Below are 276,990 nucleotides of genomic sequence, written 5' to 3' on the forward strand. Positions count from 1 at the left end.
TCCACATGGTTCCAAGCACTGAGTTTCTTTCCCACATTAAAATTGTGTATCGAAGCTGCTGGAGCGCGTTCACCTCAGGGCACGTACCTCTCAGTGTTTACAGTGAGGTCTCTTGCTTTCATGGCCACGCCACCACCTTTCCCCTGTGTAGAGGAGCCCGTAGCTCAGCTGGTTTTCTTCTAACTCAGGCAGCTGTAGCTTTATGCTTTGTGCTGCCAGAGCACAATCATTTACGTGAGGGTTTGGGGTTTTTTTGGTGTCCTGGAGCTTCTTGCAGACAGGATGGATGCGAGGGACTTTGTCTTGCCAGGCAGCTATATAAAGCACTCAGTGACTCAGCATTTACTGCGCCCTACACAGATTCCTCTGTTATCATACCAACAGGAATGCGGGGCTAGAAGGGATCTCCTAGTCATCATCATATTCCCCAGCTATGACAAGTACTGAGTCATAAAGTCCCTCTTGTTAATTTATCACAGTCCATCTTAAGAGTCATCGGGAATTTTCTTGGCAGGTTATTCCAGAACCTCACTCTGACAGAAGGAAACTTGTTTCTGATTTGCAGCCCACATTTTTTCATAGCCTATTTTTATCTACTTGTTCTCATGCCAATGCTGTCTTCTAGTTAGGAGCTTTTCTTCCTTCTTGTTCTCTAACCTACTCTCTTACAGGCCAATGAAGAACATGGCCTTTTCTTCCCAGGGTCCCTGGGCTACTCAGAGAAGAGACTGTCTATTTTTAGTTCCCTCTAGCAGCTCATACCTGCCCCTCTTTCAGTCTGCAGGGAGGCATTGAGGGAGAGCCCTGGTTTCATTGCTACCAGGTCATACTCTTCCCATTGCAGCAATGTGAGGATGGCTGTATACACCGCTCCCTGCCTCCAGCTGTGGAGGAGTCTGTAAAAAGTTTGTCAAGATGCTAGAACAGGATCACGCTCACCTTTTGAAAAGTGCATGAGAAGAAATATTCATTGGTAGTTAGGCCAGAAGCAGGCAAATTTCCTGTGGGTCAGCAGGAACTTGATATTTTCCCTGCAAGTCTGCAATGGACATGGAGCTTCCAGCACCTGTTGGCTGCTAGGTTTACCAGCAGTATTTTAATGTACTCACAGAGTAAGGCCTGTCCATCCATGGTTCTTCCCAACACACCTCCTGCAAGTGCCGAGAGGTGCATCTGTGCCTGGCAGATGCAGAAACCCTGAAGCGCTTTTGCTTCTTGGAGCTTCCCACGGCTTAGGAAATCCGTAAGGACCCAAGTTCCTTAGGAAGCCCCTGGTAACTCCCAAGGGGCCCATAGGAAAGGAAAATGAATGCACACCGGGCGCAGTGTCCTGATGATATGATCCAACACAGGAATGGCATGGACATTTTATTAGACAAGGTGAATATAACTAGCAGGGCACCCTTCTGGAGTTGCGTGCTGGTTTCCAGGCAATTACATCTCATATCTAACCCAAATGAGTTGGGCAATATTTCAAACCAAAAAGAACTGCAGCAATAATATTAGCTGATGCAATCGCACCTTGAATTTACAGCAGTGCTAGGCAGATCCATGAACAGTGGGATACTCTGTACATGATTACAGCGAATTCAAGCCCTTGTTTGAAAGCAGCTGGGTTTTCATGGGGTTTTTTTGTAACAGTCCCCCAAATACAGGTGCTGGATAAAGGCTTCCTTTCCTCTGACAGGTGAATCTTTCATTTGATGGTGGATTATGCTTTTGCAAATATCAGCTCATTTTCTCGCTATTACAGCCTTTTTCATACCAGTAACAAAAACACATTTAGTGCTCTCCTGCTTTTTCAATCCATTCTTCACAACTCTCCAATGGCGAGGTCTTTTTCCTGGTTCTCCTAATACCTGATATCAGCATGCTGCAGTCAATGGGGGAGGCAGGCTCTCCTGTTCCCGGAAGCTTGGCATTACCGGGTACCTGCTGTGCCACAGTATGACACCTTCGGGCTAAATTCCACCCTCTGATGGAAAAAAGCTCTCAGCCCCCACTGTCTTCAGCAACAGCTGCTTGAGGGTGTCTGAATTTAGCCTTTAAAGCAGACAAACCCAACAACAAAAAAGAGTACCCAAGGGTGATGTGAGGTCTAATTTACTTAAGGAGAACCCTCAGAAGTCAAGAGCCTTGTCTCTTCTACTGACCGTTGTACTCATCTCCAAGAGGAAAACCACAGTCTCTTTTCTCTCTCACTGGCATCTGTCATTCAAGTGAACACAAGGCCACCTCCCTGAGATGCATCAAGGCTTCTTCACTACATGTTTGCAAAAAAGGCATTGGGTGCTTCACCAGGAAGGCCTGAGAGACAGGTTGATCCATCAAAGAACAGGAAAAGGAGAGCTGATGCTCCCAGCTGGGCCCTGGTTAACTTCCTCAGCCAGCAAGCATTGGACCTCAGTGAGAATCCCAAACGTCCTCTGGAAGAAGTGAGAGAGAGGCCAGGGAAGGTGGGGAAGGAGTTCAGGCAACAAACAGGGGTACCAACAGTGGAGACCAGTGTTTTTGCTGCTGAGTAATCTGTAGTTGCTGTATGTGGATGGTTTGTTCACAACAGCTGGTTTTAGTGAATCAAATAAATTTCTGTGCGTGTTCATGCATATATTTGTGTCCTTACACAAAGGGGAAACATCCCAGTTTCTCAGGATCATCCCGCTGTCTGGAATAATTGGTATTTGACAATCATAGATTAGAAAGAGCCAAGAACCCTGCTCCCCATCAGCTATCCAAGCATCTGCTGAAGCAAGTATGAGATTTCTACCACTAAGTGGAGATTTTTCTAGATAATGACAGCATTAGAAACAACCTCACAAGCATGTGAGATACATCTGGTAAAGCACTTAAATAAAAAAATCCTCTTGCAGCTTTCCCCTGGGAAAAATGAGTGCTCTGCTACGCAATCAGACCCTGGGCTGCAGGGGTCCACAGTCCTACAAAGACAGGCGATGCCTCTATGCTGGACACAGCAGGGGCCTATTTATTTTGTAGAATTGGACTATCCTCCTCCTGATCCTCCTGATCCAGACAGCATCAATCTTGCAGCAGCAGCAGGAGGTAAGGTAGGTTTTATGCTGACCACCTACCTTCCAGTACAGCTGGAAATCTAGGAACAATATAGTTTCAAGCATTATTCATTGGGTTTCAAGATTGGTGCCAAGCTTTGTACAGCTAACAGCTGAGCAACTGAGATTTTGTCTCCCCTTTTACAGGATTATTATAAAATAATTTCCTTCCGTGAACAGTTTAGGCTGTTCTAATGCACAGTCATAAATGACACACTGACTTTTAAAGATCTTCCTACCCTTAGGGTGGCAGATGAAAGAATAGGTCACAGCTTTGTTCCGCCGCAACATGCCTGGAAGTGTTGAGAGACATGCTTTCATTACAGGGAAATTTCCACTGTCTCATTGGTTTTTGCAAGTTTGCAACCTACCTGTAGAGTGTAAAGGAAATGCTGGGATCACCAAACCAGATATAAGACATTGATTTGCTTGTGCCATTCAGGCGGCAGCAGCAGCTGTCCTACTGATGGCTGTGTCTGTTGGAAAGAGCACAGTGACTTCCACCTGTAACATAAAACTTGTGGCATTTTTCAGCAACTCAGTAAGCATGCCCAAGCCCAGGATAACATCAATTCATTTAATAAACCTGAATATCATCTTTGCAAAACAAAGTCATCAGTGTAAGAGGAGTCCGTGACACTGTGCTGGGAAGGATGTCACTCAGACTAATTCAGCTGTTCAAGCAGATTGCTCCTTTAACACTGCTTATGACTTAAGTCCCCAGTTTAATACCACTATTTTAATGACTCAGCAGTAACCAGAGGAATCAATTAATTCAGGGGATGCTCAAGATAATGAGGAGTTTGTCCTGCAGCAAAAAGGTCTCCCATGAAGAATAAAATGTTAGAGGCCCAGAGAATGCAGCAATTAGCAGATTTTGATAATTGGTGAGAATGGAAAGGAGAAAAACAAAAATGAAAGAAAGTGAAATACTTTATGATTGCATTATCTAACAGTTAACATCCCTATGCACAGGTATGCATAATATCCCCCGCATATTAAGGCTGCACAGCATTTCCCATAAAAATATCTTGAACTCACTTGCTTATCATTTTCTTAAAGCTTAAGTATTATACCAAAATTTTCATCCTGAGTGTTCTGGAAAGTTAAAATGAAAGTGATTCAGGTCATTTCCAAGACCAAGGCTAACAAAAATGCATTTTTCCCCATTTCAAGCATGTCTGTCAGTTTTTTATCTGTGACACTTCATCTCCATTGCACCATACAAATTGGAACTCTAGCTTCTATGCGTCTTGACAAAACCCACCCAAACTGCACCACACTTTATGACTTCGAAAAATCACAGGCCACATAGATCTGTGGAGGCTTCTTAGCATTTAGTGGACAAAAAGCCATACCCAGATCATCCCTGGAGACTCCACCCTGGCTGAGTATGTTCCATCTCCTTGCAGCTGCTAGAGCACCCTGCAGCTGGGCTGTCCACAGGTGGTGGCGAAGCCCACCCCACCTGTGAATCGTTGCAGCTACCATTGTGGGAGGGTGCACCAAGCTGAGAGCAAAGCGGGGTTTCTCTCGTAAAGATGATGACCACCATGCTGGCAATGAAGCAGCAAGGCAGAAGAAGCAGTTGTGAAAGCCACTTGTGGGAGAAAAGAGGTAAATCTCTTTGAAAAACCTGTTGTGACCGGGTCTGGAATAGCTGGGGGGGGAGGCAGTGGAAGATGGAAAGATGGTGTGACTGGGGCAGAGGAGGGAAGATGGGGAGCTTCATTTTCTGAATAAACAAAGATTAGGAATGAGGACAAAGAGAAGGATTAAACCACTGAGGATTCAGGGGCTGGGAGCAGCTGTTGGGCAAAAAATAAGGCAAGGGAGTAGGGGAAAGGGCAGAGGTGAAAAGGTGTGATGGCAGGTGACAGGCCAGGTGACTAGGAGTGTGGGGGGACAGAGGTAAGGTAAGGGTGTGACTTGAGGTGGGATGCAGTTCGTGAAGGCAGGAGAGGGGAAAGGCGACGCCCTGACTTGACAATGGTGGGGCAGGGAGCAGAGGAGGTAGTGAAGGAGCTGTTTGTTTTCAAGGGTCTGGCGAAAATAGGACTGGAGAGAACATGGTTGGAAACAAGCAAAAAGCTCCAGGTGGTACATGTTGCTCTCCAGAGTTTGGAAGGGAACCCAGGTATCCTGAGACTCTCATCTCATCTGCTGCCAGCATGTGGATTTGAAAGGCAAGCCTCTGATGCTGGCCAGTAGCACGGCAATCTCTTCCTACTGCCACCCTTACCTTGCTTAGTTAGAGAGGGCACAGCCACCTGGCCTGCCCCTGCCAGTCCCTGGAAGATGTCCCTGTGGTGGATCTGTTGCAAGGTTGTTGATGGACCTCGTGGATGTGCGTATCATGCCATCCTTGCTAGGTTGAGTTGTCTTTAAAAGAAACCAACCAGGATCCTAAGCAGCAGCACACTGTCATCTGTGCCAAAAAGGCTCTGAAATCAAGCATTCAGAAGTTAGGGAAGGCTGGAATTAAAACAATTTGTGCAAACTTAATTTGGCTTAATTTTGGCATGTATGACTTTGTGGAAAACAGGCCTGGAAGGGACCTCAAGGGGCCCTCTGGGGACTCCAGTCCATCTCTTTGCCCCAAAGCAGAACCCATTATTCCTAGACCATTCTTGACAAATATTTCTCTAATCTTCTCTTGCGAGACAGACTTGATTGCATGCTTTTTCTTAATGGGATCCTGCCTCAGTGTATAACATATACCAGGACCATGCTGTGGAGGAGACTGGGAACACAGCTGGAGAAAGGACAGGCTCATGATTCAGCTTGTGCAGTGCTGCCCTGGAGAACTGCCTCTGCTTCAGAGTTCTTGGGTGGTCATTTAAATGGGACTTTTCCCAGGCAGTCATTGTGTTTTCTCCATTTTCTGGGTGCTCAGCTTGAAAACACTGCCTCTAATTTAATTGTCCCTGCTCGGTGCCCTATTTTGATACAGTGTTAGCGCTTTAATTTTACCACCACCACACAAACAGCCCAGCCCATGTTGTATTGGTTGTCATAGACTGGGAAATAAAACTGAAATTTTTATGTACCGTACTCAGCACTGGCTGTCATAAGTCACTCATCTCCCACTTCTCATCTGACCCTGCCCTGTGCACTCTGTCAGCCTCCATCTCCCCACACCTTGCTTATTCTGCTGGAAGCACAGCAGGGGTACAGAACCTCACAGTCATGAATGATGATTCCTAGTTCCTGTATTTTGTTTGTGGACAATTCTTCTAACTATTTTACTAAGTTCAGGTTTCTCCATAACCACCTCATCCTCAGAGGTATATACATTCGGTGTAATTAATTACACCAGTGATGTCTATAATTACCTCAAGGAAAAAAAATCAGTGAAATGCATAAGAACTGACAGCATATAGGACACCAGGAACTACTGTAGCAGGTCACAGGATTGTGGAGGATGGAAGGGACCTCTGGAGATCATCTAGTCCAACCCCCCTTGCTCAAGGAGGGTTAGCTGGAGCTGGTTACCCAGGACTGTGTCCAGTCAGGTTTTGAATATTTCCAGAGATTCAGACTCCATAACCTCTCTGGCCAATCTGCTCCAGTCTTTGACCACCCCCACAGTAAAAAGTGTTTTCTTGTGTTCCAGTGGAGTTGCCTGTGTTTTAAATAGTGCCTACTGCTTCTTGTCCTGTCAGTGGGCATGAATGAGAAGAGCCCATCTCCCTCTTCTTCATTCCATCCCACCAGGTATTTATACATATCGATGAGATCCCCCTGAGCCTTCTCTCCTCTAGGCTGAACAGTCCCGGCTGAACATTCCCAGCTCTGTGTCTTCCCTCACATGAGATGCTCCAGTCCCTTAATCATCTTCGTAGCCGTTTGCTGGACTCAGTCCAGTAAGTCCATGTCTGTCTTGTACTGGGGAGCCCAGATCAGGGCACAGGACTCCAGGTGTGGCCTCACCAGTGCTGAGCAGAGGGGAAAGATCACTTCCCTTGACCTGCTGACAGCGCTTTTCCTAATACAGCCCAGGATGTTGCTGGCCGCCTTTGCTGCAAGGGCACACTGCTGGCTCATGGCCAGCTTGATGCCCACCAGGGCCCCTCAGGTCCTTCTCTGCAGAGGCCCCAGCATATACTGGTGCATGGGCTTATTTCTCCCCAGGTGCAGGACTTTGCATTTCCCTTTATTGAACTTCATGAGATTCCTCTCTGCCCAATTCCTCAGCCTGTCCAGGTTGCTCTGGATGGCACCATGCCATTCGGTGTATCAGCTCCTCCCAGCTTTGTATAATCTGTAAGTTTGCCAAAGGTGTACTCTGCCCCATCATCCAGATTATTAATGAAGACGTTAAACAGTATAAGACCTAGTAACAGGATATACCACTAGCAACTGGCCTCTAGCTGGACTTTGCGCCACTGATCACGATGCTCTGGATCTGACCGTTCAGCCAGTTTTTGATCCACCTCACTGCCCACTTACCTAACCCGTATTTTGTCAGCTTGTCTACAGGGGTGTTACGGGAGACAGTGTCAACAGCCTTCCTAAAGTCAAGGCAAAGGATATCCACTGATCTCCTCTCATTCACCAAGCCAGTCATCTCACTGTGGAAGGCTGTCAGGTTGGTTAAGCCTGATTTGCCCTTTATAAATCCATGCTGACTACACCAAACCACCTTCTTGTTCTTCATGTGTCTAGAAATGGTTTCCATGATTTCTTGCTCTAGCGCCTTTTCAGGGATTGAGGTGAGGCTGACTGGACTGTAGTTTCCCAGATCCTTCTTCTTGCACTTCCTCAAGATAGGAGTGGCATTTGCTTTCTTCCTGGTCTCAGGAGCTTCTCCTGATTGCCATGATCTTTCAACAAGTGGCCTTGTAATGACATTAGCCAGCTCCCTCAGCACTTTTGGGGCCCCTGCTCAGGTGCCTGGGATTGCTGAAGGACACTCTTACCAGTAAGGCGTCCTTCTGGGTCACCTACCCCTGCTTCCACCTTTTTATGTCAGAGTTTAGTCAGGACCTCCTTGTTCATCCACGCGCACCTCCTGCCACCTTTGCTTGATTTTCTTCTTGTCAGGATGAATCACTCTTGAGCTTGGAGGATATGATCCTTGAATATCAAACAGCTCAGCCTCTGGTTTCTAGTCCAGTATCTTGTTCCTGATGGTGGTCAGGGAAAGATGTTTCGGAGTGTTTTATAACCTTTCCATACCTGGCAGGTGGCTACATATCCATCTCTATAGAGACAGAGAGTAATTTGAATTCAAACAGCATGCTTCATATGAAAAAAAAGGGGTTTAGTACTGCCTACTTCAGTGGCCAGTATTATCCAGGTAGTTGCGCATCAGTGATATCCTGCACCAGTGACTTTCAGAGTCCAGGTAGAAATACAACTATCTTCCTGGCACCTAGTGGGAGGCTTCTTATCCCAGGGCCCCCTTACTAGGCAGGTATTTCTAGGGGCCCTGCATAGGTGTGGAGAAAAGAGAGGCTCCTCTAGGTGAAGTTTAACAGCAACCCCACTTGAGAACTAGAATCATCTCCTGGAGAAGTCTCTCACCTTCCAGTGACTAGAAAAAAAATCCTACTTGAAGTACCCAACATATGCAATAACTGCTTAATTTAAAAATACTTCCTTCTACTGCTTTTGAAAGTGCCACCTTTCCCGTTAATTGCATTGTGCCCTTGCTCCCGTGCTATGAGGCAAAGAGAATACCCCTTTGAACTCAGAATGGCATCATCAGCTTGATATGGCTTAAATCCAGTCCAATTAAAAATAAATAAATGTTTCACTTCCCTTAAGTCAGATGTCCTGAAATGACTCCTTTATTAAAGGCGTTGTTAATCCTACCCGGCTTTTTCTGCTTGTAGGCTCTTAGGGGTCTTTTGGAGTGACTGCTGCTCCAATCATGCTAACCTTGTTTAAGCTCACCCATTTCCTTTCCGTGTCCTTACATGCCTACTCATTGTTGCCTGTTGAGTTCAGCTTTGCTCTTGCTGCTGGCTTGCAGCCTCTAGAAGGGTCTGAGACGAGCGCTCATCCAAGTCTTGCAGAACAGCATGTGAGCGATAGCGGCTGGGCGAGATCATGAGATAAGCTTTGCTGACCATTAGCAAAACAATGGACTGTACGCTCAGTGCTGTTAAATACACAAAATAAACAGGGAGGAAAAAAAATAGGTTGCTTGTAACAATCACAGTCACAAAATGTTCTGGAGGAAATGAGATTCTGGAAAGGATTTTTTTTTTAAGGAATGTAATTGTTTCCATTGATTTCTAGGGCTTTTTGGTGCTTTCATGCTACTGGTTTCTTGTCTCCAGCCAGTTAGATCTTGCTGCCTGATCCTGAATCCTGCCTTGTAGAAAGGCTTTTGAATTACGTCTAATAGGCTGAAGCAAAAGCAACATGGGTTGTTGTCTGATCAAATTAGGAGGTGTGCTCTGTTTTGCAGAGTGTAAAAGATTTTGCCATGTCAAGCAGTCAACAGGGAATTAGGGGAAATAGGCATTTTTAATGGGAAACACCCGGAACTCGTGTTTTAAAGACACAGCAGTGAGTCTTTTCTGTTCTGATTCCTGTGCCTACTTTTAAGCTTTGTGTTTGCAGACCTTCTAGCCTGTCCACGTATTTGCCGAATTTTTATATTTGATAACTCAGTTTCAATGCCACATTTTCCCAGATGTTTTAGAGATTTGGGAGAGAGCTCTCCTTTTGAAACCAGCTGTCTCTCCATCTCAGGGCAATGACAGCTGTCAACACCAGATGTACAATGCAAGGTGCAGCAACAATTAGTAACCATTTGCAAGCCAAAGATGAAGGAAGTAGTGTGCGATGGTGATTAGTGAGCAGCCAGGGACAGGGATCATTAAATCAATTAGAGTGCTTGGCAAAAACTCAATGAACAAAACGAAAATACTATGACATTTTTGGCCATTTCATAATTTACTATGCATTTTCTCCCAGGTTCTGAGGAGAATCAGTGCCTTTAATTCAGGGCTGCAAACTAAAGACCCCCAGTTCACAGGTAAGACGTACAACAGTGCAAGTTCACGGCTGTGGCTGATGTATGTAAAATGACCAAGGTTTCATAACTCTATTGAACCATTTTGCTATACATTGTATATTGCAGAGCAATTGTTCTTCTCTGCAGACATGAGTGTATTATACTCCCCACAGTCTGCTTGCGGATATCAAGCAAGTTGCCCAACTGATGGGCAACTACCTGGTGGGCTTGGTGGGCTGTAACCTACCAAGCACTATTGTCCCCTTTCTCCCCAGGGAGCTGGCTGTCCTGGGGAGACCTGTACCCATGCAGTTATTTTCAGGCAGGGTAAAAGCAGGTGCAACAGCAAGAGATGGATGAGCATTTCATTGCAGCTAGGGATGGCAATTTTGGTCTGCAAGGAGCCCTTGCGGCAAGGATAGCATCACAGGCAGGCTCCACCAGGCACGTCGCTGCTTTCTTTGCTTCTTTGATGAGGCAGACGTCTATTCCCAACAGTCCTTTCTCCTTCTGTTGGCACCTTGCACTGTATGCAATGTTTTCTTGCCGAAAACTACTTCAATAGGAACTAGCGAATCCTCTTCCTGTATTTGTGAGACGGCACAGTAAACCTCATCACCCTGGTGCAACATCCCCCAGCTATCTAAAGGAGGAAGTGGGGAAAAGCCTCCTCTGCTGGCTGTTGTGCTTGGCTCCCTGTGCAAGTTCTAGGTCACTGCGACAGCTTGGAAACCCAGCCTGGGTCTTCTCCCCTGCCCATGCCTCTCTCATATGTCCACCAAGACCCAGCTAAAGAGTAGTCCTAATCCCCTGTCTCAAGGCTAGGAAGCCTTCTTCCTAGCCCTACGAGATTTTCTTGAAGGGACTGAAGGCCTCAGGGGTCAGGCTGGCTTTAACTCTTTTTATTTAGAAAGTCTCCTCAACAGACAGTTTGGAAGTCGATTGGGGAGGCAGGAAAATAGTGAGCATGGGACATTTGTAGGCCCTTCCACCAATACTGCAGTACAGAGAGCCTCAGTAAACTCTGGGGAATGGGGTCGTTTTAATTTCCTGCTGCAAGAATAACCCATCTGCTCCTTGGTATCCCCTTTGCAGAAACAGGCAGACCTGCTGACAGCATGGGAAAATACAAATAGAAAGCAAATGGATGTCAGTCTTGGGCTGCTGGACTGAATCCAGTGTGAGGGAGATGATACACACGGAAGAGCCCAATAATTTCCTAGATTTGAACCCTGTCAAACCCCTGAGGAAATGGGCATAATTTTTGCTTTCCAGAAAAGAAATGTCTGGAAGACTTGTCAAAGGCTCATTAGACCGACAGAGCTTCTCTGGCTCTGGACACTGTGGTTTTCCAGGTTATTTATGAAGAAGGTGTGGTCATACAAATGCTGGAGCAAGGGAAAATGTCCAACTGAACAAGATGTTCTCTTGGCACAGTGGGAAACCTGATGCCTCTTTCAAGATCCAGTGGATAAGACCAACCTTAAACCTATGCAGAACATCAGTGAGGAGGACTTCCACAGGACGTGTTTGCCTGTGTAGTGAGTCACTGATGTTTTCCGTGTGTCGCAATGTTGCCATCAACCTGTATTCGGTGTCTCTGCTTGTTCGACTGTGCTGCAAAATGGGACATGGAAGTTGTCCATAGCTCCTGTTACATTAAACTGCTCAGACCACTTGGCTCTGTCGGCTTTGGCGAGCTTACCTGGAGTCTTGCAAGGCCTAGGTGCACCCACGCACATCCAGATCAGCAAAACATGATCTGAAGCAATTGTCGGTGATGACACATTTTGTGACAGGAAATCATTGCAAAACGCTGGGTTCTCAGGATTAAAAACTTCTGTCCTGCTCAGAAAAATAAATGCAACTGGTACGTTCTAAACATAGATTCTTCAGATTTTGTTCTGGGACAAAAATCAAACCACTTTTCAGGATTTATTGTCTAATCATTAACGCCTGGGCAGTCAGTAAATTTGTTACTGTTACAATCTCTGATTTTCCACTGGAAAAAAAAAGAAAAGTTAAAGTTCAACCATATCCATTGAGTTTGCCCATGCCAATCAAACAAGAGACAAGCTCTCACTAAATTGTTCCATGGATAATTCCGTTGGCAATATTAAGGAATTAGATGCAAGACTGGCAGATCCATCAATATAATTTTGACTCACTAGCGTAACAAAGTTCGAAACAGCCTTGAGTGATTGCATTCTTATCAGGCTAGTGGAGGTAAGCCCTCTCACCGTGGCTTCTGGTGGAATGTCCCAGTAAGAGCTGCAAGGTAAGCAAACAGAAAATCTTCCTGCTGATCACCTGAAAAGGAAGCAATGGGAAAAGAAAAAGCAGGAGCTCCCTGTGCAGGAACATGCCTACTGGTGCATGTTGCAGCAGACCTATTCAGCGTCTGATAAAGATGATTGGATTTGAAGTTTATGGTGATATATGAAATGTAAACAAACAAATGAAACCCCCTAAACAGACAAAAAAAAGCCTTCCCTCCTCTTCTACCGAGCTCCTGAAAGCTTTGTTCTACCCAGAAATAGTACCAATTTTCCAATTCACTGCCACCTTATGGCATTTCAGAGAGATAACACTTCAGTAATTTCTATAGAATGCTTCGTATTTTCAGGCAGCCTCCCTGGGAACTTGGATGTTACAGAAATACAGCAGCTGTAAAACTGCCCATTGCATCCAGATTTGGAACAATATTAATGCCTGAGACACTGGATTACTCTTGCTTGTGAAAACTGATCATTAAAACGTCAATTCTATTTATATTTGCAGATTCTAAAGGGAGGTCATTTCATCAGCCAAGGGGCCAAAAATAAATATGAACTTTGCAATGTTGTCAAAAGAGAATCTTTCAGTCTAAAAAAGCAACTAGCTCACTCATGATTCTCTCAAATGATTTTAATTGTCAGTCCATTTTTGAAATTGAGGATGAAAGCTAAACAGCTGCCCTTACCATGTGTTTAGGGTTTTTCTGAGAGTAGTCTTAGCTAAAGAAAGAGTCTATGAAAAGACTAACAGAAATTGGAGATGCTTTATAGTTTTCTGTCCCTTCAAATAAATAATAATCCTCCATTAAGCACACCTGTGGTGTTTCCTGGTAGATGGGAAGACACTACGACTTGAATGGACAGGCTTCGGAGAGTTGGTTGGTTAATTATTACTTGGAAATGTGGGCAGGATTGCCTAATAGGAAATGGAGCAGCTGGGATTTTTGTAGTGTGCGTTCCCCAAGTGGATGGATTGGCTTGGTATTCAGGAAATCGAGATTAGCAGTAACCGGGAGTTTTGGGTTTGATACGGATTGTTTTGGTACTGAAGAGGAAACTGGGTGATTTTAGGGAAGAGCTATGCCATATACAGGACGACAAGCATGAAGCCATTTTCCTGAGGTAGCCTTGTTCTCTGTAATTGAATGAAGTCAATTTCCCGTTTGTATTATCAGGTTGTAGACTCGCCATAAAGCTTTAAGGGGCATTTTTCAAACGGGCACCGTCAGTGTATATTATGCATTGGTCTGATTTTTATTTACTATTATTATGAGTAACAACAAATGCTAAAGCAAGGAGCTCACCCTCCCCCACCTGCTATTTTTCAGACCTCCTACTTTTTCAAGTAACAAAGCTCGGCTGTCTTGCTTAAGTTGGTTCTCCTGTTTATGTAGTCTTTGGAAAGAATTTTGTCAGAAAATAAGAAAATGCGATTTGCATTGGAATTCTTGTGCTTAAGGCCAAAAAAATAATTTCAAGCTCATGACTGGAATGTCTGGTGATGCATTTCAGGTAGGGGAGAGATGGACGCTGCCTAGTTGCATATTTACTTTGTCTTTTTATGTAAGATCACTCTTTAGAGAACGAATCCAGTCCATAGCCCTAATTTTTGACAAATAGTCACAGCTGGGGTCAACAGCTCTACCAAAACAGGAGAGAAAATGTCATTTTCATGGTTGGTGGCTTATTGAGACTGTCTCTCAGCAACATTCGATACCGTGGTGTCTTAGAGTGGGGCTGAACGATGAGTACGGTAGGGTGGTTTGGGGTGGCTGCGGTACCACTCCAGTATTGTGATTTCAGTCTCTTCTAGTCCTTGTTAGGGCACACCACTGTCAACTGTCAGGTTTCCAGCTGTACAGAGCTGCACAGGTAGCTCATGATGACTCAAACCTTAAACAATCCCAGGTCCTTTGTAGTAGGTAAAACCATTCATCATTTATCAGGCAGGGAAAAAAAGATTTCCAGCAAACCAAGCACCCTGCGGCGAGCAAACTGCTGAACAGGACCATTTTGAGAGACTGGGTTTGTTTTCTGCTTTGGAAAACAGCTCTTATAAAGGATAAATTTTAGCTGCCTTTGGCCAGGTCTTTGTTTGCTCACATAGCAATGTCATTCAGAACGGGACTGAAAAAAAGAATTAAAAAAAAAATCTGGCAATATTTTGATGCCTTGAAAATAAAGCAACAGCTCTTAGTTAGACTCTTAACACTGGCAAAAAGTGCTTCTGCTAGTCCAAGTTATTTTCTTTGTGGTATAAACTATTCTGGCAGGAACACTCTTTTTTTTTTTTAATGGCATAAGCAAGTGGTGCTCAATTTTTGCTGAGGTCTGCCGAGTAATTTTACTGAGGTCACAATAGGGAGCAGTACTCCAGAGCCTGCTCTGCCAGAGCTGGGAACTGATGCCCCCGGCGATGCTTCAGAGCCCTGAAGAAGTGCGGGCTCTTCCAGAACAGTGCCTGGGACTCTAGCCAGGGCCAAGCAAAATCCACTCGTGGAGGCACCGAGATGTGGATACGAGGGCCCTTTTAGCAGTTCTAATAGAAACTGTGTCTCCTAGAAGAAGCTCTTGCTGGTAACAGCTGAATTGGGAGAACTTTCTAAGAGACTTTATCTTCTTTCCCCATTGCTCTGCTCAGTTTCTGCACAGTAGGTTTACCGTCACTTCATTTGCCACCTCTGTGACTTGCAGCATACCACTGCCGTATTTTTTCAGCAAGCCACCTCACCGCATCGCTCCCCCTTTCCCACAGCGGCCCCATTTTCCCACCAACCGCGCCAAAGGCCTACAGATGACATGGCACGCCCTAGCCAACGGCCGGTCGAACGTCTTCGTCTCTCACAGCCGGACGAGGGATCGCAGGCAGGCCCACAGGAACCTAGTCCCTGACGGTTTTAGGCACAAACCCCCGTTATTTCGGGGGCCTTGGGGGCAGGCTCTCTCTTTCACCCCTCCCTCGGCTCTGCGCTACCCAAGTGACCTTGCCTGAGGGTGGGGCAGGCCTCAGGGCCGCCTCCGCAGGGCGGGTAGGGCCTGAGGGGCGGTGGCTGCCTCCCCTCAGGCGCGAAGGGCGGGCCCGAGGCACCGGGCGGCCGCCCGGTGCCCTCGGGCCCGCCCTCCGCGCCGCACTGAGCATGCGCGCTCCTGCCGAGCTTAGCGATTGGTCCGTGGCGGAGAGCTGGCTTGCGTCTTCGGGCCGCCTCATCGCCCCGAGCCAATCGGAGCGCTCCGCCAGGGAGGCCAATCGCAGCCCGCGCCCGTTCTCCACCTCGGGCTGCGGCTCGAAACCCTCCCAGGGCTGTGTGACAGAGGCAGGGCGCCCCCCGATTGGCCCGCCCTCTTCGGCTCTCTTCGGGTTGGCCCGGCAATAGCCGGAAGAGAGGGCTCCTTCCTATTGGCTCCCCGACCGCGCTGCTAGGGCGGCGGCAGCGTTTTCCGATTGGGTCCCCGTTTCGCTTCGGGGAGACTCGGTTGCGCCCGTGATGGCTTCGTGATTGGTTACGACCCGTTACAGGCATGTCCGTAACGACCTCGGGATTGGTCCCGAGGAGGCTCGGATGTTTCCGTAAGGGCCTCGGGCTGGGGGCTAGTGAGTGCGTCGGACTCTTCGGCTGGGTATTCACAGAAGGTGCTTAGGGCCGTTCCGCAGCGTAGGGCGGCGACGGGCATAGGCGGCTGCGCGGCTTTGGCGCACACACAGCGCGCAGCAGCAGGAGCCCGGCACGCAGCGGAGGCAGCAGCGGGGACAAAGGGACTGATCGGCAGAAACGGGGAGGGGGGCCCGGCGGGAGGCAGCCGGCGCCGGGAGGGAGCGGCAGGAGGCTTCAGCCGGGCGGGCGAGTCCCATGTGCCTTGGACGCCCGGGGAAGCAGCAGCAACAACCGCCGCCGCCAGCGCTCTGAAGCCGGCTGAGGAGGAGCCGGGGAGCCGCCGCCGCCGCCGTCATGGCCTGCGCCGCCGCCGCCGGCCGCCGCCCGCAGTGCAGCGTCCCCAGCCTGAGCCGCCGCCAGCTGCCCCTGCGGGCGCAATGAGGAGCCGCGCCGGAGCCGCCGCCTCAGCGCCGCACTGAGAAGCCTCAGCGAGCGAGCGAGCGAGCGAGGCCGCCCGGGCCGCTTCACCTCTACTCCGCCCGCCGCGGATCCCACCGCCCCTGCCGGATCCCCTTGCCAGCAACCGCATCACCTCCTGTCGGCCGATCCGGGAGCCCCGAGATCCCTCCGCCGGGGAAAAATAGTCCCGTTCCCTGCCGCCTCCCTCAGAGGCGAGGGGGAAGGCGAGGAGAGGGGAGGGGGAAGAAAGAGGAGGAAGAAAAAGAAGAAGAAAAAAGAAACGAGAGAAACCCGGCGGCGGGATCAGAGGCGCCGGGCCGTGAGCCGCCGCCCCATGTGACTGGCGCCCAGGGTGGGGGCAGCGAGGCCTAGCAAACCCCCCTCGCTCGCGGCCGGCGGGAGCGGCGCCGGGGGGGCTGCGGACTGGGCGGAGGCGGCTCTCGGACCCACCGGCGCTGCCGGGAAGGATGGTTTTGTGAGGAACGGGCGGCGTGAGGAGGAGGAGGAGAAGGAAGAAGCCGGGCGAAGAGCGCGACAGAGACCGAGAGGGGAGGGGGCTTCCCCGGGGGGGGGAAGGGGGGGGCCCGGCGTTTCATGTGGCGCGTCCCGCCCGTCTCCTCCAGCTGAGCGAGCGAGGGAGCGGCAGGCGGGCCCGCCGAGCCGCCGGGGCGAGGCGGAGGGGGAAGGCAGGAAGAGAGAGGTGATCGGGGCAGAGCAGGAGCGGGAGACCATGTCCGGGCGGCCCAGGACCACCTCCTTCGCGGAGAGCTGCAAGCCGGTGCAGCAGCCCTCGGCCTTCGGCAGCATGAAAGTTAGCCGTGAGTATCCCGCCGCCCTGCGCGGGGGGTGGGTGGGTGGCTGGCTGGCTGCCTGCCTGCCTGCCTGTCTGTCTGTCTGTCTGACCCTGCCGGGGCTTTGCCCCCCGCTCCCTTCGCCGAGGCGGTAAGGCGGCGGGCGGGAGCCCGGCGGGGGCCGGGGGAGCGAGCGGCCCCGGCGGCTCCCCTCCCCTCCCCTCCCCTCCCCTTCCCCCCCCATTCACCTTGAATAGGCGCACGCCGCCGCTTCGTTTGGGGCCTGTTGGACAAAAAATGCCGGTTGGTTTGTCCTCTTCCCTAGCCTCCCATCGCTGCCAGCCTTGTCAGCGGCCTGACTCATTAAAAAGCCTTTTTTTTTTTTTTCCCCCCTCCCCCTTTGTGAAACGGATTGGGAGCTCCATAGCCTGTATTTCCTCTTTATTTCCGTCCTCCCCCCCCCCCCCCCCCCGAAAGGAGGAAACAAATTGTGGGCACGCAGGTATGGCCGTGACATTCAGGTTCATTATGTGTTTTTTAAGCACTCCTGGCTCTGGAGGAGAGAGCTTGGAAGATTTTTCCATGCACCCGTAGATCGGGTGTGAGCACCTTTTGGTCCAGCCCATTTTTAAAAAAAAAAAAAAAAAAAAAAAAAAAGGGAGGGGGGCTTACAAAAGGCGTCTCTCGAATATCCTCTAGGCTCTAGTAAAATGCTCGATAGAGGGGATAAGAAAATGGTTATTTTGACATGGAGCCTGTGGAGTAGTTATTTCAAGCTCAGCATGCCCTTTCCAGTTTTCTGATCAGAGGAATATTTTTAAGAATGAGGCCTGTGCTTTATTCTGCACAGGCATGTTGGAAATTGTGTTTAATATGTGCCCATCTTTCCTCTTCTAGCTTGTGGGATTAGCTGGTTTATGGGAATTAAAAACATGTATTAAATCTGAACAAATGCACAATGCGAATGGAAAAAGGCCCTGTTCTGAGTTGCTGAAGATTGGCTATATGTTTATAATAAGGAATTTCTTAACTCCTGATTTGAATATGTTCATATTAACAACTAAATTGTTCTTCCAGATTCATATTAATAGCATAGTTTTCAGAGATATTTTCCTTTTTCTTACGGGAACACAGGGTGGCATCTTTATGGGACCTGGAATGCCTGATATGCGTTACCATTCAATTGATCTATTTGATACTTGCGTACAGCCACACCTGACATGGCTCTGTGTGTGCATGCGTGCATATATATTGCATCGTTTTATGCATTTCATGCCAAAGCGCTATAAGATTGTGAGCTTTTTGACAGATCAGAAATTCTGACGTTTTTCTGCACCGAAATGTCTTCCACTGCGGTTGAAGCCTCGAAGAAAGCATTTGGCTCGGGGTCTGTAGTCTACCTTGTAGCTGCATGATCAGCGTGCCTGCAGCACTTCAAAAAACATGGGTGCAGTTAACCCGTATTAGCAGCATAAGAGCATATGTTTGATCAGGTCCAGCATTAGCATTTATTAAGGATTCTTGATTTGTATGGAGAAAAACTGTGGGTGACTCCATGTTAATTTATTGATTTACTTTATGCGCGTGTGGAATAGGAAGCAGGTCTTGTTGGTCGGTATTTCTGCAGGTGGCTGTCTAAACCAAGCAAGACCTAGACCTGTCATGCTCAGCAACTAAATTTGTCTTATTTAAGCTCTACAGCTTGATTCTTGAAAGGTCATTGATGCTCCTTTCCCTTTTATTTGAGGTCAAAGACTAGACAGATACTTGCCTGTGAAGAGGGTGCTAACTGATGCAGACTAACAAGTTTGCAAATATGATTCAATCCCAAGTGTATTACACTGAGGGAGAAACAAAGGCCGTAGCATAAAGCACACGCACTTATGATAACCCCCACAGTCGCTCTAGTCATGTGCTCCTGGTCCTTCTGCTGTCTGGAAAAAAATGTCAGAACAAAGCAAGAGAACCACATACAAGGACTCTGTGGGAAATGCAGTTTATATTTTCGGTTCATCCATCCATGTAAGACAGTCCAGGAAGTTAACTTTTTTTTTTTTTTTTTTTTGCTTTGTAAGAGAGAAGAATTCCTGGGTGTCAAAAAGGGTTATATTTTTCTGGTTCTCATGAGTTTTGGAAGCATCTTATGGCATGATGTAGCAAGTTATCTATTACCAGCGTTGAGTGCTTGACCAGGAAAAAAACAAAAAACAAACAAACCACCCACTTATGTGGTGAACAGACAGTTTGCTCAGCTCTTTCATCTTGCTATATATTTACAGACTGATACTTAGTTGCATTCTGAGCCCTTTTGAGTGAAAGCTGGGACAAAAGAGTCCTTGTGAGGTAGGTGAAAACTGATGGATTGTTATCTTCTGAGTCTCTTGAACATCTTTAGTACCTCTGTCTTGGTGCACGTCTTTTCCAAGTCATCGGGGAGCAAAACCTGACTTGTTTGATGTCAACCTTTTTGTTTTTATTTGTAAGCCCAGAGTAGCGGTGAAATTAAATTATGAAGTCACTCTTGCTCTGGTGTCTCTGCAGCTATTGCTGCTCCTGGCTGAGCACTGCAACAGTTATCTAGGAAGGACAGGTCCAAGCAATGAGGAAAGGATTGATAAAGTAGTGGAGGAGGGCTCATTAATCCTTGTGTTACCTGGGAGGAGCAGTACTAGAACCATATGGTGATTGCTCTTCTCTGCAAGGTATATGGAGGAGAAAGAGCGAACGAGGATTTTTCATCTCTTCCCTGCGTAATTTATTAGACTTAATTTATGAGACTTTGTTCTCAGAAGTTGGTAAGAAAGCCTGAGCCTTGAATGAAAGGATGGGAGATTACCAACAGCTCCTTCTCTCGCTGTTGGGAAAGATGATTTCTCATGCGTGCTGCTCTCGTTGCTCTGTAATAGGCGTTACAAGGGTTTTAACATCTCTGCAACAGCAGGAGCCCTGTGGCCTTCTTGTATCTCTTTCAAGCCATACCAGCATCAAGAGTGCCTTCTGAAATCCTGACTATTTTTTGTTTCTCTGTTTATATTCTGGTGGTTTTGAAATCACTCCACCATTCTTTCCACCCCTCCATATGGATTTCTACAATGAAGTAGTTCTCAAGTAGGTTATTCTTTGTGCCGGTCTGTATTGCTGGGTTTGTAGGCTTTCCCTGCACAAAAAAAAAAAAATGTGCCTGTGCTCCTTGTTTTGAGCCTGTCCCTCAACAGGAGGGAGCTGAGCTTCCAGTTTTCTGCTTGCTGATACTATGTACCTGCTGGTTATAGTATAAGAGAAGAGGTATGAGCTATAAGCTTTCTTTTTGTTCTTCACCTAGTTGTTCTTGCATTGCTTCCAGATGTACATTGTTTCCCAAATGGTACAAAAATAATCCTGAAATATAAAGAATAGTCATGCCACACATGACCAAAAATATCTGTATAAAAATAGAAGTCTCGAAGTTTGCAGTTTGAGAATTTTCATCTAATGACTGTGGAATTGATTTTTTTTTTTTTTTTTTTTTTTTTTTTTACTTCCCTGAGCGTCTGGGAAATAAGTATTTCAAGTAACACCAAGTCCTTGTAGACAGCAGTACTTATTGTAACTGTAGCCAGTTATTTTGTTGGTCTGCAGTAAATAATGTCATGGCTAATGCTTGTCATGAAGAGTTTTTTCTCCATGCGCGAGTGTCATGGCTCTGTAATTGGTCATGCAGTATTTGTTAACTTGGAGGGTAGGGAAGGCAATTTTATTTGCTTTAGCTAATTCTGATGTTGTACACATACTGCTTGTTGCAAAATCTAAAGGAGAGTCATGTAATAATTCATTTTGGACTCTCTGGAAGAAAGTTACGGTGGTGCCAGAGTTGGTTTTTGTTGAATTTTTTCTTTTCTTTTTAGATTCACTGTGTTTTGTGCTGTATAATCTCCTGAAAACACAATAGCTTGGTAAACCTATATTGCTGTGTACTGTTCACACATGGTACTATGGTTTATGGTGGTGTTTGAATGTGGTGCATCTTTCGTTAGTATACTGGCTCTTTGAAAAGTGGTTCATGAAGAAATAAAGTCTGGGAGTTTGTTGCTCTGTTAGTAGCCACTCCACAAGCCAGGACATAAAAGTGACTGCTTTTTAGGTAGCATGGGGCATCTAGGTGACAGTTTAATACTGTGCGATGTCCATCCAGGTAGGTGTGTAGGAAGAGCCTTGGAAAAGAGCACCCTGGGCAACTTCAGCGAGAAGGAATGAGTGGGGCTGTTGAAACTGGCAAAACGACTGAGATAATGCCACCTTCTGTTTCTCAACCCAGTTAGGGTAGGGCCCTCTATATTGCTTTGATAGCAGTTTCTGCCTAATTGGTTTCTGAAACTGGAAGCCGCCCATCCTGCTCTCCTTGCTGGAGAGAGGAAGATCACTCCTTTCCAGAAGCCTGCTGAGCATTATGTGTCTGGCCCTTGCTGATCCTAGCCCTGTCCAGCTTTCTGACTGCTGCTGGGTGAACAGCTTTCCTCGTGCCTACGCTTGAAAAAATTGCACTAACAGGATCAGCTAATGACCACGTGCGCGACAGTGAAAAGCATCTCACGCGATAGTGCCCCAAAGTCATGCCTTGCAGTCTGAAAAGGAATAAACCAGCTGTCTGCTGTACTTAAATTCTAATGCTGCCAAACTATTTTCTCTTTATTCATGTCATTAGGAGTAGTTGAGCAGAAAAATAACTAATAAAAAAGTGAGGCCTGCCAATGGAACCTGTCAAATGATAATTTGACTAATTGTTCTGCTGTGTCCCCCACATCTTATTTCTGCAGGTTGGTGGTTTAGTTGTTTTTTTCTTGTAAGACATATTAGGGTTTATCCTGAAACTTTTCTTCTTGTTCCATCACTGTTCTGCAAGTTTCCTCTTCACTACACTGCTTCCTGGCAGTGATCCCCTATTCTGTTATCACTTGATTCACCTTTTGTATTTCTCGGCAATATTTTAACCATCTTGTTCACCTATTTATACCGCTGTGGAAACCCATATGGGTTTATGGAGTATGTTCCTATGTTCCTTGCCTGTGTGCATCCTGGCTCTGGAAGTTGTTGTGTCACTTCATCCGTTAACTTGATAGGGCCTTGTAGGTATCACAAAGCAGTGGTGGTTTATGTACTCTGGTCTTTTCTTTGGGGGATAAGAAAAGAAGTAGTTCTTTGGCATATATTGCTGAAGACCACCCCACAGGCTGAAGGGTTGCCCTCTACTGCCCCAAGAATTCTTTAATTTTGATGTATTATATCTTTAAGCGCTATTTTAGATAGAACATAAAGGATTTTTCCAATATTGGTGTCCAGTTTACTCATTGCAGGTCTTCATAATGATACAAATCTGTGGGATATTGGCTATCGCTGTTCCCTTACCCCATGTTCTTTCTTGAACTGGATGGATGAGTGATGTGAAGAAGGTGCTGAAAGCCTATAGGGTATCTGTGTCTGCAGAAAGCCTGCAGTTAAAACTTTGTGCTGTGACCAGCTCTAGCATTTTTCTGAAATGAATTAATGCTAAACCCCTTAGTTATTTGAACTCATTAGCTAACTATGCAAGGTGGTTGGAGAACAGTTGTGGCCTTTTGTTTCAAGCTGTTGGAGTCTTTTTGTTTTGAATCACTTGATGAGTCTCATTTTGAATTGGAAGGTCTGTTACCTTTGAGTTTCCAGAAATTTCTATAGACTTAAGACTTGAATGTTTTTCTGGAGTTCTCTCCCTTTTGTTTTTGTTAAAAAAAAAAAAAAATTAACTTTACTCTGAGGACTTTTAGTCACCCATAGCTAGTGTGGGAAGTGCTAAAGTGGCTGTCTCCTGCAGAAGCTCTATGGCTGGTGGAGTTACTTGGCTGCTTTCTGAATTTAATGAGCATCAACCCAGTGCAGCCTTGAAAGATGAACAAAACTTTTAAAGTCAAGCAGCTATAAAAAGGAGCTTATTGAAAGTTTAAATGCCTCGTAAAACAGCTCTCCTAATTTTTCTTTGACCCAAGTCCATACAAAATCCCAGCATTTGTCTTGTTAGCACCTCCTTCAGTAAGCTGTACAAATAGATGCTCTTTTATTTATGTATGTTGAAAATAAATGCTAATTACAGCTTTTACAATGTGGCAAGAAAAGATATTCCCTCAGACATAAAGGCTCAAACCCATAGAGTGCTGTACAGGTCAAACCCCCTCTCTTTAGGTGCAAAACCAGGAACCCCTTGGCACTTCTACTCTAATGGAGATTGTTGCTGAAGTACTGCATACTGCCATTGGGGAAGACATAAGTTTGGAGGTGTGATGGTCTATGCCACTTTATATTTTTGAATTAATTTAATGTGTAACCATGTATTGAGTGCATTGTGGCAATGTGGTCTTAAGGCGAGAAAGGTGCGAGACATGGTAGCAAGATACATCTCTGTGAAAAATGGCTGCAACATCATAGTCATGCTCAGATGAAGTGTTCACGGCCAGCGCTGCTGTATCTCATTAAACAGAAGCCTAAATGAAGCTCTACCTGAAGCTTTTGCAAACTAGATTTGGATAACCAGCATAGGTAGAAGAACTGTTTTCACCAAATCTTCGTCATCCCTCCTGCCCCCATTTGTACCAGCTTACCATGTCCTGAAGAGAGGGTCAATTACCTAGGTGTAGTCCATCAGGCAGCACGTGTTCGACTCAATCCTATATCCTTTAACAGTGCTGCTGTGTGTTCTGTCTGTGCAGTAGGAGAGATCAGGTGATTTCAACAGAAATCCGTGTTGGAGACCCTGCTGAAAGCATTTCTATATCACCCTCTGAGAATTGTCAAAAATGTGGATACCCAGAAGTCATACCGATGCGCTTCTAAAAGAAGCGGACAGTGATTTTTCTTGTATGATCAGTGCTATCAAAGAATCTTTTTATTAGGTGCTCTTGCCACAGATGACTTGTCTGTTGTTCAGAAAAGGAAATAAAGCAAAGCAGTTCATTCTGTACTTTTATCTCTTGCAGACGGGAAGTAGATCTAAGCATTTAAGGCAATTTGTGTTCTCACCTAGTCTGTCTTACAATGGAAGAAAGGAAAGTGGTAAGATAGCTTGTCAATGTCAAGCACCAAGGGCTTTTTTTTTTAAACAAAAGCCATACAGCAACAGCTGCTTCTGAAGGGATGGCACCAGTCCTTGCCAAGAGTATTGCCACTTCTCCATAGCAGCGGACCCAGTATTTTCTGGCTTAGTCTCGTTAGCTGGGGGCTGTTAACTTAGTGTCAGTACCAGCACTTCCTGCACATGCACTTGACTTGTGAGTTGATATTAACTGGGCAAAAGTGAGTTGCCAGGTATCTTCCACGTGATTCGTTTCTTGATGGTTTGCAAGGTTTCTGCATCAGTAAGGTGGAGTCAATTTAGCTGAAGGAATAGCACTTTGGGGTTGCAGAGGGCCTTGGTGCCTGCTATAAGCAATTCACTTTAGCTTGCTTGTAAGTAAGAACTTGCAGGTTAGAAAAATATAGTTTCATAACTTTGGCCGAGTGTCTCTTGCTTTGTAGGTTGTAATGACCAGTGTAGTCATGTTGAAAGTAGTGAATGACTGTTATGCTAGTATTATGATAAGGTTGAGTTGAATTATTTAGAGATAGCTGCTAGTCTTTTTCCTTTGTTTAGGTAGCTTCTGTTGATTTTATTTTTGAGTCTGGAAGGGGTCTCTTAAATACATCACAGGAATGTGTAGTGGTATAGTTACATTGCTCGACGTGTCTCTTCAGGCAGTTGGGCAGATTTGAAGAAACCTGTTAGTAGGCCAAGTGTCTGAGAGTAGATTATCACAATAAGAGACCTGCTGATCAGAAGAGAAAGGGAAGATGTTCCTGACTGATACCACTGGATAAGCAATGCTGTAGAGGGTGTATGGGACTTAGGAATACTGTGCAGCTGTGCATGCATGAAGATAAGTGTTTGAGTGTAGCAGCAAAAGTTGCCACAAGCTTTAGGATCAGAGCACTTAGAAGGAGAGAAGTTGGGTGTTGGCTCTGAAGTTATAACCAGAAGGGAAGCAGCAGCTGAATTTTTCCAACCAAGGCAGACTTCTTACAGCCACAACTGTAGAACATAGTCTGTTTTGACTTTTTTAGTAGGAATATAATTCTTGTCGGCTACAAGCCCTGTAGTTCAAAGAAGTATCTCTTGCCAGGAATGCAGGCAATTGTTTAATTTTCAGACAGGCCAAGAATATGTTTTGCAAAAAGATAAACTAAAACCTGACTGTTGCTGCAAAGAAGAATTTGATTTTTCTTGCAGTGTAGAAAGAGGAAAAACTATGTGGTCACAGTTGATAGTGTCAATCTGTTTGGTTTTCTTGATTCATACCCTGCTGCAAATAGTTACATAGAACTTATATTATTATTTGTATCCCATCTCTCATGTGCTTCATTTGTTTTAAGTATCTATAAAAAAAAAGTAATACAATGAACTGACCTGTATGAGTGGGTTTCCTTGAGGGAGGAAGGGGACACAAATTCATCAGCCTAAATAAAGAGAATATTTGGTTGTTGGCCAAGTCAACATGAATCATTTGGCACAAATCTGTATCCCTGTGAATTAAGTCCATAGCCATAAATGAATTTCCCCACATTTGTGGGAGGCTGAGTATCAGCATCAGAAAGAATGTTCTGTGCCTTGCTGAGAGAATAACAGCTTTCTGGCAAGGCATACTTTTTGCAGGTGATGAGATGTAAGGCTTCTGGAATGGTTTTTCTTTATATATGCAATTGCTCAATTGAAACCTAAAGAAGCGGAAAATAATGTCCTTGAGAAGATCGTATCTGTTGACCATTTCACTTCTAATCTTGCAGTCTTACTCATGATTGTATGTACTGGGTTGGGACCCATGGGTATGTGTAGTGTAATGCAGTGTAGTAGTTGCAAGTTAACATTTTTTTTCTGTGTTCCTCAGAGAATAAAGAAACCTTACTAATCAAATTTCAGTTTTAGAGACTTTGAAATAGGTTTATAAAAAATTGTTAATTTTGGATTACATGTTTTAGTCACAACGGACTGCAGAGTTGATTTGAGTCTTGGGGAAATGCTTTAAAGGCCCATGGAAAGCTAGGTGGTTTTTTTCTGTTTGCCTGGTTTTGTTTTCTAGTAGATCAACTAGTGAATGTACTAGAGACAAAAGCATGAGGTTTGTGCAGAGTGGGAGAATTCTACTATTCCAGAAATTTTGGGCCCAAACTTCAGATCATATTCATCAGTGAGAGGGCAGGGAGAGTTTTTGATTGCAGCTCCCAGAAGGGAAGATATTGGTGTTTTTAGATTGAGCTGAACTTTGAGCTTGCTCTTCCTTGATCAGTGCAGTAGGCATGAGTTAGTTTGGGTTTGTGTATATAGATTTTTATTATGCAAGTGACATGGGGATGGCAGTCGAGTATGCTTGTTGGAGTCTTTACGTGTCTGAGTAATAAAGTTCACCAGCAAACTCTGAATGTCATTCAATAGGAGTGTGTTTTAGAAATGTAGTTGGTGTAATAGAAGGTCTTTGTAGGGTAATGAATACTACGAAATCTGCAAGTCTCTTCTATTTCACGATAGCCTTAATTTCAATGGACTGAGGCTTCTCTTCAGCTGGAGTTACTGGCTTTCAGTGTCCATGGAAGTGGACAAGGGCATTGCTGGGATTTGTGACAGCAAAAGAATGGTGGCTGTTTTCCCAGGAGGCACATTTGAAATGCCTGTGGGATTTTGCAGGCAGGTATAGGTATTCATGAGGCAGCAAACAACATTTTCTGTGTGGTGTCAATGCTTTGGCTTTATGCAATAGCCTGTGGATAATTTTTTTTTTTTTATAATACACTAGATTATTTTTTCACTGGTAATGTTTAAGCAGTTCATGATTGACTGTAAATTTTGATTAAAATGGTCCAGCTCTAAAAGGGAGTAGTGCAGAGATGTTCATACTCTGTCCATAACTTTTCATAACTATGATACTTCAGAAGTACTTATATAGAGACAGTGACACTGCCCGCATTTCAAAATATCTGGTGAAAGCCTAATTTTCATTCTTACCCGGTGGCATAATTACAAAAGGTAAATTTCTTCTAGAGTTACTTTAGAACATGTAGTAGCTACATATGCCTTATAGTTTATTTGGACATTGTGGGGGCATTGTTTTGGGTGGGGGATTTTTGGTTTTGTGGTGGGTGTTGGGTTTTTTTTTTGGTTTTTTTTTTTTTTTTTTTTTTTAAAGAGTAGCTGGAATCGGGAAGGGGTTCCTGGCAGACCAGCTCAAAATCAGTAGATTCCAGATGAGAACAAGTCATGATAAATTGTCCTCTAGCAGCTCCTTTTAGTCTATTACTTTTACATGTATTTATGAGTGTAGAGAGACGCACACATATGCATTGTCAGAAATATGATATGGAGAGGAGGAGATGATCTAGGTTTCTGAGATCTGGAATTTAAACCTAGACCATGTGTGATGGCTTTGCTTTAGAGCTTCTGCTTTAAAGCCTTTACAGACTGCTTTAACATGTTCTGCCAAATCTGGGTTGACTAATTACATTTCTGCAGACCAAACTTGGGAGTAATGTTTTAATACTTGAACAATAACTGTTTCATCAGAAATAGCGAACCTGTTTCTCATTTGACTTCACATGATACGTTCTGTGACTTGGTAATGTCCTATCCCACTAGCATTAACATTTAATTTTGATGCTGCTAAGGGAGCTCTGCAAGAAGCTGCATTGCAACCTAATGTGCTGTGTTCTATCACTCTAAATGCCTTTTTCCCTTTGAGTGTTATGACTATGGGAGGCTTCCTTCCTGGTTGCAGATTTTACATTTAGGTTGTCAGCAAGCCAGTTGTTAAAGAATATACTGGTGAGGTAGGAAATGAGATTTTCTGACTTTGATAAATTGTCAAGATTTTTGTGTGTATGTGGCTATAATATTGAGTATTTTTTAAAACTCGTAAGAGGTTAGTTTGCAAGTAAGGACATAATCACTATGTGACTTTAAAATAAGACTTTGCTTTCATTCAACGAGTTTAAAAGTCTTTGGTATAGGGGGAGGCTTGAGACACACTTAAAAGTTTTGCAGGTATTTGCAGCAGTATTTACTGAACCTGTAACAATCTGTACTGAACACTGGAATTCAATACCCATGGATTTTTCAGGATATTATTGCAAAAGCAAAAAAGCTAAACACCTCAAACCAATTATAACCCTACACCTGTAGCAGGTGTACATCTATCATTTTTAAGGAATTTATAGTCTCTCACTTTTTTGACTAGGTGATTCAAGCATGACATTGAACCATTCTTACTGTGGCATTGCTATGACTAATATATGGAAAAAGTGTGGGGAATTGAGAATGCTGTTGATATTTCAAACTAGGTTTGTGTTAATGCAGCATATACTGTCACAGAAATATGACAAACGTGACAGCCAAACCTGTGGCCTTTTCTTGTCCTAGATTTTGGGTTGGTTGATTTTGCTCCTTATGAGTACAAAAGTTGATATTTACTTTCAAAGCTGCTCATGGTATTCTTGTTTGAGTATCTGGGAGGACTGCCAACATGTAGGTTTTAACTTGCTTATTTTGGCTGTTCACACTTATTGTGCAGCCCCATGTCTTCTGTATTCACAATACACAATTTCACCTCTCCCAGCATTCTTGTGTACTGCTGTGCTTCCAGTGAAGTCCTGAAGTCGTGGTGCACTGAGCTTTGTTGGTGTATGCATTCATCTGCGGGGGTGAGCAATCCTCACCTAGTACTTGGCAGGTGTGCCCTGAGTCTGCGTGAATGGAGTATGCAATTCTGGTGGGGAGGGGGGCGGGGGAAGGCTAGTAGGAGTGACACCTCTGTCTGGTGTGTTAGTATGCCAAATATTTTTCTGGGAAATGTGAGGAAGAAGCATATAAAAAATATATTGGTAGTCCATTAAATTGTAGAACTGATGCAGGGTGTTTATGCAGTAAGGAGAACAAAGTGTCAGTGCTGAGGACTAGACTTTCTAGAAGACTGTTGTACATAGGGTATTACAGTTTTGCTTTGAGACTATAGATGCAATTTTTTAAGACTAGTATATTTGAAAGACCTGTTATTTCTAAGTACAGTAGAGAACAAAGGCAAGTATTTCTAAAAATTCAGATAATGTGCAGGATTTTGTCAGGAAAAATAGTTAATAAAGAGGTGGGGGATTTGTCTGCAGATGAAGAGGAATAATGAGCTTTCATCTCACACTGAAGAGAGCAGATGTTACTGAACTCCTGGAGATTTGTTTGTTGAAATCCCTTGAATTGCTCTGGGCATCTCTTGTGCTGTTTTACTTTGATTTCTCATTCTGTCTGTATTGATATGAAACCCACTCAAAAACCATGCAGTGAGTCAGGTAGTGATTATTTGACCATTGTTGTTTCTTACCACTTTCTTCAGCCCTACTATATGGAATTATTCTGTGTGTGGAAGCAGCTCTGCCATATTTATTACTAGTTTTTGTGCAGTCAGTCAGTCATTAACATTAAATATACAACTACCTCATAGTACTCTTCCCCTGTTTTTAAATTAAAATATGATGAGCTAATGCAATAATACTAGCATTCTACCAAATTTGTAAATTATATATGAAATGTTCTCCTTTGTAAAATGGACCTCTTTGGATGTCCTGAGATGGACTATATAATGTGTAACTCTTCAAATGGTGTGAAAAAAGGAGCTGAACTATAGTGACATATTGGATGATCTGACTTGAGAGTTGGTGCTGCTGCTGAAAGTTCAAGAGTGTATTTTCTTCTGTAGAATGGTAGGAAGGTAGGCTGGTGCAGTCATGAATCACTTTTGCTTCATCTTGGCATAGTATTAAGAAAAAAATATTCCTTTGTGCTACTAAAAGAGAAATAGCTGAAATACTCTAGAAGTTATTTGAAAATGCCCTTTTAAAAAAATATGGTACTCTTCAGATTCTTACAAAGTGACCCACCCTGTGGCTGTTCTTTGAAGAAAAGGATATGTAGACCACATAACTAAAACCTCTTAAAAGGAGATTAGCCGTGGAACATGCTGGTAAATGGAGTTGACTGTGTGGCATGAAGGTGCTTGATTAAAAACACATCATCCACTAAAAACTTCAAATGTGTGCTTTTATGGAATACTGTTAATTTTTTCCTCCAGTAATTCAGTCACAGCATCATTTTCATTTTGTTGGCTTTATGCAGCTGAGAGCTCTTTGTTCCCATAAACTGATGTTGGACACTGGCAAAAAGATGCAGTGCTGGAGAACGATGTAATTTATTGTTAGGTAAAACTACTGAATGTGCTTAAACTATATGGCATATGTGTATATATAATTTAAGGTGCATATGCATACCTCCTGTTAATTGCTGTGGTGTTATTCTTTGGGTGTTTGCTTATGGCTGCTCTCGAAGACAGGAAAGTGGATTAGGCAAGGCCTTGATCTGACCCAGTATGTCTATTCTTACAAATGAAATGCCTTTGTATTGTCTGTGCTCACTTTCACACTGCTAACTATTTTATGTATGGTGGTGGAAACTCAGGCTTTTGTTTGTCTAAGAAGGGTCTGCAGCCATTATAAAATAAATGTTCCTTTGAAGTTAGACAGGACTTGTGGTCAAACTAGAAGGATGGGTCAACGGGTTTTGCGGAGTTTTCTTAAGTGTAGTGGTAAGTTTTTTGCAGCTCATCTGAGTAAACTTTCTAGACTTGCAGATTGCATTCCCTTCAGAGGTACTCCAAGGACTAAAGAGAATGTGTTCAAAATAATCTTGACAAAGCAGTGGTACCAAAGTAGGATGAAATCTAGCAGGGGCAGATGTAGTCTATTAGTCTCCAGTAAGACTTGGCTGTGCAGATAACAGGGTTGGGGATAACTGGGAAGGCAGGAGATCTGCAGAGAAGAATCTGAAGTTAGATGTTTGCATAGTGGCCATGTTGCAAAACTGGCAATTTTTTTACTGGGTGTATTAATGGCAATGTCATGTAAAATACATGAAGTTAGCCTTCTCACTTCTTGACATGCTAATAAGCTGAAGTTGAAGCACAGCACCTAGTTTTGGTATTGTACTGGGGGAAGAACAGTCTGCAGGCAAAACTGAAGGGAGATTTCTTCTGATAACATTCTCTAAATATGTTAAGGACAGTTGGAAAGAAGAGATGAAGCTGCTGTCTTCTCTACTGGAGATGAAACAAGTTGTGGGCTTAAGCTGCAGCAAACATGCTTTAAGTTAGTTGAGTCAACTTTTAAGAACAATGCTGGAATAGATTAGGAAGGCCAGTCGGATTCCTGGCAGTGACTATTTTAAAAATGAAGACATTTGCCAGGTAGTTTAGATATCGAAGTTTGGAGAGGTTTTGATTAAGGCAGCCTGTGGTCCCTTACGGTCTTATTTTCTGTCATTCTGGTTATTTCTGCATGGTCTTGGGATGAATTTCAGTTCATAGAATCATAGAATGCTTTGGGTTGGAAGGGAACTTTAGAGATCATCTAGCCCAGCCCCCCTGCAGTAAGCTTTAACATCTTTAACTAGATGTTATAGCGCACTGATCCTGTTCCTTCTCCCCTTGGGATGAAGTAGCCTTGTGCTGCTGGTAGCTTGCTGGCAGTTAGTGGATGTGAAGATGAGGATCTGCAAAACTGGCCGCAGCTTTAACACTTAAAGGCTAGATAGATTATCTTAGAGAGGTTAGCTTCTGTCTGGGAATTTAGCATATGCAATGATTTGTCCCAGCCTTGGCATGTAGCTCTAATTTTGAAAGAATCGTAGAATAGTTTGGCTTGGAAGGGACCTTTAAAGGTCATCTAGTCCGCCCCCCCTGCAGTGAGCAGGGACATCTTTAACTAGATCAGGTTGCTCAGAGTCCCCTCCAACTTGACCTTGAATGTTTCCAGGGATGGGCCATCTACCACCTCTCTGGACAACCCGTTCCAGTGTTTTACCACCCGCAACAAAAAATTTCTTCCTTATATCTAGTCTGAAAACTTCCTTAGCCTTGGAGTTTAGGTAGATGTACTGTATTTGGAAAAGCTTATTATGGCTGGGGTGTCTAGATTTTTAGTTAGAGGTTTAAATCAGCTCTGAATTTTGTTTTTTGACATAAGTGCTGTTCAAATGAAAGCTTGCTTTAGTTTGGTAGTCCTGTACTGCAGTTGAGAACCACAGACTTTCTGTGGGGGATCTCTAGAGCTTGCTTCATGTGGGTCTTGAGAAAAACAATGTTTCCTTCAGTTTTTGATCCTGTGGTTCTTACCTCAACACAAAAGAATTTAGTGCAAGTGAAGAACTGCTCAGAGCTTCAAGCGTAGACCAAGATCGTATTCCAGTAGCTGTGTAAGTACCAAGCTTATGATAGGGGGTGTGTGCCCAAAAGAACTTACAGTGTAAGTTATTGTGGTATATAATGCCAGTGCATGAAGAATATTCATCCCTTAATGCATAACTGTCTATTCACAGTAGTCACTTTAGTTTTTATTTAATAAATGGGCAAGTGTCTGAAGATTGTGTATAGCAATCAGATGTTGCATAGAGTATGAGCCAAGGAAGAAAATAAATTCTTGGTCTTGTACATCTATGGAGTGTAAATAGATATATTCTTTTTATTTTATTAGTGCTCTGGTTCAAAGGTCAAAGATTAAGATTTGATGTGGACCTTGAAAATCAAAGTGTTGCCTTTTGTCACTTCATTATTCCCTACAGTTTTTAGGGATTTTAATTGATTTATACCTAGCTTTTTGACATAAGAGGGATGTGTAAAACTTAAGTCTAGAGTTCTCACATGAGAAACTATATGAGAGAAAAAATGATCATCTGTACTGGTATGTGGTTTCCTATTTGGTGCAGAAACCTTGAGTAGAACTAAACATCTGATTTCCCCCCCGCCCCGCCTCTCAAAACTACAGTCTTGTTTAGAGTACACAGGTTACTGTGGAAGGCTCGAATCTTGAACTACTGTTAATGTAACTTCTTTTAAAATTATAATTCGGTTTTGTAATTTCTGTTGATGCCTTCCTTCCATATTCCAAGTGATTTTGAATACGCAAAAATAGATCAATGTCAAATGTTTTTCCTTCTGATCTGCTCAAATGAGAGAGAAGAAATGACAACCCTGAAACCTTATGTCAAAGTCCTCCTAAGGTGCAATAATAGTCCAGAATGCCTTTTATTCTTTCCCTTTCAAATCTGTTTGATGAAAGGATTAGACTGTTAGCTGCAAGAGGGGCTCTTGCTGGAGACTGTTGTACCTCATTTGTAGGCAGCGCTTTGCTTAAGGCTGTGCTTAGTGTTTGCTCTGACTTTGACGTGCACAAAATAGTCCATCTCTTAGATGGCTTAGACTGTCAGGGTGTACAGGTCTTTTTTGTCTGGAGCTGTCATCATCTGAATGATGGAAGAGTTTACAACTCGGGTATCGTGGAAAACTTGTTCCTCTTCCCTGTTGATAGCTGTGAGAGACTGGGGTGCTTTTGTTGACATTCTTCAGCTTAAATGCTGTGATGGTGACAAGAAATCAACAGAATAACCTGGCATCAGAAATGGCTGCTAGGAAAGAAGTAGGGTAGAGCCTAACCAAGTGGCCTTTTTGCCTTTTTGAAATCATTTAGATGAATTGAGTTTTCTGAAAATAGACAAGATTAAAAACCAAACAAATAAAACCCCAACCTCCTTGCTCTTCCCTGATCTTGTTTTTGAGTTCAGGATGCATTAGATGAGTATGAGACAGTTGGTACACTAACTGAAGTTGTAAGTTAATGCAGATCCTATTATTGAAATAACATTTTCATGGAGAAGAAGAATTGGAGAAAAGTACTTGTTCCTTCTCTTCAGTATTTGTCAAAATATTAGTAACTTCTCTTTGTGTATAAAGGATCTTTTGGTTTAACTGGTCACATCTCGCTTTCTTGCTCCTTTGCCTTTGTTGTAGTCAGTATTTGTGCTTGAAACTGCATGGAACCACAGCTTTTGAATGGAGTTATCTCTGGGAAATGTGTTTATTGTTTGTAATGCCAGAGTTTAGCTGATGTTACACTCACAGGGTTTTTTTTGTGGGTTTCAGTTTTATGCAAGTAAGTTTTACAAATATAAAATGTTTTTTTGAGGGAAAAGAGTAAGTGGAACGACAAACTTGAAAATGAGTCTGGTTTAAAGAATGCAGTGACGCACCTTTGCATTAAAAAAGAAAGCAATAATAATTTGAAGTTTCAGATCCTACTAATATCTTAAATATGTTTTTTAGAAGTTTCAGAACTTTTTTCATACTGGATTTCAGAGCTCTTTACACATGGTGGTAGAAGCATATGCAAATGGATTAAGTTTCCAGATTTGGACTAAAATTGATGTGCAGATCAGTGGATCCAGCTGGGAAGTTTTTAATTAAGCATGCTTATTAAGTCATGTGGTGTACCCAAAAGCACTGCTTGGTTATAGAGGAGAACAACAGTTGCCTTTGCGGTGAGTGAAGGAGAAATACTTCATTGTACCACCCTTAAAACTCTGCCAGTGGGAAGAGAATATGAAGTCTGAAGTCATTCAAGAAAGTCTGAGTAAGAGCAGAAAAATTTATACTCTTCTTATTTCAGTGCCTCTTGCCTCTTCTATTCTTAAACACTCTGTAATGTGGAACAAATTCGTACTTTCACTAATAAGAGAGTACAGTAATGTACAGGAACACTTCAGTGGCCATGAATACAGGTGCCTTAGAAATAGCATGGTGTGACGTGGAGAGCTCAAATGTTGAAAGCCTTATCATTTGGAAACGTGCACGGACTAGGTTTTGCACAAGGATGTTGGTATGATTAGGACATCTGAACAATACAGCTGTAAATGTTTTGCTGTAAGTGCTTCTGGGTAGTGTACGTGGAGACAGGGAAATGAGCGGAGTCGTACTTGCTGCTGCTGAGGCCACATGTGGGATAGTGCATGCCCATCTGATCACTTGGGCTCCACAAAAGGGGAATTCGGTCTGAAGCACAAGCCAGGATTATCAGGGGAAAGGCGATAATGGAAGTGAAACTGATACTTGTCTTAACTTTAACAAAATAGTCAGAGAGGATGTTGTTGGGTTCCCCCCCCCCCCGTAAATACTTTGAGGGCAGAGTAAGCAAACATTAGTTTAATTATTGCTTTTACTTCCCTCAGGTGCAATGCTTGTTTAAAAACAAGGACACTGAATTTATAAAAGGATGTATTTTCTGTCTTAAAAATCTCTATTTTCTGTTCTCCCCACCCAAAGAAAAAGAGATTTTTAGAATAGCTTTCCTTAAGAAAAGGTAAGCACCTTAAAGACTTACCTTGATTGAGTACACACTCAGGGCTATACAATATAGTAGGAAGAAGTTGGACTTGGGAACCCAAGAGGTCCTTTTCACTTTTCTGCTTATTATAAGATATATATGAGAAGTTAAAGCTGAGAGGCTTTCACAGTTTTAAAACACCACCAACAAAACCCTCAAAAAAACAACTTCAGCCAAGCTGAGGGGGATGTTCTGGCATATATGGAGAGGTCCTTTGTTGTGGCTTGAAGAGAAAGCCTTAGTTGTTCTTCTTAAAGAACAGTTGTGTGCCTTCAGACCACTAAAGTGGCTAGAATAAAGCTAAAATGAATAAATAGAAACATACTAATTTAGTTGTTCGTGACTGTGTATGAAATGTTTCTTTACGGCTAGTAGTAACCAGAACAGCCGTGTAGGTTTATCAGATGTTGTCTTGACTTGCATTGGGTTTAGGAACTTTCTATACCAGCAGACTTGTTTTCCAGTTTCTCTCCTATTTAAGATGAGACTGGTACAAAAAAGCATTTTGTCTATATGATAACATCAAGTTTTTTCCTGAATGTTTTCTGTGAGGAGAAAAGATGTAAAAGAAACTTTAACCTGTACTCAATTTGTCTGGTTTGTCTAAGTTTTCTACCGTTCTGTAAGAGGCATTAATTTTTTTTGTTGTTGTTGTTGCCTCTGGCATATTAGGAATGCTCACAGACTATTTAGGGGAATCCCCTTCTCATTTCGAAGCTCATAACTACCAATGTTCTGGTTATAATCCAAGCTCTGGGACTAAATGAGTATTATGCAATGAATTATGTCTCGCTTGAAGTTTAAATTGCTTTTCGCTGTCACCATTTGTGCAGCTGGGTTTGAAGTTGGATTATTTGACATTTAGAGGGGAGTTGGATGTAGTATCTGACATGAGAGAATATACTAGCTAGTACCACGTATTAAGATGTAGTGGAAACCAAGTTGATTTGAAATTCCTGTATATGTGCCTTACCTTCTAAAACTTAAGGAACAGTTAAATTTCTGTGGAGTTCTTGAGAGGAATGGAGTTACACTGTTAGAACAGTCTTCTGTAAGTCATCAGCGTGGCAGGGTGGATATTTAAATTCAGTGTTTTACAGTATTTATGTATAAAGCCAATATGTTGGAGAAGAAAGTGGTAGAATACTTAAAAGTCATGTTTAGTTTTTTTTAATAGGGAGAAAGTACATGTCAGGTTTTGTGCAGAAGATCCTTAACAAAATCATAAGCTTTATAATGAAGGCAGCTAGATAAACTTATTCATGTTCTATTTTAAGTGCATTTTTACCTCTCCATCCAGTTTTATCTTCCATTGTTTTTTGTTTTTTTTTTAAATAATAAATTTTTTAAGTGCCTCTTTTTGCTTTTAGCAAAACCATTGTATTTTAGGTGTGGGTAGAAGAGTTCTTCCTCTGATCTTTTCAACCTCTTTTCTCAAAGGATTTTACGGAAAAAAAAAATTGAAAATAAAACTGGTTTTGGTCAGAATGTCATGCCTATTTCCACTTACTGTTCTCAAGTCCCTGACCTACTAACAGCAAAACCTTTTCTTGAGAGCTTTTTATGTCAAGACATTAGGCAAAAATCTTGGACAAGTTAAGACTATTAGTGTTGAATGTGGTTTGATTGTGAAAATTTGTTTTCTAATGCTTCTGCAAGTGAGGAGGTTCAGCATCATGTATACCCAAACAAGATCAAAAAAACTTCCATTTTGGTAGGGAGTTAAATCTAATCAAGTAGTAAAACATCGATACAGCTTGTGCTATGTTTCCAGGCATAGGGAGCCTTGATGAGCTTTTATTTGGATCATGAGTTTCTAAACTTTTCTTTATTTCAAGTCATGTTGGACTTTGATAAAAGTGCATGCAAGTGTCTGCTTGTCATGGTTTATTTATTTTGAATGTACTGTTGAGGTGTGCCAGTTTTTCCCTAAAGTATCTCTTCCTCTCCCTGTTGACTCTCCTGCCATGGTGGTTCTGCATTGGACATTTTGGCTCAACTCTTGCTTCTCCCCCCCACCCTCCAAGTGGCAGCTCATAAATGGATAAGCACAGCTTTAAAGGAATCATTACAGGGAAATTTTTTTGGTTGCTATTATGTTTGGACTTCTGTAAAGCGTTCGACACAGTCCCCCACAACATCCTTCTCTCTAAATTGGGGAGATATGGATTTGATGGGTGGACTGTTTGGTGGATAAGGAATTGGCTGGATGGTCACATCCAGAGGGTAGTGGTCAATGGCTCGATGTCCAAATGGAGACCGGTGACAAGTGGAGTCCCTCAGGGGTCCGTACTGGGACCGGTGCTGTTTAACATCTGCATCAATGACATAGTGGGATCGAGTGCACCCTCAGCAAGTTTACAGACGACACCAAGCTGAGTGGTGCGGTTGACATGCCAGAAGGACGAGATGTCATCCAAAGGGACCTGGACAAGCTGGAGAGGTGGGCCTGTGTGAACCTCATGAGGTTCAACAAGGCCAAGTGCAAGGTCCTGCACCTGGGACGGGGCAACCCCTGATATCAGTACAGGCTGGGGAAGGAAGGGATTGAGAGCAGCCCTGTGGAGAAGGACTTGGGGGTACTGGTGGATGAAAAGCTGGACATGATCCAACAGTGTGCGCTTGCAGCCCAGAAAGCCAACCGAATCCTGGGCTGCGCGTGGCCAGCAGGTCGGGGGAGGTGATTCTGCCCCTCTGCTCTGCTCTGGTGAGACCTCACCTGGAGCCCTGCGTCCAGCTCTGGAGCCCCCAGCACAAGAAGGACATGGACCTGCTGGAGCAGGTCCAGAGGAGGGCCACAAAAATGATCTGAGGGCTGGAGCACCTCTCCTATGAGGCGAGGCTGAGAGAGTTGGGGTTGTTCAGCCTGGAGAAGAGAAGGCTGCGGGGAGACCTTATTGCGGCCTTTCAGTACTTAAAGGCGGCCTATAGGAAGGATGGGGACAATCTTTTTAGCAAGGCCTGTTGTGACAGGCCAAGGAGTAATGGTTTTAAACTAAAGAAGAATAGATTTAGACTGGGTATAAGGAAGAAATTCTTTACAATGAGGGTGGTGAAGCACTGGAACAGGTTTCCCAGAGAGGTAGTGGAGGCCCCATCCTTAGAAACATTCAAGGTCAGGTTGTATGGGGCTCTGAGCAACCTGTCCCTGCTCACTGCAGGGGGGTTGGGCTAGATGACCTCTAAAGGTCCCTTCCAACCCAAAGCATTCTATGATTCTGTGTTCCTTCAGTAACATGGAGTGTATTGTCCTTGGACAGTTGAGCTTTATGCCTTAACCAGTCTGGTGACAGTGTTGCTTGTTGCTGAAACAGAGGCATACCTCCGATCCTGCAGGATGCTACCAGATAAACAGCATTGGGAAGACCTACCATCAGCACACTGAAACCTTGCTGAAGATGTGTGTCTGTTCCATGAAAATATCATGCTTTCTTGTTCCTATCAAGTAGTCCAGAGTGTGTGTGCATTTTGTTTGTAGCAGATGAAAAGAAACTGTGATAGATAAAATGAAGTACCAGTTTAATATGCTCTTTGAGGGTGTTTCTGCTACTCTTGGTTATTGTGACACCTTAATGCAGCAGGCAAGTGAAATTAATTGTATTTACAAAGTAACCACTTGGTCATTTGGAGTAGCTTCCTCACTATTTGGTAGCTTGATCACTTCAGGGTTTAGAAGTGTGCTCAAGTCTTGGCACAACCCTGCAACAACTTCTTGAAAGCCTGGCAAGTCATGTCTTCTGGCTATGAGGTGTCAGCCTCTTCCAGTGCTGTCACATACATACAGTTTATAACCGGATGTAAACAGGCTTGAACTTCTAAACCCTGGCTTAAAGACTCCTTTTTTTGTTGTGGGTTTGGGGTGTTTTTTTTTTTTTGGTTGGTTTTTTTTTTTTTTTTTTTTTTTTTTTGTGAAACCTAAATACTTAGCCTTTTTGATGTAGAACCATCTGGTTTTGAATTTGAGTACAAGTTAGTTCACCAAACCTGCAGGTGGAATCTGAGGTGCTGAGACATGTAAGGTGTTGCATATATCTGAGGGTGATGTTCCACCTTGTAGTGAGGCCATAAAACAACCACAGTTATAACGAAGGTGTAAAACGTTGCATGTGAATTTTACATGTGGCCAGCCATGGCTCTCCTTGGTTTACTCTAACTGCTAGCACATTTCCTGCTGGTGGGTCCAGAAAGAGGGATTGAGGTTGGTTTACCTGTATCTATTGTGAACATATGAATTCAGATTAAAGGTTCATCCACAGTCTAGGAACAGAAATATTTATTTTGGCCTAATTTTTGTAAATATGCTTTGTCCTTTATTTGCTAGCAAACCAGGCTCTTGATCTGATTTTTATGTAAAAAATCATAGTTAAAGAAATACAAACTCTAATATCATTCATTGATATTTTAAAATACAAAATACTAGATAAACATTTTATTTTTTGAATGATTTGCAATACGAGCTAGGTGCTTTATCTTGTCTGAAAACAGTACAGACCACATGGACCCTATGTCCCTCTACCGCCAGATCTTGGCTTTCATAGTTGTCTATGTGTGTTCAAACTCTTCTGTTTTGCCTCCATACTTCCCCCAGTACACACCCAAGTTACAGTTGTTTTTGGCTGTGATCCAGGGCTCAGAACTTACTTTTGCAGAAAAATAACATTTTTCTACACAGAATCCCTTGAAATATAATGTGGCTTCCATCCATTGTTCCGAATATGAGGCTGATGCTGTACTTAAATAAAAATGCCTTCTTTCAAAATGTCCCATTTTCCCCTCTTCCCAAAGGAAGTAGTTAGGTTGCCATCAGAAGCTACATGTTGGTCCTTGACATTCCTCTTCATGGTAGACTTTAATTTACTGGGAAAAACAGTAATTTTGAAAGTCAATAATTAACTGTGGAGTTCCCTATAAAGTAATTTTTCTTTGAAATGCTGATGTCTAAAATGACGGCAGTAATTACTACTCTGAGGGCGTCAAGGGTTTCAGGTCTTTCCATGTAACTAGCAAAGAACCCAAGTATATTTGAACTTCATAAACTGTCTTAAACATCCAAGATAGTTGGGATCTCTGGCTGATGTGGGGTATTAGGCTTTTTGAGGGCTCTCAGAGGACTCTCCTGCTTTTGTATGTGTACTGTATCCACTTACAAGTTCTCAGAAGATGCAGTGTGCTTAGGGAAAGCCACTGTTAATTTGCTGAGGCAACGCTAGTTTATTTACACAGCAGAGTGGTTGAATCTTTGCTTTAATGGTAAAAATTTGGCTATATACTTAAGTTAAACATGTGGAATAAGAAATGTTGCTTCTCTAAACTTTAAAAATATCTTCAGTATATTTAGCTTGTACTTAGGAAGCTTTATTCCAGCAATAAACATGGTGAGTTTCTGTTATGTTTGGAATATTGAAATAATGACGCACTTAATTTTCTACTATGGTAAAAGTTGTGAAAGTATGTATTGCTTTTTAAGAGTTGTTTCTTGCATTGTGGTAACAGTTCTAAAGATGTCTCCTTTGGAGTTGTCAGAGTATTGCATAATTTTCTTTGAGCCTCTGTATGGTAACCTACATAGCAAAATCTAATGTTTGATAAAATCTTGACTTCCATTCAAGTTTCTGCCTTGTTGACTCACTGTCTTGTGATTTATTTAGTTCTCTGTACGTGGAAGACTGAGGTCAAAAGAAGGTAAAATACATAACTTTGAAGAAAAGAGTTGTCCAATAGCCTGATAAGTCTTTAATGCAAAACTTAGTTTCCATCTCTAGGGTTGCTGTACAGTAGCTGCAAGTCTTTGGATGACACGTGAGTCGAATGTGTTGCTTGCTGCCATGGAGCTGGTGGGAATGCACTCTCTTTGGGCAGAAGTTAGTGTTACTTCTCTGTGGTAGTACATATTTTGAGGCTGAAAGTAGAGTTTAGAAAAGTTGGAAGCTGTGTAGACAGCAAACACCTTATTCATTAGTAGTGGAAAGTATTCTCTTTTGAAGAGGCTCTGCTCTGCTGTATTCCCCCCCCACCCCCTCCTGCCCCCATATAAATGCGCTTTACTTTAGCAGTGACAATGTTATTTCATCTTGGTCAAGCCCTGCTACAGGCACGGGAAAAGTGGTTGGTCTTGGAGATGTTTAGTCTAAATTAGTTATTCCTGAATTTGGGTCTCAGGACAGATTGATCTGTGGTTGGCAGAGCGCTGTACAATGGGGAGGTTCCAGCTCTAGTAAACCTCTGCATGGTTGTTAATTTTTTGCCTTGTGGTGATGGGGAGAACCACTATCCAGTGTTTTGCCAAAGTTTGTGGTAAAACCACCTTGTGTTGTGATAGCTTCTTACGTATTCTAGCTTGGTTTCATTTTATAGATGGGGAACATGAGAGTTTTCAGCTTCCCTGCATGTGCATGTACATTTCTGATGAACAAAAGCAAGGTTTTCTGAGATGCTGTGTTATGTACTGCATTTTGTCTTTTCATGGCAAGTGGTGTACATTTTTATATTAGTTTTATATAAATGGTGTAACAAAGATGTGGGTTGTATGTGTCTTATAAGGCATACTGGAGTTATTACAATGGTCATATTTAGATATAGGTGATGGTCTTTTTTTCCTGCTTTAATTGAACAAGGCTTATTTGACTTAAAACTTCAACTTGTTGGGTAAAACTGCATCTTTATTTAAAAGCAGATGTAGGTTCCTTTTTTTGTTTTATAGTAATTTTTTTTCCTCCATCTGTTCACATGTGCTTCTGTAAAACAGAAGATGCAATTTTACCACCTTTTGGGATGTTGAGGTTCCAAGTCCCTTGTTAGTACAGTTTGTGTTCTGCGACGGGCAGCCCTGTACATTGTCTTTAGCTGCTGGAAAACCATAGTGGTGGAGAAACCTACATTTGTCCCTTTTCTCAGACACTTAATGATACGGTGTGCCACATATAGTAGGTTCTTCTGATAGAAGTCTTAGATATGGTACAGCTGAATGACCAAGTCAATTAAGACTTTGATTTGAAGAAGTAATAAGAAGTTCTTTAACAATGTCTTCATTAAATGAGTAGTTGTTCTGATAGGTTTAGATAATGTTCTGCTCAACTATTAAGATATGTTCTGTCTTTTGACTGTGATTATAAAGTCAACATTTTCCTTGTTGTGGAGATAAAGCAGTTGCATTGACCTTGGCTGATCAGGTCAAGGTATATTAAAGGTGAATTGTGATTACCTGATTTGAAGTAAGAATACCTGTGTGTAATACGTCTCACTTTAATCTTATCTAATTTACTTTTTCCTCAGCCCTGTGTAGATAAGCCCTGAGGATGATTTTTATATTATGTTTTACTAGCTCAGGTAGCTGGTTTTGGTGTTAATACAGGCCAGGGAGCAAATGGGACAGGCTGTCATACTTATTGCATAGGAGCCTCACAAGTGAGGAATCCAGAATGAAAGCATTCAGAGTAAATTATGAACATAGACAGGAGTTTTCAAGTCATCAGGTTGGACAAAATGAGTATGGTAAATTAAATGATTAGGCCTAATGAGAAAAGAAGTCAGTGTTCAGTGCATGTTTTTACTAGAAGTTAGAAACTAGCAAAGAACTGAAGGTATTACCAGATGTCCTGTTAACCTAATTTCCCTGAAACATTGACATATTTTTTCCTTCCTTTTTTTTTTTCCTTCTGTCTTCAAATTACCACTAGAGGTAGGGAAAGGGCACTTTCACATTAATGAACTGATCATAGAATGTTCAGCTGTAACCAAGCAGAGCTGTAGTTGCCTTGAATTGACCCCGACTGGTGACGTTAGCATGTGTGAGTGAGCTCATAGGCACCACCACGCACTTCTAAGAATGCGCCACCGTGGAGTCATTCATAGTTCAGAGTCCTCTCTGTTGAATTTCACATCCTCCTACAAAATGTTTACAGGCAGGAGCAGTAGGGTAGGCAGACAGAAATAGAAAACCAAATTGTCAGTTCTGTAGATCCTGAATGCTTTAAAACGTGTCGGCTTAGCTTTTGTGTGCTTAAAGCAGCAGTCTGTTCTAAACGTAAAGGTTAGGAAATTACTTGTTCTGCTCATTGTCCTCTTGATTAGGAGGAATTGAATTTTTTTTTTATTTTTTGCTAAACATTTCCTTCTCTCATTTAGAGCTATTTCCTGTCTAGTGGTGTTCAGCTAGATTGTGTGTGAATGCTAATTTCCCAAGCTGTGTGTAGGTTGGTCTCTGCTTGTCTCTGAAGTACTTCTCCCAGAAAAGCATGAGCGTTGGTGGGTGAGTGGCTTCACTGTTGAAACCTGTTAGATGGCAGTAGCATTAAGAAAATGAAAGTATTCAGCCCTCAGCAGCTAAGTTTTGAATTCTACATAGGGTATAGAAATGAGGTAGATTTATCATGTATCCCATCAATGTGGATGAGTCTGCTTTAAGCTGTTGCCAGTTGTTGCCAAAAATTTTTTTAAAAGCAAAGATTACTATACTACATTACAGGCTATTGTTTGGAAGTAAATTCTTCTGGTAGAATTACATTTACCTTTCACTTTTGGCCTCCAGAACCAATATTCTGCCTGTTAATAAGACTTTTGGGCCTTACAGCTTTAGAAAGTTTTGCAATATTTTTGTCTATCACCACTTTCATTATGGCCTGTCATGCATAGATTCTGCATAGGTAATAATTGGTGGCAGAGATGCCCACTGGTGTAACAAAAGCACATGTGGGTTGTGGTTATAATTCAGTTTGCAGTCTGAATATCCATAGTACAAATACAGTATCTACTTCATGCACAAATACATAGGTGTAAACACAGAGTGACCTTGCTCCAAAAGATGCAGCTCTCGCTATTACAAGATTCCTAAGGGTGTGTTGTTAAGATTTTAAAGCAGGTTGGGTGAGACAGGGTGGGTAAAGAAATGAGGTCAAATGTAGGTGGAAGCAGAGCCCTGGAATGCTTTAAAGCAAAGGTTGAGGAGTTTGTGGACACATATGGCACAGACTTCTGAGCAGTGGAACTAATCATGCCTCCTTTCCTAAGGATTTGTCCAATTTTATTTATTTATATGCTGTAACTCAGTGACCTTGGCTTCTTCCTCTCACAGGCAGAGAAGGCATGGATTTTGGCTCATCTGTAGCAGAGCATATTTTTGCTAGTGCCTGGTATATGTATGCTGATGAGTTGGCTTCCTGCTGCCAACTGGTGTGAAAAAGCTGGGGGAGCGTTACCTGGTCTGCTGGTTTGACAAGGGGTCCAAAATGTCTCTGAGGTTTTTGATCTTTCAGACTAGGTTGATAATGACCAATAAGGTTCAGGTCTTTTGGTGGTGAAGAGGAAAAACAGACGGGCAAAATGGTGACCACATAAGCCTAGTTAGCTCGGGGAACCAGTTTAAAAGCAGTGGTAACCAAGGTGGAGAATGTACAGAGGAAATGGAGTAGAATAAAAAACAGAGAGGAGCAGAGATGAACTTTGCTTATAATTTGTCCCTTCAGGCAAAAGCTTAATTTTTTTTACCCAACATACCAATTTGCAAGTCGTATTTTAATCCCTGTCATTACACTGAATGCCTTGCAAGCATTGCCTAATGAAGCTATCGTGGAGCGTTGCCTCCTAAAGAAACCATCAGCCAGAAAGATGTGTCCACTATACGAGGCTTTCAGTTCAGTCCCTAGGTCTATCCCAGTTTTAGTTTTGCTCTACTTTAGTCATTGGACACTTCTTCATTAATAGTAGGAAGACAAGAGTTGGCTTGTCCAGTACTCCTGTATTGCAGTGCCTTGTGTGAAGCGAAATCTAAACGAGCGCTTGGTTGCAGAGCTCCTGCAAGCTTTGGTTCTGTCAGTACTGGCAGGGAACAGAATAAAAAGAACAAGGTGAAGAGCATTAGCAGTATCTTACCAAGGGAAGGAAATGTGGGAGCTGGGAGGTCCAGGTTGAGTTGCTTCCTCCTGCTGCTGTCCTGAGACCCTGAGCAAGCTGCGTATGCCTGCCTGCGAGCTCTAAGTTTTTAGAAGCAGCGCTTATTCTGTTCAAAGCTCTGGTGTGATTGGATTATGCCAGTATAGAGAAACTTTATATCATCACATGTAGTCCTTAGTCCATGTGGAAATACCTATACCAATGTAAAAATGCCTTTATAACCTCGTGATTGTGTCCATGGTAGGGTTTTTACTGTTCAGTCAATACTGCTGTCTGATGTAGGCAAATATTGCTTTGTGCAGTGCCCCAGCTCAAAAATGTGATCAATGGCCTTTTCCTGTCTTATCAGATATTCTGAGGGCAGTTACAGATTACGAAGGCCTCGTGTATTACAGTAATAGGGACCCAAGGGTATGGACACGTGAACAATCATTGCAGGTCAACTGAGTGAAACTCTACTTTCTGATAGAGCCTATACAAAGAAAATAAACTACAGTGAAACTACTTCAGGGTGACTCTGCAGACGGGAAACTGTAGCGCTAATTATTCCATAGTAAGTTCAATGATGTATTTTCCACGCAGTAGCTTGTTTGTGTGTCCGTGTTCTGAGGAAGAGGGTCACAGTCCACCTGAGGTTGTTCCTTTGTAAGGCTTTGGAAAGGGAAGCATAGCAGTGGATTACAAGTGTTTTATACATAAGGACCTAGCTTCAGGGGTAGCAAGTGTGTGTGTGTGTGGGAGGTGTCTCTTGTACGTAGACGGGAATAGGACACTGTAGCACTGCTAATACCTCACAGGCTATACTCCTTTCTGGGGCCATGCTCAGATTCCTCCCTCCCCTTGAGCACAGAGGTATTGCTTGCAACGTGCATAGCTGTATAGGACTTAACCTGTACCGCCATGGGGATGCCACCAAGGGTTGCTTAAAATATGTACGCATTTGCTTTTTCTAAAGGTCATCATGTAGTGGGCACATAGTTTATAAATAATATGAAAGTGGTAACAGTTTTTGGGTTTGGTCTTTTTAATTAAGTACTGAGGCACTGTAACCCAGTATGCATTGTTTTATACAAATTTGAAGTAATTTAGGTAGGAAGAGGTAGGGCAGCTTCATCTCAGTATTTCTGGGAGGTACTGACTAAACATCCTTTTCCTCCCCCTGCTCCTGAATCCCTGCTGAGTACAACTACTTCATATTCTGTGTCTCTGGTCTCCTCCCCTCCTCTCTCCCACATTTGTTATTTTTAATCTGTTTATGGAAGAGAAGAAATCTTTTGAGTGTACTTCTGAGAAGTTTGGGTGATTTCCTTTCAAGCCAAAGGTCCTGCCTACTCAGATTTGCCAATAGAAAGCATCTGAACTCAAAGCCTGACTGCTCAGTCCCTTTCATCTGTTCCATGTTTTCAGTATTGCCAAACATGGTGATTTTTTTTTTCTTTTTGAGGCAGGAGGGTGCTTTTTGGGATTGCAATTGCTGTGAACCAAAGCATGCGAAATCCAGCAATAAAGCGCTCCCCAAAAGACAAGATTATAGAACTTTTTGCCTTCCTATTTTCACATATGATACCCACTTCCTTCTCTAAATGACCCTTTTTTACCAGTTGATTGGAAGTAGTTTCATTTATGTACTTTAAGACTCTAGCAAAGGATGTGGCATTTTATTTTTCTCCTTTTCCTTTTGTAACCATCCTTTCATTTTCCTTTTTGGCACATTTACTCTCTTTGTTTTCTTTCATTGTTCTCTGCCTGCCTTCCAGCAAACATGTTCTTCTTCCCCTCTCAGAGTGGATAACACTCTTTCCTTTATTCAGTATCACTCTTCAGGTATTATCTGCTTCTGTGGCTACTCAGCTTTCCCTTGTTGACTTGTCATCTTGCACATCAGGTTATGTTGATACTAATGAAGTTTCCTTTCTTGTTTCTATTTGTAAAGTGTGTGGGATGCCATTCTTTCAGGGCAGTCTGTTTTGTGATACATCGGCTGTAATTTCTGTTTTTCTTGCTACTTGTTTACCGCTGCAAGTAAAGATTATGAGAAATGGTGTCTATTCATACTTGAGGATGAGTCATACTCACACCTAACATAAAGACAGTTTTTCATCACTTGAAGTAATGAATTTTGGTCATAATATCTGTAACAAAACACCTGATGTGAAACTTCTGATGAAGTCAGTTTTGATGAGCCAGATCCCACAGGAATCATTGAATTATAATGAAATAAGTTACAACAACAAAATAATTAGCTGCTTCTATCCGTCAGCACCTTGCTCACAAGACAGGAGAGAGCCAGCAGGTTATTCTTCTAGCCTTCCTTTTTTTTAAAAAATGTTGACCAAATAAGTGGATGCCCTTAAGAGGGCATCGGAATTAGAAGACTGTATTGCCTTAATGTTTTCCTACTCATAGAGTTCACACTTCCAGCATATTTTAGGCCTAGAAATTACTTTTCTAACAGAAGTACTCGGGTCAGGGTTTACTTGAGTTTGCCCCTAAAAGTCAGTCTTCAAAATCAGTGAAACTTTGTAACAGATATTGAATCACCTTCTCCATTTTCTGCTTAATGATTTTCATGAGCAAGGAATAGTAGCAGTAACTTGTAGGTGAGGCCAAGAGTTGGCCTTATATGTTTTTAAACCCTTTGAAGTAAATAATACATATCTTTTTTTTTGTATATATGATACACTTATATTTGCACCTTTGTACAGTGTCTGTGCATACATACAAATAAATGTATTTGACAAGACCTTGGTTTTTGCTTGAAAGTCCTAGGTTGTAATCTAATTTGACTCTTCTCTTGGATATAATTATCTTTAATGTAACTTTGGAGCGTGTTTAGCTGTTAGTTCAGCAGAAGTGTCTCGTCAAAATGGGGTTCCACTGCTGGCCTACTATTAATATATACTCCTACTACTTCCTATATGTGGTCTCAGTGGAGCTTACATGACCACACAGCAAGCCGATTGAACTTGCTTATTCATTAGAAAGTTAACTCAACATGAGAGTGAACAGTTTTCCACCAGGGTAGCGAGTTGAATTGGCTTATTTTTGTAGTTATGATGAGAAGGGATGGGACGGACTGTATGGCTGGGGGAGGGGGGGCAGAAAGGAGTGTCCCTTTTGATGACAGCAAAGTATTAAGTATTAGGTCACCTTAGCAGACTTGTCTAACCACACCCGTAACAACATAGTTAAAGACTAAAGGCACTCACATGTTTGTCCTGGACGGCTGGCAGACATACTTCCTTGAGTAGCAGTTTCCTTCCTTAGATGGAAACCTGCAGTCAGATTTTTCAGATGCAGGTCTGTGTGCAGATGACTGGCCTCATAAGATGCAGAGAGTATGTTGAAACTTTCTGTGCTTAAAACTAAGACTTATTTTTGCAGTGGCTGGAAACATTACTGAAACGGTTTTTTGCTATTGCATTCCTACTGATAGTTAAGTGAAAAAAACCTAAGACGGCAAAGAATGTTTTTTTGCAAGTGAAAATGTATAGTTATGACTTGAAAACAGCAAGGTTTCAGCTTCATTCAGTTAACAACACTTTTTTTTTTTTTTTTTTTAATATGCCCTTACTTTCCCTCTCTCCTCCACAAAGAGGCAAACAAAAGGCTGTAAAGGGTGAGGTGCTTGTCTCAGGTACCTATGTGAAGCCTGTGCTTGAATTGCAGATTGTGTTAAATATAACGGAAGGAGGGGTATGGGAGATGTGTGTACTTGCTAAAGAAATACTGGCAGTACCTAAAGACGTTTGTTGGCCTCACCATTGCTTTTTAAGATAATGGAATAGATAAACAAGCTTCAGACAAGCCCTGGTATGTGGGGAGCTGTACTTGGCAGTTGATTACTTGTACCTGGAGTTTTCTTGGAAGAAGAGCTATTCTGGTATACCAATTGACTTGAGTGTAGAGACTTCTGCTCAGGTTTTGTATTTAGGGATTGTCTTAAATACAGACATAATGTCTAGTCAGATGCTGCTGTCTGTATGTATGGCGTGAGAAAAATATGTCGTTCATATTTTGTGTATCCTTGTGACTGGTTTAAAGGTGAAATTAACAGCATTTTAAAGTTTGATAGACTTTTGGCACAGCAATATTAAGTTAATTCTTTTCATAACAGTGCAAATAATTTTGGGCAGCCATTTTTATGGAGGAAGTGGTTTTGGTGCTTATAGGTGTTTCAGATTTTCAGCTTTTCCTTTGCAAGGTGGACATCTAGCCTAGTGGAGATTAGTTGTAAGTTAGCATTTAGAGTAACTGCATGTGGATGAGGGGTTCACCTCATCTGCTGAAAGCTGTACTTAAAGGGAGGAGTTGGGAAGCCTACCTTTCTTAAAGCTCATATTCTTCAGCCTGTAACTACACTCTTGTAACTACACTCAGCTTGGAAAAATCAGTTGAAAGAAGCTGATTTCTGAAATTAAACAAGCAGTTAAAAAAATTATGCACAATAATTTTGCTGTTTGCCATCATCAAAGTAAACAGCTTCTCTGTTCCAAATTGGCATTTGGAGATGTGGGAATCCAATTAAAAGTGCAAAGCTGTCTTAGTTTAGAGGCAGGCATGAAAGTTAAGTGTTTTTCTGTAAGTAGTAGCGTTTCTTCTGTGTGAATAGCTAGAGAGTGGAGAGTTTGTCAATGCAGGGTGATACTGTTTTGTAGCAGTTTCTTGATGCTGCCTACATAAAACTTCCAAGATGGTATCGGTTGATTTGACTGAGGGCTCTGCACTGCTTGGGCACAGGTCTGAGCTCTCCCCTCACACTGTGCTGGTTTCTACTTCCATCCAAATAGTTTTTAAAAGCCTTTTAAGTACATTCCCCTGATAGGTGTGTAAAATGGACATTTTTATATTTTTACATGATGCTGAATGCTGTGAGGGGTGGAAAGGAGATCGGCAGTTGTCATACGACAGTGTGATGTTTGCCTGTCTCTTTAAAACCTCACGTGTATTATAAAGACACTTTAAACAGCCATGTGAATTACAAGACAAAATGAAAAGTGTGTATGAGTACAGAGGTACTTTAGGTAAGTAGTTCTAGAATTTAGTATCCCTTTTGGGAGAAGATAACATGTTTTGCTATACAAGAAGTAAGAAATGTTTTGAGTTGCTTTCAGTCTGCTTCTTATGTAGAGAAATACAGTTTCTACCTTCCTACCTAGTCTGTCCTTTCAAAAAGCATATATGCTGAAGGCAATCAAAACGACATTTGAAAGCTGCTATAATTGCTTCCATAAACTTGGATTAGGAGCTTTTAAGTGTCCTATGGGTTCTGGAAAGTTTACAAGCACTTGCTCAACCTCTGAAGGAAGAGTATGTTGCAAAAAAAGCATTCTCTTCAGCAGCAAACATGTACAAATATGAGTGACACAGTAGCTGACGTGCCTGGAGATGCCACCGTTTGGAGAGGACACCAGTCTCGCCAGGATGAATGGGTTGTTGGCTGTCAGGTTGTTTGCCTTTGGTGGTTGGAAGCACCTTTTAAAAGGTAGCCAGAGGCTAAAATTGAGTCCAGCTTTTTTTCAGTGAGTTGACTTGGATTTGAATGCAATGGCAGGTTAATAATTAGCTTTATGAAAGCAGTTTCTGGCTTGCTAGCTGGTGGCCCTCTGTCCAGTCCTGGCATCAGACTGGTTACTGCAGGTATGGTCTTTTATCTCTGGCTCTTGTGTTTCAGGAGTGCCAGACCAGGTGAGGGGCCTTGCACACACACACACACACACACACGCGTGTGTGTGTGCGTGTTCAAGCCTGAGCTGTTGTCAGGGTGGGGTGTAAGTGAGGCAGTTCTTATTATCAGGGGTTGCTCAGCCACCTGGGATTGTCAGTGTTTGGAGCCTCTTCAGCCACCCTTTCATTTGTCCTCTGTGTGCTCTGCAGTTTGGGAACTGATTTTCCCCACCCCAGCCTTTAGGTAGGATGAATTTAAATTCTGGAAGAATTTAGAGCCTAAAATTGAGTAACTGGTGTCCTCACGCCCCAGGCTATTTGTGATTGCTTGATTAATTTTCAGTAAAGCTGAAAATTTAGATGTTCCATAGACGTTGGTAACTCTTCTAGGAAAAGAATCATGCTGTTTGCACACCTGTGTGCAGAAGTATAGGAGTATGAGTTGTGAACTGTTCTTTCCCAGCTGCTGGATAAACACTACATAGACCAGCATTTGCTTGTGTATATATCTGGCCATTGATGATTTGTACACAAATTCAGTTTTGCATTTAATCACAGGGAGGCTGTATAGCTGCAAGGATGGCTGAGGTAATGCCAATGACTTTGTCACTCACCTCTTGAGACAGGTTTGAATAGGTGATCAGGTATGAGGAGAGATACTCCTCCTGTTTGAGGGGATTGAAGGGGGCAAACTGGAGGTTCCTACTGTAATTCTGAGTCACGGACAAGGAAGAAGCAGGACTGGAGAAGAGCTGAAAGGAGCAAAATAAATCTGAAGGGGCAATGGGAGTAAACAACAAAAGGATATGGGAATACAGATTAAGGAAGAGATATAATGAAACTAGGTAAAATAAGGTTCTTGCAGATGGATGTAACTGGTCTGGAACACTGCAAGTGTGTTGGATAAATTAATTTTCGTTTTAAGTTCAGTAACTCCACCAGATTTGTGAAGCAAATGTAGTGGAGTTTTATAAGAATTTGAACTTGTTCTTGCCCTCTGAGTAAATCAAAATGTGCTGAGCTCTAGTTGGCTGTTTTGCATTAAAACAAACAAAAACTGCCTGTTGTACCTAATTTTGTAATTGTCAACTGTTCACAAACAGTGCTGCCCAGAATTATGTTACCCCCCTAGCTTGAGATGGGAGAAGGAAGTTTTCGTCTTTAGGATTATGCCTCTTCATATTCCCCAGGGTTCCTGCTTAACCATAAGATGAGAAATGTGAGTTGCTTTTAAGGAGAGATGAGTTTCTTGTATGACCAAGTGGCTCGACTCTATACAAAGAATACTACCTATTCAGGGCAATAGTAATAAACATATGGCTTGTAGCCTTTTTAACTTTGAGTGATTTTATCACCTTTTTTTTCCTTAGCTGTGTGAGTTAATTGACAGAAACTCAGTGTTCGTGTTACTTCCTGGACTTCTCTGCTGTTCTGTTGTCTCTGCCCAATACAATGGTAAACAATTCTTAACATTTTCCTTTCTATTTCTGTTGCTTTGATTTCTGTTCAGAAAAGCCCCCAAATCACAAGTTCCAAAAGTTCCCCAAACAATATGGTAAACTTTACTAAAATAAGGACTCTATATATAGACTGCCACACAATTAAAACAACCATGGAAACCCTTCCTTCCCAATTCCTCCAGCTGAATACGTGAAGATAAAAATACTGCTGGAATAGATTGTCTTACTGCTTTCTGTTCACTGGCAAGTAATTGGAAGACTGTTGGTGACTGATGTCATAGAACAAACTACTGTTTCATTTGGAGTTGTAATATTTTTGATACTCCATCTCAATTTATTAGAAGTACTTGATTTAAGTGTTGGAGGTAATTAGCAAAGTTACACTGTTGAACTCTTAAAGGGTATGTGGTCAGGCTTAAGTAAAACAAGACAAAATAAAACAAGAGCTGAAGACATGCAAGCATAACATGTAGGTGGCCTCTGGGAGAGGGTTCGGTGACTTTAGTATTGTGATATTGTAAACATTAGTTTCAGGAAACTGCTTACATTTTAAGAACAAAAATGTGCAGCAGGTGTAGCAAAGCATTAACTGGACAGCATTTAGTGTTAGTATATGGAAAATTCTGTGCTAATGTAATACTGAGTTATATACTTAAAAAGACTAGGATATACTGCAAAAAACATGGTCTTGACATTGTTCTTAACACTCATCCACCAACACACTGGGGTTTTAACAGCCCATGAATCTGAAGAACTGCATAACTTGTAGAGCAAACAAAAATGCATAATTTTTTCATGGCGCTTTTATTGTGATCAGTGATACGGCTTTAAATTGTATGCATTTATTGACTGCAAATTGGACTTTGAACAGTGTATTCTGTTCATCATTGTCTTCTGCAACATGCTGATTCCATGTGTATCCTTGTGAAGGAGTTAGGAAGGCTGTGTCCTGCTCCACAGGACTCTTAACATGGCTGATACTCTTTTTATGCTTGGATTTGAAATACTCTTCCAAAAAGTTTTAAATCAAAATTTTGCAGCAGAGTGTTGGGACATAACAAACAAAAGTGATACCACTTAGTGTGTCTTAAATTTTAGTGGAGTGTCACTTATGATTTTTCTTTTATAGGGTCAGCTTGGCTTTTTCTTATTTTTGGTTTGGTGTGTTTTGTTTTGGGTTTTTTTTTTTCCCACCCCCAATCCAAGTACAAGCTGAGCAAAGACATCTAAAAGTATATTTGTGTTAGGTATATGAAGTGCAATATCTGAGAAGTGTTGATTTTTAAGATACCTTAGTTTAACTACATGGGCAGAAACTGACTAATAATTTAAAAAAAATACTCTTCTTAAATTAATTCTAATTTTTTAGTGAAACAGAACTTGTTGCTTTTACACCTGTTTGTTGCAAGCTGTGTGGATGTGTTCTAACTGCTTAAAAGGACAAATGTTTAAGTGGGGATGAAGCCATTGGTCTTTTTAGTGCTTTTGTAGTGCTTAGGGTATTCACGCTGCTGTATACATGATTGATCAAGCGTGGTTGTGCGTAAGTAGGCTTCAGGTGGTTCTTTGTGGTTATAGTGCTTCAGGCTGCGTTCTTCTCTTTGTTGCACTTTAAATAGGTCATTTTCTTTCACTGGGATCTGAAGACATGGAAAAACCCCAAATCATTTTTCTTACAGTTCCTCTATTGTTGCCATGGATGCTGGTTCCTCAGCCTGCAAATGGAGGGGAGAGGGCATGGTCTTGCAGCAGGTTCTGCTGGTGGCTGGTTTGGTCTCCCCACAGTCTCCCAGGGCCCTGGAAGGTGTCGCTTGAGCCCCATCTGCAGTGGGGCTTGGGGTGCCGACCCAAGGCAAGAATCGCACTGGATCCCTTGGTCCTGCATGCGCCACTGTTTTCACGTCCAGTGTGGCTGATCAGGGCAGATACCAGTTCAGGGTCTGTTTGTGTTGCCAGGTCTCAGCTCAGTCTAGCGCTCCTGAACTGTTTTGCCTCAACTGGTGATTCAGACTCTGAGCACTGGATAAAAGAGTTTTATTCTATGGAGCTTCTGTCTCAAGGTAAGAAGAGGTTGCGTGCTCTAGGCCTGTCTTATAAGTTGTCCGTCACAATCTCACATAGTATCGAAAGCTGTTTCCAGACCACCTTGTAAGGAACAAGAGACCAAAGCAACGTTAAGGTGTATTCATTGGGAGTACTGGCCCTGTACTGAGACACACCCCGCCACTGCCTCAAGCTCAGCCCAAGGAGGAGACAGCTCTGCCCAGCTGTGGAGGACCCAGTAATAAAGCACATTTGTCATCATGTTAAGGTATTTCTCCAGGGATTGATTATGTCAGTCCCAGTGCTTTCAGAGCCTGTCTCTGTCGGCTTCTTTTCTGCCATCCCCTGTGGTAGGAGCCGGAAGCAGTGAAGCAGAGCAGGTGACTGCTTTGAGGAAAACACGGGAAGGAAACAAGCCACCTGTGTCTTAGGTACTCAAGAGGTCTGGGTCAGAAGGCTGTATACCTGTTCAGCAGAAGAAGTTAGGATGGATGCCTCACAACCTCCCTGCTTCCGTGGTGTTTCCAAGGCAGAGAGGAATACCAGTGAGACTGCTGTATTTGCTAGTGTCTGAAACCAGCCATGTACAAATGCTTAACACGGCCTTGTCTCTTGAAGAAACTTCGGCAGCTGAGGTACTGGGCCGTGACTCAGTTGTTTTAAGCTTGTTTTTCTGTCCCTCCTAATTTAAGATTTGCCTGGAGAGGATGGGCCTTCATGGAGAAATACATGTTGCCTTTTAAAGGTGTGTTTTACTCTGGGTGGAATTCCCTTGAGGTAACATCAAGGAACCGTAACTATGGTTGGTCATGCAGCCGGGGGCAAGCAGCCCACTTGTAACCTGGGCTGCCTTTGCTGACGTCGAAGCTTTCAGAGGTGGAGCCTGTGGCACAGAGGTGTGTAGCTGTTTTGGAAGCAAGCTTTTGCTGAATGTAAGTGCCTGGAGTAATGTATAATTGAGATAGCTAAGCTTGTCTTCTTCCTGTTCATTCTCCTCCATCCTGAAAGCCAAGCTCCTTGCCACATCGAACTTAGCATCTGTACTTTTCTTCTCCAAAGTGGGTCTCCTTGTAAGAGTATAATGGAAATTAGATAATTAAATTGTATTTTAAGAAGTTTTCCTGGTATTAAGTCAGTTTGAAATATTTCACATTAACATTATCCTTTCCAGTTTTGATTTAGAAGGTAAGAAATACCATACTGGATCAGGTCAGTAGTTCGTGTAGCCAAATATGTGGTCTTCAACAGTGGCAGTGACATTACTATTTAGGGAGAATATGTGAGCATGGCCACTCTGTGGCTTACTGTCCGCCTAGTGTTCTAGTGTCCAGTCATCAGACTGGCAGCATTAGAGGCTATGTACTTGTCTGTTCCCTTTAGTATCTGCTCATGATCCTGAGGTAACGGATTCCCGAAGTTCCTTGCTAACAATGTTGATCTTATCTATTGCCATCAGGTTTTTGTAAGCTTTGAATATATTGCACCCTTTCAGCCCTCATCATCTTGCATCCAAATTGAAGAGCCCCAGCCTCTTCAGTCGTTTCTCCCAAGGCAGCTGCTCCCATCTCTTTAATCCTTTAATTCACCTTTTCTATACCTTTTTGAATTCTGCTCTGCCCTGCTTGTATGCTGTTCTTGCCTCCACATCTTGGTTCTTAAGAACACAGTGCACTGAGTCTTTACATAGTAGCAAAATTACTTTCTGCCTTGTTCTCAGTTCCTTCCTGTTGATGTCCAATATCTAGATGACATTTTCAGTGAATGTTGCACACTGAGCCAGTGATTTCAGAGGACTGTCAATGATGAGTTCGAGATCATTTTTTTGAATTGTAAACTCCAGCTATAAATTCAGCATGGAAGCACAACTTAGATTTTTTTTTTTTTTTTTTTTTTTTTTTTTTTTTTTGTCTTAGATCTGTCTGTATTGAAGCTCACCTACCACACTTTGCTTATTCAGTTCAGTGAGGTCCCTCCAGAGTTCCTAATCATTGCCATTGCAGCTGGCTGACCTGGAAAAGCTTACCTTTATCTGCAGGCTTGGAGAATTTCACTGTGCACTTCTATCCAGGTCACTGAAGATGTTGAATAGAACAAGTCCTAGCAATGCTGCCAGGTCAGCTCCACTATTGACTCTTGCCCATAGTGGAAAGTTGACTATTAAGTCTTACCCTTGCTTCCTAGACTTTAGCCAGCTTTCTGTCCATAAATGGACCTTTTCTCTATAACCATGAAACTTGACTTCTTGCCATAGACTGTTAAAGCAGCAGCCTGGGCTTTTTGAAAGTCCAAGTATGTGTTTTCCTTGGATTCCTTTTACCTGTTTGCTCAGAGTGCCAGCAGGGTTTCCCTTTGCCAAAGCTATATTTGACTTAGCCCAGCAGGTTGTTTGCTATGCCATTATATCTGCAATCTTGCCATGAATGATGATCACATTTACCAGTCTGTAGCTCTTAAGATTCCCACTGGAGTCTTTTTTTTGGAGAGCCCACCAGGCCAATTATCAAAGAACTTGAAAGAAACCTACAACTAGTGAGAAGTTTCCTCTCCTGACCCAGTATGCCCAAAAGCACAGGTTTGGATAGTCTGAAGTGAAAACTCAGTTATACCTAGAGCAGTCCTGCAGACCTAACTGTACTTTGTTCTATGGCATATTAGAAACAAATTAGGCACATAGAATCATAGAAATGTTTAGGTTGGAAAAGACCTTTAAGATCATCCAGTCCAACTATTAACCTAACGTTACCAAGTCCACCACTAAACCAGTTAAGGGTAGAGTAATAATTTCATGTTTCCTGGCTTGGTGGCTGGATTTTTTAATGAAAGTAAAACTAGGAATCATTAAGGTTGGAAAGGACCTCTACGACCACCACCAACCCAACACCACCATGCCCACTAAAGCATGTCCCAAAGTGCCACATCTGCACGTTTTTTGAACACCTCCAGGGATGGTGACTCCACCACCTCTCTGGGCAGCCTGTTCCAATGCTTGACTACTCTTTCTGTGAGGAAATTTTTCCTAATACCCAATCTAAACCTCCCCTGATGCAGTTTGAGGCCATTTCCTCTCGCTCTATCGCTAACTACTTGGGAGAAGAGATGCTAGCCATGTTGCATGGCTTCATGTAAATGTGTATATAACTTACAGTTCTATTAAGTTAATACTGCATAAATGTGTTTTTTTAAAAAAAAATGCGAATGCTGATCTGCTCCTAGCAGTTGGGTTAAAGGTAAGTCTGTTCTGATAGTGGCAGTTACTTGTGTTAAGGTTGACAAACCTCTTACCCCCTGCTGCTTTTTTTTTCCTTTTTTTTTTTTTTTAGTACAGATTTACATTAGTTTTCCTAGTGGGAGGGGTGGTTTGATTTTCCTGTCTGACCCTGACCTGTTCAGTCCCCCATGCTAGTTTCTTCCACAGCTGTGCTGTGAACCCAATTAGTGAGATGATCCAGACTTGCAAGTGTATGTTTTTTTAATAAAAAACATAGCTTGGTTTCATTCCCAGATTACTTCATTGATGTTTATATCATAGCCACACAAACAGTTTCATCAGCATGATTTAGTGTGTGATGAATTATGGTAGTAGGGAGAGGAATGAGGTGCCGCGGTGTGTGGGAGACTTCTTAATCTGACTTGGCTATCAGAGAAAAGCAACATGCAACTACACAATCGACTGTATGTAAAACCAGTAAGTTAGGAGTCCTAGCCATATCTTTCATATAAAAATACTTTGCAGTTGTGGCTATTGTGATGATATGATGTTACTTGCATGAAGTTTGCTGCTACCTTTTTTGGTACAGTGTCATTGTTTAAGTGCAAATATGTAATATGCAGTAAATGCTGACTTGTGGCCATAGGGTATAGTAATAGACTATTGAACTCCTGTAGCATTGCTTTGATCTAAAGACTTGTGTCGGTGACAGTAAGTCATTATTGAATCCTGACAGGAAATATGGAAGATAGCCAGTTGCTTTTCTGCTGGAAATAACCTTTATGTTACATTCAGATTGTCCCTGTTGATGCTAAAACTGAAATAATGGAAAGTAAAAGAACGTGTGCTTGTAAAACTGAAATACATTGAACCAGTGCATGAGTACACGCTTGCAAGGGATGTTCTAGTGCGGAAGCAGAGCCATCACGTTGGAGAGAGGAATGATGGCTGTAAAACCCTGGAGCTCAACTTGGCTGTTGGAAGCTTACAAGCATCTGTATGTTAAACAATTCTTGTAGTAAGGGAAAAATCCTGTTAAATGTTTTGTTTCTCATAAGCGGACTGGCTTAGGGTGGTTTTTTTGAAAGATGGATTGTCTGAGTTAATATTTTGTGTTGAACATGGCTACAGATTTTTTCTTAATCTGAGTGTATTTTGCGTTGCAATGTTGGCGTTGGTCTGTCCTGTGTGGCTTCTGTGGGGACTGCTGTGTCTGACAGGGCGAATGGTAGGAAGATGGATTGTGAAATTGAAAGGATTAACTTAGAACTATTAAAACCCAGTGCGTATATAATTTATTGCTTATGTTTTAAACCACCAAAGTAGTATCTCTTTTTTTTAATTGTGTGACAACCTGTGAATGCCAACCCTATTAGTTCTGGTGGCTGATGTTTTACCTAGTCATCTTTCTTAGATTAGTGCAAAGACCTAAGGTGCTTTATGTTTTTGTTCACAGTCAGTTTGCAAAGGCTATATTTGGGGACCGTGTTCTTATCTTAGCTGTAGATCTTTCTGTTGTAAAATATCCAGGAAATAATCAACTTCTTGGTTTTAAGAAATGACGGTATAGTTAATTTGACAGTGCTCTCTTGTTGCATAAGCAACTTTCTGCTTCCAAGTGTTAAAGGCCATATGTGCCTGTAATGACCAAGAACATTTTCTCCTCAGGATACGATTTCTAATGCTGTAATAAAATGCCCTGGCTTTCCACTCTTGAGGCATAATTTTGTGTCTAGACTCTTTAGTGATGAAGAGACCTTCTGAAGTACTTGGAATTATGGAGGAAGCCAATCTATATTCATCCTGTACAAGTGTGATGCCTCTCGTCCATTTGTTCATCTGATTCTAGCTTTCTGAGGAATCATTCTGCTGCCTTGGAAAATGAGCTAAGAGTAAAGGTAGATGAAGATCCATCATTGGGATAGATGGTGATCGATCATTAAACTAAAAAAAACCTGTCTTTGAGTAATTTTAGTATTGCCATAATCTTTGGTGTTGGAAAGGGTATGAGTTGGAATATTTCCCAACCATCTAATTTTGATGAACCCGCATGTTAACCCCCTCTGATGACAAGCCGTATGTATACAAATACCTAACGGTTTTCCTTTGTTCCCTCATTTGTGATGCAGGCAGCATGCATTACTTTCAGCAGTTCATGTCGGCTGTATCAGCTGTCAGACTCTTTGGATGTGACAAACTGAAAGGGGCAATAATTGGGTGAAAAAGTAGATGGTATTTTCAGGTCATCTTACAGAGGAAATAAGTCTTTTAAAAAAAATTACCACTAATTCCAAAATTGTGTACCAACTCCAATACGTGTCACTGTTTCAAAGAAGATACTGGAAAAAGAGCTGTTTCTCCTTAATTGCATACTGAATTGTAGTGCCGTTTGATTTATCAAGGGTCTAAAGTGAAATAGTAGATGCTTTCTTATATGCAAGTGTAAAGGAAAACAGAATCCCGGATTCATTTCTTGGCAGATAAAGGACAATTACTGATTTGATTGTTAGAAAAACTTGTTTATTCAGAAGAATGTTTTTACTAAAGGAAGAAAAAGGTGTATCTTTTAATAACTTAATCTAAACTGAAACATGAGCAAATTTTTCTGCTTTTTTGTTGGTTTTTGCTATAGCTTTTTAAGATGATGAGTCTCATCTTGCCTTTGCCAAAATCCTTCTGTGATAAGTTTGATTTATGCATTCATTACCTTTGCTACAGTGCCAGGCTGTAATGTCTGAATGTAATTTCACTGTGGGTTTCGGACTGAGTGGCTGCTACTGTGGAAAATAACTTCTATTCAAGGCTTTACTTCCTGTCTCAGCCAAAAGGCAAGCATTCAAGCATATTCTGTATGCTCCTTTCCAATCTTGCTTTAGTGAGAATTAACTTTCTTTTCAGCTCTACGTCAACATTGCTTGATCTTTATCTTGTGTTATTGTGATCTTCTCCTGTTCCCAAACTCATGCTAAGTGTCTCTGATCTTAATTTATTTAGTCTGTTTAAAGACATCAGTCAATTTTACATTATATTGTTTCTGCCCAATCTCAAGATGAAAGATGAATTTCTGAACAAGGTGAAGACTAATCCTGTGTAGTAAAAATTGCCTGGATGCTGCCTAGTATGCACACGCCTTAGCCATCCTGGACTTTGAACAGAATTGTCACTACTTGCTACTGTAGATGTTGAGATGAAATCTCAGCTTTCTACTAGATAGTCCTGACACTGATATGCTTTAGAGATTTTGCTTCTCCTTATGCCTGTTCAGAAATGGTTGGTTGGCTTATTGCATGTAGTATCTTCAGATCTTGGGCTGGGTTTGCAGTCAGAAAGAAAAATCCAGAGATACTGCCTCTGGCTTGGGAAGTTCCCAAGCCACCCGTAGCTGCGGGCTGGGAGAGTGTGCTGGGATAGCTGTCCCTGCAAGCTTGTCCTGTTTTATACTCTTCCTTAAACACTTACTGTTTGCTGCTGTAAGAGATGGGGAAAATGGGATAGATGGACCTGGGCTTTGTCTCTTACATGCTTCCTGTATCTTGATAAATATAATATTTGAGTATCTTTCCTCTATGTGAGCCTTTCTAATAAAGGAATTGTATTCTTCAGAGTGCTTTATTTGTTTTATATTAGTTACTGTCTTCTGGATTAGGTAAATAAACCCTTGTCTGCAGAAGAACATTAGACTGCTCCTCTTGTCTTTACTCTCCTTTGAGGTGGGTGTCTATATTGTTGCACTGAAAGTAGCCTCCTTACCTGGACCAAGATAAAGCATTGACATTATTCTCCAGTTGTAGCAGCAATAGAGGAACAATAGGCTCCATTATCTCCTTCTAGAAATGGAAATATTTTGCGTGTACCCACAGTCTTGGCTTCATAATGCCTGGTTTATCTTGCTTGAGACTCCTAGGGTGAGGGGCATATTTAAGAAGAGAGGGAAGAGCTAGCACTGTTGAGACTCAAAGTCTGTTTTCATGCAATGACAATCAAGCTTCTAATTAAGAAAACTTGCTGCTCTGCTGACAAGAAGGCCTGAGGTGCTTTCAAAACCTACATAGATTTAGAACAGCAGCCCTTGAAAAACCCCCACTTCTGGATAGTTATGCAACTTTTGCAAACATACATATAATAATTTCTCAAAATTTGCTCTCATGAGTTTTTAGGCTTATCTTCTGCTTAGTATCACTTATTTTCTGCTTTGTCATATCTTCAAAGTGATACTCTCTTTGTCTGGCATGGAAACTGGCAGAATCTGGGAAAGGCCTGTTTTTGCTAGTTATTTTTCTTCTTGCCGGTATGATTGAGAGGAAGTTTTGCTAAAACAGTGCTGCTCTCCTCTCCCTGTTTCCAGATACCTGTCTCTATTTTAGGATTTCAAGCTCCAGCAGTCTTCCTTAACAAACAATTACAGGAACAGTTTTGAGAATTTCAGCTATATGTGTAGAGACTGTCCCTGAAAGCCTGTCTGCTCATGTGCTGGCAGAAGGGAATTGAATCCCCAGATGTCTGGGCTCTTTCTTATGAGGCGAAATATTCCTTTTGTTCATGTTTTTCTTTGTGGAGAAAACTGATTCCCATTGTGTAGGATTTTGTTTTAGTAAAATCTGTATAGCACAATAAAATATTTGGAAACATCTTCAGTAGTTTGAATTACATTATTGTCCTTCCACAGGGGAAGAAAATCCTATTGAAGTAGGTGTATTGTTTCTGAGAGGGGAAAAATAAACAAACTTCTTAATAGGTTTAAGAAGCCTTGGGAGAAAATAATACTTTTTATTAGCTAAAGTATGCATTTTAAGGCAGGACAGTTACTGTCCAGAATAAATGCCTGTACTGGTGTAAGGTAACAATTTTTTTTTTTTTTTAACCATAGTTGAAGTATTATTCAGTTGTTTGACAGTCTGAGCTTGTGTTTTGCTTTGAGAAAATGGTGGATGTGGTGCCCAGGTGCTATCACTTTGGTTTGCCCCAGCCTGCAGTTTGACTACTTCAGCCCGCCCTTGAGGTGGGCTGTCATCATGAGGAATGGTTCTGGCCTCATTGCCTGCCTCCATCTCCTTCCTCTGCCAGCCCAAGTGCTCGCGTTGCTGTGGGGTGAATCAGGGCAGGGAGCTTTGTTCCTCCAGAAGTAGTTCTGATCCAGCTCACTCGCTGATAGCAGCTGTTCGATACCTGGTACCAGTGCAAAGCGGTGCCAGGGCACAAGGAGGGATGGGAGGACCAGCACTGCCCTTCTGAAGGCAGCCTCCTTTGCTGGGTGCAGCTTCGCCATACGTTGAGTCAAAGGGTGTGGTTTTATTTTGCACTTAGCGTGGCTTATCTGGGAGTATAGGCAGTAAGGACAGTCTTGTTCTCCGTTCTTCACCTTGTCAGATCTAACAACTGCCTGTCCTCAAGATGAGTCGGTTCAACTTGCTGATTTGAGGTTTGTTTTATTTTGGAGATGGATTAGTTTGTCAGATCAGTAAGCTAAACTGACTCATCCTCAGGCTACAAGATTGCCAGATCTGCCATGGCAGGAGCATGAAGGTGGGAAATGTGACCATCCCTTTTGGCAGTAGCTCCCACTTTGATCAAATTATGTATAATGTGAAAATGAGCTGTAGTTTCTCTGGTTACCTTAAATAGTTTTAGAGATGTCCAACACTTAATTCTCTTGCTATTCTTGTCCTACTGTTTTTATTACTTAAAAAAAGGAAAAAAAAATCAAGACTTGCTAGATGCATAAGCTTTTCATCATTGGCTTCTAAAATGCTGCCTCATCTGTAATAAGAGCTCTTTCACCAAGATGGCTATTTCTGCCGTGGAGAATATCTACATTACATTGGCGTGCCTACAGTTTTTTAATGTTAATTGAGACAATGCTCTCCTTGAATTCAAAACCATCTTTAACCTAAACTGACACGGTCCATTTCTGTGCAGTTCTGTGGTGTAATCTAAAGCAGTAACGTGGGACGGATGCAGAGGCTATGTAGTCTCTTAGAGCTGGTCTGTGTTCTGCAGCATGCACTGGACAGTGCAGCACAACTTGATTTTTGCTCTCTGCAGAATTGGCTGCAATGCCCCTTTCACTCTCAGAATAGCGTTCAACCACAAATCATGGTTCAACATAGGGATTCAGATTAGCTACTACTCACTTTACTTTTTGACTTCTTTTTCCACTGTACTTCGCACCCAAGGTGGATGTTGGTTCTGAACAGCTGGCAATTTTCTTACTCCTCCTCCAGTATTAAAAGATAGGCATCAAATGAATGCTTTCTCATAACTAGCTTCATCTGTCTTTCTCTTTGGGTTTTGGCTGCTGTATCAGATTCCAGACAATCTGTTTCTCACTGTGATGTCACCCTCAGTCTAATTTACTCTCTGGGTTGGACTCTGGGTCTGTGACGCTGTTTCCTGATCTTACAGGGAATAGCATGACAAGCACATACTGTATTCCTGTCCAGTTTTCAGTAAAGTTGGAGAATAAGAAAACATATCAGGTCCTAGTGGGGCAGAAACTAATTGTGGGGTACTTGGCAGAAGGGAGAATCTGCAATGTGAAAAGTAGAGTCCTCCGACATTCTGGAGAGGAGAAAAATGTATTGGAACCCAGGGCTCTGGCTTGCTGGGGGGAGAGCTTGGTCCTCTGCGCTCCCAGGAGAACTCTGCAGGTTCAGGTGGGGGTTACTTTTCATTGCTCCTGGGTTTTCAAGGCCACTTATGTTATTGATAAATACAGAAATGACTCTTTTAGGCAAAAAAGTTGAGGTTCAGGATGCAGCATCGTGACAAAGATCGGATGCTGTGGCAGATAACTGCAGTGGTGTAATAAAAGGGACCCTGCTGAAGACACTCCAGCAGATGTGGAACTACACACTTTGTGCCCTGCTCCTTCCTCCACAGCTCCACGGTCTGGCCAGCGTTGCAGAGGCCACAGAGAACTGGCCGGAGGCTCTGGCGGCCCGGGCTGTCTGCGGTGGTGGTGACAGCAAGCACTTCATATGCTCGGAGAACTTGTTTGGGGGCTCTCTCTGTCCAGTGTTAATCTGATAATTGTCCTACTCCAAATTCTCTTCTCTCCTTGAATCTCTGCTCTTGCTTCTGCTTCCCTCTGCTTTTTCTCTTTTTAGTATGGTCCTGACGTTGTTGTTGACTTTTTGGGGGTTGTGGTATTTCCGATGTTTTTCTTTCTCTTTGCTGTTCCTTACCTTCACTTTTTTCTTCTTTTTTTAACCTATTTCCTTTTAGGTCTTTTCTTTCTTCCTTCCTTCCTTCCTTCTCAAATAACTGTGGCAGTTGCCTGAAACAACTGGCCATTATACTGTTTCCTCTGTGGGCTGTACTGTCTCAACCTAGGTCTGTCTGCTCTTTAGGCTGGGCTGCAGGCACGCCAGGCAGGAGCTGTCTCTTATTCCCAGTGCTGTGCCTAGCACAGTGGGGTCCTATTCACACTTAATACTTAAGCACTGCTATAACAAACACAATTGAAAGATTTCTTATTTCAACCCCAGTAGAAGAATGGAGAGTCCCTCTAAGATGTATTAAGATGTTCTTAATTTGTGAAAGTGTGTAGCAGGGAGGGTCTTGGCAGCTTGCAGCTACTGCAGGTGGCTATTCCATGGGTTTTGCCTAATGGTACGGTCTTGTGCATTAGAAACCTCTTAGTGGGCACAGAGGGATAATGAAAAGGAAAAAATAGTGATTATCTCTGTGCTCAGGGATCAGAGATGTACTTGGCTAGGTGACATATGTACGTTTAACGGGATTCAAAAGCTATAACAAATGCAGTTAAAACTGAGCAAGGCAGGCCTCCAGCAAGTAGAGAGTCTCCTACTTAAGCAGTTTACACAAAACTACTTTAGTGAAAGGTTTACAGGCCATACCAGATACTTTGATGGGAAGATTGTAGGCCTTACAGGAATTCCCCAAATGTGCTGTTTATCATTTGTTAGTCGTCAAGGAGAGGGAGATTTGGAGTCTCTGACAGTGCTCTTAAAGCAGGCATGTCAGTAGGTGCCCGATGATGGATTCACTGTATCAGCCTTGCTAGAAGACGCTGATAGACTTGCCGAGGGTCAACTGTTGAATGGCACGAACAAGTGGGTAAATACGATCTGTTTGTAACTTGGGGTTCTCTGGTGCCCTGTCAGGGCTCAGTTACAGGGGTTTTATAAGTTATTATGTGTCAGCTGAACTGCTATAGTTGTCTTTGGCAAATGTTTGCTAAATCATGTTCCCTGGTGATGTAAGAGGGAGGAACATCTAAAGAAAACTTCAAATAAGAAATCCTAGTACTGTATAGGCTGAATTTCTCAGCTAGCAATTAACTCAGAGCTATATAGCAAAGGGGGATAGTGTTGAGGCCACAGTCTCATGTTAAAACAGTGTTGTCATACTGTTTCCACTCACTCCCTATCTCTGTCCTTGTCTCTTGTGCTGCATTTAATATGTAAGCTTTTTGGGACAGCAATGACCTGAGATTATAAAAACAAATGCTGTTATGATCGCTTCAATACTTGCTTCCTAATCTGTGGAATCACCTTATCTAAACTTAAAGTTGATTTATATAGCTAAATAACTTTCATGGGGTGGGTTCATCCACGTGTGTGTGTGTGTGAGGTGGGTGGGGAGAGAGAAGAACAGAAAGAGTGCCTACTAAAAATAACTTGTTAAAGAGCATGAGACTGCTTATGAAACCCCACTGGCAGACAGTGTTTAGATTACCTTAATTGTATGTTTCTGTGTTTGTTTTTTTTTTTTTTTTTCTTTCACCCACAGCAGAAAGTATAAGCAATCTGGTAGATATTTTATTTAGTCGCAGAAAAAAAATTTCTTTTAATGTTGCTCCCTAAGATAATAGGGCAGGGTTTTCCCCCCACCTCACTGTTAACTGGAGCTTGAGAAAGCTCTCTTGCTTAGAAATTTACTGTGTTGGTCTTTGTTTGCCATGACAGAAAGCGTACTCGAAGCAAGGTATGTGTTACTGAGGGAGATGGTTAACAGAAGCCGTAGATGTGCCTCAGAAAGGTGTGGGCACCACCTTACGCAGTGGTAGGAGTGGTAGGAAGGAAGGCTTTAGTAAGATGAATCTTCTCTTCAGATGCTACAAGTAAACATCCCTGCTGGGATAAAAAAAAGCTGCCTGCTTTATAAGTCAGTGGGATGGTAATCTGCTGGGATTTCGTGGTGGCTGATTTAAGCAGCTGGCTGTTGGAATCCCATCTGCCACATCTGGATCCAGAGGAAGTCATCTAATGGCCAATATGATAGGCATCCGGGCTAGATCTACAGGGCTCTTCCCATCCTTTTTCCTCTTGTATTTTTGTTTTGTTTGAGTTTTTAGATTGTTCGGATTCAAGCATGCCTGGGGTGGACTAGCACAACTGCATGGTCAATGTTGTGCTGTGCTTGCTTTGGCTTCCTTACTTAAGATCTAAAAACCTGTAGAAAGTCAATGCCTTAGAGCTTCATGTGACTTTGTAGTGGACATTTTAGCAAGCCTATCATATTAATGTTCTGGGACCTGCTAAGTACCCTGTTCATTTTTTTTAAAGGTTTGTTCACAGTCTTTAGCATTAAGCTTTCAAAGAGAGTTAATTGAATGCCCCCTCCAAAAAACTATGATTACCTTCTAAAGGGAGACTTAAAGCTCCAGTGGCATCTGGAATGACTGAACTGAGATGCAGTAAATCCTGATGCTGTTCCTTTACTTAAATTTTAAGGGTTTTTTCCAACAGATAAATAGTAGGGAAAAAAGTGTCCCTGCATCTTGATGTAATTTTATGTGTTTATTATATAAAATATAGGCATATGAGGCACATCATTACCTGTCACGTTTTCCTGGAAATGTATTTAGTTTCTCTTTCCTTGTGACATACTGACCTCAAAAAGGCATGAAGACAGAGGTCAGCTGAGTTACACACTATTTCATTTTTATAATAAAGTTATCTTTCCTTTCTGAGCTGTTACTGCTTATTTTGTAGTGGTGCTATATTTTGTTTTACAATAGAAGTGATCGACTTCTGTGTAGTGTTTGCTTTTTAATGCATTTTCCAGCTGTCTCCTGCATAAACTTAGCACTTAGTGCTTTGAATTTGTATTACCATTTTAGAAGCTGTTGAGCAAAATGTAGAGGTATCAATGTTTTTTGGGGGTTACAGGTTTTGCCTCACAGAAGGTTTTGAAATTGATTGACATCTGAAAAGCATTACTATCGTTTGGTGCAAGTGGAATGAATGTGTGTCTTGTTGAGGTTTTTTTGGGGGGTGGTTTTTTTTTTATTCTTTGTGTTCAGCTAGAGGCAAAGACAAGTTTGATTTCAGGGTGGAGTGTTTTAAAAACTTTTTACCTTAGTGGTCTTTGGCTTGGCAGTTGTTGCTGAAATTTGTCCTGATTATTTGTATTGAATGGAACAGAAGTGAATTGACACATAATTAACTGTGACTATCATTTGGTCATTAACAATAAAGTCAAAGAATGACTGCTTCACCTTTTCATCATTTATCAGTTTACTACGTTTTTGTTTAAATTGAATGCAGATTTTGACTGTTGTGGAAAGCAGCATATTCTGTTCTGAGCTATGACACCATTGCATTAGTGCTGGGTAGAAAAAAATGGTTTATGTAGGTAGTGAACCTTTCTGACCTTCTTAAGACCCAGAGAGTCGTCATGTTCATCCTGTGCAGGCTTTCTTATTTCAAGCATAACAGTTGTGGTTTAGCTATATTGTATGCTTTAGAAAAGATTCCAATCTAAAATAAAAATCTGTGTTGCAAAAATCACCTTAACTTTTAGAGGTTTTTTTAGAAAAACTAATTTCCTTATTTTGTCCATCCACAGTTCTGTCCCAAACTTTTGCTATTTCTGTTTCTAGTTATTATGTGCAATATCTTCTCCACCTGCAGATCAGAGCCCTCTCTGAAATGTCTGTTCCTTAAACGGGTAGCTTTTAGATATAATCCTCGATCTTTCTCTCTTTGACTTAAATTCTCTGAGCTCTTGAAGTCTCACTCAAAAGTAATGTATTTTTCTGACCTTATAATGTCTGTGGCTTCTTTCTGAATCTTTAGTGTTTTAAATCATCACTCCTGAATTTTAGCTAGCAGGAGTGAGCACACTATTCTAAGTAGCTGTTGCATGGATGCCAAATGGGAGAGAGAACTTTTTTTTTTTCTTCCTGGCTGATGTTCCCCTGTTTATATACCTAAGGATTGCTTTAGGTCTCAGTAGCAATGTTGTGCTTAGGCACTTCTGCCTGTGTCAGGATGCCTTGCAAGTCAGAGATGACTCCCCTCTTTGGGTGGGTTTACTTGGTTTGGCTGTATGGCCTATCACCTTGGGTCCTGGATTCCTCTGCTTAATTTGTGCTTGGGCTACAAAGCTGCTTTTTCATTGATCTCTAACCTGTGCATAACTCTTCTAAATCTTGTGTCTGAGAATGTCATAGCTTTTCTTTCATGTTCTTGGTAAAAGCAGTAAGTGTGAGGCTGAAAATTAATGCTGGTGGGGCCTCCTGCTATATTTTATTAGATCATAATTGTGTTGAAACTTATGGGCTAGTGTATTATAATTTGATTAATAATCATGTTTCTTTCTGTACATGTGTTTCTTCATTAATTTGTGATGTGATAGCAAGTCCGAAACCCTACAGAAGTCACAATGCTTTTGCATCGGTGCTTTTTTTCCCCCCGCTCTTTTCCAAATGCACCTGTAATCTCATTAAAAATATGGAGTCCAACAGTACAGTCTCTATAAACAACCTTACTGCTTCTTTATTCATTATCAAAGTAGCTGGTACAGTACTTAATCTGAAATTGTCAAATTTACAGGATCATATGGATCATCCCATCCACCTTTGAAGTTCTCTGAGTGTTCTGATTTCTTTCAAAAATCAACATCACTTCTCAGACTTCTTAGCTAGCTCTTCCAAAATCCTTGGATACAAATCATGAGATTCTTCTGATCCTAAGTAACGTCTGATGGCCACTCTTTTATTGCAGTATTCAGTTACAGTCAAGAAGTCAGATGACACTTCCTGTGCTAAAACAAGTGCGTGTACGTGTATATATATGTGTGTGTGTGTGTGTGTGTGTATTTTTAGTGAATGCTTCTGCCTTCTCTGGGTGATGATTGGCACACGTAGAGGTTTTTGTTCAATATTTGACCTGAGCTATCTTTGAAATTTCAAGGACTCCTTTTGTTTGGGGTAGATTTAAAAACCGAAATACATTGTATTTTTAGATTCCTTTCTTCAATTCCCTGAGCTTTTCTGATTTGGTCCTTGAATCTTCATTTCTGTCTTCTGCTGTCTCCCACTAGGTAATGTTCATGCAGTTCACTGATGAAGGCAGGAAGCTGTCTAGTAATACAGTTCATAAATACCATTTTTATACTTTCTGCCCTGTACTTGCTCATAACTATTAACTTTTTGTGAAATTAACCTTTTAAAAATGTAGTAGGGAGAAATAACTAGAAAAATGTCATCTAGCACTGTGATTTTTACTGATGACAGTGTATTGCCTCAAGCATATGTTGCTCACACTGAAGACTCTCAGAGAAGGTGATGACCTCCTTCTTCCTTTACATGCCATGAACAGATATCTAAGAAGCCAGGTGTTTTATTTCATAACCTAATCTGATGGTCAGCATCAGATCCTAGCAGATATCTTTTCTTGTGCTTTCTATTAAGACGTTTGTTTCGCAAAGTATTCAGGTCTTTTGGCCTTCTCAATTATCAATGACTGAAAAAAGCCAATGCAGTTTTGATAGACTTCCATCCCCTTCTGGTCACTCATTTCTCTATAGATAGTTGTGTCAGCTGCTGGTTATAACCTGTTCAAATTGGCAGGGGCGAGATTCAGCAGTGTAGGGTTTCAGCGGAAGTGACTTGTTGACCGTATTGAACACTGAGTAAATTAAGATGAGCATGGAGAAGCCTTAGACTTGGGAAGGGGAGAAGCAGTCAATCTTGACTTAATATTGAGCCATATCTTAATAGGAAGGTGACACTGAGAATTAAAACAGATCAATGAAGATACTTGAATTAAGTGGAGATGGACAGCTACATGACCTCAGACATTGTAGAGAGTGTGTTGTAGGTCTGTGAGGTTCTTTTTTAGGACTTAAGAACAACCTAAGTAACATCTAATGGGAGGACCTGTGCACATGCCAGCGAGGAGGAGTATAGCAATTAGAGGAGGGAAGCAAAAGGAGATAGTTAAAGTCAAAAGAGGAAAAGGAGGAGTTTGTAGACAGTGCAAAGGATTGAGGTTGCATGTGAAGTAGGAAGAAAGCAGCTGTAAACATCCTACTAATTCATTGTTTCTTCCCTTCAACTTCAAAACATAAAAGAGGAGGAAGAGGGTGTATATGTAGTTGAAAGAAAAAAGAATCATAGTTCTCTGACTATATGTGCATTAACGTGTGTTTGTACTGCTCAGTCAGAAGCTAAACAACCGAAGGGATGTAGGGCAGACACAATTTTGGACTTTCTCCAGACCCATTCAATAGAAGGTGTGTGGGGAGTTCTGATTAATAGCAAAGGATACCTTTCACGGTCTCTGAGGGCCAAAGTGAATTTTATTGACTGACAGCTACATTTAGGCACTGGCAGAAACTATACATGCAGTACACTTGTAGAATGGTCAGCTTTGAGCTGGTGGTGGGAATCTGCAGCTGATGGGGTATTTATGTGATTAAATGCTTGTCCAGTAGCAGAATTCCTTGTCTCACTTGGCTAAACATCTGCCACCATTTTTGGGGGGATGCATGCCTCTTGTTCCCAAACCATACAAATACTTCATTAAAATAATACTGATCCAATATTAATTTTGATTTAGTTTGTGAATTGTATAAACAAAAGACAGAACTGAATGTGTTCAGCTTTTTTGAGTGTACAAAATTGAATTAATACTCAGCTTGAAAGGGTAAGTGGCTATTGGCATTAGGTAAAACGATGACATAAACCATTCTAAAGTTATACCAAGATACTGGAAAATAGAGTCAGAGCTTGCACTGATGCTCTAACAAACTGTAGTCTTGTAAGTGGAGTATGTTCTTTTCTTCCCACAAACTGATGCGTATTCTCTGCTTTCAAACCACTGACTTCACCTAATGCTTGTGATTGTCCCATATGGTCATCATGTGCTAAAGGTGGAAAGTGAGCTAGAAAGATCAGAGCATTTGAGAATTAAAATGTCTGGATTTTGTCTTCAGTTGCACGTCAGACTTCTGGAATAACCATTTCATCAAAAACCACCCCCCAAGTTCCACATCATGGATGTTAAATATCAAAATGGTGTGGGGAAATGCTTTAAGGGTTTGCATAAATAAGTGCAAATTCAAGTGTATTAGAGTGATAGCTATTTATTTTCACTTGTGCTTCTGTCCTAGATGTTAAAAAAGTGGTTTGCCTAGATGATGGTTGTACAGTCACATGAATCCACTTTTTTGTTATATTAAAGCTAGGTCATATTGTCGTTGGCACCCGCAAGCAGCTTCTTTTGGACAAATACTAGTGACTCTTCTGATGTGAGCTGTGCTGTAAGAGCTGTTCAGTATTTTGGTATTTGGTCCTTCCTTCCTTAGTTTTTCAATTTAATGTTTTAGTTCTATTGTAGACCTACAATTGAAGGTTTTGAGAGTATTGTGTGTTTGACAATGCCTGCTTATCCACTGGGGCCACTAAGACTGACAGTCCGAAATCAGAGGTGAAAGGGATGAGATGAAAACTGTCTAGGCTCATCATTAAGACTTGCTGTGGTATAATGCTGGTTGGTGTTTGCTGTTAGCAGTCTCCATTTGGAGGTAGTGAAGATTGCTGGAAAAGGGCATTTGCTATCTTGTGTCACACTGAGGTTAGAACTGTTTTGGCCTTGGTCAGCCAGAGCTGTTTAGTGAACTCCTTTATATACTGTTTGGCTGGCAAGTTGACTCTTGTTGTCCAGACAATAAAAACTGGGATAACCACTCTGAACTCTCTATGGTCTTCTGAACAGTACATACATCTATGTAGTGGAACTGGATTCTGCTGTGATACAAGCACATATTATGTGTATACTTTGAAAAGCAGTGAGATGTTTTACTCTTCAAGATCAAAGCTGTCAAAGGGGCAAGGTGAATTTTACCCCTACAGTCCCTCAGATTCAGCTATTCTGTAATGGAATATAATGGAAACTCTAACAGGCTTATGGTGTCTTTTGTGGATGGGTTTGCAAGAGTCGTTGGTTATTGAAAGAAGGAAACTGGGAGAAACGTGTAGGAGGCTTAATGCTCTCTGACTTCTGGTAAAGAAACAAAGTAATTCTTGGTGTAGCTAATTAAAGTGTCAGTGCTTACACTTTTAAGCTCTGAAGATTTTAACAAGTTTAGTTAGGAGCTGTTTTTCCATGGACTTAAAAGAAAGTGTGTAAAGCTGACTGGCTTCTCATTTGACCTCTGGAGAAGCTGGCCAGGTCGCTGCACTTTAGGAAGAACCTCCTGACGTGGCCTGAAATTCAGGGTTTGCTTTTGTGGTTGAGGAGAACCCTAAGTGAATTGTGGCTCTAAAGAGTGTCCTTAGACCAGATCTCTTGATACCAAGTACTTCAAATCTCAACCAGTATTGCCAGGGACAATTTTTTTTTATCTCTAAGACTTCAGTAGTCATGAATTTTGGGAAAGTGGGGAACGAACCTCATTAGCAGTAATCTTGATACTCTGGCCTTGTGACCAAGGGAAAAAAAAAAAAAAAGCCCCCCCCCCCCCCCCCCCCCAATGGGGAAGTAGGGGATTACCTTTTAAATTATGTGGATTGTTGCAGTAAAGCAGATGTCAACTATTTATATCTGCTGAGTTAGAATGCTAATCATAGAATAGTCGGGCAAATAAAAGGTAGGGCTGGTATCAGAATTACTCTTTCAACTTGTTTACAAAAAAAAAAAAAGGGGTTCTTTCTTTTCCTGGCTTCCTTCCATTTATTTCCTACAGTTATCTAAGAGGAGGGTGAATTTTCCATGCAGCTTTAGTCTGCTTCCATTTATGCTCCTCTCTCTCCCTCTGAGCAGATGTGTATCTCTCCATTTTTCCTTTTTTTTGGTTGTTTCTCTGTTTTCTCTTCAAATGTGTAAATCTGCATCTCACCTTCTTCTGAATATTTTAGGAAGGGCCATACCTGCTGTGTATTGCTTGGCAAATAATTGGCACCCTTTGTACTAATGTGCTTTATTTATTTTTAATTTGTTCATTTGTTTCATGGAGCAGTTGTTTGCATAAAAGCAAACAATTTGTAAGGACCTAAAAGGTAACCTAAAAGACTAGTAACAGTTAATGTAGATTTTTTTAAGGAGCAAATCATGCCAAGTCAACTTACTTTTTGTCTGGATCTTAGAGGTACAGAAGAAGTGGTAGTAGATGTGTGTATCTTGACTCTGAAGTCTTCAAACTGATTTTCTTATGAGAAACCTAGGGAAACAATGGACTACTGGAAATCCCCTGAAAGGCATACAAAATGGTTTGGTTGTTTTGTTTGAGCATAACAAGAAGTTCAAGATAAAGTTAGGATGAAATATTTAATGGGTTTTTGCAGAGTCTTTAAGCCGTCTCACAGGATTCACTAGTTTTCACAAATTTGTTAGATAAACTTCACGTACCATCGTGACATGGATCTCCTTCTGGTGGTGACTCTGTGCTTGAAGGATGCGACAAGCTGGCAAAAAAGTGTTAAGTAACCTTGGATGCGGTTCAGTCGGGACAAATGCAGAATATTAGGCTTTGATAAGGGTAATCAGGTGTGTAAGTGGAAAGTGGATGAGGATTGGACAGGCGGCAGCTCTGCAGAGGAGAGTTTGATATGCAAACTGACCATGAGTCAACCATGTTGCAACATTGCACAAGCTGCAAACATTGTGCTGGGCTGTACAAACAAGTGTGTTGTAAGTCGGACGCAAGAAGTCACTAGCACACTGGGTAGAGCTGATGTAAGTTTCCTCTGCAGGTTTGGGTTTTGGGTACTGTACCTGAGAGATTTTTAGCAGTGAAGGGAGAGGTTCTCCAAAGAGAAGTAACTGGTCCATCATGGTAACTTTCTTTGCAACAGCCCCTCACATATTTGAAGGGATTAGCAGGGGGAAAGAGGGCAGGGGGGAGCTGCGCCATTTTCCATGCCTTCTGGGAGTGGAACAAGGAACAATTTGCTTAAACTGCTCTAAAGGTGATCTGAGCTACCTGTTGGAAAAATCTAAATGCATGAGTGGTGAAAGACTGGAAGAGACTTCCTGGGGAAGTTGTGGAAGGAAGGTTTCTTAATAAGCAGGTGTGACGAGCATCTCGGGTGCAGTTTCTGTAGAGTTGCAGAGTGATTGCTGTGGAACAGCAGATTTCTTCTGTTTTTCTTACAGCCCTATTCGATTCTGTAACCTGAGCCTGTCATAACTGAAGGGCAATAAATACCCAGTGTGCGCTTGAAAAACACCTGAAACTTTGGTCCTATTACAAACAAAATCAGACTTTGAACGAGAGGAAGCTCTGTTGATAACAGTGGTGCTAAGAGTAGGTAATAGCGGCTTTGTCTTCTGATGGGAAAGTGGCTGCTTTACTGTGAGTGCACGTGTGGTTGGCTGCAGACTGCTGAAACCCATAGCTGCTGCATCTGCACCAAAGCACATGCACCTGTGCAGCATCCACCGCTATCTTGCATCCTGAGCGCACGTCACTATCTGCGTTCTGGTTCATATCAAGATGCGAGCTGAGTGCGTACCATCATCATCCTTCTCCCCCTTCCTCCCCCTGCCCCAGCGAGTGCCTGTCTTCTTTGCAAGGAAGTCTGGGCATGGAAGAAGGGGAGGAGCAGGACTGTGGTGTACGATGCAGCCTAGGTTTCACTTCAGGTGCACACAGCCAGCTTTGATAAAGGTTTTGCTTACTAATGCATGCAAACCAAAGCTTTACATGTAGCAGGGTTTGTAACAAACTTTGTCAGTGCTTCTCAGTTTTGTTGCCGGATATATGCCTATAAAGGATGGAGTGCTGCTCTGCAGGCTATACTGACAGTTTGGTTTCTTTAGTTACAGGAAAATATGGGGAAATGCTTCATTTTGGTAATACAAACAACACTGTGTTTAGTACTACTTATGTTAATCAGATGTAGGAATAAGTACTTGTCTTGGTCATACATCACATTTTATTGCTGAGCTATTTGCTCCTGCAAAGGGAGTATTTTTGTTAGCAATAATCTAGATGAAAAATTGTCACTACTTAAAATATTTCAGTAAAAAACATGCTCACTATTTTCTTCGCATTTTGTCAGGGGTTTTTGTTGTTCTCTATAATATTGAAATACTCATGCTGATTTAAATCTTTGCTTTACCCTCTTCTGTTTCAGTCTTGTTGGTCATCTTGTTTACACATGTATTTTGATTGTCTGTGTATCTTTTGCTTCCCAGGAGACAAAGATGGCAGCAAAGTGACTACAGTAGTGGCAACTCCTGGACAAGGTCCGGACCGACCACAAGAAGTTAGCTACACAGACACCAAGGTGATTGGAAATGGATCTTTTGGTGTTGTGTATCAAGCCAAACTCTGTGATTCAGGAGAGCTTGTGGCCATTAAGAAAGTCCTGCAGGATAAAAGATTTAAGGTGAGTCTATGCATAAGTTCATAATATTTTCATGAATGTTATCTCATTTTCCATGTCTTTGATGGCAATGTTTTTGATTCTTTTTTTAATTTATTTTCATGGGAGCACATAGATGCACATAAAAATTTCCAAGACTGAAGATTAAACAGATGGTTTATGATAAAGGGATATAGTTTAACTTGTAAATCTGTGAGTCACTGTTGTTATGATTATTTGGATTAGTGCAAAACAGGAAGCTAAAAATCCTGATTTGATGTTGTGGTGCTGTTTCCAGGTCGCAGACTAGATTTTTCAGACAATGAGCTGGGGAAACAAGGGAAAAGCTTGTCTTACGCTTACTTTTTTCTAGCATAGACTGTTCTCCAGTCATTAGTAATTAAGCTCCTGGAAGGAAAAGAAGCCTTTGGGCTTTGTTCTTGGTTGTTGCACCTACAAAGTGGAAGGCTGTATTTGAGTAATACGGAAAGTCCCCAAGCCAAGCAAGAAGATAACAAATACCGAGCCCAGGGCAGTTTGGACTGAAGGCTAGTTACTTCCCTTTGTTATCTGATTTCTAAATGACATCTATTCTGGTGGTTTTAATAGACTAGTGATTCTTTATTCTAAACAAGTAGCCTTCCAAAAAGCTATATTTTTATCTGGTGATATTAAACCAAATAAAAGTTAAGGACCATCAGCGACTTCATCACTGCTGTTAGTCCTCTGCTTGGTACTTGGTGTGCTTGACTGCTTTCCCTTATACTCAAAGTGGTCTGCAGCTAAACTTGTGCAAGCAGTGAATGATAGCAAAGGTACTGGTTTTAGCATCTGAAATTAACAGTGTGGGTTTTAGCATCTGAAGACCACCTCTTTCATGACTATAGAAGCATAAGGACAATATATAGAGAAGGTGCCACAGATAATCTTGTTTGGCATGGTCTAGATACAAAAACTTCTGAGTTTAAAAATAGTTGAAGCATATTTAAGGAAAATCAACAATTGGAAACTTCTTTTTTACAATTTGATACTTACTGTTAGTTTTAGAAATCCTTCTAAAGGCTATTGGATGACATTTTTATCGTTTCCTTCTCGGTTTTCTCATTTTTTCAGTAAGACTTCACGCACAGCTAGTTTCACTGGTAGTGTTTGTAACTTATGTCCTGTTTTGGTAGCAAAACCATTCTTCTGAAGTGTTTTGAAGGAACTGGTGTATGCCTTTTGAGTCTTGAAATTGATGCTGTCATCACCACAGACATTGGTATATCACAGATGCATTAGATGAAGAATGGAAAAGGAAAGATATGTTTGAATTAACATAATCATGCAGCATTGTTTAACTTCTAATTGAGAATGGCATGTAAAGTTCTTACATTGTTCTTACATCTGAGTTATTTCTGGACTGTATTATGTGTTGAAGGCAGTTAGTACTGGGGAAGCATGCAATGTGATGTAGAGTGGATTATTTTAGAAGAATCGAAGATGTAGAAGAATAACAGAAGCTCCAAACCTAGTCATGCTTAAGAGCTTTTTGATATCTTCCTATTGCATAGTTCTAGGGGGAAGGCCAGGACATTTCCCTTACATATCATGCTTGGTGGATGTTAGCTAATGCTTTGGACCAAACTTTGATTTCTTTAGTCTCATGGCTTTGAGGTTGTGTAGGATGTCAAAATGAAAACTTGGTGGAACATTTTAGTTACAGCCCATCAGATACTAGTAGTTTGTGTTGTCTTAATATTTTTCTTTTTTATAAATCCATATTGGGCATCTAGAATAAAATGTAGATCTTTGTTTTTCTTTCAGTAGTTGATTCAGTGGTATTTTGTTATCTGAATATATATCTCTATTTTGGAGGGTTTCTTCAAGTGAATAGAAAAAACATGACATCTTTTGAATATTAGCCCTCTTTTTGTTTAAGGAAAAAAAGCCAAAAAACTAATAGGGTGTTTCCAGTTTGGACTCTGAACTAATTTCCTGCGTATGATGGTGTAAGCTGAGAACATCCAGTACCTGGAGACTTTAATACCCCTAAACTAGGTGGAATTAATGGTAAGTGCTTGTGTAGATTTACCGATAGATAGCATTAATTTAAAAATATTTTTTTTAACTTCATAATTTGCATGGGTCACATCTGCAGTGGTACCCAAGTTACGCATTTTTTCATGTTCTTATCCCAAACTTGTATCCCAGCTGCACATCATCATCTACCTTTTGGTCTCAGCTCCCTAGTTTTTCCCATCATTTGTCAGTTTAGTCCTCCCTTTCTTTCTTTTCACATTCTGATCTGGAAGTGTATGTTCTGTTGGCAGGAGATGTAAATTCCTGCAGGCTGGATGAAAGCCTCTTCCTGGACGGATTTGGAAGCTAGAGACATGTATCTTATATCAAGAATAGCATACAATTCCTTCAGGGTGTGCTACTCTTTGGGAACGTCTGATCTAGGTTGTAAATGTGGGACCAGATACTTTACCAGTTAAACAGGGAACTTTGAAAGTCTGTTGGCCGAGCAGTTTGATTGCAGCGTAGGAGAGGACCAGCTCTTCTGTTTAGAGAGCTGAGCTGTGGTGTGCAGCTCAGCTGGGCTGTATCCACCCCCGCATGGCTGCCTGAGTCCAGATCCAAGCCCTGGTGAGTAGACCTCCTTGGGAAATCTGCCACTTCTTCCTTCTCATTAATCTACAACCCTGCTTCGGCAATGATGAGGAAAACCCTATTGTAGACAGCCAAAGGTGGCAGTAGCTTGTTTGATTTAAATCAACTTTTATCAGCTTCTGGGGGAAGAGAGGGAGTGCTTTAGAAACACCTGTCTGCACTAGTCCTGATGGTGGAAAGGCAACAAGAGGAAAGTAATGCATGGAAGTTGCTTCCTGAAGTGTAGATCATCAACAAAATTTTCAGCTGTATGCTTCAAGCTGGTGCCTGCTTATCTCTATATCCTGATGGATTTATCTTGGTACACGAAGTATAATTCCTTTGTTGTGATTTAGCTCTTAAAAAAAAAAAAAAAAAAAAGCTTTTAGAAAAGTCAGCAGGAAATCTTAAAGGGCAGCATGATTCAGAAACTTTATGAGGACCCAAGAGAGTGTAACTTCTAGGCTCCTTCTGCATTTTGTGAATGTGGAAGGAGTTTATTGTGAAGATGTGGAAAATGCATCACAGTTGCCAATTTTTAGATCTCTGTCAGGAAGTTGAGATACTTTTATCCAGGTTTAAAGCTAACTTGAAAGCTGGAGTTAACAGAGGAGGGTTGTCTTTTTTCTTTTTTCCTTCTCCATTACTATGACAAGTTTCTCGGCAGCCTCTACTGAAGTGGAAGCAACATTGGTCTATGCCAGAATGAAGTGAGTGTAAAATCTTTGCTGAAGAGTTGAATATTACAGTTTCTGTGGTGGTAAAGATTGTTTGCAATGCTCCTACTTCTTTCTACTCCCTTGTTGCAGTTTTGTGGTTCTTCAGCTTGGCAGTGCAGTTCTTGCATGGCTGTGTTTTAAACAGGGTTTCTGAAGTGCTCTGGGTTTATAAATGAGTATGTCTAGAGTTCAGTGTAACCTAGAGCAATAGTATCAGTACACTAGGGATAGAGCCAAATGGCTGAGGGGAATAAATAAAATAAAATGTAAAGATTTATGCTTAATTTTGGTTTGCAGTTCTGCTGCTGTCATTAAGCCAGATCTCTGTATTAAGTGTGAGGAACTTAAGTAATGTAATTTTGGACAATTATGTGATACTTAGGTGAGTAATTCACAAACTACATGCTGTTTATCGTTCATCTGTGGGACCACTGAATTTGTCTATAGTCGGTATGGAGGGTCATATTTTCTTTGGGGTTTTTTCAGTGTAAAGTTTAACAAGGGTTAAGAGGGAGGTGTTTTGCTTTGAAAAATGGTCTAATACAGCTATTCACAAGCTTTTGGGGCCAAAATCCATTCAAGGGGCAAAATTTCCTGAAGACTGTATCCCAGCTTTCATAGGTGTATACTGTGTTTCTGCTTCTATCCTACAGATGCATAAAAAAAGGTCCTCATGCAAAACATTGATACAGATAAGTGCAGTGAAATTATTTATAATATTTTCAATTATTTTCATCCATGTGTCTGTGCAGGCCCTTAACTGACACAGCCTAATTGTGATGCTTGAAAAGAAAATACTGGTAGCATAAATTTTCTTGCGCTGCTTTTGTTGGCATGTTCATTGGAATAGTCTTCAGATTAAGAGTCAGTCATGTTGCTGTCTAATTCTGCAAAAAGCAATAATAAGCAAGCAGGTATGTTAGCACAAATAAGAAATTCTCAGTCTAGTTTTTGTTATTTCTGTCATTCCATGCCCAGTCTTAAGAAATCCTGTTGGAATGAATGCATGAATTGCTAGAAAGATTTTTCAGCTGACTGAGAATAAATACTTAAATTCTTCATATCTGAATTGCAGTACTTAATGTTTCTGCTTCAGCGCTAGGCTGTCGCCATCTAAATGATGAAGAGAGTTCTTAATAATCCTGTACCTTTTCAGGCAACCTAGATTGGGCATCACATTTCTTGTTAATGGCTCACATAGACCTGAAGTGTGCAGCAAGAGAAAGCCAAATTCTGTAACGAGAATAATTCATGCCATCCAGTCTGTCAAATCATTCAGGGACTGCCTAGGTTTAGCACTCCAACTATGTGTGCCCATGGCTTAGTTGCCTGAATTATTCAAATAGGCAGATCTTCTGGACTGTGAGAGGATGTCAGACTAGGGCTCTGATGGTCCATAAACATGAAGCCGTGTGTTGATAAAGCTGAGGGCAGTGAATAGTAGGCAGTGCTCTTTCCTGTTTTTAGCTATGGGAGGAATATATGTTGTGACCATTTGCATGATTTTTTTTTTTTAAATATGTAAAATCTCAGTGTTAATCTGAGCATTAAAATCCAGTAAAGCAGCAGGATGGAAAAATAAGTCTATGTTGAGGTTCTGTTTTCTCTCTTTCTGCTGGGTGTGTGTACTTTTGTGACTGTTTGAAATGCTTCTGAAAGAGCAACAGCTTTCCTTCAGTTCCTGCCTCAAACATATCAAGCTGCTAAGTATAAAAAGATCCTTTTACAAAGTAACCCGTATCCACTGTTTGTGTTAACTTAATTACAGTAACTTTGATCGTAGCAGCTCACTTGAAAGATGTAAAAGCACAAGGAAGAATTCCTGCTGAAAAACGACTAGGTGTTCAGGTTCTTAAGTTCTGTTAGCTTTTCAAGAGACTTTTCTGTTTAAAGCATTCAACAATCTAAAGTTGACCCAGTTTTTTAATAGGTTATATGTCTCTGCTTGTGGTAGAAGGTGTCATTCTGTAAACATGCATGTGCAAAAAGTGTGAACCTGTTGACTAATGAGATGCATATCTTTTGCTCTTAGGATCTCAGTGGTTAACAGACCACTGTAAGAGTCTGACTTCAAATCACGTCTAATTAGTTCCACTCTTGGCTGACCCTCCCTGGCTTATTTCTTGGCTCTCTGTTATCCTTGGCCATTGAAGATAGTAGCATTATATTGAAAAAAGGCTGTGTTTTCAGGGGGCTTCAGTCTACTGAGGTCACTGTTAGTGTAGCTGATCTGTTTTGATGAGGGATGTATGTAGTAAACTGATAGAAATAAAAGTTAAAACAAGTCTTTTTTGCAGTCTGTAAGCTTGGGCTATAGTCATGCCTAGACTGACAAACAAACTGGAGTTTGACAGCTGGCCTCTTGATACGTGTTGGGGAACCCGTTTGGAAAGCTTTGAGGGAAAAGATATCACTGTCTTTTCAGTGCAGGTTTGGTCTCCCTTTGCCAGGTTCAGACAGAATGCAAGAAGCATCTTGCCTTTTAATGTTTTAGCAAATGCATCTTCCAGGCTCCTATTCCTATGTATTTTAGCTTTGCCATGAGAATGGTAAATGTATAGTTGAAGAGAAGCCATCGTTACTGCTGAAAGTTGAGATTGCCACATAGAACTCTGACTTCTTTGTATGTACCTGAGCTGTAGACCCTTTCAAGCACACAGTGGTCAAGTGAAGTACTTTACCCCTTTCTAGAGAAGGAATTGGATGTTATCACAAAGGTTTAGAATGAACACTGTCTTCATCTTAAGTTGATGTTTTAAGTCTTGAATACAATGTAGAGGTTGGACCTCCTCTGGTGTATTCATGATCATCTTTCTCTGTGACCTCTTGTCATCTGCATAGGTTTCCTCTGAACTAAAGACTGCACTCTTTGTTAATGTAATCTCTGTGTGTGAGCTAGCTGAGCTCTCTCATATCTCTGTCTAAGGACTGTTGAATATTCAAATGTTAATCTGTGAGACCTTCTCTCGAAAAACTGTGGGTTTTTTGTTTACCCTATCTCATCTCCAAGGACTTCCCAGTTGAGTTGGAAGCACCCATGGGATAAAAAGTCACAAAGGAAAGACGTGGCAATGAGAAATATTAACATTTAAGCACCTTTCTTATAAGTCTTTGAGGGCTTGTACATCTTAGCTACTTTGAAGATCTGAGGAATAGTGAATCACTGTTTGTAAGGCCATTATGGAGGTGGCACTTTTAAAAGAATGCCTTAATTTTGTTGTTAAATAGCTACCAAGTACACCCAGAACAACAGATCTGACTACTTTAATGTGATGGCTTTGTTTGTATCACAAGTGGGGAAGGAAGGCTGAAAATACTTTCCAGTGACATTAGCAAATATTACAAACTTTATAAAACTAGCAGAAGGAAGATAATTGAGCTTGACTCAAAGCCTTTCCAAAACTATCCCTCTAGTCCTACCTATCATCATTTGAGGGAATGCAGTCCCTCTTAAAGACTGGGGCTATCAGATACGATTTGCAGAATGGGAGATGCCTGGGCATGTGTTCAAGATATTTTTCCATCTTCAGAAGAGCTGGAGGGCTGTGTTCGGTTCAAGAGAGTTTCTTCAAGTCTGTGCTTTAATTCTTGTACAAAGGCCAAATTTGTAGCTCTGGTCTAGTTTAGCTTAGCCAGATTATGCAAGATGTTTACCAAGATAATAGCATTTCGTATAGCAGTACTTGATCTGTCTGTCTCCTGAAAGCTACCTTATGGGAGATAATTCTGTCATGTGGCTGTAATTGCAGTTGCAGTGCCTGTCTGATCACAGCACGCCAAAGAGGCTGGGTAGATATCTAAATTCTCATTCACAACCTTGTATTTCATTGCATTTTTCAATTTTCGCAAACCCTGAGTTTTGCTAGCGAACTGAAAATCTGTTTGTACCCTTGCTTTTGGCAGCCTTTGAAGCAAACAGTGTACTGTTTGTTGCATCAGCTGAAACCTTCCTGGATATACTTTTGTGGCCTAGAAGAGATTTAAGAGGGCTAACAAGTGCCTTCTTCACTTTGTATTATGTTAAAGTCTATATAATAGAATTATTTTTAGTTGTGTTATGACTATTTATTTCTACAAATGTTTTCTAATCTGACAAATTAATTGGATGCATAAGAGGTGTTAATGCACGTGAAGATGAATTGGAGTTTATATCAAGGGCATTGACTTCAGCTTTCTTTTTTACCTGAGGGGTTGGATTGAAAATTGCTGCCCAGGGAATGCAGTGTCATGCAGCTGCGATTTGGCCTGGGAAAGAGGAGGAAGTGCTCTTCATCTGCAGTCATGTCTGTGTGTGCATGTAGAAATGTGTTTCCACATGTTGCTGTGTGGAAACCCACATGTTAGAAGGGAAGTATCTGCCATAAGAGTGCATTGTCTGGAAAAGGAGGAGTTAGAACAGCCCTTGAGGGCCTTTCCCCACCCCCCCCTACCCTGTGGATGCTAGCATGAAGGGTCTGTGTAGATACATGCCACAGTTCAGGTATTGCATTTATTTTGGATTTTGAGCTTTTCTATTGCCATGAGACTTTTTTTTTTTTTTTTTCTGTGGTACTCCCTAAACTCGGACCAAAGATAGGATTTTAAAAGATGACAGCCGTTTGTGGTCATCTTTCTTTTCCTCCACTTCTAGTGCATAACTGGAGACTAAAATTAAACCTATCTGTCCTATGTGTATCTGCTGACCAACAAAAAGAAACTTAAGGTATATTAAATTTATAAAGTCTTTTGCCCCACTGGTCCAGATAATTCATATAGCTGCTGTAATAATGGTTTGTTTTATTTCCTGTTCTCTCTCATGTTTACTAAAGGGAGCGAGTTCATATAATTTGATGTTCATGAAATACATATATTCATGTATGTTCCATGAAATATGTATATTCCATACATATATATATATTCCTAAATTTAAGCTGGAGACTGCTTTGAGACACACAGGTTAAAAAAGAATAACATTGTAGGGATGCTATTCTGAAATCATGACATTTAGAGTGAAGATTACAGTTTAAAAGAATTCCAAAAACATTAAGGTATGGAAATCTTGTAGTTTAAAGCACATAAATAGCTGTAACACTGTCACATACCGACAGCATACCATAGCTGTGCGAGTGTAGTTGAAGATGCTGCAGAATTCCTGATCATGGTCACATTAAGTTCCATTTTTTTAAGAGACACTTTCTTTTCCTTTGACTTTCCAATTTTGCTGCCTAAATGCCTGAGAAGGACTGGCATAGAAAAGCAGTAATTCTGCATGCAGTAGGGTATAACCTCTTTATTGTAAATTGAAGTTTTACTTTTGGGTCATGCCTTCTGCTTAGAGGGAGCCTTGTTCATGGCACATATGCATAGGTCTGTGTAACAGAGGTGAAAGCTGACTTGAGCATTCTTGGTTTTTTTGGGGTGCCATGCTGGTGTTCAAAAGCAGTTGTGAAAAGTGTGGATGTGGTGTTTTATGGAAAGATCTGTGACAGCCTTTCAGAAGCATTACCATGATAACTATAGATCTTTGCTTGCCTGAGAATATATCCTCACACTGGATATGCATCTCTGAGATTGGCGGATTACAGGCTGGTGGAGCAGATTTTGCTTTTCTCATTCTCATTTAAAAATAAAGTATTTAATGGCTGCCACTGGTGCCCTGTTGGTGTGGCTGGCAACAGAGTAGCCTTTCTAAGTGCACAACCTCTCAGGAGTAGAATCGAGGGCTGCTCTTTGTGTTGTGAATGCAATCTGAACTTGGTCATTTAAAAAGAGGAAAGTCGCAGTAAAATTCCTGAAGTCCTTCTGAAGCTCAGGGATTTAGCGATACACTGCTGTGTGAGGTTGTACATAAATTCTAAGCTAGATTTATTTTTTTTCATCTTGCAGTTCTAGCTAAGATGAACAGGCAGAGAGTAGGCATGTCTAATGCTCCTGAGAGCTAGGTAACACTGTTGTATAGAGCTGCTGTATAGAGCTTGGGTATTAAAGCGGATGCTGGGTAGAAATGATGTCCTAGTGGAAACCACCTATACCTGTCTGCCAGTTAGGGAGAAGAGTATTGTGTAGGGTATAAATAGAAGATTAGCTGATGCTTGTTGCGATAAAGATGGTGCTTTTGAGACTACTTGGATGTTTGGTGCATCAGTTACTTCAAGGCTTTTTGTTGTACCATTGTGTATTCTCTTTTAGAAGTCCCACAGTGTGAGATTGCCTGGCTACGGAAGATTGAGCGTAAACATTTTTTACATCTAGCAACGTTACATACCTGTGGCTCTCACTTGCTTACTTCATTTGTTCGTGGTTATATTGTCTTTGGTGCAACTTGCCCTTTTCAGAGTGTGACTGGAATATGTCATATAATGATTTGGCTTCAATTTTTGCCAGTGAACACAGATTTTTATCTTTAAAATACTTGGCTGCTGAATCAGGCAGTGGCAAACTGTGTGTCTTTTTGAACTCAGTATTTGTTATTTATTCAAATATTCTGCTGTTGTAACTACACGCTTGAGGGGAAAGAAGGGCTAACTGATGAAATGTGAGACAGGAAGGACAGAGGAGATCCACCTGCTGCTCAACAGAGGCTTCCTGAAGCAAAGAGAGGGGATAGATTTTTGTTGTTGTTGTTGTTGTTGTTGATGTGTCACCAAGATGGCTGAGCTGTGCCCTCCAGCACTTGCTACAAGACTGTTTAGCTCTTTCAGCTTTCTTTAAAACCTTGTAAATGAGCTGCTTTTTCTTATTCCTGGTTCCTATTTGAAGAGGGGTAACTCATATTCAGCAAACAAAATGAGGAAGGTTTAAGGAAAAATGGAAATGGGAGTAATTTTTGATTGCTACTTTTTCTTCAGTGGACCTGACATTTTAGAACCAACTGGCATGCTCCTTCTGGGAAGCTTTCAAAGCCTTGAGAGCCATATAATTGATGATTGTTTCCTTTGCTGCTAAAGGCAATATGCACTGCCCACTGCTGCTCTGAAAAGTAGTACCAAGACATGGGAAAATAATGAAAGGAAGCTATTTTAAATGTTTTGTCAAGCATCTATAGTGTAGAGACAGAGGCACTTCAGACAGCTGGACATATTCTAGAATTAACAATGCTGCCGTTTTTTTCCTGTGACTTGGATATTTCCTGGTCCCTGGGATGGCTGAGAAGGTGAGATGTGAGTGACAAACACAATTGTTTTCAGCCTACACAATTCAAGGGATTACTTTTCTGCTACCTTACGTTGCACGTTTTTGAGAAAAGCTTGTTTTGGCTTTATGTCCCACTTTGGTTTTTCCCCTTTCTGTCTGCATTATGCAGTGAAATTTGACGTATGGTGCCCAAGACTAAATTTAAAGGATGGTGGAGCCAGTGAGGTTTTGTTGGATGACCTTGACTCCTGTATGATCTACTGCAGGAAATAAAACTGATTTTCTTTGAATGGCTTTGTAAGAGTTGTATCATGTAATAACCCCAAATAAGCAATCTTTCTGGAAAGGTAATGAGAAACTTACTCCACTAAGGAAAATTCTAAGTACGGTGCTTGATGCTTTGGTATTGTGTTGATGCTTATTTTAAAATATAAAAAGTGATGCCAATAACAAGGTCCTCATGCATTTTTTACTGGTTTTTGGGCAGGAGTAAGGAAGGGACCCAATAAAAATCCAGTTCTTATTCTTTAGGGTGAGATGTGAGGTGTGGTGTTTATCATATTTTTAAATATAGGTTACAAACTTTTAACTAAATAGAATGCAGTCTGCTTTCTTCAGGGTGGGTTTTTGTTTACGTAGTGCCTGGTATAGTAAACTGGGATGAGTAATTGAGGTTCCTATATGTGTCATGATGCAAATACCCAGACTATATACATCTATATTCTCTAGTTCTTCTAAAATCTGAAGCCTGGTCTAATTGTTACAGGCCCAACAAAGGTGCTCATTCCACCTCTTAATTTGTGATGTTCCTTTGAAAGCCCAGCCATGATGATTAGACTGCTTAGTCCTGAGCTAACTAGTCAAAACACAAACATCCAGTCTGAATCATTGAAGCATAACAATGCATATGTAAAATGCATATAATATGCTGGATCTAATTTTGATTTTTTTTTTTTTTTAATTCGAGGCACTCTGTGACAGAGAGCTAGAGTGTATTTCCCTCCTTGTTTTTCCCCCTAAATTTTATCAAATGAGGATGAAGACAGAAATGTGACTTGATGTCTTGTAAAGATCCATCTGCTTCTGTGTTCTGCATTTGAAGATTTGTCCAAGGATCTGCTTATCAGACTGAGTTTGCAGGCCCTTGTACATTCATCTTAGTTTAATGTCACCAGACACGTGAGTCATAAAGGTTGTACCAAGCTTTTTGGGCTTGAAAACAAGCATCTCATTTATACCAGATGAGTGTAACAGTGCAAGAACGTTGACTGATTATAAATGAAGTCATTTACTGCAGGCTACTTAGTCCCTGAAATGGGACAGTGCAACTTTTATCTGGGTGTTGTGGTGGGACATGCATACTCCTTCCTGAGCTCACCAGCTACGTTGTCCACCAGTCACATTGAAAAGTTCATAGTGGATGTTCATGTTGCTTTTGTGAACCCAGTAAGGCACCTTAGTGGCAAAGTTTGGGTTTACTGGTAAAAAAAACCAAACCAACTTTAAAAAGATGTTGCTGACTTCTTTTAATGTAGTAATTAGCAGTAAGTGCAAGTGTGGAAATGAGCACTTTGGAGTTTGCTGCTCTAAAATATAGTGCATAGGCTAAGGAACTGCAGGAAGATTCAGTTCAGTGTCTTACATGGATGCACTTCTTTAGCTTTCTGACCTTGAGCAACTATGTGAGCACATTTCAGATGAAGCCTGGCAGGGAGCAGCAGGATGTACAGCAGGAGATCTGAGGTGAGCACAGATTTCTGAAGAATTCCTAAATGTAAGGATAAATACTTCCTGTTTTTCTTTGTGGACATACTTCATAAATAGCGAGGGATTCTGAGTTATCAAATTAGAAGGTGGTAAGAGCTGATAATTTTTAGTTGAGGCAGTGACATTAGAAGCTCTGTAGTTTTTTTTTAAAAAGTAGTGATATATTCTTTCTAGGTTAGATTCTTCTGTAGTGCAACATCACAGTAAACTGTACTAGAATTGCCTATCTGTGAGACCTGGGCCTTCCTTGGTTACACTACGGTTATTAGCACTATCTGCTTGTCATTTAGATACCTGCAAAAAGCAGCAGCATGAGAGCATATGAAATAGAAATGTTCTTTCCCTGGTGTGCTGGAAGCCACAGTAGGTGATTGGAGTCAGCATTTGAAGAACCAGAGCAAATAGTTAAGAACTTGGTACAATGCATACTTCTAATTTCACCCCCCCCCCCCCCCCCCAAAGTCAACGTAACTTGGGAAAAGGCAAAAAAGGACATGGTTTGCAGATAGATAATATAATAGATTTCCTGATAGGCAATGGCTCTGCTTCTGTAACTGTGCATAACAGGCATAAAGGTTAGCTACTTTCACATAGGGCTAACAGATCTAGTAGGACAAGAAAGTTGTATGAAACATAGGAAAACTAGGGCAAGTTGAGGGTTGCCTGGAGTCTTGGAGGCATGACAGGGTTGGTGTACTTGTTTAGTAATTTCTGTGGCAGCATGAAGGCCATCAATTAACAGGAAGGATAAACAGCGCAAGGACTCTTGGAGCTAACCTGATGAGTATCTCTTGGAAAGGGTCCGCCTTGCTAGTGGGAACGGCCTGTACCTAGCGCAAATGCACAGTGCTGTGTGCAGGTGGTAGTAGAAAGTCCCTTCCTGGTGGAGTGCTGAGCTGTGGCATCCTGTCCTACTGGCTTGTCTGCATGGATCTGCTTGTGGGTAATGAAACTGTAGGTGACTTCTGGAGTAGATTATGTGCTTTCAGAGGGAATTAAATTCAGCAGAGACCCTTCTGAATTCAGCTGTCCAATTAAACTCTGTTGGAAGTTGTAATGATTCACCTTTAAAACTGATTTGAAATAAATTTTCCTGCATGTAAATATAGGTCAAGATATGGTGGCTCTGTCTTAATCTAACTTTGTGTGCAGTAAACACTAGAATGTGTGGGGAGTGATACTGTCTCACCTACATAAGCAGACAGTACCACATCCTCAGCGGGAAGTAACTCTTCAAAATCCCAACAGCATGAAATAATGAATGTAGTAGGGTCTCAGCACCCTTTGCATAGGGCTTGATTTCAACAAAATGTGGAAAAGCATTGTTCACTGTTCAGGGGTGGGGCAAGGAAATTAATTCCACTCAAAAAGCACAATCCTGTGGAAATACGAGGCAGCTGATAGTATTTTGTTGTATTTTCAGTATGTTGCTGCTTAATGCTCCCATCAGTAGGGGTATTCTAAGAACCTCCCTGCTAAAAGCTGTGTCTGCTCTGGCTACAAAGAGCAATATTGCAAACCTTGCTCCTGTGACTGCTGATCTTGATCTGCAGAGACTAACTCTGGGGAGTTAGAGAGATGAAGCTGCTGGCATTGATTCTTGGTCTCTTCGCCTCTGGTAGCCAGAGACTCTTTTATAGCCTGCTCTTTCTTGAGCACCAACTTTTAGCAACTGCAGTCCTATGACATAAGGTACTGTGAAGTACAAGATACCTGCAGTTGCTTAAAACTGGATTAAATTATTGCTTACTGGGATAACAGGTTTCATATCTTGCTTCCCCAATTCTAAAATACACAATTATAAATAGGCCATGAAATGTAATAAAACAAAACCTTAAAAGGATATTGAGACCAGTTATGTTTCCATTGGCTTGTAGTCATTTTGGGGGGGTCAATTCTGTAATTTTTTTCAATGTGAAGAGAAAAATTTCAGAATTGTATTTTAAAATGTTCAGGAGGAATACACATGAAACATTATGGAGCAAGTTTAGTTTTTCAAACTCATGAAACTGGCAATAGAAAGCATTCTGTATGGAAATGAGTAGTAGAGCATTTGTATTTAACTTGCCTTTTAAGCTTTTTTTTTTTTTTTTTTAACAACACACTGGGAAAATTTCAGCTTCTCAGAAACAGGCTAGAACCCATCTTGATTCACACATGCTTTGACCCACTGGGTTTGCCTTCCTGTGCAGCAGGCCTGCTCAGTTATCTCTGGCTGTGGAATAAAGCTGTAATGCTTCTGAGCTGAGGAAGAGGAGGAGAATATAATAACAGTCGGTCTTGTGCAGGCCCCATCACTTCACCTGGATGGGTGTTTTAGGCTGCTTTTGAAAACAACTGTTTTTTAGGAAAATGTTGAAACTTGTGCGCATCCTCTTTCGTGCTGTACTGCTTAGGAAAGCTGCATGGTGTTTTCTCTATCCAGTAAAGACTTCCCATAGATAGATAACTCATGGGAGGTGCTGATTCAAATTGAATTTGGTGCCTTTGCTGTGATTTCTCATGGAAGTATTAAATAATGCCTAATCCCTAGTTTTAAGAGGTGCTACAGATCAAGGTGGGCCCTAACTTCTAGTCCAGTGAAGGGTGCTGTGCTCGATAAAGGTGAGAGGTAGGTCGTGTTTCCTTCAAGGGGGCATAAACTACATTTTGCTATTACTAATCTAAATGTCCTTGGTTGTTCTAATGTATGTTTCTCAAAAACCAAGCAAATTATGGGAAGAGATAGGGATTGCTGTTTTTCATACCCTTCAATACCAGGGCAGGAAATGGAACATATCAAGCAGAGTATTGAAGTCTTGAGGAAAAAAGCTTTGGCATAGACATACACTATTGTATTTGGGTCTGGAAACTGTTATTTGTGATTATCTTGATTGCTTTAGGTAGCAGTAGGTTAGTGGTTTAAATCCTTTGTGTTTAGTCTTTCAAGTCCTCCTCTTTGTGAATAAATTTTGTCAAAGGTATACCTTACCATTGCTACGACAGCAAGGGCTTCCCTGTGGAGTGAATCACTGTTCCTCCCTTGTGGAGCATTGTGATCTTGAAGGTGGTGTAACAGTCCTTAAAAGGCTTTTGATTTCACTGGAAGCTATTAAGTGTTCAGGAGATACTTGATAACTTTTTCATGGGCTTAGGGTCCTTCAGAAACTTGATCTGGGGGTAATGATGGGCCTAGCTTGTTTGGCAGCTGGATGCCACCAATTTCCATGTGTCTTGTACCTCTGAATACATCTAGGTTTTTGAACACAGAGCAGAAATACGTAACAACTTCTTCCATCTAATCAAAACTGTATGTTTTCTACCTGATTGTGCATAGTTCGAATTTAGTGCAAATAAAATTTCAGGCTTAGGGAGAACAAGCAGGACAACTGGTGAGAAATAGGCTAGCATGCAGGGGACTCTTGGCTTGCTTGGACAAGCCAATCTCATCTCGCCTCACTGCCAGTGGTTTTTGCAAGATAACCTGGGGCCGGGACAGGTGCCCTGTGTCTCTTGTTTATCTCACATTGTATCTCCTGATGTGTCTTAAAGTACAGACATTAGGAAATTTTTTTTCCATTTGTTTATGTAGTGGATACAGGACAGAAGAGGCCAATTTTGGCTTTTTGACAGGTGTGAACATCAGTGGTCCTATTGATCTCTCTCATGTATATTTGATTGCTCAATACTTCAGAATACTGAGCTGGGCAGAGTAAAACAGATGTAACAGCTTCCTGGGTAAACACGTTAATGTGGATTATTCTATGTCCTAGTGGTAGATTCAAGTTCATTTTCCACAATACAGCATTACAGATTGCTATGACTGAGAAGACCATTCTTGCCATTTCTGCAGTTCCTCATCTTATCCAGTGCAGAGCTTTTCCCTCTTGTAACAAATGAGGGAAGGGTCCTAAAATCAAATCTCCTTTCATCACTCAACTCCAGTTCATCCCCATGGCATGTCTGACCTCCTTAAACTATGGAAAATAAGATCTTGTGGAAAGTATATGGCAAGGTCAGTGAAAGATTTTGCAACTTGCACTACTAGTAACAGTGGATGTTTTAATAAAGTTACCTTATGAGAATCTCCTCTAGTACTGTAGGTTAAATGCAAAAGAATGTGTAGTCGATGGAAAAGGTGGTAGGTGATGTAGGAAATACTTTCCGACATAATTTGTGATTGACTTGCCCACAGTGTCACAAAGTCATTGAGTCTCTTACGTTTTACAAATGCATTTTTTAAAATTGTTTACATGTTCAGTAAAAGAGGTCAAATGTCCATGTCTTCAGGTTTTAGGGTCCCAGATGACTATGAACTAAGCTTTTTTGAGCCTTCCTTGGAAGCATCGGGTGATGGCTGCTGTTGAACTGTTGGGTGATGTGGTGCCAAGATGATTGGTTTGACCAAGTTGTCTTTGTTCCCTCAGTGCCTTGGTTTCACTAGTTCTCCTGTTTACTTGCTACAGGGTTATGTGCAAGTGCTTATTTTATTTCGGAAGCAAGGTGGAAGCCAGGATGCTCCCAAAGCTACCTCTCTTTTATACAGTGGCAGTGTCACTACTGCCCAAGTTCCCAACTATAACTTCCAGTTTTTGTTTTTCCTTTCCTGAAAACTTGTTGGCCTAGCATCAACTCTGTAGTTGTGCCCAGATATCTGACAGTGAGGCCAGTGAGGGGACTCTTTCAAGAGCTGAAGAGAGAGGACTTGTGGGTGGTGGCAGTTGGGATGGCTATTGCACTTGCCACCCCTGCAGTAAGACACCTCTGAATTTAAGCCTACCCCAGGGTAAGTGTCACAACCAATGTCTTAAGAGTATGTTGCAATGAGAGTCAGCCTCCAGGCCCTGATTCATGAACAGCAGCAGCTTAAACTCACAGGGCAGAGGCAGCCCTCCACACCCAGCTGCCCACCCTGGGGTACAGTAAATTCAGATCTGTCTTATCCCAGACAGAAAAGGGAGCAACTGAGTCAATAGGATTCCTAGATCTTTGCGGATACTGGGGAAGAAGGGCTGAGCTTCACAGGGATTAGGCTGTCCCTGCCCTGTGTACAGGGGTTAGGTTGTCTCTGCCCTGTGTTGGTCCAGCTGGACCTGGCCCTTGGGAAACGCTGAGCTTGGAGGCCCATGAGGTGGTAGTGTAGCCTTTTGAAATGTGGTTAACGTGCCACTTTAAATTCATGGTGCTCACCTGACATATGAAATAATTTCTCTCTACTCCTTTCTTTTTTTTTGGAGATACTTATTAGTTTTTAGTGTGACTAAGTCGTGAATCTAACCATAGTGCTGTGTCTCTGCTTTTAAAGTTTGTCATAAAAAAACATGCTTTGCTATGCAAATAGTTACTAAAACTTACTATTCTTCACTGTACTCTTTCTTTTGGGGCAATTTAGGCTGGAAGTGAATGTGAAGATTTCCTAATCTTTTCATTTTAGTGCTGTGACACCCTTTAGCCTAAGGAAATGATTTCTTGAAAAATGGGACAGTGTTTGAAAAGCGCTAGTGCTGACTAAGGAGAAAAACCTCAAACAAGAAGTCTGATAACCTGTTTTATCAAACTCGAACACTAACTCTTGTAGTAGCTTATAGTGGATTTGTACTTTGATATAGTTGGCTTTCCCTTTCAAGTGTGTGATAGATTTCTTGTATGTAGCAAAGGTGAACTGGTAAAATTATTTTGCAGCTACCGGAAGAATGTGCTGCTGCCTTTTAATATGAAGATATGTATCTGGGGAAGCTTGAATTGTTTTTATATATCACACTGTGAAGAATGAGTGCTGAAACATTCTTATACACTTGTGTCTATCATCTGAAAATTGGTAGGGTATTTATTATCTTAGGCTTATCTCAGACCTGATACTCACACGTGGTGGTCTTAAATTATAGCAGTAACTAACAAATGCTGATATTTGCTCATGACAAACTTACCAAACCAGGGGGTGGGCAACCTGTCAGGAATTTGGGGAGAAGGGCTTATTGTATATGTGCATAAGGTAAGGAACATAAGTCCCTATTTTAACTTCACTGCTGGGGTTGAGCCAATTTCCTCTCCCATTCCCCAGCCCCAGAGGAGGAGCTGCCCAGTCTCCCTCTCAATTCAGTGAGGGGAATGCTTAACCTTTTAGAAGCTTGGTCATCTGGGAGCTCATTATTAACACTCATACTTCTGAAAGATTTAATTCTGCGTGGCAAATAATCATCTGCAGGCAGCTAATTCCACTTGCCAGTTCCACTCCCCCTTTGCTCCCTGCTCGGTCTTCACCTGTCATTTCCCTTTCTTGTGTCCTTCTAATTTGGATGCTTCCTCTAAGGTCTTATGGAGTCAGAAATTTTTATTTGGATTGAAATTAAAGCCTGTAATGACTTCTAGCATCAGACATCTTTGTGTCATGTAACCGTAGTCCTGAGACAAATGAAGAATAAACATTGGAGGCAGCACTTACCTGATCCCCAAATAAATAAATAAATATTTTTGGAGGGTGAGGAGAAATTATTTTTGTTTTTCAAGTTCTTTGAAATCTTTCTGCATGAAACATCTGCTGCATCATATGTAAGAAGAGAAGGCCAAGAGTAATAAAGCATTTCATTAATGTTTAATAACATAGTGATTAGCAACCCAGCAAATGTCTTATGCCCATGGGAGATTGGAACTTATTTGATTAATAGATTAATTGCAACCTGTTCCGGTTGTGATTGCAGGTGTAAGTTTCTATAGATGTTGCAGACTCCCTGAGGACTGATGTTATAGGCACACTTATACTTATTTTCTTCTTCCTAGTTGAAGAGTTAAAAATCAAAACATGAGGAAAAATCCATCTGCTGTTTCTATGGAAGGAAAATGATTTTTACTGTAAGAGTTTTTCAACAGAGATCCTCTGTGCTACATCTGAAAAAGAGGCTAAAAATGGCTATTATCTCTGAAAGCATAGGGCTGCCTTTTAGCAAGTACTTTTCCTTTCAATTATTCTCCTTCCTGCACTTTATTTCAGTGTTATAATGGACTTGAACCATCTCTCTAAGTTTCAGATCTAGTTCTGTTTTTCTAACTTTTACCTTGGGTACACTGTAATTCCTACTGCATCTGGACTTGCTGCTGGCAGAGCGAGCACAGTAGGTGCTGTAGAACTGAAATGTAGAACTGAACTGTTCATCAGGTCACAATATTTGAAACAACCACTTGAAAATGATTAAGTGAATTTCAGGTTGTGGTCTAGAAGTGAGATGATGCTGGAAATCAATTTGTGTTCCAAGTTTAGTCTCAAGCTTCCTGAGCTGGCAGGAATTTAGAGATGGTATTAAGTCTCTGAGAGCCTCCCAAACTCCACTTCCATTCAAAGAGGCAGTGACGAGCTAACAAAGAATTTGGCTTCCACCCTTCAATTAACTGCTGAGATGCAGGGAGGAAGTGAAAGAAGAGTCAGAATTTTTCTTCTGTTCTCTCAAGAGACTGAGGCTTGTTGTATGTTCTCTTCAGAACACAAATAAGCCATTTCTGTGTCCAGTTATAGGAAACTGTGTGTAATAGCTATATGAAGCTCAAGTTTTCTGCTTAGGGACTGTGTCCTGCATTGGCAAGAGCAGGCTGGAGATGACATAATACAGCACTTGCCATTGCTGACTGCCTAGGGGAAGAGTTAGGAAGTTCAAAGCACGTGGTCCCTTCGCGAGAAGGGATGTAATACCTGAATTTATTTGGGAAGTAATACAATAAAAAGAATTAACAGGGTGGAAGGAAGGTGTGTGTTGGTATCTCAGATTTTCATCCAGTACACCTTTCTGTCAGCTCGCTCATTACTGCATGGTTGGGGTTCAAATCTGTCTAGTTCTTAAGGGGATAATGAAGTCTAGCCCACGTTTGTGGTGTCTGTGTGACTTTTTGCTTCACTGATTATGCTAGAGCTTTAGTTTCAAGCACGTTTTTTCCTCTTGCTGCCCCGTCTGCTCTTTAATTTCAGCTGAGCTGTAATAAATCATGGGCTTGCAGGTTGGCAGTGTGCTGATGGCCCCACCTACGCTTGCCTGAACCCTCTGCCTTCAGCTTGCCCTGGCCTAGCCCCAGCTCCAGCCCAGCATGCTCTGCCTGCTGGCCTCTTTGGGCAGGTCCTGCCTGCTGCTGCATTCAGAGCCGATGCTTTTTGCCCTGATCTGTACCCGTGCCAGGGCTGAAGGTCGCTGTGCTCAGTAATAAATTTTGGCTAGAATACAGCTGATGCATGCGTTTTGCGCCTCTGACTTTCTGGGTGTTTGCAGGCCAGTGTTTCAGAAATGTTCTGCGGTGCAGCCCTGCTGTGTGTCTCCATCATTTGTTGCTTTAGGATCTTAATTATCAGATTTTTACATGAGGACAAGTAGTGGAAAGTTTGGCAGCGTTGTGGAACTTGGTAGTGAAACAAAGCTGGTTTTGGAGCCTTTCCATTACCTTTAGTTTTGTAGTAAAACAGAGCATGATGCAACTGAACTTCACTGGTTTGCACAGAAATGCATGCACGAGCATTCTGTATCTCGGACCCCCCGTCAGCTTCCTCCAGTTATCCCACTTGTGTGGCACAAGGCATGTGAACTCATTATTCTCATGTTGTGTAGGTACTTAACATTTGGGTTTTCCCTTGTAGAGGGTTGGGATTCCTATCAGTGGCAGGCAGGAAGAGGTGCAAGGAAGGGAGAGTGTGTGTGGGGGGGGGCAATATTTAAAGCAGCAGGTTTGTATTTATGCTGTAAACTGCTGATGGCTATCACCGATTTCTGGTTTTTTTTCGTAGGGAAACTGTGAATGTTAACAGTATACTAATTGGTATTATATCTATGTCTCTAGGATTTTTTTGATGATAGAAGTCAAAGTGCTTTTACAAATGCTAACCCTCAAAGCTGCTTCTGTGCACATGTGTGTGTTACACATTAGTAGAGGTTGGAGCAGGACATGGTATCTGGACTTTCTGACCTGTGCGTTAGGCCTGCTGGGCTGCAAGTATTTAACAATCGGCAATGGACCAGCACTAACTGGGTGGTGGTGGTTGTAGCATTACAGCTCTTTGTATGTCACAGATACAGATATTTAATATACAGTATTTGTTTGTTGTTATTGTCCTATATTTCTGGATTAAAGGTTGTGATTGTATGAATTTGAGACTAACAGGTGTGCTAAAAATGGAGACCTTCCCAACTTAGATCTGCTGGTGTTAGAAATACTCCATGACTGGCAGGAGAGGGAGACTGGGGCTTTGTCTTAATCCATGCCTCAAATGTAATTGAGGAAAACTGTGATCCCTGTTGACATTTATCTCTGCTTGCAATTGCTTGCCTACAAAATGGACTTTTCATGGGTGGCTAGTTATTGATGACTGGCATGGGCAGATTCCCAGCCCAGGCCTCTGTAGTTAAGCCCCTTTTTGCACTTTTCCTCCAAGCACTGATTTATTTCAGTCATAGCTTGGGGCAAATACAGAAGAATGTAGGAATTAGCCTTTATTCTGTAAAATGACTCAATTATCATATAGCTGTGAAAGACAGTTCTTTAAGCCATAGAATAATTTCTGTAATATTTTTGCTGACAGCAAGAGAGTATTAAAAGTAGCCTTGCAATTGATGATGTTTGAAATCTGCCTTTGGAGGAATGGGTCAGGCAGCTTCAGGAATTTTTAGAGAAGATGTGGTACAGCTTTATTTTGCAGTCTGTCCCACTAAGCGTAGGATAAACCAGACACACTAGGATTGGAGCTTTAGTAAAGATACTAGTGAAAATATGCTGATCTGGGTGATGCCACAGGTTACCCTGTGGTAACCTGTCAGGTGCTATTTCTGTACCGCAGGTAGCTTATGGTGCGTATGATGGCTTCCTCTGTGGTCTGGAGTGTTTTGTCTCAGTACTTGTACAAAGCTGAGCCTAGGAGGTATGGCTCAAAAGTTGTGGAAGCAGCTGTCTCTGCAAGGCATTGAGCTTAGCTGCTAGGATCACTTTGGAAGACCTCTGTCAGCATGTGTCTGCTGCGCAGTGCTTGGGAGTCCAGCCCTTTTCTTGTGGTGGGAGATGGTCAGGACAAAGAGTCTTCTTCCTGCTGTATGAAAATGCTTTGAATCTCTCAAGGTCTCAGCCTGAGCCTGTTTCCTGGGCAGGCTCAGCAATGCAGCCGGTGAAGGGGAGTAGAGGTGACGAGGCATTCAGGCTGGTCAAGTGGAAGGAAACAGAGGCAGGGAGGGAAGCAAGCCCTGCTGCTTCATCACTGCCTTCCTGCCTCCCACTGGAAACTGGTTTCTTCCCCAGCTTTGCCTGTGGCTCCCTTCTCTGGCTCTTCACTGTGGGGAAAACTTTTACTGAAGAATAAGAAATGTGGTAGAATGGAGGAAATTATGATGGAAGTAGGAGAAAGGAGGAAACTAAACATGATATGTGCAAGAGGAGGAGGAGGATTGTGTGTACGGAGAAATTTGGATCTACCTGTGGTGCTTCCATCCGTCTGTAATGCCATAGTTCATGTGACAATTACCCTGCATTTTCTGGTAGAGGAATGTGAGATACTGAGCTTCAGCATTTGAAAATATTACCCTGAGAAGAATAAAAATTAGTTCAAAAAGTGCAAAAATGAGACTTGACTTCAGTTGCTGGCCTTACTTGTTTTAAGCAAGACGGCTGATGATGAAGTTGCTTGTTGAAATAGATTGGTAGCTTATCCCTGCCTTTCCATCAAAAAGATATTCTCCCTTAAAAGGACAAGATGTACACAATCTTATCTGTTCACAAGAACCAGGTCATGTCCTTGGTGTGACACAAGGCAAAAATACAAATTTCTAATTTCTTCCATTTCATCTGCTTTGCACATAATCCTCAAAGAACCTTTTTGAGGCTTTAAACAGGCATTTCAGATGGGAAAAAAAAAGTGCAAAATGCAGCATACCCTTTAGCTAAGGAAGCTCTGAGGAATTATCTTCTGAACTGGATCTAGGTGATATTTCTACATTTTATTGAGTATATATTGATAATGTTTGTGCTGACATGAGCTGTACAAGACCTTCTACCTTCATTTGTTCTGGTCCAGTTCAGGAAGTTACAAGTCTGTAAGACATCATCGCTGATGATCCAGTCATTTTATCCCCTGTTGTAAAAGGAGGAGGGGGGAAAGGAGGGAAAAAAAGAAAAATAAAAGGCAAAGATCCAGGTTAGGGGTGGTAAATGCAAACTGGCATAACACTAGAAATCTCTGGATGGGGAGCGAAGGGACTGTGTGTGTGGCGGGGTTGATGGTTATCCTAGTCTGTAGCAGCAGATTACAGTAGTGAGGCAGAAATGATCTTGCTTTGGTGTTTTTATATCAACTGCAGCATTAGCACAGTTATGAGGAGTTGGGGTTGTAACTTTGGAGAGAAGGCATTGAGTCTTCATGCATGAGCTGTATTGGCTATGTTTTGAAGTTATAAATCTGATGTTGTCTTGATAATCTTTAACCAAATCTTTAACCTTGGTGAGCAACCAGATGTCTTCAATATAATGAAGAGATACAGGCAGTCTGGGTTAGGAAAGTTGTCTTCAGAAGTGATGAGCAGGGTTTTGTCATGTTGGGTTTGCTTCAGTAGTTAATGAAAGGCTCAAATGCATTGGTTGTAAAGCAGTCTTATGGAGCTGCGTGTCAGCAGCCCTTTGCCTTCTGGATAAAGAAATAATATTTTAGGTAAAGAAATCAAACTGCAACAACTGCAAGAAATTTGCTGAGTAATCTGTTCATAGTCCCATTGGTTTGCGGCTTCTCAAAGGAACGTGTGCTGCTGTGGTTCGGTGCTTTGTGTTTCAGTGTGAACAGAAGTCTGCTGGGTCCTCTCTTGTGGCAAGGCTGGCACTGAAGGGTATTGCTTTCTTCAGTGCTTACCAGGCCTGATACTCTCAGTAAGAAAACTAAACCCTTCTTTTTATGTGAATGGGTGGGAGAACAGGAAAGAAGAATAACTTCCTCTTTGAGTCTTTGACTTTGTATCAATGTCTCCTGGAAAACAAAAATTATGAGTTAAGGATAAGCACAAGCTTTATGTTTTCGTCCACCCTGTATTTTGATCATGCACTGTCAGCCTTTCTCATCAGCATGTTTTGAAATGGTTTTAGTTTGCATTATATTTAGACATGTGTTTTCTCTCTTGTACTCTGTGTAGGACATCTGTCACTGTTCACTAAAGGTTCCCTGCTTATAATCTGATATTCCCCCCCCCCCCCCCCGGTGCATTGGTAATTAATAGCCCACATTATAATGTGAAAAGGCTCTTATTTTTTTAAGACGTATACAGGGAAATATATGGTAAAGTGAAACTACTTGAAGTATTCGTCTGGGAAAAAATGAATTCTTTAAAGCATCAGTCTGTTACATGAACATCAGTAGCTGTTCCCCCGCCACATCCAATTTGAGCTTTGCAACTCTTCGAGTATTTCCAGTTTAACTCCACCAGGGAGTGGTGATTAGAAGTCATCTTGCGTTTAAGATGGCTGAGGTGCCTGTTTGACTAAGATGACAGTTTAAATTTGTTTCCTTCTGTCTAATCATAGGATGCGAGATATAGGTTACTGTGTAACCAGTTTATGAGTTATCCCTGATATTAGCACCTCTTGAAGCACTGTTGCTGCAGCTGCAGCAGATGGTCAGGAGGAGAGCCGAAGGCAATGGGTCAGAGTGGAAGGCATCAAAGTGGGCACAGACTGTGCTTGTGTTAGGATGAGATACCAGAGTATAAATATAACTTCAGCCTAATGTTAGAATAACTTCTGCTGATCTCTCCCCCCCGCAGTGTATCCAATCAGCGTATACATATTGTCTAAAGAACATGAAGTGGTAACCTGACTTGGAGTATACATGTGTTTTTTAAGGAGCTAGTAGAGATATTGCCAAAATAATATCTGCACATTCATACTTAGTGCATTCATGTTTCTTCCAGTAACTCCATGAGATAAAAGGTATTATTCCCATCTCACAGCCAATGGGAGAAAGGGAGGAAGAAATTGCCTTACGTTGTGCTGTGAATTGCTGGTGGAATTTGGTTGAGGTGCTGGAACTTGCAGTGTTAGGTTTGGTCCTCCAGTAACACTGTTAAGCACTGTAAAAGCCAACTGGAGAAATTAATCTCTTGTCATAGTTGGTGTTTCAGTGACCGATGGGATCTAGAGCCATCCCTACTTCAGCTCGCTAGCTGAAATCTGCCCCGGTTTGTAAGGTCCAGGGAGACACCACTGAGCCAGCAGTGGTATGCGATTTGGACAAGACAGAGGATGAGGTCTTTCTGTTGGTCTGTAGTCTGAACTGTGCCATGCGTCACAGGAACCCCAGCGATGACTTTCAAAATTTACTTCTTTTTGATAGCATTTAATATGAATGAATAAGTGGAGAATATCTGAGCTCCTGTTCCTACCAGGATAACGCTTTTCTCTAAGATGTGAGGTATGTTGATGAGGTTATGTGACGAAGTCTGTATTCCTCTTTCACAAATTCACTCCATGGGATTTCAGGAGATACATGAAAGCCTCAAAGGTCTCTCCCTGCTTTCTCTTACTTTCTCTCTTCCTCCTTCAGGATAGAACAGGCCTGTCTTGGTGTACACCTAACGGACTTAGGCTTTAATCTGTTCAGAAGCCGGGCAGGCTCAGGGAAGGACCTGCTTTCCTCTTAACCACTAGCTGGATAATTGCCAACTGATAATTGTGTGAGATGTCACTTGTGTTTGTAAAGAGCTGGCTAATACTGAAGTATTTTTTCAGTCAGCGGGTGGCAGGGATGATAGGATTAATGATACTGCATCTTATCTAACACCTCTTTTTTTTAAGGCTACATGGCTTAGAGGAATTAAAAGCAGAGTTTGTAGCCGTGTTCACATTAGAAGCTCTTGAGTGGTTCTTGCAGAGTTCCTTAAGCTTTAATCGTAGTGACAGGCACCGTACATGACCCTCTGATACACAGAATATGAAATCTTTATTTCGACAGCAGCACCACACAAAGTAGGTGTTATCTTTGTGTACTGAAGTATGAAAATGTGTGGTGGCTAAAGAATATTCTTCCCAAATATTTCTGGAGTTAGCCAGAGTTAATGATGCTAGTAGGACTGGTGTATTAGTCTAGTGTACTGGTCCTAGCTAGTTAGGATGCATGATTAGCAACCCTGTGATCCAAGTAAAAATTGGAATACTATCTATTTTTGAAGCTGCAGATTCTATAGTAATTGAGGAAGGAAAAACAGTGATGTGTAAATATGACCATAGGAGAAAGGACTATTGTAGCAATAGCTGTGGAATGAAGTATAACGAACATATCTGTGCTAATTTTACTTGCTTGTTTTTATTCATACCTGCAATTCAACGTTTCACTCAATTTTATCTGTTGGGCTGTAAGATCCCTCATTTGTTTAGGGCGCAGTTACAGTGGATATTGCGGTAAAGTCCCCAGTTTATCATGCATGTAGTGAACTGATTTTATTTTACCAGCTTTTTCAGGTTGATATAAAATGGGAAAATAACACTGTTACTCTGTCTGTCTAAACCTGGTTAAACCTTGGTTGAACAAAAGTGGGAACTGAGCTGCCTACTCAATTTCAGGTGCTTTTTCTTAGTATTGCAAGAAGAATGGCATGGGAAATAATCTTCCATCACAAACCTCTTTTGCAGTGTGGAGGAGGGCAGGGATGTAGGTGGAAATGTTATGTTTGCTTTTACATTGTTTACGTTATTTTTACATTATTCAAGGGGGATAGGCTTCCAACCATTCTGGCTGATATATTGTATTATTGTAAGATAGAAAAGAAAAATGGAAATTTAATGTTGTCTTGCCTTCTACCACTGAAACTTTGGTAACATAAGTAGGTAGTTCTTGGATTTTGTGGTGGATTTGTGGATCTTCATTTTAGAAGGAAAATGTACTCAAAGATGTTGATATTCTCAGGGATAAAGTAATTGGAAGAAAGACTAATAAACGTGTGAAAGCTGTTGCCTCTTTCCAACCTTACTTATTCTTTGGTTCCTTAATTTTGTTAGCTCCTGTACCTGTGTATTAAGGTGTTTGTACTCTAACTATGTGAGAAAAGAGTTTTTCTAATTGTTTGCTTTTCTCTTGTTTCAGAACCGAGAGCTCCAGATAATGAGGAAGTTGGATCATTGTAACATTGTCCGATTGCGTTATTTCTTCTACTCTAGTGGAGAGAAGGTAAGAATGAAAAATAAGGCAATGCCTCCTGGTAACCATCTGGGGTATAACTGAACTGTTTCAATTTCTAGAGATGAGAGCGTAAAGATAGTAGACGTAATAACATTGAGAAAATGCTATAGTGGTGCCCAACAGATCATGTTGGAGCAGATCTCTTTCAATATGAAAGTGTGTGGTCCATGAGGAGTAGTGTTATTAGTATAGCACAACAATAGCATAACAGATTTGGATACATGCTGCCTCTTTTTTAATTTAGTGGAGCACTGCCGGGCTTTGTTTGCACGTTCTAGCACTACCTTTCCATATGTGCAGATATGTTTTCTAGGATTCAGCGTTAAGTGCTCTAGATTTAAAGCACTTAATGTGACTTTTCCCAGACCCAGTCTCTGTATGCTTCTGTCCCCCTTCCTTGTGTGTCTGTTCCATATACAGGCTGAGTTTCAAAGTCCAGAGGAAAGAATAATGTATTATCGCATTATTGTAGCATTTGTCAGAATACTTATGCTCCAGAAGAAGGAGCAAATAGCTGGATTTAATAAATCTCAAGAAGTAGACACTGCCATTTATATTTTCTTTCAGTCCAGATATAAAAGTTCCTTGTTTTTTTTTAAAAAGGGGTTGCAAGATTTTGTTTTAATGTGAAGTTATAACAGCTTCTTTGTCTACGTATGTATTGGCATTTTAGAATCAGGAGACTTCAGGATGAAATGGACCTCAGGATGGCATCTGGTCCAATCTTATGCTTAGAATCATAGAATCGTTTAGGTTGGAAAAGACCTTTAAGATCATCCAGTCCAACCATTAACCTAACGTTACCAAGTCCACCACTAAACCAGTTAAGGGTAGAGTAACAATTTGATATTTCCCAGCTTGGTGGCTGGATTATTTATAATGAAAGTAAAAACTAGGAATCATTAAGATTGGAAAGGTTCTCTAAGATCATCATTCCAATCATCAACCCAACACCACCATGCCCATTAAACCATGTCACAAAGTGCCACGTCTACCCGTTTTTTGAACGCTTCCAGGGATGGTGACTCCACCACCTCTCTGGGCAGCCTCTTCCAATGCTTGACTACCCTTTCCGTGAAGAAATTTTTCCTAATATCCAATCTAAACCTCCCCTGGTGCAGCTTGAGCCCATTTCCTCTTGTCCTGTCACTAGCTACTTGGGAGAAGAGACCAACACCCACCTCACTACAACCTCCTTTCAGGTAGTTGTAGAGAGCAATAAGGTCTCCCCTCAGCCTCCTCTTCTCCAGACTAAACAACCCCAGTTCCCTCAGCCGTTCCTCATAAGGCCTGTGCTCCAGACCCTTCACCAGCTTCGTTGCTCTTTATCTGAACATGCTCCAGCACCTCAATGTCTTTGTTGTATTGAGGGGCCCAAAACTGGACACAGTATTCCAGGTGTGGCCTCACCAGTGCCGAGTACAGGGGGACAATCACCTCCCTGCTCCTGCTGGCGACACTATTCCTGATACAAGCCAGGATGCTGTTGGCCTTCGTGGCCACCTGGGCACACTGCTGGCTCATGTTCAGCTGGCTGTTGACCAGCACCCCCAGGTCCTTTTCCACCAGGCAGCTTTCCAGCCACTCTTCCCCAAGCCTGTAGCGTTGCATGGGGTTGTTGTGACCAAAGTGCAGGACCCGGCACTTGGCGTTGTTGAACCTCATACAACTGGCCTTGGCCCATCGGTCCAGCCTGTCCGGGTCCCTCTGCAGGGCCATCCTACCCTCCAGCAGATCGACAGTCCCACCCAGTTTGGTGTCATCTGCAAACTTACTGAGGGCGCACTCAATCCCCTCATCCAGATCGTTGATAAAGATATTGAACAAGACTGGCCCCAGAACTGAGCCCTGGGGAACACCGCTTGTGACTGGCCGCCAGCTGGACTTAACTCCATTCACCACTACTTTCTGGGCTCGGCCACCCAGCCGGTTTTTTACCCAGCGAAGAGTATACCTGTCCAAGCCATGAGCTGCCAGCTTCCCAAGGAGACTGCTGTGGGAGACGGTGTCAAAGGCTTTGCTGAAGTCCAGGTAGATGACATCCCCAGCCTTTCCTTCATCCACCAGGCAGGTCACCCCCTTAAAGCAGGGTTATCCATGAAGTCAAAAAGAAAAAAGTCTTTCTGGCCCATGTGGGAGTTAATGTAAGCTGTGAGGTAGGGAAATGGGCTAGATGACCTTTCTGAACTTCCTCTGATCTTTTTATATATAGTTATAAAAATTTATATAAATTATAAAATAATTTATGTAAATGTTATAATTTCTCATTTTCTGAAGCAGATTACATCCTTAGTTGTCTTCAGATGCCAGTACACGTGTCCATAATGCTGTAAAGGACTGTGTACGAGAGCTGATAGCTACTGGAAGGCTGTTAACTGCTGTTGCCACAAAGTGGGCCAACAGGATGGGAGAGGCAACCCACCCACTTCATGGTCTTTGGAGCTAGAGAAGGACCCAGCATCTCCAGGATAAGTTGTTGGGGGCACGTCACTGCAGTCTTGTGCAGTGCACAGAGGGATAATTGGAGGAGCCCTGTTGTTACCTCTCTGAGGGTGGGGAGGGGCGGGACACGGACCTGGCCCTGTGCCTTGCCTGTGCCTATGGAAAGCTTGCAAAACCACTTTGCAGGAATCAAGGAGAAATGTGACATTTATTTATTTATTTATTAATCAGCCCTTCCTTCCTTCCCCTTGCCTGCTGATAGGAAGCATTTCCAGTATTATATGGCCATTGCTGTTTTGTTGGTAGTGCAGTGTAGGTTTTTAAACTATATTATGATCATTTGGCATGTAAGCAGAAATTCCTTGAGCAGCATGAGTACAAGAAAGGGAATACTGTGCAGGAGGGCATGGTTTTGGGGAGTTTTCTTTCCTCCAGCTTGTAACTTGGCTAGAGTGAAGTAGAATTTCATGAGACAAGCCGAAGACAACTGCCTTATGTAATGGCTTTCAGAAACCTCCTGCAGACAGTGGAAGTGTTAAAACTTCACAGAACACTGTTCCAGGAGCCTTTGTATAACAGTAACTTGAGTAAAACTCTTTGGAAATCTTTAACTTGATGTTGAGCTTGAGACTGGATTTTCCACTTTGCTGTTTCAGCTCCACGTGGCTGACTTTCAGCAACACTAGTTTTGTGTTTTAAAAATGCAGCCTCTATCCATGTCCAGCAAATCTTAATGCTTCAGTGAGAAGTTTTCTTTCACGTTCCTTTCTGCTCTTCTCTCTTCATGCCTTTGCTGTGTGCCTTTGAGATGTCCACTGCTACCCTGTTGCAAAACGGGACAAATGTGAACTAGCCCCTACAGCAAAAGTGCACCCAGCAGAACATCAGCAGCGGTAATGTTGCAGTTCAGGTTCCAAAACCTCTTTGCAGTTCAGTACAAAATGATACATAATTGGCTTGCAAGTATTTCCATGTAGGTGGCAGCGTGTGAAGATAACTGTGTATGAGTTTGTTGGCTGCTGTTTGGCAAAAGCTCTAGAGAGGAGCAGGTTGGTGTTCAGAAGCTCATCTGGGAAGGAACAATAATGTTTCTTCTCATGTTTTTGTCAGTTTGGGAAGCAATAACATCTTTTCCTTCATATTACCCTTATAATCAAGCTGGCTCTTTGGAGAGTGGAGGAAAAGGGAGAAAAGCATAAGGTCCCATCTGGTAACCAGGAAGGACATGTAGGAAGCAGTTGCAGGTTTAGATGCTAGGTACCCAGAGCTTTATATGAAGTGATTCTTGAAGCCAAGTCCAATGGGAGAAGTAATGTGAAAATCCAAGGGAAGTATAGCAGAAAATGTAGTAGCATAGTGATGAGCGGGGCTTGCAGTTGTCTGTCTGCATGAAGAACTTAGCATAAACACAGATTAATGGCAGTGGACTGTTAATTAACTCAAATCTAGCAGTGATAGGAAAATTTCAGAGGTAACTATTTTACTGCTGATCCCTGTAATGAAATAGTTCACCAGTTAACTTAATTTTGATACCTATATATCAAGCATTCTCGTGCATAAAGTTTTTCATGCCACCGTGATCGCTCCACCTGTTTGTTCCAGCTGGAGTGTTCCTTGGACTTCTCCTTTCTTCCCTGGTGCTTAACGCCAGTGTCTCTAAACCGAGAGCCTTTTCTTTCTTTTTTTTTTTTTGCCAATATCTGAGAAGCTTAAATCTGTCTTGATTCAGAGGTACCTAAAAGGATTTCTCTAAATCTAGTCAGACTGGCTCTCTTTGAAGGCCATGCGCCTAACAGTCACTTTAGTTCATTTTAATTGATAGGCATTTTTAGGCACTGGGCAACCTTAAAACTGGTTTTATTCTAGCAAAACAAGGAGTTTAATTCTTGATTAGAGAACTGGAAACAACATAGAATAGCATCAAATAGAAAAACAATTCTAAATAACACTTGCTAGTAAGGCTATTCCTTAACTGCATCAAAGTTGTAGCTAGTTTGTAGAGATTTGGAGCTCTGTTCGCTTTTTCTAGGGGTTATCTGTGGAACTGGCTGAAGTGTTTGAGCTCCTTATCTTTTCTTTTTCCTTGTGATGAACTCTCCTTTTTATGTCTCCCATTTGCTTAAACTTCCTGCTGCTTTGACTGATTTCTTATTGTTTCCTGTGACTGGGTGACTCCGTCTTGTCTGAGCATCTTTGAATTTGTATTGCCTTTATATAGGTATACCCTGTATGGGGGGCGTGTCTGTATATGTATACATGCACGTACACACATATATTTATACCTTTATGCGTGTCTGTATATGTGTGTGTATATATATAAAAGTTGTTTTGAGTACTGACTACGTATTAATCATGTTTGACTAATAATTTCTTGTTTAAGAGAGCTCAAAGAGAGCACGTAATATATATTAATATGACAATTGTCAGGCTTGGCATTCAGGTTGCTTCTGTAAACTTGGTTCTTTCCTTTTGTAAGTTTACAGATATTTGTCAGACCTGTGGGATAACCCAGTTCTTTCAAAAGACTCTTCTTTAAAGAATTTGCCAGAGTAGATTCTGATTTTTTTTTTTTTTTTTCCTTCTGAGGCTGTATGAGATACCTGATAGCAAGGCACTGACTTTCGTAGTTGTAATGTGCTTTTCAGTACTCTAAAACAGTAATTATAACTGGTGGAATGAACCAGAGGGGAAGGAAGAACAACCAAATAATGGGCTGAGTTGTGTATGGAAGATTCTCTTGGTGGAAGTAGTACAGGTCTTTTCCATGCTGTATTTCTGTGATTTGGAGAAAATGGGCAGAATTATAGGGCTAGACAACTCTGCTATGTTTGATAGTTTTGGTATTCTGCCTTAAGATAAAGTCTTGAACAAGATGCCTGGTTTGCCTGTCAGCTTGCCACTGGGAGATCAGACCGTATTGGGAAGGTGTACATTTCTGGTTTGATTTTTTGCTACTTTTCCTTCATTTCAGGGACTGCCTTACATTTAGCATGATATGTGAATCTAAGTGTTGATTTACTGAAGCAGGGGGAGAAGGTCTTGCTGCCTGTCCTTTTTAGCCTAATTCTGCTAAGAACCTTTCAAGCTGTGCTCCAAGGGAGGGTGGACATGGACATACCAAATAATCCCTCTGGCTCCTTTGCTGAGAGTATTCCCCGATGTTCTATAGCACAACCTAACTTCTTAAATCAGTGGCTGCTGACTAAAATTACTCAGCTGTGTAAAACCTGAAATGAGTTCCTAATCCCCATTATTTTTTCCTCTCTATTTCTGATTTAGATCTTTCTTTGTGGTATTCCATAACTGTTGGGTTTTCTTGTGTGGATGTTTTTGAGTGTTTAATAGTCTGATTGATGCGTATCTGTGCCCAAAGAGGAAGAGAAGTCACTAGAGAGATCTGTTCCTGCATCAAATCATATAAAAGTAAAGTAAATACAGTTTTTGTTGAGTAATTGCATCTCTGGTTATGTAACTTTTTTTTTCTCCCCCTCTTTAAGGTGGCTTGGTATTTAGAGGAGTCAAAGAAAGTGAATATGGAAGCACACAGAGATCACAAATAGGCAATATGCTGACTCTTTTTTGGAGGCTGAGTTGGCCCCTCTGCATGCTCTAATTGATTTCAAGTCTTATTTAGCCTTAGCTGTAAGGACATGCAGCCAAAAGTTCATGCAGACTCAAGATGGAAATTTACTCCCATAGACTTAGACTGACGTTTAAAATAAATGTGCAGGAGATACATGCTGAGCTGCATCTATAAGCTGCTGTGCACTCTCTCACGTGCACTTTGGCAGCAGTGTATTAAAATGCAATGAAGGAATTTGGAAGAAGGGAGCAACTGGCTGATTTGCAAGTTTGGGCTTTGCTGAACAGTTGGTGTTTCTCCAGGCTCATATCCCTGTTAGGAAGAGATATATCCTCCACCTTCAAAGAGGCATGAGCATCACCATCCTTTCTTGCAGGAGTGTTCAGATGAGTCCTCATGTAAGGACCATCTGTTCTGTTCCCTGTTAAAATGGAGTACTTCTAGTTGAACCATTTAATTTCTTAATTGAACTTGTTTTTTTTTAAAAAACAAAAGTCCTTGCACAAAAAGTTAAATTAACAGAGCCTTGAGCCCAATTTCGAATTGATAGAGCCTGTGTGAATGTTTTGCACCAGCCTAGTAATGTGCTGAACGGCCATCACAAGAGATGAATTTAGTCACTACGATCCATTTAATCCTTGGCAGATCTGCTGTGCTGTCAACAAAGGAGCAATTAATGCCAATTATGAGGAGTTTTGTGATGTTGGTATCTCTGTAGTCCTTGCCTGAGGCCTGCCAAGCTCATTTCAAAAAGCACACCAGTCATCAGATAATGATTATCAGTTACTGCTGTAAGGGCTCACAACATGCTGGGAATTTCCTTCGTTGTAGTTATGAGCAGTCTCTGGTTTTGAGCAGGTTGTGTTAATACAAATAGCAGTTTTGTCTGCCTGCGGTAGGGCTTTGCAAGAGTGGAGTAGGCAGCAGTAGCTAGATCCTCAATGTGGTAGATGTGTGCAGTGGAAATGGGAAGTTCCATGATTTCTCTCTAGACCAGTGAACCAGCCAGTACATCTGGTTAGTCGCTCTTCTGTTCTTATGTCGTTCCTCTACCAGCTCTAGCCACTGCTCTCATCTTCCTGTGTTGGATGGCCATTAGGAAAGCAGCTTGTATTGTTTGTCCTGAGGAGGCATATAGTTTGAACCATTATTGCCTATTATCTTGCCTAGTTTGCTGTCATGGATATATCCTGATTTAGAAATTTCCACTCAGTCTGGAAGGTAGTGTACAGGCAAGAAAACAGTAGATCTCCAAAGACTCTGCTCTTCATTTTCATGGTAAGGTATGCAGGACAGCCCAGTGTTCCTAACATTATCTTTTAATTTTCATCTTCCAACAGAGTTATTGCCAGCATTTGGCACAGTCCCCGCTTGGGAGTTGTGGTTCAAATATCCACAGAGCACCTGTGTCAAAGATCACAAATCAATCCTACCTTTTAGATGTTGAGCGGCTGTTTCCAACTTCATAGAAATATTTTCTCCTTGGAAGTACAGCTAAAAGCTTAAGGACTTTACAGGGCATAAAATAAACAATTTGGCAGGGATTCCCAAATTCTCTTTGAGTAACCTTTTTCTTTACTGTAGTCTCTCTTTAGAGGAGAAAACTATGGTGGAAATTGTCCTTTTTTTTTTTTTTTTTAATGAAGGGGAAAGGCTTAGTGCATCACCTAAGAACCTAGACTGTTTCAGTGATCAAAGGTAGACAATGCAAACCAACTGTCTTAGAACAAGACCCAGGAAAGTTCTTAAATCTGAATTATATTGGGTGGATTGAGTTCTGCCCTTATGTTACCATCACAGCTGACCAGCTGGCAGTTCCCACCTACATCAGACTGTGTTATGTTGAATAGTAATGAGCATTACAGAACAATTTGATAAGTAGGTATAGGAACAGAAGTCTGGGGACAGATCTCAGTTCTCAAACTCAGTCATGAACTGTGAGTGAATAGGAAAGGAGGTATTTTGCCCAGCACTGGCAGTACTAATAGAAAGTATTGATATCTTTCTGAACACTGAAGTTGAGTCTTCAACTGCTTTTATCCCACTGGAGTTATTGGTGTGAAACTGCAGCTATCCATCTAGACTTATGGTTCCTGTACTTTGGTGTCAGCCACAGCTCTGTTTTGAAATAGATGTGGTTGTAAACTGCAAGTAAAAACAGGCACACGTGGCCACTGGATGTCACCATTCCTTCATACAAATAAGGTCAGCCAGAACGTTTTTTGCATTTTCAAATTTTTCCAGTGTATTGTGGCTACTCAGTAGTTCAAGTAGGAAGGCTGCAAATTCTTGCTTTGCCTTTGAAAGCGGTTCCAAAGTCTTTTTATCTTTAATGTACTATGTCAGCTTTCAAGATAAAGAGAAGGAAGGTGGATCTCTCGTGGCCCTTGATAAGGGTGTGTGAAGTGCATGCTGGTTGTAGCTTTAAGAAAAATTAAAATAACCTTTTTTTGAATCTAGGGCAAAAACTGTGTGACTTTGAACCCTGTATGTTGCCTAAATCTAGATGGCTAAGCCAGGGTGAAGGGCATATCTTACCTCATGCTGACACTCTCCTGTTTTTAAATAATGCACTCAGAAAGAAGGCATGATCCATGTGAAATGCTGAAATCCATTTTCTTGCTTTCTAACTCCAAGTTAAATCCTTTAGCACTTTCTGACAGAACCCTTGTGTAGACACCATCCTGTCAGTAACAGCTCCATGTGTAGCACCTACCTCTGAAACGTCATCGGTGAGGTGCTGTCATATGGTAAAGAAAACATGATCCCCTTGAGTAAACTGACTGGTTATTTACCTTGTATAGCCGCAGTACTGATTCCTTGGGATAATTTCAATAAGAAGTGCATTCTGGAGACATATTCCTTAATTTTAGGTTTATCTCTTACCTTCATGCTTTTAGCTTGAATAGGCAGATAAAGCGAGTTTCTTCAGAGTGTAGTTACACATCTATTATTCCAAATGCAAAGTTAGTTAAGAAACTGTCACGTTGTTCATCTTCTCTCGGTTGTGCTCATATAGCTGATCACATGGAGTCCATCTCAAAGCTAGCTCAATTAGTTGATCTTGGATTTAAAAAAAAAAAAAAGGCAAAAAACCCCACCTGCAAACCACACTAGCACCACCACCACAGTGTTACTGAACTGCCAGATGAAAACCAAAATGAGCATGTTCATCATTCTTTCCAAGTGCTGACCAGTAAATTTAGTCACCCTAGAAGAAAGAGCACCTGGAATAGTTTCTTAACCTTTTTATGCTATTGCCTGATGCTCAGAGAAATTTTCCTTAGATTCCAGTTCAGGAGAACATGTAACATCTTACTAAATGCTGACATATTCTTCAGAGTATGGTCTGTGATTTTTACTGTTGCCCTCAGTCTGGTGTTTGGCACCTCCCTGGCTTCTATCATCATGTTGGTGGTAAATAGGGGAAATAGTTGGACTGTGACTGACTACTGTTGATTGCAGTGTTATATATGCACGTTGTAAATGTAGTGTGTGTGATTATATGAAAAAAAATTAATGAAAGCTGGTAGAAACCAGTTAGGATTAACTGGGGTTTGTTGAGGTGGGGGAGGATCATAGAGAATTAATATTTGTATTTTCAATCCAGAAGAGCAAATCTTTGAATTCAATAGCTGCTGTTTTATATTGGCCACAGTTAAGCTCAACTAGATGGTACTTAAAACAGATTACTTGTGTGGATTGAGGGACAGAAGAGTTTTAAAAGTGGAGTTTGAGACTTCCATGCAGCCTTTCCTATGTCAGTAGGGTAATGTTTTCAGTTTCACTCAGTCTTCAGCCATGTGATGTGTAAGGCTTATGTGCTGGAGTAGTTGTACATGCAGCCTGTTTTATCTCCAATTTCTGATTAAAAAAAAAAAAATTAAGTTGCTAGAATGTCTTGGCTCTTGCATCCTAGTCTTTCTCATGCCTCTTATTATGTCATAGTCTGTAGTAGTATCTACTTACATGAAGTGTTTCCAACCAAAGTGAAATGCTGCCTGAGTTGTTGGTTCTTGAGGGGTGCAGAGCGGTTCAGTGGCAAGGCTGTGGTTATTTTCTTCTGGCTTGTTTTGGAGCAGTGTTTGTCAACTGAGAATTTATCTGCCAAGTGACAAAAAAGCGGCTTCTAACATTTGAGGCAATTGCAGGTACATCAGCCACACTGCTAAAATCAAAATCCTTATGAAATACATTGATCCTGTATTTCAGGATCTGGCTCCCTGCCCTCCCCGCTTTTTCATTTTAAAGAGTACATGGTCATAACCTTAGCACAGGAGAACACAGATGCACAGAAACGTTTGACCTGCTGAGGAAAGCTAATAATCTATTCAATCCCAATGTCTGTAGGGAAGAGTGAGTTATTAAATGACATCTTGTGTTTGCTTTCTGTCATTTATACTATGTAGTCTGTAGAAGCGTTTCAGAGGTACTCCTGACAGTTAGGTTACCTTGGTTGGTTCCCAGCCCAGTGATTTTGAAACAGCAGTGTGGAAACAAGTCACGTGTGGAATACGTGGCGAGGTTTGAAAAAGGCTTCCTGTAATGGAAAGATAAGCCTTGATCCTCCCGCTTGATCCTCAAGCAGTTGCCCTCATTTGGCAAGCTCTTTGAGCTAACCCTGTTTCCTATTGCAATACATCTGGGTCACTGGAAAAATATGTGTTTAGGAGGAATGCATGAGGTAGGCAAACCTGGTTACATCATTCTCAGAGCTTGTCAGGCCATGACTGCTTTCTGGCTCATACTGAATCTTGTTCAGGGGAATCCAGGTAACTTAGATGTTATTTTTGTCCAATTCCCGCTCACAGAGAAGGGTGAGGGCCCTTGAAAACTGTATTCTGAGCGTTTATCAGATTTGTGCCAGGTTACATCAGGAGGAGGTAGGTCAGAACGCTTGAATCATCTTTAATTCATGAAAGTAGTCGTTTAGGGCACTTCTGAAGTGTCAGTTGCTTGTGGTAGGAGTGGAGTATGCTGCCACTTATATAGCCAACACCATAAGCCTTGCCTTTGTAGTTGCATATTAAAGTTCTGGGTACATCAAATGGTACATCAAGACTTGTTTGCTGTTTTGGGGGAAAGGTGTTCTTGTGCCCTCATGTCTTCTAGGTGATAATGTACAATACGCATTTACACAGGGCCGATACCATGCAAAGCCCACGTAGTTTGTTCAAGTACTGTGGGTAGCGTAAAAACTCGTAAGGATTGGCAAGTGGGTGCAAAACCTCACTCTCTACAATTCAGATGCCCTGATCTTTCTGTGCTTGTGTCATGCCATGCCATTGAATTAGTCCCATTTCCAACGGAACATAAAGTAAAAATCAAGATGGAGGAGAGAGAAGTAAAAAAAAGGTGATGTGAACTACATAGAGTTCTGTAATTCTCAAAACTCACTGTTGTGAAGTAGCGTAGATGGGGTTTAATGATCGTATGTATTACTGGCTTACATATCTCCTTTTACTGTACTATGAGAGGATAATGAAATCACTGTAATTCCATTTCTACTTATGTTTTTTTCTGTCTCTCTAATCTCTCATGTAAATCTTTTTGATACATGGAACACAAACCCTCTGAATGAAAGTAATCAACCTCAGTAATGGACTGCTTTGTGCAGTGACTTGTTACCAATAAGACTTTCCCATTCTCCAGGAGGAGGCAAGCATTAAACATACTCATCAGGGTGTGTCTACACTGCATCAAACAGAATCCATATTCATGAGACTGTTTTGGTTGGTTGGGTTTTTTTTCCTTGGTGTACAGGTTGCCTTACCAGGCATAAGTTAACTTTGATTTTTCAGGACATTTATTTTCTGTATTTTATACTTAATACCTTGAAAGCTCTGACCTAAGAAGAGGTGGTGGTAGATTTTTATTGGCTTGAAGTGAGAGTCAGGGAAGGAAGAGCTTCTCTTGTTGCAGAAGGGCGAGTGCTAAAATACAAGTACATAATTTTCTTGCATACATTTGCACATCCATGATGTTCCAGAGCTGTCTGGTATTTCCTCTGCACTGCTGGTAGTTGTCCCTCCTCATCCATTTAAAAAAGTTTGTTCTTCAGCCTGGTCTCCAGATTCCTTCATGTTGTTACCTGGTTCCTGGGATGGCACTAGGAGAGGCACCAGCATAGGCACAGTTTTGGGAGGTTGGTGCTCCTTGTCTATGTTGCAGATTTACTGTAAGAGCAGATACAAGTTAGTGGGCCACTGGCATTTGCTTAGTGCTGGTGCTATTTACCACTGTCATGCAATGATATTTAAAAAAAGAGCATCTTTTTGTAAAGAGTGATGTAGGCAGGGCCTGCAAGGTGACTTGGCCTATTAGGAGGTATTGTTTAGAGCTATTAAAATGTCCTGAAAATACAAGCGTTTATTGTCAAATAATGGTGAAGAGAGCTCTTGAATTCTGAGTCTTTAAGAACACACAAAACCAGCAGTTCTTTGCATATTGTGTGTTCAAGTTGTGTATTTCTTTGTGTGTTACCATGTACCATTTCCTTACTCATTGGTGACTGCTGCTCTTTGCTGGGGCAGGACAGAGATGGGTAAGGAAAACAGAGCACTGTGAGAGTAACAGACCATGCTCCATGCTCAAAGTGACATGTTAAGTTGCAGTAATATTATTAAATGAGGTTGGTTTTCGGGTATTAAGGTGGAGCTGCTGACAAGGGATACCAGTTGAAGACCTAGGAGTTCTGTACTGTTTCCATCCACGTAAAGTCTCTGTGTATCATTTTTCTCTATAGAAAGATCCAGCTGTTAATACAGCAAGCTCAGGAGAGGTTGCTTCTCGTTAATTATATCAACCTGAAAAATTATTTTTGAAAGCTAGGTGAATTAATTATACCCCCCCCAACATTAAATTTATTCAGTGTCTTGATAGAATTTGCACAGAAGACTGCATTAAAATACCAGAAGTCTTTTTAAGACCTGTTTTACTGCTGAACATTCTCAGTTCCACAGTTAGGCACTATGTGATTATAGTACTTTGTCATTTAATTCCTCTTTGATCCTTCTTTCCTTTGCTAATGTATTCTGTGATGAAGTACCTTATTATAAAGCTACGTTTGTTGTTTCTCTGTGTTATGTTCACACAGACTCTAACCTGATCCTAGATATTAAAAGTGATACTCGAGTCTTTGTCTTGTTCTGTTTTGCCATGAATGAGTTCATATGTTTAAGTTGGAGATAACTGGGACATAAAGTGCATGTAAACAAAATGGTTACAAATCTTAACACTGGCTTACTGTATATGAATGGTTAATATGTATTATTAATCCCTTAATAATTAGAAATTCAGTAAGATGAAAGTAACATTTCTAAGAGATGCAGGCTTTTTTTAAACTTTTTTTTTGATATGTAGTTGTGGGATGTAAGTTTGGGACTTTTAAATTTGCACTTCTTGGGTTTTGGTGAGGAAGGGACTAAGGGATTAATAGACTGCTTTAAATAATGATGTAATATCACCTTGAAACACCTCCTAATGAAAATATTGAACGGGCAGAACAATTATATCCTTGTCCACATTTATAATCAGAAAGTGCCTTATGTTGGAGACCATACTAATAAATGTGACCTCAAACATAAGTTTGACTTAAGTAGTAGTGCACAAGTGCAAAGCCTAAAGGAAAAACAGTTTGGTGGCAGCTCACATTGCCACTAAAGACATGTACTTAAAATGTCCACAGCTTTCTCATCCTGTTGGCTTCTCTGAATGCTTTAATTGTACTTTATGCTTCAAATCTGTTGCTGATTTTTTTTTTTCTTGTTCTCTGTTCTTTTTCAGAAAGATGAGGTGTACCTCAACTTGGTGCTGGACTATGTTCCTGAAACAGTATACAGAGTTGCCAGACATTATAGTCGGGCCAAACAGACACTCCCTATGATTTATGTCAAGGTAGGTAACTGATAGATGTGGTTAGATGAAGAAGGATATTATAGGAATAGACTCTGTGGATCTTTCTTTTTTTTTGATATAACTAGTTTTCTGAAATTTTTAGAGCACATACATCTCAAGGCAAGGGAAAAAAAAAAAAAAAAGAGTAAAATGATTATTTGTTACAGTGAAGGAAGAATAGAGGCGAGAGGCTTAAAGCAAGCACCCCTGATTTCTCACTTTCCAAAAATCGTGGAATGGGTGGGGGAGACCGAGTGTGGGGGGAGTGTTTTGGTTTTGAGGCAGCTTAGATAGACACTGATACCAGTCAGATTAGCAGCTTCAGTTTCTTGGGATGATGAAGACACAGTAGTACAAAGGTCAGGAACTGAAAGAGAATGTCAGGAAGAATAGTGTTCTCCTATCTGTTATCTTCCCCCTTTCCTGGCATATGAGTAAGAATTCATGTGCTTCTGTTGTGGGCATGAAAGGCATATTTTTGTACCCTGCCCTGCACTTGGAACTCAGTGGCTCTTGTCTTGCAGAGCTACATGGGTAAGATGTTTGTATGCACATTGTAGCCTCAAAACCTCACTTAAGTTGTCTGCATCTTTTTTCATCTTTTACAAAGTGGTTAAAATGAATAAATTTTTTTTTGGTCAAACATGGGACCTGTCTGGGTCTTGCCGTTCCGTTTCATGTATTGTGAGTGATCATGTTTTCACATGGCATTAACTTGTTAACATGGCATCCAGGTAACATGAAATGGAAATTAGTAACAAACATCCCTGATTCATATTGATTTCTCCAGAATCCTCTTTAAAAGTGTAATGCTTTAACATGAAGATGGGCTTAAGAAAACAAACTTTAATTTGGTTGAAAGAAGATGAAAGTTACAAACAGTAATTATTCCAATAACAAAGTGTTGTGCCATAACTGTATATGCATAAATTGTAAATGGCATGTCTCCACAATAGCCAGCACTGGGGCCTGTTTTTAAGAAAGCACAGAATCTTATCATCCAGCAATAAGAATTTCTACTGCAAGGTCACTCTGTTTGGTCTGTTGGTGGAACAGCATGTCATCAGGTTTATATGCTCCCCAAAATTTGTTAGCCTAGCTTTTGATAAATTGTTTATATAGCTTTTGTCAGTACTCTTGCCCTAGTTGTTCTTCATTATGGGGACTTGGGAAAAAATTGTTCTTACTTATCTTTTGAGAGACAATTCTGCTTCAGCTCTTTCATCTTGCTGGATACTTGGGACTTCCCATTCCAGGTAGCCTGGAAGGCTGTTCTTATTTTTCTGGCAAGGCAAGTCTTTCTCATAATCCTGTATTTAAAAGGATCATGTTACCCTGATTGATGTTATTAAAGCTTTTGCAATTTTCCAGACATCTTGGCTACACAAAGGTCAGATCATATCTATCTGTTCACTTCTGATTGGTACCTAGGCAGGCAGAGAGCTGTTCTTCCCTGGGTAACAAAGAAACTGTTAAAGAACTGCAAGGAAACTTTTCTAGTAATCTTTTTGTTAATTTTTATTTGTAACTTCTAACATGCTGTAAGAAATTCTTGGAAATTTTGGGTTTGCTGTGTGGAGATGAAAGGCATACTTTCTAAATCCCACATGTGTTGACTTGACTTCTCAAGTAGGAGCAATCTTTTGGATTATTTTGCAATATGCTTGCACAATACATACTTAATGTGTCTAGAACAGGCAATTCAGAAAACATGTTTGTTTGCTTTTCTTTGTGCAGAGTTGTGGTTTTGAGAAACAAATATGAAAACTAAAGACCTAGAGCCAAAGTCAGGCAATTCTCTTCCTGCTCCTACCTTCCCCACCAAATGAACAACAAAAAAAACAAGGGAGAGAGAAAGGGTGAAAGACAAAGTAGAGAAAGAGAAGATAGTGGTGAAAGTGGGGCAAACATGACCTGGTAGCAATATGTAGCAATTGCACCCAGTTTTACAAACCATTAAAAGTGAACTGTGGAGAATGAGCTTAGAAAAGGAAGGCGTGGAGTTGCAACTCCAGTACAATATCCGGCCTGTAGCTTGATTTATTTTTTTTTTTTTTTTTTTTTTTAAATGGAACCTGGGGAGAGACACAACAAAGATTACAAATAACCTGGCAGCCTGTTGTCAACCTTGAAACAGGGCTTCCCATGCCTTTATGACTGTATATGCTATACAGTCCTAATTGTGTCCAGCAGCTCTTCATTATTCATAGCCAAAAAGTGTGTAGCCCCAGCAGCTGGACATCCTCCCCTTGCCCTGTAGTCTTGCCCTGGGAAGCTCTTGGCTTCATAACACCTCCCCTTGCTGTATTCCTCCTTGCTAAGGGGCTGGTTAGTCTTGGATAGGGTGCAAGCAAACCTCAGCATAATTGTTTGCTGTGTTTTGCATAAAATTATCCTGAACAGTTGTTTTTATCTTGCCCTCTATTTTGCCCAGAGATTTGAAATTAAAATGAGTCTGTCCCCTCACCCAGAGAAACTGGGAGATTCACTCAGGTGACAGGCTGAGACACTACCATAGTCCTTGGGCGACATGTAATAATGTTGTTAATAATGTCATCAACTAAAGGGTTTTCTTTGTTGGGTTTTGGGTTTTTTTTTTTTTTTTTCCTTTCCTAACCTGGAATACTTCATTTCTATGAAGAGGCTGATTTATAAAACAAACAGAAACACCTTTATTTTGTGTATGTTTTTTATGACTACTGTTATTTATAAATGTTGGAAAGCTGGCACAATTTTTTTTTTTTTTAATTGTACTCATTTTTGGAAGGACAAATGAACAAATTTGAACTGTGTGTGTGGGTACATAGCAAAGGGTGGTGGGGAAGGTATGTGAATACCTTGCCCATCTTCACAGCACCAGTATGTATTCAGTGGGGTCTTTTTTGAGTGATTTTTGCTTTTCATCTAATAAGAGTATGTGCTAAATTAATTGTTTACCCTGTTTTGACTGGGAAAGCATGCCTTATGCAATGTTTTCTGTGTTCCAGTTGTACATGTATCAGCTGTTCCGGAGTTTAGCCTATATCCATTCCTTTGGGATCTGCCACCGGGATATAAAACCACAGAACCTCTTGCTGGACCCTGATACGGCTGTTCTAAAACTCTGTGACTTCGGAAGGTAAGCACATCTGTGGCCTGAAGCCTGGTGAAAAGAGCTTCCTTCAAAGTGAACCTGGGTGCAATTTTGCGGAAACCCTCTGTGTTCCTCCAAAGGTCTTGATTTGTAGTTTTGAAACTACAGATCAATATGGAGGGAATGAAAATTCGAGGCTGTTATTTGTGCAGGTAGTCAAAAAATAAAATGAAGATGCTGTTGCATAGGGAAAATACTGTGCCATGGAAAAATACAACCAAATACTAGGGTGAAATGTGTTTGGGGAAGAGAGGACAGGTGCAGTGGTATAGTAACCTGAAAAAGCTAATGTTACACCTTATTAGTCTACTTGTGTGCATACCAAGTTATTTAATATTTCAAATACTGTAGCGGCTCAAGACCAGAAGCAACACTTCTAATTGAAGCTCTTAGTGGATGTCTATATCCTAGGTTCCAATGGCACATTTATTTCCAGTATCCGTTCAAGTGAATCACCTTTGGAGTCCAGCCCTCATCTTAAAACTGATACAGAAATTCTGGGAATCCACACTGAGACAGGAGACGGATTTCTCTCCAGGAAAGTTCAGTCTTTAGATTGTGCTACAGCTTTGCAGACTAAAATAGTTAGGGCATATCTGTGAGGGGTCACTGAAGCTGCTGTTGCTAAATTCGCTTGCCCATAGTGAGTGGGAATGTCAGATGGTGGTTATTCAAGCACTGCATCGTCATGCCTGGTGGCTTGGGGATCTCTTCCTCAGCTCTGCCTCACTGGTGTTGGAGCAAAATAGGAATCGCACTGAGACTCAAAAGTAACAATGCATAAAAAGGTGGTGATTCCTCTGTGCTAACAGTGGGTGTTTGTTAATTGTAGTTTCTATATTAAAAAAAAACAGAAAACTGAGACTTTCTAAAACAGGCTAAATGGGTGGTGGGAGTCCTTCCTTGAAGGCTGAGAGGAGTGTCTGGAAGGCTGGATGTTGGATTTGGCTGGCTTGCTGCTCAGCTGCGTTTGGTGCTCCTTAGTTGAATGTCGTATTTCTAAAAGGGCAGATTTGTCTTACAGCTCCTTTCTATCTAACACTTGGTGTTAATTAAGAAAGAAGAATAATATGTTCATAGAATCATGGTCCAAAAGTAATGTGCTGTCGTGTTCCTTTATTTTCTTAGATGCTTCCAAAGGTAGTGGTTACTGTAGGTTAGATCTTTTGTGGCTGATCTCTTGCAGTATAAATGAAGCCTTCATGTTAATCATGGACGATAAACGTGACTACACTGGCAAAGTTGTTTGGTTTTTTTTTTCCTTTGTCTCCTTATACCCCTTTTGCCTCATACCATGCTTCCTTAAACAGCAAGGAGCCAGAATATTCTGATGGAAGTTTAAAAACAAAACAAAACAAAAAAAACCCACAAACAAACAAACAAAAAAAACCTAAACACCAAAAAAACCCCAACAACACACCCCCCGACCCCAACCCTCCTCCCACTTCTGGTGAGTATCCAGAGCTTTTGAACCTTAAAAGGTAACTACGTTTGACTGAACCATATTCTGTCCTTTTTCTTTGTAAACAAACCTTTGTACCTGGCAAAAGACAACTGCCATCCAAAAATCTGACCCTATTTGTCACCTAGACTGTAGTCAGAATTTCTTTGCTGTGTCCAGTATAAGGTGGCCGCTTGATGGATTGGACTGATTTCGTGGTAAATCATTGAGTCTGTGGCTTGCATCAGCTTAGAAGAACATGGTACTTCAGCATTTAGGATTTGGGGTTGGGTGAAGAGTGCCAAAGCTTAGTGCTGGTCTGCACTGCAATACTGTAAAACTATTCATTACTGAAAGATTATTATTTTGTTTCCTTTTCAGTGCAAAACAGCTGGTTCGTGGAGAACCTAATGTCTCATACATCTGCTCTCGGTACTACAGGGCACCAGAGTTGATCTTTGGAGCCACCGATTATACCTCCAGTATAGGTATGTATGTGTATTTGTTCAAATCTGTACTGGCTGCATGTGTTTTTATTTAGTTAAGTGTAAAGGTTTCCAGAGATCTCACATATGATCCCGAGACACAGAATTTCATTGTAAATGGTCAAGTACCACTTCTTAACAAAATACACAGATTTTGTAGATGGCTGTGATTTCTATACCTTTTGAGATTTCGGTGTCAATTGCATTAGGAAAAGGGCTTTTTTAATGTGTGTGGGGAAATCTGGTTTCAAAGAAAATATTTTCCAGGTCTCCAGGTAATTTTGCTATTTAGTTTAAAAGTAGGTATGAGATCTCAAGCTGAAAAAGCATTTGATGACTTAAAATAACTGCAAAGAAGGATTGTAGAAATACCAACTACTGCATCTGATACACTGTGATTTAGACATGAGTAATTTTGTCGCTTATTTACTTGGCTTTTAGTAAAGTGTTTTTAGTGGGAAAGAAAATGTGGCCTGATTGGCTTTAAACTCTCTTAACAGTTTTAATATATTGCATACAGTAGTCTTTCTGATTCAACTTACTATGTTAACTTTTGCTGTCCTTTAGTCGTTAATTTTGAACATAAAGACGACTACTTTCTAATACCTGGCATGTAGCTGTGTCATGGAAATGTTAGGGAAGCTGGAGGTTTTGGCAGAGGACAGGGAATAGCTGGGCTTTCATATCATGGAATCGTAACAATGCACAGCAAGATGAAAAATCATAAAATAGCAACGTGTTGGCTGGTTATGGGTAACTTCTTCAGTTTTTTAGTCAAGATATTCCCTGCGCCCTTTCTGAAGGCTGGTGCTAAAGAGACAAGATTTGGCTCTTGGGTTCCCCACTATTGTGCTAAGCTTTTACCTTGCTTATGGGCTTGAGTAAGTTAGACAAGGGCACAGTTACAAGGCAAAAGAATTTGGAGATCATGATCAAGTCTTGACAGAATATGTTTATAACCCGTTAAAGTGTGTGTAAAGATAGTATTTCTAACTAGTATTAAATGTATTGGCTGGCTTGTTTCAACTCTGTAGTTCTTTGAAAATAGAAGTGTTCCTGAAGACTTACGTGCTCTTGCTAATTTTTTCCATTAGTCTTCAGTATGTATTATAGCAACACTCATGTATCCCCCCTGCTATAAAAAAAAAAGGCAGAACTTACTTGATGGTTGGCCACTGCCAAAAGTGGCAGCCCTAGCCCTGCTCTTTCTTGCTTGTGGATAGCCTGGCTCTCATGGTTTACTGTTTAATATGCCAATTTGGCTTCAATTGACAAGAGACTTTTATTTTGGTTAGGTTAACTTTCTGCTACATTAGTGAGTTGAATCAACATTACTGTGTAGCCTGATAAGCAGGAGAGCCCAGGTAAAAGCCAAGTGGCGGGAGCTTGTGAGTGAAAGTGGCTGATCCTGGTTGACATCTTTTTGCCAGCTGAGAGCTAATAGATTGGCTCAGCTGCGTTATCAGAGTGCACTGAGACAACTTGTTTCAGAGGATAACTGCATAAAACAAATATTTTAGGTGTCACCAGAAGAGACTGCTTTGTAGATAAGTCTGTGAAATATTTCTTGCTCCAACTGTATAATGACTTTAATCTTGCACTTTTTTGCAGAACCTTTTTAAAGTTGCTCTTTCCTTTTTTGTTTTCTTATCTGCTGGTCTCTAAAACAGTTCTAATAAACCAATCATTTTAAAGTGAGGACTCAATTTTCCACTTGCCAAAAACATCATTAATTTCAATCATTGTAGTTCAGACTTTCTCATGCACTCCACAAAAAACCCTGTTCCCCCCAAGACCCTTATCTGAATAAATCAATCTAAATGAAACTTGCACAGAATAGCTTGAAAATGAAGTTCAGCAAACACTCCTTCCTTTCTACCCTTTCCTATCTCCACTTCCTTACCAATAAAACCTTTGCATGTGAGGGCTGGGAAGTAATAAAATGCTTTTTACAAACTTACTTTGCAGTTTCCCAGTGTTCTGCAATATGTTAGAAATTCTAGGGATTTAGTTTTGTGATGCTACTGCTTCCGGTGGTGGTAAATACCATGGCAGCAGCAGTGCTTAGTGAGAACTCTTCCCTATCTCACATAGGATTATTCATCCAAACTCAACTAGCAGCATTTGTATACCAACCAGCAGGCACAGAGATGTTTCTTAAAAGAAAGGGAGAGGAAAGAACATTTAATTATCAGTAATTAATCCATAACTCAAACCATAGGAAACCATGAGACGCTTCAGTATTGTAATGCTGCATTTTAAAGCTTTTTTTCTTAATGTGGACATGCTTGTGTTTTCTGGTTCTTGTTTTCTTCTGAATTATTAGCACAACAGTCTTTTCCTGCTACAGTCTTTTTCTCTACACAAGAATTCACGTGGGAGCGGAGGGGTAGCAAAAACTGAGCTTAAATGTGATTTAGGGATCTTCACTCTTCTGTTTAAATATGTTACGTTAAAACTACATTAAAAATAAAATCGGAGAAGACTATGAAGCAAAAAAGTGTTCTAAGTAGAACTCTCTTGTATGTTATCTGCAAGGCATCCAGCTGTTTTCCTGAGTGTTTTTTGTTTGCTAATGTTACTACAAGACTTATGATTATAACACGCTGCAATACAGTAATTATTGGAAATATTTCTGAGCAAGAAGTGCTTTTTAAACAGAGGCAGTGACACTCTGGTGGCCCAAGACTGACAGTACAGCCAACCTGCATCATGACCATTTCAGTAGTTAGCCATCTTGCTTAGCACTATAACCAGGAGTTGCATTAGGCTGTCTGGCTTTGTCTAGCTTGTCTTTTAACACATGAATTTGTCCTTGCAACATTACTTGCTCTTCAGTGTAGCAGAAACTAAAGTTGGTTCCAGGATGTGTCTTTTCATCCTGGATGTCACAAGAGAGCTGTTAACTGGCTTTTAAATTCTAGGATCTTGATTATTTCATCAAAGTGCATGACTTGAATTCTAACCCAAAAGGTACCTTTAAAAAATAACTCTCAGCCAGAGGTAGTGTTTATTGCATTTTTGTAAATTACTGCATCAATGCTGTATATAAATATATATGATAGTAAGAGTAGTGTCAAAACACATTTACTGCCCTTAGTGCTTCTGTGTGTGTCATCCAGCAGACCTAGGACTATTATTAAAATAATGACCTGGGAAATGACCTATTCAAGTTTTTAAATAATCCCTGTTGCCAGATAGCTACAAATCGAGGCCTATAATAACTCTGTCGTCTGCCTGCATCACAGCTTTAAGGAATTTTTCAATGGTCAGACACAAGCATTCATGTCACTTGGGTGCCTTCAGAGCTTGTACAGTTTGGGCCTTCGTGCACCTTTGACTATGAATTCTGCAAGTGTGTGCATGTCCCTAAGGATTGCTGGGGATAGCACATAGTTTTGTTCCTGCAGCTGATTTGTAGGAGGTTTGGTTTTTTTGCAAACCAAGCCCTTCAGCTATCCCTTGACAGTGTTTTGGCCAAAGCTGCTTCCTTACAGGTCTGTGCGTGTTAGGCCATCCCAGAGTATGCTGCTGGCATGCTGCTGGCTGCGCTGGTCATCTGGGTGCTGCTTGCTACCTGCTGAAAAACTGTGGGATGGCTGCCCACGTTCCCCTACAACATCCTGGGACAAACACAGGCACTGGAGCAGGAATGGGTGCAGATGTTTCTGTTGCCATGTGATCCTCTTGTATAGAAAGAAGCTGTGCAGTTAAACTTTATCCCCAGAACATGCTGTGGGTTTTTTTTTTTGTTTTGTTTTTTTTTTTTAACTAGGCTAGGTGATGAGGCAACGGAGAGCTCACCAGAACGTGGTGGTACTTCTGGATAACAAGGGTTTGCTGGTCTCGGTGTGTTTTCTCTGTCACTGCGCTGGCAGGAATTGAGAGCATTCCAGAGGGAACATTTGTAGCCACTGGCAGGGAAAGATTGATCTGTGTGGCTGTATCGCTGGCTTCTGTTGGGGTGTCCAAAAATAAGTATCACAAAGTTATTCATTCACTTTCCTAGCAAGCGCTAAGACAGAGGGAAAGAGTATTTCACCTCAGCAGCCTGGAGCAGAAGCTCCTCTGAAGGTGTGCATAGTCAGGCTGTCTCAGAGTCTCCTGGGGAAGAACCATCACAAGGTGTGTCCCAAACCTGTTGCCAAACAGTGATAAGTATGCGCCTCTCTATCTTGGATGGCAACTTCCAAAGCTGAAAATAAGCACAGGCATTAATTTACTGCAATGTTCTATCACCTGTCATTGTAGTTTCATGTCTTTGTTGTACAAAAATAGAGATACCTGTGTTTAGCTTTTGTTCCAAGTACTGGAACAAGCATGGCTTTCCAAGCATTTCAGGTTTCAGCCTTACTCTGTCTATAATCTGTAGATCTGTGGTGGCTTGATGTGCAAAACTTGCACCAACATATCACACGTGCCCATAATCCAGAATTTTGCTCTCATTCTGACATTCCAAAAAGTGTTCCAAACAAGCAGCAATGAAAAGCACTTTACACTCTGGCATTTGGCAACTAGGAGCTGCTGATTTTACAACGTCCTAGGGCTGCTTTTCTGGCTCCTGGTTTCTTCCCTGCTAGTTTGTTTCCAGAGCAGCAACTTTGACTCACCTCCAAGATGGAAGAAGTCCATCAAGATCAAGGGATAGTGGGGCAGAGATTAATAGATGAGGGAAAAAAAAAAACATAGAAAGGTAAATGTGCCCCATAAAGTGTCAGATAGAGGAAAGTTCTTAATTTGTACTAAATGGATGAGAGCCAGCTCAACTTTTTTTTTTTTTTTTCCTTCATGTCCTCCAAATAACAAGTTAGAGGAGCTGGAGTGTAATACAACGAATGGCGCTCATGCTGTGAAGAAGAGGACCAGCTTCTCAGCTTGGAAAGGCAGAGGTTGAGATCACAAAAATGAAATTCATGGACAGGGTATTCTGTTGCAGACTGCTGGAAATGGCCATTGCCCACTTGCACAATTAAAGCTAGGGAGTGTATTTTGCAGGTTGTTCTGCTGGATGCCTCTTCCTGAACTAAAGAGAAATTTTTCCTTTTCTTACCTTCTCTAATCCTGGAATGGCATTCAAAAGCAAGGCAATGATACAGATGATATTACTAGACAACTTGATGTCCACTTAACAACTGTGAAGATCAATAAAGTAACAGAAACTTAATTTAAGAAAAGTTTTGTAGTATAAGAGGCTATATGAATTTTTGCATGCTTAAATCAGTGCAGGTAGTTCATGTGATAATGGTATTTGTCCAAGTGTTCTACAGTCTACAAAAGATATGGCATTAGCCACTATTATAATGCATGAAAGCTATCTGAAATAGGCTTATTTGAAGGTTGCTTTTGACTGGCAGTTGAATTTACTGTCCATATTGTTTAGACTACATTTCACCAAAGGTACGAAGAAAATAGACATACCTACTGCCTTCTTCTTACTTAATAGCTTTCAGTATTTTCTCCTAAAATTTCACATTGTCCCAACTAGCTTGGTAGCTTGACACAAGGATGATTTGTTGACTTGATTCTTGTTTTCTGTTAGGTTCTCTCTTATCTTGTTCATTAACTAGATTAAAGCATGTGAATGATAGTCATATTTCACCTTAATTATATTGCACATATTCAAAAGAAATAGTACAGAAAATGCTTCTTCTCCCATGGGAGCAGGTAGTTACACTGCAAACCTACTCTGAAAGATTATTAACCTGTAATAGTTAGCTGTGACTGTGCTAAGGCAAAAAAGGGTCTGAGAAGGAGCCATCAAAAACGGGTATTAACTACCTTATCACTTCTTTTCAGTAACATGTCTAAATACAGAATTTAGTACATTGTTTACTTCAGGCTTGAGAAAAATGTTACCATCCTAATTTGGAAGATAAATTTTAAAATGCCAAAGGTGGGGGAGCAAACTATCCTGGAGCCATATTTTAGCCCTGTTAAAGTTGATGGCATAAATTCTATTGAGTTTCAGCAAAGCTGAAATTTCCCAGTTTCTTCCTTATTATACATTGCTCACCAGAGCTGTATAAACACCTTATGTAAATTGTGTTTTGTTGCCATCCCTGCTTGGAGCTGCTGAAGTTAGCCTCCGCTCTCTGGCGTTCGTTGAGGATGCTTCAAGGGTTTGTTCACTTCCTTGCCCAGGGAATGTTGCCCAAGTCCTAATTTGGAAGTTGGTGAAATTTCACTCCTGGAAAAGAGTTTGGGATTTTGGAATGTCTGTAGCTTATTTCAGTGTGTGTTTAAAGCATAAGCAAGTAAAATCAAGGAAAACTAAATAGACTTTTAACGAGGCATTAAATAACCTGATTTGGAAGATTTCGCTGCACGAGGAACAACTATATAAGTTTCTGATGGATTTGTTGTATGTTTGATGGATTAAACCCATCACAAATTACAGCAAGTATTCTTCAGACTTGCTCAGCTATTTCCTCATGACCTACATCCTTTCTTTTTTTCCCTCTCTCCCCCTGCAATGCCTTCAGCTTTCTCGTGTCCCCTCTGCTCTTTCTGCTTGGCCTTCTTGCTTGAGCAAGGACCTGCACATCCTTCAACTTGGTTGCAGCTGCAGTTTAGTGGGGTGGGGGCAAGCTGAGCATGTCTGCAGGGACTGAGTCCTCCTCTCCTCAGCAGCAGCACTGATGCATGTGCTCCCCACTGCTTTTACAAAATTTCTGCAGTGGATTCAAGACTTCTGCCTTTCAGATTTGTCTGAAATTGGCGAAGGCATTTAGGGAGACTGGGAAAGGATAAAACACCACAAAGCCAACTTCATGGAGCAGCCAGAACAAAGGTTATTTAAAACAGTTTTAAAAAGCCACAGTCTAATTTGAAAAAAATCATGCTAACGTAGTTTCAAAATTTTGAAAGGAAGCGAGTTGTGAATGCTGGCTTACTCTCATGTCAGCTTTGGGTTTGTATATGTTCTGCAAATACTCTTCATCCCCATATATTGTTTCTTTTTCAGTGCAAAATAAGGATTGAAGTTGTAAATAATGATTATAGCTTTGGGGTACCACTTGTTTTGTATACTCAGTGTAAAGGACTCAGTTTTTTCAAAACCCTTTAAGGTGCCTTTAAATAGACTTTTAAGTTACAGTACTCTTGACTGCTTAGTACCTTTCATCTGTTTCTTCAATACTTCTGAAGAAATCTATGCTATCTGTTGAACCATTGTGTAATTTCCTATAAACCCAGTATGCATGGAATGACACAAAAAGTGATTCTTTGCATCATCATTTTCTTGTATGTGTTGGTCAACAGCAGGAGCTACCAGAGAGAGATGTTATTTAGCAGTCAGATGCAATTAAATGTTCTTTGCATAATGCCACCTTCATTTGTTGTCCAAAAGAGATCTTAGCACCTTGGTTGTCATATCAGCTTTTATTAAATATGACTAAAAGATCAAAAAGCGTAATCTGGTTGGTTTGCTTGTTGGAATTCAAGACTCAAACTTCAGATTATTTGTGGTTGCTGGTTGTACTGTAAGTAGTTACTTTTTAGGATAAACCCTGTTGCGGTGTTTGTACTAAGGCATTATGTAAAAATGCATCTATTTGACTTTGAGGTGAATGATTTTGAAAGCTGCAGTAGCGAGCAGTGCTTTTTGTCTACCGAATGTTACAACTGAATGATATCTTTCTTGAGAAGAGGGGGAAGTATTTTTGCGTAGCCCCTCTCTCATTTAGAAATGGGGGAAGGAACAGTCTGTTCTAACTTGCAGATTATTTTTATATCAATCTTGAAGTTCTGAAAGGTTTTTTAATTATTTTTTGCATCCTCTCTAGTGGTTGTGATAATAGACTGTTAGAGAACTGTCAGAGATGTTATAAGGATCTCTGTCGTAGCATGGGTTATCTCAGGTTGGAACAGGCCTCAGGAGGTAAATTCTCTGGGTTTTGAGTTGTGGTGGTGCTACTGTTATTTCACAGGGGAAGGTTAGCTTGTAAGAGTAGCCAAGAGTTCAAAGGGTAGAGGGGGACTGGTTTTGTTCTTTTCCTTTTTGGGGCATTACAATATTGTAGGCTTTACAAATCCTCCATTACTGATTGTTTGTTTGAGGTTAGATTTTAGTGTAAGGTTTCAGATATACATGGAACAGATTATGACTTTCTAGAAAACCTTACAGTCAGTCTATTTTTTTTGAGAAACAGTTATTTCTGCATCTACGTGCAATACTCTTAGTGTGTTGAGCAGCTTAAACTTCAGTATTTGGTGTGCAGTTACAGCAAATTCTCACAAACACCTGCTATGCAGTGTTTACTGTATTTGCTTCGTTAGATTTTTTGTTTGAATTAACTATGTTTCAAAAATAAAATGCTATTTAATAGATTATGAAAATTTTCTTCGTGTAGAGGAGTAGCTGCTATTGACTACTTGTGGCTTTTGGTATATGTATGAAGATTAGTTGATGACTTCTTCGATGGATGCTCTTGACCTGACCTATGATTTGCAGTCTGTTGTCCTGCTGAGTTTGCAAATGGAATTGGGATAAAGTCTTGATGTGACTGAGTTAGAGAGGCTGTCTCCCAGATCCCTTAATCATCATGTACTGCAGGATACAAGTCATACTTGCAGTGCTGGTCCATCTGCTAGTGTATATATGCTTTCAATATATGAATGAAAAATTGAGTCTATTCAATGTTCAGAAACAGTAAAAACATCAGTCGTTGTGGTAGATGATACCTATGCATAGTTCATGATAAATGTGATTTAAAAACAACACAGGGTTTTGGGAAATTATTAATTTTCAGATGGCAAATGTTGTCAGGTCTTTTCCCTACATGTATAAGTTTTAATGTCAGTGCATTATGGCATTTAACATTATTTTTCAGTTCTCTTTATCTCATGGTTTGACTTCTAAGACTGTCTGCCCACCATTGCTTTATGCCAGGTATCTGTGTTTTCTTTAGCTACGTTACGTACAGTATTAAACATGGCAAAGAAGAAAGTAAGTAGCTTAAAACTGCTGGTTTTATATAAATGGCCTAATATGTACCTTTTACTGATACCTTTCCCTGTTTTCCACTTTCCCCTTTTTAGATGTGTGGTCAGCAGGCTGTGTATTGGCTGAACTGTTACTAGGACAACCAATCTTTCCAGGTGACAGTGGTGTGGATCAGTTGGTGGAAATAATCAAGGTATGGAATTTTAAGTGGGTTTTTTTGACTGTGTTATTCCTTGGGAATCGGCATGAAAACGTGTGTTGTTACAACCTTGTCAACATACATATTCTGTCACCATTGTATAGGGTGTTGTTGCATGTGAAGAGTGTTTGAAAACACTTACTGTGCTTTTTTTTTGAGAACTTTATGATCTTTGTGCCCCTCTTGCAGTCATGCATAATGAAATATCATCTTTTAACTATATAGGGTTTTTTTCCCCTCTTAAAGGATTGCACTTTCAGTGTGCTTGGAAATACTGCTTACATACTGAGCCAATATTTATTAATGTGTGATTCTCATTCTTTAAGAATCTGGCTTTTTTTCCTTTGTTGCATGCAATTAGTACTTGGCTTTGAAAACAATGTTATTAAATTTCCTTCTGCCAGACTCTTCACATACGTAGCCTTCTTCTTTTCTTCCTTCCTTCCAGCTCTTTGAGGTGAAAGGTGAGAAAGTGCACTGCTTTTTGCAGATGAAGAATCAGGAAATGTAGGGCAAAGATACCTTCCACCTGAAGAGTCTTGTTTCTCAAGTGAAAAAGACCTAATGTTTCAGAATGCATAACATTTATATATCGCTTATGTTCAAACACATCTTGATTGATTTCATTTGGTAAGCTGTGAATATTCTGCGATTCTCAAATTAGAGGCATGGAAGAATAATTCATAGCTTAAAAGATTGGCGTCTGACTTCCCAGCACCCTAGTCTCCCCTACCTCCTTCCACATCTGCAATGAAGGAAGCATGATTTCTAGAGAGAGCAGTATATTATTCCTCTGAATCTATACTATGCACTTAATAAGATGGGAGTATTACAGAGGATAAATGTGCGCACGTGCTGTTCAGCTTTATTGATTTCATCACCACAAGGGGACTGTATTAAGAGAATTTCCTCCTTGGTTTTGCCCATTAACTGCTACCATGATACATGTATATTTGTGTCACATGCATGTAAAAACCCCCTCAAAACAAAATGTGTGGGTGGAAGGGTAGAACTACGTGCGTCTGTGTTACTCACTAGAAGAGCTACTGGTGTCTTTGTCCCTGTCATAACAGAGTGTATGACACCAACCAACACCAAGTTGTCACTCTGCTGCGTGGAGGACATGGGCTGGTGAGGCTCAGTGTTTCTGTGGCCTGCTCTACTGTCTCAGTGGGGTGTGCTCTGACCTTTCTAGGCTCTTGCCACATCTCCAGCCTTTGACCATGTAAACCGAGCTTCTGTTACAGTGGGTTTCTATCTGTCCTGCTGGAAATCCTCCAGTCAACTCCTTTCCTTGGGAGGCTCCATGTCTTGCACCTAGTTCTCCTGTGACTTTCTTGGTTTCTTATTATTGCCTTTCTGCCCAGTGTTTGAAATACAGTGCTTGAAATGCTCAGCATGTCCAAGTTGGGTCAGTTTACATAAGAAACACCAGTGGAAAAGTAGAGTTGCTGTCAGAAGCAGGGCTGATAATGGCCCAAGTTTTCTCCTTTTGAGAACTGTCTTGGAGTGGTGCGCTGTTTTCTGCTACACTACTTGCGTGAGATGTGCAGTGGTCCCTGTGACCACTTCAGATGGCCAGAGTTCCTCAGGAGTTTGTGCAATAACCTGTGGTGTTTCCCTTTGGATGTTTTCAAAAAGTCCTGTTTCGTTTCTTGATTTTAATGTCTTGACTGCAGTCCTGAGAAACTACCATCTAATTTTTGTACGTACAACTGTTACGTCACAGTGACAGTCCTGTAAGTCTTTCCATGGCTCAATCAGAAACCTGAGAGTAGAGAAGCCTTATCAGCAAAACCATAATGCTCTGCCTTACCATCTCTTTGACTTTTACAATGTGCAAGTAAGATAATCGGGAAATAGATGTCCTCTTGTTACTGACATGCTAGCCAAGCAGAGATTGTGGTTTGGTTCAAAGTTTGTGAGAAGCTCTTATCATGAGTTGGACCTTTCCAGTTCTGCAGTATTGGAAGTAAACATCTGTGAACTAATAATTTTATAGCATGTATATGCCCTGATTGTGATGATTCTGCTTTGTTTACACTTGAGTTAAGTTGTATTGAAGCGGAGGAGTACTTTAATAAAATTGCTGATAGCCTGTATACCATCTGTGGTTTCTTTATATGTCACTACCAGGAGTGGTGTGAAAACTTCTTATTGACCAAGTCATAGCTGAATACATAGTACTGGCAAACTAATGTTATTTCTCATGACAGCCGAAGGAGTATCCAGTAAATTATAGCTTGAGATTATGATTCTCACCTCCTCAGAAACAAATTTCTGAATCATGGGGGATACTGAATGATCATCCACACCTGTGTTGTGTTGGGGTTTTCTCATCTTCTGTTAGATATGTAGCCCCCTATGCATAGAAATTAAGTGAAACAACTTAAATGTAGGGACAACTGAATTTTATAGTAAGCCTGGTCTCTTCAATTAAAAGGTTACAGTACTGAGACAGTATGTTTTAGGAAAGTCTGAGAGAACAAATGCTGTAAATCTTACAGTAGTAGTCACGAAAAATTCAGATGTTCACTGAATTGTTAAGGAAGTATGATGGAAAATGTAAGCCCGAATGGGTGGGTGCCATGAATATTTTTCTGCCTGTATGTTTGTTCCTGAGGCAGCATATATTCTCAAGGTAACATTGGAAGAGAAAATGAGGGCAAACTGCAGAAGTGGACTGTTTTTCAATGCCCTTGTCTACCAAATCTTGTGTTGTGAAGTTTTGTATAAACTACTCAGAAAAGCCCTGTCAAAAGGCTAAGGTGAGAATACAGAGAGAGTTATAATTGAGAATATTGCATTCAAAATCAACGGCCTAGAAATTGTCTAGGAAAGTGCATGAACTGGGCAGTGAGGTGCTTCCTTTGTAACACCATACCCACTGACAAGTATTTCTCATGGTGGAAGTAGAGAGAGAACAGCACATTTACCTCAAATTTCAAGTAATTTTTCCTCACCTTTTCAGAATGAGGAAAAAGTAGAAAGTGAGGTCCTCAACTTTCCATTCTGCCAGCTGTTGGCAGGGGACTGTCTCATCTGCTATGTATCCCTTAAAAGTAACCAATAATAAAATTGAGCAGATTTGTTTTTCAAATCTGCTAAGAAGTCATGAAACTTGCTGCTCTTCTCCACTCCCAGCATGATGCTTAAATTTGACTTGGATTTGAAAGGTTAGCATAAAACCTGCAACCTGTGTTTACTGAGCGAGCTTGGGTTCTGCAGCCTCAATACAGTTGAAGACACGCAATTCTGCAGCATGAAAATTACCAGAAAAGTTAAGTCTTGGGCACAACATGTAAAACGTTAGGTTGTATAAGATTTCATTTAGAATAGGATTCATTTAAAAAAATATTTTTACAAATGGTGTCCACCTCTGCCATTTGCTGCCATAGAATACTACGATTTAAAGCTTTCATTATAACACAGACTTAATGCTAACTGGCTGTAGGATAAGCAGAGCTGTGGGGTCTGCCAGTTGTAGAATGGCAGTGAGCTTTGTAGAAGGTTGCAGGTTGGGACCTGTGAGCTGCTGTTTGACTATCTTGGAGCCGTGCTTTTCAGATAGCTTCCTTGGAACTGTATGTCTGAAACTTAGGGGCAGAGAAAATGGAGTATTTTAAACTCCCAGAAAGGGCTATGGTAAAAAAGTATTTATCCACACATTTGGAAATGCGTCTGACTTTCATACCTTAAATTTACTTGATTTCACTGCAAAAGAGGTCAGCTTGGAAACTTTTCTGCTGGTTCCTATTGATTCAGGATGACTGAGTCACAGTCACCCTTGCAGCATTTTCTGAGCCAAGATAAATTTTTCAGTTGTCTCTTCAGTTGCTTACTCAGCTTTGATTTTTCAGAGTTCATTTCACAACACTGCAATTGAATCCAACACCTGGGTATGAAGTTTTTGCATTAGGCTGGAGAATGACTTCAAAATGCCATCACATTAAACTAGTCCTCCCTTCTCATGCAGTTCATGATGACATCCCCTCAGTAGCTGTGTTCATGAAGATAGAATTTTTGTGATATGTCAGTCCAGCACAGCTTGTCCTTCCTGCAGGCTGCATGCCCAACATCCTCAGTCCCTTGCTGCATCAGAAGCATTTTTGGCTTTTGTCAGATTTTGATTCACTTTCAGCAGTCTTCACATAGTTTCATTTCAAGCAGTCTTGCAAGATCTTCTCCATCCAGTTGCACCTGAAGTTTCTATAGGCCTATTGCATATTTGCAAACCGCTCTGAAAAACTGTGCCCCTCTAGAATCACAGCATCACATTTGTGTGAATCAAAAGACAGTCCTTTTTAGCTTCTTTTTCTCTTGTTCCTATTTCTTTAAAGACTGTCTTTCCAGATGTTCTCAATCTGGCTGGGGGAGAGAGATCTTTGACTGCTTACCCCTGACAAAAGGATATTTGATATGGGGAAAATACTGTCTTGGAGCTCCATCTGAAGAAATAATTTAACCCAAGTACATTCTTCTTGAATACTTACACTATTACAGGAGAGAAATCATGTGCTGTGCTTTTTCCAAAGTTTGATCTTGAATGGTGACTCTTCCTCCTTATTTTTAGCTCTTGCTAGCTATCCAAATGTTAGGTTACCCTACTGGCTTTCGAGTGACATCTCCTTCAGAAATGTGCTCCGTTTCTGAAGCAGGCACAGTGGCAGCATGGGTTTCATCAGCGGTCACATAAAGAAATTACATATGAGCAAGCATTACACCTCAGAGAGCAGTCATACAGTCCTGTCCCCGATGGAAGGGTGAAACCCCCCTCCTTCCAGCAGCCCAGGAGGCTTGCGGTTGCTGCTTCCCTATTTAAAATCCACTGTGCAAGTGGGATACCGCTGAATACAGCTTGAAAGAAGGAGCTTTCAGACCATGAGAGGGAATTTTTTGGAGATACAATCAGGGCAGACTCCTCCATAAATCTTTGTGCGCATGGCTTGCAATTCAGCAGCGGTGTCTGCGGGACTGCCATGCCCCCTGCAAAAGCCTGGGAGGTGGGGGACCCCTGCCTGCCCCCCAGCTCTGCAGTGCCCCAAAACCATCAAGGGAAAACTGGCTAGGATACCCCCCCCCCCCCCCCCCCAAAAACTAAAACATCTTCAACCACACTTCCCGCAGACAGTGGTTACTCTTTATTCCCCTTGCAAAAAGGGAATCTCAGAAGTGTAATGGTTTTGTTTCTAAGATAATTATTATCTTCTGAAAGGTTCTGTTTAGTACCTTCCCCCTACTTCCCTCAAAAATGGGGAAAAAAAAATCCTGTCAGAAGAATGAAGCAGCAATAATTGTCTGAGCAGCCCTGGGACATGGGGAGGAGAGCATCTGCCAATCTGCCTTGCGCTGTCTTTACCAGAAATATTTTTTTCCATATGCTGCAATCTAGAGTATGAGATGCATCAACTAACTTGTGAAAACTGTAGGAAAGGATTTGGGGGGGAGAGGTTGGTTGTTTGGGGATTTTTTTTGTTCCTGCTGGACTGTGTGATTATTCCTTGCATCAAAACTGGCATTTCATGGCAATTTAGGAGAAATAATAAAATCTTCTTCCCATAGTTCTCTGGGTTAGGAATGAGGCAAGGGGTAAAAAAATGTATTAAGACAAGCTCTGTAGTATCATGTGTAACTTTTTGGTTTCTGACAGTTTTACTGAGCTGAATGCTAAGTATAGACTGCAATTATAATATATGGCTCATACTCAAATGTCAAGGTACTATTTTGGGCCCAGTTTTTGAAATAAAATAAATTCAGTCACAGTAGTTAATGGGGAGAGAGGAGCCATCTCTTCTGGGAGAATAAGCAGTAGAAGAGCATAGTACTTTTTATTGGATGCGGCCCTGTGCTGAGGACCTGCCTGCATCTGACACAGGGTTTCACATGCGTCCTCTGTCCTCACCCCTAAGGGAAGTCTCTTGGCATTTTTTTCTTATTCCCCTGCCCTGCATCACAACTTGGCTGTTCCTGTGCCTCACGTAATTCATCACTTCCAGTGCTTGCAGGCAGGCAGTGTAAAAAAAGTTGATGAGCAATTATATTCATGTCAGTGGTGACAATGGGTTTCTTCCTATTCCTGATGTATAGCTGCTCTCGTGTTTGTGAATAGAAGAAATCTCTATATTTAGTTAGCTTTCATTTTGTTTGACAAGAGTGTGCTTTTGAAAGAAAGTGTATATAAAATGGGTAAGTTTATTTTATTTTCTACCACAGACCTCGTGAAGTATTATTTCAAAGCTGACCTGTGTTTACTGCTTGAGATGCCTACACCATGAATTTTTTAAATAACTATTTGGCACACCTCTCACAACTTTCTGAAGAGGTGCAGACATGTTTGCAGAAATATTAATTATGCCATCTGGTAAGTCATACACACCAGACTTTCGGCAGCACGTTTCCTTGTAAACTTGCACGGTTTTCCCAGGGAAGGCACTGTATTTCTGTAACCATGGCTTTCTAGAGGTTTCTGATTTAAATAACCACCTTCTTCCCTCTCTAGTTCAGTCATTACCAGCCAGAGCTTCTGAACCCTTGGTGTCCCTGTGCTTTTAACTGAATTTTACATTTTGGCGAAGGTTTAGCAGTAACAACGATTGTTGGAAAGGGCCTCTGTTCCACTGGGGTTTGTTGAGACCCTTGCAGTTTCCTCTTCTTCTGGTGTTGCAATGGTGTGGGTTTGGTCATAAATAACTCTGCGCAGTTTTGCACAGTGAAGCCAGGTGTGGACAGCAGTTGTCTTCAGTATTGGAGTGTAACTAAGGTGTCTTTTGGAGCTGAATATCATCCATCTTTTTTCTCCCATGAAAATTCAATTGCAAGGACATAAAATGAAGATTTTTATGCTATTTGTAATCAAATGCAGGGCTTATTCCAGGTTCAGAAATCTCTTCCATGTGTTCGTTAAGGACGACATTATTGGGAGCCTGTAGCTTTTCTTTAATTGCTTGAGATATGTACCATTACCCTACCTTCACAAACCCTGTTCCTGGAATAAAAATTATTTGGGGAGCTTCATCTATTACAGATTAGTGTCAAGGAAAAACTTTTCAGAAAATACTTGTGAAACCTGTTGTGTTCACTTTTTGTCCTAAGAGAATCAGAGTAGTATCTGACTTCTCAACAAGCGTATTCTTTAGTTAATCTTAGTAGATAATGTTTCTTTTTATTTTTTTTTTTTTTTAAGAGATCGTGATGACAATAGGGAATGAAGAGCAAGACTAGTTGACCTGTTGTCTTCACTTGCAGACTTGTAGTCTCACGCAGACTCCATTAATTCAAAAGTTTAATCTTCATTTCAGATACAGGTGATTCCATCAGACAACTACATTTTTATTATTCTAGTATTTACTCTGCTTTGGTTCTGTCTCTTTTTTTTTTTTTTTTTTTTTTTAAAGTGCCCAATAAAAAAAAAAATCAGCTTTTTCCTTAACAATATCACCTTTCATAAGACTGTCCACAAGAAGTAGAATAGTATGTGCTAATGTGCATAGACCTGAATAATTCAGTACTGGACCCTTTGCAAGACTTGGGGGGATCTTATCAGTGTATGGAAGTATCTGAAGGGAAGGTGCAAAGAAGAGGGAGCCAGGCTCTCTTCCGTGACGTTCCATGACAGGACAAGAGGTGATGGGCACAAATCAAAACACGTGAAATTCAATCTGAACCCAAGAAAACAGTTTTTATTGTGAGGGTGGACAAGCTGGAGAGGTGGGCCTGTGAGAACCTCATGAGGTTCAACAAGGCCAAGTGCAAGGTCGTGCACCTGGGACAGGGCAACCCCCGGTACCAATACAGGCTGGGGGATGAAGGGATTGAGAGCAGCCCTGTGGAGAAGGACTTGGGGGTACTGGTGGATGAAGAGCTGGACATGAGCCAACAATGTGCGCTTGCAGCCCAGAAAGCCAACTGAATCCTGGGCTGCATCAAAAGAAGCATGGCCAGCAGGTCGAGGGAGGTGATTCTGCCCCTCTGCTCTGGTAAGACCTCATCCGGAGTACTGTGTCGAGCTCTGGGGCCCTCAGCACAAGAAGGACATGGACCTGTTGGAGCGGGTCCAGAGGAGGGCCACCAAAATGATCCGAGGGCTGGAGCACCTCTCCTATGAGGCGAGGCTGAGAGAGTTGGGGTTGTTCAGCCTGGAGAAGAGAAGGCTGCAGGGAGACCTTATTGCGACCTTCCAGTACTTAAAGGGGGCTTACAGGAAAGATGGGGAGAATCTTTTTAACAAGGCCTGTTGTGACAGCACAAGGAATAATGGATTTAAACTAAAGAAGAATAGATTTAGACTGGATATAAGGAAGAAATTTTTTACAATGAGGGTGGTGAAGCACTGGAACAGGTTGCCCAGAGAGGTGGTAAAGGCCCCATCCCTGGCAACATTCAAGGTCAGGTTGGATGGGGCTCTGAGCAACCTGATCTGGTTAAAGCTGTCCCTGCTCACTGCAGGGGGGTTGGGCTGGATGACCTCTAAAGGTCCCTTCCAACCCAAAGCATTCTATGATTCTATGAAATACTGGAACAGGTTGTCCGGAGAGACTGTGGAGTTTCCACCCTTGGAGATATTCAGAAGCTGTCTGGACATGGTCTTGGGCAATTATTGGCCCTGCTTGAGCCGGGGATTTGGACCATATGACCTCCAGAGGTCCCTTCCAACCTCAACCATTCTGTGAAAATTCTGTCCAAGGAACATCTGCTCCATAGTATTTTCAGAGTTGGTATAGCAAGAGCAGCTGTTTTGTAGAGTAACTCTGCCAAAAATGTGCAAAGTAATTTATGCTTCTCCTTTGCATTTCAAACGGAAAGAGCAGTCACATATGTGACTTTTTTAAAATAAGAGGTTTGCCCAATTTTTGCAATAGCTTAAATGATTACTATTACTCACCAAGGTTACTCGAATGTATTCCTAATATACTGAAAACTCTGTGTGAATCAGTGAGGTGCAATTTCAAAAATAATTTAGCAAACAGTGTTGGCGTATTGGGGGGCGGGGAGAGGTCCAGTACAGGACATCTTCCAGATATGTCAAGTACTGGTACAATTTTATAGCCTGTCATTTTATTCATCCCATGCTTCTGGATTGTGATTTGAACTTGACACAGGTTTTAAAACTTCCATTCTTCTTCCTATCTACTTTCCTTTCCTCTTCTTGTTTGTTTTTGGTTTCGTTGGGGGGAGGGGGGGGGGGTTGGGTTGGGGGGGTTTGGGGTTTTTTTTTAATTTTATTTTTGCCTTAGCAAAAAGCACAATCTGGCTTTACAATCCAGAGAGAACAAAGTAAATACGCTGAGTGGTTAATGTAAGTCACTTGTCCTGTTGTACAGTTATTTTGTGTGTCAAAGGCTGTTATTAACTGAAAGGTCAGGCAATCCCTTCTTTCAGCTGGCATGATCCCTCTTCAGTACCTTCTTTCCTAAGCATTCATGACACTGTTGCTTAGATGACTGTGCTTGAGCTTAGGAGTTGCTCCCTCCCATCATCTGGAGTTACAGCAGTGTTTTTAGTGAAATGTATGGATAGACATTGTCCATGGGTCCTTCCAAGAGCTTGCCCTTGTCCATCTAATCTGAATTCTCTCTGATGCTGTAGACAGTCTTTAAATAAAGATACTTGCACTGTGTAGGCTCCTGTTCTGAGCAGCTTTGGGAACTGAGCTAGTTTCCTGAATTTTGGCTATAGAAAAAAATCTAGTCCTTGGCTCTTCTTAGGAAGGCTAGTAAGGGAATTCTTTGAGGGGGAGAAGGGGAAAGAAGGTAAGCGTGCTTTTAAACAAGTCCTGTTCATACTGGGGAAGGCTGAAAACTTAGCCTTTAGAAATGGTGGGACAGTAATGCAAGTTATCCATAATTTTTCAGGAAGTTAATTTAACTAATTCAAGAAACTTCCAAGGTTATTAAAATGGCATTTATCATGAATTGGGATGAAAATAATATTTGCATAATCTTATAGAACTGGAAAGCTTTGAGAGCGGTGCCATCTTGGTAGGCTGGCAGCTGGGTGGCCAGTGCTCTGGGGGGAGCCAGCTGGAAGAACAGCAGGGAAAGGGCACGTTTTTCTGTCAACCTTTTTTTGCTTTAAAAGTTGAGGAAAACGTACGGAATCCTGTAAACGCCCTCTTTTCTATCCCTCAGCAAAACCAGCGTTTTCAGACACGCATAGAAAAATCGTCTGTCAGTTCTGAAGGTAACCCTTGGCTTTTAGAGTAGGTGGGATTTAAATCCTGGTTAGCAATGGGAACGTAGGAGTTGCGTGATCATTCGTTTTGTACAACTTGTTAGTTAAATCTGTTACCCAAGAAGCAACTGTCTGAACAAGTTGCAGGGTTTATTTCCTCTGCTGCTGCTGTTATTTAAAAGATTGCTTTGTGGGTAGGTATTTTAGTTTGTGTCGTACAGCTCGTGTTTTAAACAATAAAGAGATACCAAGTTCCTTTCATAATACCTGGCGATATTTTCTCTGCTGCACAAATTATTAAACAGCAATTAACTTGCTCTTTTACCTGACTCTTTACCTGACTCTTTAGAGTGCATTTGTGTAATTTCCACTCCACTAACAGAATGAAAATGTTCACGGATAATGGAATATGTAACCAAGTATTTCTTTATCAAGCAGTAAGGTAGAGTGCTAACGTCATGTTGTAGATTATTTGTTTCCTGATGGTGACAGTGCAGTCTCATGAGATGAGGTGATGACATTATGCTAATCTGTATGGTGAGAGATTTGTCACGGGGCAAGAGTAGCGTGGCTACAGGGTTCTTATAGGAAGATGAACCTGAGCTCAGCATAGAGGAGCGACTCCTCTGCCTTCTTCCCTCTTCGCTTCTCTCTGCAGAACAGAACAATACCCAGCAACTGGGTGCAAGCAGAAAACAACAGGATTCCCTGAATGTGCTTTGCAGTTTTTATATGTAGATAGAAGGCAATGGCTCTCTTATGCTTAGTGCTAACTGAATAGAAAACATTAATGCCATATTGTCCAGCTTATTCCCTGAAGGGATTTCCGGAATCCTTTCCAAATCTATTCACCCCTACAAAGAGATGTGTGATTGTGTGTTATTTCTCATACAACTACTAATCTGTATGTATAAATAGTATTGTGCAGATTCTGGGAATGAGAAATACGAATTGGTAAAAGTAAACCAGGGGTGGTATGCATTTTAGATGCTTCCAGGTTAGGTTTAAACTAAGTTTATCTTCCATGTGGAAATGCTGGGGTGGGGAACCACCATCGCCACCAAAACCCACACAGTTGGGGCAGGGGGGGCACCTGTCTGGCTCCCCTCAGCAGTAAGTGGCTGATCTTTTAAGCTCATCAGGGGGCTGCTATTCATGACTTGTAAAATGCAGTCTCTGCTACTGCTCTGATCCTTAATCAGCCATATGCAATGAGCTGCAATCCCTGAATGTGTTCAGTACTGTTTTATAACAGTCTAATTAGAGCAAACTCTCTTCCCATTGAAATATCACTAAGTTTGAATAAGATGCTTGAATTTTGTGAAAAACTGTAGAAGACCATTAAATTTTAGACACTGGGCTTGGAGCATGAACTGAGTTGCCAGCAAGAGACTGGCAAGTTGGAGCAAGGGCCACAAAGATGATTAAGGGACTGGAGCATCTGTCATATGAGGAGAGGTTGCAAGAGCTGGGACTGTTTAGCCTGGAGCAGAGAAGGCTCAGGGGGATCTCATCAATGTGTATAAATACCTGGTGGGAGGGAATGAAGAAGAAGCAGCCAAGCCCTTCTCATTGGTGCCCACTGACTGGGCAAGAGGCAGCAGCACAAAGTAAAAGACATGAATCTTCATCTGAATGCAAGAAAATGCTTTTTTTTACTGTGAGCGTGGTCAAAGAGTAGAGCAGGTTGCCCAGACCGGTTGTGAAGTCTCCTGTGGAGATGTTAAAAGCCTGGCTGGACATGGTCTTGGGCAGTCAGCTCCACCTGACCCTGCTTGAGCAGGGGGGTTGGATCAGAAGCTCCCAGGAGAGGAGGTCCCTTGCAACTGAAAAGGTTCTGCAAAAATTTTTTTGTTTTGTTCGTAACACTTAACTTGCTAGTTACACAGATTGTCTTCAGTTAAGTTGTTTCAATGTGTAATAGGTTATGCTGCGCTCTTCATTACCATGTGAATCCGAAGCACATCTAAACAATTTGCCTTTCCCCCCCCCCCCCTCTCCTTTCCAGGTTTTGGGAACGCCTACAAGGGAGCAAATAAGAGAAATGAATCCAAACTATACTGAATTCAAATTCCCTCAGATTAAGGCACATCCATGGACTAAGGTGAGTCTATATGAACTGAATAATAAAGACATGTGGGCTGAAAGTAAAAATTCAAGGAGTTCAGTTTTAGTGTCTTGGTGGCCTTCAGTGTAAACTGGGTGCCTTTAACTAAGCTGGGGACCCAGTAATTTTTGACATAGATAAGGAAAAGAACATATTGAAGCAGTGTACTGTAATATCTATTGGTCAGGGTTTTTTTGAGATTGCCTACAGGTGTTTTTTTTAACAATGAGGTGTGTGTGTGTTTTTTAGTGGATTGCAATATATCTAAATCCTGTCATGCTATAAATTGATGTGCACAAAAGTCACCTACAACTGAGAAAGTGTTCCAGTGATACGTGACACTTTTGTAATGCTGTTGTATAATGTGTCGAGGGCTGACAGTCACTTTCTTAAGTGATTCTCATAGATCTTGTTATATTTGTACTCCTATAGGTGTGCTGTTTGAGGGGAGGTGTTTTTTCTTGGAGTTACTTCTTAAGATTAGTTGTTATGTAGCTTTCACAAGGAGACACTATTGCAGTACATGCAGACAAAATTATAACATCCACGACCAAAGAGGAAACTGCTAGCATTGAAACAAATACACTGCCACACAATTAAGTTGTCTTCCACATGTTGAGGAATGATGGATATTTGGCGTGGGACCGAGTAACAATCATTTAATTAGCCTCTTGGGTATGAAATAAGTTAAATATTGAGTCTTAAGCAATTGAAGCCTGGGTAGTTAACATTTTCTTTTTGCTGCTTGAGAAATGTCTTATAGTCGCAGTATATTCTCATCCTATCTTAATGGTTCAGGTTTCCTGCTGCTAAGAAAGTAGTGTGTATGCATGGAAGGGTCGCATTCCTAGCTAAGCACATGTTCAGGTCAGACTCTCTTGGACCTTGGATCTTGGTCTGTGGTGGTAGAAACTCTGAAACACTAGCTAGAGCTCACTGAGGGTGATAGCAGGCTATGGTACGTGACAGACAGGTACTGCAAGTCACTATTTTTGTGACAGATTCTCCAATGAGTTGTGCACTGCCTGAATTATTATTATTTCTGTGGGTTGGTTAAGTGATTTATAATAGTATGAGAGGTCAGTAAATCCAGTGAGGTGTTTTAATACCTTATGTTATCAGGGGAAAAAATATAGGGCAAATGGAATCCCTAGGAGTTGGTCTCTTCAGTTTCAAGTTGCATCATTGTAGAAGTTGCAAGAATAAGTCCAAAAGCCTTGTAGTATTGAATACTAGGGTTGCATCTGAATTCCTGCAGTGAAGGTGTTTGGATTAGGGGGGTTAAATTAATATGCAATGGTGTGGGAGTGCAGAGATGTACTGCAGGACAGTTAAGCATTAAGCATCCAAGCTAGCTATGCAACTGATCTTCTGCCTGAATAGGCTTAAGGATCATCTGTATGCACTTGATGGTCTGTTAGACCACACCAGAGATTTTTTGGCAAATGGAAGCTTCAAGAAAAAAATGAGACTTCCTTGTATTTATATGAATGGTTTTTGGTCGTTCTAAAGGATCACAAGTGAAATCAAGTCGACTATAAATAATTGAGGCAAGCTTGCCAGAAGATCAAATCTGTGTTCTCCATTAGGACACAACTAGTTTTGGAGAGCTGTGCTTGCAACATAGCTTCTCATTCTCGAGTCATTCTGCACACAACTCTTCCTGACATCGGCTGGGTATAGAATAGCATTTAAACCAGTTTATTACAATTGGGTTACATGATACTTCATTTATGACATCTGTACTTTTCTTATTATACAAATGCTAAATTAACAAAATAGATTATCCAGCATGGTGTTTGTAGTGATGCTCAGTGTATTACTATTAAAGATCCTTTCCTTTCAACATTTTTAACATCTTGAGCTGTGAAAGATTTAAGTGGTAGTATCATGTAGAATTGGTCTTCCTTACCCAGCTTTATTCATATAACATCTAGATGGCACAGCAGTGGGCATGTGCCTCCTCTTGGAGCTTCTGTACCTTAGAATTGAAAGGCATGGGAGAAAAAGCACTTCTGAACTCTGAGCGTCTAATGAGCAGAAAAGGAATGACTGAAGAAGTGAAAAGTACAAACAGTTTTTTTGTTGTAGCTATGTATGTGACTAGAGTGCTACAGGTAGTTGCCAGCAGGACTTGAACTTTAAGTTTCAGCCTCAAAAGCACATTCCTTTGCCATCTAAGCTAAAGAATTACTGAAGATTACAGTAGTTAGAAGGTTGTTATTTTTGTGGACTGGTTATGACCAGAGGACTCAGGAGACAGAAGTTAAGGGGGTTTTGCGTGGAAGAACTCCCAGGCAGCTAGTTTTCAGCATGTTTGAGAGACAATGACTGAGAATATAGTCACTCCCTGCTATAAGCTCTTTGACACAAGGGCATTCTCCTTGTTGCTTTGTGGTGTTTAATACAACATGGGTATTTTCCAAAGTTAAGGGTTTTGTAGGTCCTACTTGGAGTTAATTTCATGCAGTGGAGATGCCCAGTGAAGGTGCATGTTTAGCTACTGTCTAGATGTTTAACCTCTTCTATGCAGTCTGGAACTGGTTGTATCCAGGCCAATAATCTATACAAAAGTAAGGTCCATGGTTCGCTCTCGTTTTCAGGGAACTTTCTTGGTGTGCAAAAGTGTGTAGTTGGCAATTAAGAATTTTCTTTGGAAGCTGTAGTACCTATAGGTTGCATCTGAAATTCTGTGGTGCGGACTTCTGTCGGATGTGCCTGGTTCTGGTCTGCTCTCTAGGTATTTCTGGCAGGCATAGATACGTTATTTTCCTATTCAGTATCGCTATGATGGTGTAGTGTGCTACATTTGCTGTTACCTACTAGGTGAAGAAGAATGGTGGCTGGTGCTGTAGCAGAATTAAATAGGTTCTGGGTTTTTTAAAGAACCAGAGAAATTGTTTGAGACTGAATAAAGATGAGTCCATGAAGGAATATTGTTGCTCAGATTCATTCAGTTTCAGGCTTAAATTGGAATTCTGAGCACAAGTTTTATGGAAATGTGAAGCCTACCTTCATAGATGTATCTTAGACTTTTCAGTAGAAGTGGATTGGTATCATCCAAATACAGTACTGATATTCAATGTGATATAGCAGTATGAAGAAAGAGATCTCAAATTAACAAGGGTCTTTCTTCATAGATTAGGAGAAAAGTCAAGCTAACACTCTAAAAAATATTTTTCTATGCTGCAGCAATAATGCAAGTTTACAGTGCAGACTGTTCTCAGACTGGTTTTTCAATCTGTTGACAATTTGAGATTGAAGTACTTTTGTAACTTAAGAGCTGGAATGTCTTGTTATAAAACATACAGAGGCCTCTCTCTCTCTCTCTTCTCTCCGATACAGTTCTGTGTTGCCCAAGCACGTGCATGTTTTTATACCAGTTACGTGCATGATGCAGATGATGATGGGAGTTCAGTGTGTCCCTGGCTAGCAAAAGAAAAGAGAATCGGAACTTTCCAGGAATCTTTCAAATAGTTCTTCCAAAACAGGACTTCTCTTGTCTTCCCGTCTGGCACCCCACCCCCACAACCCCAGCCCCAAAAGGAGGAATCTGGGACATTTTGGTTTTTTAGGGGGGTCCTCTTCAGAATACTGGAGTGTTTAATTTAGTAACGTAGCTGTTCTTTTCATCCAGATGTCCCTTTGTGTTCACTTAGTATGGAACATTTTGTATTCATGGAGGTGCATCCTACTGCTTGTCTTCCTTGGTCTGCGAGTAAGTAGCATTAAGTTATAAGAGAAGCAAGGTTTTGCAGGGGTGGGAATATCTTCTGACTGACTGATGCAGTCAGAAAAAAATGGGTAGGCTTTTAGACACACAGTCATGTCTTCAGGTTTATCTTGGGTCGGAAAACCTGTCCATTTTTTCCAACTGTATCAGCTCATCAAATAAAAGTTCCTACCCATTCTGGAGGCTTTGCTCCTGCTGGTTTTACTAGGTCAGAGCTTCCCTTCTGTGTCTTTCAGACACTGCAACTCCTTGAGCCTTCTTTCTTCTTAGAAGTGCAGTCTGATCTCTGCTACTAATCTTTATACTTGTTTCTCTTCTTCTGACTAAGTTTCATCTATACTTTATATCTGTGTGACTGGAAAGCCAAGAAGAAAATCTGAGATCAAGTGCAAGATTGTACATCACATGGCTGTTGAAGTTCAGCTTTGGCAATTACCTTTCCTTGAAGCTTTTGGCCCTTTTGGAGGGGGGCAGGGACAGTGGGGTGGCTGACAAAAGGTCTAAACGCATGCTTCATACACTTATGTTAGATAGGCATTGTTTATCATGGCCCCATTACAGCTGGCCTTTATCCTAGCATTACTCAGATGCTACCTTCAGATCTCAAATCCTTTGGGTTATGAAAAACAAAGACAGTGCTGTGATTATTTCCAGAAATACGAAAAATGTCCATCCATGATGGCTTGCCTTTCCCCTTTGCATCCAGCTAGTAAAGGATCTCATTTGAGTAAGACTGCAGTAAATGTAATATAATTATGTAGTTTAGGCTTCTTCTGCATGGGGGAGATGACTCATTTGGATATTTTTCCCCACCCAAGGATACTTCCACATGTTTGCCAGTAAGGGCATTATAATGAACTGACTTATCTACTGAGCTGCAGGCATGCCCATGGTTCATGATGGCAGAACAACACAACATGTTATATCAGCAAAGGCTGTTTTCTTTAGTCAAATCATAACCTCTGCCATGTCTCTGCTGTATAGGCGTAGAAGCAGTTTCTACTGCAGGCAGCTTTTTAAAATGGACAGTGCATCTCTTCAGTGTGCTGTAGTTTAGTGGCCTTTGTTTCTCCTGTTCTGAAGATACTTGCAAGATTGTTCACACATGCAAGCACTTTTTAAATATATGGCTGGTGAGATAAGCTTGAGTGTACTCAAAAGAATGGCTTCATTCACCATCCCCAAATCTATAGCTAGCTGGTGTCTGAATCATAATTTCCAAGTCAGTGTTGAGATGGAAAAAGGCAGGAGTCATTTGTTTAACAGTGGAAGAGAGAGAGAAAAACTGTCATGTCTAGATTGGTTTTGAGCATCTCTGCCCTTCTGCAGTGCACTCTTGTGGATGAATGCATGAGGACTTTTCTCTGCAGCACTTTGCCATCACAATAAAGTTGCAGCAGATTAGGGCAAGGTCCCTCCCAACTTAGTAAGCGCTTCCTTTTTTTTCTCCCCCCATTATTTATACTGTTCACAGTGCTCTTCTGTCTGTGTCTTGCAGACAAATTATTATAGCAGAGGAAAACAGTGTCTCAGATGAAACTTCAGGTTCTAGCTCATCCCTTCTGGCGCTTTTCCAAAGCAATTGGCCACTCCTGGCTGCAGCTGAAGTTGTGCAGAACTACAGTTGGTTGTATTGCAGAGTAGCTTTGGATATTGACTTTAGGATCCATATTTCTGCTTATATTTTGAGATAATTTCTGCTAATATTATAAAATACTTGGCAAATATTTTAGTCTGAGTATCCTCTGTATGTGTATGTATTCTTTGTATACATTTTACCATACTAATCTCTTTACCGTGAATGTTCAATTTTTCTGTGTTTGTAGCAGGCAGTCTTGTCATCTTCCCCACACTCTGGGACTGGGACATAAAAAGTCTGGTCTCTCTCATGAGCATATTTTTCTATGCTCCAGAATCAGTTTCATGTCTTCATCCTGTCCTACTCCTGCTCTCCTGGTTCTTGTCTGTTTTTTAAGCAGATTGTTTTGCTTGTAATGCTTCCAAAGTGACTGCTCATACTGTAGATTTGAGGAAGAATACCAAACAGTAAAATGGATAAATAGACAGCTCGTTTTGTCACTTCTAATTATAACTGATGACAAAAGAAAGTGAAAATGCTTTTGTCAGAAATCTTGTAAGTGGACTTGCATTTGAATTAAAGCTGCAAATGTAAACTCTCCTTTCTGAGATTGGGGTCTAATCTTTTGTAGAGCTACAAAGCTACAGTGGAGATTAGGTGTTTCTTTGGGTGCAGTTTTATAATTGGCCTAAGTTCATCATGGAGCGGGCTCAGTTCTCCACCTTGCATATATTCCTGATGCCTCCCTTCTGCGTTATTGTCTGTATAGTAGCAAAAACCTCTTGAATAACATAAATGTTCAACATGAATGTTGAGGATTGGGATCACTTTTCTTACCTGACTGACCATTCAGCCCCGACTGCAAGTGCTGGGACAAGGAAACAGGGCAGACCTGCGTGGTCAGGAGAAGGGCAGAACTGTCTTTTCCAGCATGAACTGGAGGTGATTTGTGCATGTTGTGAAACCGTGCCCTGACCTCTTTCTGAAGAGTACAGTTCTGTTTTTCACTTGGTGTGTAATGACTTACCAAGCAAAGAGTGAAAACAGCTCTGCTGGAGACTAACTTAAAAGAAAAAAAACAAGTTTTTCTGGCAAGTTCATGTTTCCCAGCTCCTTTTTAGGAGCAATGATTTTTGACAGTGTAAATCTATTACCTCTATCTAAAGCATGAGAAAAGAAGCCAGGTTGGTCAGGTGGTAAATTACCCTGCCTCTGCCCAGTTTGTATGCAGTAAAGAAAGTACTGCTTAACAATAAATGAGCGAGCACTAATGTAACATTAAGACATGATTTGCATCAGCACAACTACGGAAATCAAATGCTAAGTTTAACATGTCTTCTGCAATGTACCATCTGTTTAGCCATCCCGTTGCAACACATCTGTCTAGGCTGTTCATAGCGGCTGTCCCATTGAGGCCGAGAGCGCTTCCAGAGGTAGATTTCTAGGGGTTCTCTCTGAGAAGAAGGGGAACAGTTTTGTTCTGCTTAGCTTTGTTGTTTTCCTTTAGAGCTTGATAGAAGCAGAGCACATGCACTGGGTAATAAACGCTAGCTCGTTCTGTCCCTGCCGGGTCCTCAATGGAAGGAGCCCAGTAACAAGTGTGTGGTCTCAACAAGAAGTAGCTTTGGAGACAGGTTCCTGGTCCTATTCCCAGTTCTGTGTTGGCTCATTTGTAAGCCACTTAACCCTTCTGGTTTTATTTCATTTTCCCCTGTCTTGGAAGTGCCATCTGACAGGGATTTTTGACTAATAAGGCATTTGCTCTTTCTGAGCTGCTTTTTAGAAAAGATGTAGGGGGATTTAATTAGAGAGGGGCTTATATATATTTTAAAATAACTTCCAACACCAGTGCCTCTTTGGTGGATTTTTTTAACCTTTGTTTGTATCACATGAGTGTTATGCACTTCAAAATAGCCAAATGGTGTAGTTCAGACATCCCATTCTGAAATTCTCAGGCCATGGAACAAGACTGGTCCCAAGGGCAGAGCTTCAGCTGTAGCTTTGGGTTTCCTTGTGTTAGGTGGAGCTCAGCGCAAACATTGCTCTCTTGCATGTGTCTCTTCCCTCTCCTTTTGTGTTTATGAATGTGTCATGTTTATCGTAAGGCTTATTACGTTAAACTTGCCTGACTGAAATACCGTTTCATGTTGTAAAGTTGTGGTAATCGTATTGTGCGATTGCATTTTTAAAAAGTTGATTTGAGGGTCATGTCCTACATCTGAAGACTTTGACTGCTTGTACAAGCTTTTGGTTGGAGGGAGGAGCTTTCTCTCTTACCTAATGTTCATGTGCCATCAAAAATGTGCTTACAAACCGAAAGGAGATTTGCACAGACTGTCAGCCTGAATCGGTGGTGTGGGTGGTTCTTGGCAAAGTGTATGAGTCTCTGAAGCTGGTGAGGAAATTTTTAACCGTGGTGTCACAAACTTGATGCATTAGCAACAGATGTCATTTTCATAAGCCTCTGCTCTCTTAGGGAGCACAGCATGCGAGCGGTATTCACAATCTGCACGCAAAACACACAGTGGTTGGTGGCATGAAGTCATGTCTTTTAATACACGCTGGCTAGAAGAGCACCTTGGTGTAACATTGTGAAGCTTTGGCTTTGGGGTTTAATTAGACCAAGACGACGGAGCTCCGTGTTGTGCATGGAAAGTCTGCTTGAAGAATGTGAATGAACTGAAAGTCAGAGCGACCATTCTGTTAAAACAATACTTAGCTCTTGCCCCATGTGGTTTTATTTGAGAGCTGAATGCTGATGAGAGTGAAGTGAAATAGGAAAATCCTGTGCTTTCCATCCTTTTTCTTTCGGCTTTCTGTGCATGCAAAAAAAATAAATAAAATTCAGAAGGGGCATGAACTCCACTACACCGGTAGGAACTATTTCAAATTAGTAAGATAAAATGTGACGGCTCTGCTAGTGCACAAAGACTTCATCTAAACTGAAGTCACCTGGGGATGAGAGCTGCGTAGTGCACCAGGGGCATTTATGCCTGGCAATCGTTTTTGAAATGTTTAAGATGGTCGTAGTTCCAGAAAAATGAAGGGAGAGTAACAAAAAAATTCGCATTGATAGCAGCGTAGCTTAGAAAGGAGAGGAGTGTGTCTGGCCTTGCTGTCTAGCTGTTATGGTCTGTCAGCATTTGAGCATCACCAGCATGCCTGAACAAAGAACGAACTTGTACTGGTCCCTCAGCTTTTTGGTGAGGTATAGATTTATTGGGATCTGAAAGGGCGGGGGAACCCAAAAACACCAAAAGCTGTGGGTTTGGATGAGTCAGCATTTCCATTTGACATGATCATTCAGATATTTTTGTAACTCATCCAAAAAAAAAAAAAAATCAAACAAATAAAAAACCAGCGACCTGGGTCTCAGCCTGAAATTCATTTGCTTTGCAGAAACAAGAGGTTTTGAGTTATGCAAGTGCAAATTTTCCTTGAAGAATATTGTATGTAAAGCCTTTTTTTTGCATTTGTTTATCTCCAAAACAGGTTCATTTTTTAAAATGAAAACTTGAGCCTTCGGTCCCTCCTGTGGACAAATAGCCTTACACAAGGTCTTGTTTCATTTTAGAAAAATGAATTGCTGCGCCGGTGGGGTAGTATTTGATTGCTTTAAAAGTTCCTGTCAGTGTTTTATTTTTGTTTTTCGTTTGTGGACTTGCTGTGCCTTTTGCCCGGCCATATTTAGTCTGCATACTAAATGTTAGTCTGCCCAAACACTTTACTTTGTGCACTTAGCTTTTTTCCTTTTTTTTCCTTTCTCCTTTTTTCTTTCTTTCTTTTTTTTTTTCTCTTTTCTTTTGCTTTCACCCAGATGTATTTTAGACCAAGACAGACTTTGCTCCGATGGGCCGGATTTTAGTCCGTGCACTAAATTTTAGTCCGCAGACTAAAAATAATCCGCGGATTATTTACTAAATCGATTCCCTCACTGAGAACTACAGAGACCTTAATCTCCTGCTGAGCCGTACACGCGAGGGGCTGCACGGCTCACAAGTCCCACCGTCTGTCCGCCCTCCCACCCCTTCCCACCACGGAGCGCCGGCCCGGCATTGCCTTGGCATCGGCGCCCCGTGGCATGGAAGTGCTGGCGTACCCATTGCCGTGGGCGGCAGCTGCTCGTGTAGTTCTCGGTGGGCGAATTGGGCAGCTTTCCCGGTGGAACTGTGTTGAATGGGAAGAGCTGAAAGACCGCAGGGGGTTTTGCTTTTATTTCTTAGGGCGTTATTCAAAAGGGAGGCGGGAGGGGACAAATTGAGGGGAAAAAAAATTCTTAACTAACGGGTGCGAAGGGTATGAGGGGGAATAAACCCGCAATAGAGAGAAATTCAGTCCATACCCGCATTCCTGAGGTGGTACGTCCAGTTCCTGAAGAATCCTAAAGAGATAACGCCAGCAATCAAAATCCAGTGGCGGGGGAAGTCAATCCAAAATGGAGAATAATCCGCGGCGGCCTGAGGCACTCGTAGCTCACACAAATTAGAAGAATCCAAATTCAAAGTACAGATCTCGGATTTTTACTTTCTCTTCAGCACAAATTATAAATTGCTAGGGGTTTGGTTTTTTTCTTTTTTTGGAAAAAAAACCAAAAGAACCCAAAAGTTTACGTTGTGTCTCTGGGACAGATTTACAAGTGGGATGCACCTTTGGGGACAAACTAATCTGGCCCCATTGTCTGTGGACGTTTATATCCAGGACCAAGGACTGAAAATTCTTTATGATGGGAATTTCAATTACCCTTTTAGTTCAAGTTAGAGTTTTGATTTCAATTTTTTTTATTTTTTTAGTAAATGCACTGGCATTGGAACATAAATTTAATATAGAAATGTTTCTGTACTATGCCTCACCATTGCACAATCGATTTTTTGGCATACACTGTGGTGAAGTTGGACTTGCTGCTATGGAGACTGATGTTTAAAGTTTCTAATTGTATAAACATTTTCTATGTCCCCCACACCATGGATTTCTTATAATATTGGCTATATTTTTCCTTGCTGGACTATTCTCTTTTGGATTGACTCCCCCTGTTTGGATTATTTCACTGCATTATCATCTTTAGGACTCGTCAGGAACAGGACATTTCACCTCAGGAGTACGGGTATGTACTTAAACATTTTTTCAAATTACTAGGCCTAGCCTTGAAAAAAAAGGAGAGAAATGCTGGAAGTGGAATATTTGAGTTCAGACTGCATCCTTGAGGCAGCAGCCAGGCCAGTGTTGTAACACGAGGTGATAGAGATGAGATGGGCACAGACCTTTAACTCACTTCATGTGTTAGTCACCACTTGTTGCAGGAGGAGGCTGTGTGAGGCCTTCTAATTTATTTTTTATTTTTTCCCTCCCTGGTTTGAAGCAGTTAGGACAGGCTTTCGGAACTGCCTATCCTAAGCGACTAATTTCTGATCCAAAGGCAGGCTGAGCAGTTCTCAACAGGGTATATGAAACAGGTGTTAGGGTTTCACTGACTTGAAAATGAGGAGTTGAAGAGTGGACAAACAAGAGTACTCCTTTTACAGATGGCAGATTTGTGACTATCTGCTTACTAATTTGTTCAAGATAAGGGCTTGTCTTTACCTTAAGGAAAAAAAAATTTTTTTTTTTTCTTTTTAAAATCTGTGTAGTAGCTGATATATGACCTGTCCTGAAGGAAAAACACAGCTAAGAGTGAAGTACTTCAGTTTCAAGCTGTGGTAAATCAAGCCTGTTAAAACACCAGTGAAAAGGTGGATGAGGGAGACCTCAAATAGTTTTACCTCATGCTAAATACCAAGCAACTTCACTTCTGTGGATTTACCTCAAGACATACTCATTTGTGCTATTTACCATGGGGTAAAAAAAAAAAAGTGGTGGTGGTTTTTTTTTTTTTTAATTGGAGACAGTCTTAGATTTTGTTCTGGTCAGGCTGTGACTTGGTAGTGATATTTGCATCCACTTTGCACTGTGGTCAGCGATCTGAGCTCTGCAGGCAACTGGTCTTGGCACTGAACAGCTTCTGCTGCCCCGCCACATAACGGTATACTCACAGCACAGTGGTCAGCAGAATTCTCTGCTGGCAGTGTTAAACAAAAGCCTTTCCTTTTGTCATTATAGGCCTCCTGCGAAAACTTTTTGGTTTGTTTTGCAATAACCCAGTAGTAGAAATAAATTCTGCTCTTTTGGTACCTGGCTCTTTGACTTCCCGGGTCGGGATTCCCTGCCACACAAGTTAGCACAGCGCGCACTGCAGCAAACCCGGGTGCTCCTGAGCCAGCTGGGCACCAAGGGGATAAAATTTCAGGCCCTGGAGAACTTAGCGTTTGTGTTTGATTCTCATTCATGAGAGCATATGTCTTTGGTTTAAAACCCACTTAAGGAGTGCCTGTGCAAGTTCCTCACCTGTGATTAACTAACATGTCATGCACTGATTTTTTTTTTTTTTTATTCCCCCCAGCCCCTTGGTGCTACGTGGCTTGGGTTCACCTGCACTGGTGCAAAAGCATTTTGGATTAGCTGAATTTTTACCAAAAATGCTGGCATCAGAACTTAACACTCGCACCCACCACACTTCCTTTTCCCCAGCCTGCATATCACCTACCATGTAGCGTGAGAGCAGTGCTTGAGGCAGCCATCCAGGTCATGTACATGATTAACTCATATTTTGCTTTTTATGTAATGAGAAAGGAGGATGGGGTGTGATTAGTGGTGGGTAGAACCATTCTTAGAAGTTAAAAACAGAGCTGCAGTGAAGAACTCTTTTTTTTTTTTTTTTTTTTTTGGTTTTTTTTTGTAATTGTTCAAGGTAAAAATCTGTTAGACTAAAAATAGTTTATTCTCTTGATGCAACTTTCAGCTGTCCTTACAAATACCAAATGTGCAGGAATTATCCCAATAAACTTATGGGAATGACTTGCCAGAATAAGGTCACGGAAGGAGTAACTTGCAAATTAGAGCTAGACATTTCCTGCACCCCACCCGTGCTTTCCTTGTTGTTCTCCAAAGTTGAACAGCAGCCTCCATAGCAACAATCTGACCTGCCTGCCTGCAAAAGTCCATGTTAGTAAGACTTCATTCACTAGCCAAAAAAAAAAAATCAACCCAAAACCATAGTGGGGCCTTATTCAATTTTTACATTCAGTGAATCCTGCTCATTTGAACCTTCCTCCCCACCTCCACTCCACCCCATATGCATGGCTGGTAGCACCTGTGTGTGTTTGTCATGATTTTTGAATGAGTTTCCCCTTCATTCTTAAAAGTTGTTTTTCTGAGTGCGCTCTCATGAAGTCTCTTGCTGGCATTGCACCTTCACTCTAGTGCAAGACATTGCAATTAACCCTTTCTCAACCCCAGGAACTGGATTTTCCCATCCTTACTAGAGGACTTTGATTAGCACAAACCAGAAGTTTGTTCCAGCTTGTTGGGCAATGAGAGGTTTAATTGCTCTGACTTGCTTCTGGTCAGCAAAGAAAAGAAACATACCCAGACAACCTGTTTCTCCTTGCTTTTTTTTTTTTTTGTTGTTGTTGTTGTTGTTTTTAGGTCTTCCGGCCCCGCACTCCACCAGAAGCAATTGCGCTATGTAGCCGTCTGCTGGAGTACACCCCCACTGCCCGCCTGACTCCCCTGGAGGCCTGTGCACACTCTTTCTTCGATGAACTACGGGACCCAAATGTCAAGTTACCAAACGGGCGAGACAAACCTGCACTCTTCAATTTCACCACTCAAGGTAGCCTTGTGAGCGTTGAAGGATCCCTTCTTTAGGAAGAAGCACTGGGATAAATGTTCGCTGTAATGCAGATGTCACTCCCTCCAAAAGTAAAAAATCTCCGAGCAGGACTAAGGTTATTAAGCGGTTGCATAACCAGCTGTCCATTTCAAAAAGAGAGGAAAGGGACTTGGAGAAAGAGGTTATGGGATTTTTAGATGCCTGGTGCCTTCAATTCAAATTTAGTGCAGGGGACCGAGGGTTGTTATTGTTGGATTGCTTCAAGAAGGCTTACGTTTGCAGATCCATGGCTGCAACCTAGCTGATGGTTTTGTGTGAAATATCACAGTCAGTGGACCGCGGAGATTGCATTATCGTTTTGGAGATGATCCTGCTCCTTCATACCTGAAACACCAAAGCAAGGAGTAATGCATATTAGGTTTGGCAGGGAGGTTTGTAGTGTTGCTGCCCATTTTGATTCTGGATGAGAGATAAATACAGAGGGTTTAGTGTCCATATTTTGTGCTGTACAGTTTATCTGGCATTACATTGACTCAGTCATTTAGAAACTGTAAAAATGATGGAAAACTAACTTTTTTATTTGAAGCCAGACTGGTATCAAATTTTAAAACCATTCATGGTTTGGTGTCTGTCCCCCCACCAGAAGTCAATGTAAAACTGATATCCCCCTAGAAGAGTTTTGCCTGCCAAGACAGTGAATGTGAGAAGTATGGCATACAAATATGCTAGTAATTAATTTTGCAGCACTTTTTTTAAGTGATTACCTGCCAATTCTCACCCTTTGAGCAAGAATAGATCTGTGTGTGTTTTCTGTTGAAAGTCTAAAATACCTTTTGGCTCAGTTAGCATCAATGTAATTTTTCAAACTCTTTAGTGCATGCAATGCCCATCTGCCAAAATATGAAACAGAGCCCTCTCCTTCAACATGTGGAGCCCTTTTATTTAAAAAAAAAAAAAGGCAGGGGGAGAGGAGCAAAAAGCTGTGTGTCAGTACAAAGTAGTATTTTAAGCTGCCTGAAAATAAACTTTTAACTTGCTTTGAGTGGCTGCTTTGCAGAAGGTAAATATATTGAATATACTAAAACATTTCTGAAGCATGAACACCTTAAAGTGTTCAAGAAAATAGCATCTGCTTCCAGGTCACTGTCTTCTGAGCTGATTCCTGCACCTGTTGTTAACGAATTTAGTAGTTATGTTACAGGTCCTTCCTTGTTACAGTACTCACGAATTTCCTTTTCTTCCCACTCTAAGTCCATCTTCAGTAGCTAAGACAGATTTGATCCCAGCATCTTAATACAGCTTCACCCCTGTTCTTTTTGAAAATATTCCTTATTAATTGTTTCTTAATGATGTTAAGATTGGGCCTATCTACTACATGAAAACAAGGATTTTAAAAAGGGTTGGAAAGCTCTATAGTGAGTCTTTTTAAAAATCATTAAGGAGAAAAATAAATTTTTGTGTCCCTGGTTTCCCCCAGGCAGTGTGGGAATTGCTGGGTAAGCTACCCTAATGCTCAAGCAAATTTAAAGCTCCTCTTTTGCCATCCTAAGGAGCCGATGTGCTCTCCCCTTGCACAGTGACTCATGGGAATAGCAAGAGAAATCGGTTCCAGTGGAGCGATTTCCTTAAGATTCAAAAAAGCAGGTTTCTGTCATCGGCAGGTGCCAGTTTTACCATCTAAAAAGGGAATGCAGGACAGAGGCTGGTCATTAATGCATTTCCAAATAAGCTCTGTTGCAGGTGACCAGCCAAACTCAAAAAAATAGCCAGAGTCTTTTAAAATAAATAAATACATTGCTTAGCGCAGTAATTTTCTGCTTAGTGCAGTAATTTTAAGGCCTTTGTAATTAATAAATGTGCTAGCAGCGAGTCTCATGTAGCAGCAGTCCTGATTACGACCACAAGATACACAAGGAGCTTTTGCCTCTCCTGTGACTACGGTGCAATCCTCGCTCTTTAGCCAGACTGTGCAAGGTCCTGTCAAATTGGCTAGTCCAGAGCAGAAACCCCAACTGGGAAATAGATCAGGTCATTGGAAATCAGATGATGGCTCATGTTAAGTCATCTGTGGTAATCTAAAAAGTAATGAAAGACATCCTTTTGTTTTGAATGCCATTTGTTTTCAACAGACAATATTAAGTTTTAGAAGTGTTTTATTTGTCTATATCCAATTGCCTGAAACCCATGAAGTAGGAGGTAGCTTCAGAAGGCTTGAAGGCAAAACTGTTAGAAATAACAACATGAATTTGATCATTAATGCATTGGATTGATTTTCAGAAAGAACCTGAGCATCGTACCAAATCTGCTCATCTTGGGTACTGATGCTGCTCAGATACAGTCTAGGAAAAAAGCGGTGAGAGTATATAGAAGATAAAGATCATGGTCTTTGGCTGCCAGCAGTAGTTGTGGGGCACGTAGGTGCTTACTTGATTGTAGAGATGAGATCTGTGGGAGAGAGCTGTATCTGGTCATTCTTAATGTCTTGCCTGTAAGTTTCTCTTAGTATTTAAACAAATGTTTTATATGCTAATTGGGATTTGAAAAAATCATTTTTGCCAAGGAGGTATCTCCACTAGCCACAGAGCTGCAGTTCAGTGGCTGTTAGACCTACAAGACAGAAAGCAATTTTTCTCTTAGAAGCTGAATTTTCAAATAATCTGTGAAATGAGTACCATTTCCTAAACTTCTTGTAACATATCAGTGATTGTGCTGGGTCACACATGTTACTGTCACTCCATGTTGGCCATTAAAGACTGTAAAATTCTTCTGTATAATTCCTTCACCACTTAGGAATAGTTATCATGCTTCTCGATGACAAATTACTTTTTTGCTAAAGTGTGGGGGTTTTGTGTTTTGTTTTTTTAAATGAGCCTGGCTTGTGACCTTTAAAAAAAAAAAAAAAAATACATATAACCCCTTCATTTCTAACCAAACTGTTTCATTGTGACCAGAAATCCTTAGTGTGACCATCTGAGTGCCATCTAGGTTTTTTAGACAGAGTATTTCTGCTCAGGGTGTGTGGAGGGTGGGGAAGAAAGGAAAACAATGAAACTTGTGCTGCTTCCAGCACTCTTCTAGGTTGAGGAGAAACTGCTAGAATAACTTGAGTTACATGGAAAGCTTGTTATTGTGACAAAGCAAACATGATACAAGACTAATTTTTCCAGGGGATTCTGGAAGTGTTGATATATCAAACGTAATGATACTGAAAAAGAGCACTGCACTGTTTCCCAACACCAAGCATTCTCTTGTGTTTGGGGAGTGAAGATGATCTGATGTTCTAGTAAAACTGGACATTTTCATTCCTGTTCCTTATTGGAGATGTTAACTGGGTGCAAATGGCATGATTTGATCAGGAGAAAGCCAAATGTGTTCTCCCAGCTGATGTGAATGGGAGTTGGCTCTCAAATGAATTGGGATGGCTGCTCTGTTCACATCATGGTATTGAAAACTTTGTCTGGATTGCCTTGATCACAATACCTTCTTGCAGCACTATTGGTTGTAATTAACCCAACCTTGAATCGCAAGTTTGATTTAGATAAGCAGGCTACAGTTCAACAGCTTGTCCAAATACTGTGTTGGAAATCACTGAGAACAGAGGTTCTCAATACTTTGTAGACTGCAGATACCACAGGTCAAGGTTTTTCCTCGGTATTGACATGTCTCATTCTTAGAGATGGGATAGCTGCAAAAATATGGCAGAACAAAAATTCAAACAAGTTCTCAAGCAAAGCTGCTATTAAACTTCAGCCAGAAGAGTTCAATTTACTTTGGTTATTTCTTGTCTGAATTGACCTGCTCCTGTAAGTGAAGGGTCAAGACATTCAGAGCATGCTGAATTTAAGAAACTTCATACAAAGAAAGTTAATGTGGAGTTTGAGAAGAAGGGAACAAGATCAGTCTTCTAGTCTATGCAAGTTCTTTAAGGTAGCTTCAGAGCAATAGTTTCACTTGCCTTAAAAACAACAAAAACCAGTATACTTGGCCATAATTGGTGCTGCCAAAGGAGGTGTTCTGACAGCGTTAGATGAACGCATGGCAGGAATGAGAATGGCGTCAAAGTGCCGTTGCAAGGCACTTGTTCTGTCTGATCAGCTGGTTCTTTGGCTACAGTGATGCAGGCTCGGCTTCTGTTTGTGTCACAGCCCCGTATTGCTGCCAGTGATGAGAAGAAAGTAATGCAGGGACGATAGAAACTTTTAAAAGAGTGACGTGAACAGTAGATTCCCAGTAATAACAGATTTGAGAAATAGCTTTGGAAAAAATACTGAAGGAGCAACATTTTCTAGCACAGAGCAGCTAATACTCAAATTAGTATTAAAGTATAGGTTTATCACTGGTGTTCAGCTTTGATACTTGAGGATTCATGTTTCTGCAGTTTATTTTTCCATTTACAATGGAGATTTATGAATTCTGAATTATATTATGAAGATATGAATTCTGAATTATTCCCACATGAATTTGAGGATTGGTATTTGTACAAATGCTGTGAGTATTGAGGCTTTGTAGAAGGACTAGCTAGGTCTGCTTAGACCTGAATGGAGTATTACAGAATAGATTGGATGGGTTGCAGGTAATGTAGCAACTTCTGTTTGGTTCTAGACTGGAGCCTTGTGTTTCTAAGTGCTGAAATGCAGTCTCAAAATGTGTAGTAATAAGAGGCTGGTAATCAGGTGAGAGTCTTCTGCATCTTGCCCTCCCAGCAGTAAAGAAATCTGTAACTTAGTGGAGAAAAAAAAAAATCGCCAAGTAGACTACTGCTCACTTTAGGCCCTAAATTTAAAGCTTGCATTAAAGAAAAGCAATAGGCTCTTAAAAATGAGCCCAAATAATGTAAGACTGTGTATAAAACCACCTTACTGAAGCCATGGCATGATTTGGACTGGTTTCTGTACAGCCCTTGCTATCTGGAGGTCTTATGTAAAAAGCTGTCTATTCTCATTTCTCCTCCAGATGACCTCCTGGAGCTCCAAAAGTCATCAGTCTCCTTCCGTGAGGTGACTGTTCACATCCTTTTCACTGGATGTTGCTTTCTCAAGAGACAGACAGTCACTCCTGTTTCTGAAACAAACAGGACCTGTCTTGTCTTGGCTCAGTCCCACCTTCTGTGAGGCACTAGATTCTCTTGAAAGGGTGCCAGAAGACTGTCATTTGTTGGCAATGTGTTGCCCTTAATCGTCCCGCAGTTGTGGCTGTAAGATGCCTATTTCTCATTCTGATACACGCTGAAGCTATATTAGATTTGAAGCCTAAGAGACATACATGACTATTGTCTCCTTGGTTAATGTCTTTAGAAAGAATGGTTGCACCATTTTGTTGTCCATTTAAATTGCCCAACAGACCAATTCCCTTTGCCTTTCCCCGTGCTTTTAAAGGAGATGTCACCTCTTCTTGGCCTCGCTCAAGGCGACTGCTGTGAGAGATTGGTGTTGGGTTCCTGGGTCCTTGAGAAAGTGATGCTTGAGTGAGCCAAAGAACTGAATCCCTGAAGCTCTTGGAGCAACTGTGGCAGATGCTTGCTTGCTGAACCAGTGCCCAGAGCAGCACCACTGTTATCAGCCTTCTCTTTGAGACTGATTGCAAGTGGGTTTGTGAAGGGAATTGTTCCAGTGCTCAGAAGGAAACTGTGTTACCAGGCTGTTGATAAGGAACAGGCTTGGCTAGTTCTTTGCTAACTCCCAAGCCACTTGTCTTTCTCTAGGAAATAATTCTTTTGCACCTCTCCTTGTAGTTTTGATAGCTTTGCTCTGGAGACTGCCTTGCCGAATATGGCTGTAGTTTCCTCTCGCTGGTCAGCGAAGAAGAAAACGTAACGCGACCTTTGGCTGTAAGGGCATGCTTTTCACCCAAGGTTGCTGTTACGGGGGGTAGACCTGAGGAGCTGAGCCTGCATACGGGGCTTTTTGTGGAAGATGAGCTAACTCTGTCTGTTCCACCTCCCTTCCAGAACTGTCAAGTAACCCATCTCTGGCTTCGATCCTCATCCCTGCTCATGCCCGGAACCAAGCAGCTGCTTCAACCCCTACAAATGCTACAGCGGCCTCAGGTGAGAACATGCGCCTGCCTACCTCCCTCCCCCTGCCCAGGCACCTTCCCTCTGCTGTGGTCCATGAGCCACCTCGGCCCTCTGGGTGAATGGGGAGGAAGGGTTTGTTCCAGCATCACCTGAAACTTGCTCTTGGTAGGTGGTCATTTGGGTGCTAGCTGTGGTCATCAACCCAAATCCTAACCCAGGGCACTTAGAGTCCACATTTGACTGTTTCATTTGTTGGTCCCTCTCACTCAGACTTCTGCTATTTAAAAAAAAAAATCATCACCTCCCCTGTTTTTTAGCAATCTTTGTGGATTGGTTTGCACCTAATTTCTGAGCTCTCAGACAGTCTGAAATGAATACTGACTTGAAGCATGAGTTTGTGATGCCGAGGAAGAGGAGAAAGGGCTAGCTTCAGTACATGTGGCCTCTGTGGAGCATGGATGGAAGAGGATTTTTCGCCAAAGGCAACAGCACTTAAAAGTCTGGTTAGGGAGTTCAGTCAGTGTGCTCACTGCCTCGTCTAAGTAGTTGCAGTTGCTTCTTACTGAGTTCGCCTGTGTCATCTTCGAGCACAAGGCAGATGCTTTTGAGTTTTGGCCAGCACTGAGTGAATTTCTTCTTTGCCTCTCTCTCGCTCCTTCAAGTTTCTGTCAGAAACCTTTAAAAGCTCACTGTTGGCCTGTAGCCACTCCATATTTTATTCTGTTTCCAGTGAAAGCTTAAAAGCTGGGAAATACCAGTTGGGAGACTCCCAGAGAAAATCCTAGGTGCTGCAGGATGTGGCAGAGGTGATTCAGTACGTGGCACTCTTCCTCTGAGTCAGCCCTGAGTCAGCACAGCAGCTGGCTGTCTCAGGGCTTGTGCAACCAAAGGCAGGATGCAAATGGGTGTGCTTCCATACGTATCCTGCATGCACGTCAGTCCCATTTGACAAGGGCTCAGACCCCCTTTTGAGGTGCAGGGCGCTTACTCAGTGTAAGAGAGCTGATAAGGAGAAGCCCTCATTAAAAAGGTATTCTTGAAATGTGCAGAAAAAGCATTTGCAGGTTGATGTGCCGGACAGTCACCTGACATCTGATGCGCTTGGTCCAGCCAGTGCTGCATAGAAAGCATTTTCAAACTGCAGGGCAGATGCACCCAGGTTTGAAAGATGAGGCTTCTCTCTGAAAATGTAGTAGCAGCAGATAAAAGCTACAGCCTGTACAATTTACGTGCTCTGAATTTAGGAGAAGGCAAAATTGCTATTTTCAAATTTAGTATGTTTGTTTCATAGACTTGGCAGTATTTTGCAAATAGTCATGTTCTCTGTTTCCCTTTTATGTGCATCTGTTGCTCAGCGAGGGGAAAAAAAAACAGATAAAGTAGTAAAAGTGATTGAAAAACTACAAAATACAAACATGGAAAATTATTTTAAGCCCTTCTGAAAAATACTGTTTCACTTAATGTCCCTTTCATGCCTTTTAAGGAGTTGTCTTTACTAAGATAAAAGTCTTGAGGAATTAATGGGGTTAAGAAGTCTGTTTTCACCCAGCACTTTCCAAGAGTTCATGTAGGGGGAAAATGCATTAGCTTGATTCCTAACTGTGTCCTAAATGTGAAGTATACTAAAAGAAAAACCAAAACCAACACCACCTTACTGATGTCAACATTTTTAAACCTCCTGTTTGCAAGCACTGCACTGAGTTGGGATAGGACCTCTTATTCATAGTTAAAAAAACAAAAAAATATCCTTGCGGCTTGGAAAGAAATTGTGAAATTTAGTATTGGGCAACACGCAGCCTTGGGCTTCTGCAGCACAGCTGGTTTGTAGTTTCTTACTCACATGGGGTTCTCACAAGAGGCAGTGGGAATTTCATCAGAGCTGTGATTTTTAGGATTAGGTCCTCTATTAGGTCATGTTAATCTGTTGTGCTTTCCATGCTGATGCTACACTTAGCAAGAGATTTTCATAGAAGAGGTCCCTTCTTTCCCTATACCCCCTGCACATCCCAGAGCAGTAAATTTCTAGTTCTTCAGTAACTGCTAAAGCAGCATGGGAGCAACTCTCCCACCTAACCCAGGGTATCCTGATAAGCAGGGGGCTTTTCTGCAAAATGTTCGCTCATGTGACTAAGCAGTACAAGTCCAGAAACTACTTTTCTGAGTGGTGATGATGTTACAAAACATAGCTCTCAAGGCAATTCAAAGGGCAAAGCAAGTTATATGTAACTGTAATCCACATTATTAGCGTGTAACTCTTGTCTCCCTCTAGCAAGCAGAACTGGTACCAAGGTTCAAGTGTCCGCTGTTAGTTGCCTACTCTGTGAGCTTGAGCCATAGGTGCACGTAGGTGGAAATGCAGTGTACTAGTTCATCACTGCGGATACCCAGCTGGGCTGTTGTTACCTGCTTGCGGACAGTTACTCCATTTTCATAGCTGTCACATTGGTATGCAGCCATGTCAGAATCTCAGCTTTTTGATAAGGTGTAAAGCACTGCTTTTTATCATGCACCAAGGCAGAGTCACAGTTGGAGAATAACTGGAAAAATGAGCTCTATTTGTCCAAAGTCTAGCAAAGTAGTGTTTGCCAGGAGACTTAGTGGTGTGGCGTTAAGAGATGGAAAGATTGGCTTTTCAACATACCACATTAACAGTGCAGGTTTCATCAAGCCAGCAATGCTAGCCCTTGTGCTAACCAATATGGCACACATCTGCATTTTTAAAAGTTATCCAAAATGAGTTAACCGATCCATTCACAGTGGTGATTTCAACAGTCCAATGCAACAGTAATCCTGGGATCATGATTTTAAATGCAGGGGAATTATTGTAGGCAATTTTTGAGTGTTAAAAAAATGTATTTGTTGTAAATTTCCTCTTCTCTTGAGGCGTAAAGCTGGACTCACTGTACTAATGGAACCTAGCTTTGCAGTGAGAGTATGAAGCCTTGCTGGACCAGCGTTAGTAAATTCACCTAAATGTTTATGAGAAATTCGCTGTGACATTAGTGGTGTGTCTAAAGCAAAGCGGAGGAAAAGGAAGATGGGAGTTATTGGCCCCTGCTTGAAATGGTGTGGTAGCTTTCTGTGAATTATGCTGGCCATTGATTACAGATAGAATCATAGAATCATAGAATCATCTAGGTTGGAAAAGACCTTTAAGATCATCCAGTCCAACCATTAACCTACACTACCAAGCCCACTCTAGACTAATCAAGGGTAGACCAGACTAAACCATATCCCGAAGTGCCACATCTACCCGTTTTTTAAACGCCTCCAGGGATGGTGACTCCACCACCTCTCTGGGCAGCCTGTTCCAATGCCTGACCACCCTTTCCGTAAAGAAATTTTTCCTAATTTCCAGTCTAAACCTCCCCTGGCGCAGCTTAAGCCCATTTCCTCTTGTCCTAAGGACAAGTGCATCTTTATTCCTGTGGATGCTGACTTGATCTAGCTGGAGGAGGAGGATGGTTTCTTAGCCATGCAGCCACAGCATCTGAGAGGGGAGCATGCACACCAAGCCAAAAGCATATCTCCTTGTGTGACTGCATGTTTTTCTTTCTGGATCAGCCAGCAGCAGTAGTTACCTCTCTCTTAGTCAGCGTTAAGATGGGAAGAACATAATTGCCATCTGCAGGGGAGTTGTGCCAGCAGGGATGCTGGGGTCATCGTCTTAGGCATCCTGCTGTGTTGATCCCGTGTAATCCCAAATGCAATGGTGTGCCTGAACTTTCAGCAACAAAACAGATTAGAGCTGGTGTTCACCTGCCTATGTGTGGCAGTTGAAAAAGACCGCAGTGCTTCATAAAATAAAAATTTAGTGCACTTATGGTATTCCCATTGAAGGAATTTTGGAGAACTTTAATTCCTTAACCAGGAGAAGAGGGGAAAGCAATTTGCTTAGGCTTCTGCAAGCTCAGCACAGGGTTGAGTCCATGACAGTTAAAGGAGTAAAACTTGCCCATCTTAGACTTGCCAGTTTTGCTCTGAGCCCTGAATTTCTACATCCGTAGGCAGGCACAATAGGAAAACTGGACTTTTCTCCTCCTTCCACTTGTCTCCTCAGCTGTCCTGTGAGGACTCCCAGGCTGGCAGTAGTTTTGTTTCTATATCTTTACAGGTGAGCAGCGCAGTCTGTCAGCATTACAAATCCAACCAACTAATGCTGTCATTAGTGCTAATGGGCTTTCTCAGACTGAGTTGGCATCTCTGTCTTTCTCTGAACCATAGCCCCATCTTTCCTTTCCGGGAGGTTTCTAAGGAGTGTCACGTACCCTCCAAGAAAGCTGAGGCATTCCTCAGAGGGAAAAGCTGAATTGGAGGAGGTGCTCCACATTGATGAGAGATACTTTTTGCCCTCTGTTTGAAAGACGTTTCAGAAGTAGCTGATACTTAAGCCTGAATGTGGTTTCTCTGCCCACACAGGCAGAGGTGTCAGGTGGGTAGTTTAGGGCAAAGAGGCTGCCCTGACCTCAAGCCACAGTCTGCTGTGTAGTCATCTGTCCCGTACCAGAAAGCTGCGTGTCAGCTCCTAGCTTTGCTCCCCAGCGGGGCTTCCATGGTGACGCAGGCCACTGCTTCGCAAAGCAAATGTTTTAGCAATGTTGCTGAAGGCCTAGATTTTCTTCTGTTATGCCAAAATACTGATTTCTCATGGTGAGGAGGAGTAAGTGAATGTCCAGAGACCCTCATACTCCAGTTGTTCATTTTTTCTGGCACTTCAGCAAAGAGACGCTGGAACAAGCCCCTCTTTGTTACCCAAATATCCTGTTGATGAACAAAGAACAAGCTGGAATGTCAAAATACTGCATTTTCTTGCAAGTTCGGAGCCAGTACAGCCTTGAGCAGGCTCTGCGCTCTGTCCCAGCCTGGGTAGACTTCTGGATATTGTTGTGAAAAGCCTGATGTAAATGGTCTTGGGCTGCATCACCTGGTTTATTTCCTTTTTAACATGTGGCATATATATTTCTCAGGAACTCCCCCATTAGAGTGATGATAGAAAAGGAGCATATGTTGCGTGAAGTAGCTCCATCGCCTCCTCTTTTTTCTTTATCTCTGCTCAGTAGCAATGTAATGATAATGATTTCAGCCTCTGCTGTCTTCAGGAATAGGAGATCAAAAGGCACATTTCATTTCAGCAAATGCAATACAAGCACTTTTTGTAACGCATACAGAGAAATCCTCTGCCAGCAGTACATCCTGCAGCTGGACTGCTTGCATTGGGCACAGCAGATGTTGTGTTAACTGGAGTTTATCCATACCTGAAAATTAATCTAGAACAGGCACAGCGAGAGTTTAAAGCATGGAAACTATTACCTGTCTGGCTGGGTCACTTTCGATTTCCATGCTCATCGCTGGTCTGCATGCATGCGGGATTTGGGAATTGCTCCTTCAGGGTAATTCTCCACGTAGGAGGGCGTCTCTCACGTGCAAGGCTAGCTTTTCAAGTAACGTTGGTACTGTTGTCATGCTGCCTTGGTGCTTTAACTGCATGAGCTTTTTTTGATCATAGTGGTCATTCCTGCGTGCGGAAGGGGATGCAATTAATTTGGGATGAGAGGAAAGGGAATGGGAAACTCCCAGAGCAGTCATCTGGCATCCTCTGCCCACAGGAGGATTCCCCTTTCTTCCCACACGCTCCTCACAGCATTTCCTTTTCAAATAGGCATCATCCTCTCTTCCCACTTGTCCCTTGTATTCCTGGATGCTGCTGTTCATTTGATTTTGTATTTTTGTTGCCGTTCTCTGTGTATGTTACTTAATTTGTCACTCAGCAAGTGCTGCCCATCTCTAGACTCTCATTCATTTCATTGCCTTTGCTCATGGCTGCACTTCCAACTGTGGGCAGGTCAGTGTGGCAGGAGAGGAGAGTGGTTTTGTCAACAGGTGACTGTAGAGCGTTGCCCGGCAGCATTTCCTCGCAAGCTCTTCTGTGGTGGAGAAGCATTACTGCATCCCTGCTGCCACCAGTTGTATTTTGTCATGTTTATGCTAGTCATACTGTCCTTCAGTCTGAGGTCAGTAAATCTATTCTTTTTAGAAGCCCTTTTCCCCATGTCTTTTGAAGGCACTGTTTGCCCAGTCTGCCCTCTTCTGTACTTAGATGTGGTCTTTTTTTTTTTTTTTTTCCCCCTGTTGCAGTATTGATAGCTTTGCAGTTAACCTTACTTAAATTAAGTGGGAGAAATGCACGGCGGTCTCTTGTAGAATACCTCACTTAAATACAGGATGGGAAAAAGATACTACTGTGTTAAGTATTTTATGTGTTTAACCGTTCATCCACTTTCCTTTTTGTGACTGTGCTAATTAGATACTGCATAGGATGGTTCCAGGTGAAGTCGGTGCATTTTTTTTTTTCCCCCAACAACTCTTCTAATACTAAGAACAACTTTTTTTTAGAGAAAATACCTGATGCATGTGGCCTATGAAAACACAGTTACAGTGAATATGCTTTCGGTATTTCTTTGCAAAGCCAGTATTTTCTTGGAATGCACTTTGACACATGCCCACAATCCTGTGACTTGTCTCCCTGCGGAGCGCTGTCCCTCCCAGAGAAGATGAGGTGTTGGAGACCATTTACCACAGAGACCCGATCCTCTAACAATGTCATATGCTTGCGTAAACCTCGTTACTGGCTTCAGGCCTTGATGTTAATCTGCTTCAGCAGTTCAGAGGGTGGCAGATCCAACTTTGGTTGAGCAACACAGAATAAAGCAGTAGACTTGAAAGATGTTTTCTGAGGCAACAAGTGCATGAATTACACATTAACACGCAAGCTGTTTCTGCTGGGGAAGCAGGCTCGTTGCGTTCATTGTCTGCGTTCATTCACACAATTAACAGACACCTTTGTTACAAGGAGGCCTAACAATGTGAAACCTCAGCACCAACGTGAAACCTTGTAGTGGCCACGGATACTTGATGCATTAGCTTTGGCGATGCTAGTGTGCCTTGCCTTGCAGTTGGAGTTACTGGAATGTAACGTGGGCGACTTCAGGCTGTGCGAGCAATGTTACGTCCTGCAAAATCAGCTAGAGCCCAGCCGGGTGTTCGCGTGCCGGCCTGCAACCCTCAGCCCTTGAGGTTGCCTTTGTCCTGCTTAAGGGCCGTTCTCCCACCCTCTCCCCAGAGCAAACTGTTCCATCTGCACCCCCTGAAGTCAGGACAGCATCCTAACCAAATGGCACCTCGGTGGGAGTTGTGGGTTTCCCTGTGCAGAGAATGTCGTAGCTGTTGTTCCAAACGTGTCTGTATTTTGGAGGTAATACTGGTTGTTTTTCTCTCTTCCCTTCCTCTCGCCTGTTGTTTGCAGATGTTAACGCAGGAGAACGAGTTCAGACCAATAGTGTAGCTACAGCATCAGCCTCCAACTCCACCTGAACCGGTACCAAGCAGCCAGCTGCACAGGAAAAATCACCAGTAATTTGAGTCTTGCTCAGCAACACTGGTCACATTTGGAAAGAAAATTAAAAAGAGGAAAAAAAAAAAAACAAAACAAAACAAAACAACCAACAAACCAACCAACCTGTTCATTTTAGTGTTCAATTTTTTATTATTATTATTGTTGTTCTTATTTAACCTTGTAAAATATCTATAAATACAAACCAGTTTCATTGTATTCTCACTCTGCAGGGTGTCCGGGGCAGGGGACTAGGTGGGGGGAGGAGGGAAAGCGGAGCAATACAACACACCAATGTCTCTCCCCTCGACAATCTCTTCATGTTGGAAGTTTGCTGTTGTGTACTTCAGAACCAGGACTCTTGCCTCATGCCCCCTCCCACAACAGAAAGAAGGAAAAAAAAAAAAATCAAAAGCAAACAAAAAACCCCCCAAACCTCATTCTCTGCTGAAGTTCTTTTTTTTAACCTCTTTTTTTATTTTCTTTTTAAGTGAAGTTTCGGACTTTGATGTAGTGCACAGCTTGAATTTGGTCGGGAGCTTAGCAAGGGTCATTCAACAGAGCTCAGTGTTTCTTGTCAGCGAATCCATATCCCAGGTTGTCTGAAGAACTGCCCCGGCTCGGTGTGGGGAGCGGGCGACGTGGTAGGAAAATAGGTTGCTGTGGGGTGGGGGGGAGGGTTTGCCGTGTGTCCACGGCTTGAACCGCTAGTGGAAGCCTTTCGTTTTAAAAATCAGTGCTAGCGATGAAGAAACCTGCAGCTTCACTATGGGAAAAGTCTTGCCCAAGTGGGTTATATATAATATAATACACACACATGCACGAACACAAGCGGTTAGCTTTACTGAAGCAGCTCCTTTGCCCAGCCGCAGCTCCTGCCCGCCACGTCGCGGGCCGGTGCAGGGCGAAACGGCCGGCGGAGGCGGCCGGTCAGCTCCCGTCTTCAGCAGAGAAGAGCAGACGAACAAAATCCTCGGAGGGGGCGGGGGCCCAGCCGGGGACATTAAGGGACTTTTTGGAAAGTGGCCACTGTGAAAGCTTGGGGTTTTGGCTTTCCCCACCCCCCCACCCCCCCCTGATTTGAACAGGCTTCCCTTTCCCAAGGTGCGTACAGGAAAAGGACACCAGGGTTTATAATGTGAACTGTAACAGTCTACTGGTTTATTTTGTAATATTTTTTTTTTAACTGCAGTTTTAACTTGCAGGATGCCACATTCTATGATAGTTCTGATTTTAAATCCACAGCTAGAATCTGTATTTAATTTCATCTTTTTTAACCTCTTGCTTTTTTTGATCTCTATTTATTGATGCGTGTTGCCACGTCGCCATTATGTTTTTACATTGGTAGAATATTAATAAAACACACATCGGAGTGCTCTCGACAGTAATTTGTACCTGCTGACTTGTAGGAAAGCTGGCTATATATGAGTGTGTGTGTATATATATTATATAAATATATACATGTATACATAGATACAATACTGCTTTTTTTTATTTTGTCTATGATCTTGAAACAGTCTGACTGAAGTGCAAGGTGAATGCTTGTTCTAGTCCTTCTGTTCAGGGTCCAGGTTTCCTCCTGCGACGGCGTGTGGTGTGAGCATCCACGTCTCTCTTCCTGAAGTCAAAGCAATATTCCTCGGGAAAGGGTCAGGTGAGCGGCCGGACGCAGCCGCGGCATAGAAACGAGACTTTCGGAGACCTGATCTTGTCGTAGGCTTGCGGGTGGTGTCCGCTCCAGCCTTATCCTCCTTCAGAGAAACTGTAGTTGCCTTTGGTGCTTTTCGAGCTCTTACTCAACCTGCGGATCTCTAAGGCAAGCAGTGGCTTTTCGGGAACGGGCGGACCTTTGCGCGGCCCGGGGGTAGCCAGCAGTAGCGGCTTCGGCAAGCTCGGCCGCCGCGGGGGCGGCAGGGGTTTTGCTCACAAGCTCGGCGTGTTTCTTCTTGTACCTTTTATCCTGTTGATGTGGGAATTTTTGGAAACTGTCTCTTAGCAGCCCTGGAACTGATGAAAGCCCTGCCCTCTCCCTCCTGCCTGACACGCAGGGGGTTTTGGGGAGGCGGGAGCCGTTTCAAGAGGTGAGTGACCACCTACCGTGAAACCGATAAACCCTCACGTTATACCCCTCGGCAATCTGCTATCGGGCACACACGGGGGGAAAAAAACAAGGCTTTAAAGCTTTGAGCTGTCGTTAAATTCTGCCTGGCTGCAAAGGAAAGCACACCCACGTTTAGAAACGGAAGGCTTTCCACATCCTTACGTGCAACTTAATAGAAGGGGCTGAAGAGCACCTTAACACGAGAGCTCGGCTAGTCAGTGTCCCGAAAGGTAAGTGAAGGGGCTTGGCTGACCCAGTGATCCAAATAGATGCAGGAGACTCAAAAAGTAGGACAGTGGTGGGGTATGGATCTGCTGTATAGGTGAGACCGCTGAAGCATTGGCCACAGACGCTGTTATTTGGAGGCAGTAAATTACAGAGTCTCTTAAAAAATTTAAAAAAAAAAAAAAAAAGAAGAAAAAAAAAGTAATAAAAATAATGAAGAAAAATTGCTGCTTGTGCCAGGAAATGTGGCTTTTCTTCTTTTTCGTTTTACCTTTTTGTTTAAGACTGGCAGAGGGGAGTTAAGAGCTTTTCTCTCTGGTTTTGTGACTGTGCCGGCGTCTGTGTGTGTCTTGTGCGTGTGTTAGGCTGGGGGGAGGGTCGGGGGTGCCCCTCTGGTTTTATTTCTTTTTTTCAAGGATCATGGCAGGATCACACACTCTTTTATACAAGTTAGATCCAGGTCTTTGAATAACCTTTTTTTGTAAATAAGAAGAAAAAACCACAAAAACAAAAAAAAAAAACAACAACAAAAAAAACAAAGCTCCTCACCAAATTCAAGCTTGTACATTATTCTTTTTGGTTGTTTTTGAATTTTGAGTTTTATTTTTTTGTATGTAAATATGTGGACCCAGGAACTGTTATTAATGAGCAAAAAGTTACCGTTCAGGGCAGTGATTCTGTTTAATAATCAGACAAAATGTAGACGAGCTTTTTAAAGCCATATAGTTTTAACTCTGTACAGTAGGTACCGGCCTGTATTATTGTAACAATAACTCTAGCGATGTATAGTGTATCTATATAGTTTGGAGTGCCTTCGCTTCCATGATTTTTTGAATTTTTTTCCCCTCCCGCCCCTTTATTAATGATGTCTCCCACCCCAAACCCGCATCTTGGCTCCCCACCGCCCCGCTTTCTAACTCTTTGAGTGCTGTAAGGTTTCGGTGATACCCTGATCAGCAGCGGAACGAAAGGAAACCGCCTCCACCGTCACCCATTTCACCGGAGCCGCGGCGTTCTTCCGGACGTCTCCGAGTTGCCCACCCTGCCCTCTCCTCCTCCCGCTAGCAGCGACCGGTTTCGTTCGGGCGCTCGCCCTCGCGGCCCCTTCAGACTTTGCTCGCCTCTCCCCCCCGGTCCTGCGCCCACGGGCGGCAGCGGCTCCCAGGCGGCTCGGCATCCCCACCTCCCCGCGGCTGTGCCGGGGGCAGCGGCCGGGCCCCGTGGGCGGGAAGGACCCCGGGGAGGGGAAGCCCCCCAGACCCGTGCTGCGCTCGGAGCCGCCCGGCCGCCGGAGGAGCAGGGGCGTCGCTGTAGGAGACCGCGGTGGTGGTTCTCTGCCGGGGGGGACTTTCTGAGCCCGTTCTCTTCTCCCTGTTTCCCCCCCTCCACCCCCCAAAGTCACTTTTGTTCTCTTTAGATAAGTTTAACATGACTCTTGATTTCTTGTGCCCAGCACGAAGGCCTTGTTTCTAAAACTAGTTTGCTTGTGTTTTACTACCTTGTTAGTATTCCACATAAGATTGTCTTGAATGGGAAAACACTTAACTCTTTACCAAACCAAAGGTTGCTGTTTTATTTCGAAGCATCTCGTGTTCATTCCAGTGAAGCAGAGGCTGCACTTTCTTTCTGGTGACACGAAGGTCAGTGATGCCAAGCTGTTGGCGACAGTCCGCTCAGAGCTGTCCCTCTCTTCTTTTACTCTCTTTCGGGCTTGTTTTTAACCCAGTCTGGTCTTGATCTGTCCTTTACGTCAGCCCTGCTGTGGCGTGGGTCTCTGAGCCGGACTCGATCGCAGTCTGTCTCCCCCGATGGACACCCAGTCAAGACGCTGGTGTTCTCTAATATTAAACTTACCTACCTTGCTAGGGGAAGGAAAAAAAAAAAAAAAAAAATGACCTGCAAAAGAAAATTGGCTGATAGAAGATCCCCGAACACTTTGTCCCCTTATTCCGAAGCCAAGCTTTACCTAAAATAACGGCAGGTGCCTGCGACTTGCAACTGAAATTTCCCCCTGGTTTTCAGTACTTGGAAAAGTAGAAGTCAAGCAGCCTGTCAGACTCCTGTACTGCTGTACTAGGAACCTCAGCCACCATGGAGAAAAAGGAAAAGCTGATGAGAAAAAGCACAGTGTGGTATTTGCTCCGGGCTCTGCCTTTCACAGGCTGCCAGCAGGTACCCCTGGGGTGGCAGCTGATTTCCACGGGGCTCTAAGCCGGTTCTGGTCGTAGTTGGCTTCGTTTTGCAACACTGCAATAACAGCAAAACGACAGGAAAGGAAAACAGTACCTAAGGGGTTAGCTCGAGAAAAGTAGCTTCCTTGTGTTGGTCTTTCTCAATTTATTTTTAATATATATATATATATATATAAAAAATATATTTATATATATATAATTTGCTTGCCTGTAAAATTTGCGTTCATTAATGTGTTGCTGATGGATCACTTGGGCCTGTACACACCAATTAGCGTGACCACTTCCATCTTAAAAACAGAAATCTAAAAATATATATATATATATTAAGGACTGTGGGTTGTATACAAACTATTGCATACACTTGTGCAAATCTGTCTTGATTTAAAGGAAAAGCAAAACCTGTATAACATTATTACTACTTGAATGCCTCTGTGACTGATTTTTTTTTTTTTTTTCATTTTAAATATAAACTTTTTTTGTGGAAAGTATGCTTAATGTTTTATTATTTCCCCCGCCCCATTCCCCTTGTAAATATGTTTTGTTCTGTGTGACTCGGTTCGGAAATAGTTAACTGGTACTGTAATTTGCATTAAATAAAAAGTAGGTTAGCCTGGAAATGAAATTTAAAAAATACCAAGTGTGTGGTCTTTATTTCAAAAACTTGCCCCTTTCTTTCCTCCTCTTCCTCTCCCTTCTCCACCCCCTTGTTCCTTGCCCTCACGCTTCTTTCCACTCTGCAAGAATAGGTGGACGTGAATCTTTGTAATAATAATTAAAAGAAAAACCACAAGAAATAAGCATGTTTTCTTAAATGAGCTGTGTTATTCCATGCTATTTTTCAAGAGGTGCCAGCTTGTCTATGATACCGTTTGATTTGATGGAGAGAGGAACCCTGGGACACAAATATTTCAAATTAAAACCAACTGATCTTCCATTACCGTCCACCTATAGATATGAACTTAAGAACCTGTGTAAACTGCTGGCTTTGAATCCTGCACTCATGGTTGTTTGGATTTTTTTTTTTTTTTTAAATCGTTTGATCCCATTAGTAATGTTATTTGGTGGTGATCTGTAAAGTTTGTCGAGACCACGTCCAGTGGACCGTTCCTCCAGCAAATCAGCACGTAGCTATCTCTGAGTTGGGTTTCCGGTACTGGATAATGTATGTATTAAACATGACATGTCTATTAGTGCAAAAGAAAAAAGAAAAAAAAAAAATAAATAAAATCCTTTTTTGGGCTGGCTGACCTGGCCGAATCCATTCTGTCGCTATCCTAAAGGCTAGATGCGAGGTCATGTGACTGCTGCTTCAATAAAAACAAATTTATATTGCAAAGAGGCTCTTCTTGGTTTGTTCGTGTGCCATGAGCCGCGGTCGTCCCCATGAAACCTCCTCTGCTGGGCTCCGGGCTGGAGCCTCCGCTGCAGAGCTCCTCCAGGAGAGGTGGGAGCGGGGCGGGAAGCAGGGTCCCGGCCATGCCCAGGACAGGGACGCGCTGCTGGGACACGGGGACAGCCGTCTCTAGACGGCTGCTCGGGGAGAGACCTTGGTTTCAGCAGAAAGGCCGCCTGTGCCCAAACGCAGCCGGGACTGGGGAAGAGGCTGCCGGTCGCAAGCTGGTCGGTGCGTTACAGGACTGAGCGGGTGAAGCCTGGCGCTTCGGCAGGGCCAGGCGTCCCCTGCTCCCTGGACCCGGCAGCCAGCGGTGAGGGGGCGGCTGACGCCCGTGGTGGGTCCGTACCGTAAGTGTTGCGTTCGGCTCCCTCGGACACCCCCCGCCGCTTGCTGCTACAGGCTGGCTCCCCCCAGCTAAGCCGTTTGGGTGCTGTTCTCTCCCCTGCTGGGTGCTGAAGCTGTGCCCCTCAAGGCAGTGCCAGCCCGCCCCGGCTCACTGACGGGGGCACGGGTCTCGTTTTGTTCGGCCTCTGGCAGGCCCTGGGAGACTGGGGCAGGGGGGCCAGGCAGCTGCCTGCAGCTTGGCCGCCCCAGAAGCAACTCAGGTGACCGGCTGCTGCTGTCCCTTCGCTTACCTCGGTCCCACATCACCGGGGTTCCTGTGCCGAGACCTGGGCTGCTCTGCTCAACCCCTCCGGCCCCTGGCACTAAGGGTGGCCAGTTATATCTGCAAAGGCACCCCTGCCTGAACTACAGCACCTCAGGTGAGTTTATTGATTTAAAGTTTGCCGCTGATGGGGAGTTCATCACAATCCTCAGAAATTTGGGGTGGTGATTAATTATCCTTGGGCACTTTTGTTTTCTAGACACACATGCACTGCGGCCTCCTGTCTCTTCTGAACTTCTCACCGTGGATGTGAGCTGTGGGCTCTCTCGCTGTCTTTGCACAGGAACTCTCTGCTCCAGTCTCGGATCTCTCTTCTGAATGTCAGAGCCCCTTGACTGGGACCTAGTCACCACGTAACTTTTTGCTAAGCTGACTGGAAGGGGATCTTAAGCTCCTTCACATCTTTCTAATCTTCCCAATTGTATCTCCTCCACAATTCTTTTTAACACCCTTCCTTAGGCAGTGGGTACCAAAACCAGCCAGAGGTTTCCTACAATCTCCCCAGCATCAAATAAAGGCACTAGAGAGCATCTTGCAGCTGGTGCCTCTCTGTCTCCTTACCTGAGGATTGCATTCATCTTTCTGTGTGGAGCCTGCAATTGTCCAGTTTATCTGTCAATCCCTCCCGTTGTAATTCCTGCAAACATCAATGGGACTTTTATAGTTTCATCCCAATCACCTTTTTAAAAGATACAACGAAATACATCAGCATCAAGAGCCACTCCCCGCACAACCTTCTAGGGAACAGTCGTTCTGTCGCCATTCCCCATGTGAAAATACCTTTTGAGACCTGCCTGTAAACCAGGTTCAAATCCACTCAGTTGTCAGTGACTGACGCCTTTGATTTGAAATGCTAATCCAAACGCAAAGTGGTACCGAGCTGAATGTGGTACAAAAGTCTGCTCCACTGAAATGCTTTGTCTTTATCGACCAAACTTCCAGCCATCTGGGTTGGAATTAAAAGTCAGCATCAAGGCTACTGGCACCATTTGTTATCTGGAAGGTGACAGCGTTTGGGCTGCTGGTGGTAAGGGCCAAGTCGCTTTCTGTGGGAGAACAAGAGCCACAAAGGAGGAGGGAAGCAAGCTGTGAAATGCGGAGGGGAGAGTGGGAACGCCGCCATTTGTGTCTGAAGCACCAAGTCCAGTTGCTCGGAGGAGGCGAGCCCAGCAGATGGTACACAACCTCATTAGCCAGCCTTGAACCTCGCTTCCCTCCCTTGGCTCCGGGAAGGGCTTGGCTGGGTCATCGTCCCGTCTTCCCTCGCTAGCCTTGGGGGGTGGTGCTCCTGGCAAGGGCAGGGCTGCTCCATCTTTGCTGGCTTTGCTAAACCAGTCGTGCCCAAAGGCTGCAGGGTCAGACCCGACCTGGCGCCGAAGCCGAGCTCTGGTGGGAAAGGAAGGTGCGTAGGTAGCAACACTGCACAGGGCACGGCAGGAAACCCAGGCTCACGTCTTGTTGTGAATGTCATACAACTGCTGAGACTTTGGAAGAGACCGGACCCCCAAACAAACTCCTGCTGGTGCTCATTGCAGGAGACAGTGCAGGTGACAGTCGTCAGGGGCATAAGGGAGAGTCGGACTTCCACAGCAAACACAGACCTTTGGTCAATGCAGGAATGCAGTCTTGGATCTTGTTGCATGCCCAGCTAACTCCTGATGTCCTGGCACAGATGTTTTCTTCCTGGTATATCCGACTGCCCCGTGAGAGCCTGCATTCAGCTGGGTCAGTCTCCCATGCGGTTAGTGGAGTGAAAGCCTTCTCTTTCAGGGATTCCCCGCTCTCTGCAATACCCGTCTCCTCTCACGCTCTCCAGAGGCAAGGCTGGGTCCTCCAGAACAAGGTAGGTGGAAAACAACCAACCTCTTCTTCCCTTGTGGAAGCTTGCGAGTGGCTGCAGCAGAGCATTTGCGACCAGGGTGCTCTGTTAGGAGAGACGCAGCAGGGCATCCTGCCCGAGTCCAGGGCTTCTTGCAGAGCCCCCTCACTTGCCACAGAGTGAGAAAATGTGGCCGTGGGCAAATGAGACCTCGTCCCCAGGCAGAGCTGCTTGCTAGAGCCCAGCCCCTTCCAAGCAGAGGAGCCACGGGCCCTGCGCATGGTGGCAGGGCCTGGGGTCTGGGTATGTAATGGATTACTAAGTAGAGAGATGGAGGGGTTTGGGTAGGTTCGGTTTTTTTTTTCCCCCGAGCAAAGTTTTTAAAAACTGGTGGAATCCAGGAGTTAGAACAGGACTGTTCATCTTAGCTTGCTGCTTGAATGCCCTGTGCTTTACACCACCTCCATGTGGTGAGGGTTCACAGGGTCCAGATGCCTGCTGCTGACACAGGAACACGTGGCAGGCCTTGTCAGAGGGAGGCCGGGGCTGCAGGGAGCGAGGTAGGGTCAGATGTGTGGTGGGAATGGCACGTGAGCTTGAGAGGAAGCAAGAGGTATTCATCCTCCTCTCACCAGCACGTCAGCTGCCCCATTATCGCTCTCTACAACTACCTGAAAGGAGGTTGTAGTGAGGTGGGTGTTGGTCTCTTCTCCCAAGTAACAAGCAATGGGACAAGAGGAAATGGCCTCAAGCTGCGCCAGACGAGGCTGAGATTGGATATTAGGAAAAATTTCTTTACCAAAAGGGTTGTCACGCACTGGAACAGGCTGCCCATGGAAGTGGATGAGTCCCCATCCCTGGAGGTATTTAAAAGATGTGTAGATGTGGCGCTTAGGGATGTGGTTTAGTGGTGGACTTGGCAGTGCTGGATTAACAGTTGGACTTGATGATCTTAAAGGTCTTTTCCAACCTAAGCAATTCTATGATTCTGTTTTCTACAGCATAGGAGCAGGCATGTCCTCCTCCTCCTCCCTTGTGCAGCTCATTCCTGTAACCAAATCCTTTGCCAGGCAAGAGTGCTTGGGAGGCGGACGGTGATTGCTGGCAAAACCTGGTTTGTCTGAAGGCATTTTTGCTCAAGGAGATCATTGATGTTATTTGGGATGCTGCCATTTGTTAGCAGTCTCTGGAAATGAAGGGGACTACCCAGCTGGGGAGTCTTTGGACCATCTCAGTTGCACCTCATTCCTCTTTCAAGATTTTTGTTTTTCTGGCACCAGGCCTAGGAACTGGTTGGTCAGTAGAAGTTGTTTCTGCTGGAGACAACAAATTTGGGGCCTGCACAGCAATGAAAAATGGTTTGCATTTGGCTGGAGGCAGAAAAATTATGTGGACAGGTGGAAAAAGGCTTCAATAGGTAAGGAGCAAACATGGTGTTTGCAGGAGGCTTTAAAGGGAAGGGCTGGCTACAACTGGCTCAGTAATAAGCAAAAGGGAGATTCGTTCTTAGGATCAATCCTGCAGCAACTTAAGAAGAGAGGAGCGAATGCAGCTTTTCAGTGTCCATAACGCTGGTGGGAGCAGCTGCTTTCCAAATGCTAGTGATGTAAAATGGAGAGTGAGAGGATGCTGGCCGAGAAGGGTATTTCGGAGAAGGTTTAGTGCGCTCTCAGTTTAGAGGCTACGTAAGAGCACTGGTTAAATATTTCAGGCTTCTCACTGCATCTGTATTCAGAGCACTGGTGTTGTTCATGCTCAGCGCTGACGTCACCAAGAGCAACAGCATCGCGTCTTTGCTGCGCAGCTGCAATTAGCTCACTGCAATTTGCATTGCAGGTAGCACCGCACGCTTCCAGCCGCTACCCCAAGGAAGAGGATGAACATCCCCGCACCCAGCACTGACCGAGGAGCTCCAGGATGGGCAAGGAGTGCAGGCTGCTATGAAAGCTCCCCATTGGGGGAACTAGATGTGATCAATCTCAGACGGCTGGGCATAGGCTGGGCTGTGCAACAGGTCCAACCAGCCGTGGACCAGTGGCCAGCCGCGATGGTGAGTGTTTGCAGGGGCCGTCGCAGCTCTCAGCTCTGTTGGGGATGGTGCGCTGAGCCAGGCTGGCCGGGGAGGGCTCTGGCCCTGGGTAACAAGTGGATACAGGTGAGCAGCCCAGGAAGGAAACGGGACCGGGACATCCCTTCCGAGTGCTACGTGAAGGACCGGGCTTTGGCACGTGGGAACGGGCCAAGAGAAGTGGCCTGGACTGCAGGCAGAGGAGGTGGGGAAGAGGTGCGTGGGGTTGATGCAGCCTGTGGGAGAATAGGAAGAATGAGAGGGAACAAATGATACGATCGGAGCAGAGAGCCAGAGCTGCCTCTCCTCCCTGGGTTTCAGCGTACACCCTTCCATCGGCCTGCTGGGGTTTTCTCTCCCACCCAAACAGTGGCCATTGAGATGCTTTCCCTGCCAGTTCTGCTCCCGGCAGTGGCTGTGAGGAGAGGTGGGGGCCTTGGTCCAGAGTGCTCCCAGGCAAACTGAATTTACTAGTCTAGGTGTACACATTAATGTCTCGAGGAGTTGGTGGTTTTGGCAGACGTTCAGAACAATTCCTGCGTCTTGTGGGGTGGAGAGCATGGGTATGAAACAACAGCTCCTCTTCCAAGCCCAGGCCTGACTCTGGAGGGCACTGAGGTGGGGAGGCTGGTGGGTGCCGAGAAGATACTGACTCACTGTTCAGAAAAACGCAGGAAAAGCTGCATGGACAGGATCTTGGTGGAAGCAGGGAGAAAGGACTGGGAGGAGGCGAAGTTAGTGCAATTGGGCTTTGTTAAAACCCTTTGGCATGCGAGGACGATACTTGTGGGGTTACACCCCCACCCCCACACACAGCCCCCCCAAAGTTGTGTGAGGGCTGAATTGAGCCCAACAAAGTAGCAGGCAGATCCTGTGCACTTGCCAGAACAGGAGCGGAGGAAACAGCAGCGCACAGAAAGCGGCGGGAACTCTTTCATCAGCACCACAGCCAGGTCTACAGCAGCAACTTTTGTGATGGTCACGTTGCTTTTAAGATAGGCTGGAGAGAGGCAGAGCATGGGTTTGTTGTGGTTTTATGTTGACAAAAATGTAGCTATAGTAAGTGTCCAGCAAAAAAGGTACGTTGGCTTCCAGTTGTCCTACTGCAAGTCCTTCTTGCTGGGCTGAACTGTAGTTATGGCAATAGGATTTCCTCCTTCCACGCTGCAAGAGCCATATCGGCAGGGAAGGTCTGAGACAATTTGCATTCATTCAGTTACTGCAAAGAGACCGATTTTTCACCATTCTCACAGCACTGACCCCAGAGGCTCGTTTGGTTCAGCCCGTCTCCCGCACCTGCCAGGATGCAGAAGCCTGCAGAACGGCACAGCCAGGCTCCCTCCCAGCGGGCAGCTGGTGAAAGAAAAGCGGGACAAGCGGAATATCCCCAGTGTTTCCACTGTATTGGTGCAGCCCTGGAGGCATCTGCTGTGTTTGTTTCGGGGTACGGGCTCTTCCCCAGGGTTGTTCTGGCTCCTGCTAGGAGAGGGAATGGTGCATTCTTGTGCTGTTGATTTATGATCCCAATTCCCTCTCACTGTGCTCGTTTTCTTTCTCAAAGCACATTCTGCAAAGCTTGAAAAAAAACCCCACACATGACAATTGAAAGCAGTTTCTAGAGCAGAGTTTCCTGCAAGAATCCTGCCGTGGCCTTCAGTTTACGTGCTAGGCAATGTCATGTGGAAAAGATGGCTTTACCCAGACAGTGTCCCTTAACTCATAACAGCAGCCAAGACATTTATAGCTCAGCCTGTGCATAGCATCTGGAGTCCCCTGCCCCCTCGCTGTCGTGCAGAGGGCTGTATCCCTGCAGAAGACAAGAGTGCTGCCACCTACATCCATTCCCACACCTGTTGGAATACTTCTTATCTTTTTAAAACCACGTCAAATTGTATGACGAGACACATGGAGAATGTTTATTTCGACATACCATCTCAGAAATACAGTAAATGCCTCAATGGATTGGTCTTCCTGTTCTACTGTTCTGCTGCATCAAGTTTTCCATGTCTCTCTTATTACACTGGATCTTGTGATTCATGCTATCCCCCCCTCTTTCAGCCAGGCTAAATTTGTCCAAGGTGGCCTGAGGCAAAAAAGCCGATCCCTGCACAGCTTTTCCTCCCACACCAGGGAGAGTGTTTCTTTCTATGTTTTTGCATTTGCTACCTTTCCTTTTACTGACTAGCTATGTATGCTATGAGAGTTTTCCCACATTCCCAAACCCCAACGGGATCATCCTCACAGAGTCCTAACCAAAACTCCTGACCCATCTCTGACTCCTGCGAGCTTTTGCAGTACTTACACAAGCTGCCTGACCCCACCAGTCACCTGGTGCCCCTGGTTCGATGATCTGGAGACCAGCAATGGTTTCTTGGTGCGGCTCCCATTTTCCTCTCGCCAGTTCTTACTTACAGATCAGTTGAATATGCGGGTATTCAGACTTTTTTCCTGCTCTCCCTCTCTCTCCTCCCTGCCTCCTGCCCTCCCAAGTCACTCCACAAAACAGAAACCTGACACAAAATTTTTCCAGGAATGCACTAACGAGTCTGAATTTTTTCACCAGCTGCTGGTTTGTGTTTTGAAGGAGCAGTGCTATGTTCAGGATTAGTTAGCTGGACCACGCGTGAGGCTTTACCTACCCAGCATAACGAACGGACTATCAATTACAGAGAAACGATGGACGTACACGGAGATCAGCCCCTTATCAGGTTAGCACTGAGAGCTAATATTGCTATTTGTTGCATAAGTTGCAGCCATCAGTGAGTAAGCATTTTGGGTGTGGCGTTGTGGCTGTGCCTGCTCCTCCAAAAGCTGGTGCGTTTGATGTCGGTATGGGTGTAAATGTACTGTTCAGATGCTAAACCCACAGACCTCAGGAATTTTGACAGGTGAGTGCTGGAGAGCTGAGCAAGTCCCTGACAGCTCTCTGATCACATGCACTGCGCCTGTCTGCAGCCTGCTGATTTCTGACATCCTGAGCTGGAGCACCCCCATGCTTGCAAACAAGGCAAAGCCAGCATCCTTTCTGCACAGTTCCCTGGAGCTGGAAAGCCAGAGTGACTAACACTGTTCTAAGAAAAATAAGATTCTTTCCAGAATTGTTCTCCTTTGGGATGATAAAAACCAAGAAGAGGTCAGCCCAAAGAGTAACATTTCTGGAAAAGCCATAAGCACTGGCTAATGGGTTCTTCGCACAAGTTACATCAGCCCCCACCACGTCATTCTGCTATCACCTAGCCTTAGTTATTAGTGCCAGACACTGCCTGCTTGGCAGGAACCACTCTGCTGAGGTCAAGGGTGCCTCTTCTTTATGCAAAGACTAATTATGTGAAATGATGATGCAAGATCTGACTGTTTTCATTCAGCTTCGACCCTTTATTAATAGCAGCGCTAATGCAGGAAGCCACTCTGTGCTTTACTCCACTAAGCAAATCAGTGGGACATGCTTGAGAAAAGACTCTGTGTATGGTCTCAACTCAAAATTTCCCACTGCTGGAATATTTTTTCATTTAAGGTTACTGATGCAAGAAAATACCATCAAAAGCCCAGGTGCAGATCTTTATTGGTCTGTGCCAGGAAAACAAACAAGGAATGCTAACACTGCTTTCTCACTCAAGCTTCTCGTAATAATCAGAAGAGGAAAATTAGCTAATGAGGTCCAAAGCTAGTTGGGGAGGGGGTGGAGGGGGCTGGACTGGGGCTGCCACACCAAAATGTACACAGAGTGGTTCCAGGACAAGAGTGCTGGCAGGCAGTAGGAGGGACAGCCCAAGGGAGGGAGAGGATTTTCCATTCTGGGTGCCCTGAAAAAAGTAAATATAATGTGCTTCCCTCTTGTCACCATGCTCTGAGCTCAAATCACAGAGGGGAAGGGAAACTCACCTGGCTCGCCTGCAGTGTCTAGGAGGCTGTGGGATCCTTGTGTGATCCATCAGAAGGGTTCACTGCTGTCTCCCCTGGGCTTCCTTTGCACAGAAGTTTAGCTAGTTCCTGTGCAACTGGGGCAGAGCAAGTGCTGTCAGCTGCACTTGGTCCAGCAGCTGCCCCACTCCCAGCAGTGCTAGCTGTCCCAGCAGGAGAATCTCCCTTTATCTTGCTGGCAGACGTCTCCCGATGCGGTGCCAGATCAGCCACTACCTTCTCTATGCCCCTGTGGATGATCTGATGAGCAGCATAGATGTGTTTTCTTTGGGACTGCCTCACTGTGCATAAAAAGAGATAAGGCTTTTACTTGGAAATGTACAGCAAAGTGTTCTCCATAGGGGAGAAGGGAGGGATAGCTTTTAGCCTTCCTGCAGCTGTGGAATAGCCTATCTCAGGAAAAAAAAAAAATCACGCCCCTCTAACTTTGGCTGAAAGCGTTCTACTGCCACCTAATAGCAGCAACCAACTTTGCATTTCACTTTGAAAACTAGTCCCCACAGTGGGAAACACAGCCAAAGTGTTTTCCTTTCCAGCTTAGGGCATAACTGCCCAGGATATGTTCACAGGCTTTAAAATAACTTCTTCAGTGTCTGTTAATTGCCACAGGTCTCTGGAAGGCTGGAGCTGAAATGTGCCCTCTCCTGTGTTATGGTTTTGCCTGCACTGAGAAACTCTTAACTGAGTTCAAAGTAACACTTGGAGACAGTATAGGCACGTCAGGTCACCTACCTTATCGTCTCCCTTTTGCTACTGCAGGACTGTTCTTTATTGTGCTTTAGAGTTTTCATCCAATCTCATTTGTATATATTTCAAGCTCACCTCTTGGGAAATAATTACCCAAGCCAAATCATTCACCCTACAATTCTCTTCATTGCTCTTCACTCTTCTTTGTTCCCTCTTTCTTTCTCTAGACTTACAATGCTGGTAAACAATCATGGGGATTGAAATACTGCATGCTTGCGAGGAGGGTGTGGGGAACGTTGCGGGAACAAGCTGTGGCTCTCATCGTGTCACTTCCCTGCAAAAGTCCAAGACTGCCTTGCTGCTTTGGCTTGTTTATGTTGTAAGGCTGAGCTGTACTTTAACTGTGAATCTGAACCACTGGTGTCTTGCATACTGTCATACAGTTCTGCATACTGTCCCTGACTCAGTCGCTCAATGTTACTAACCCATCCTGTTTATGTTTATCCATCTCCCAGGTCCATTTTGTTGACAATGAATGCAACTGGATCTCACTTGCATTTGAAAAGCTGACCTTCACCAGCCAGCTCTCAATCCTCCGGAGAGCTTTCTCTACCCAAGGCATTTTGGCTTCAATCGTGTAAGCATGAACTGCATCAACTATACCAGGAATACTCTCCTGGTATTGCTGCAGTCCCTTCCTCCATCCACGGTGAATGGCATCTAAAAGAAAGCAGGCTCAAGTTGGTGAGTGACTGTCCTTTTAAAAGCAAGTTTTTTCATATCAGCATTCTGACTTCTACTTCCAGTGAGGGAGGGTTCAGAAGTGAGGTGCAGAGGGGTTTCAGGATGAGCCAGTATTGGATAATCCCTGCTTTTATGCATAGGAATGTGACAAAAAGAGGAGAAAAGAAAAATAAGAAGAAAAGACTAGGTAATGGCAAAATAGAGATGTTTAAGGGGAAGCCACAGTGTAGGCAAAGACTGACCTTGCAGGCCCTCAAACCTTTGTTCTACAAATGGATTTGCTCCTCTGGCAGGCCAGACAACTGTGCTCTCAGATCACTTCCTGCTAGTTTCAAGGAAGGTGTGTGCTCAGGCATGTGCCAGGTTGCTAAAACACAGTTTTGTAATGAATAATCTGGCTCACTATAGGGAAAGCTTAAAAGCTGCCACAGAAAGGCAATACACTGATGTGCTCATGAGATCTAATGCCATTCTTTGATACCATTTCCTCTGGATTTACATGGAATAGTTACTGATTCTGCTTCCTTGAAGGTATCACTGTGCAGGACGTTTACAGCAGGGTGTGCTCATCAGACCATATATTTGATAGAATTCAGCTATCTCTTAAGTGTATGGAGTCCCCTCCACCCCATGCAGCAATAGCAGAAGAGAGTATGAGCCAGGTCTCTTCCTCACATTTGATGTCTGCTGTCATAAGAATATTGTGGCAAATTTCACCTGATCACGTTTGAAGGAGCTCTTGTACTTTATCACCTATTGTTCTAGCTCTTCCACCAGCATCCACTTTAATTTTTGTCTGGGTCTAACTCTGCTTTCCAGGCAAACCCACCGTAGCTATCACAGATTTTGAAGATTTTTTTTCCTCTGTTGCTTGGGAGTGCTTCTGAGGTGCTTTGTTCATTAGATGCTGTTGCATTTAAGCCCAGTACATATTTTCTTCCTTGCTGGTACCTCTGCATGTCCAGAATCGTAGGCCATCTCCAGGTCTTCTCTTTCTGTTCTCCTTTCTGAGACAGGCTAACCTGTGTGTGTTAGTGCCTGAGCTGCAGGCTTCATTGACTAAAATTACATCACCTGCTTTGGTAGGCTTGCAGGATCAGGGCTAAGGAGAAAGGAGCTGGTTTAAGCTTATGCAGAATTGCCAGCTGCTGAATAGATACCGTTGTTGTGACAAATACACAAACTAGGAAGGAAGAAGTTCGCACAGTTCAGAGACCACAAGATGTGTTTACAGTGTTTGTGTTTTCATTCGCAAAGCAACAAAAAAAGCAGTGAAGTAAGTGCCTTTGTTCTCAAGTCAGAGAAGTACACTGCAGCAAGGACTACTTCAGACTTTATTGTGATACAATTGCTTTTCTTGGATTATATCCACTTTCTATGAGTGACTGGTTTAGTCATGGTCTTCTGAGTGTGCTGGTCAGTGGAATCATCCCAGTTAAGAACAGCCATTTATTCATGATACTCAATGTAATACACAGGTTTCCAGGGCCTTCCCCTCTGTATTTTGACAGATACTATTCCATTTTGGCTAAACAGAAACATCCTTTACAACTGCAAGATTATCTACTTAAAACATGATGCCACTACAGTCAACCCTAAAGCCTTATCTTTGCTTCTAGCTCTCCACCAACTGAGGGGGGGAAGCATAGGAAAGCATATAATCTTCCTTCCATGTATGGCATACGTTTAAGTAATCTGCCTGTTAAAGACTTCTACAGTTTTTAGAAATTGCCATATAATAGACAATTCACAGCCATGCTACTTAAGGACTTCTCCCAGATTGTTTTTAAAGGTGCAATGGGCTGCTTCTTTTCATGTAGTTTTATTGTTGCAGATACACCAAATTTACATCAGTTCTGAATTCAGGCCACCATTTCAAAAGACTAGAGCTCATGAGAAATTGGTGAAAAAGGGTCAGAGGGCTTAACTTTCTATGCAGGTGCACAGTGTAAAAGAGGAATCTCAGAGAACTGAAACAACTCTTGGCACTGCATCTTTCCTTTTAGTGAGGAGTGTGAGGAGGGTGAAACAGTTCACAAAGAGAATAAAGTTACTGGACTCCTTACCTTTTTCTCTGATAGACATTTTCTCAGCTTCTGGAATCAGGAAATCATAAACAAGCTCTGCTACAATCTCTTCTGACTGTAGGCGATTTCGACTACAGAACAGATGCAGAGTGGTATTAGTATTTTAATTTTCTTTCCAGATCACCTCTGCAAACACAAGACTCCCTTCTAAATATTGTCACTATTTTCAAGGGAGTTTATTGTCATGGCAGTCATTGTCAGCTGGGTCTCTCTTTATCCTACAAATAGGTGACACTGTGACTACTCCCATTTGCACTGCACTGCCAATGTGTTCAATACTGCATTGGAAAGCTGTATTTCCAGAGAGAAGACTACCCTGGACTCCTTATCCTTGAAGGTATTTAGGAGCCCAGTTCTCACTGATGAGAAACTGAGTTAGACATGCAGATACCTCTGAGGATTTGCCTCTCTGTCAATTTAGTCTTTGGCCCATTGCTGAGTTTGCTAAATTCTTCCCTTTTGTGACTCTGCATTTGGCTGGTCCCCGTGCTCTTTTCCATGCCAGTGTTTGGTGGGTTCCCAATTGGCCCAGGGGCTGCATGCATTATCTACGCTTCATTCTCCCCAAGGATTTCAACATTCTGGTTGTATTCATCTAGTTACAAAATACACAGCTGCTGTACCATAGGAGAGTCACTGTGTCATTGGGATTTTTATGGCCTAATTCCAAAAAAAGAGCATAGAAACTGAACTGGAGGTTTGGCAGGTCCTAAAAAGTATTCATTGCTGGTGCCCCAGCCAAACACAAGACTGTGGTGTTCTCAACAACTTACTCTACTCAAAGTGCCTTGTCAGGCAGCCATCAATATGACTGACCCCCATGGAAATTGGCAGTTTCTTAAAGAACAGCCACCCCAGAATGAAAGGCTGCTGTATAGCTGTATCTTTTAGCATCTCTTTCAAACAGATTTTCTGTAGTAGTGTAAATAAATGAAAAGACCAGTATGAATGGGTATTGCTTTAGGCAGTTCCCAGATTCACTTAAAGCTCAGTCACAGCAGCACATTGGCATGGAGAAGTCTAAAAAGGGTGATTCACAGATCCCACAAGTGATTTGCAAAGGGAATCTGGCACATGCTGTATAGAAATAAGGCTCTGATGGATTTATATGTGTGCACCAGGTAGTAATAGTGCGGTTCCCATACAGCAGTCACACTAATGAAATGATCATGAACAGTATTGCTCTGCCCTTCCCATGTCTTAGATTATACATGTAACCACAGATACAGATGGTCAGGCAGGTTCTGAACTGCTGTAAACAGCCTCTAATGTGCCATTTAATAACCTACCGACTTTCCATTTCGTAAGCAATGTCATTGATTTCTACAGCCATTCTCTGAATCTCTTCCCTGGCTTGTTCTTCAGCTGTGTTCTCCATGCTACTCAGGATAATGTCTTCCAAGTAGGATTCAATAGTGCTCTGGTGCACTTTCACCACCTGGAACAAAACACCAAGGTATTGTTCCTCTACCTATTGCTGTGGCAGGAGCATGGTGGATGCAGAGTTCTAAAGAAGCAAGATTTTCACCAGACTCTTAACTTCAGACAGGCCAGCCTGAGATTTGGTTTCAGAGTTGCTTTCTGGGAAGAATAATTTATGTAAAAATTTATTTTCCCATAGTTCTTTCTGAGAACTAACTGAACAGAAACAAATGCAGGAAAGAACCTGCCGTGGAAGAAACACTTATCTGCAGATCCAATTCTGCTGCAGCTGGTTGGTTCTGTGAATGCAATGGCAGTTGCTTCCTCAGTTCTCATGGTCTCCTGAGCAGCAACTGCCAAATAATCATCAGTATTGACTTCAGTAAATTAATCAGCTTTCATTCAAGCAAATCCTGAGGGAAAAGGTTCCATCAAGCCAGTCAGAGTAACATGAATAAAACCAAGATAAAATTATTGGTGTCCTTATAATGGTTGTAGAGCAGAGATTCTAGAAATGGGTGTTTTCCTTCTGTTAGTCTGAAGGGCATAAGCTCATGGCACTTTGACCCTCCTTGCTTCCCACTCAGAGATGCAGAAAAGATAAAAGGAGAAGCTAAAATTAAAAGAAAAATAAACATGATGCCAAACTCCCTTGGTATTTACCTCCTCCCACAAAGTTTGAAAATTATTGGTGTAGTCAATTAGGCTCCCACTCATTCCTTTCAACTGGGAAAAAATATGCTTCATGCAGTCAGGAGCTAGGGAATAGGACTATAGAACAGTTACAGAATATGGTAGTTCAAGATTTTTTTTTCTGGATTTCAAAGTTATGTTATCCATTATCATTACTTTGAATCATTTTTGTACCTCTTGTTATTTGCAGTTCACTTTTGGGGGGCAAAATCTTTCCAAAACCTTGCTTAAGGGCATCCTTCCTGGGAGAGCACCTAATGCAGAAGTGCTGACAAAACATTATTCCTAAAGATGATCTAGGTACATCTGTTCACCATAGCTGTTTGTTGTGGAAACTTAGAAACCTACATCCATTCATGATATGTCTAACAGGACTGTCTGTAGGGGTATTCAGATCATCCTTAATTTAATGGACATGACTTTTAGGAAGGAATCACCACCGTCTCTGAGGAATCTCAGAGAACTGAAACAACTCTTGGCACTGCATCTTTCCTTTCAGTGAGCTAGAGTGAGGAGGGTGAAACAGTTCACAAAGATAATAAAGTTTATGTTTTATAAAGTTTAGAGAATAAAGAGAATAAAGTTTAATAAAGACTTTGCCTTTCCATGCAATTTTATAACTAGCCATCACCAAAGTCAGAGCTCAAGCACCTCCCTTCTATCTGGACCTTCCCACAAGGAGGCAGTTCCTACAAACCGCCCACAGTCCCACCAGTCTCCTTCTCTTGCCTGTCTGAAAATTTCGTCTTCTTCCTGACGCCGCCTCTCTTCCACCTGACGACGTCCGCTCTCCTCCGCTTCCCGCATCCGCCTCTGCCTCTCAGCCAGCATGACAAAAGCGTGGATCTTCCGTTCTTCTTGCAGCCTCACCAGCTCTTTGGACAGGAAATCAAATATGTTCGCCAGTACCCTTCCTTCTTCCCTCGCCAAGTGGTTTTCCACTGATGACAGCTTTAAAAAAAAAATGCGAAGAATTGTGTTCAAACCCCAGGCATGTTGTTTGAAGTCCCAGGACTACCACAGGCATGTGAAACAGCTCTGCAACATCCACTCAGACCAGCCATGGGATGACCCTAGGAGTTATGCATTCTTCTTGTTTTACATGCGCTGGCCTGGATTCTGCATAATGTAATGTTCCTCTATATAAGCTCTGATGCCATAAAGAGGCTAAAAGATGGCAAAACTAGTCAGGGCAGGAACAGTCCCAATACTGTCACACTAGGAAAAGCGGCTCCTATGCTTGGGTGGGTGGGAGGAGATAAAGCACTAGATGTGCTGTATACTAGGTATTATGAACCGCTTTTGTGGCTGTGAGTACAACCAGAATAGTTCCTGAGGCCATCTGCTTGCTACTGGGGAACGTTCTGCTGCCCAGACCAAGAAAGAGGAGGTATAAAAGTGACAATGAAATTACTTCAGTTGCATACCCTCCATCTTTCTGTGCTAAGCTTAGCTAGACCAGAACAGAAAAATAGGATCAAAAGTCGCAAATGAAGCTTCTTTCTAGCATTTGGAAAGTAAACCCTCAATCTTTATGAGTAGGAAACTTGAGTAAAGGTTTAGGAAACTGTGCAATTGTGAGTACAGCCACATTTCTATCCTATCCTAAGGATACAAAATGTTTGTTAGTTCAAAGCCACCTCAGTGAAATGGTACATCTTTGGTTGGACATTCATGATGTGACCAAAGTGATTCAAGTTGCTGAGATAATACTGCAACCATGAGTCCCTACAGTTTTAGGTATTGAGCTACTACCTAAAACTGTACAAGTTATTAACTGCTAACAAATTCAAATCAACAGTAATTAATATTGAGTTTGCAGAAGTGCAAATGAGACCTCAAAATCCCAGGTAATGGAAAATCAGAAAGTCTGTGACAGAGCTGAGACTAGATTCCAAGTGTTCAGTGTTACTGTGCCGTTCACTCCTTGTTCCAAGCATATTTTATCGGTTGGGTATGTGTGATGGTACTTCAGAAAGGGACAAGATTTATGATGAATTCTTTATCTTCAGTATGGACTATGAAGCCACAGTCCTTGGCAAGAGGGAATGTCTGGAACCGGCTGGGATGCTGTGTCTCTGTTGGAATAAACAGGCAATAACAGAGTAGACTTGAATGTAAAACTCAAAATGGAGCTGAAATATCCCAGACAGGTAGTAATACATCGTCTGTCTTATACTGCTGTGACATTTGCTCATGCAGCGTTTCAAAGGAAGTGGGATTGTCAGTGTTGCACACATCTAGAAGTGCCAGTGCCATGGGCATTTAAGATGGAGGATGGCAATGCAGTAACTACACCAGCTCACAGGGAGGAGTAACACGGAACTAACATGCTGCTTCCTCTTTATCGCTCCAGGTACTGTGTCTAAATGGAAGAAAACAAAAACAACCCAGGAACACTCTTGTCTTAGACTTTTGTTATATATGAGGTTGGAAATTTTCAACCCCTCATCTTCAACCATTTTATCTGGAGTTTCTGTCCTCTTTCTGCAGGAAGCACTTATTGAAAAATGCCTCTTTTTGTACTGGAAAGGTAAAAAATGTGAAAAAAACTGCAATCACCAAAAACTAAAGAACTGTGAGTTATCAGTGACTTCCTAAAATAGCCACACACATAGAAAACTCCTGCATATGCATTCCAGAGAGTTTTAAAGTTCAAAATGTTTGAAGACCTGAGCCTTGGACTGTGTCCCTTTAGAGATATAGTGAAAAAAATGCAAGAGTAGAGGAGGCAGATACCAGCAGAGGGGGATAGTGGCTCTCCCAAAAGGAAATTCTGAGATCAGAGGTCAGCATCTTTACCATTTGCTCTCTCTCCTTCTCTATGAATGACATTATGGTGTCTGAAACTGCTCTCTCCTTCACTCTCACCTGGGCTTCCAGAAGACAAGGAGGATTTCAAGTTCCTAATGCCTAAGGCTTTTATTTTTCTCTTAATTCCTCAGTAGAAAAATTCTGTATTCCTGCATTCCACACCTGGGCTCCCTGTGTATGAGGGAGGATCTGGAAATGATGAACAGTAAAACACAGTCACGTGGTTCAATTTTTACTGAGATCTGAGGGGAACTTTTGTTGCTGCCCATCCAGCAGGAAGCAGTGGTCTGGCTTCACCTCTGCCAGGCCAGCTGGCCAGCGGATGCTGTTATCAAATCTGGAACCTGCAGAATTCCTCACAGCTGGTCACTGGAAAAACAGGATAGTAGTAAAAACTATATGAAAATCTACAGGAATATGGGAGATACTGTATATCTGAAATGCAGTGAATTCTGGACAAAATTTCTTTATGATCCATTTCAGACCAGCATCTGCCATTTGATTCACTTTGGTCTGGAAGGCTGCGGCCCTGCAAGGAAATGGGATGGGAATTTGCATCCCTAGCTCTCATTAGATCCTTGGCAGAGGATGGAGCCCAAAATTTCTCTGCTCTCCATAACAGTGACAAGTACAACAATGTGACACCTTTGCTAAGGTCCTAGAAGTCTCGAGCCCAGCAAGATTTACAAAGTAAGTCCCCTTTGGCTTCTTTTGTGATGTTTTATGCCTGAGGAGGAGCCTGAGAGGGTGCCAAGCTAGAAAAGGAACAGGGAAATGACAGAGCAGTAACACATATTCAGTAAAGCATCTGACATATGTGAATGACAAGCTTGTATTGTGATGCCAGGTCACAGCACCAGTCAAATGGATTGAAATGTGGGAAAACTGAGGTTCGTCTGACAGTGCAGTTTGTTCAAAGCCCTGTAAATATAAATAAGTTCTCTGTCTGCAAACAAAGCAAGAGCAGCCTGGGTAGCAGCTGTGGTCAGGGTGCCTCAGTCTGTTTCTGAGATTCCCCAGAGCCCCCACAGCAGTGAGAGAGCAATTTTAGCTCCTCAGGCATTCAATGCTTGGCCTGTGCTAGGAGAGCATTTTTGTTACTTGGGGTGCTTTTTGTGCTGTGGATAATAGAAAACATAAAGAAATTAAATGTGAGAGTGTTGGTGGTACTGCAAGCACAGACTGCCCAGCCAGGACAGTGTTGTGAATCAGCCTTCCCATCTATACAGGCAAACCTTGTGCATTTGCAAGTCATGCTGTTGCTGTAGAACCAGTGTCATTTGCTCCTCTGCCTTCAAAAGCAGCTGTCCATCCTCCTGGAGTGCGTGAGTGGTGCGCAGCTCTTGGATCAGTTCCAGCCGCTTCTCCTTCCCTTCAAACATCTTTAAAATAAAGTTAAACAACCAAGCATATTAAATGGAGAATACAGATCAACATGTTTTGCCAGCAGAGCATACCCTTTTTCTCCAAGTTGCAAGGTCAGCTGTTTCCAAAGACCTAGTTCTCTGTAATGAATTTGTGGCTGCATTAAGGCAAACACTACAGCTGTCAGGTAAATCTTGCCTAAACCTTCCTGAATAGAAGATGAAAGTTGAGACCTCCTGCTGTGGGCTATAGATGATCTCTTGCTACTTTATTATAATGTTTTGGGGTTTTTTTTATTCTATTTGGCTTCACCCAGAACTCAAACCACTGGAATGTGGAACAGCAACACCAATGTCAAGTGAAAAGGGCAACAGCCTTCTGTATATCCTGTTATATCAGCCTCAGTGTCAAAGCTTCCCAGTGTGAGCATTGCCCCTTTTCCTCAGCCCAGGGTTAGATGTCTCCTGTTTCAACATCTACTGAAGTTCTCTGACCTTCGTTTTGACGGAGTCCAGAACAACTCAAACCAATAAATTGGTGGGGAGGTTGTTGAAACTGTTGCTGTCCCTGTTATGGGGTTATGTGGCCCAGCCCCTGCCTGACACTGTCTTACTTTCATGCCCCCTCTCTTCCAACAGGATTTCCAACAGCAACAAAGGATCGCTCAACCCTGCTCACATCATTCTGCAACTGAGTCATGTATTTCTGATCCAGTAGTAGCTGGAAGGAGATTCCTAAAATGATGGGACATTTCATGATGTGAAAGTCAACAGTCCTGCAATGGCATCAGTCATCCTTCTCATAGATCACCACAAAACTGGAGAAGACTTGGAAAGTCTATATTCCACCTCAAGCCACTTTCACAGTATTGCATTGTTTGCTAAAGCTCAGGTCAGGGTCCCACATGGGAACACTTCACAAACATTAAATAGTTAGTGCAAGAGAGAATATCAATTACATTCTCAGTAGGCATGAAAACAAACCTTCTGGACTGGTCTGATCAAAAGTTACAGACTTGCTTAATAGAAAGCCCACAAGGCATGGCTACTCAATTAATTTTTACCTAGACCCACTTCTGCTCCACTGAAAGCAGAATGATGGGTCCTGCACTTGCTGGAAATCATGGTGGTATGCTTCAGTTGCTCCTCATCCAAGGTTCCGCTCACCATCACAGGAAACTGTAAAGATGGTAGGAAATACATGCTGTCCTGCTGGGATGTGGGAGGTTTCTTGTGCCTGGGATCTTGGCATAATCAAGGCAAAATGTACTCATGGTCCATATCTAGTCTAGAATTTGCCATTTCAGTAATTCTGCTGTGAAGCACCTAATTAAACAGCTGAGTGTAGGGGATGCCAGGAACAGGGAGACACAGACATGTGTAGGAACCTGGAAGTTCCTGTAAGAAATTTGGGCTAGAGAGCAAAGACTTCAGCCTTGAAGGACTCCAGATAACATACAGGAGGATATGCTGCAGAAGCCTCATTGCCCTTGATTAGTGCCGTGGAAGAAAGATTGCAAGCACCCTTTCAATCATTCCCACCTTCACTCTGAAGAGAGACATAAACAAAGAGACACAGAATACCGTGTTCTGAATAGCCCTGCCTCGGAGCAACTTCTGCAGACATATCACTGCCAATTCTGTTTCCTCTTCCTCCTGCCAAAACACAGCAAATATCCACAACATAATTAATTATTTCTTTGGGGACTGAGATTTCTATAGATTATCCATCTAACTATCAAAAAGTCTAACTCATATCCAGCTTTTTCTCAGTTGTTTCTGAACACCATTCTTCTAATTTCTAGGGAAAGGAAGGTGAGTCAGAACAATACGTACTTCCATGTTTTACAAGAGATGGGGGAGAAAGGCTGTATAATTAGATTCTATCTGAGATTTTAGAGGGTCTTTAGAGACAAGTACCTAATGATAAGGAGATGTTGATAGAGAAAACGACCGTATGCATTAGAAGTACTATTTGTGGCTTGATTGAACTTGAGTTTGCAAAATGAATGTCAGCTACATTAATTTAACAGGTCAAGATATTAAGGGGATAGAATTATTATTGAAGGAGGTGCAAGAGAGCTGTTAACCATGAATAAAGGGACTAAATTAAAAGAAGCATATATAGTTTTTCTTTTTATATTTATTCCAGCGGTGACCTTTATCAAACTCAGTAAATTTAAGACTCAGAAAGTGATTGTTTGGAAGTAAAATTAATTACATTATATTATTGTCTCTTTGAGAACTTTACTGGCCTAGGATTGTGTGATTGATACCAACCTGGAAGAATGATGGAGCATAGTGGTAAAGGGAACATGACCATAGGAGGGAAAAAAAAAAAAAAGGGTTATTTTAAATAGAGGAAGCACAGCTGGCAGCATTTTTTCTTGCTGAGGGGTCTACTAGTCTGGAGTTGACAGTAGCAGAAGGAAGAAGCCCACTGGGTGCCTGGGAAAGACAAAAAGAAATCTAAAAATTGCAAGGAAGTTTTTTTAATAAAAAGCCTATGAGGTCTGCATTGAAATGTGGTATTTTAGAAGTGCCGGAAAAACAAGGAAGAGCGTAGGATGAGAGAAATGGTGTGGGCTTGAATCTTAGTATGTTTTTTCTTAGGTGTTGAAGATTAAGTTTTCCAAAAGCAAAAGGAAGCATTCCTGCCTTTTCACACCACCACCCAGGAGGAGCAAAGCAGAACTAGCCAAAGGACTGCCTTATGATTTGGTATGTTCTTTTTCTCTGGAAAGAAGGGATGAATTTCCGGTCCAATTAGAGAGCTAAACTGTACCATATCACCTGGCTACTGGGTGAAAGCCCTTCAGGACAGAGTTTTGGAAACGGAGATGGCACGCATACTGGACAGGTTGGTTTGATGTAAACTAAGATTTGGTTTAAATTTTTGTGGGATGCATTTTTCTGTACTTCTGTTGTTCAGTGCTGCGAATGATGCCTTAGTGAGGGTAATCATCAACTTCTCCATCTGCCTGCTACAGACCAGCAGGAAAGAATGAGGGGAGATGGAAAGCCTATCATGCCCTGCAGGAAAAAAAAAGAGAATTAAGGATATAGAAGGATCTAGGAGCAGGCTGAAAACTAGAGGGAGCTGGGAGAAAGTGATAAACCAGTGAAGGAACTCAGAGGCTCTCTGTGAGCTTGTTGTGGCTAGTAAGTGCATAAGAAATGACTGGGGGAGAGGAGTGAGGAGGCCTGCAGTAGTGCCTCCATTCTCTCCACTTTCTTTTATATCCCTTGTGGTCCATGTCACCCGCCTGTCACTCCGGCATGCTTTCCTTTTGAGATCCGCAACTCCAGCAGGAAGAGGCTGGTGCACTTAGCAGTTGAGAAGAGCCTTGCTTTCAGTGCTCCTCGCAGCCAAGTGGTAGAAGAAACCTTATGTGGATTCTGCAAGGCAGGAGATGTTAGTGCTGCTCTTCAGTGGCTGAAGTGGCCTGATTTTACAGATGGAGCTTCACTGCAGAGCTCCATTCTTTTATGTGTTCACACATAAAGATACTTGAAACCAAATGTTGACAGAATTAATTTAGGTGGAATTCTATAGTATCAGAACTCTTTAAAAAAAACTATAATCTGTAAACATGCTCAAGAATGACTACAACTGGGAGATAAATCTTCCTGATTTCTTTCCATGTTACCTGGAAGTACTTAAAAATCTGCTAAACTGGTGAATCTAAATAGTGTAAATCTACCACTGCAATACAATATTGAATACCTAGGAGTTAGTAAAGTTGTGGAAAGCTCTTCCCAAGGAGATATTCTTGTTTCAGTCATCTTAAAATAGACTGTATAAAACATAGCACATGATACTGCACAAAGGAAGACAGCATGGATGATCTAATAAGACTTTCTCTCACCTTCATGGTTGTGTGACTCTCTTAAATTTACAAGCTTAAATGGTAATTGTGTCTGATTCTTACTACATCATGGAAATGGTGTTAATAAGCAGACAAAGCAATCCACTGGGGCAACCCAGTATGTACCTTACTTTAAGAAAGGAAAAGAAGTCACAGCTCCCCTAAAAAGTTGTTTTTTCCTACAGCGTATCACATCCCCCATGACACATCATTACTGATATTTCAATCTCTGCAAAAGAATCGTTTTCTGTGAACTGGAGCATGCTCATCAAAGACTGCAGCCTGCATGAAGGCAAGAGCTTCAGTCCAGCAAATTAATAAAGTGCATGCTCAGTGCATACCCAAAGTCTCACTGGCTTCAATGGGACTAAACTTAATTGCTCCGCTGGATTATGATAGTGTTGTCAGATCAGAAGGTTGGAAGACATTGAATAATAATACTACGATTCTGCCTATTTGTTCCCTAAGAACAAAGGAATAACATGCCTACCAATTTATGGCTTTATAAAATAAAGTTTAGTTAAGAATTTGGCCAACAGGTACTGTAAAAGATTTTCAATTCTTCAGCTGCTAGTATCTTTATAGAATAAAGAGAGACTAAGGGAGTCTGCAGAAATAGTGATGGCTATTTCTAACATCAATACACACAAAAAAGATAAAGCTCACTTCTTTCCTTCTCAGGGCATTCCTTTAACAACCATGTAGGAAACAAGCTGGGATCAACAGGAAAAAAAAGTGCTAAAACCAGCCCACTTACAATTGATGGTTTTTCCAGGATTGGAGTGGGTGGCCGAGGAACAGGCTTTTCCACTCTTTCAAGGAAACGGAGGGGCTTCTTCGGCTCCTTGACTTTATTCTTCTGCTCCAGTAGTACCTGGAATAGATACACTATTTAATCAGAACTAGGCTAGATAGAAAGTTACAGTAAGGCCAGCCCTCTAGATGCTGACTGTTGCTGATCACACTGACTGCAGCGAGCTGAAGTATTTTGCACTTCGCAGGCTTGTGGCTTCTGTTTCTTACTGCACATCAGCTGAAAAACTGAATATGGGCAGCAGATGAGGCTATTGGTTGGTCAGAAGATGCTGATGGGAACTTCAAAATCATATGTAAGAAGGAAACAAGGGTTATTCTACTATATTTACAAGTCATCAGCAATTGCATAGGGTGAGTCACCTAAAATTAATCTAAAATTGCTATGAACTTAATCTCTAATAGAAAACATTCTTAAGTAAAAGCATATTTCAGATTTATTTTTTTCATTTTAAAATAGGAATCGTATTGAACCAATTAAACACTGACCCATATACAAGCAGAGGCAGTTGTGTGTGTTACTTTCCTTATGCAACAACGAGAACATTAATTATTTTCCTGTAAGATAGAGGTAAGATTCTTTCAAAACACGAAAAATGGGTAGGAATGTCACAATTTATGTACAATTTACATATCACTACAGAATGGTTGTAACTCTTTGCTTGTTACCGCAGGTTAGAAATGTTATGCGGTCAGGAGATTTTATGAAGGGGGTCGCTTGAAGAGTGTATTGTCCCTGTTCTGTGGCCCTTCCTCAGTGAAATATCTTTGTATGATACGCTGTTACTGGCATGAAGATTGTAACAGTGCTTGCTATAATTAATAAGGTGTTTTGCATGACAGGGGGAGGAAATTGAAAGAAAAAAACTGCTGTAATTGTGATTCTTTCGAAAAAAAACGGCTCCTACGTTTATTAGTGCAATGTTGCTTTCATTAGAATGTTTCTAATAAAACCTTAGCCTCCAAAAATATTTCTTGCTAACCAGAACAACAAAATACAACCAGAATAACAACTTTTAAAGACAGAAAAATCTATGAGCACTTCTGACAAGAGGGAATTCTTATTAATGTAGATTTGAGAAATACTGCAATTCCCAGAAGTGGTTTTACGTTTTCATGTCAGCACAGTCTAGTGCCTGCTTTGCTGTCTTTACTAAGTCAGAAATGCTTACCATTTGCTTTCTCTAATCTGAGGTTTTAAGTTATTTTAAGACTTTAAAGTAAGAAAAGAAAAAGAAAATATGTTTTTTGCATTAACTGGTTCTGCCTAACTTAACAAATTACCATTTTTCAAAATAGGGAGACCAGGGCCCAAGAATTGCTGTAAAATACTTTCTTTAAAAAGAAAAAAAGTGCTAAATTTCTAAACAACATACTTCAAATGTTACTGCTTACATATCACACTCTGTGTTTTCTGAGATAGACTACATTACTTTTTTCAGATAGCAGGTTCAGAGTCATGGTATAATCTGGTTGGATTAGACAGCGAAGGACCACCCAGTTCATCTCCTTTTCATTTTCCTGGCAAATGCAGTGAACAGCGAATGGCACCCAAGCTTTTGGCCATACACTTTAGCTTCTTTCCTAGCTTCTGACAGAAGCAGAACTCTTGACAGGATAGTGGCTTGAGAAACAACTCTCCATTCACAGAATCATTCTTTAAATTCCTTCCTTATCTTCTCTGTGATCCTCTCCTTTTCACAAGACACTAGGTATATTTTATTTTCATGTACAGCACAGAGTATACAGTCATGTTTCTCTTTCTTCCTTTCTGCCCATGAATGAAGAAGGTAAGATCATCAAGGATGGACTGACTACCTACTTTGCAGTGCAGCATAGCTGCTGCATCTTGGCTGATCAAGACTGACATAATAGCTCTTAGAGCTTGTCTGAGCATGAGCCAACTAACACTGTGTTGGAGATCTGTTCTTGATGAAATAACTGCTTGAACAGGTTTTCCTACGCTTTGAAGTTGGCAGAGATTTTCTCCAGAGACATTCTTGTCCCCCGCTACTTCTCCACCTCCTTCCAGCAACTGGATAAAGGAAAACAGACGTGATGAGAGTTGCACTTAATGCTGAGGTGAGAGATTCTTTGTTCTGACATCATCTTGATCCAGCACTTTGAAACTACCTGACAGTTCACCCCTCTTGAGCACACAGGGTCAGCCTAAAGTCACGCATCATTCTGCACTGGGATTTCTTCTCCTCCGTTCCTTGGTGTATTCAGTTACCTAGTTGTATTTCCTTCTTACAGTAATTAGCTATATCAGTATGCTACCTCCTTAATGGCTTGGATTTTCACACAAGGCTGTCTATATAATGGCTCACTTACATTCCTTAAAGCACTATCATCTGTGCTGGCTAGGAACTAGCTTTCCTTGTCCTTTTAGAGATCTGGCTTAAGATACAGATCATTGTTTTTTCTGTAAATCCTGGGTTGCTCCTGTTTCTAGAATGTTCGCTTGTTTTAGAGAATTATTCAAAGAATACTGAGTGTACATAATACTCCTGCAAAGGTTTCAGGATGCTCCTCAAAAAGTCTGCTTCTAAAATAATTTCTTTTTGGCTTAGTTTCAAGTCTGGAAGAAGCTGTTCTTATTCTCAAGAGGAAATAGATCCTTTTTGTAGTTCCTTGGATAATTGCTTGTCCCGTCTTACAAACTTTAAGCTTAGGAAAACCCTCAATATGGCAAACCAAGAGGAACATAATGAGGAGGACTAGTCCATCTTGCCACTTGTTTGGCTAGAGAAGCAAGCCTTGGAAACTTCCTTTATTAACATTAATTATTTCTGAGGCCAAAATCTAGCATTCCTCCTCTGTTTGCTGCCTCCTTCCACAGGTTATTCAGGGAAAATGAAAGAAACTCATTTTAGAGCTAGATCACTGTGTACTCTCTGAATTTTCTAGAGTTCTGCTTTATTTCTAAGATTATGGGGGAAAAATTATAGATTAAGTGTGCTAGTACAGCACTGAAAAGAGGCTTTTGAAGAGAAAACTGGTCTAGCTGCTCAGCTATAGAAATAATGCAAAGCAACAGAGTGCCCTTCTGAGATGATCCCTAATTGCCTGCTTTAAACCTCTTTCATACTGTGTGTGACGGCGGTTGTTGGCATGATTGGGATTGCTTATGCCAAGTGGTCAGACAGCTGTCCTCTCAAGTGCTAAATTCTGTTAACTCAAGTACTCTCCACCCTTTACTGCCCTCTTCTTGACAGCTCCAGTAGCTTATGAGGTGGACCTGTCAGAGAGGCCCTGCTAAGCCAGAACATGCTATAGCCACCAAACTTAAGAAGCAAAAGCCTCTGATGGGAGAAGTGACCAGTAACAGCACCACAGAGCTCAAGCACTAATTAGGGCAGTGATTTCTTGTCACTCTGAACAGAAAGTTTGTTTAAATGTAACGGTGGCTGAGGCAGTCTGGGTGTTTCACCAGGTCAGTACTTTCTGCTTGTCTGGACCAACCAGTCTGGTGTCTACTTCTGTACATCTAAAAGCACCAGTTAAATTTTGCATAGTGGATTTATCATCTTTGCCTGCAAAGGAAATGCTTTGTGATTTTAAAAGAATATACGTTTTCCCTTTTTGTGGTGAGGAAATGAGTATGAGTTATGTAAGCCCCTCAGTTGGTATAAATCAATGTAGACCAAGTGATCAACATTGATTTAAGAAAGAAAATACACAGAATTGTCTGCTTTTGTTCTGTGTTCCATCTCCCTTTGACCACCAGGTTTTTTTCAGAGACATTATTGTGTAAGCAGCCAGCATTAGGGCATACTTCTTCTCCGTGACTACAGTTTAGACACTCCACTGTAGCCTTTCAAACCATGAGAAGTATTCTGAACAAACAGAATACAATTGCTGTAATTGGAATTCAGCTCTGAAAGCTTGGACTAACATTCTGCTGCCTACGAGAATCGTGTTATGATCCAGATTATACATAGTCAGTACTTGAACTTTATGCACAAAGCAGGCAAATTCAAACCCCTTCGATACTGCTGTATTTTCTTCTCTAAAACTGTAGTGAATTTATGTCCTTAGTTCTTGAACAATTCCTGTAGCACTCAAGATTTTCTTTGAAAATTTTCCTTCTGAATAATAATCAGATGCAATATTTCATCTTTTACAAGATCCAGTGGAATTTAAATACAAGATAATATGATTGATTTTTCAGAACAAGATTTCAATTTAAAATTCATTAGTAGAAAGTTATTGTCTGCATTGAGACTGTTATTAAATTACACTAAAACAAGAAAGCTATACACATAATTGCCAATTATGAACTATTTCTTCACTAAATAAAGCATAAGTGAAAGTTGCCAAGCTTTACAAATGAAATTCAATATTTTCCAGAGATAACAGCAGCCAGCCAAGAATACGCCTGATTTTAAAAAAAGGTAACCCTCAACAGCATCACAAGAAGCATACTTAAAACTACATGTAATTTACAAATATTGTGATTGTAGATGCAAATGAGGCACTTCGTTCTTCAGTGGTTGATTGCATATATGGACATCTCATCTGCATGAACAGTTGTGATAAATTAAGATATGCAAAACACTATTAGCATGTTTGCAAATCAGATGCTGTTGTTAGGGAACAACAGTGATTATGCATCCACTGTTCCGATCCGGTTTTATGAGTGGGATCATTTTAATCATGCTTTGTTGCAGGTGTTTTTACAAAATGTACTTAAAATGTACATTTTTAAAAATGTACAGAATTTTTAGAATATGAATCCAGATTTGCTTTATTTAATTATTAGTAGTTTGACAATGTAACCAGTAGGCTTGCCACTTGTGCATTATAAAAGCAAGGGAGAAATGAGAATGAGCAAATGGCAGGAGAGAATTTCTAACTGATACAGTATGTTCCGATCCAAATACCTGATCTGTAGGAAGACAGAAGTAGTTATGCTTTGTTTTCTATAGGGTTGGAGCAGAAGCACAGATGTTAGAGAGAGAGAGTACTGACAAAATGGGTTCCATAGCAGTACTGGTCATGCCTACAAAAGTCTGAATGTCTGATCCATTCTGTCCTTGAAATTGGCTTACAGAAAATATGAATTTAGCACGGGAAATTAGGAGAAAGCTTACACATGTGTCTTCCCGATTACATTTCTGAGCAGTTCAAATCTAAGAGGAAGTGACATGCTGCTGGATGCAGCTCCATACCTTGTGAACCTGTGCCAGCTCCACCTCTAGCCTTGCTGATCTTTTAATAAATCCAGTCTTAGTGGTAGTGTACTTGGGTTTTGGCGCTTTAATCTTGACCTGGGTGACAGAATCTGGGAGAGATGCTTCCAGTTCACACAGTCCTAAGAAATACAAACAGCAATTAATTAATGGTGGGGAGATAAATTTGACTTTTGTTAATATTTTAAGTAAACATCTCATACAAACTAAATCTTCCAAAATGCCTTACCTGCAAAGGTGTTAAGATAGAAGTTTTTTACCACATAGCGTTCAGAATGGTTGTCTGGGAAATAACCAATTCTTGACAAAGGAGCGTATGTTTGTGATGCAAAGTCAGTATACTCTTTGATGATATCTCGTCTCTCCAGCTTCCCCATCACATTCTTCCTCTTAGCTATCAGTTTCCTGAGCACTGAAAAGGAAATACAAATGTGAGAAGGTTCTTCATAAAAATAGTTCTAAAAAAGCCATATCTTTGGAAATTCACAAGAGCTTTTGCTGCTTAATATAAAGACATGACCTGTTTGACCAGAACAAATGCTGGCCATGTATATCTATATTGTGGATGCAATGTGTTCCATCTTGAATAAAGACTGCAGCCTTGTGAAAATAGAAATGGCTTGTCTGAAAACTAAGTCTCATACTGCTCTCTCCCTGTCTTTCAAACTTACTCAGTGCACAGTCATGTTGAATCTTTTTTATCTTCTCTTCTTTAGCCTTCTGATGATTTTGCCAGTGGTCATCCAAGCGCTTGGCATCCAGCTCATTCTGATTCTCTTCTCGCCTCCGCAGCAGCTTCTTTAAGACTTCCAGTCGAACCTCCTGCAACCTACAAGGAAATAAAAGGCCAGGTATGACCTACTGTACCCTGCAGTGTTCTGTGCAGTGCTGTCATCATCAGATCCTACATACCAACTGACTACTTCACACATAGTTCATATTGCATATCTCATATTTAATTTTTCACTTTAAAAAGTGAGTTTAGCACTGGTGAAAAGTATTGTGGTAGCAGTCTCTTATATTAAATTTAACAAAAATATCCCTTCCCAAAATCAGGGGATTTTCACAGAAATAAAAGGCTTGTACCCTTCAGCCAATCCCCTAAACCTTCTTGGTGCTTCTCTATTCAGCCAATAATTAAAAGAAATAAAGAGTATAATTGGACTCCTACTTTTCTATTTCCTGTTCTCTAAAGGCCCACTCCTTCCTCTCCATATCATCCATCATTTTCCTCCTCTTCGCGATTTGTGAGGCATTGTCCATGGCTGGAAGAGTTGCTTCCCATGCACGTTTTTCCCGGGCACGTTCAATCATCTCCACCTCGGCTAGTCCTGCTGGTAGCCCCTGACCTTACAGGGACAAGAAGCAGTAGCTCTTTAGGAGAATGGTGAATCCAGCAAATAACCAACACCAAAAAGTATTAGAGGGCTGAATGGGCACAAGCCCATGTGTTAAACACAAGCAGAACTTTCAACAGCCAGAAGTAAATATTTCCAAGGCCAGTAAAATTCTACAGTATGAGGAATGGTAGGACCTGCAGTTGCTATAGTTAGTTGACATTAACACTAGCACTTCATTCCTCTACTGCAGGCTGCAAAGGAGGAAAAACTTTTCCAAGAAGACACTTTCTGAGAATGAGCACTTTCTTTGGCGTGTCCAGTGTCCATCACTATTGCAGGTGTGACACTGGGAGATTAAGATCATAGGTGTACTCTGGGGCAGCAGTGTTCATGCTGTTTTTTCCACTGATGTCTAACTTAGACAGCCAAAGAACAGTAGGTAGATGGGAAAACTGCTACCAGTTTGTATTTGTAAAAGATATGACCTTTTTATATTGAGTGATCTCAAAACTCTTTATGAAATGCCCCAGAATAGCACTATTAAGTAGGTAAATATTATACCTATTTTAGAAATAGGTATGTGCCCCAAAGGATAACGGCAAAGGGCTGCCAGAGCTGGCAACAGACTTGAAACCTGACATTGAAAAAAAAAGAACCTCCTGCTAAAGAGGGGACATGATTATTACAATTTATCTTGATTTCACAACTCACCCCAAGTGAGTGTAGCAAGTGTCAGAAGTTCAGGGACTGACCCCCTGGGAACTACATATTCAGGGGAATAGGGATCCGTCTGTGCTTCGCCATCCCTGTAATCTGTCTGTGTGCCCAAAGTTCGTAACTTGGGACCAAAGACCTTGCTGTCTCTTGTAGCTGAATGGACATAGGGCTCTGTCCTAAAAAGAGATGCAAGATGGAAGAACATTTGGCACGTTCATTAAAAAAAACAAACCAGGAACACAACACTAAGTCAAAGGTAGGATATCCAAATATGTTTTGGTTTATCTTAATATTGCTCCCATTGATGTTAACTCCGCTATCTTTAGTAAAAGCATACTGAGGCTACATTGAGTCTTCTGAAACCTCCCTCCTTAGGTAAGCAGTCCAGAAATCTTCTGTTTTCAGCTCTCGTAAGTTATTACATGAAAATATTCCCTATGTATCCATTCTAAAGCACTGCTTTTAATGGGCACAAAAAAGAAACTAATGGCTGAGTGTAAAATGGACTGCTTCAATTTAGCTTACGTGTTTGTCTTTCTAACATTTCCAGAACAAAAATTCAATTCTGATGTAAGCATGTGCAACTTCCATTGACTCTGCTAGGAACTGAATGTTCTTATGTCCCCTGAAAATTTGATCCCCACTGAAAACTACACTAGACTAATTCATGGATGCTCTACACCACTGAACAGTATTGCAACTATCACAGAGATTGTAATAAAATATCAGAAGATTTTCCAACAATATTGCTGTATTGAAGAATCTTCTTTGCATCGGTATCTATTCTAGGATTCAGACACACTTGGCTTTCTGTTTCAGGCTTCATAATCATAACACACTTGAGGCACATGTTCTTTACCCACAAAGCACTACTTATACACTACAAGCAAATTCTGAAACACTAAGTCACCTGTTTCCTCAGGAATTCTCAGCAGTGAACAAACCCTTACCTCTTAGCAAATTTTTCCTGTTGGTTCATTACAAAAAATATTGGTCACCAGCTAAACAGTTACCCTGTCTTTTTCTGGTGAGATGTGACCCATTACAACAGTAATGTTCCAGAACTCACTACTTACTTTGCTATTGCGTAAGCAACATTTAGTGGAAGCAGCTTATTAGAAGGGATGAGAGGTCTGAAAAGAGAGAATGCAGACGTAAGACAACAACCATGAGCGTAAAAGATCATCACGGTTTAGAAAAACTGCAGGCCACTAATTTCAGTGGAGTTACACTGTTTTTGTTTAAGAATTGTGCTTGAATATTAAATCACTCTTTCATAGCTATGGAGCAACAGAGAAAGTTTCACCTGTAGAAGTGAGTGTTATTCTTCTGTCAAAGCAGAAAGTGGAATTGCAAAACAAGAAGATAATTAAAAGAAGTTAGTTTTGATTGTGCTTACAACATTTTGTGTATTTCACTAATTAGTTTACTTTTTTCACTTTGATATTTTGAGAGAGTTTTTTTAACAACTTGAAATCCTGAAATGAATTCCTGCAATCAGCTAGCTGTTGGTTCAGATCTTGAGTCCATTGCTGGCCTGCAGTGTCATTCTGGAAGGAGCAGAGTAGTCCTGCAGTAGAGGAAATTGATGAAAAGTTAATCAAGGATTCCCTTTGCTTCTTTTCTGCTCTTGGCAGAAACTGGGAATTAAAAGGTTCCTCCTTAAGAAGGCACCTTTCCAGGAGTCTGGAAAACCACAATGCCTTTGCGAGCATCTTCTTCCTTTGTGTAGGAGGATGTACGGTGCAAAGCTTTCTACAAATAATTATTAAGTACAGAATGCCTGATACATTTGCTTATATGGTAACATATTACCTGAAAATTCTGGCATAGTGTGAATTTTAAAAGGCCCTGTGATTTAAGATTTGGTTACTATTTAGTTTTTTTATAGCAGTGATCAAAGAACCAACAGAAAAGACAAAAAAAAAAAAAAGGCTCTGGCATATATTTAGGTGCTCTTTAAACTGCACAAAAGCAAGCTTCTGAACTCTGTTTCAAATCAGTTCATTCCCTACCGTGCAAAATATTTGTAGCGATTCCGTCCACTAACTTCAGGATCTTCATACACTATTTGAGGTATTTGAAGAGAAGGTTGAGATCTAAAAACCGAAATACAGGATTCCTTACTATCATTTAAGAAGTACATTCAGAGCAGTTATGATCTTTTTTTCTTATGTTTTTTTTTTCTTCTCTGGTTGCACAATCAAACATACATGCTACAAAGTCCACAAAATGCTCATACTTATACAAGCAATTATATTTTGCTTTTTTCATACTTTCATACATAGCAAGACAGTTTGACGCTTTATGTATATTCCCCACTATGGGTGGGCAAGAAATGGTCATTTGCTGCCTTTAATAAAACTTTCTTATGTGCTTGTCATGAAAAGAATTGGCCACTTGTAAATGCTTGACCTTGTAAACTACTTTTATTGGGAGTGGGGGACCAAGCTCATTTCCTTAAGAGTGACAGACTTTCCATAACAGAAAATATGTGTAAAGCAGTATAAGGAACAAAGGGGAGGACTACCACTTTCTACCTTTCAAAAACAGCTAAAGAGATTTTGAGCAAATGTGGAAAATTTTAGAATCAGCAATTTCAATTTGAATTCTCCAATAGAGGAGAAGAATTAGGCTGACCATGTGAATGTTTCAAAACCTATGCTTGAACAAGCATATTTTTTGCAAGAACATTCTTTCTTCATTTTTTCCCCATTTTGAATTTAAAGTAGGCAACCCGTTTAAATTTTTCATTATAACATCTTGGAGGGTTTTCTTCATTTTAAAGCTTTGGAAGACCATGAGGTAGACCTCATTAAGGCAGTCAGTGAGAGAATGGGTATAACTGAGTCCTCTGAAGGCTATGCATCAGGATTGCTATTTGATTTCACAACCACTTTACACTCCAGTCTTACTCTGGGCAAGACAAGAAACAGAAGCTCTTTAAAAAAAACCCAAACAGCCCATGCCACGCCATTAAGGTAAGTCATTTCCTTAAGCTATATATATGGCAAGTCCTGAAGGTCATGTTTTTCATAAGACCATTTTTGGCAACTTGTAAGAATCCTGATCTCAGATGTATGGGATTGTGGGTGCTGGAGTTGGTTGCTGCTGCCTGATTTTAAATACAGAGGCATATTTACAGAGATATGGTTAACAATACATAACATTGCTCAACAGCTGGGATCCAAACAAAGGCTTGCATGCTGCGATCAGTTGTCTTCAAAGACCCCAAGCCCTGCGAGCTGTGCTGTGGAACTTGGGGAGCCACAGTATGGCTATCCACTACAGCAAAGCCTACAGAAAGATGCTTCATTAACGTCCTGTGACATACAGTTCACTGCAAAGGTAAGTATAAAGTCACCTCTTCCCAGCACTTTCAGTCATATCACATAACAAAAGACAGGGGAAGGTTTCGAGATGCAGTGTAGTAACCTGAGATACTTGCTCAGCACTAATCAACCTATTATGGTGAATTTGTGTTTGTAATTCAAATGAGTTAATTGAGCTGATGGCTAGTTTCACTAGCTGACTCTTTACATATCAGACTGTTGCTCCATCCAGATGGATTTGTGTTTCATTCAGCACAGGTGGGCACTTATTCTTAAGACCTAACTTTATTAGCATAAGCTGTTCATCCTATTATGGTAGTTATAGGCACAATGGGAACCCAGTGAAATAGCCCCTTTTATCCCACAGATCCTGCCTCTTGCATGTCCTTGACTTATATTTGCTGACTTTGCTGAAATAAATGAGCATTTATTCCTGGTAACCTTGCAGAGGCAATGCAACTACCGAAAAGACAGCTGGGAAATATTCTATCTTCTGCATCAGCAACACTGTCAATCAGTGCAGGTTGAAACAGAGGAGATGTATTTCTCATTTTTTGTTAATTGCAAGACTCTGCAAATACATGTTGTTGAAATGTAAATCAATTTTAAAGCAGCACAGGTGTCAAATAAGTTCTTGTTACAGAGTATCAGGCAAAATATAAGAAGCCAATGAGGTTTTCATGTGTTGAGGACAGTATGAACTGCTGAAAATAAGAAGAAAAAAAAAGGCTCCAGAATTCTTATTTTATTGTGGAAATTAGAAGAATATGCTTTCAAAACTGAACAAAACCAGGTGTGAAATCCACTGTATCACTCTTAAACATCTTTGATTACTGTCTGGCATGTGGTAGAACTCAGTTACCAGCAACTCCAGAGCACGCATCATTTGAAAAGCCCATGGTCTAAAGTTAGCTTGTTAATGCAGCAAAACCCTCTAAAAACCAACTACCTAGGCTGATGCCTGCAGTCTTGAATACAGCTACAAGAGGACTCCAAAAAACACATGGTGTGGCAAAACACATAAGTGCTTTTTTTAAAATATTTGCTGAATCAGAAGCCCAAATTGTGATGCCAGGAGAAAGTTTAACTAAGAAACCCCAGAACTAAAAATGTGGTGCCCTGGTTCAGGCCGTATACACCCTTGAATGAGCAGCAAAAGCAATCTAACCAGCTGCACGAGTCTAAGAGGAAACAACTCCCACTGAAGTAACACACATGAGTCACTGAAGTCTTCATAACTTATCTGATCTATAAGAGACTGAAATAACTCTCTTCTCTTTCCCAGCAACCGCTGCAAAGCAGATAGTACACGGATGAAGGAATGTGCAACATCCACCCTGTAAGAAACAGATGGGCAACCATACTCCACAACAGCTGCAATCTCTTAATTTCAAGGGAAATACAAGTAGGAGCAAATTGCAGGCATCTCCACTTCAGTGTGCATGGGTTTTTGTTGTTTTTGTTTGTATGTTTGTTTTAAATTACCCAATCATAGAACACTTACACAGCAAGCTGCTGAAGAGCCTCCAGGCGCTGCTGCACCCTCCCTCTCCATCTTCGGTCAATAAATGGAGGCACTGGATCTTTGCCCTCCAAGCACAGACTGTAGCCCGGGAAACGGCTCAAGCTGCTAAACATACTTCTGAACACTGGTGCCTTTACCTAATGTTTGTGTGGACACAAAGAAAAGAGGCAGTGATTTAGTGATTTCAAATAGCATTAAGGAAATCAGAATTTCAGCTTGCTGTGATTTACAGGACTGCACATTTGGGATGGGGAAAGAAGGAGGCATACATATGCTAATGATGTCAGCTGGTTAGATGGTACTTCTCAAGATGTGGAGCATACCAGACTAGCAGCAGATGCACAGATACGTCTTCTGGCTGTTTTCCAGTGTCTAAACTTATACTTAAAATTGAAAGGTCTAATGGTTCGTTACATAAAGAAGTTAGTGTGCAATAACTGTGAATGTGCAGTAATGTGAACTTCTAGCACATTACCCCATGTCACTCCCTCCTATTTTGTGTGCTTTAGAAATGAAGTAACATATTCCACTTACAGAGTAAAGTTATATTATTTTATACTGTAACAGTTTTAGCATGTGTTAAAATATCTCAATGGGAGTTAGCACACAAAAATCACATTAAAAATCCACACCCTTCCTTCTAAGCACTAATTTCCCTGGGTAGATATGCCTTAAATCTCTAAATTTATGGTTGCAAATAAATCTTTGCAATCGTGACTCAAGTTTAAGTGATGTAGCTATATTGGCTTGTGCTTCTGTAAAGCCTGAAATCAGATTTGAATTGTGAATTGCCCCTTTCATTTGAGCAGGTGCTAATTCAGATGCGTATAGGGTAGTGGTGACATTTCAAGTACACTAACTCACCAGAGTGTAAGAGAGCGTCAGATGATGAAGATCTAGGCACCCTACTATGATAGCTGCTTGCTGTGCATAAGACTGCATTTTTGTTTCATTTCTCTTCAAAGGGAATTCAACTTAGGAGAGTTTGGAAAACCCTATAAACTAATATTATCACAACCCCTGTTCACCCCATTTTGTGATGCTATAGATTAAGAATTCAAAGTTGTATTGTTTCAAATTGCACATTATGCACTTGCTGATTCATATGCTTAAAACATGTTTTATGCAAGTCAGAGTCTGTCACCATACCCATCTGCAACATTACACCTATGATGTGACAACATTAGTGACAGTATGCCTGCTTACTTTATCTGGCCTGAACTGTTAACACAGCCATATTGTTGCAAGGATCTCTATGATGACAGGCAATGTTTCCAGCTCCATGTGTATGTCTCTCTACAGAGAGGCAAACACACATTTTTTTTTTCATGTAGATATAAGAAAGAGATAACGGGGTAAGAGACATCTAGAAACATTGCTCAAAAAACCAGTTCTTGATTCCATTGATGGAAAGCTGCTCAGGGATTTTCTCCTCTGCTGTACATTGCTGTACAGCAATGGAGTTTCAGAGTTCAGAATATCTGCCTTGCAGGCTCAGTCAAGTGCATAGCTTCAGAAGGACTCTTTGTTTCAAATCCAATTCATTGTGCAGTTGTACCAAGTCTGTTTTCCTTTGGCATTCTACCTGTATGCAGCCTGTCCAGCCATCAATCACTGCTGTCTAAAGGTGTGACTGCAACTCTCACAGACATGCCCTAGCTGGTTTAATACTAGCTAGGGTGAATACTGATAGCAGAGAAACAAATGCAGCAGGGAGCTAAGCATGGGCTAACTAGCTAAGGGCTTAGCTAGGAAGTTAAATTGCGCTAACCTAGTGTGAAGAATCAGGATGGTTTTGCAGTCTTTACAGGCTGCTTAGCTGTTGCTACCTAGTTGATTTTAAACTGTCTAAGTATGCTACCTTGAGCTGCAGTGTAAGTATATCCCAAGGTAAGTGAAGAGGCACAATGTGAAATAATACATTTTAACGGCTCTGCTTGAACAACAGCCCAACAACTGTCCAGTTCTTTTATTAGATCTTAATAACATATACAAGCTATTGTTAACAGCATTCGGAGATATTCTATTAAAAACTGACACACAATTTAGGGAATTACTCAGGACATGAAACTGCGCATTTCTAGGCTGCTGCTACAGAGTCACCCTAGGCCAGCAATCATGGTTACTCTCTGTGTTAAGTCTTGTTTTAGATAAAACTGCTTCCTTTGCTTTGTATTTTGCTGTTTTAAGGGAGCAGCTTGGAACTGAGACAGAGTTTCTACACATGTGTATGCATACACACAGAAATATAAGGTGCACATGTGAGCTATATTTGGCCAACACCTACCACTTTATCACCGACAAGTTGAACATGGACATTTGACTTTGAATGGTCCTTCTCACTTGATAGTGTGTACAGAGGGTCTGAAAGATAAGTGAACAAATGGAACTAGTTAGATATTTGAGGAATTGGCATGAATCATCAGTCAGGCTCCACTTGCCTCTTCAAAAATCTGTCCATAAGAGAGTATAAAAAAAACTAGGAAAGAAAAAACCTGAAATACATGTCTCCATATTAAAGAAACTCCACCATCATACAAATGAGCCTCAGAGCTGAAATACTGCTGTTCTGTGGAACATCCACATGACTGAAGAAAAATCTGCTTTCTTTGGAAGCACTGCCAACTTAAATAGAAAATGAAGAAGTGAAATAGAAAAAAAGAAAGCATGGTGCAATGGTAATCAGTGGAAATATCATACTGTACATGATGCTTCCCTCTGGGATATCAAGCTAGAGCTGACTTTCCTGCAGCTAGCAAATGTTTCATAGTCCCAAGCCTCTCCTTGCTACCGAGGACTCTCTTATTCCTGCCAATCCTAATGCTTTACTGCTATGCGTCTCTCCCCTGCTCCTGGGGCGGCACCCATCTTCCCGGCTCCAAACCTGCTTTCCCTGCCTAGCTAGTTGCCGGTCGCTCGGTGACAGCCCCTGGGCCAGCTATGACCGCACACCTCATCTTGCACGGCGGCTGGGGGGGCCCGCCTGTGCCCTCCGGCCGGCGGGAGAGGCCCGGGGATGGCGGGAGGCCTGCTCGGGCAGCCCAACCGCCTCACGACCCGCACACCGCGCCCCCAGCACCTAACTCCCCGCCCCGGGCCCGGCCGGCCCCGCTGGACGCGGCCTCCCTCCCCGCAGAGGGTGCCGGGCCTGGCTGCACCGGTCCCCCCGCCCCGGGGGCTGCAGGCAGGGCAGGGGGTGCGGGGAGGACGCTGCCCCTCCCGGCCGGGCCCGGTACCGTAGAGGCAGTCGAAGGTCCGGCCGGGAGCCATTTGGCCGCGACGGCGGCCGTCCCCGAGGAGCGGGGCCCGCACCGCACCGGTCACCGTGCGGCTCATGGCGCCGCCCGGGCGCCGCCGGCTGCCGCTCCCATGGCGACGGCCGGCGGCGGGGGCGGCGGGGCGGGGCCGGGGCGTCGGGACGTTACCGCGGGGACGAGGCGCTGCCCCGCCCCGGGGGTGGTGGGGCTTTCCCGGGCCTTTCCCCGGGCCTTTCCCCGGGCCTTTCCCCGGGGCCAGCCCCGGCCCTCGGTTTTTCCCGCGCTGCTTCCTCCCCATCCCCCGTGGCCAGGCGTCGCCTCTCCACCGTGGGCCCAGCTTCCCGGAGAGAGAGCCCTGAGGCCTGTAAGGCGGCGAGGCCCGCCCGCCGCCATCTTCTGGCGCCGGAGTCGGGGGCCGCCTGCCTGCTGGGTAGCGGCGGTGGCGCGGGTGGGAAGCTGGGGTGGCCAGGCGGCCCGGCGATCTCCTGCTCCGGCGTGGAGGACGGGGACGTCTGCAGGTCCTTCATCGCCCCCCACCGCCACCTCTGGGCCCCGTGCGCCGGGTGGCAGGGGTAGCTACTTCCCAGAGGTTCTGGTTTGGCATTTGTAAAGCATCTGGGGAGAGCTGCACAAAGCATTACAAATAAACATTACACTGTTACTAAGGTGCATTGCTCTTGTTGCAAGGAGGAGGCTATCATCTTCTATGAGAACCCAAGCTGGAAGATTCTTCATGCTGTTACAGAGGAAGAGCCAGTGCTTTTGTCAGCCTGAGGGGATTTGGAAGCAAAGCTGTTGAGACCTTTGGAATAAGATGTAACAAGCAGCGGAATTGCAAATGGGCCCTCTCCTCTGCCTATAATCTTGAAGCACGTCCCTTGTGTTAGTTGTTTTGTGTATAAAACCATCTATATCAAATAATTATTCACAGTTTGCCATGTCTGACATAAAATTTTGGTCCCTCGGTGCTTCATCACAGGAGAGCAATGTTAAGACTGTGGTTCCAAATTCCTTGGCTCTGCCAATTTACATGTAGACATTTAATTAAACTTTGAATGCTGGTTTACTTTCTTAAAGGCCTGTCACTTGTTTGAAGCGACAAATTCTTCCTTAGGGTAGTTGAGCAAAATGGGTCAATTGAAGAGTAGGTTGTGGGTCTGAACTAAGAAATGCTGTAACAGCTTTGTTGCTGACTGACATCTGTAGGATGCTACTTTCCACAATGGATTCATCCATGCCCTAAAGATACCCAGCAGGCTGTAAAGGCCCTCATTTTACTAAAGAGCTTTACAAAGTGATACCTTATAATTATTGACAGGGGCGTGAAGGTCACTTGTTAATAGACTTGCCTGATATTTCTCATGATCAAGTTCAATCTTCCTTTTTTCTATCTCATTTCATTAGAACTTCATAATTTTTGTGGTGAAGTTTTCCATGCTGGACATCTGCCATGAGGTAATGAGGTGTGTAAACTGTATCTTGGCCAAAAAATTATTCTTTGTCAGGTCCACCCTCACATTTTTCCACTTTAAGGTTTTCGGAGATGACTGGATACAGGTGGCCTGGACTTCTGTTTTTCTGATGAGGAAAGGAACCAGATGGAAACGAGGTAGAAAAGGAGCAATGGAACAGCTACATGAATTCTTGACAGAGTACAACAAAATGCCAGGACATAGCCTAACAGATGAGAACTCTGGAGTTGTGGAAGATCAAAAAGGTGCAGTCTCACTATTAAGTTTAACCGCATTAAATTGGACTAAATGTAAGATGTTGCCACCTTCTTTGTTCACCATGAGCTGCCTGGCCCCACTGCCTCTGATCTGTTGGTGTTGGCAGCTGAAGGACTATGTGGGGAACCATCTCAGGAGACTGATGTGGCTGAAAACTAACCTGTTGGAAAATAAAAGATAAAAGTTTTTAGGTCACTGCATAGCTGCCTGAAGACTAGTACTCACTCACAGGAGGTGAAAGGTATATGTGGCTGAGCTAAAACGCTCAAGGTTCAGGTTCATGGAGCTTGCTTAGATTAGATTAGCATGTGTGTGTGTGAAATATTGGCTTATTTTTAACTAACATTTGTGAGAAATCTCTGTGAATTACAGATGTGGACAGTGAACAGCCTTACAAGTGCTGAAAGATATGTTGATTATTACTATCATGACTGTTCTTTGCCTGAAGTCATCATATTCCTATGGACCTGCAGCTGGAGTGAAACCTGGCCAGGGCCCCTGGCACACTGGTGTGTGCTGTGGCATATGCTGAAATGGCAAAGCAGTGAGGTTTGGTCTGCATTGATTTTTTTTTTTTTTTTTTTTAATGCAGATCAGCCATTTCCGAAGAAAAAGATCGCAAAACACAAAAGACTGAGAAAATGTTTGATCCCAGGCAGCAAACTGGCAATCTTGTGTCTGACCAGCACTTTGGAAAAGGGACTTAAAGCTTATCTGGCAGGTCTGTCCGCATCAAGGACACATCCTGGCGCTCTGGTGAAAGCGAGCTGAAGGCGACTAAACGGTAAGCAATAAAAAAAGATTCCTGTTTCTTAGGTACAGTTTTCAAAGAACTTGACTGATGGTCTTTCTCCTCAGCACTGCGGGCCGTAGCATGATTTTTTGGGTTGGGGTGGGGTGGTTCTTTTCAGTAATAGCTTTTCCAGAACAAGACTCTGTAGCTGAGCTGGGGTGCTGTCTATCTGATGATTTTTTTTTTTATAGCCACTTGGCTCTGAGGGGACACCAGGTGCTCAGATATATGAGTAAACTGTCCACACCTTTGTGAGTTACTGTGCAGTGACTGAGTGGACTAACTCTGTGCCAGGGCTTAGCATGTTGCAAAATTGTGGTGAAGTGCACTAGTTCAGCTGCCCGTGAAAGAGGCTGAACCAAATACATTTTACCTTGCACTAACCTTCAGATAAGATGGTGTAATTTGCTGCAAGATGAATGACTGCTGTTCTGTTGATGGACTTGTTATGCTGTGATGACTTGCTGATGTGTTTGAACTGTAAAATCAGGCAAAGAGAAGTGGAAAATTTAGACAAGGAGGGTGGGATTAGGTATTTGTTGAGAGTAGGATAGTAGCTGGACAAAAAGAAGATGGATTGGACGTGAAAGTGTGGTTTTAGGGGAGAAACGTGGCTGGCTGAGCAAAGAAAAATTAGTCGGGCAGTGGGGTGGTAGAGAGCCAGTGTGCAGGGGAAAGGGGGGGAGACAGGGTGAGCAGCCAGTAGAGCAGAACTGAAGTGGTCTGGACAAGAAAATGGGAGACCTAGATGAGGAGGTGAAAAAGTGGGGAAGGGTGTGGAAAGGCAGGACTCGGGGGGAGAAGGCAAAGAAGTTGAGATGATGAGTGTCTCTCTACTCTGTCTTCCTTCTGTCCTCCAAAGCCTGGGAGGGAACTGGGTTTCTTGAATGTGACTTTTCTCCTGCAGTCCACGAGGATCTATGAAACCCCTGGCAAGATGTCATCCATCTGTCTTTAAGCTTAATTACGTAGATGGTCCTTTTCTGCTCTGTTTGTTTGTTAGCATTTGTCAAATGACAGAACTGTTGTGGTGCTGGGTGCATGTGATGCTTCGTGTCAGCTTTTTACTAGTTATTAAAAAAATCTAAGTTACAGGCAACAAAGTTATAGCATTAAAAGCACTGTTGAGGCTTTGATGGCAGGAAACGCCAAAATTAAAGTAATCGATTTAAAATTAGTAACCGTTAGAGTGTCATTTCCCATTCTTACCACAGGATGTCACAATTTCTCCATGTGTGGTCCATCACAGTCTCTAACCTCGGTGGTGCCAGTTTACCACTTCTATTAAATGTGAAATGATAGAAAATTATTTTGGCCCTTGGACCCATCCTCATTTCCATTCCCTGTCCGATCTCCACATGGTTTACTAACTGTGTATAATAAACACCTCTTTCCAGGTGTGTGATTCAGAAGGAGCAGGAAAGCAGCAGCACAAGGCTGTAGTCAATGTGGTTGCTAGGTTTTTAATCCAAGAGAAGGGGGCCTTCCTCCCAGCCCATCAGAAGAGATGGTGATGGAGAGTGAGGAAGAGAGGAGGACGAGGAAAATGTGGTCACTATTCCTGGCAAGAAGCAGAGGTAAGTCTCAAAAAGATGTGAGAAGACAGATGCTGTGAAATCTGATGTTTTATGGATCTAGGCCTTGTCTCTTTGATGGCTTTTGGCTATAGTAAGGCAGCATATCTGTTGTGGAATACCTCACTTGTAACTTGTGACATCTTTTGTAAAAATGTCCTTGGAGTACTGATTGTGGTAAATGGAGCTTTGCCAAGGTGAAGTCTTTGGTTTCTTTGTACTGTTTTTACTAAGAGCTCTGCTAAGACAGGCATCTTGAGATACAACTACTGAAACGGAAAAAAACAGATGAAAGTCTTTATAGGAGACCTGTTCTCTCTTGCTTTTCTTTTCTTAGTATGACTGTTGGCATATTTCCTGCACTAAAAGCAATCTACAGATGACGATAGCCTAAAAAGTCAAAGTTCAAAGAAAATGAAGTAGTAGTGCTTTGTGATCACAGTTAAAGGATTCACTTCAAACAATTCTGTAATGGTTTTGATTAGCACTTAAAAAAAAAAAAAAGAGGAAGGTGGAATTAAGGATATTTTCAGCCCATGGTTCAGAGAAGTCCAATTTGTGACAAAACCCCAAGTTTACCAATACTTCAGGCATCCTCTGAAGGACGTTAATTTACTTAATTTCACTTGGATGAGCTTTGGATGAGATTCCTCATGAACAGGGATGATATTTGGATGATTTGCTGGGCTGAAGTCAGGAATGTTGTTGTCTCACCTCAGTACAAAAAGGATCTTGGATTGAACTCCTTAAGGACCTAGCGAATACCTACTGTTCTCACTCCTCCCATACAATACTTGGAGGAATAAATGGCAATGCCAACATGTTAGATTGCAGCTTTCAAGTTCCAGTGTGTTAAGACATTTCTTTTCAAAATTAAACCTTAGATTCCCTCTGTTCCTTGCTGCCCCAATCAGTGGTTAAATCAACAGAGGAGATGCTACATCCTAGTCAGAGCACAAGAGGTAAGAGAACAACCAGAGGAACAATTTGATGGAAGGGGAATATTACATTGACTTAGCAGACAGGGTTTCATCACATATTTCTGGCTTAGAAGTTGGGATGAGTTTGTATCTTCCAAGCAATCCAACTACTTCTTGCTTCTGGAGACCTGGATGAGAAATGTGCTTATAGCTGGGTTGTGATCAGATTCCATATCCACTGTTCATGAGGGTTTGGCTCCAGCCTTACCATCTGTTTGTCTATTTAAAAAGTAAATAAATTAACAGCTGTATTTGCTGGTAGCTGCCTGTTGAGCTGGGGGGAAGAGAGAAAACCCACTGACTGGGAAAAGGGAGTCCAAGTGCAGGGAGGGAGGGAGGGAAGGAAGGCAAGAGGCAGCTGTAACTAGAAGGAGCTTGAGGAGGGATGGAGATATTTCAGTGAGTGGCAGGGGTTCCAGCCACCACTGAGTTCTGGTTCTGGTGATACCCATTTCTGTCAGCTCCATGCTAAGCTGAGAGAGGGCAGTTCTTTCTTTAAAAGGGCAAACATAAAAACCATTTGGAGCCTGTTAACAGTCTGGATAGGATAGAGGTGAACTGCCCTATTTTACTCAGCCAAGCCTGAGGAGAGGCCCTGCTGAAGTACTGATCTCCCTAGCACGCGGCTGGTGGTGCCTGTTCAGCCTGCAGGGGTGCAGGGAGGGTGCTGTCACCAGCAACGACCGTCCTGGCCTCGCCAGTCGATCATGCTTCCCGACTCTGCTCTCCCCCAGACTAGGCAGGGGGCTGGCATGACTAAGAGTGATGATCTTGACTCCCCTAAGAATGTCAACAGCTGCAGAGAGAAAGTTCTCTCCTTGAGCCAAGGAGATCTCTCTACCCAGAAGCTCAGGAGTTCAGTAGCTAGGTTTTTACTGGCTGCCTGTTGGATGGTTTGTCCTAAAACCCACAGCAGCGCAGGGTAGCTTAACAGTTCAGCAGACAGGGTATGTATACATAAAAATACATATGTAGTATGTATTTATCTGACATGTCAAAAACTATGGAGTACCTTGCTGACCTCTGCAGCATTTCTGCTCTCCTTGCTCTTCCTCCTATTGTTTGCCAAGGTGCCTAGTCAAGTCTGGCTTCAATTAGTTGGAAAACTTTTTCAGGGAGTGTTTGTGCTTGCCTGATCTGAAGGGGGAGCATCAGGGACTCTTGATTTTTCCATGACCGTTTTATCCACTCTCTTCATGGAAATTACATAGCTGGACAGAAGTGCTATGGAGTCTCATTTCAGCTTGTTATTATAATACAGTATAACTCTTCCGTACACTACACTTATTTCCTCTTAAATGATTAGTGCAACATGATCTTAATCTTGTCTGTTAAACCTTTAAAAAAATATATTTACTTATCATCCTTTAATTGCAATCACTGGACGGAGATCAGCTGAGCACTAGCACAATCCAGGAGCCTGGGGGAGGCCTACCAGAAATAAAAGGGTGAGACAGGAGTGACAGGACACTCAGGCCATGGGTAGAAAATCAGATGGGGACTGAATCGGATGGGGCCCTTTCAAGGGCTGGGGAAGGATGCATAAGTATCACTTCCCTCATGTAAGAAAACAAAGCCTGTGCTCTCTTCAGTCTTGAAAGTTCCCCTATCTTTCCCCTCTGTCTTTGCCTGCACCCACGTAGCCCTTCCCACATCACTTCCCAGTCTCAGATGGTGGAGACTGAACAGGACACAGTACAGGATCTAGAGCACATCACTGGTGTCTTGACATATCAACTGTGAGAGCATGATCGGAATTCAGCATCTAGCGTGTTGATCTGGAAACATCCCTTCTTTTATCCTGAGTGAGTCTTTGGATGGATCCCTAGGAGAATCAGACCTGGAAGAATCCATTCCGGGTTTTAAATAAGGGACTGGAGTAGTTGAAGTTAATGATGTGCCAGTCCAGACAGGATGCGTTGAGTAAGATTTAGTGTTTGTTACACAGAGTGAGTACCAACCCAAGACACTCAGTACTTGGAGAAAATACTGCACAGCATACTGTACAGCATATTGAAAAACAGGGCAAAACAGTCAGGATATGGGCTTGAGCTGAAGGTTTAGATGAAATTTTCTGCCATGTAGATGACTTGTGTTCCTGTTGTGGTTTAGCCCCAGCCAGCAACTAAGCACCACGCAGCTGCTCGCTCACTCCCCCTACCCCGATGGGATGGGGGAGAGAATCGGAGGAGTAAGAGCAAGAAACACTCCTGGGTTGAGATAAGAACAGTTTAATAATTGAAATAAAGTAAAATAGTAATAGGAATAATAACAATATAATAATGATAATAGTAATAATATACAGAGCAAGTGATGCACAATGCAATTCCTCACCACCCACTGACCGATACCCAGACGGTTCCCGAGCAGCGATTGCTGCTCCCCGGCAACCCCCCCGAGTTTATATACTGAGCATGACGTCATATGGTATGGAATAGCCCTTTGGTGAGTTTGGATCAACTCTTCTGGCTGTGCCCCCTCCCAGTTTCTTGTGCACCTGGCAGAGCATGGGAAGCTGCAAAGTCCTTGACTAGCATAAGCAGTACTTAGCAACAACTAAAACATCAGTGTGTTATCAAGTCTTCTCCTACTAAATCCAAAACACAGCACTATGTCTACTACTAGGAAGAAAATTAACTCTATTCCAGCCAAAACCAGGACAATTCCCATGTCACTTTTTTCAACAAATAATTGTACTCCAGCTACGTAATGTATTTAGGAAGATGTCAATGTAAATAGGCTCTCTTGAGAATTCCTCCGCCTGCATGTGGAGGTGCCTTAATGCATCTTAAAATCTGACCGTTAAGCACTTGATAGTCAAGTCCAATTGATTTTTGGTAGGAATAAGGATTCTAAAGATCTTTCAGAGAGTGCCAATAATGCTCATTGGACTCACATAGAAATTCTTCTCCTGAATAAACAATAAGAAAAGCAGAAAACAAGTGCAAGAGAATTAAGTGATGAAAGTCAAAGTCTAGCTTGACCACTGATGTGAAAGAAGTGGCTTAAGAGTAACTGAATTTTCTACATTATTTTGTAATTTTGCAAGTAACAGCTGTGGGGATTCTAAATGGATTCAGAAGATATATAATGTTGCAGGCTCTTTACAAGCAGCTTGCAGCACTGTATAGCATATGTCTTGATGCAATATTTAAAAGGAGTGAGATGCTGGGATGTGAGTACATAGAAGTATGCAGCTGCAATCAGTACCGTCTCAAAAATGGAATGACTCATGTATTTGTAATGATTCCTTCCAGGCTTCCAGTTAGCTCCCACAGTGTTGTGAATGTTAAACTATTTGCTATAGTGGAGCATCACATTTCATATAAAACATGATCAAGAGAGACTTGAAAAGATTCAAACAAGCCAGATTTGCTACCGACACAGGCATCAAAGTTGCATGCCACCAAGCAGAATAAAATCATTAATAGCAGCAACACTTAGGCGAAAAAAAAGATGACTAGAATGTGTGCAGTGGAAAAGAAATGGACCTACTGTATTGCTGCTACTCAGTTGATCAACAGCTTAACACCATTTGTTGAAGTTGTTCAGAAACACTACCTGGTTTGCAGCAGACGTGATCAAGGTTGGAAGTTGGTATTATAGAGTATTTTATGGAACTACAGTGAGGCATTTTTCTTCAATACACAGGCAAGTGGACTTGGGCTCTGAATTAGACTTCCAGTAATGCATAACCACAGACCTTAGACAGCATTTGATTTTTGTGGGGTGACTAATCAGAGATCATCCATGCATGCATGTGGCGCTATATCTTAATAGTGGCTCAGCTGCCTGATTGGTTCGTGTCTGGTTTCAGCTGGGATAGAGTTAATTTTCTTCCTAGTAGCTGGCATAGTGCTGTGTTTTGGATTTAGGATGAGAATAACGCTGATAACACACTCATGTTTTAGTTGTTGCTAAGTGGTGCTGACACTAGTCAAGGACTTTTTCAGCTTCCCATGCCCTGCCAGGTGCACAAGAAACTGGGAGGGGGCACAGCCAGGATAGTTGATCCAAGCTGACCAGAGGGATCATAGAATTATAGAATCGTTTAGGTTGGAAAAGACCTTTAAGATCATCCAGTCCAACCATTAACCTAACACTACCATGTTCACCACTAAACCAATTAAGGGTAGAGTAATAATTCATTTCATGTTTCCTGGCTTGGTGGCTGGACTGTTTTTTAATGAAAGTAAAAAACGAGGAATCATTAAGGTTGGAAAGGTTCTCTAAGATCATCAGTCCAACCATCAACCCAACACCACCATGCCTACTAAACCATGTCCCAGAGTGCCACGGCTACCCATTTTTTGAACACTTCCAGGGATGGTGACTCCACCACCTCTCTGGGCAGCCTGTTCCAAAGTTTGACCACTCTTTCCGTAAAGAAATTTTTCCTAGTACCCAATCTAAACCTCCCCTGGCGCAGGTTGAGGCCATTTCCTCTCATCCTATCACTAGCTACTTGGGAGAAGAGACCAACACCCACCTCGCTACAACCTCCTTTCAGGTAGTTGTAGAGAGTGATCAGGTCTCCCCTCAGCCTCCTCTTCTCCAGGCTAAACAACCCCAGTTCCCTCAGCTGCTCCTCATAGGACCTGTGCTCCAGACCCTTCACCAGCCTTGTTGCCCTTCTCTGAACACGCTCCAGCACCTCAATGTCTTTCTTGTACTGAGGGGCCCAAAACTGGACACAGTATTCCAGGTGCAGCCTCACCAGTGCTGAGTACAGGGGGACAATCACCTCCTTGCTCCTGCTGGCCACACTATTCCTGATACAAGCCAGGATGCTGTTGGCCTTCTTGGCCACCTGGGCACACTGCTGGCTCATGTTCAGCCGGCTGTCGACCAACACCCCCAGGCCCTTTTCCATACTGTATGACATTATGCTCAGTATATAAACTGGGGGGAGTTGGCTGGGGGGCAGCGATTGCTGCTCGGGGACTGGCTGGGCATCAGTTGGTGGGTGGTGAGCGGTTGTGTCAATTGGGTTTTTTTCCCTGGGTTTTGTTTCTCTCACTCATTGTTCTCCTTTTCATTACAATTGTTATTATTATTATTATTATTATTATTATTATTATTATTATTATTATTTTATTTCAATTATTAAACTGTTCTTAATCTCAACACACAAATTTTCTTACCTTTGCCCTTCCAATTCTCTCCCCCATCCCAAAGGGCGGGGAGGGTGAGCGAGTGGCTGCGTGGTGCTTGATTGCCAACAGGGGCTAAACCATGACACTTGGGGTTACATTCTGATCAGCTCTGACAATTCATATTGGGGTTATGCAGAAGTTTGAAAGCCTTACTCTTTCAAGTTATGAGAAGTGAGAATGAAAGAGGTTTCCTGTTTGGAAAGAACTATATAGGCAGCTGTCTTGGTTAACTCTGCAGTGGAGGAAAAAAAAATATTTGCGGACAGCAAAACTTCCTCCTGAGTGACTAGCATGTTTCTTCTTCATGCCTAAATACTTCTAAACCTGGGGTATTTTTTTCTGATTTTTAACTGAAAACAGAGTCTGACTGCAGCAGAGGGACAGACCTTTGCAGATTCATGTCTTTTGCGGAGGATTAGTGACGCTATTTTCCAAATACAGGTTAGGATTTTCCGAGTTACTAAGCATAGAGACTGTCAGACAATACGCACTTGTCTTCTTCAGCCATGCTCTTTTGTTGTGTCAGTAGCACATGCAGCCATTTGAGTGCAAACACCTGACCTTTCCTTCCCACCAGTCTGTGCAATGGGGTGTATTATAGAATCATAGAATCATAGAATCCTGCTTGACCAACCTGATCTTCCTGCTTGACCAACCTGATCTCCTTTTATGACCTGGTGACCCGCCTGGTAGATGATGGAAAGGCTGTGCATGTCATTTACCTGGACTTTAGCAAAGCCTTTGACACCATTTCCCATAATATTCTCCTTGGGAAGCTGGCAGCTCATGGCTTGGACAGGCGTAGTCTTTGATGGGTAAAAAACTGGTTGGGTGGCCAAGTCCAGAGAGTTGTGGTGAATGGAGTTAAGTCCAGTTGGCAGCCGGTCACGAGCGGTGTTCCCCAGGGCTCAGTATTGGGGCCAGACTTGCTTAATATCTTTATCGAGGATCTGGATGAGGGGATTGAGTGCACCCTCAGTAAGTTTGCAGACGACACCAAACTGGGTGGGAGTGTCAATCTGCTGGAGGGTAGGATGGCCCTGCAGAGGGACCTGGACAGGTTGGACCGATGGGCCACGGCCAACTGTATGAGGTTTAACAAGGCCAAGTGCTGGGTCCTGCACTTCGGTCACAACAACCCCATGCAACGCTACAGGCTTGGGGAAGAGTGGCTGGAAAGCTGCCTGGTTGAAAAGGGCCTGGGGGTGTTGGTAGACAGCCGGCTGAACATGAGCCAGCAGTGTGCCCAGGTGGCCAAGAAGGCCAACAGCATCCTGGCTTGTATCAGGAATAGTGTGGCCAGCAGGAGCAGGGAGGTGATTGTGCCCCTGTACTCAGCGCTGGTGAGGCTGCACCTGGAATACTGTGTCCAGTTTTGGGCCCCTCAATACAAGAAAGACATTGAGGTGCTGGAGCGTGTCCAGAGAAGGGCAACAAGGCTGGTGAAGGGTCCGGAGCACAGGCCTTATGAGGAGCGGCTGAGGGAACTGGGGTTGTTTAGCCTGGAGAAGAGGAGGCTGAGGGGAGACCTTATCGCTCTCTACAACTACCTGAAAGGAGGTTGTAGTGAGGTGGGTGTTGGTCTCTTCTCCCAAGTAGTTAGCGATAGGACGAGAGGAAATGGCCTCAACCTGCACCAGGGGAGGTTTAGGTTGGAAATTAGGAAAAATTTCTTTACGGAAAGGGTGATCAAGCATTGGAACAGGCTGCCCAGAGAGGTGGTGGAGTCACCATCCCTGGAAGTGTTCAAAAAATGGGTAGATGTGGCACTTCGGGACATGGTTTAGTCTAGTCTACCCTTGATTGGTTTAGTGTGGACTTGGTAATGTTAGGTTAACGGTTGGACTGGATGATCTTAAAGGTCTTTTCCAACCTAAACGATTCTATGATTCTATGATTCTATGATTCACCTAAAGATAGAGTTCGAATCCTAGAGGGGATGTAATTAATCACCTTAGAGTCTCTTCCATTGTACTAGACCAGAGCAAAGGTCCTTCTATCCCAGCATTCATTCTCTCTCAGGTCACACTGCTGAGCTGATAGTATTTGGTAGTTGCAGGTCTGCAACTCTGATCAAAAAGAGAAACTCTATCTTGTACTTGGGCAGTTAATATAACAGACAACAGGGCCCCGACAAGTCATCTTGCTCAGAGGTTTGGAGTCCTTTCTCTCCCATGTGTATCTAAGCATTGACCAAAACCACAGCCAACTTCTTTGACAATCAAACACAGTGTATGGTTGACTGGGCTGCTGGAGCAGTGGCTGTCTCATGTTTATACTAAGTCAAAGTCAAAAATATTTCTCTAGACCGATATTAAACAGGTTTCTTTTTTCAAGATGGTAAAGGGCTAGTGGTTCCCAGAATAGGCACTACGTGGAAAATATCAAAATACCTTCAGCTGTGTTTCACCACACAGATTTTCCACAGCTAAATTTACCTTCTGTCATGTATATCAGAAGTGTGAGAAATCTGGAAAACCCCGGACTATCCCAGACTGCTACTTTCAACTGACATTGATAGGGGCTTACCCTACCTAACAGTAACAATAAATATAAATATATTTTTGAGGTTCCTTGAAAAGTCTGTCCATTTGAGTGTCTCTAACAAACAAGTATTTCTTTTTTTGGAAAACCATTCTTTTAGTGGGCTGAAACTGAAGATACAAGAAGCCAACGGCAATGACTGTAGTGCTACTGTGATGTTTACACATCACAAGTCACTGCTGTATGTTCTTTAATTCCGATAAAGGGCTGTACAGGAAAAATAATTTGGAACCCCATGGCAACTGGGCAGTCTCCCCCTATTTCACCCATTAGTACTTTAAATCCAGAGCCGTAAATGTTCAGTGCTGTCTATACTCCTTGTACTCTCACATGTGGCACCAGGCTGCCAAGTGACATGGTAGATTGAGGGTCTTTTTTTCATTCTCTCTTTTGGAGACTGAGATTTTCACTGAATCTCCTTTCCTGGGGACTGGATCTGACAATTTTCCAGCAGTCTCAGCTCAGTAGCCTTCCCTTAGCTATTCTTCTTTGACTGGTAGATAAATCTGTTCATCCTGACATGTACACTTTAATATAATTCTTCTGCTACTGTCAGCAGGCAGAGGACAAATGGAAAACAAAAAGCACCAAGTTAGCAATCAATCCTTACGCACAATGTAATGTCAGAAGAGAAAACACTGTGGTTTCCCCTATGCATTGTACTCCAAATCGGTGCAATCAGTATGAAAAATGTGTTAACTGTGATTAATGGCAATTCCCTTCCTTCTCCTCTCTCCCAGCCCCTGCTCCTTCATCCCACCAAGAAGTGATTCCTTCTTCCAGGGTGATTCTGTTACAAACTATTACCATGCAGGCAGCATGGCCAAAATAGCAGTGCTCCTCCTCAATCTATTTGGAAAGCTGCTAGAGTTAAAATGGAGCGCTGCTTGCAGAGATGTTTAGTCTCCACAGACCATACCTTTGTGCAGACCCCTTTGAAGTCTTCTCCCAAGATGACTAAATTTTTACCTCCCTTTGCCCTTGGTATTCTGTAACTCCAGCAAGAGTATAAAATGTGTTTTGTTTGGTCTTTTCCTGGTTTCTACAGGCCAAATCAATCTCATGAAAACTCTTTTTTTAAATAACAGATGCTGTCCACTTGTAGACTTGGGAAACCCCCATTGAGGTTTTTTTACCACAGGCTTTCCCTCAGAGTTTGTGTTGGTATCACCAGCTCTATCTAGGCCTTTGGATAGTGGCCAGCAGACAAAGCTTTAGGAAAAAAAGATAAGGCCAGTTAATTTGAAAGGAAAACATGCCTAATACGTTAAAGAAACTAATAACAAGGCACTGCTTTGGAGAGCTGATGTATGCTTTTGATAGGCATTACAATCTCAGCTCCATCTTGCAGCATGTTTGCATGCATTTGGGAAAAGCACATTCTGGTCAATGTATGCAACCTGTGCATTCACCAGTTCATCGTGCCTGGCTGCATGGCCTCACAATGTGTGCGTGCTGAACCAAGAGGCTGTGTGGGCGTATGTCAGTCTGAACAACCTTCCCAGCCAAATAGGATAGCTGGGGACAGGCTACTGAGCTGAGACTCACGGACAATTAAGTAGGTGGCTGATTAGGTGAGCGAGTGTTACATGACACCATTTCAGAGGTAGGATGGCAACGCATAGGCAATCTCTTCAGGAGCCTGCGTTTCAAGGAGTTGCATTTTCAGGATGCCACAGAAGTGCCTCGATGGTGAAACCAGGAGAGCCTCATCTACCCGTGCGATGAAAGTGTGGAGCTTTGGACTTCTGGAAAAGTGCTAGGTTCTACTTCTCATCTCTCTTTGTGAGAATGAGGGGATCAAAACAGAATCCTCTCCTATCATTCAGGTAGCACGAGTCAGCAGTGTTGGTATTCATCTTGGTGATCCATAGAAATAGAAGAGCAAAGTCGTTCAACAAAGAATGATCTTGTTGTTCAAAACTGATGCTGCTATAGATGTCCGTTGTAAAGCCCTACCCTAACTAAGTTATACAATATGCTTTTGTTTCGTGAACAGATTGTCTGAGAGCAGAAGTCTAGGTGATGTATTACTGACTTGATCAGTAAACCATGAGAAGTTGCTTGAGATCTGCCAGAAGGAAATGAGGGGAAAGGTAATTCTGGCAGGGGGGAGATCCTGACCACCAACTCATGAGCGCCCTACCGCAATTACACCCAGACTCAAGTTGAAGGACAACTGAGCATGCTCACTAATTTACATACTAGGCGAAGAGATTTTAACCAATTGTAACACTGCATACATATTAGGGCATTAAATATGGTGATGAAAGTGTATACATAGATGCTAACTTGATGATTCAGTGTGCTAGCTTTGTAGAAAGCCACCTAGCACCCAAACTTGCCCAACTTTGTGAATAAACAACATCTCGTCTCAGTGTGTGAGGACTGGCTTATTGCACACTGGGTAAATGAGCCCTATTTGGGACAACAATCTCACTCCTGTCCTGGCTTACTGGAAGGGTAAATACTGAAAATAATGAAATAATTCTTTCTGTCTTGCCCAGGGCTCTTGAAAACAATGGGGTTGCTTGATATTTCATGCCTTGTATAGGGCAGGACCCTTTTCAGTCTTTTACCCGACTGGAGTGTTCAGATCCCTTAGCAGGTATTTTGAGCTCCTAAGTTTTGCTGAGACTGAGAGCATGTAACCTGTTTTATAGGAGCTACTGCTATTTACTCTTCATCACAGACCAAAATAAATACCTCTCTGATTGACAAGTATAGGATAATCTGCCCCAAGTGTAAAAAACTCATCTGACTTTTGTCAGAAATTAGTTCAATACCTAAAATACAGGCTTTCTGTCCCTCCAGAGGTTCTTGTCAGTGTTCCTACAATTCTGCATCCCCTTAGTACATGATGTAAGCTGCCAGTTCTTCTCTGAGTCTTGCTACACCCCATTAAAAGGCACAGCAGCTGCATCCCATTGGGCATATTCTTCTTTTCCCCTTCCAAGCTCTCAGCAGCATCTCATCCACTGATGTGCAGCCCTTCCCACATTACCTGTGTGGGGCATCCTGTTGCTCTGCAACATGCCTGCCAGTCTATACGTGTGCAAGTATAACCCTGTCAAAATCAGGGCTGGTTGCAGGCACACGCGTAGCACGCAGTTGCCTTAGGGAGCTGACAGACTGTGGCAAAGTAGCCAAGCTGTTTTTTCTTTGACCAAGAAAGCAGGAGTAGGGAAGTGATTGTGCCCCTGTACTTGGCACTGGTGAGGCCGCACCTGGAATACTGTGTCCAGTTTTGGGCCCCTCAGTACAAGAAGGACACTGAGGTGCTGGAGCGTGTCCAGAGAAGGGCAACAAGGCTGGTGAAGGGTCCGGAGCACAGGCCTTCTGAGGAGTGGCTGAGGGAACTGGGGTTGTTTAGTCTGGAGGAGGCTGAGGGGAGACCTTATTGCTCTCTACAACTACCTGAAAGGAGGTTGTAGTGAGGTGGGTGTTGGTCTCTTCTCCCAAGTAGTTAGCGATAGGACGAGAGGAAATGGGCTTAAGCTGTGTCAGGGGAGGTTTAGATTGGGTACTAGGAAAAATTTCTTTACGGAAAGGGTGATCAAGCATTGGAACAGGCTGCCCAGAGAGGTGGTGGAGTCACCATCCCTGGAAGTGTTTAAAAAATGGGTAGCCGTGGCACTCTGGGACATGGTTTAGTAGGCATGGTGGTGTTGGGTTGATGGTTGGACTGATGATCTTAGAGAACCTTTCCAACCTTAGTGATTCTATTCTCGTTTTACTTCCATTAAAAAACAGTCCAGCCACCAAGCCAGGAAACATGACACTAATTATTACTCTACCCTTAATTGGTTTAGTGGTGAACATGGTAGTGTTAGGTTAATGGTTGGACTGGATGATCTTAAAGGTCATTTCCAACCTAAACGATTCTATGATTCTATGTATATGGCAGAGAGCTGGAAGGCAAAACTGGCTGCTGATGCCTGGTTTGGGGCAGACTACAAAGGAAAAGCAGCTCTGTAGCTTTTCCTTTATTGCCCATGGCAGGGACCAGCCAGGCTGGCCCCCAGCCATGAAACAGCAACACGTCATGCTGCCCATGATGATGGCTATGCTCCTGTGTGCAGTAGCTGCATAGCCATGTGTTCTTCACTGCCACAGATTGCCCGTTTTCTGTGCACAACTGCGATAAAGAACTGATCCCGTTTTCCCCACTGCTTGAGTAGGAAAAAAGAGCTTTAGGTAGCTGGCTACAAGTTTCTGATCGTGGAGCCTGGCTCTGGCAGATGTGAAATCCTGTCAGCTGCTGTCCTTGCTAAGACTGCGGCGGGTGGTGGCTCCTCTCAGCTGCTGACGCCATTTTTCACCCTCCTGCCCGCTCTCTCCTTCCCTTTCCTTTCTGGCTCGTTAATTGTTGAGTATTCCCGGAGAACACCTCCTTCGGCACATCGACTGACTGTTGCAGAACGGGGATCCCTTCGCGTCACAACCGCCCACCCTCGCGCTGGCACAACGGCCGACCCCGCCGCGCGAGGAAACGGCAGAGGGCGGCCGCCGGCAGCGCATGCGCAGCCGCCGCGGGGCGCAGACTCGGGCGCGGACAGAGGCGGAACGAGGGCTATTCCCCCCCCCCCCCCGAACTACACCTCCCGGCAGGCCGCGGGCCGGGAAGGGGCGGGTGGCGGGGGCCAGTGACCCGGAACCGACCGGTGCCCTCAAGGCCGCGGTCGCTGCTGCGGAGGAGCGCGGCGCTGTCTCTCCGCTCTCGCGCCGGGCAGGCAGGCAGGTAGCGGGGCGCGCGCCGGGGGCGGGGCTGGGGCGCGCGCGGGGCGGGGGGGCCCGTTTAACGGCCGCTCCCGCCCCGCTCTCCCCTCCTCCCCCTCCCCCCCCCCCCCCGCAGGCCGTGGGTGCCGGGGAGCCGCCCGCCATGTCGACGGTTGCTGCCGCCAGCTGCGACACCAAGGGCGCGGGGGAGGCGCGGGAAGAGAAGAAGCCGCTGAAGCCCTGCTGCGCCTGCCCCGAGACCAAGAAAGCGCGGGACGCCTGGTGAGGGCCCCGGCCGCCGCTTCGGGTGGCCCCCAGCGCCCTGGGGCGGGTGGCAGCTCCTGCGCCGGCGTTCCCCTGGGCAGGCTTGGGCTCAGCTGCTGGGGCGGTGTAACCAGCCCGCCGGCCCGCTCCCGGCCTGGCCGCCCAGGGCAAGCCGGTGGATTTCCCTCCCTGCCCCGCTCGGTGCTACCTTGTAAGAGTTTCTGCCCCTGCCAACGCGCCGGGGTGGTTTTGGGGGCTCTCCCAACCCCGGATCGAGGGTGCTGGAGCATCCAGGAGGGGTGGGAGAGGGAGGAGGGAGAGGACTGTGGAGGAGGAAGTATCTTAAAAGGATAAATTAGAAACGAAGAGATTAATGTCTTATAGCCCTAGTTTAAAACAGGTTTCAGAGATTAGCTTTTAATGCTGCTTACAAATCTTCACTGCTGTTGACTGAAGCAACACGTACCAGCAGGTAGCAACGTTTTTACTGTGTAATTGATTATGAACATTGTTCTCTTTTAAATAAAACAAAATACTTTTTTTTTTTAGGTCTCAGAGGATGACATTTCTCACAGAGGTGCAAAATTTGACAATGATATATATAGCTGCATTTGTAAATATAGGCTTAGTCACAATCACAGGACCTATCAAATAGCATGAAATGCACCCCCAAAATAGAGTTCCTTTCTCTGTGACAGTAGATGACTTTAGTCTGGTGACCAAACTGTCTTCTTTTTTACCTGACAAGTGGTGCAGGTGTTGTTCAGTAGGTGATGTAATACTGGACACTGTACTTTAGCAAAAGTTAGGGGGTGTGTCTAGTTACGTGGTAGAGTGAAGGTGAGTCCAGGGCCCTCTAAGAAGATGGTGGTAGGGTGCAAGTCCCGGGTCAGATAGCGTTGCCCTGGGCAGCCAGCAGACCTGTCCGTGCTTATTGTAATAAAACTTAAATGACTAAGAAAACAAGATATTTTAGTTATTCACAATTTGGTAGTTTTTTCCTTTGGCAGCAAGAATAGCATCTGTACGTGGCAGATGAGGGTTGATCAGACCTGTGACCTGCGCTCTGCAGAGCGGTGGACTCCCCACCTCTGGGGACAGGAATCGCTCTGCCAGTCAATCAAAGAGCGAGTCTGAACTGCTTTTGCGGTATATGCGATATACCAATGATGGTAGGCCCTTACCACTATTTGAATATGTATTAGACACTTGGGTGGATGAGTAACATCAAAAGTTACCATATGTGGTAAATCGTGTTTTTAAGAGTAGCTGAACAGGTGGTTTTCTTCTTTTTTTTTTTGCTTCAGGTTCTCTAAATACCAACTGAAGGTGGACTAAAACATCATTTACTGGTCAACCTATTCTGTATTGGTCTCTTACTAGAGAAATTTTGTTGCTTCCTTACTGAATGATTTGAAGCTGGTTGCTGACAAGATCAGCGTACTTGATGAAGTGATGCAACAGCCTTGTGTTGTATAACAAATTCGTGTCTAGACTTGCCCAGAATAGACACCGGCCTCTTAATAGGAAATTCTGTTACGCGTTTCATCAGAGTTTTAAGTGCACAGCTCCAGACTTGGGCACCTTTTTAAGATAGTAGTATACTTTCCAAAAACAGTGCTACCCTGGACAGGATAGGCAACAAGACCTCTGGAGCCTAATAGGGATTTCTGATTGTCCCAATGAGCAAACGTTTTGTTGTTGAACCTTGGAAATCTTTTTGTTTTGCAGCATCATTGAGAAGGGGGAAGAAAATTGTGGGCACCTAATTGAAGCTCACAAAGAGTGTATGAGAGCTCTGGGCTTCAAGATATGAGTGAGATGAGCAGGACTGTGAATGTGGTGAGTATGGCCTGCAGGGCCTCTGCCTCTGAAGTGCCCTGGCATCTCAGCTGGTGCCACTGGAAGGCCCAGAGTACTACTCACGATGGCAAAGGTATCTTCCCTGTGAGATGGGAGGCAAACTAATCCTCATTGACACTACAGTAAGTAGGGCCCTCCATGTGAGGGCGGTGAAGCCTTCTGGCAGTATACAGCCTTTGTGAGTAGCTCTTCGCAGTAGTTGTTCTGCCTCTGTTGTCTTCTAATAGATCTGAACTTTAACTTAGATTCCTAATGGTAGGGCAGTGTGGGGGTTGGTTTTTGTGGGTTTGTTGCTGGGGGTTTTTTTGTTGATTGTTGAACTGTCCCTCAATATCCAGTGGAAATTCATGTTTTGTGAAGCTGTCTTTCTGCTCTCTTCTAGATGATGTCTGTGGTGTGGCTGTGTTCTGGAAAGCTGCAAAATAAATTATTTCTGCAAGTTGCTTCAAAGAACAAATATAAACAAAAAATCTATTTATAAAGAGTCTCTAATGATAGACTGTGCATCATGTCTGTGGCTTTTCCACTGTTAGCTCTTGACCACTGCTATAGAAAAATATATTTTTTCTTCTTAATAAAAGTCTGAAAATGACCAGTTTTCCTGGCCTCTGTTTCTTTTTAAGTAAAGAAATGACAGTACCCTCCTTGTTGAAAACACTGTGGCATAGGAATGGAGAGAATGAGAAAAGCCTGCTTACTCATTGGCATGAGAATATTGATTACTCTGGTGGTGTGGTTGAACAGATGGGCCTTCACTGGGTTTTCCCACTGATGCAAATTGAGAAATCATGCTAGTAATGCTGCCCAGTTACTGCTTTCAGCAAAGTCATGCTGAAGCTTGTGCTGTTTGTGACAGAAGGCGTAACTATATTCGTACAAAGATGACCACAACCTTATGAAATGAACTTTCTTAGGAGAGTCAAAACTGGATTTGCTTTCCCCTCTTAGAATTCTTCTTTTTTTTAATAGCTTTACCCTAGGATTCAAGCTTCATTCTTTATAATGAAGAATTAAGTACAAGTACTTCCCATATCACACTCAAATTCTTGAGCCAGTAGTTCTTTGAGGGAAAGGGAGCAGAGGACTGCAGATGTAGGTACAGGTCACTTGCCTGAAAGAAAAGCTTTTTCTGGTTTTTTTATGCCCAGTTTTTGTTGTGTTGGTCTTGTGCTAGGCATGCATGGGCTTTTGTTTTCTGGCTTGTTTTTTCTCCCCTGTGTGACATGACAGTAGGAAGGTGGTTGTGGCCTTTGATTCCTTCTTAAAATCTAAGAGCAAAAAAAGTGCAGTTGGTAGTTTGTTACACATGGGACTTTTTTGGTTTCATACTGTGTCTCTATGCAACCCTAATGTCCTTGCTTTGGTCAGTTGACTTTGCTTAAGATGGCATCACTGATTACTTCCTCTCCTCCTGCTGAGTTTTCTTTTTCAGAAATTGAAGATACGAAATCTGTGGTTTGTCTTGATTCTTCTCTTGGGTTTGATCCTGTTGGAGGGATGGGTGCAGTCACGATTGTTTCTCTGCCTGCTGGGCCCTGCATATTCTGCGCTGGCAATGAATAGGCTGTGAACATCTCGTATGTGACAGTTGGTACCATCTCTGCCGAGACTCACAAGTCGTGTGAGGAGAGTTTAGACTCTGCTTCCGGGAATGATTTGTGAACATCCTGGAGTCTGCAGAAATGTACTCTAAAATGCTTGCAGGGGACAGGTCGGGCTGTTAGACTTAGCTCTACACTGCTCGCCTACTTTCCGGCCCTGAGGTAAGAGTTGTGCCCGTATTGGCTTCCAGCCTAAGAGAAGGGACGCAGGTGTAATTCTGGCAAAAAGCATTCAAAGCTGCCTGTGGCGCTGTAGCTTGCTGGGGAGCCAGACGTGGTGCTCCTCTTGGTGTTTTTCATTGTCTTGAGGTAGAAACTTGAATCAAGGTCATTTATTGTTGAATCAACGCATGTCAGAGCTTGAACTGAAGAGAACATTAAAAGATGGACGAGCACCAGCTTTGTGGTAGCATGTCCAGTCTGGGTAAACTGTGGAAATGGTGCCATAGAGTAAAGAGCAGGGCAGGGCAGGGGTTGGCGGTGGTCAAGTGAGAATGGAGTGCTATTTAAATCAGGTCAAGAAAACAAAAAAATGGGTCCCCATACAATTTTACACAAATTGTATAAACTTAAGAAATGGGACATCTAGGCCTGCATGAGGGTAAAAGCATGGTAGATACTTTAGAAAGTTTTTGGAAGGAAGGTGATGAGTGGGGATGCTGCGATACCTGCGTGCAACAGGTACAGAAAGGATACCGGACAACTCTATCCTTAAAGCAACAATGGAAAAACCTTGTAGTCAAATAGCATTTCTTGCTGAGCGGCGTCATTTGTTATTACAGGATTCCTGTGGAGCAGATTCAAGACTTGATTCAGGGAATGGGAGTTACTAGCACTGTGTTACTACATCCTGATGGAGCTGGTGATGGACGCTGCCCTGCACAGGGTGTTTGGTGTACCTGCAAGGGCATGTCCCTTTGTGATTGACCATGAGCTTGTCTGGAGCAGGCTTTGGACCTTTCCCAACAGTTGTAAATCGAATGTGACTTGAAACACCAGGTGAATATTTTGGAGCTACAGGGTTTTTTAGTGTGTAAGTAACAGTTTTGCAGACTAATGCCAGCGATGCGCTATATAGTAAATCAAAAAGGAGATGTCTGATTATGCCCTCTCTGACTTTAAGCCAGCAAGGTCTTAGTGTCCTCAACACAGGTGACTGGACTTGTTCTCAGCTTATGGGATCAGTAGTGAACCTGTAAACTTCCTGAGGGTGGGCAAAATAGCCAGTCATTTAGCTGCTGTGAGACTGGGGACTGATGATCTCTCAGTGCGGTGCTGCTCTCGAGGACAGAGGATTTATTTGCCACACATAGTGCAGGCTGCATCTGGATTGGATCATTGCATGGGGCTAAATATTAAGTGCTGCTGGTTGAATTCAAGCGGGCAAATCAGTGGAGTACCTGTTGACACACTGCCGGTTTCAGTGCTGAAAAGCTTGACATGTCTATTTTTTTTCTTCGCAGACTCATTTTGTTGTGATGCCTATGTGCCTTCTTCCAGGGAAGAATCTTAATGCTGCTCAGGTGTTTCCTATGCACTTGTGCTCTTGATTCCAAATTGGTTTGGGCCTTGGTATCTCCCTTTTAATACTCGTGTGGCTTTCCCCTTGAATCAGTATTGGCTTTTGAACACTCATCTCAGATGAACCCCAGCATCCCTGGATGGAAGGCATGTGTTCTAATTCAAGGCAAGGCATGAAAATAAAATTTCTCTTTGGAAAACCAAGAGCTTTTTCAGCTCTTGCTGGGTTGAAAACTGAAAGTGCTTTGAAGACGGTCTCTATGGCCACAGTACTCTCAAGGGAGAAAGGAAGATTTGAGCCTTGGTGGTTCAACAACTTTACAAATCTTCCTTTTAAAAAAACTGGGCCTGAAAACTCCTAAATTAATCTCTAGCGTGTGCTTGGAGATCTACCTTTTAAAAGGCTTATATGATTCTCTCTACAATGTCACGTTCAGCCCTAGCAGAAAAGTTGTGTAGTTTCTAATGAGAGCTTTGTGCTGTGACTGCTGTGGGTTTAAAGCTTCCTGTCTGCCTTCCACAGGGAAGTCGCAACGGGCTGTCCTCGCCCGCGGCGCTGGCACTGGCAGCACTGCGACCCCAGTGCACGCCTCTGGGGTTACTGCAACGCCGCTGTCTGTGTTCTGGAAGATGCCAGAGGAAGCACCTTCTTTGTCCTAAGGAGTCATTAGCATTGTGTTCCAGAGTATTTTCTAGCTCAGGAATTTACCTAACTGAGGAGTGAAATTAGTAACTTTTTTTTTTTTTGGTCACTTTCTTTGATGTTGCCAGAAAAGGTTTTTGGTAGCAGGGAAAGGTGGGAGAAACTGCAATGTTGCTTCTCAGAATGCTTCCTCTAATGTAGTTTGACATTGCTGTTCATAGCAGTTCAGTTTTGTCTCACAGATCTTATGTAAAGTACCTTTCTCATAACTGTTCCCAATCTTGATATCCCAACTCCCCATTATATCAAACATCAGCCTATCTTAGAAAGAGGACCCCTTATAGTATTGATTTTTTGCAGAGGTCTAAAGGTAGACAAGTTGTTGTTGGGATCATCTAGCAAGTACATGGCAATGGTATGAAAACCAGAACTTGGCTCCCAAGATTTTTATTGTAGTGCTTTGGCTATAAGATCATCCTTCCCTCTTTGCAGAGAGGGTAAAAAGAAATGAAGTTCTTCATTTCCCCATATGTCTTGCAGCTGGGCCTTGTTCTGCTTCAGTCAGTAGGATTTATTTCTTCACTTAAATAAAGGACCACTGGAGACAAGGTTCCCTGTTTCACATCACCCTTAACAGAAATCATCTTTCTGAGTGGGTCGTACTCACGCCCTGTGCAAAGCTTAATTTGTCTTTTTTCCTTCCCACATGGCAACCTGTCAAGGTGGCACAGCCTTTGCTGCTCTTAGGAGTCGTATTTCTCTGTGTTGCATGTGGACTAATCGTTGTAGAGATAGATTGTGCTGTCCAAGACCATGACAAATTCTTTAAGGTTGCCATAAAGCATTGCTTCAGCCTCGCCCAGTGGACAGTGTTATTCCAGAGTACTATTAGTAGAAGAGGCTATTAGTGTGTCTTTAAGTGAACGGTGTCAATGGGAATGGCATGTTAGGCAGGGCAGCTGCAAGCTCGGCCTGAAACACAACCACCCCTGAAACTCTATCTCTACTCCACTGGCCCATGCAGGCTGACTTCATACTGTTGACTGACCGTGCGGGTTGCGTCAATGCCTGAAATGTAACTGCTTCCTGGCAGCAGGCAGATCCTGCCTGTATGACTGATAATGTGTTACTCGGAGCAGGGGAGAAATTGCATTTATGCATCTTTTCTGTAGCTGACCACAGCAGGCTGAACTTGGTGGGTCCCTCTCATACCTGTGTCCTGGGTTACCTGAGTGGAAAGTGTTTGCTTTCCTCTTTGTGCTAAATGAAAGTCTGGGGGGTTCCAAATAACTATATAAAAAAATGAAAATGTGAGATGATGTTTCTGAAGGATGCTTCCCAACAGAGCCTGTTATCTGTGGGGTGGGAGAATCCTCTCTCAACTAGCATTTCCCTGTAAAACACGCTTTCAAGTGTTACACTCCCAAAGTTTTAGGCAGGATAGTCTCCTCTTCATGATAGATGAAGCTGGGTCCCAATGGCTCATTTACTCTAGCTTTATCCCTTGCAATCACACCTGTCTGCCCACGCAGAGCTTTACCTCATGCCCCTTGGTCTAAAACGCCCCGCAAGATGGAGCACCCTGGAGCAAGAGGAGGCTGAGCTGCAGTGCCTGGAAAGCATTTCTGGAGAACCAGCCTCTCTCCTTTTGCGAAGTCCCTGCCACTGCTACGAGCCACAGCGGGAGAAGGGGGTGATCTTTTTCCTTTTTTGTGCTGGGTGAAAGTCACTCTCTTGCAGGAGCCCTGCGTGTGGCTGGAGCTCGCCGCGATAAGCTGGTTGTTTTCCCCTCTCCTTTCTCCTCCTCGCAGCGCCGGGCTTATCTGGGCGCCTGAGTTATGTTAAGTAGCGGGTGCATGCCTGCTCTCTGTTCTCCTCACTGCTTTTGCTCCTTGGATTTCAATTCCAAACATGGTTATCCATTTGGGGTCTCTCTCCTTTCCGCTGCCAAGTGATACACATTCCACACTCAACACCAGCTCCCTCCGCTGCTCTCTCACAGTCGCTATTTCCAGTGCTGGAGGGCAGGCGAGAGAGGCAGTGCAACGAGATCTCTGTCCAGTCTGCGAGTTTTCCAGCTAATGGCCTCTACTCTTTCTTTGACTGAGCTCTTTTGGCCTCGTATTTGCCAGTTCTTCTCACTGGTGTGGCTAAGGAGCGGGCCAGCTGCCAGTTTGTGAGCCACAAAGAGGAGAAACGAGCCCTTTGGGGATTTTTTGGGGCACGAAAACATTCGGCGGCACTTCAACATGTCGCTCTGAAGCGCACTGCTGTGGGACCAGCCGGTGCTCAAGAGGAAGAGGAGGAGGAACAGCTATCCAGCAGCTCTGGTTTCAGACCACTGCAGCACTCTTTGTGTATGACAATTTGTTTTGAGCGCAGGACGGCCGGGGAGGGTCGGGAGTAGGGAAGGATGAGCGCAAGCAGCCTCTCTTGGGACCAGGCTGTTCTGCAGCCTCCGGTGTGTGATGCCTGGAAGGAGATTATGGAGGGAGCAGCCTACCAGCTGGCCAGCTGCATCGTCCTCCTGGGTTACATGGGGGGAAGTGGCATCTTTGGGTCCCTCTATATCTTCGGCCTCCTGGCCCCAGGCTACTTCTGCTATGCTCTGTGGGGCTGGCTGAGCGCCTGTGGGCTGGATATCTTCGTCTGGAACATGCTGCTCGTCTTCGCCTGCTTGCTTCAGCTGGCTCACCTGGCTTACCGGCTCCGCAAAGACACCATCCCGGAAGAGTTTGACCTCCTCTACAAGACCATGTACCTGCCCTTGCAGGTGCCCCTGGAAGTCTACAAAGAAATCATGAAGTGCTGCGAAGAGCAAGTCCAGTCGCTAGTCAGAGACCAGAATTATGCAGTGGAGGGCAAGACGCCCATTGACCGCCTCTCGTTGCTGCTGTCTGGCAGGTAAAGGCTCTCCAGTTTCTGAACAAAGTCTGACAGCAAAGCGCTGTGGCTTATTGTTGTATTTTCACCCTCTGTAGAAACCGGGGTGAGGATTGTTTCCTTCTTCCGAAAGGGCTTTGAGATATGCATCTGTCTGTTGGGGAGGGGGGGTAATTTGCTTTTGCGGGTTGTTTTTGTTTTGTTTTTCTAAATCAGAACATTTCAGGGAACAATTTGCAGAACCAAGCAATGTGCAGTGAAGCTGCCAGCTCAGCCTTGCCTGTGATACTGTTGGGGGATCCCTAACTCTCTCTGTTACTTTAAAGTGATCTTATTTCTGATGGGTGCAGACCAGCCATGAGAGGGTGTTTCTCAAGGCAGGAGGGCAGTGTGTCTGGACCTGTGGTCTCTGGGGGTATCAGACACACCTCTCTGATGTGAATGTCTGTGCACTGAGTACTCTGAGTCCTCGGTTCACCTGCTCCTCCTGGCCAGCAGTGTTCAGGGAGAGGTTCCACCCCTGTTCCCAACACCTCAACCCTCAAGGCTCCAAAATTTCTCCCTTTGAGGGTTATTTCATCAAAAGAGAGAGCTCTCCTGTGGTGGATCCCACCTCATCATGCCTCTTTCTTTCCCTGTGCTGTCATGCATTCATGATGTTCCTTCCTCTGGACCACCAAGGAGGACCTCAGGGACCTCTAGTCGTGCTGGGGATTTGATTGTTGAGTGAACTGTGCTGATGAAGTACTGGCATTTGTTCACCTGAGATCCTGTGGCATGCCTTTGTGAGCATATCTCTTTAATGATTTGCAAAATCCAAATGCATACAAATAGTAATGATATTGGCTTCCAGCTGCTGCCAGGCACTTGGCACTAATGTCAAGTAAGAGTAGGAAAGGAAGGAGATCTGTAAATGGGAGCAGTGCTGAGCTGTAGGAGGTGTGTCTCACAAGGATTTTCCTTTGGGAAGGCAAACCCAGCATCACCTGGGGCTCATGTTTTACTGCGGTGGTCCATCCTCTCTGGTGATGGGGTGTGTAAAGAAGAAGGGCTGTCCTTCCTTTTTTGGTGTTTGTCCCATTTCTAGGATGTGTTAAGAGCATCCTGGGACAACTGACCAGTGCCGAATGGCAAAGCACTGGGAGGAAATTGGGTACGTGTGTTTCCATTAGGTGTCTTCCCCTTGCCAAGCATCTGTGCTGAGCAGCTTGCTCTGAAGTTTACTGTATCTGCAAACAATGTTAGCAGGGAAGAGTCTGTGCTGTCTTGCCCTGCACTGGATAATCTGATGCTGCTCTGTGGGCATGAAAGTGCTGCAACGGACAGTAAGCCAGTGCTGGCGGGATAGTTGTTCTGCTCTCTTTTGCAGTGGGACATATGGAGATGGGATTGGATTTGCATTTACTGGTACCCACTCTATAGCCTTGTGAGGTCCTTGCTGACCCAGCAGAGCATTGCTACTATTATGGTGCCCCCTCTTAAATGGAACAATAGCAAGATGAGGCAGGGTTGGAAATGTAGAGTGTGCCTGGATCAGGAAACCTGCCTTGCAATCCCTGACCCTTCCAGGCAGCACTCCCAGCTGACTGGAAGCCAACAGTGTAACTCCTGAAAGCAAGAATTGCCTTTGTTCATCGTACGACGGGGGGACATGGTGATAGGGAGGCAAGAGGCCCCAAATCTGGTGGCACAGAGCTACGAATAGAGCTTCAGAGTGCCCTGCCGTTGCTCCAGGCCTGTGCAGCTCTGCTGCTCTGCTCCCACAGCAGAGCTGGGTGCAAGTTTGACCTTGACATTGGTAGGCAATTGTAGCAAAAGTAGGAGAAAGGGATACTTGGAGGCCAAGAGAGATTGAATCGTAATGTGCAGCAAACTATGAGCTCACAGCATCATGTGTCAGGAACGATGGCCAGTGTGATTTTTGGGGGTTCTGGGTGTAGCAGCTTCCCAGCATCGAGGCAGGGAATGCGCTCGTACAACCCTAGGGACAGGAAGAAGATGCAAGTACAAAGAGCCACAGGCTGACTTAGAAGTACCTGAAAAGTGGCAACAGTCTTGCAGGCTAAGAAGTCCTGGTTTAGGACCAAGCATTGCACCCGTGAGGGCTGGCTTTGTAGCAGGAAACCTGCTAAAAGAAAGCAGATGGAATATCGGGAAGTGGCAGCAAATACCATTTCTCACAGAGAAAGGAGGGACAGCCCCATAGACTGGAGTATCTGCAGCTGTCCCAGAGAGGGTATGAGACACCTGTGAGATGAGAAATCCTTTCCTCCCCGGTGGGACTGGCTGCCTGCACATTGTGTGAGCTGATCAGGTTTGTGTGACATCTATTTTGTGGCCTAAGCCTGTGTGCCTCACCTGTCCTCTCTGCAGGGTCCGAGTGAGCCAGGACGGACAATTCCTTCACTACGTCTTTCCGTACCAGTTCCTGGACTCTCCAGAATGGGAGTCACTGCGACCCTCCGAGGAAGGAACTTTCCAGGTAACCCCGCACGGCCCCGCAGCAGCCCAGCTTTGCTCCTTGCTGCCTCATTGCATGTCTGAGAAGGGGACAGAGGGGGCTATTCAAAGCTGACCAGGAATACTTTTCTCCCCTTCCTCGTGGTTTAGCCAGCACAGGATGGTGCGATCAGCTGTGTTATCTTTTTTTCCTGCCTTCCTCTGAAGACCTCAGTGCATGCTCCTACTATCAGCTGACAGCAGGGAGGGTGGAGTGTGGTGCTCCTTCCAGTTTAGCAGGGAGACGAGGTATTGGATTGCTGGCTCTCCTCTATTACAGCGTTCCCTAGTACCTGTTTGATGCCTTTGCCCTGCACGCTGCTAGAAGGGTGCATCGTTCCAGCATCAGGATGGCAGCCATGGCAATGTGCAGCAGTGATGTAAAGCCATAAATATCCTGTTCCTCACAGAAGTTTCTGATGGTGATGTGTTTGGGGTGGAGAAGCAGAAAGGATGATTCACACCCGAATATGGTTCTTTCTGAGCAGAAGAATCCCTTGCTGAGAGCCAGACCAATTCTTACTTGCAGCAACTGAAAGGATTTTGCTCTTGCTGTCAACACCCCACAGTATTTGTTTGGCTTTCCTTCTGGAGGAGATTACTTAAGCCCACATCTCTCTGCCTTTAACTCACATCCCAGGACAGGCTGATCCCTGTCAGGATGTCAATCTAGAATATGTCGGTTAGGGCATATGAGGAGGGATTTTGCTAATCCCTTGGGAGCGTGGGACAGCCATGAGGGAATGATGGTGCTTTCTCATGAGGACAGCCACGTTCAGACTTGGTTAAACCAGGGCAGCTCTCCAAATCTGCTTTCCTCGAGTCTACATTTGGCCCATGTGTGAAAGGGTCATGGCTGTCGCTCCTGAAAGCTATGCCATTGCCAGCGATTATGGTCGTGCAGGAAGAACAGTTGCAGGAGATGGCTGACCGTGTGACTCTGGCACAGGGCTACAGCTCGTGAGCAGAAATAGGGATGTCAGGCCAAGATAACAGAGTAGAGAGGGCAACAACAGCATGGCTGTGCTAGGGGTGGGGGTATCTCATGTTTTGCACAGGGCTTCAATCTGGCAGCAGATTGCTGCTAGCTCCCGGACTCTGCCTAAGAGTCGAGCAGAGAGAACGATGGCTGCCCGGTGCTCCTGGCAGGGAAAAGGCCATCTGGATGGCATGCAACCTTCAAGGACATCTGCAGCATTTTCTGAGCTAATTTCTGTGGAACTGAATGTTCCCAGACCTCTTGAGTGTCTTTATCTGTGGTGCGTGAGACAGCTCAGGAGCAAGCTGGTGCCAGGCTGCACCAGCCCTGCCAGCACCACAGTCTTGGCCCCTCTCCTGCTCTGCGAGACAGGGCTGGTCAGGGAGGTCAGCTGCGCCTGGCACCAGGATGGGGAGGTAGAGTCCTAGGTGGGGAAAGTCTGCAGCCGCGTGCTGGAAATGCCCAAAACCCGCATCTGCTTACTGAAGAGCATGAAGAAGTAGCAGCCTGTCTGAGACCAGCATTCAGCAGGTGAGACTTGACCAGTCCATGTTGCTGGCAGGACATTACTCTTGACGGCTGTGCTTAGCCATGGTGATGTGCTGCTTTTGGCAGCTGTGTAACCCACTAGTCCCTCTTACCTGAGTAGTTAATAAAACTCTGTGGCGTATCTCAACCTTATTCCTAGTATCACAATCATTTGGTTAAAAAAGTGCATGTTTGACTCTGGGACTTTGCTGGAGGAGGGCATGGAAGGTTTTTCTTGCCCAAGTTTTCCCCATGGCTCTCCGGATTGAGCAGTTTCAATCCTGAGCCCACGAAAAAATGGCAGAAGCACGACTCGGTCTACAAGGAGAGCCAGTTTCCTTGAGCTTTCTGCTTTGGCTGTGTCTTGTTCCCACAGGACTGCTGGATCCCAGTGCCTGAAGGACTTGGGTTTCAGGGCTGGCACTTTCCCCCGGAAGGCTGAACTATGGGCTCTGCCGATGCCAGAGCACTTGTGTCTGGGGGGGATTCATGACTGAAATTTGTCCTGCTGCTCTGGCTAGGAGGCAGGTTTTCTTATTACGTGTCACATAATCCATCATGAGAAGCAGAGGCTTTCGACTGCTGTGCCAGAAATTGGTTAGGAAAACGAGATTCGGCTCATTTCAGTTTCCGTGTGACCCTTCCTCTCGCTCATCTCAGCCTGGGAAAGTTCTCAGGTTTTATCTCCTATATTTCTTTCATAAGGCAGCTGCTTGCATGGCAGTGGCATTAAATATCAAACCCAAGGACACACGCATGCTGCCAAGCCCTGTTCAGCTTCCCAGTGGCCCTCTGCCATGGTGGCTGGCCAAGGAGACCCCTGGATATAGAGTGAAAGGGAGCCCCCGGGATATTTTGGCTCCAGCACTTGTTCACATGCCAGTGTCTCCATTACACTCAGATGTTGTTCTTTGGCCCAAGGCAGTTTGACCCTTCCTATGTTTCTTACCTTTTATTATTACTCTTAAATTTATACAATATATGAGTGTATATTGTAATATATAATGTTTTTTTATTATTAATAGTGTGGTCTTAGAGCTATGGGGAAAAATGGCTCTGTTTGGACTGGCAAAACCCAAAGCAAAATGAAATGTTTGCTTAAAATCAACCCAATAAAACCTTGAGTGAGTTCCCTACCTACACACAAACACAGCAAACACCTTTTATTTCCTCTCTTGCCGAGCTGTGACACACATCCTTCAAGGCCATTCAGTCCTACAGTGCCTGGCAGAGCTGACGAGGCAGGATGTCCCTCTAGCGCAGGGTGACCAGGCAGCCTTCCAGGTGGCCCTTCCCTTAACCAGAGCCTTCTTGGAGCAGGGGGTGTGCGACCCAGCGGCAGGACAGGGCGGCAGCCTGCTGCAGGGCTACCCACTGGTGACTTGGGCCAGCTGGGCACGCAGAAACACTTCCCTCCATAACGTTTCTGTAGAGGGATAAGGCCATCTGTGCCACCCCGCTCACTTCAGCTACGTTGCTCAGGTGTCAACAGGGAGCATCATCTGAAAGTGGGAGGGTAAAACGTAGCTAGTCATGTGGCTAGATTAAGCAAGGGTATCCACTAATTGCATAGGAAAACCTGGTCTCTGGCTCCTTGGGGAGAGGAAACAGAGGCCAGTAAGGATTTATCCAATTGTTTGGTTTGGGCGATCTGGCTCTCCAGCCCCGCCCTCTCCAAGGAGAGCAGGCATCAAAGGGGCTGGGGTCCTTCACTGGAGAGAGGCACGCAGCCCCAAAGTGGGTGACCCCTACCCGGGTGGTAGGGCTTACTCTGTTCCCTCCCTGCCCCACAGGTCACGCTGACGGCCGAGACCGACTGCAGCTTCATCACCTGGCCGAGGAAGAAGCTGTATCTCCTCCTAAGGAAGGACCGCTACATTGCCCGGCTCTTCTCCTCTCACCTGGGCTACGACATCTCAGAGAAGCTCTACTCCCTCAACGAGAAGCTCTTTGCCAAGTTCGGCCTTCGCTTCGACATCCGCTTGCCCAGCCTCTACCATGTCCTCGGGCCAGCCTCCTCCGAGGGGGAGCCAGAGGACTGCGAGGAGCCACCCCCTGCCTCTGGCCAGGCTGGTGCCTCCGAGCCCCCTCCGCAGCCACCACCACCACCGCCGCCGGCTCCGCGCCCCCGGGCATCCCGACCTGACAGTGACCTGCTGGGTGAGGACTCCACCAGTCTTGTCTTGGAAGATTTTGCTGAGTTGCCGGGGTCTTTTATGGACTATGTGAGCGAAGGGGAGTATATGAAGTGAGGGCACTCCTGGCACGGGCACGCCTCACCCTGTGTGGGACCCCTGCGTAAGTACCCGCTTGCGGAAGCAAGTTCTTCCCGTGATGCAACTGCCTGGGCAGAGCAGTGGCCCCCAGCCTGTCGCCCTCATTTGCCATGGGTTTGCTTCTCCGCAGCGTTTTTTTTGCCTGCTGCCCCAAGGAATCCCAGGAGGTGGGCTCCAGCTCTGTGATTTTCTTAAGGAGAAGCAGCAGGGTAGAGGCTTGACTGCAGGCATGAGCTGCACTGTGGGGTGGAATTGCTGGTAGCCCGGCTGTAGGAAGCTCTTCCCTGCCCTGTCCTCTTTCCATCCTTCAGGGGAGGCAGAGAAACTGAAGGAGTGTCCAGGCTGGCAGGTGGTACACAAGTGGCCACAGAGACGCCACAAGGTTCAACCTGGCTCGCCTTGAGGTAGAGCTGTGCCTGGAGATATGTCAGTATTGAGCTGGGGAAGACATCTGCATGTGAGAGAGCAGACAACCCAGGAGATGCTGACAGGGGTAGAAGCAGCTCCAGGGTTTACAGCGGATTGATAGTGGGGAGTTGCTGTACACCTTGCAAGTGCTCAATCTGGGCAGGGGGAGAAAGCTCAGAGTCCTTCTTCCCCTGCCCACCACAGCTCATCCCAGCATTTTCTCTGTCCTCCTTTTTGCTGCTGAGCTTCAGCTCAGCCAGATCAGTAAGGTATTGAAAAGACTGCCCTGTGTGGTATAGCTCTTGCCTGCAATGACCCTGGGTGGACTGACAGGCTAAACGTTGTTTTAACACACCCCAAACTCTGCTTTCTGGTGAGTGGGAATGAGATGCTCTCTTCCAAAATGCCAGCTTTACTCTGCAAGGCAAAAATTCCCAGGCCTGGTGTATACTGGGGCAGAGGAGCAATGCAGGTGAACAGAAAAAGACAGGAGGGTGGCTTGTGCTTGAAATTCAGATCCAAGTGGCCAAGAGAGAAATTCCACGCTGAGCTACTTTTAGCCAGCCACTGCGTGCCAGCTGCTGCACGCCAGCTGCAGACCCTGAAATGCGCATTCCTGCCACTGCCCCATGATAGCTGCATTCTGGTATCCAGCTGCCAGACACCAAGCCTGGGACTGGGATTTCTGTCCTAGAAGTGACCACTGCCTGTGTCCCAGTTGGGTCTGCATGGCAGGGAGGAAGCTGCAGGGCTGGGCTGCAGCTGGGGAGACCATCTTCCAGCAGGCATCCTTGAACACGGTGCACCATCACATCCCAGTCTTCCCTGTGCCCTACTTCTGGGCTGCAGTAATCTTCCCTCCCCTGCAGTGCTTGTGCACAAGCCTCACTGCTGTGACGGCAAGGGGACCATCCCTCCGAGGTGCTCTAAATGAAAAGGCTGTGTGGGTCAGGCAGCACTTGCTATTTGCCGTAGGCCTCTGGTGGAAGAGGCCTTTTTTGCTGTTTCATCCACTTGCTGTTCTTAGTCTTTGAAAACAATGGAACTGGAAGATCTTCCTGTTTTGCACAGTCCTGCTTTGAGTTGAGTCACCTGCCTGTTCCTGTACTGCTTCCATGCCTCCAGCCTTAAAATCTGGGATATGAAGAAACTGGCCAGAGAAGGAACAAATACATTTGTGTTTGGGTTTGCCTCAATGAGACAAAAAGTCAGCAGGAGTTTTGCCTTTTTTTTTTTTTTTAAAAACAGGAGGCAGAGAGAGAAAAAGAAAAAAAAAAAAACCCAACCCTTATTTGTTTTCTAGCTTAGAAGTCCTAGGAATGTGAAGTCCCTGGTTTTGCTGGTAGACTGCTGGAGGTACGAATTTGCAGCTTTTTCAGTCCTTACTTGGAGAGGCACAAACACTGAATCATTTATGAGACAGCCAGCCATCCTCCTAACTGTCAGGCGTGTCTGTTGGATAGATGCAATCAAAAACAAATGCAGTTAGTGCTGTATATGTGGTGAAGTCACTTTGTCCATGCTTTACTTGTATTTTGTCTTCTCACCAGAAGGATATTCATTCTCAGGTCATTGGCAGAATTTTCCTGGTTGATCAAGCTCAATAAAATTAGAATTTCAAATGCAATTAAAAAAAGGAAGGAGGCAAGGAACACCGTAGCTTTTTTTGAATCATTTCCGCCTGTTTTTGGTAATGAGTCAATACTGTAAACATACACACAAGAGGGGTGTGTGTATGTGTGTGCTGGGGAAAGCTTGTGCTACACAGCACAAAGCTATTCTTTCTTTCACACAATTCTTTTAAAACATGTTGGAAGCTTTTGTCTTTCTAGATCTTGTGAATGAGGCAGTATCAAGGTGTGCTGATACTTGCAGTAGAGACTGCGATAAAAGCCAAAAGGTTTCAGAGGCCAGGATTTGGGGCGGGAGAGGAGAATGATCTTCCTTGTCTGTCAGTCTGGAGACAATAGCCAGTGTGGTATTTTAATTTCTAAGGTACTTGGACAAGGATACACAAACTCTGTTTAATGTGTCCATAACAGAGGAACGTGCACTTCCTTGTTACTCTGCTCACCCCTTGGGTATCCTAATCACATCACATCCCAGCAGCACAACAGCAATTGTCACATCTGGACAGTATTCCACAGTGACTTGGGTGCCTAACCACAAAAATCAGTGATACAGAGGGACTGCAGTTTTCCTTTCTGGCCAGGCACTTGTCACAGGTCAGCGGATGATCTGAGCGGGTCTGCCGTGGCTCAGGGAAAGCAATTTCATAACTTCTCCCTTAGAAGTGGTGAAAACATCTTTAGTAAACAGGGCTATTCCCTGCAGTGTCATTGTTCAAAGCAAGGATAGCTGTGGTCCTAGAGATCAGAGCTCCCCCGAGGCTTTCCCCAGGCCTGTGCTCTCATCTCCTTCCCCAGCAGCTTCCAAGCTGGGTAATCACCTTCCAGCTCTCTATATTCCCCGTGCTGAAGTGCTTCTATGGATCACATTCCTTTTCATTTTCTGTCTCTGCAACGGCCACCTTGCAATGCCACAGTGCCAGAGGGCAATTCTTGAATGCCCAAAGTGCTGCAAAGATCATGCAGAAGAAAATATTTCTGGGAGATATACTGGCCTACTAGTCTTATCATCTAGTTCCTTGAAAGAGTTTCTAGCCTGCTTACAAGCAAGACAGACTGTGATATCCACTGATGAGCACATTCTTTCTCTGAGAAGAGATATTTCAGTAACTTAGAGGCTGCCTGTTTAAAAGATGCAGGTTCTGTTCAAAACTTGCTTTAACAGTGTACTACTCTGTAGCTCAATGCTCCATAGCAAACTAAGCTTTACTCCTTGCATGAAAATTCCAACAACCAAAAGCCACCTGCTTTTTCCCCTTTTTGTGTTGCATTTGCTCTAGTTTGTTGCTATTGAGTGCTTGCAAGATGTGGAGCTGCTGCTGCTTAGTTTTGTACAGTTACATCTAGGGGCTGGCTTTCTATCTGGTGGGTGAGGTGGATGGATGGATGCTTGATGGCCTGTAGCTCGGTATCTAAGTTAGCAAGAATTGGTTTGTACCCACTTTGAGAGCAAAATCAAAGGAGCTGTGTGGGCTTTTAACTGATATTACAGAAGGTGCTTTGGAGGGGTTTGTTTTTGCTGCCTCAGGATGGGTGGGTCACTCCATTTTCTGAATTATCATTCGCTGAATAATTGCATAGTTTTGCATACTAATTTAAGAGGGGAGGGGAGGAGAGAAGGACAGGTAGTGGTGGGCTTCTTGACATATGTGTCTTGGAAAAGTTTGGAAGTAAGAATTATTCCTGTGACGATAATGGTGCTCTCTTTTTTTCTCTCTCCTCCCCCCCCTCCTCCCCCCCCCCCCCCCCGCTCTCATTTTCCTCCTGCAGCCTCTGGAAACCTTCTCCGGAGTTCCCCCCACCCTCTCTGCAAAGGACGAGCCCCTCTGGCTCCCACTCAGACCCCTGAACTCTAGGGAACAACAGGCTGTTTTGATCCCGAAGCCCCTTGGAGGGAGCGTAAGCTCAAATAGGTTTCTGACCAGAGAGACACTCTTTAGTACGCACTGAGACGTCTGCCTGCAGACGTGTACACTTGGGAGCACATGAAGTACACGCGTGATACTGCAGTGTGACACTCCAGCACCTCCCACCCCACAGTTGTTCACCAGAGCTGCCTGCCCCAGTGTGCTTCCCCGGTTTGTTTTCTAGTCCTGCCTCTCTGAGGTGTGTTGGCAGCTCTGATACCAAGGTACACTGATATCGCTGCAAACGATACCAGCCTGCTCGCAGAATTTGTGTTCCCTTTGATTTAATGATTCCCATTAAAGTCAGAGATGAAACTACTCGTGTTTGAGGATTTGGAGAGGGAGATAACACTGTTGAAAAGCTTGAGGTAATCTCAAGGCATGGTGGGGAAAGGACGGGGGAAAATGGGCTGCCTAATGGCTTTGGTAATGGGCTTGTAACGGAGAGCGTGATACGGAGAGTGGATATCATGCATCCTACTGGGCATCCACTGTAGTAAGACCAAAAATTCCTTTTCCAGGGGTTAGGATTTCTCATTTATGACAAGCACCACTTCTCAAAGAAGTTACCAACTTCTGGTAAAAAGTTGTTGGTTTGAGTTGATTCATTTGGAATAAGAAAGGGGAAGAATTGGGGCTGGGGGCAGGTGTAGGCAAGAAGGAGAGCCTGAACCCTTTTTTTGGACCCTTTTTTTTTTTTTTTGTGCTCGACGGGAAGGACCTCAGGATGCACACACTGAGTGAAGAAATGAGTGAGTACAAAACACCTCTGTGGAGAGCAGTCACTGGTAGGACAAGTGCAATATCTTAGATGAAAATAGTGTGGAGATGGAAGGTCTTTTTCAAATTCAGCTGCAACAGGCTGACAAGCTTCCCCAGCCGTTTCCTCTGTCAGGGAATTGGAGATGACAGTCCCAGTGGAGGAATCCTCTGTCCCACTGGGTCTGGTGCAACCAAGCTGCGCAGTGAGGATAGCAGCATCTCCAGGGTAGATATTCAGGGGAGGAGCGAGGAACATCAATCCCTCTTTCAGCACGCACAGGGCAGGACGTTCTTTAGTGCCTCTTGGCACAGATGCGCGGGGCACGGCCATCTGGTGTCATCTGGTGGCTGGCTCTGTGTCAGCCCAGGCTGGCGGAGGCGGCCCTACCTGCCTTGTGCTGCTCACACAGGGGCAATGGGTTTGGTGTGTCTTGCAAGTCTCGGCTGGGATCTGCGTTCTCAGGATCTGGCACTCTTGATGAGGTCTGGAGAGGCCTCTGTAGTGGTGGGTATGTGGGATCCATGGCGTATACCGCTCCTCGCGCTGCTCACCTTTGCTGTCACCCCAGGGTAGGAGAACAGGGCTGCCCCAAGCCTGGGGAACATCCTGCTAATGGTTGTCACCATGGTCTGTTGCAGCATTCTTGCTTCAGCCTGACCCCATTGCCCTGCACAGCTAGGAAATGTTTCCAGCAAATTAACACGAGAGCTGCTGGGGTCCCTTCTGCAAAGGAACTGAAATGCACAATGAAACTGAGTCCGTTGTCGTGCTTTATACACCTCCCTAAAGTAGTGGACTGGATTGGGCTGAATCACACACTGCCCTTCACAGGTGCCTGCTGTGGCTATATTCCAGTCTTCAACAAGAAGCTCCCTGGAAACCCTTCAGTCATGGCACCAACTAACCTGGATCTCTGTCAGGTTGTCAGAGCCCAGCTCTAACTCTCTCCTGAGTGTATGCTGGAGATGGTGTTTGTTAGGTGGCCTTCCAAAGAGCCACATGGCAGGGACCAGAAGCTTGGATGTGAGCTGAAAGCAGGAGCTAACTCTGCAGTGATACTGTCTAGTGGAGTAGTAGTGACTGCTCGTGCCAAATGACTGAGGCTTCCTCACAGCAGAAGTGCCTTTAGCATGTCCCTCTCTCCTGACCATGGTGTTCCTGGTGCACTTCTCTATCACCCAGTGAAGCCAGTCCAGAGAACCAGAGAAAATGGTCTATAGAAGATATGGTTTGTGGGCAGAAGTGATGTAAGACTTTCTCCTCTTTAATTTGCATATGCATCAAGGTGGTGGAAAAGGTGTGGATGGGTGAGGGCTGTTTCTATGTACGTGTCTCTCACAATCTTTCACCAATTCTTTCCAAATCTTGGCTACTTTTCCAGGTCTGAAGGGCTGTACTGAGTTCCTGGGACTAATTTGTGTTAGGTGGCCCTGGAGTAGGATGCTCCATTCTCCTCCTATTACCTTCTATCATGGGCAGTTGTTCAAAGCAGTGCAAAATTGGATGCAAGAGCACTGTCATGCTCCTGGTGTCTTTTTCACTTCATGTGAGCTTCAAAGAGAGCAAGCCAACAGCCAGAAGAGCTGCTCCAGGCCTGTCATGGGAAGGAGATTCAATCTGATTATTTAGCAGGAACACTAACATGAAATCAATAGGGTCTCACTCTGAAAGTGACTTGTAGATAGGACTAGTGAGTTTCCCATTGGACTGTTGGCCAAGCATGACTCCTTCCTGTGCCAAACGTGAACCACACAGTTTCCCCTTGATGAGGAGAAATAATACTTCTCATCTTTAATATGAAGTTCTCAAGACACTTTAATATAAACCACAAATGAATCATCCCAATACTCCTGTTGTAGGAAGAGTGATATTATCTTCTTCTTGCATACAGATCTGAACCTTGAGATTAAATGACGTGCCCATCTCGCTTTCAGAGCTGGTTACAGAATCCATAAGATAAAAGTCCCAATCCAGTCTTTTAACTGAGACATCTTGATGTAACCAATCAACCTTGTACTCACTGATCTGCCGCACGCTTCTTTTCCTTGACATCCTGTCCCTAATGCAGGAAGTAAAAAACCCATCCAGTTTTACAGTGAAAGTATCATCTGTGAGCAGAGAGCAGCAATAGGTTCCGGGCTCCTTTCCGCTTTTGGGTATGCCTGCATGCTCTGAAGGCAGTGCTAGGCACAAGCAGTGGGCAGCTCATAGGAGATGTCTGTGTTGCTGGGGAGGCTGAGGTTCCAGGGCAGGCATGACGTTGTCCTGCTGCGGGAAGAGCACAGGGAAGTCAGGCTGTGCATTAACAGGTGGAGGTTGCTATCCTAACACAGAGGCAAGCAAGCTGCTTTGCAAGGGTATGATGAACAGGGTGCTGTGCCCTGGCTGGCATGAATTGGCTGGAGGGGTGCATATGGGGTTGTATCCTTCACCTTTCCACTGCCGCCTCCTAGCAGTAGCATTGTTGCTCTGAGTACTCCCAGCTTAGCAATAAGACCATAGTTGTGAACCTGTGCAACCCTACAGCTTTCTACCTGAACCACAGCAAGTCCAGTGCTTCCAGGGGTGCAGGTTAGCACACCTTTAAGGCAATGTGCCATGCTGTCCCATTCATAAGTGATAAAAAGCCATGTATCTGCGCACAACTTTGGAGTGCCTTGTTCTGCAAAGCACACTAGTAAGGAATACTCCTTATGTTCAAGGGAGCACCTGGTATTTACATAGGAATGCCTCTTTTTTTCCCTATCTGGGCCTACTAGATATATTTTTACTGCCTTGTGCTCGAGTCTCCTTACTGCCCATCAGAACAGAATTTGAATGTGGGCCCAGTCTCCCTTCTGCTTCTGGTTTTCCCTGCTTTGGAGTACCCACTAGCTTGCTTCAGCCTGGAGACAACATAAGAGTCAACTCAGAAGCAATGTGGACAGTTTAATGTGTCAGTATAGACACTGCTGTTTTTCCCTGCCTGCAAGAACTCTGGATCTGCAAAACTCCTGGCAAGAATATTGTATTGTGGAGAAGACCATTATCTCTCTTGGATGAGAAGGACTTGGCTGCTTCTACTCTGGGTAACGTAATTACGGCTGAAGGCATATACTCTACAATGCCTGGCCCAGAAAATGCCAAAATGGTTGTCTTTAGCCATAGTGCTTTATAAACCTGTGCATTATAAGAAGCAGAAGTGTTTTACTGGTCTTCTGTTGTCTCATCCTGAAAAATGTGCGTCTGTCATGTTTCAAGTGGGGGCCCATTGTAGACAGGAGGAAGATGGAGAGACCAAGCAAGGACAAAAGGAACAAATTCTAGTTAGTACAAGCTTTTGCCATGGTTTGTGACTTAAGCATCTTCAAGGTGATGTGAGTAGCAGCTGTTTTCCTTCCATGACACAACACTTTTATCCTGGGGGAAGAATCATAGAAAACTCCTAGAAAACTACCTTGGAAGTTTTTCTCTCTAACAGGAGGAAAATGATTTACATAGGGACACAGAGGAGATGGGAGAGACCTCCTTACATGTTCATCTAAAAGGAAAAGAGAATGCATTGTTTCAAACCAGAGGTGGCATCCACAGACTCAGTGGATCCCTGTAAAATATTCCCGTGACTTACTTGCTATCTAGAGGCAGTGGGGCTGCACAGAACTTGCCGACAATGAATGACTCGTCCTTCCCCCAAAACTGATTCTTGGAGAGATACTTCAGTGACACGCTGTTTATCTGGCAGAGGGGAACTCTGTGGGCCAGCAGTCGTTTGCCCATCTCCTGGTGCTTAGGTCTGCAAGGTAGGGTGAGAGATGTGAGGGAGAACATTCAATCAACCTGCAGATGCAGGCCGTATGCAGATGTGTTGAAACACTGGGGGAACCTACATATTATCATGAAGCTCTCACATACTGTTGTGGTTTAGCCCCAGCCAGCAACTAAGCACCACGCAGCCGCTCGCTCCCTCCCCTACCCCGATGGGATGGGGGAGAGAATCGGAGGAGTAAGAGTGAGAAACACTCCTGGGTTGAGATAAGAACAGTTTAATAATTGAAATAAAGTAAAATAGTAATGATAATAGTAACAGTATAATAATGATAATAATAATAATGATACACGAAGCAAGTGATGCACAATGCAATTGCTCACCACCCGCCGACTGATACCCAGACAGTTCCCGAGCAGCGATCGCTGCTCCCTGGCCACCCCCCCCCGCAGTTTATATACTGAGCATGACGTCATATGGTATGGAATAGCCCTTTGGTGAGTTTGGATCAACTCTTCTGGCTGTGCCCCCTCCCAGTTTCTTGTGCGCCTGGCAGAGCATGGGAAGCTGAAAAAGTCCTTGACTAGCATAAGCAGTACTCAGCAACAACTAAAAACATCAGCACGTTATCAACTTTCTTCTCCTACTAAATCCAAAACACAGCACTATGCCTGCTGCTAGGAAGAAAATTAACTCTATCCCAGCCGAAACCAGGACACATACTAAAATGGAGTGAGAAGACTCATCTGTCAAAACAGAGCATTGTGTGAGAGTCTTATTGGCTGTCTCTCCATGTTTTATCTCTAAAGTCAGGAAAATTTCTGTATAAATATCCTTCCTTCTGTCACACAATTACAACTCTTCTTGCTATTGCAGATAGATTGAAACACTGCCCAGATTGCTACAGAGAGGTAAGTGGTAGATAAGGTCAACATCTATGAAATCATGAATGGCACACATAGGGATTGGTTGTTCACCATTTCTTCCAGGAAATGGTGCAGGAACTACGGGTCATCAAAGAAAACTAACAGGTGGCAGGCTCAAAAAGATTGCACACTGCACAAAATATCATTCCTTTTAAGCTGTTAAAATCCTTGCTGTGGGATGTTGTGGGTGCTAGAAAATTCACGTCTGTACAAGTCATGGGAGGGGGACTGGACAAGTTTGTGGAAGACAAAAGCATTGGGAGCTAATAAGGACAAAGATCTCACCTTTGGCTCTGAAAGTCCCTGAGACGTAATTAGTCAGACACTGGGAAACTATTTGGGGGAAGTATTGCTACATGCTTACACTGCCTTTTTTTACACTTTTCTCCAGGTATTTGCTTTTGACAGTGTTGAAGGTGGGATGCTTGGATAGAGGGACGTTTGTCTGTCCCTATGCTCTTACCCCGGTAACATGAACTGAGAAATACCAGAGGCTAGGTAAGCAGCCAATGATCAGAGCCCAGTCAGTCATGTGCTACGAAGGGGTGCTGCCCAGCCATTTTACATAGGTGGGCCACCTCCCTTCTGTGGACCCCATCCAATGGGCCGCCTTATGCTTGATCTGCTTGGCACCTCTAAGAGCCGGAGATCATCAATTTCCTTGTGCTCATGAAGAATATGTGTGTAGCTGACCCAGCACAATCCCAGAAGCACCTGGGTGACTGCCTGATCAGAAATGTGATGGTAGGGAAAGGGAAGAGGTGACAAAAGGATCAGCAAGAGCCTACAATTCTGCTAAACAAAATTGCTCCCAGGAGCAGTCTGACAGCTGCAATCAGTATCTTCCTAGGCCAGAGTGGCCAACCCAAACCAGTACGTCCCATCCCTCCCTTAGACTGCAGTGGTAGATGCTGTAGATTTTCTGTGTCTGACTATGTTTGTGTCTGGCTCAAAGCTGCCAAAAATAGGAAGCATCATGAAATTGTGGTTATAAAGGTGAATAACAGATAGCAAATGGAAAACAGAGCGGAGGCCATCTCTCTATTGCATATTGTCCATGGGCAGGATCCAGCCCTGCCCTAGGACAGAGGAACACAGTAAGGTTAAGCAGGTTGAAGAAAGTCACTCCTGGGACTGGCATTTGGTCCAACCCCACACAACCTTTGGATGGCTGTAGGACCCTAGACTGGCTTCAGAAATATGTCTTCTTGGATATCGGGGATGATGTTGTGTGATGTGTAAGCAATGGCAATGCAGCTGGGAAGTGTGTTGTGTAACAAGCTCCTTACTCTGTCAGCCCCATGGCAGCTATGAGGCTTGGGGATATGTCTCTTGGGGCACTCTGAGCCACGTGTGGGGTAACGGCATCCCTAGGAGATTGGAACTGATGTTTGGGAGAGGAAAATGGCAAGTCACTTGCTGAAGGTATGAGACTGGCTGAACACTCCCAAGTCCCTGTGCACTTCTGGGGAACTGCAGGATGACATGCATGTCAGATCACCTGAAGTAAGTCAGTGATCAATCAGTGTCTGAACTGTGATGTGAGAATCTATGTTTAGATGCCCATTTGACACTCTGAGCTTGACTGCACTGGAAGGCTGAGCTTTGCCTAGAGCAGGGAAGTTTCTTTGCTACAGCGTGAATTAAAAGGGGTATCTTCAGTTTTATACTCTCAAATATGTAGGTTTATTGCTGTAAGCAATTAAGTGCCTTCTCAAGAAGGCACTTGAAACACAGCTGCTGTTCTCCCAGGGTAAGGATATCTCTGGATAGGCTACCCTGCTATAACTCTACTGTCTCATTAAAACTTGAGGGTACAGCAAAGCCTTGGGATTGCCTGCCTGTCTCACTTCCCCAGGCAGCCTTTCTCTCCAGTGCTCACATGCCCCCTGCATGTGTCAAACCCTGCATCCGACACTGCAAAAGGAAGTGCTGCATGTCTTCCTGAGCACAGCATGGGTCCTGCCTTGACCCGGGTGTTACGATTTCCTCCCTCCTGCATCTCTGGAAAAGGCAGATTTGGCTTCCAAGCCATGGAGGGGTTGAACAGACTGAGATCCACCAGGCTGGAGTAGAAACTCCAAATTGCAGTGCCTGGCTGGAAATCTGTGACCAAGCAGCTATGTCATGCTGTAGAGAACCCTGGAGCGTGGCTTCCTCTTCCCTGGTTTTCACCTCTACCTCCTGTTGCCCAGGACTGAAGCAGCAACACAATTAGCTTCAGGTCACAATGTTTTGGCTTAGCAGTAAGGACTGTGTGGGAGCTAGTGCTGGAACCCCTCTGATACCCCTCTGATATAGGAGAGCTGGCTGGGGCTCTTTAGCAGACTCTTTTCCTGCTTCCTGAGGCAGCCAGCAGCATGTGCTAGCTGTTTGTCTACATTGCGGTTCCCAGCCCACAGCAGTAGGCAGGAAGGTGTAGGAAGAAATGAGGAAGACTTCTTTGGGGGAACTGCTCTGTGGTGGGGAGATCCCCCTGAGGCAAAGGCTGTGGAACAGGAGTCTGAGTCTGGTTCTTTAATTCATAGATACAGTTTGGAGGAGGGTGATGCTTTCAAGAGAGATCTGTCTGTCTGCACATGTGGTCTTGGTCCCCTGGCCCCTGGACTTTTTCCTACAATGGGGCCCTGAGAGCTTTGCTGCATTACCACAGTGGCAACAAGCTACTGAACACATTTCTGACTGTGCAGAGATGCACTTGTCTCCTCTTTGCAACTGCTGTCCTATTGGGCATCAAGAGAAATGTCTAAGCCACCAAGTCCATCAGTCTGGAACCTCTGGTAGATGGGGTCTTGCTGTAGCCATCTCTGTCTGGCAGAGTAGAGCTAACAACTATCTGACAGTGATTGCGGTTCAAATTGGCACCAGGCAAGGATATGGTGTAGAAAAGGAACCAGCATAGCAACACAAAAGTATGCAAATCTGGGGATCCCAGAGTATGCCTACTGCTTTGCGCACCTGGGGAAGAGGTGGACCTAGCCAGAGTTACTGAGTAATGGTAGCACATGCCTGATTCTTGACAGCATTTAAGGTAAATGTGGAGGGACTCAAGAAGAAAGGTTGTGGTTCATCACAAAGTGACTGTACTCAGGGAGATACACTACCCTTGTGCCTTTCCTGGATTGGTATAAACATCCTTACACAGGGAGCTGGGATAAAACAGGCCAGAAGCATGTACTGTCACTCACATGGTGATCTTCGCTGTGTCCTTGGTGCTGTTGCTGTGGAAAGTGATCTCAATGCTGGTGACTCTGTTTCTTTTCTTTTGCAAGTGGAACTCAACCAGGCTGTGATGGACTGAGCAAGAGGCAAAGTATATGGGAGTGAGGGCAGGTACTATTGGTTGGACCCACCCCTGCCAAAAGAAGGCCTCTAGCATTCATCCCCTGGCCCCACCAGCAGAAAGAAGACTAAACAGACACAAGAAAGAAAACAGTCTCTGTGGTATGAGAGGCACAGTGAGCAGGTCTGCATAGTCCAGTGTGAACAGACAGACATTTTCACTACCCTTTACTTCAGTCCTGAAACCATCTGGCTGTCTTAATCCAGGGCTGTGCCCACACCAATAAACCCATTGGAAAGGGCTCTATGGGGAAGATGTGCAGAGTTATTGCTCTGCAGCTGTGTGTCTCAGACAATCTGAGACACAGCAGCTGATTCTGATGGGGATGGTGGGTTGTAACTACCTGGCCTCCCCAGATGATCTGCCTCATTTGGTCAACACCTTTCTGACTCGTTTTTTCTCGTTGCTACTTACCACAGAATGGGGCTGAGGGACTGGTCATTAAATAGACTTTCACTTCCTTGGGCAGCTTTCTCATGTTAACACCTGCCTGCTCCAGAAGACCTGCAAGAGGAAATAAAGCCAGAGCAGGGAAAGCCATGAATGACCCAGAACAGAAATAGAATTGGTCCTGATACACCTCCTCACCCCACCCAACCCTGCTGTCTTGGAGGACAGACCCTTTTTTATGCCAGTGCAAATTAGAGCAAGTACAGCTTTGTGGTGTCTATTTGACAGGTTAACATTCCCTCAGAAAATCTGTTCTGGCTACCCCAGTAATCATCATCAGAGTACCTCTTGGTGGCTTTGTTTCATTCCTTTGCTAACAAACTGTGTCATCAGTTGCACCTGTGCAAAATGAGCAAGACTAAAGACTACCAAGTCAGGAAACTTAGTGCAGATGTAAATGGCAATGCAAACACAAGGTGCTGGTAAATTGAATTTCTTTGTCAACTGAGAAGACCGCCATAACTTAAGGCCTGCACTACTGACTAGCTGACAATGTGGCTTGGTGAGATGGCAGAAGGGGTGGCTGATCTGAGAGCACCTATACGAAAAGAGGCCTCTCCTTGTATTCCTCTGGTACCAGACTGCAAATACCACCAGAGTACACTTCCTCTCATGCCACAGCCCAGTTTCAGATGTTTAAAAGAGGCAACTATTACCTCCTCTCAGTCCAGGGAGTTTATCTTTGGGGTGGCCATGCCAGGAATTTATGAGAAGGAGGTGACACAGCAACAGTGAGTAGTTTGTAGAAGAATGGGACTTCAGGCTTGGGCTAAAATTTCTGCTTCTCTAAACAAGACATTTTTTTGACCTAATTGCCCCCTTGTTAGGCAGGTGATTCCAGAGACTCTCTTTCAACTCATTTGTGGGTCCTATGAAATGTTTAAAGATCAGAAATACTCAGGACATTGGTGTTCTGCCTCAGGCAATATATGACCTTTTAGAGCATCTCTATAGGACCCTGAAAATGAAACAGCTTCTCACTATCCCCAAAGAGATACAAAGCAAATCCTGCTCAGAGGAATCTGAACCACGTACTGTGCTCTGCACTGACACCCGTCAGGAATGTATTGTCATCTGCTCCAGGAAGGTCTCATGCTGGTACTGTACCTATTCTGGGACAGGAGAACAGGAAGGGGTCAACACAGTCCAGGCAACGACCGTTTAAAAAATCTTGATGACTTGAGCAGGGGAACGCCAGGATCGGGCAGGAATGTTTCAAGGCACTGACATAGAGTTCTACTGCCCTCATGTGATCACAGATCAGATACTTATACCCTGCAAGAAAAAATGCACCCAGAGAAAAGCAGCCATTAGCCTTTCTGTTGGCTTCAGTCTTTTTGCATGTTCTCAAGAACTGAGAGTCAAGAAACACTCCTACTGATTCTGCAGCAATCCCCTTCCCATTAATAACATTTTGCAGAGCATCTGTGACCACAGGCCCAGATCCCACTGCAAGAGAAATTATGCAGGAAGTTAGAAGTGTATCTCCCAGACTAACAGAGTCCCTCAAAAGAAGGGGACCATGTCTCCGTCAGTGTACCATCGATGAGGCCCCAAGCTCTCTGCAAGGGGATACAATAGCTTTGACTCCCACCTGCACCGTGACCCCAGCTATGGGAAGTGAGGTACCATAGGTGTGCTCTATAACCTGACCCTCAATGCAGCTGGCTCATCCAGAACATATTTGAATATTTATCCACACTATTTACACTGTAAAGTCCTATTCGCCAGAAGGAAAGAACAGTAATCGTACAAGCTGTCTCTCAAGTATAGTCACAGCTTGCAGCATGAAAACGAAGCTTTTGCTTGTAGCACCTAAGAGTCTTTCTAGCAAAAATGTTTTCTTTGTTGATACAAACTCTACTGATGCTAGGGTTTTGGCACACACAGAAGTGCCACCAAAATCACATCTGTTTTGACGGCGGTGCTGCCAAGACACTTGACCTGTATGTGATTTTAATTTCAGCTGCTTGTTGTAGTGCTGAGAGGAGATGTGGGCCATGAATCTCTGCTGCCATATGTCTTTACAAATACCTGTTGTCTCGCTTTGATATCGGCCCTGACTGTAGCAGGAGCTGGTTGCCAAACAGTGTTTTCACAGTCTGCTGAATGTCCATGAAAGCCCTTTGCTTGGCCACAGAGTGTTCTCACCTGCAGAGATCGGGGGGCATCCTGGCTGATCTTTGCCTCCATTGACGAAATAATCGATGTGGCCTACAGGAATCCGGATGCCGAAATCTGAAAGGAGGTGAAATACCACTTCATTCTTACACTTGGCTCTTCTGTAGGCTTTACCCTACATGGTGTATGACAGGCCCCAATAACTGGTTGAACATTAGTAGTGCTGGACCCAGTTCCAGTACTGGAGACAGCAAGGACAGATTTCCTGTTCCTGCATGCCTGCATTCACGCCTGGCTTAATCACCACCTCCGTAATTCAGGTTCTTGATTCTGTGTAAAGGAGAACAAAACTGACCACAACCTTAATGGATGATTATGAGGCATGATTGAGAGTTACATTGATAGGGATTTTTGTGATCTCCAGGCAAGAGGTGTGACTCAAAGGCACCACATTATTCTTCAGCACGTGTTCTGCCTACGTAGACCTGAAGTGCTTTAGAAAAGTTACTCTGTTGTTGCATCAGCTGTTGGTTTGACTCTGTTACTTTCCACCGGCACTTGCAGTGGCATCTTTCTTCTGTCAGGTGGGAAAAAGCAAAGTGAGACTAGACATGTAAATTCCTTCAAAGTGGTAAAAGCCATGCTGAGCTGGTTCTGCATAAACTCACTCTGCTGTAGCAGAGTTAAGGAAGAAATATTTGATGGAAGATTGCCCTCTGTCTAATCTCCACCTTTGTGTTGCTTGAAGTTCTCTGGGGTATGGACACCTGCCAATGAATTCAACATTAAAGCCTATCTAATCAAGAAACTTCCTCCGAGCGAACCTGAACTCATGGTAATCTGGCAAAAAACGGGCAATGACCTACAGGCTCCCTAGCAATAATGATGGCAGGAGGAACAGAAGCATGGGGCGAAGAAGATGGAAGCCGGCTTACTGTCAGCATCAGTATGAATGGCTTCCACGAAGAGGGCATCTCCAGGATCCAGGCGTTCCTCATGGCTGGCTCTGGTGTACTTAGGGCCTGCGGGATCCAGGCCTGTAACAAAACCAAACGCCTCAACAACAAGTGTCCTTCAGCCCCTCTCTTTCTTATTTCTGGACCAGTTATTTTATCCAAAACTTTAAAAATGTTGCTAGGCAGAAGTGATAAATTCTTCCCAGGTTGCATTGCTTATGCTCCAGAATGGTTTCTGCCCCCACTAACTTCCACTACAGCTTCCTTAACTTGTCATCCACTGTTCCACTCCCCTTTAGCAGTTTTGTACCTCAAGTTTCTAGGCTGTAAAGCCATGACTGAGCTTCAGATAGCTCTGACAGAGTGGGTGCGGAGTGTCTTTTGGATTTTCGGTGAAAAAGAATCAAATTCGTAACACCTTCCCTAATTGTACTGTCATCAGTATTAGCATTACAGTCTGAGAAATGTCACTGAAGATCATGAGTTAGGTGATGAATTCAGCATCCCAGGCATTAACCAATCCAAGCATTACAAAGGTTTGATACTATCAAACATCCTTAAAACAAAGAGGCTTCTGAGCCCTCTCCCCACAAATAAAATCAAGTTCTTAGGCAGCCATCTACATTTTTGCCTAAAACTTGTTCCTAGAGCAACTTCTTGGGAGTCAAAGGAATACAGAAAATTATCCTTGGCAATACCAAGGAACAGGTTAAAGATCTTTTTGTTGTTGTTGTTCTGGCTGAGGTTTATCCTGTTCAGTTTTCATAGAAAAGTAATCTCACAAGATTTTTTTCACTCCCCAGGCAACAACAATAGTTTAAGGAGCAGCTCTGCTCCACATGCCACTTAGCCTCAGAGCTGGCCAGTTTCACTGCCTTGGACTCAGTCCCACTAATTCTCTATGGAGAAGGCAATATCAACAATATACAAACTGATGTGTCTGTGAAGGGGGAGGGAAGGAGGAAAAGGGAAACAAGCAAAAAAAATTATTTCCTGTTCTTTCTATAAATAAAAGCTAGCAATAGAACAAGTGGTCAGAAGAATGTACGGCTTTAATTTTTCATCCATGTTCTTTAATCTTGAGACAGACAAAAAGCTGAGAGGTTCCCCACCCACTTCTACAGTCCAAGTTTTACTTAAAGGCTTTAAGAGATACTGAAAAGTGTTATTTGGTGTGTATATATATATATAAAGTTCTTCCTGAGGAGGGAGACACACCTAATATGAGCAGCAGTCAATTCTAGCACAGTTCTGAGGCAAGCACATTTCTATCCTCTATTCTCTACACCTACCTCCTCCAAGAACAAGCTGCATAAACTCCATTGAACTGTACATCCTCATCAGCTAAGAAAAATGTTCACTGAAGCTATACTGTATGCAGCTGAATTCCTTCAGGCTTTTTCATTTCCTCTACAAGTACTGAAACAAATTGCTCTTCAGCAATTTTGGATATGGGCTATTCATTCCAGTTCCTGTGCCATTTGCTTTTCTGCATAGGGAGATATCCACAGGAACAGGCATGGGTTAAAAAAACTCACTTCACAAAAATAAAGTCTGTGCTCTGATCTCCAAGACTCACTCTGGTTTTGCTGCACAGCTCTTTTTAGGTGATTGAAAACACTGCAGCAAATTATGGCTCTGGGATCACATTCCTCTGTGGATATATGCATGTGTGTGAGGAGGCAGCAGATGACCTCAGACATATCTTGGGTCTAATTCCACCTGTCTTCATGCTCCTAAATCTGAACTGGAACCTGCAATGCCCAGTGTGCCTAGGAAATCATAGGACAATCAGGAATGTAGAAAAATGGTTGTCTTTTAGCAGAGATAAAAATTAATGGAATAAATAGACCTTCAGAGCTTTTATTACATATAGACAACATAAAGGACAAAAGTTTCTGACGCTGAAGTTAATTACCATGGTCTCCTGGGAAAGTGTCTGCCTCTACCCATCTGAAGATGTTGCTGATCATAAAATCCTGGTGCAGGAGAGTGGTTACTCCAAGTCCCTCCTAATGTAAACTTCGATTCCCAGCTTAAAAAAGGGCTCGGCATGAAACTCAGCTCCTGTTAAGAAATGCCTGTATCTCATGCAGTGTGGGTAGCTGTGACATGTGAAGGCTGAACCAACATTTCTCTGGACTGCCCTGCTGAGTGTGCAGTGAGACCCTCCTTGAGGATACCTCTGTGAGACAGACCAGCATGGGCTGACATAGACTGGGAGCTACGCTCACTCTACTGGAGCCTTTATGTCTGTTCCTTCTTGGTGGCATTTTCCTTCCTATCAAAATGAATTTCCATCCCTGGGGATTCCCAGAAATTGACAAGACCTTCGACAACCTGATCTGACTTAGAAGGCAGCCCCGCTTTGAGTGGGGCAGGTGGACTACAGACCTTCCAAGGTCCCTTCTTACCTAAATCATTCTGTGACTCCATTCACACTCCATACCTAAAGCCTGACAAGACCCTGAGTGAACCAAAAAGCTCTAAATGCCATGATCAGCCTCTAACCATCTTTCTCTGTAATTCCCCCACTGAAACCTCTTCCTCACACCCAGGCGTCTGGCTCTCTGTGTTTAAGGTCAGCTCTGGTTTGGTACAACTGGGTGGCCTCAGACCAGTCTACTGTGAAAACAGCTGACTTGTGGGAAAGAACAGCAAGAAGCCTCATCTGGGGCCTCACAACATTGGCTCAGGCTCTTGCCTTTGGTCCTTGCCTGAGCTGTGTTGTAGGGATGCCATGCCCAGTGCTGTGTGTTGCTGGTACTGCTTTTATGTCGCCGACTTGACTTCCTGGCTTGACCTTGGGCTTGCCTCATCACCACAGACTTGCCTGGTGATCACTGGACTGTGGATGACCCTGATTCCTCTCACTGGACCTGCTCTGCTCTTCTTGCCCACATACAGTAGGACTGTGTCCCTTGTCAGTGGGGCCACTGCCCCTGCCCCTGCCTACCTTGCTGTCCCCTTGGCTCTAAGCTCACGTTTTCCTGCAGAGCAGCTCACTCTTGCTGCTCCCCCACAACGACATGCATTGTGGGCTTTAATTTTAAGAACCACAGAGGTATACATGCTATAAAGTGGAAGCAAAGAATGTGGGTGTTGTGGGTTTTCATTAGTCATGAGGCCTCATATTCTTTTAAGCTGGCACCAATTTGAAGAGTGGAGCAGAGGCAGAAGGACCCATGTATTCTGCAAATACATGCATTCTTTTGGCAGTGTGATGGCTGGAAAGACATTGTCAGGCTCTTCTGAAGCTAGGAAGCAGCCCATAAGCTTGGATCTAATGAGCCCATATGCAATTAAAAGACCACCATGGATGACTCCCCTTACTTGCTCTTTCATTCTCTTCCTTGAATAGCAGGTGAGGACCCAAACCTCAGTTTTATGATACCTGTTATCCGTCCCAGCTGACCGCCATGGAAGTGCCCCACCAGGCCCCCGACATGCGCACCGAGGCTTACCCCAATGATGTGGATGGATGTCCCTGAGACTCCCAGGGCCTGCAGATTGATGATAATACAAATTAATGTTTCTGTAGCAGAAAGGTGAAGTACCCTGCCCCAGGCCACACAGCAGCTCTGTAACTCTTCTAATATAGGATTGCTTTTGAGAACCAAACCGGGAGAACCAAATAGATGTGGGAATGATGGGTATCGCCCTTTCTGTTTTTCAGTCTTTCTTCAGGTCCACAGTGCAAACCCAACCCTAACCAGGTCGGTCAGATGCTCTTGTTCATAGCTACGTAGTCTATAGCTTCTCTTTCCACAGTTTGCTTCAGACTGAATTTCCCTCTCAGCTGAGTGACCTATGTTCACCATGTGAATAATCTTTCTCTCAGTAAAGCAGAGGAATTTTTTTTTTTCACTTTTATGCCACCATTGTACCAATATGCTGATCAGTATTTTAAGATTATGTTTTCAGATATTAAGGATTTATCCATGGGCTGAACTGCGAGGTAAAGCACAGCCACTTAGACCTGATGTGAGATGACCCCATCCACGGGAACTCAGCTGCCGGCAGGCTGGTCTGCATGATGCAGTACCATACAATGGGAGAGCAGATGGTGCATGAGAGCATGGGGGCAAGATGAAAAATCCTGACTTTGAAATGTATGAGGCCATACCCTGCAGCATTACTGAGGCTTATGAGAAGAGAATACAGTCTTCTGTGGTGTAGTGTTGCAGGAGAGGCTGGACAGAAAAAGTCCTTAAGTAGCTGGACTAGAGTGCAGCACAGACATGGAATGAGTGGTGGGGACAATGTCCAGCTCGGCCATTTGTTCACTGTGTGACCTAATCAGTAACGAGGGGTGACAGTCCTCTTCCGCTCCACCCCATCCCCCATCCCCATCTTTCTAATGACACAGCGGCTCCAAGGGTTGCCGTATTTCTGCATAGAAATGTGTGACTGCACAACATGGTGCATGTCCAGGAAATCCCAGGCTGTGCAGCCTGGGTCTGCAGCGCAAACATTACACGGAGGGTTTACGGATAGCTGTTTAAGACAAAGATGTATCACCCTCATTGCATAAGCATTGTTTCGCTGTGCATGAATGAACTGGGACATATCTGGGGATTTCTGGCTGCTGGGAGGTACATCTGAAGCCCAAAGCAAATACAAAATAGCCTCAAATCCCACCCCCTCCAGCTCCCTGGACAAAACTTCCAGGCAGAAGAAGATGACTGTCCAGTGAAGCATGGACCTGAGAAAACCCAAGGCATCCTTCAGGTTTGTCCTGGGCTGGAGAGGCAGCTGACAACTGGGATTTTTTTCCAGAAAATGTCAAAACTCAAAAGAAAAACAGTGGCATACTCAAGCCTGGACTGAGAGAGAAGGAAAGAAGAAATCCCTTTAGTGCTACACAGCACTCACTCTAGAATAAAGAGCCTGCTTGTCCAGCTCCTGGAGAGAGCAGGTTGGGAACAGTTCTCTGGGTTGTTTGTATGAATTATATTCTCTGGCCATGCTCCCCACCACTGGAAATGCAAAGTAGCTTACCAGGAGCTTGCTGATGAATTGTGAGATGGAGAGGGCCAGCTGTATGCCATTTTCCACTGCGGCGGGATAGGCTGCTGTAGACCCATAAACCCAGTCTACTGCGATTACATTCACCTGGCTTGTGTGCAGTATGGCATGGACAAGCCCTTCAATCCAGGAAGGTTTGGTACCCAAAGCCCTGTGCAGTCATGAGAAACAAGTATGTTAGGTTTCTTCCAAAGCAGGGCATGTGCCAATATGTTGTTCACTGGTGCTGGAGATTCACACATCTCAGAAGAGGCTGCCAGACAGTTGCTGAAAGTTTTTTCAAGTGCCAGACACCCACCCACACCTCTTTGCAGTGGTGTAATAACACTTTCCAGAATGGGCTGATTCAGAAGGGAACCAGATATTCTAATAAACGAGATAACATTTGCAGGGCTCAGGCTGAGATCTCAGTCTTGCTACAGTGCAGCCACCACAGAGCCCATCTAGAGTAAGTGAGCTGACCAGCAACACCTGGATCCTGCTCTGCTACCAAATGTAAGGAAGTCCTTGGTCAAATCACCTTGTCTTTCACTCCTACATTTCCTCATCTGTCGACAATTAAAAAAATAAATTCTATATCCAATAATTCAAGGAAAACTGAGAAGGCTGTGTTCTACCCACTTCCCCTAATACCACCTGGTCGGGGGTGTGCTATGTCATATGATGGCAACAGCTGGTTTTCTGGAAAGACCCTACAACATCTTCTGTGGTTTCATCCTGGTCTTCTATGAACTTTGCATTCAGGCTTTTGCACATCAAAACAAATAATGTTATATGGGCACACCTGGCTGAAAAATGGCCCAGTAAAATAAGCTTGCAGAATGGTGACAGCTTAAAAAAAAACTGGCTCAAATCCCTCAAGAATAGAAGTATAAGGCTCCTAAATGGCTGACTAATCCAGGCTGTTGATAAATCAGGACATGAGTTCCAAGGAGACAATTTAAAGGGACAAGAATCTTGAAGAAAAGACTTCTTAAATAAAAAGGTTGAAAGAAGGAAAGAAAAGGAAAGAGGTAAAGGAGGAGAGAGTGAGAGAACAAGCAAGAGAGTGAGAGAGTGAGGGAAAGAAAGATGATAATTTCCTAATTTCTTTTGGGCTCCAAACAAAATAGGCAGCTGGTCACAAACTAAAGGATGTCAGTGTGTGTTGTAATGAGGGTTGTCATAGGCATTTTCCATGCCTCTGGCCCTGGCCCACCAACAGTCTTCCAGACAATTCCCAGGTCTGGTTTGGGGCTGAGTGCTCCAGACTCTGTTCTTAGCAGGTGTTTTGCATGCAGCCCCTCTGCTGGGGAAACCAAGAAGGTCACAAAAGCAGGGGGGTTCTGTGCCAGCCCCACCCAGTACTTGGGAATGCCCCAGTGTTTAATTTACCAGTAAGAACTTAGTCACCATGCTTTTCTTTCTCTCACCTGAAGCCATGGATTATGATCTTTGTTTCCAGGCTGCTGTTGAAGCTGGAGTTCTTGATGCCACCATCAGCGAAAATCAGCTTGCCGCAGCTGGGACTTAAGGAGGTGAATAGAAGAAACTGGACCTTAAGTCTAATGCCCCGCAGAAAATTTGCTGTCTGGAAGTCAGTGCAGTGATGCCCTGAGAATCTGTCTATAGTCCCTGCAACGCGAGGGAGTGAATAGCGTATTTAGTCTGCATCTCTGCAATGGGAAAAAAAAAAGCTCATTCTAATTCATTAGGAAAATTAAGGTAGCGATCTTGCTTCCATTGAAAAATATTAAAAGGATAGAACATAAATGAAAATCAGCCTATTCTGTAAACTTTATCTGTCTGATAAATTTGTTTCTGTCCTTTGATGGAATTTCAGCACTGGCTGGGGAAGATAACCGTAGATGTCATGGTAGCTTTGACTTCTGAGAGTTGTTTTACTGGGACGCGAATGACATTCTGTTGGGGTTTTTTCCCAAATTGGCCACACACACCAGCTACTAAGTACATTTATGAGCTAGCTATTACATCTTTAAAAAAACGGTTGCCAACACGTAATCACTACTGAATGGGGATATTTCTATTCAAATTCTGGTAGGCTTCGTCGAAGGTCTAATTGGCAACTGTATCCAAAATCCAGAAATAAATATGAGAATGCTGATGACAGAATATGAGAATGCTGATGACAAAATGTGTCAATGATAGTTTCCTGATTGATTCATTTACTGGATGAAAATGCTTTATGGGAAGGAAAAGGCAGCTACTGGAAGGCAGTTTGATCTAGATGGCAAAAAAGAAATCTCAAACTTGTAGCCAGTAAAAAACTGAGCAAATTTAGGCTAGAAAGCAAGCATAGAAGTTTAGCAGTATGTATGGCTAGCAGTATGTGTAGCTGGGTTACCCACAGAAGAGCTGGATTCTCCATCTTTTGTCATTTCAGAGGACTGGCTGCTATTTTGGAAGGCTATTGAAGGTAAATTGTTGGATTTACTGAAGGACTGAAGGTGACATTATTAACCTGTGATGCGCAGGAAGCCAAATAATTGATTAAATGATCCCTTCTGACCTAAAAAATGTTAGGTTATGAACTGACATAGTTGCATCCTGCTGCAATGACAATGCATGCACCTTCTCTTTCTGGACTGGAGGAAGTGAAACAGCCTTGAATCTGCATGTACAAAAAATAAAAATTAAAAAATTTAAAAATCAAACAACCAGCCTCCTAACTGCTGTCTGTTACCATAGAAGATACTTTATGGTCTTGGGTCAGCACAACATGGCCTAAGGGTCAGCACAAAGAAGTGAGATTCAACATTCAGGTTCCCCCTTGTGGGGTGTGACTGTCCCTTACTGTTGTTTTTTTTGGTCTTCCTGTGTACCGAAGGCAAGAGAGAAAGAGATGTTCTCTAAGATCAGTTTGGAAAAAACGCAGCTCATGAGCCCACTTAACTAGCAAGGGCAGGTTCAGTGCAAGCTCAGTGCATGCCAGAAATGGCGTAAGATGAGGGGGATTATGAGTAAAGGTAAGGCAGGAGGTGCACCGCTGTGAAGCTGCAGGTGATGTGGGACTGTAGTGATGGTCACAAAAGCAGTTGCATTGACAGTACAATTAAAGAAAGAAATGGAAGCGTGGCCTCTGTTTATTTTCTCTCAGCTACTGCAGATTACACTTGCTAAGCTTTCAAAGCAGGAGATGACAGTGCCAGAGGTCAAGTGAACCCTTTTCCACTTCCTTACACTTCTCAGCGTTCTCTGGGTAAACCCAGATCATTCTTTTAAATCAGGTTAATGGAATTAAATCACTGAGACTGATTGAATCAAAGCGTGAGAGAAGAAAGGACCATACCTACACTACCCTTTCTCCTGGTACCTAACTAGATTATAGCAAGGACCTCTTGACACACAGGCTCTTTAGGGAGAATTGAATTCAGATCCTTCTATGTAAAAACTTCAGTCCCTTGCCAGGCACTCATGTTTTTCTTACCTGCTTGTGCTGAGCTGAACAGCAAGAGGACAGGAAGAACACTGAGAGCCTTTCTCTTCGGATCCTCAACCATCTTGCTGTTAGTCCACTACAAGTACAAGGATTGTACAGGGAAAAACAGCCGTGGTGGGTTGCTTGATCAGCTTGATGGTTAATGATCAACCAGCCTGTGCTCTTTTAGGAAAAAAGGGTAGGGGCAATCACCTCTGTTCTTATTTGACCATTAGGCAAAGTCTGTGTCAGCAGAGGGCTTCACTGACTTTTTGGTTAAAAAAGATGCTGACACCCCTTTTCTCCCTACCTCCCTTTCCTCAAGGCAAACTTCTCACTTGAGAAATCAGCTAGTGAAACCGGTCTCAGCAAGCGACAGAGTTACAGTGCTTTATCCTTGTCACCTAGACCTGTCTGCCAAATTCTGACTGGGGACACTGATTCATCACAAAGCTTCACAGTAAGGATTCCAGGCTTCCAGGAGGATTCATAACAGCCTTGCATCTGTGTATTTTCCTATTGCACTGCTCTTCCCTCTATTTCTACTTTTGGTCAGATTCCCATAACTGGCAAAGCAACAGATTGCTTCTGAAATTGAGGGGAAAGACAGGCTAAGAATGTAATAGCCATAAAGTGGCCATATTGCTGTGATACACTCAGACTGTACATTTCTTAGGGCAGGGACACTCTTCCTTTGGAGACTGCATTTCAGATACTACAGAAAATAAAAGGATGATCTCAGTCATGCACCAGTATCATAAGCATGCAAATAGTTCAAACAGATCTTTGAATAAAAAATTTTACTGCTTTGGTGTAACCAGATGAAGAAGCATAAGGGCACAAATAACATGTATCTAGGAGTCCGTCACACGACATTCATGAGAGGGTGGTACCATCTCCCTGGCTGCGGTAGACTTTCAGGTAAGGGCACACCTGTTTCCTAAGTCTCATTGGTGTGCATTGGTCCTTCTTGCAGAAGAACAAGGCAGCTTTGTCCTTGACTGTGTTAAATGTTAAGAAGTGTTAGGTGCGAAGGGGCATTCCCTGTCCAGGCACTATTCTACAGCTGCTTTATTTGAACAATAAAATGAAGAAATCGCTTTGGTCTGATCAGAAAGGTGACTAAATACCTTTCCAAAAGCATCAGACATTATTTTCCTTTACAGTTATTGGCAACAGCAGTCATTTCCTTACCCCAGTTTGCTCCAGCCAAAGGCTTTGGGGCCATTTTAGGTCCATTTTTATTTCCAAGTCACTCCTGAGAGGAATTTCTCCAGTTCTCACAGGGAAGTTAGGCAGCATGAGCTGCACGGCCTGGAGGGCTACCGAAGCTCTGCCCCATCTGCATCCTCCCAGAGACATATTGAGATACATTCTGATCCCGAAATACTTGGCTCCATGATCAAGCTGGCTTATTGTCAGAGGAGGTTCTTAGTGTCTCTTCAAATATGCGACAGTTTGTCAACCCAATCAATTTTCCAAGATTGAAAGCTGCAATATGAATTGCCAACTCCTGGCTTCCAGCCCACTCTTCATCTTTCCAACCCCAGCAGTAGACTCACATTGATTTACAGACTGTAAGACAAAAGCCTGTAGACTGCAATGGGCCCAGTCCTTCTTAATTACACCCACAAATTCCACTGATCTGGATAATCTCTCAATCAAGAAAGAAGGAAATAAACGTGTGAAATCATGCCAATAGGCAGTGACATTTCCATACAAGCCTCCAGAGCAACAGTGTAATTGTGAAAATGACAAATTTCTTGGACTAAAACAAACTGGAGCCCCTAAAGAAAACCAGTGAGCACTTCTTTCAATTTTTCATTTAAAATTATGGTAATAAGCTCTACTCTTTGTAGCAGGATGCAACTGTTACTCTTTGCCAAGTTCTATGGAAATTTTGAAATGCCATGTAATATAAGGCAGGCACGGGTATTACAGCCTTAAAGTAAAACAAACCTGTGGCCAAGATGTGCAGATCTGATTTAGTTTTGTGCTGCTACGTGTATTTGCAGAGTTGTTAAACAACATCCTGGTATGCTAAAAAAAAATACGTCTTCACAAAATTGAAAATTCTGTTTCCTGAGCACTTTTTTCCTGTAGTCTCAGATTTAGTAATTCCAGGAACTTTTTTATTATATCAGCACACTGTGATGGTCCCTCATGCAAACAGCGAAAGCTACTCAGTTCCTCTGTGCTTAAAATGCTTTTACCAGTAAAACTATTTTGGTATGAAGGATTTTCTTTTTTTTTGTTTGTGAACTTAATTACTCAGTATCTACTGTTATATTAGGTCAGAAACTTAACATTGGTGCCAGTTATTTCCCAATGGGAGTGATTTTAATGGCAATGGGAACACTGTTGGAAAAACTTTCAAACCACATTAGATTTAACTGTTCCTTACAGTGTACGATCACAAAGCACAATGTGATTCACCAGAGAATGAGTCAGGGATAATGAAAGCAAACAAATTTGATTTTATGCACAAATTCTTTTCATTAGAAAAACTGAAAAAATCACATTGTCTTCACACTCAAGCAAATGCTGGAAGTGCCCAACTCAGCTGAAAATGTTGTCTCCCCACCCAAAAAGCAACAGCTGGCAGAGACGTATAAGCACTGCAAATGCCCAGTAGTCAAGTGGCAACCTGATCACAGGAAAATTCACTTAAGACTGGAAAACTGTTCATTGATACCAGAAACAATGCAGTCGGGGGAGCAGTGCGGGACCTTGGGGGAAACCAAGTGTGAGTTAAGCAAATGACAACTATTTAAAACCACTCCCTGCGGTGTTTGCATTTGAGGGAGGGCATGAAATACATGCAGAGCTTCGCTCACTGTACATTAAGGCCTGGATCCATGCTACTGCTGGAATACTTGGTATCTCAGCTCCTGTATTTTCTGCCCTTTGCCCATGGAGTAGAAACCATGGCTTTATGTTAAGCACCTAGGTGCCTATGTATTGTTCCCAGGATTGACAGAGGAACCTGGTTTAGTTTTCACCTCAACAAAAAGCGTTTTAAACTCCTGACTTTCAGAAGAGTGTCCTAACTATGAGATAGTAGGAAGAAAACATTAAAGATTGACTTGGCAACTGAGGAAGGGAAAACATGGGCAAGTCTGATTGGGTTCTCAGTCAGGAAAGGAAGAAAACCTGTTTTTCTTGAGTCTTTCATGAGTACTTTATGGACCTTTGACCTAGTATGACTGTACAAGTATGCACAAGAAGGGAGAATGCATACTTGCCATGTGTGCCTGTAGTCTCCCCAAAATAGAGGAGCCTAGGTGAGGGCACCAGCCACCAGACTCAAGTTTCTTTCTTGCTTTCTCTGCTGTGAGAAGCCCTAATCATCCTCTACAATGTGGAGCAGCTTGGTAGGAAGAACTTAGCCCTGCTTTGAGTGCATGTGGGTGACCTCCTGTGGTTCCTTCCACCCTAAAATAATCTGTTTCTAAATGAAAGTGTCAGATTTCTCTCTGCTAACCCTGAGGATGTCATAACCTACAGGAAAGTTGTAGCGTGCAAGGTGGGAGGTGACATCCTCCTAGCGACAATGTTGTCTCACAAAGGGAGTTAGCCTTCAACAACAAGGTTCAATCCAAAGTCTCTGACATTGTGGGAGGACATTTTACCTGACAAGAGGACTAGCCAGCAGCAGAGAACAGCTGCTCCTGCCACCAGGATATGACAGGAAGATGGCCATTACATTTCTGGTGCAAACACCGTGACGTGGAGGCTTTACAGGGTAGGGAGCTCCCTTTGATACTTGACAGAGATTCAGAATGGAGGGGAAAAGGGAACAGAGGGGCAGAAAGGCTTGTTGTGGGTTTCTGTCACTGATCAAAAGGAATTTATGGGGTGGGCCTGACTCCCTTTGGAAGCCAGTTATGTGCCATGTCATTCCAACATAGGTATGGAGAACAGATCAGCATTATTCTGATTTTGTAAGAACTGAACAAGAGAGCATTGCTGAGCCCAAGGTGCAGTGTCATTCTAGCTCGTGCTGCAGCCTGCACTGATGAAGTACGGGAGCTTATAGCAACTCCTAGAAGGAAGGAAAAGAAAACACTCAGCGTTGGAACATCTTCTGTGTTGATTTTGGAAGTCCTCTGGTTAGAGGTCTCTGTGGTTGCCAATTTTTTTTTTTTTTTTCTGAACCGCTATGGGCACTGTTGTGTGAAGAGTGGAGCTGAGGTCACTCCAAGTGGCACTGACCAGCCGGGTGCAGCTGCTCGGCAGTGAGCACATGGGCCGAGCGCACCAGGAGAGCGCCAGCCAAGGGCTGAACCTACGGTGAGAGCCTTCCCATCCAGCACCAGTGCTGTGCTGGTCTCCCCGGGACAGGTGGCGGAGCTCCTGGGAACTGAGCGTGCTTTGAGGTTGTAAGGTCTGCAGCTGGACCTGCCAGCAGCTGGATTCTTCTCAGCCAGGATAATGCACTGTGACTGGGACACAGGTGAAGGAGGCTGACGTATCCACTCGCAGCAACTCACCGCCACAGGAGGAAAGCTGGCTCGCAGCTGCTACTGGAGTATTTGGCAGAGTAGCATTTTTTCAATAGCTGCTGAGTATTTGTTTCCCAAACTGTTGTGGTATTTTCCCTTGTCTTCCTCAAAAACACTCTGTAGTGACAAGAGGCCAGTTGTCCACAAAAGGGAATGTAATTTTGTTTTAGTTTTGTGAATGGGCTTCTGAGCAGGTGGTGTCGAAGGAAACCCCTAGAAGTCAGAGCTGGTTTCCGTTTGATTTTTGTTTTTTTGGTCAAACACCAGGCTCCAGGGTGTACTAGGTTTAGACGACCACCATTTCTGAGGTGGCGAGCTGCATGTTACCTGCCGAAATGTGTTCTCCCCCTAACCTATGGGGCTCCCGTTCCAGGTTTAAATTGATTTCATTTCAGCTTTTCAATCAGCAGAGTTTGCACCTCCCTGCTGTAAGAGCAACACGGCAATTCCTGCCGCCAGCGCTTGCTGGAGTTGTGCCCCACCAACCAGAAACCCCCCTCGCAGCATCACCTCGCACCCC

The 276,990-nt window shown here is 43.0% G+C and overlaps 5 protein-coding genes across 10 annotated transcripts; 3 read left to right on the plus strand and 2 right to left on the minus strand.

Moving 5' to 3' along the window:
- Nucleotides 1–17,099: 17,099 nt before the first annotated feature.
- On the plus strand, nt 17,100–170,550 carry GSK3B (glycogen synthase kinase 3 beta). Of its 2 annotated transcripts, XM_075713701.1 has the most exons (12): nt 17,100–17,187; nt 76,098–76,291; nt 103,553–103,636; nt 117,459–117,569; nt 120,557–120,687; nt 122,525–122,631; nt 131,668–131,765; nt 143,950–144,045; nt 154,423–154,461; nt 156,879–157,065; nt 163,013–163,111; nt 170,385–170,550. In XM_075713701.1, the coding sequence occupies exons 1-12, from the start codon at nt 17,100–17,102 to the stop codon at nt 170,450–170,452; spliced, it is 1,302 nt and encodes a 433-aa protein (XP_075569816.1). In that variant the 3' UTR covers nt 170,453–170,550. The 2 variants fall into 2 exon arrangements, with proteins under 2 accessions (XP_075569816.1, XP_075569824.1); XM_075713709.1 differs by lacking the exon at nt 154,423–154,461.
- Nucleotides 170,551–184,839: 14,289 nt separating this feature from the next.
- On the minus strand, nt 184,840–214,798 carry CFAP91 (cilia and flagella associated protein 91). Of its 2 annotated transcripts, XM_075725288.1 has the most exons (18): nt 214,699–214,798; nt 213,750–213,826; nt 212,704–212,758; nt 211,442–211,601; nt 208,621–208,704; nt 207,682–207,738; nt 206,600–206,781; nt 205,720–205,897; nt 205,220–205,377; nt 204,778–204,960; nt 204,528–204,670; nt 199,298–199,414; nt 196,256–196,327; nt 194,543–194,689; nt 191,223–191,444; nt 189,668–189,816; nt 188,358–188,449; nt 184,840–185,141 (listed from the first exon to the last, which is right to left on the minus strand). In XM_075725288.1, exons 1-18 carry the CDS (start codon nt 214,796–214,798, stop codon nt 184,840–184,842), a joined length of 2,478 nt encoding a protein of 825 aa, XP_075581403.1. The 2 variants fall into 2 exon arrangements, with proteins under 2 accessions (XP_075581403.1, XP_075581410.1); XM_075725295.1 differs by lacking the exon at nt 212,704–212,758 and having other exon boundaries at nt 211,442–211,599.
- A 17,217-nt stretch (nt 214,799–232,015) lies between these two features.
- COX17 (cytochrome c oxidase copper chaperone COX17) lies at nt 232,016–234,934 on the plus strand. Its single transcript, XM_075718104.1, has 4 exons — nt 232,016–232,045; nt 232,352–232,497; nt 234,211–234,321; nt 234,725–234,934. Exons 1-3 carry the CDS (start codon nt 232,016–232,018, stop codon nt 234,293–234,295), a joined length of 261 nt encoding a protein of 86 aa, XP_075574219.1. The 3' UTR covers nt 234,296–234,321; nt 234,725–234,934.
- A 5,571-nt stretch (nt 234,935–240,505) lies between these two features.
- On the plus strand, nt 240,506–251,164 carry POPDC2 (popeye domain cAMP effector 2). 4 transcript variants are annotated; one of them, XM_075724508.1, is made up of 4 exons: nt 240,521–241,011; nt 243,364–243,472; nt 246,790–247,229; nt 251,077–251,164. In XM_075724508.1, exons 1-4 carry the CDS (start codon nt 240,521–240,523, stop codon nt 251,162–251,164), a joined length of 1,128 nt encoding a protein of 375 aa, XP_075580623.1. The 4 variants fall into 4 exon arrangements, with proteins under 4 accessions (XP_009478701.2, XP_075580623.1, XP_075580631.1 ...); XM_075724516.1 differs by having other exon boundaries at nt 246,790–247,156; nt 251,079–251,164; XM_009480427.1 differs by lacking the exon at nt 251,077–251,164 and having other exon boundaries at nt 246,790–246,996; nt 247,173–247,196.
- Nucleotides 251,165–254,161: 2,997 nt separating this feature from the next.
- PLA1A (phospholipase A1 member A) lies at nt 254,162–272,047 on the minus strand. Its single transcript, XM_009480428.2, has 11 exons — nt 271,975–272,047; nt 269,960–270,161; nt 268,521–268,698; nt 266,914–267,022; nt 263,499–263,600; nt 262,594–262,680; nt 261,550–261,717; nt 260,407–260,496; nt 259,838–259,946; nt 255,586–255,750; nt 254,162–254,246 (listed from the first exon to the last, which is right to left on the minus strand). Exons 1-11 carry the CDS (start codon nt 272,045–272,047, stop codon nt 254,162–254,164), a joined length of 1,368 nt encoding a protein of 455 aa, XP_009478703.2.
- Nucleotides 272,048–276,990: the final 4,943 nt, after the last annotated feature.

Source organism: Pelecanus crispus, chromosome 1 (assembly GCF_030463565.1).
Source record: "Pelecanus crispus isolate bPelCri1 chromosome 1, bPelCri1.pri, whole genome shotgun sequence".
Taxonomy (NCBI): Eukaryota; Metazoa; Chordata; class Aves; order Pelecaniformes; family Pelecanidae; genus Pelecanus; species Pelecanus crispus.

Coding starts and splice junctions, on each gene's coding strand:
- GSK3B (XM_075713701.1), top strand. CDS start 17,100: ATGTCCGGGCGGCCCAGGACCACCTCCTTCGCGGAGAGCTGCAAGCCG. Junction 76,292..103,552: donor TGCAGGATAAAAGATTTAAG/GTGAGTCTATGC, acceptor CTCTTGTTTCAG/AACCGAGAGCTCCAGATAAT. Junction 103,637..117,458: donor TCTACTCTAGTGGAGAGAAG/GTAAGAATGAAA, acceptor GTTCTTTTTCAG/AAAGATGAGGTGTACCTCAA.
- CFAP91 (XM_075725288.1), bottom strand. CDS start 214,798: ATGAGCCGCACGGTGACCGGTGCGGTGCGGGCCCCGCTCCTCGGGGAC. Junction 208,705..211,441: donor GCTCTTCAGCAGCTTGCTGT/GTAAGTGTTCTA, acceptor TTCGGTTTTTAG/ATCTCAACCTTCTCTTCAAA. Junction 207,739..208,620: donor CGCTACAAATATTTTGCACG/GTAGGGAATGAA, acceptor CTCTCTTTTCAG/ACCTCTCATCCCTTCTAATA.
- COX17 (XM_075718104.1), top strand. CDS start 232,016: ATGCGCAGCCGCCGCGGGGCGCAGACTCGG. Junction 232,046..232,351: donor GCCGCGGGGCGCAGACTCGG/GCGCGGACAGAG, acceptor CCCCCCCCGCAG/GCCGTGGGTGCCGGGGAGCC. Junction 232,498..234,210: donor AAGAAAGCGCGGGACGCCTG/GTGAGGGCCCCG, acceptor TTTGTTTTGCAG/CATCATTGAGAAGGGGGAAG.
- POPDC2 (XM_075724508.1), top strand. CDS start 240,521: ATGAGCGCAAGCAGCCTCTCTTGGGACCAGGCTGTTCTGCAGCCTCCG. Junction 241,012..243,363: donor TCGTTGCTGCTGTCTGGCAG/GTAAAGGCTCTC, acceptor TCCTCTCTGCAG/GGTCCGAGTGAGCCAGGACG. Junction 243,473..246,789: donor CCGAGGAAGGAACTTTCCAG/GTAACCCCGCAC, acceptor CCTGCCCCACAG/GTCACGCTGACGGCCGAGAC.
- PLA1A (XM_009480428.2), bottom strand. CDS start 272,047: ATGGTTGAGGATCCGAAGAGAAAGGCTCTCAGTGTTCTTCCTGTCCTC. Junction 262,681..263,498: donor CATTCATACTGATGCTGACA/GTAAGCCGGCTT, acceptor ACCTCCTTTCAG/ATTTCGGCATCCGGATTCCT. Junction 261,718..262,593: donor ATGCCCCCCGATCTCTGCAG/GTGAGAACACTC, acceptor TTTTTCTTGCAG/GGTATAAGTATCTGATCTGT.